Source organism: Mesoplodon densirostris, chromosome 17, assembly GCF_025265405.1.
Source record: "Mesoplodon densirostris isolate mMesDen1 chromosome 17, mMesDen1 primary haplotype, whole genome shotgun sequence".
In the NCBI taxonomy this organism is placed as follows: domain Eukaryota; kingdom Metazoa; phylum Chordata; class Mammalia; order Artiodactyla; family Ziphiidae; genus Mesoplodon; species Mesoplodon densirostris.
In genome coordinates, this window is record NC_082677.1 from 26,771,533 (window position 1) to 27,059,890 (window position 288,358).

The following is a 288,358-nucleotide window of genomic DNA, read 5'->3' on the forward strand; positions in this document are numbered from 1 at the left end:
ACACACCAGTGTTAATATATATTAGCAATGAATTAACTTATTCACTACTTCTACTATCTATTGATTTTTCTGAAGTAGTTCATAGCTTAACATACTTTATGATATTTTTGATGTACATGATTATAGTATAATAAATAATATATCTGATCCTTGTCCCAGGATCCTGGCATAGAGCTTCAAAAACCCATGGAATTTTCTGAGTGAAGAGTGTTTTTGTTGAGCTAATGATGTGATTCATTTTTGGCCCTTATATAGCTTTAAGATGGGGAAACTGGTTCCCAGAAAGGCCAGCCACATATTAAAGGTTGGAACTTTGAGTCAGCCCGGCCTCCAGGAAGGGGAGGGGGACTGGAGAATGAGTTCTATCATGTGGCCAGTGATTTAACCAGTCATGCTTACATAATGCAACCCCAATAAAAACTCAGGACAAGAGGCTTAATGGAGCTTCTTAATGGGTAACCCACTGATATCCAGGGAGGGTGAGGCACCTGACTCCTTTGGGAGAAGGCATGGAAGCTCGGCATGTGGGACTGTCCCAGACCTTTCCCTTTGTGTCTCTTTCATTTTTGGTTGTTCTTGACACATATTTTATAATAAAACTATATTTATAATCAAAGTGCTTTCTTGAATTCTTTGAGCTATTCTAGTGAATTATTGAAGCTGAAGGGATTGTGAGTAACCCTGGAGTTTTAACTGATCTGGCAGAAGTGTGAATTGCCCCTGAGACTTATAGCTGGCATCTGAAATGAGAGAAGTCTTGTGGAGAACTGAGCCTTTAAACCTACAGAGTCAGACAGTAAGGGTAGTTAGTGCCAAAATAGTATTGCAGTACTGTACTTGGAGTGAAAATGGAATATTTATGATGGAGAAAACAATCAGAATATTTATTTTACCTAAACATAAAAGTATGATTTCAAACCAAAAAAAAGAAATTACATAAAAGATTACTATAAAAAGTGTGCAAGATAGCATATTCAATTTTCAAGGAAATATAAATTATATATAGTGCAAAATGCCTTGATGAAAGTCTGTTGAATTAAGCCATCTAATTAGCTCTTTTAAAATTTGAGACCGTAATTCTATTTTTTAATTCATTGACTTTCAATAAATAGGTGTGCCAAAATTTTAAGGGACAATGTGGTGGAATATAAAACCTGATTATACTTCTGCTATAAAAGTCTAGGAATGCTACAAAAATAATTATAAAATACTACAAATGTTCCTTTAAATACACACAGAACTTTAAATAAAGTAATTTAAATGTCTAAGGAGTAAAAGCAGAGAAAACTAAAGCCCTGTAAATATCCTATTTGAAGAAAGAGGGTGAGAATGATGGGAGGATGTTGGCTTAGGCCAAAGTGTGCTGAGGCTAGAGCTGGGAAAAATGTGTGAAGGCCACATATTTGAGAGTTGGAATATTTGGGGCTGCCTGCTTAAAGCTGTATCCTGGAGAGGTTCCATGCTCAGTAAAAATTTGTATTAGGAAGAAAAATCTGCCATTCGTTCCCCTGATAGTCTCATAAATTTTGTTATCTGATCTTCCCTCTTATTAAATATATTAAAATGCATTAATGGACTAACAAGAATATAAAGCATACTCAGAGGCCAAAAACTAAGTAAATGCAAATCCTTTGGAGTAAACAGCAGGGGAGCTGGCTTAGGCCTTGAGGTTATTTGCCTCATGTGGTGAAAAATGCCATGGAATGCCCTAAAGGATTATTCTAGCAGAGTGCAGGTGATTATCAATAAACCTATGAGACTCCACTGTAGGAAAGATTTCTGTCTTGGTTCTGGATAGAGATGAAAAAATTCTTTGAAACTTCCTATCTAAAAACTGGATCTCGGGGCTTCCCTGGTGGCTCAGTGGTTAAGAATCCACATGCCAATGCAGGGGACACAGGTTTGATCCCTGGTCTGGGAAGATCCCACATGGCATGGAGCAACTAAGCCCGTGCACCACAGCTACTGAGCCTGTGCTCTAGAGCCCATGAGCCACAACTACTGAGCTCATGAGCCACAACTACTGAATCCTGCATGCCTAGAGCCTGTGCTCCACAACAAGAGAAGCCACCACAATGAGAAGCTCACACACTGCAACGAAGAGCAACCCCTACTCACCGCAACTAGAGAAAGCCCACACACAGCAATGAAGACCCAGTGCAGCCAAAAATAAATAAATAAAATAAATACATTTATTAAAAATATAATAAAAAATAAAAACTGGATCTCATGTGGCTTTGCAACTCAAAGTCACATTATGTGGCAGGTCTGATGAACTCAAGACAGATAGCTGGCAGATAAAAAATAATAATAATCCTCTCTGGGGGTATAAACATTGCATAGCAGATCTCAGATAATTTTCACAGATAAAGTTTTAAGAAATATGAAGTCTCAGAGTGAAAAATTTCAAAACATTTAAGCAAACAAGTCATCACTGATTGTATTCAGCAGAAATGAGAGATAATAGAATAGAATTAGCCCTGCTAAGAATTCACATATAGGAAGTATAGAGACTAAGGAATTTATGGGACATCATCAAGCAGACCAGTGTAAACTATATGAAACCACAGAAAGAGAAGAAAAAAATGAGAGAGGGATAGGACTTATTTGAAGATATAATGGCCCCAAAAGTCCCAAATCTAGGATAAGAAATGGACATCCAAATTTAAGAAGTTCAAAGGGCTTAAAATATTTGGAACCTAAAGTGGTTCACACCAATACATATTATAATCCAAATATCAAAAGTCAAGGACAATTTTGAAGGCAGAAGAGAAAAGTGACCCATCATGTACAAGTGATCTCTCATAAGATTATAAGCAGATTTCTCAGCAGAAACATTAAAGCCAAAGGTGATATATTCATTAAAGCCAAAAATGATATATTCAAAGTGTTGAAAGAAAAAAAAAAACTGACAACCAAGAATACTGTATCTGACAAAACTGTCTTTCAAAAATAAAGGAGAAATAAGGATCTTCCCAGATAAACTAAACTAGGAAAAGTTTATTACTACTAGTCTATCTAAAGAACTGCTAAAGAGAGTCCTTCAAATTGAAATAAAAGTCTGCTAGAAAGCAACATGAAAACATATGAAAATATAAAGATATGTGGTAATGGAAAATATATAAGTTTAGACAAATACATATGCAGAACGCTGTAATACTTTAATGGTTGTGCATAAATCACCTTTAATTCTGGCATAGAATTTAAAGGTAAAAGTATAAAATAACTAAAACAATAAAACTATGTTAGTAGATACAAATTATTTTTAAAAATGTAGTTTGTGACATCAATAACATAAGATGAGGGCAGAGAGATGTAAATGAGTAGAGTTTATGTCTGTGATTGAAGTTAAGTTGCTATCAGATTAAAACAATTTACAAAATAACAATGGTAAATCCTTTCCTAACAGTAATTACTTTGAGAATAGATTAAATTCCACAATCAAGAGACACAGAGTAACTGACTGGATGAAAAACAAGACCCAACTAAATGATATCTACAAGATACTCACTTTAGATATAGGGAAATTTATAGACTGAAAGTAAAAGAATTATAAAAGATATTCTATGTAAATGGTAACCAAAAGACAGCAGGGGTGGCCATACTTATATCAGACAAAATAGACTTTAAGTCAAAAACTGTTTTAAGAGAAAAAGAAGGAGATTACATAACAAATAAAGAATCACTTCTCTGAGAAATATAACAATTATAAATAAATAGACACCTAACAAGAAAGAATCCATATATCTGAAGAAAATATTGAGAGCATTAAAGGGAGACATAGACAATAATATAATTATAGTAGGAGATTTCAATACCCCACTTTCAATAAAGGATATATCAACAGACAGAGGATCAATAAGAAAACAGAGGACTTGAACAACTCTATAGACCAATTGAGCTTAACAGATATATAAATAATAGATATTCTTCTCTGGTGTGCATGGGACATTCTCCAGGATAGATCACATATTAGGCCACAAAACGTTTTCTTTTTTAATTTTTATTTATTTATTTTTTTAACTGAAATACAGTTGATTTACAATGCTGTGTTTGTTTCAGGTGTACAGCAAACTGATTATATTGATATATACATATTCTATTTCAAATTCTTTTCCCTTATTACAAAATATTGCACATAGTTTCCTCTGCTATACAGTAGGTCCTTGTTGGTTATCTATTTTATATATAATAGTATGTATCTGTTAATTACAAATTCCTAACTTATCCTTCTCCGCCTTTTCCCTTTGGTAGCCATACGTTTGTTTTCTATTTCTGTGGATCTATTTCTGTTTTGTAAATAAGTTTATTTATATCTTTGTTTTAGATTCCACATATAAGCAATATCATATGATATTTATCTTTCTTTGTCTGGTTTACTTTACCTAGTATGATAATCTCTAGGTCCATCCATGTTGCTGCAAATAACATTATTTCATTTTTTTATATGACTGAGAAATATTCCATTGCATATATATACCCCATCTTCTATATCCATTCATCTGTCGATGGATATTTATGTTGCTTCCATGTCTTGGCTATATAAATAGTGCTTCTATGTACACTGGGGTGCATGTATCTTTTTGTATTATAGTTTTCCCCAGATATATGCCCACGAATAGGATTGAAAGATCGTATGGTAACTCTATTTGTATTTTTTTAAGGAACCTCCATACTGTTCTCCATAGCGGCTATACCGATTTACATTCCCACAAACAGTGTAGGAGGGTTCCTTTTTCTACACACCCTCTCCAGTATTTATTATTTGTAGACATTTTGATGATGGCCATTCTGACCAGTGTGAAATTTAGAAGACTAAAATCACATCAAGTATCTTTTCCAATCACAATGGAATTAAACTAACAAAAGTTAGTTTGCCAGGTTGCCCTCACATCGGCCATCTCAGTTTACTCCCACCCACTGTCAACTCCGAGAGTGTGAGGCAGTGACAAGCCCCAGATTCCTATTCTTTGCTCAAAGAGGTGTGTCAGAAATAGGATCCTTATGGACACCAACTTCTGTGGCAGCCCAGAAACCCCATCATGCTCTCAGCAGTTTTCCACTTGAGCACTGGCACTGGTTTCGAGTCCCTCTAAGAGTGCTGGAAACACTTTAGCGTTCCATTTAAGCAGATGCTTCTTCAGGGTGTTTTACTTTGTGGTTTTCTTTGTTCCTGTTGTTACCCACCTCTCGTAGCTTCTAGCAATTAAGGTATTTATGACAATGATTTAGTCCAGGCCTGGGAAGGTTTTCTTTGTTCTTAGAATGAGGTTTACGGTGCTCAACTTTGCTCTGCTTAAACCATAATTGGCATGAAAGAATCAATGAAATAATCTCTGTGAGAGTTGAGGACCCTCCGACCTGTACACCCTGCTTTTGAGTTACTGATATGGTTTCACAGAACAGGTGGTCGAGTTTTTGTTGATATCATTCACTAAGGAGATCCTTGTACTTTCCAGGGAATATTTGAAAGCCATATGTGAATAATTTTTGGACTTTCAGTACATTTGACTTACATGTGTTGATGCTCCTTGCAGATATCAAAAACTGTTTAGAAATTTATACTAAGTATTCTTAGCTGCACTCAAGTCAAGTGTAAAAAATTAGAAATGTATTTATTTTGTGGGGCAGTATTGTCCCACAATATTGTCTTAAAACTATCTTGATAGTAAACACTAAGCAAAAACATGTGTAATTACTATTACACATGCAAGTCTGGATGCAATATTGTCTTAAAACTATCTTGATAGTAAACACTAAGGGAAAACATTTATAATTACTATTTGACAATTTTAACCTATGAAAACAGAAATTACATATACATTTAGTTCAAGTGAATGAGTGATTATTCAGGTTTTACTCTGACAAAATGATATCATAGTATCATGACAATTTCTCTTTTGTTTACATATTCCTGAAATATTTTTCTAACTTTACTTCTCCGAGAGTAGTGGCCAATTTTCAGGTGAGGAGACTCTCTGTGATACGAACTTGAGAGAGAATCAGATTGAGAGAAACCTTTTACAATTTTTTCTTACAGGGACTTTTGAAAGTTTTATTACCTGTCTCTATGCCTTGACAGATAAGAAAGACAGAGACTTGTCTATTTTTTTTTTCTATTTTGAACACTCAGAATCGAGAAGAGCTCAGAATGAGTAGGTAGGCATTAAATATTAGCATAAATGCACAAATGAATACTTCTATTTTTATAGCTGGTGTATCAGGAAGACAAATAGAAATTTATATTAATTGAACACTTACTGTATTCTAGGCACTTTAAAATTTTTAATATTTATTAGAATTTCTTATAACAAAAGTTATATGTGCTTATTATTAACATCTACAAACATTCTAGAAATATGTAACAGAAAATGAAAATCCACGTAACCCAGTTCCCAAGGTTACAACCATTTATGTGTTGTGGATGTTCCCCTAGATTTTTTCTATCATACATATTTACATACTATACATTTAAAGCCATCTTGAAAGCTAAAATCCAAGCCATTTATTTGGGCTTAGTATTTCTTTACTCTTTCATCACTGGAGTTCTTTTCTCTTTGCTTGATAGTGAAGTCCGACCCTTTCTTCTCAGAAATGATATGAAGGATTGAGGACATGCCTTATGAATAAGATCTAGAGAGTTGGTTCTCTCATCCTATCCTCACAATATCCCTATGAGTAGACATCATTAACCCCATTCTTAGTAAGAAACTCAGAGATATTAAGGAGCTTGTCAGAGGTTCACACAGCTAGTTGAACATTTAGTTTTGCTTCACTAAAGTATCTGTGCCCCATGGATCTTGACTGTCTTTTCTATACAATAGCCAAACTCAACATGAAAATACATCAGTTGCTCTAGACATCCAGAGTTAGTATTACATTGTTCAGTTACATGGAATGGTTAAGTAAAGCTTGTTTTCACACTTGTCATCAACTAAGAATGGTGTTTGAGTTTAAATTCAAATGTCAACACTTTAGTTTCATTTAAAATAATCAAACAAGGGGAAAACAAAATGGACCATTTTGATGGGATAAAGGCAACACCTGGCACCAGTAGAGTAGAGATGTGTGGAGTTGAAAATGTATGTCACACTAGCATAAGGTAAAATATTAAAAATTATCTTCAGAGGAGAAAAAACTTAAATTATATGCACTAAGAAAAGATACATTATAAAATCAGTAATAAACTGAATTAAAAGTTTAAAGGATGCAAAGAGATTTATCTAGAGACCCAGAGTTTTGCAATTTCCCCTCTAACAGGTTAAGGTTTTATTTCTGTCTTCTTAAAGGATCATGCAAATTCTCTATTAACAATCTGAGTGTAAAAAATGTGAAAACACTTATTTGTAAATAAAAATTACTTCATTTGCTCTCTTCGTTATAGCAATGCCACTTATGCCTAAGTATTTGTATGTTAACTTGAGAGCTAGTTTGATAAAAGAAAGTATGCCTGAGGCCATTACAGAAGAAAAATGGTGACATGTTCTAAACCTTTACAAACAGAAAGATATAAGAGGCTGTCTAATCATTTGTCTTACAGAGCATATGTTCACATACTGGTGTCTTAGAAACCTGAAGGCATCAACTGCATTTGTCACTAACTCCAACCCAATATTTGTTTTCAATCATTTCTAACCCAAGAGGCCTGGACGATACAAACCCAATTTAAAAGCTAACAAAACTGTCTTCCCCTCCATGTACTGCAACAAGTTATATACCTCATATAAAGGGGGAGGACTTTACTGTCTCTCTGTTCTGGCAGCTCTTATTTTATTCAGCTTTTCAATAATGGTCTAAAAACAGTTGTTCCAAAGATTTAGATGTGTCCACAACATCCAGGTGGTAGAATAAGTTTATGTTTCCCCCTGTCTAACTTGGACTGTAAACATTTTGATTTTCTTTGGTACAGAAAAGAAACCACAAGTGTTTTGCCAAGCATAAAATTAATACATCTGAATTGGTAGTGGGATCCAAGCAGTAGCCCTTTCTGGTATGTGGCATGGCAGGTGATCCTGGGCATGGGTTTTGCAGATTGAAAGGCCTCACAAAGGTCCAGACTTGGGCAGGTTATCCAGCCTCTCAGTATCTCATTTATTTATTTTTTCTATGAAATGAGGCTACAACTACTTATTCCATGGTGCTGTTGTGAGGATTAAATTGAGGAGCATCACACATGTGAATGAAAAAGTTGCCTGCCATAACAGTAAACAAAGGATGTTGTAGCCATCAAGCCATCACATTACAGCTGTCCAGTGGTGAGCCCTAAAGGAACTGGGGATAGAACCAGGATGCCCACCATCAAGCCATCACATATAAGCTGCCCAGTGGTGAGCCCTGAAGGAACTGGGGATAGAACCAGGATGTCCACCATCAAGCCATCAGCCAGTGCAGCCACCCCACAATAATGCACCATGAGGAGACTCAGGATGAGAAAACACAGGATACTGGCCCCAGATAGCTGAAGTGCATATCAAAGGATAGATTTAAGTGATCCCAGACTCTTGAATCTTCCCATAAATAGAAAAGCGCTCAATTCCTTAACTTGAGATATCTGGCTTTCTTTAATTAACAGTAAACTTTTGATGTGCTGCCTAGCTGGTCTTTGTTGCAAAAACTCCTATATATCCTGGCTCACCTTCTTCCTCTTTGGAACAGTTTCTCAGTGTTATCTGAGATGTTGTGTCTCAGGCTTAATCCTCAGTTTTGTCCAATGAGTAAAACATAACTCTCAACATTTAGGTTGTGCAATTTTTTCAGTCAACACACACAAAATAATTTCATCATACATGTAAACTCCTTTCCCCTTCATAGATGTCGATTTGATTAGCTTCCCCTTGACAAAAATACAATGTTGACCTTTTCCTTACCAAGTAGGATATGGAGTAGAATCTCCTGGAGTTCAGCCTACCAGGTTTTTATGCTTGCCAAAATGATGTATAGAGATGGTTTGGCTCTATGTTGAAGACAGAGCACTAAGAAATTGGGTCCATCGCTGTCATTTTCCTCTCAAATTCCTCTCACCTGTCACAACACAGTTGTCATGAAAAATGAAACCATAAATTCAATTTAGAGGGCAATTTGCAGCTAATCTTTGGAGTAATTCCAGTGTGAATAATGCAACAATTTGGATGTATGGTCAGTCAATTCAGCCCTGATTTATTAGTATTTACGAAAGCTTTCTTTCATTAATGATAATTACTGAGCAAGAGAAAATAATTTCTCCAAAACTATCTATCTTCATATCAGTGCTTTCAGTTTTGGAAAAAAGGCTACATTTTTTCTTAAAATTATGTCAACTACAAGCTTGTGTATTGCTATTTAAATGCACAAGAAGATGTGTTTAGATTTTGAGCAATAATTCTTTCCAGCTCTTGTGTGAACTGCTCAGTCCTAGGTTATATTAGCCTTTTTTTTTTTTTCTGATATGACTCAGGTATTTTGAATACCTCAAAAACAGGACCCTGGGATTTGCTATTGATTTCCCACACTCCTTACACCTTGAAGGATGTATTAAAATCTAGCTGCAAAAAAGAATGACATTTCTGTTCATATCTTAGAGTCAAGTTTATCTGAGATTTTTTTCCTAGTTATTAAAACTCTACATTCTGACATGTTCAATATACTCTGAGCCAGTGAACTTACAAGAGCATGTTTAAATAGAGGGTAACATCACATTAAAATCTGTAAAGAGTAGTTCTCAGAAAAGGTTTACATACATTTCCTTTTCTGTATTTTATTGCATGGGCTTTAACTGTTATGTGCTTAACTATGGAAACAGATATTTCAAAACAAAGCGAAACAAAACAGAAAGATAAAATGTCTTCTCTTAATTTTTTTTTTTGCTGCATTCCAAGAAAAAAAAAAACATTATTTTCTATTTATTCTCCCCTCTTCATTTAGTCTACCTAAAAGTCAGGGTCATGAATTGTCCAGATTTTTTATTATTCCATTAAACAAGGACAGTACTTGCAGTCCTAGGTGTATAAAATCCCCTTCAGTTTTTTCGTTCATTAAAATGAAGTAAATAAACAAAAGGTGAGTGATAACCCCAAGGTCACAGTGGTGACACATGTCATTGCAGGTGGTCTATAATGCCAGGATGGGAAGGCATATACTTGAAAGATGTCGTTGTGGTGCCGAACCAATTGCTTTGTGGATATGATGGTATTCCATTCTATGCAATGTAATCTAAATTGCAAACTGATCAACATTACCATGGAGTTGCCCAGAGGTTTTATATTTGTAAACTTTAATGTATAGTAGGTATTCAGTCAACACTGAACAGAATTGAAAGTGAATAGACACATCAACATGCTATTTATGGTTTGACTTTAAGTGACAAGGGTTGACAGTGCTAAGTCCCAGTGATTCCTGTAAAAAAAGTGAGTTAGTTCTAGGGTGCTTATGGCACTTGTTAAGCTCATGGGCAGAGGGTAGGTGTACTTCTCTCTTTGTGGGAACCATGCTCTTGAATGTACATTCAAAATTCTCCATCTAAAGAGATAGAAGACCCTTAAACTTGAACTCTCCACACATTTTGCTATGTTGCTTCAATCCTTTTTAGGTTGTTGCTTCCTGAATTCCTAAAATGAGGTCTGGGGTTGAGGTTAAAGGCCCTGGCAGGGAGGAGAGAAAGAAATGAAGAGTATGTGTTTGGAAGCAATTCAGCCTCTGCTCCAGCCATTTCTCACATGCCAGGAGTTCAAGGTCAATTCTCTTATCAGATGACATTGTGAGGCTGGAACGACCCTATCTTATTTTCCCTACTCCAAAGAACACTGCTTTTAAAAATGCCCCGTACACAATGGTATCTTTATTCTCTTCACTTTCATACTCTGAAAATGACATGCAAGTCTATCAGAAACCATTTTTTAAAGTGCTGGTTCAATTATATTTAACTGTTTGCATAATGTTTTAAGTTTTAACTTAAAACTTATAAGTTGTTTTTCTGTTTAGAAAGAAAATAGTTTTGTCGTCATTGTTGTTTGTTTTGTTTTCATTTTCTACTGCCCACAAAAAGACTGGTGACTGCAAACTTGGGGAATTTACACTTTCCATTATATCAAAAGAAAATACTTCTTCAGAAGCCTTTCAGTTATACAGAAATCAACTATCTACAGCACCCTGAAGCTGAAGATCCCCTATTAGGACAGGGAATGTTTGGAGGTAGAGATCTCCTGGCCCATCAGAGCACTGGTAAGGTTTCAGATTTGGTCCAGGCACCTCAGAGGGGCCTTCTCATGGTCCTGTAAGAAGCTGCTGTGCCTTTGTTTGGTTTGCCCTGTGTTATTTGCATTAACTTAAATCTGTGGGTATCTGAATAATTTTGTAAAGCATTATTTACCTTACCTGAAATAACTGTGGGTTTATTTTATTTGTTTATTTATTTTATTTTATTTTTAAAGTGGGCTTAACATGTCTGCTTGTTTGGTTAGCTAAGTTTAAATCCTTATAAAGTGAAAATAGTTGTTTGCTTGGTCTAACTATTTAAAGTAGTGCTTTTTTGTCTTCTTGCCTATTCTAGTGTCTGTGTTAATTCAAACAAGTTTAAAATTCTCATATTGCCTCTGAGGTTTAATTTTTCTGAGTCTTTTAGGTTACATAAATTATATTTGCATTTTCTTCAAGAAAAACCTGTCCCTCTGTGCTGTTCCCAAACATTATCCCCTTTTAGTCAGAGCTAATTTTGTGTTTCTGTAGCGCTTTTTACAATACCTTTATCATGATACTTATGTGTTTGTTTAATTTTCTGATTTCCTGTCTAAACTTTATTGAGTTTACACACAGGGCGTAATTCATTTCAGGACACTAGCAGTTTTTATAGCATGTGATACATAGTAGGCAATCAATATGTTTGTTCAGTTGAGTTTCAATTTTGCTTGTCTAACAGCTTCCGAGTGATGCCTATGCTGGTCCTTTCTACTCAAAGTGTTCAATCCGTGAATCAGAAATGGAAATATCACCTGGGAGCTGGTTACAAATGCAGCATGGAAAACTCCTCCCCAAGCCTCAGAATGTGCATTTTTCCAAGATCCCCAAGTGATTTCTTTTTTTATTGTATTGTACTGTATTGTATTATTTTTTATACATCTTTATTGGAGTATAATTGCTTCACAGTGCTGTGTTAGTTTCTGTTGTACAGCAAAGTGAATTAGCCATATGCATACACATATCCCCATATCCCCTCCCTTTTGAGCCTCCCTCCCACCCATCCTATCCCACCCCAAGTGATTTCTGTAAATTAAAGTTTTAGAAACACTGTAACTCAGTGGTTCTGCAAGTGCGGTCCCTAGACCAGCAACTTTAACGTCACACGGTGACTTTTTAAGAAGGCAAGTTCTTGGGCCTAATCCCGGATGTACTGAATCAGAGATTCTGGTGGGAGCACAGCAATCGCCACAAGATTTCCAGGTGATTCTAATGCATGCTAATGTTTGAGAGCTGCTGTTCAAAATGTCATCCTCTTTCCCAGCCTCTCTTGGGAAAGTAAAGAAAATCAATCAACACTATGATTAATGCAAAGTAGAGTCATGACATCAATTATGTGAGTGACTAAAGTATTTATTTACCTCACATGGCAATAACTATCTGGCCAATAAATTCATTGATACAAATTTGAGAATGGTAATGAAATTACATATGAGTAAATTTTAAGCATATGTAGCCATTATTTTGATTCAAAATTAATTTCATAAGAGTATTTGATTCATTTAGTCTAAGCTATTCATTTAACCAATAAGAGCATGGAGGCTGACAGTTTAAATGATTTGCCCCCTATGAGAGAGGTATAACATCTAAGCCAGTTTATCATTTTGCCTGTAGATGTCTTCAGTTAATTTTATTTTTCCTGACCATTTTATTTTTCCTGAGTGGAGCTATCACATCTACAAAAGCATCATAAATGGATAGAATTTGGGGACTTTGTATAACAACACTCTTATTTTACAGATGAGAATACTAAGGTGTGGGGAAGCATGATGAATACTTTCATGTTACTGTAGGGTTGGGACATTCTGGGCAAAATAACGTGCATGCTATAAATAAAGAAAATCATATAAAATTTTCCTAGATCATTCATTTATCATATTCCAAGGGCATAGAGCCACTCATCTATTGTGGAGCCATTGGCTCTCATTCAAAGGATAATAAAACAGATTGTCTCTGGAGCCAAATACTTGGCTTCCTCCTCCTCTTCCCAGTGAAAATTTCTTTATTTTATGAAGATAAGGTCTTTCTCTCTTCCTTTCTTCTCTGGGGTTGCTAGTTGAGAGGACAACTTGTAGCCTATATAAACTCCCAGATTCAAATAGTGGGGTTCCTCTCCTGTGGTGGTGTTGGGGGGAACCTGTAGTATGCAAAGGGTTAGCAGGTTCTCTTTCTGGTGCTCTGAACAGGGAAATGGGGCATAAGGAAGCAATGTGGTTATTGATGTAAGTAATAGTGGTCTGTCCCTGATTCAGAGAACTTGTGTTTACTTTCAGGGTAGTATAAACACAGTTGATCCTTGAACAACAGTAGGGTTAGGAGCATGTGCTGTCAAAAATCCACATAAAACTTTAGCGTCAGCCCTCCTTATCTGCTGTTCAGCATCTTTGCATTCAACCAACCATGGATTGTATGGTACAGTAGTAAGTATTTAGTGAGAAATCTATGGATAAGTGGCCTGAAAGTTTAAAGGTCAACTGAAAGCATATATGAAGACATATCTCAGAGATACGCAAGTTCAGCTCCAGACCACCCGACTGCAGTAAAACAAATCTCACAAAAATAGCAAGTCACAAATTTTTTGGTTTCCCAGTGCATATAAAATATATGTTTACAAAAAAAAAAAAAAGAAAGAAACGTAGTGTTTCGGGGCTTCCCTCGTGGCGCAGTAGTTGAGAGTCTGCCTGCCGATGAAGGGGACACAAGTTCCTGCCCCGGTCCAGGAAGATCCCACCTGCCGCAGAGCAGCTGGGCCCGTGAGCCATGGCCGCTGAGCCTGCATGTCCAGAGCCTGTGCTCCACAATGGGAGAGGCCACAACAGTGAGAGGCCCACATACCGCAAAAAAAAAATAATAATAAATAAATAAATTTATGTTTACACTATACTGTACTCTAGTAAGTGCACAATAGCATTATGCCTAAAAAATGTACATACCTTAATTAAAAACTACTTTATTGCTAAAAAAAAAAGCTAACCATTATCTGAGCCTTCAGTGAGTCATCATCTTTTTGCAATAGTAACGTCAGAGATCACTGATCACAGATCACCATAACAAATATAATAATAATGAAGAAGTTTGCAATATTGTAAGAATTACCAAAATGTGACAGAGAGATACAAAGTGAGCAAATGTGGTTGAAAAAACTGGCGTCAATAGACTAGCTCAGTGCAGGGTTGCCACAAACCTTCAATTTGTAAAAATCACAATATCTGTGAAGAGCAATAATGCAAGGCATAATAAAGTATGCCTATATTAAAAATGTATCAGAAGTCTCATAGAGGTGAAGAGACCCAGCTGAAACTCATTTTAGAAGTGGTGTAAATGGTAAAACTTTCTGTTTTGTTCTAGATTTATTCTGTTGTCATTTTGCTTGGACTTTATCTGTAGCCCAGCCTATTTTGTCCACTTGACAAAGGTGGTAAATAGTTAAGCAAATAGACTATTTGAATCATGCAGTTAGCAAGCCTGTTTAATTTAGAAAAATAGTTTTATCTTTTTTTTTGAACAATTAGTGGGTTTCAACTTATTCTGTTGAATGTAAAGTTCAGGCAGACCTAAGTTTTTCCTCTAGTGTCTGCCACCCTTTGACTCATAAGCCTCAGTTTGTTTATATGAAAAATGGGGATACTATTATTTACCTTATATGAGTGTTGTGAAAATTAAATGAGACAACAACTTAGTGTAGTAACTGGTACATTTTAAACTACCATAATTCTAATTTAATTCCTAATGTTGCAGATAATGTAACTGAGGTCCCAAAGTGGTTTCCCAGGGGGGATATAGATCATGAGAGGGAGAGGAAAGAATAGAACCTACTCTTGGGCTCATGGTTCATTGTTATATTTCCAGTTAGATTCTTTCTCAATATTACATGAGTTTAACTAACCAAGCCCTCCTTTGGGTTTGCAGGGGAGGAAACAGCTTTCCTTAACCTTCTTAGGATCGCTGGCTGGGTCTGAAAATTAAACTGATGAAGACAGATCAACAGGAGAAAAGCATACAAACTTATTTAGTATCAGTTTTATGTGACATGGGAGACTTCAAAAGGAAATGAAGACCTGAAGAAACAGTTAAACCTGAGTATTTTTATGACAGATTTAATAAAGAATGGAGCAATATGATGGGGCAAAGAGTATGGGGTAAGTGTAGCAGTCAGGGCCGCATCCCTCTGTGTTGGAGGTAAGTGTGAGTCTTTCCTCTGGGTATAGGCAGGGTACCTCTTACATGAGGATCTTTTGCCCTGCTTCAGGGGAGAAGGGGTGATACTCAGAATGACCTTCCCGTTTCTGTGTTTTTCCTAAAATCCTTCAGCTTAAAATATTTAATTTACCAAGGTGCCATATTTTGGGTTCTAATATGGTAGAGTAATGGAGAGAGATATTTAGAAGTACGGTCCAAGATTAAAATGTAAATGAGATATTCAAATGAGGAAGAGAAAAATGTTTCTTGGCATTTTAGTTAGGGCTAGAGAGGTACTTGAAAGAGAAGTGGAAGCAACAGTGGAAATAAAGGCATCTTTGATTGATAAACTAAGACTTCCTTTTGCCTGAATTGAGATTTGACTATTGACCTTGTAGGCTCCATTTTAATTATCTGAAAGAAAAGTCTGAATTGCATCATTAAATTGTCATTTAAGGGGGTACATCCATATTTTCTGAATCCTAAATATTGGAGGAAAATTAATTCCCCATATGGTTGATTTTCTTGGGTTTAGATATTAGAGTTAAGATATTTCTATCCCATTCTATCTTGATGCATGTGGCTGGCTACACAGGCCACAGAGAGGTGTCTGCCCACTGGAGGGCAGGTAAGCCTCCAGCACTAATGAGCTAGAAAAAGGATTTTAAAATCATGCTTATCAGCACCAGTGTCAGTGCGGTAGAATTAACTCCCCAAAATGGCTGTCACCAGCATCTCCATTCCCAGGGGAGGTCCGGTTGCCTTCTGCCTCTCCAGGAGGCTCTCCAAGATCAGCAAGTGGGTCTGACCCAGGCTGCTTTCAAACTACTGCCTCGATGCTGCTACTTTGGAGAATGTGAGATTTTGTATACTCTTTAAGAGTGGAGTCTCTGTGTCCTCATTCTTTCTTCATGTCTTTAGTTATGGAAAATCTTTTATGCTAGTCTTCAGGTCATTCTCATTGTTGGCTGCTCTGTAAGTAGTTGTGATTTTGGTGTGCCTGTGAAAGGAGGAGAGCTCAGGGTCTTCTTTCTCCACCATCTTGGCCTCATCTCAACAATTTTTTTTAATAGCTCATATTTTGAGGAATTTCCAAGGCATTCATTAGGGTTAGAAAAAAGCAAAATATTTGTATTTTTGCTTATATATCATCAGTTTATATTTATTAAATTACATAATTAAAACTTCCAAGAATAGGTCTGAAAACAAAGATAAATGAATTTTGGTAAATATAAAACTCAAGCAGAAAGGACAATCTGTGTACTGGTGCACTAGAGAGACGAGAGAAAGATAATTATGCTTAACTACTTATTTTATTCACTTATATTTTCTTGAGATTTAATGAAAAGTCATGGATTTTTCTCACATAAAATTTTTGATGCCAAAATCTAAATATGCTAAATTTTAAAAGTGTTTTCATGGTTGATATTTTAGATTGGCAGCCTTATAAACACATGGATTGCAAACTTCAGCAATCAACCTCATAAGCTCTTTTAAAAGATAATATTGTTGACCTTTGGCATTGAAAAAATTTTCTCTTAGTATTGGTTCTAAAACGTGTATGATTTTCATTATGTCCTAGGGTAATTTATGGAATAATCAAACTTAACCATCATTTAAACCATCACATTCACATATTAAAACATATTCCCTGATTTGAATACTCCTCAAACTACGTTAGTTTCAGGATTCTTTTTTAAGTTTCTTTAGTTTTAAATCATGTAACTAGAGAGATAATATCCATTTCATAAAAGCATTGAGATGATTAATCAATGATTTCTAAGTGTATCGCAGATAGAAATTGTAGACCTCAGTGATGAAAATTATAAATTATAATTGTTCTCACCCTTCACCTTTTGGAGACAAATTTGAACTACCAGATAGATGAAGTTTGAGGATTAATAGAAATAGAGAATACATTTTCATGAAGCATCTATGAGCTCATTTTAAAGTGCTTAAAGAAAAAAATATAGATTTATTCATTTATAAGAAAAATTTTATAGAGAGAGTATATTGTGATTTGCAGCCAAAAGAGTGAGATTCAAGGAGAAACTCTTATTGTAAGACTTTTATTATTTAGTTGTATAACCTCTAAAGTCTAGAGGAGGAAAGAGTATTTCAAGTAAGTTTGGCATTGTCTAGAAAATACTCTCACTCTATAAAATTTTTCTTATAAATGAATAAAGCTATAGTTTTTCTTTAAGTAAAAACAGAAGTTCAAAACTGGTCTACTGACCCACTGTAATAATAAGGAAGGCTAATAGGTCACCTAAAGGAAACTGGTGGAGGTAAAATCCTTAGAAGTCCAATCTGAACTGGATACAAAATAGATACCAGGAGGAGAGCATTCTAGAAGGAGGTTCTAATTCTTATTCAGAGGGCAAAATTGTTAGAGGAATGGGAGATTCAAAATCCGTTATCAGGATTACTGAATATCCAAGGCCTATAAACACTATTTACATCTCTTAAAACAGATTAGGGGAAGGATTTTGAAACTGCTTTCAGACAATGTGGGTTCCTTCTGTTATACTGTTGACACTTAAAACAGTCTCAGTAAATCCTGCAAGCGTTCTGCTAATAAACTGTGAGGTTGAGTGCTATGTAAAGCTACTATTTGTAGATGAAGGGGTATTATATATTCATGATATTTGCATATATGATGTTTTATGTGCATTTGTCTCCTCTTACTTCTAAGATTTTTGTATGCCTAGACCTAATTACCTCTCACCATGATAATCACCCTGTTCTGTGCAAAGTAAGCAGTAAATAAATAATTAGGGTGTTTTTTTCAGGTCCAGGAAATTGCTTTTTTTTTTTTTTTTTTTTTTTTTTTTTTTTGCGGTACGAGGGCCTCTCACTGTTGTGGCCTCTCCCGTTGTGGAGCACAGGCTCCGGAAGTGCAGGCTCATCGGCCATGGCTCATGGGCCTAGCCGCTCTGCCACATGTGGGATCTTCCCAAACCAGGGCACGAACCCGTGTCCCCTGCATCGGCAGGCGGACTCTCAACCACTGCACCACCAGGGAAGCCCAAATTTTTGGATTTTAAAAAATTATCATGGTAACCACATTCAGTTGCTTTGCTGTTGTTATAGGTAAACAAATCAGGAAGAAAAATTAGTAAAGATGATTAAATTTTGAGACTTTGGAAAAACTTTCAGTTATTCAATCAAGATATTCTCTTCCATCAAATACTCTTTACACAATTTCTCCAGTTTTAAAATTTGAATTTTGTGAAAGTGCGAGACCTAAATACTGAAAGGTTTGAGGAGTTGTTTTTCTTAGTATTGTTTTGTTGGTACTGCTGTTGATCACCAGCATGACAGTGAGACCACAGTTGAGAAGAAAGCTGTTGTACAGTTGAAGGAGGCACATTAGATGTAGAGGAGGTGAGCTGGGGGAAGGCATAGCCCAAGCGAACTAGAAGCTAAAGAGATGACTGATGTTGGTGCTGTAGTCACAAACATGAATGGAAGTAGCAGCGACAGGCAGCAGTGGCTTAAGAATTTGTACCTTACAGGCAGAGTCTGAAGCGTGTTGGCAGCACATGGCAGAAGTGCTGGGGGAAGAGGTCAAAGGGGTTGAAAGATTGGTGGTTTAGGGAGGCAAAGTGGCATAAAGAAAAGACAAGGAACGTTGTTTGGGGATGATATTGGCTCACACACATGTTGCTTCTACCCTAGGTTGTGTCATAAAGACTCCAGCATTATTTTCATCATTGGAAATGACTCTTGCCAACAAAGTGTGATTGGCATGCATAAGTTGAATAAACAGGTTTTAATGTATGACCTCTTCTATTGCTTCTGGTGACTTCCTTATATAAGAACAAGGCTATTACACAAGTCAAATTACTTACATTGTTTCTAGCCATCCTTTCTCCTTGCCTCCTCCTCATGTCCCACTACCCTTCCCAGTTACTCAAGTTGTTTGTCTCTTTGACAAGAAGGATTGAAACCCACTCTTCTATTTCATGTCTGAATATGAAAGCTATTGGGTGGAAAGCTGACTTCTGCTTGGAAGCTGAATTTTTTCTTCTTTGGCCACAGTCTGATGCATAGTCAGCTACACATTAGGAGATAAAAGTCTTTCCACCAATTCCAATTAAAGAATTGGAGAAAGGAAGCCTTAGTGAATGCAGATCATTCATTCAGTTACCTTTTGTGAGCACCTAGATAAGCTATGGCCAATGAATGTAAGACTTTGCAAGATTTCTCTAAATCTGATTTATTATTTTTGGATATCCTCTATTTCTTTCTAATAATTAGTAACAAATCCCTTTAAAATGAGAGAGGGCTTGCACAGAAAGAGCAGGTAATTGAGAAGACTCTGTGTGGAGTCGTGTTCTATAACTGTTCTGGAGTCACACTTCCTTCTCTCTTTGCTTGGAAAATGTTCTGACTCAGTGCCCTGGAAAAGTGGTCTATTGTTATCCCAGGAATACAGTGTTTTAATAAAAGTTAGAGAAAGATGCAAAATGTGCTATCCTGAGACACTTTGTAACTAATCTATCACTGTTGCACTTGAGGACATGGGGAGGGGGAAGGGTAAGCTGGGACGAAGTGAGAGAGTAGCGTTGACATATATACAATACCAAATGTAAAATAGATAGCTAATAGGAAGCAGCTGCATAACACAGGGACATCAGCTCGGTGCTTTGTGACCACCTAGAGTGGTGGGATAGGGAGGATGGGAGGGAGACACAAGAGGGACGGGGTATGGTGATATATGTATACGTATAGGTGATTCACTTTGTTATACAGCAGAAACTAACACAACGTTGTAAAACAATTATACTCCAATAAAGAGGTTAAAAAAAAGATGTACTTGGTAAAGTTATTAATGACTTCAATTTATTTTTTATTTCTCAAAAGAAACTTTGTCAAATAGGAAATGAGAGAAATAGATCTGGTTGCAAAGATTAATCATGCTTTCCTTTCCTATGTGAAGAGTACAAGAACTTCTGGAAAAACAATGTTAATCTATCAGGGACAACACAATGTTAATGTCTCTGCTATGTGGTCTATCAAAAACTGCATCAAGAAAATAACACATCAGTGCAATTTTTAAGGAGTTTTTCAGATCCAAAAGTCCAAAGAAATTCACATAACAATTACTTTTGTTATTTCATTTTTGTTGGCTTCCCTCCAAGTTATTTACCTCCAAGAATGCTTTTCTTTTCTGTCCTGTTTTCTTTCACTGACAGATAATTTTTATTTAGGGAATCCTGCTTTTTATCACTATTATGAGCCTTTTAACTTTAGAAGTTTATTGTTATGTTTTCCAAAGCCAGTTAGATATTCCTCTGGCATAATTTAATTACAGACTTTAAGATTTCACATTGCTTAATCCCCCTCTTCACCAATCGACTGTAAATTTGATTTGTTTTCACACTAAGCATAGTGCCTGGCACAAAGGCAATGGTTGTGAAATCTTTGGTAAATGGATGACAGTATTATTTGCCAGAATTCTGGACACATTCATGGGATATGAACAATTTTAAACTCTGCAATTAACGAATCCATGTGTAACAATATGATTTTTGCCCTTAAAGTACAATAAATATTTATTGATAATGTTGGCAATGACACAGTTACCGGAATAAAGAACGAAGACCCACAGACCTCCCTGCAAGAGAAGGATGGATCAGCTTCTGTTTCCTATTGCATTGTACAAACACATAACAAATATTGATATTGATATTGATATTGATATGACTAGGAAAACAATTTTTCTTGTTTAGACAAGTTAAAATAAGATTTCCTTCATGGTGGAGACATAGTCATTGTTTAGGTAGGATGCATAATGCCCTTGTTTTACTGACTTAGTTGAATAGAGTTTTTTTTTTTTTTAATTTGTTTGTTTGGTTTGGTCATGCTTACATTTTATTTCATTTGCATTTCCAAATGAGCTTCTCTTCAGGACTTCAAATTGATTCATTTGTGTATCCTCCCAGATCGTCCATTGTGCTTTTATTGTTCTGTGATATTTTTGTTGTTGTTTGCTTGGTCTTTTTTTTTTTTTTTTAATCTCAGCACTGGAAGAATGCTTTATCACCAAACCATGGTGGTTATTAATAGGCTGATGGGCTAACTGGGCATTTCATATATTTATTTTTATATGAAAGAAGGATAACTTTTGTTGTTATTGCTCTGCTTATGTAATTGATGTGCTTAAAGTAAGAATCTTTTTTTTTTTTATAGTTTTCAAGTTTTGAGAGTTTATCCATTAAACAGATTTGGAACAGGTAATGGGTATTGAACTGTGATTTGTGCATCCTTCATACCCTGTTGATTTTGAGATATGTCAAGATTTTATTTCCTCATTTTGTGAGCAAGATAAACATCTGATTTACACAAATAAGCAAAAAAAACTTTACACATAAAATTCTTTCTATTACACCAGTGAGCTGTTTACATACTAATATTGTAACTCTCCAAACAGTTCTTATATAAGGTTTTAGAGCAACTAGTCTACAAAAGCATGCTCAGAATTGCATGCTACAATGGTTGAAAAAAATGCAAGGCCCATGATGTCAAGGTCCGCACATGGCTTTTTTATTCCTAGTGCCAACAGGTAGTGTGGTGCATGGTACATATTCAAGAAATGTTTGGTGAAAAATATTGTGCAGCCTGGAATGAATGGTTCTGTAGGGAAATGTATTCTAGTTTGCAGTCTTGAAAATTATTTTCATTTGTATTTGTACATATATATGAGGCTTCTTTAAGAATGAGAAAATAATAATTTATTTTGAATAGCTATTATTCATTAGGCAGTGTGCTAAGTAACATGTATAATTTCCTTAATTTTTTAATTTTATGATATTGACTTTATCCCATTTACAGGATGAGGAGAATGAGAGAGGAAAGTATATCTGGAGTCCTTTAAAAGCAGAAGGGTTTTCTCCATTTGAGTTAATATAAGAGTGGTTCTGTTTGAAGTCAGGTAAGAGGTAAGATACATTTGTATACTTTCTGGAGCTGTGAAACCACTATTTCAATTAAACTACACCTAACTGTGCCATGTTGACTTAGAAAAATGACTTACAAACTTATATTTTTCAAATAAGCAGATTATAGAATGAAATAAAAATGCATATTTTAGCAATTAAGCAAAAGCACAATAATTTATAATAATATTTTTTCTCTTAATAGAAACTTTTAGGTTTATCACTTTAAAGCACCAACGCAAATAGAAATGTAAGATATGAAAGAGTGAAGGCCAAAATAACCACTCTATTATCTATTAATGTAATTTCAAGGCAACTGGCACCATGTTATCTGTTTTCCCTGATAGCAATATTACTATTTAATTTGTTATTATAAATTTAAGAGTAGACATTAATAGTTTGTGCCATTTGATTAAAATGTAAATCACCCCAAATCTTTGGGGATTGTCACCCATTCCTTGTTTACAGATGCATGACACTAGAACATTTTCCTTTTAATACAAGAACAGTGGCTTTTCTTAGAAATCACATCACTGACCCATAGAGCGTTTGTGCATACTTGTCAGAATGGGATAGGTTGAAAAGAGGCAGCAGGAAAAAAATACCTTCCTATCAATTATTTGTGTCAATAATTACCTGCTTGTCATGCAGAGGTGAGGATAATGAGGGTGGAAGAAGGAAGGAGGATGGGAAGGGGATAGCCTAGTGGTTTTTAAATCCAAGCAATTCTATTTTCTTGACCATGATAGAAGTATATTTTTACATAATTCACACATTACAGAAGAATGAAAAAAGTAATCAGGAAGCAAAAATGCATTGATTATTGGCTATTTTTGCAATAGAATAAACTTTTCTGAGAATCACAATATCACTCAATCTCCATCTATTCCCTAGCCTTGAGAGGCATATTTCTCCATGAGCAGGTCTTTGGTAGAAAAACTAAGTCCTGTGGCATCACCTCAAATGGCTTTACTGGGTGTGTTTATCAGGGATTCTTTTTCCAGCCAGCCTTAGACATAGCTCATCTTCATATTCATCAGTTGATAAATGAGTTTGGTAGCTTAGTGATAGAAACCTGGAGTCCATTAACAAGAAAACACAAAAATAAGTCTAAGACAATAAAAGAATATCCCACAGATTTGGGAAATTCTATATTTAATGGCTTGTATAAATGTACTTCTATGCTATGTTCTGTATATGAAGGAAGAAAAAAGAATCCTCCTCAGCAGAGAGCTTTATTTTTAGTGGAATTTAGATATATTATCCTTTTACTAACTGTGTAGGTGATGTTTTTTCTGCTATAAAGTGTAGTTTTTCCCATATTAAGAAAGAAACAAGAAGGAAGGAAGGATGGTAGAGAGGTCAAGGTAGGGAGGGAGATTGACATGGAGGTCAATCACTGGACCCCATTTCCCTCTGCAGCTACTTTCCTTGGTAATCTTTCGGTAAGAATTGGTTTCATTTTTCATTATTCATTCCTTTTCTAACACCCTTCATTTTGATTTCTACCACGTTGTGTTGTCATCTAATTGTCTGCCAGTAGGTACCACAATAAGCTTGTGGAATGGCATTTTGATTTTATAGGCTAAGTGGGATCAGGGAAGTTCAAGATCACCCCATTTGTCAATGGTAAGCTGAGATTAAAACAGGTTTTCAAGACTAAAATGTGTATTTCAAAATCTCCTTATTTCAGTGTCTTCCTTTGTATTCATTCATTGGTCTGATATTAAAGCCTTCCATGCTCTCTCCTAAACCTCTATTTTTATCTTTCTCTCTCAGGAATGCTTTACAAAGACACCTTGCATAGCCAATTTAGTTGGATAACAATTCTGAAATTATTGGGAAACACTTATTGGATGGGGTGCTCACTAAGCCCCAAGACTTCATATACAGTTGTCACTTGGTATTGCTGTGGGATATGCAGATACCAAAACCCTAGGATGCTCATGTCCCTTATATAAAATGGTGTAGTATTTGCATATAAGTGACACACATTCTCCCGTATATTTTAAATCATCTCTAAATTACTTATAATACCTAATACAATGTAAATGCTATTTACATAGTTGTAAATACAACACAAATGCTATGTAAATAGTTGTTGGTGCATAGCAAGTTCAAGTTTTGTTCTTGGAACTTTCTGGAATTTAAAAAGAATAATTGAATATTTTCTATCCACAGTTGGTTGAATCCTCAAATGTGGAACCAATGGATACAGAGGGCCAATGGTACATTTAATCTGGACAAAATTGAGACAGGTCAGGGCCAGGCTGAAACCTGTGGGTGTTTCAGGAAGGCTAATTTGTTCCCCGCTCAAACAATATTCTTCAAATATTTGTTTAGCATTTAGTTAGACAGGACAATGAGCCTTGGATAAGGAATAAGCACAGAAGTGATACCCCCTAAGGTGACCACAGCAACACAGCCCACTTTGAGAATAAAAGCTCTACAATTTCTCCTCTGCAAACAGTCAAGTTGTGTTAGTGGCCTTTGACAAGGATGGGGTAGGGAGTTGCTGAGTGCTCACAGTGTCCCTTCCCAGTCCAAATGGCTAATTTAAGTGTTCCTTCTCACCACACACTATAATCTTTCTTCAAGAAGTTTCTAGAAATGTAACTGCCTTTATCTCATATATAGGGGATGTTCTCAGACCCTTACTGATTGATGCTCTGAATGTCTGACCCAGATAACCTGACTTCATTATTTTTTTCCATTTATTTATTTATTTATTTATTTATTTATGGCTGCGTTGGGTCTTCGTTGCTTCAAGTGGGCTTTCTCTAGTTGTGGCGAGCAGGGGTTACTCTTCATTGCAGTGCGCAGGCCTTCTCATTGTGGTGGCTTCTCTTGTTGTGGAGCACGGGCTCTAGGTGCTCAGGCTTCAGTACTTGTGGCACACGAGCTCAGTAGTTGAGGCATGGGGGCCCTAGAGCACAGGCTCAGTAGTTGTGGCGCATGGCTTTAGTGGCTCCGCCAGCATGTGGGATCTTCCCAGACCAGGGCTTGAACCTGTGTCCCCACATTGGCTGGTGGATTCTTAACCACTGTGCCACTAGGGATGTCCTAGAAAACCTGACTTTATTTTTTGTTTGCTTGTTTGGTGTTTTTTTGTGTTTTTGAATTTTAGAAATTTATTTATTTATACAGCAGGTTCTTATTAGTTATCCATTTTATACATATTAGTGTATATATGTCAATCCCAATCTCCCAATTCAACACACCACCCTCCCCATCACTTTCCCCCCTTGGTGTCCATACGTTTGTTCTCTATACCAGATAACCTGACTTTAAATACTCACTGATAACAACATTATTATTTCCACTTAATGGGAACATATCAGCATTTAAACCCTGGTGGGAGTTCAAACTCCATGCTCTTTTTGAAGTAATATACCAACTTTTCTACCCTCTTTGCTGCCTCAGAGTCCTTACTTGTTCCATTTGACCTGCCTGGAATTCCTTTTTACTTGTTACTTGGCCCGCTCCATTGACTCTGGCTACTCTTGTCCACTTGATTATCTTCCCAACTTTTACTGCTGTGATATAATTCTAAGCTAGTTTTATTCATCTCTCTAAGACTACTCTTCTTCAGTCTTACAATTCCTTGTCCCATATTTTAAGTGTTTCTTCTTCATCCATCTATGTTAATGGCAGAAGTGACCTTAGAGATTCAATGGGAATTGATGGTACCCCTTCCACCACTTGTCTTCAATATGTTCTCACTGCCTCAGTTTCCCCTCCTTGCCATGGTCTCTAAGATTTTTACTTACATCACTAAGATTTCCTGAAAGATGAAATTCTGCATTTTCAGCTGCTAGTGGATATTTCCACTTCAACACCTACCAAGACATCATTGATTGTTTTAATCAAATTGGCCCCTGCCCTCTCCCCTTTTAAGCCAGATTGCTCTCCATCCATCTTACCACTCCCAGTATAAATGACCTTTTTTGTGACTCTTGCTTCCCAAGGCTTAATTTCCATCATGGCTGCTTTGTTTCTGTTATCTCTGCTTCCATAAAGCTCATCTCTCAACTCTTAATGCCAAAACACTTAGGAGAGGCTCTAACTGATCTCTCTGCCTCCATCCCCCTTTCCACCAGCACATGTTCTATATTCCTATAGGATTAGCCTTCTGAAAATCTAATTGGTATCAATATCTGTCACCTATCTGTTTACAAAACCCCAGTATCTTCCTCTTGTAGGAGATTAAAATCCATACTCCTTAGTACCTCCAAGCAGGCCCAAAGTTACTTCAACTTTGTTTTCATTTTGTTCTCTCAAGAGCATATTGCTTCACTTTATTCATCAATCCCCAGCAGACCTGCTCTTGGCATCTCCCACTGGCCTAGGATGCCTCTTTTCCTGTCTTTATCTACCAAGCCCTAGTCATTTTCAAGGCCAAGATTCAACAGTACTTCTTTCATGGATTCTTCTCAGACAACCCCACTGGGAAAGGATCTCACTGTTTCTGGACAACTGTAACTTCAACCAGATCTGTATGTAGCCAGTGAATTCAACCATCACTCAGTAATTTCTAGCTGCCTGTGGGTCAATACCTTTCACAGTGGCAGGTAGAATTGATCAGGGAAACATATCCATCTATCATGAAGACAGCCAAAATGACTCGATCATTCATGACCAGTCATGATGCCATCCCTTTGATAGTGAAGATAGCCCCTGTCACACTGGTCCCCTTTAAGCATCTGCATCTGGCTACAATCTTTAAGTAAGGGGGGAAAAAAGGCAAATTGTGACTACTATTCCACTTCATACTTTATGTTTTAAACTGTGTCACATACATTTTTGAGCATAGTTATAAGTCACTAAATTTTATTGGCATAAAGAGAGAACTTTACAGTTTTAAAAAGACAAATTTATTTTTGGTTGCTGAATCAAATATGATTTAAAGTTTCAGGATGTTTACATTTTATTAGTAACAAGTTGATAGCACATGGGTTTCTTTCTGTTTCTTACAAAGTCAGCAGCCCTACTTTGACTCTATATTTTGTTCTATTATCAGAGGAGTTTTTTGATACATGTATAAGCAAATATTTTCTTATAGTGCAGCAGAACTGGGATGCTCAAATGTTTTAACAAATCAGGTTTTCCAGTTAATTTGGGTTTATTCAAACCCAAGATACTGAATGTCTTTGATTACTCAGGAGTATTTCTAGATATGAGACATCCTAAGATTGTATTTCAGCATATTCATCTGCATTCATGAAGTTTTTGTAAGTATAAACTTCTTTCGAGTTTTACAGAACTGCTAATCTCAATTTAAAATTGGCAAATTTTCTTGTCACAAGTTCGCTTTATCAATTTCTCAAGTAAAAATACAATACAAAATAAGTGAGTAGCTAATATTTATTGAACACCTAGTACATGATAGATAGGGTTGCCATATTTCATGAATAAAAGTACAAGACACTCATTTGAATTTCAGATAACAATAAATTATTTTTTTAGTATATGTATGTCTCATAATATTTGTGGCATATATATGTACTAAAGAATTCTTATTGCTTATCTGAAATGTAATTGGAGGTTCCATATTTTATCTGGCAACCATAAATATATGGATTATATCTTTGTTTTCACCAGTTTATGAGTTAGTTGTCAGAATTAACCCCGTTTCACAGGCAGAAAGACTGAAGCTTAGAGAGTTTAAAGAAATTACCCAAAAGTCATAAGCTAGTAAGTGAAAGGAGTATTTGTTCTCATGTCTGCTTAATTTCAGAACTGAAGTTCTCCATCTTATTTCCTCACATTAAATTCCTGGAATTGGAATTTCTGGCTGAGAAGTTACAGATAATTTAAAGACTTTTGATTAGTATTAACTTGCCATCCAGAATGTGAACAAATTTACACTCCCAACAAGGTCTATTTACCTGAACCCTCACCAACATTGGTATGATTTTCAAAAATCCTTGCTACTTTAATTAATAAACCATAAAATAACATATTTATTTAATTTTAGTGAAGTTGTACCTTTTTTTTTTTTTTTTTTTTGCGGTATGTGGGCCTTTCACTGTTGTGACCTCTCCCATTATGGAGCACAGGCTCCGGACGTGCAGGCTCAGCGGCCATGGCTCACGGGCCCAGCCGCTCTGCGGCATGTGGGATCCTCCCGGACCGGGGCACGAACCCGCATCCCCTGCATCGGCAGGCGGACTCTCAACCACTGCGCCACCAGGGAAGCCCAAGTTGTACCCTTTTACATGACTATTTGTATTCTTTTGTGAGGTAAGTTTCTTTAAGGTTGAAAATTTGAAAGCCATCAGGAATGATGTTTCTGCAGCTTGATTCTTAAACTCGATTGTGCACGAGATCACCTGGAGGGCTTGTTAAGATACATATTTCTGGTCCCCACCTTCAGAACTTCTGATTCAGTAAGTTCTGGGTGAGATCAGATAATTTCCATTTCTAGCAAGCCCCAGGTATTGCCAATGCTGCTGTTCTAGGAGCCATACTTTGAGCATCACTGGTCTATAAGAAGGTTCAAGATCATAATATAAAAAAAATTGCCATTCACTGTTTAGCATAATTGTTACCGATCTCCAAGTTATAACTCATTGCCATGCAAGAGGATCACTTTAATAAAAGTCTGAGTACCAAGTTTGATAGAGGACACATTACTTTGATCGCTTTTAAATAATGCAATAAAGTATTTTTTCAACAAATTTGCCAATGATAAAAAATAAAAGCATCAGCTATTTAGGCTGCAAATGGAACTTTAATGCTTCTCTTTGTGCTACATATAAAAAGAAATTCTGAGTCTATTAAGAATATGACACAACTTTCCCTGAGTTGTTCAGAGAAGCTTTCATCAAAAAAGAAAAACTATTTGGTATGCACTTAATTGAACATAGCAGTCGGTTAAGTATTGGTAAATAAGTGGTTAGTGCTGTGGAGTCCTTGACCTTCAAGGAACTCCAGGCCGTGAAAATGTACCTTTTAAAGCTCTGTGGGCAGGAGCCATGTTTGTCTTGTTCATTACTGTATCCTCAGCACCTAGAACAGTACTGATGTGGTGTCAGTGGTCAATGCATGGACACTGGGTGGATATAGGAAAGAGTTCCAAGTTCCTTAACACTGTTGCTCAGGATGACTCCAGATTTTACTTATTTCCTAAGAGGTTTTGGGAAGGAAAAAAAAATGATAAAGAGGTAAGTTCCCAATCATAAGGGATGTAACCAGGCTTGGGAACACAGTTCTCGGGTGATTTCCTTTAACAGAGTGAAGGGAAGACTTGATATCTTTATAGAATAACATAAAGTAAGTGAAAAACATCATAATGCTTGACTTGAGGCTGGGAGACTAAGAAGAAATTACTTCTTAGTTAGGAAGATGAGTCTTAGAGAGAAGGGGCAGGAATAGGTTAAGAGATTTTGCTCCGCATTTTAAGTCATAATAGCAGAGATTTTGCTCATTGGTAGTTATAACATAAAGACCCATATAAATATGACTCTATGTTCATTTCTAAGGCACTGAGCCCTACATTGGAGGACAAACTACCGAGTGATCACTTCAGCAGAGAACCTGGTAAGTATTATCTGAACTGAGGAGAATTCCTCTACTTTCTTCTGCTCATCACCTTACGTGTATGTGTGACCCCTGGCTGATTACAATTTTAAAAAAAAGGCTTAAATCAGGACCCTACAGAGAGACACTAATATACCACTAATTGTTTGGTACATTATAGAAAAAGTGATAAGCTCTTTTAATCAGTCAGACAAGAATAAACAAATAACCCTTTAAAAAAAGTCATCATAACATCATTATTCTCTTCATCCTAGTTCGCTTGAGGTCTGTGTCTTAGCCTTAAAGGCTTCAGTTCTCCAGTGATTTCCCATTTCTGATATATTCCTCAGTATGGGTCATTGTTTCTGATTTACCTGTATACCTTGTAATTCCTCAGGAATGCAATGTTTTTTCTTGGAATTAAGACTTCGCATATGCTGTCAATCATGTATCTCCACATTTATGTACTCCTACTAATTCTTTATTTTTTAACTTGTAGTTTTCTTTATCTGGTCTTTCTTGAATTTCCTACCTCCTAGCCCTGTGTTAAATGTATTACCCTCCTCTGTGTTCTCCCAGTGACCTGTGCTCACTTTCATCATAACGTTAATTGTATGATATCATTGTTTTATACATGCTTGTTTCCTAGTTTACTTTTAGTCCTGGAAATTTCTTGAAATCAAGGACAGTTTCAGCCACCATTATTCATTGGATACTAGACACACAATAAGCTGTATAGATGTTCACTACATCAGAGTTGAATGGATACACAAATGAATGAAGCCAGCAGAGCTAAGAAGACAGGTGCATTTCAAGAAGTGGTTTGAAAGGAAAAATAGTCATGGGAAAAATTGGCACAGTAGACAAGACCAGAATATAAGCTTTGTTATAATTATCCTGATATATCTTTCAAAAATCAATTGTTTGAAATTTCAATTTAAAGGTAAACATTCTTAGTTGCAAAAATTAAAGCCTAGTCTATCTCATTTAAGGTGAAAGAGACTTTACAAAGGACATTAAGAGGTATTCACATTTTTCAAGAGGACAGAGTTAAGCTCTGGCTGGGTAGCCAGGAACTATCTAATACTCATATTATAGATCAGGTGCCTCTAGAGGAAACTTTACACCCATAGCTGCCAGGCACAGATGGCTTACACCAGAGCCTCTGAGCCTGAGAGTATCTGCTTAGACCTCTGTTGTTGCTGCCTCTGAGAACTGAACATCCTTCTGCTCTTTGCCACCTTCACATAATTCTTCCCTCATCACATCACTCTCTTCCTAAAATAAACCTCAGGATCATGTTTCTGACTAGCCCATCTACAGAACCTGAATACATGTGTCCCAGCTGCAAGAGAGGCTGGCAAAAGGCTCTTCTACCTGGGGAAAAAGGACTCATTGAATAGAAAGCTACAAAATTTAGAAGGGAATTTCAGAAGGTTCAAATAAAACAAATGTCCACTCTACCACCTTAAGAACATGCATGGGAGCTGGGATTGAATTAAGTAGCTTTTGAAATCCCTTTTCCTATGGGACTCTGTTATATCCATAAGATTCTCCTGTTGACCTTGATATGTCCTAAAATGCCTTTGAGTTTTGGGTAGAGAGCTTAGTTACCCAGACTATTACATATTTTTATGGCTCCTAACATTTCAGTGGCAATGTTCTTTTCTCTGCTGTTCTTTGGAAGACACACCAGTAAGTATTTAGCTCTCATTCTGTGATCTTTTGGAATGCCCTTACAATCCAAAGTTTTTTTGTTTGTTTGTTTGATTCAGTTTGAATAAGTGTTACTGATATTTTAAAAGTGAACAAGTTGACACTGAAATTACATCAAATGATGTGAAATAGCAGAAGTTCATATTTGGTCACCCCAAGCACTTGATGGCTATGCCTGAACCTGAGGTCTTAAGGGAATAAAAAGGCCCAAATTAAGGGCTGACATAGGAAAAGAAGCATTTGGTGGTAATTTTAGCCTTCAGAGCCTCTCAAGGAGTCATGAAGAGTCTAGAAGATGTCCACTTAAAAGGTGAAATTAGAAAATAACGAAGAAAATTCCACTAGATTTGATTTTTACTCAGCTTTCTTCGGGCAGTTTTGTGTGTCTCACTTAGGGTCAGTTGGGTCTCATGATAGGTGTAGAAGTCAGCAGAGCTGGGTTACTCTGTGGCACCAATAAACATTTGCTTTAAACACACACGCCATCCTCCAAATCCTTTCTCCCTATGCAGTCAATACTCTGATAAGGTTGTAAAACTGAATAGAAAGTATTTGGCCCAACTCTTCTGTTTTATTAGCTGAAGAGAATAAAGGCTAATGAATAGGGTGGAGAAAAAAAGGCATTCCCAAATCTCTCAGCAGGACAAGATCTTCTAATGCATTGTCTATAACACCTCATCTTCCCTTATAGATTTATATTCACCATCTCCACTTTATTGTTGCCTACTCATTGATCTCAGGAGGGCTCTCAAACAAGTCACAAGAATATCAAGTATTGTGTTTCCTTAGCACTCAGGCCACTTAACTTAGCAGCATTTAATCTGTGGACCATGTTCCTGTTTTGCCTCTCTTTTACCCCAAATTCTACGGCAAGGCAGGCTCTTGTTTGCCTTGCCTATATTTCCAGTTCTGTCCCTGACTCTGCTTCCTTGCTTTGTTTCTAAAAGTGGGTATTTCTAACCCTGGTTCTTTCCCCAGTATTCTGTACACAGTGACAATTGACAGTCAAACATTGAACCCTCTACAAGTCTTCAACAATCACATCTATTTAGATGATTTCCAAAATTTATGCCATACCATAGCTGATCATGGCTGTTCAAGATTCAGAAGATGTGTCTTAACTGAGTGGCTATTTCCCAACTTTAACCCTTATTAACTGCAGGACCTTGGGCAAGATATTCAACTTCCCTAGGCCTCAGTTCCTCACCTGTAATATGGGAATAAAAATAGTACACCTATCTTATTGAAATGTATATGGATTCAAATGGCTTAGTATTTGTTAATGCTTAGATAATTATCTGGCAGGGTAAAGTGCCATGTACATAGATGAAAGAAATAAAACATAGATGCGGAAACCATTAGCACATAGTTGGTAATGTGGTGGACATGGAAAGAGGATAAATGAGGAAACCCTCAAAAATACGCGCATTTGTAAGTTCAAGGAGTAGGAGAGGAGACCACATAGAGTGAAACACCCTATCCTGGACCGAACGTTAATGGATTTTCTCATGCTTTCCACCCTCATGACTGCTTAGCTCACTCTGCTTCCTCTTGCTAGGTTATCACCTTTCCTCTTGCCCACCTGTCTCTCATAATACAAATCTTCCTGGTTCTTCAGAGTTTACTCCAGATGACTCCTCACTAAAAGTACTTTGTATTGAGATCACCATCCCTCTTCTTGAGATGATCTCATTGTTATTTGAGTATCTTCCAATATTATCTGTAAAATTTCTTTGGGTATAAAATTTGTGTCATACACAAGTTTTCCTTCCTCGGGTCCCTTGATATCCTATCTTCCCTATAGCTGGTATTCACTTTTCTAAACATTGTCAGATAAATGAGCCACATAGTGAATCACTGTAGGTTATGAAGGATGGTGTGTGTGTGTGTTTAGTGAAGGAGAGGAAGAGAGAGGAAAATTGGAAGGAAAATTAGAGAGTAAGTCCACCAACTTTCTCCACACAGTTCTGTAGGATATATAACATAGTTGTAATAGTTTAGCACAAATATAAATATGTCAGCCAACACTTCCATGTTTTTCTGGCAACTATTTCTTATTTATCATAGAGAGATCTTGGAGTTAAAGCCTTTAGAGCTTTTCTGACACAATCCTCTGATGAGGACACTGAGTGTAGGGAAGTAGAGTACCTGTGTGACATTCCCCCATAGTTCACTGAGAGGTAGCAGGAGTCATAGAGACTTGGTGTCTCCCATTGTCTCTGCTGATTGGTAACTATGTAATTTGAAGCATCCAAGCCTGTTTGTTTTTACCTGTGAAATTAGCTGAATATCTGTCTAGCCTTGCATGTAACTTAATGGAGGTTCAACAAAGAGTGAACATTGCATGCTTTTTTGTTTTTGTTTTTAGCAGTGTGATTCAGCAGTGGTGATATTGCCTACATGAAGCTCATCTGAAGTGACACCGCTGATGCAACTATGGCTGTTTGTGTGGGGAATGGCAGGTCAGGGGCTATAATCTGGGTCTCTTGTTTCTTAATCTGGGGATGTTACTGGTGGCTTGGTATATTTTGTGAAATAAAGATAAGCTACCTGATATAATAAACCCAATATTTCAGTGGCTTTATGTAATATATAATAGAATTATATTTATCCCCGATGTCACAATCCAATGCAAGAAAAGGAAGAGGGGCTCTGGTCTATTCAGTTCTCTGTGGACCCAGGAACCTCCCAACTTGTCCTCTCAATCCGGCAAGATGACTAGAAAGGACAGCTGAGGATTTGCAGGAATGAGGTGTCCAAGTGGAGGACCTTACTCTATCCTGCATTCCTCTGGCCAGATTTAGCCCCATGACTGGATCTGTGTGGAAAGAAATGCAACACAACAGTGTGAATGGTAGGGAAAGGGGAGTTGGTGAATGAATAAGCTGTTTCTATCACAAATGCCATTTTTTTTCTAAGGTTCCAAAGTACAGTGTCTGTAAATGATTCCATTTAACCTTATTCTTGAGGAAATTGCAGGTCATGGGAATTGTATTTGCTTATATAAGACTTTATCTAATGCTCATATCATACAATTCTTTAAACAGAGTTCATAAAACTAGTTGTAACTCAATGATATCTTAAGAACTTTGGGGTACATGGCTTTTATTTTTCAATTTTTAATCATGGATACCACATAGCTTTCATGGGGTTCTATTAGGAGGATGACAATTCTACTGTGTCCAACTTTTTTTTTTGTTTTGTTTTAATGCAAACATGGAATTAAATTTAAAATGTGTATCATTTGCTCATGTTTCATTGAGTTAAATGGTTTTAGTTCCAACCAAATTGGTTTATTAATTAAAAAAATTAAATATTAAACATTAAGAAAACAATAAGTTTGCATGCCATAAATCATCTTGAACAAGTAGGTTGATTCTTGAAATCAGTATGCCTGACTATTAGATTAATATAAATGTTCTGTATGACTTGGAAAATACAGTGGGGAATATAGAAACTTTGACTAAATATCCTGAGCTTCACAGGAGTATCAGAAGCACTGTTAAAAAAAAAAAAGACATCCATATCCTGTGTCTGTGTCTGGAAAGGGATTCAAAGTATTTTGTGGTATCATTGGATATGTAGACAAGAAACTCACAATTCCTACCTTACTGTTTATGGAGTAAAAATTTTAAAAAATCAATGAGTAACTCAGGAAAACATAAATGTTGCTTTCCAGGAAATGAGTTGATTTATTTATTTTTCTTTTTAATAATTTTTAATATTTTTATACAATTTAAAGGTTATTTTCCATTTACAGTTATCACAAAATATTGGCTGTATACCCTGTGTCATACAATACGTCCTTGAGCCTATCTTACACCCTATAATTTATACCTCCCACTCTCACAGCCCTATATTGCCCCTTCCCTCTCCCCACTGGTAACCCCAAATTGTTCTCTGTATCTGTGAGTCTGCTTCTTTTTTGTTATATTCACTAGTTTGTTGTATTTTTAATTTTTATTTATTTATTTATTTATTTATTTATTTATTTATTTTGTGGTACATGGGCCTCTCACTGCTGTGGCCTCTCCCATTGCGGAGCACAGGCTCCGGACGTGCAGGCCCAGCAGCCATGGCTTACGGGCGTAACCGCTCTGCGGCATGTGGGATCTTCCCGGACTGGGGCACGAGCCCGTGTCCCCTGCATCGTCAGGCAGACTCTCAACCACTGCACCACCAGAGACGCCCTGTTGTATTTTTTAGATTCCATTTATAAGTGATATCATACAGTATTTGTCTTTCTCTAAATGGACAAAGTATTTGACTTTGTAAGAAGATGGAATAATTTAGGGCTCATTAAAGGATAATAATTTAAGGAAAAGGTAAGGAATATTATATAAAGACATTATAAGAAAGATATATACAATTACATAAAAATATCTTAAATAGTTTTACTAGTAGTCCTGTAAGAGTGGCTTTCATTAAAATCCACTGTTGTTATAATTTTTCTTTCTAAAATATCAAAGAAAATTAGAAAATAGGATATTTGTGTTTAAGTATTGTTATTAAGGTAATGCTAAGATACACCTAAATTTTTAAAAAGAAGTAAAAATGATGCTTATAAAATATGCTAAGATGAATTTAGCCTTATAGAAAGATATTTGCCTCAGAGAACGAAATGCCTTAGTGGGCTTGGTTATTTAAATAACAACATTCTATTTGGATTTTAAAGGATGTTAATTCCTTAATGAACAGAAGTTTTTGAATGTTATATGGCTTTCCTTTTTAGGCTGCTAGGAGCCAAAATATTTTGTTAATACTTTATTAAAACCACTATTCAGAAAGTTATAAAAAGAATGAGATAACTGTTTGTCTTTCTTTTAACAAACACAGCACACACATTACCCACCTCTGAGGTATTTCTTTTTTCTCACTGAAATCAGCTGCCAACCAAGGAGAGCCCATCAATCGACTTCACAGCCCTCACAATTGTATTCTTTTTGAATCAGTGAGGCAGAGCTGCATGACATGTGTCAGCAGCTATGGATGGACTTAGGCTAAGTAGCCCATTTATCTGTATTCTCCATCAGATAATTTGTGTTTTGGCTTTAAAAAAATTAAATCAAAGTAAAACAAACACACAAATCCAAATACATTGTAAAAATACAAATTGTTATAAAGAACCTGTGAAACAAAACAGCAGTCTATTAAGCCACCTTCCATAGCTGAAACAATAATTTCTTCATAACTGCAGCTCTGGTAATTGCTTCCATATATATGAATAAGCAACACTTAATCATATATTTATTCTCCTTTAAGGAAGGTAAAGATTTACCTTACCAATAGTAACCCCATGCACCTCTCCATCTCCTTTACAAATATAAATTTTTAGATTATTATAATTATTCTTTTGGTTTACTAATTCTACTTAAAATAATATGCATAAACTTGAATTTCTTGTCCAAGAAAATCTAGGTCATTTCTCTTGACTTCCAATGGTGTAGATGAGGATATTAGTACTCCCATCCTTTCTACAACTTTTCATCAATGATCAATACCTATCAGCCATAACTTTATCTGTATACTGTCAAATTAATACCTTTTAGATTCTATTCTGTTCTTTTTATATTACAAAATTCAAAACCTTTATTTATTATTTACCTGATGATTATGGAAACACTGCTCTCTATGATGCAAATTGTTATGCCATGATTAGATTTTCTCCTTTAACCCCTGTGAACTCTAAGGAGAGTATTTGAAACATGAAGTTCAAATGGATTCTCTTTTCTCATGTTTCATCATTTGATAAAAACTTGCCATATATTTAAGTTTGTTTAACACTGGGTAAAGTTCAATTCTCATTTTATTTTATTTTTTTTGGTTGTTAAGAAATTACAGATTTTTACACTGGGTAACTTTTGAATGGAATGCTTTATACCTTCTCTTGAGGATATTTTGCTCATAACTCACTGACTTCCTGTTCTAGTTTGGACCAATATCATTCTAGACCAGCTGTGTGGGCATCTTTTGTAGGTTCTTTCTTTCTTTTTTTTTTAACCATATTTTTTCTTATATCCTTTCTTTCTCCTCCCTCAAAAAAAGATAAGAGAAGTATATTCTTACATACTGAAATTTCTTCTTTTAAAATTTTCTTTTAAAATTTATTTATTTTATATTTTATTTTTGGCTGCGTGGGGTCTTTGTTGCTGCACGTGGGCTTTATTTAGTTCTGGTGATTGGGGGTTACTCTTCCCCCTTGTGGTGCATGGGTTTTTCATGGTGGTGGCTTCTTGTTGCAGTGGCTTCTCTTGTTGCGGAACATGGGCTCTAGGTGCGTGGGCTTCGGTAGTTGTGGCACACGGGTTTAGTTGCTCAATGGCATGTGGGATCTTCCTGGACCTGTATCTGCTACACTGGCAGGCAGATTCTTAACCACCAGGGAAGTCCTGAAATTTCTTTATTGTGATCTTACATTTGGTTGAGAGTTTGTATGGATAATAAAATTACAGTTTAAAATAATCTTCTCAGAACTTTCATAGCATATAGTGCTGCTTATTTTAAATTTGATGCCAATTTTACTCACATGCATATGCTTTGGTTTTATTAGAGGAGAAATATTTGAATCATTTGTCCTTTGTTTTCTGAAAATGTACAAGATAGAGTATAGAACTGTCTTTTTGGGTTTTTTGGGGGTTTTTTGTTGTCTTTTTTTACATTCTTTTGGTCCCTTTCAATGTGAAGATCTGTGTCTTTACTGCTGGGAAGTATTTTTCTAGTTTTTTAACTTTATAATTTTCTACCTTCTCTTTCCTCTGTTCTCTCTTGCTGGAATATCTATTAATTGAATATTGGGCCTGTTTGGCTGATTCTCAGCCTCTTATTTTTCTTCTGCTTCTTTCTCTTAACTTACAACAGGTTCTTCTTATTCCTCAATGGTTCCATTTTTTAATCTTATTTTATTTTCTTGAGGATTTACAATGAGATAATTTTTTTGTTTTCTTTTATTCCATGACATTATGTTTTTTTTTTTTTTTTTTAGGATTCAGGTGTTTGTCTCTCTTTTTTTTTTTTTTTGGTTGGTTGCTTTTTGTTGTTGTTTTAGTCTTGATTATTCACTTTCTGGTTGCTATTTTCTTCATGTGTCTGGTGATCAGAAATTTTCTATTGATATTTTATGATGATAGAATTGGATTAGTTATTCTGTGCCACTATACTGAGAGTCCTCTTTTGCTATGCATGTGAGTTTGCTTACATAATAAGCCTCCTCTGAACAAAGAGCCTAACCAGTGTTCCGTGAGGGGATGAGGTGATCAATTTTGAGGCTTTGCCTGGTGATAAGTGGGCAGTAGGCAGCCAACAGCTTGAAAATTTGGTACATTGTTTTCTCGAACTGAAAATTCATACAGGGGATTATCTCTTATTGTTTGCTTCCAATTTGGCCACTTCTAAACTTAGATTTACAATAGAAAGTGCTTGAAACATCCAGAAATCTGCACACTCTTTATTCCTGAGGAAGATTCCTATATTGTATGAATTCTTGTTTCCCTGATATGAGTTGGTTTGAGCAATGTAGAAGAAAACCTAAAAAATAAACAAAACAAAACAAACTTTTGCTGCTCTCTTTTAATAGTTTAATCAAACAACTTCTAATTAGGAGATGAAGGATCCAAATTCTCTCCATTCTCACTTCATGTGCTCAGGGTAGAGATCTATTTCTCCTTAGGTCCTGGAGTAAAGCATGTGACCCAGAGTTGAGGGAATTAATTCATCCCATTTACTTGGCCACATGATTCTTTCTAGAATAAGCAAGTATTTATCCATAAGGAAAATTTTTTAATTAATTTATATTATATACAAAAATATATTTCAGATGGATCAAACCACTAAATATGAAAAAAAGTATCTAAAAACTATTGATCTAAAGTAAAATCATTTCATGATCTTGAGGTAGTAAAATTTTTTAAAGTATATTCCAAAATCACAAACCATCAAAGAGAATATTGAAATACTTGATGACAGTAAAATATAACTCTTTTGTGTTTTTGACAAGCTATAAACTACAAGAAGAAATTGGCAAGACAATTTCTGTTATTAAACTACAGATTATAATAGATATTATCTAAATAACTCCTGTCAAGTAGAAAGAAAATGACAAGAAATCCTGAATAAAAACTCTAGAATATTTACCAAAGTAGATATGTATAAGAATGTTTATTTCAGCTGTATTGTAGTAGTAACAATTTGGAAATGACATGAATGTCCAACAGTCAAATTAGAATATTCTACAGACATCACATATACTAACAACATAATGAACTAGTTCTTCATGTATTTACGTGGATAAATCTCACAAATCTCACATATGTTGAGCACAAAAAACAAGTTGCAGAAGCATATATATTCTGAGACTTTTATAAAACATTTGAGGCATGTAATTAAATTATGTGTGTGTTTATTTATTTACAGATTAAGTGTACAAACAGTAAAAGCAAACAAGTTAGTGATTATTATCTGGAGGGTGGGAAGAGGCAGGTAAGGGGATAGGATATACATCAAGTATATGTATATAGAGTGATCGTCAACTATAATTGAAATGTTTTATTTCTTAAGCTAGGCTTTTATTTTAATGTGTAAATATGTTTTCATTAATTAAAAATGAAAAACAGAGAATCTGATCTGGATGACATCATTTGAACTTCTGCATCCAAAAGCCAGCCTTAACCATGAGGGCAATGATGCATTTTTGGTTTGTCAGTTGTAACCTAAAGAATGCCAACTTATACAGGCAGGTACTGCTATTATTGTCACTTACCAGTTGAAAATCAGAGATTTAAATTTGCGATTGGGAAATACAGAATATCTGAGACTGAATATTGAGATCTTGAAGGCACTTAATATCAGGCAGAGTAGCTTCTTTGAAGATGGGTCCCAAATGGAGATCTCTAAACTTTTCTTAAATGGAAATGCAAGAATGAGTCAAGTTTTGCAATTCTGAGAAAACTCATTAAAATCTTAGCTCATCGATTAGACAAAAAAGTGGAAATTAATACATTAACCTCTTTTCCTTGTGTGTTTGAAATTTGACACTTGCTTGTTTTGTGAATTGAAGGATTAACCCTTGTAGTCTAATGTTTTGTTAAAGTCCAAAAAGATTCCTCCTAAATAGGTTATATGTTATGTCCCACATGTGCAAAGCTCTGATATTTCTGATTTCTTCAACCTTGTATCACTACTTTGTCCAAGTAAAATCATTATAGTAATAATTTTTTAAAGTATTTGACAAGCATTCCATATCATACATAATTTCTCTTTATATTAATCTCATTTTATTTTAAATGGTCAATGGCAACTTTGACTAAGTGTTAAAACAGCACTGCATCATAACTACTAATTTTCCAAATGTTTATATGAATAGTTTATAATGTTCTCAAATCTACTCCAAATCTCTGAAGTATAATCTCAAGGGGGTATAGCCTGAAAATATGTATCTTAAAAAATCTCCCTAGATGGTTCTAGTCATTAGGCATATTTGAAAATAAAAAGAGGTTAAATGATTTGTATCACTACTCATATTTAGATATTTAGTGACAACTTGATATTTCATTTTTACTTGCATGTTGATTATCTGATGTATTTGCATTGCTTGATTGCAAGGTATGTCATTCCATACATTGATTTGCTTTACTGTGACACATCATGAGATTAATTTAGTTTTGTAAGCAATCATAAACTCCAAAATTATATATCTATCTTTACAAGCAATGTCTTTTTTCACAACCCATAACCAGTGATCAGCATTTGCTATTTTTATTCCCCTAGTAAAATACTTTTATTATTTAAAACAATGAAGCAAGGTTTAGATTAAGTGCAGCTGAACCAGATGGAGCTGAGATATTTAAACTTAAGAACATAAAAATATTACAGTTTGTCAGACCAAAGGTGCATCTTAATTTCTTGTATTTGACAGGGACATCAGGAAGGTTACATTGGATTAGTTGGTAGTTATACTTCATGACATGAACCTCTAAAGTTACAGGATAGATCTTGAACCCTATTCTTTGTTAGGTGCTAGTTATGGGCTAATTTTACTCACATATTTTTCAAATCCCTCTTAATTTGTGTTATTTCTTAGATCATCTGTTCTGTGTTCTTAGTGAATTCTGTATTTTTATTAGCTGCTCTATAAAATAATAGGACTTAATTTTTATCCTATGTTGTTTTCTTTAGCTTCAAAGTATATTCTTTCTGTAAACATCCTGGGTAATTGGGCAGGTTTGTGTCCACTTTTATCTCACTCTAATGATGTCATAGATACCGACACAACCTTTTCAGACAATTTCCGGATAGAAGAAATTTTTTTAGAAATGGAAGCTACTGTATCTCTTTGGCTATTTTAGTGTTCTAGTCTGTAGATTTTTCTAAATCATGTGCTTCCTTGTTAAAACACTTCTGCAACAGGTACATTAGGTCTTTTGTGTAAGGACTATACTTTTGGTTTTATTTTCTAAACCTCTCATGATTAATGCTATTAACATATTATAAATAGTTTATATTTTCAATCTATTTAATCAAGAAACTAACTGGCTATGGTTTTTGCGTTCTAGAAGCTCTCAATAGCAGACTATGGTAGAGAATCTAAAATTGTCTTTTTTGACTAGGAAAAGAACCATTCATTCATTCATTTGTTATTCAACACGTGTCTTTTTTGAGTGTCTACCCTGTGTCAGGCACACTTCTAGGTGCTGAAGATATAACAATGGTGGGAGGCAAATCTCTGTCCTCATGGATGTAGCTTACATTCCATGTGTGTAGGAGATGCAAAATAAAATAATTAGACAAGTAAATAATAGTGTGGTAGGTAATGAGATGCACTAAGGAGAAAAAAAGTAAAGTAGGTCATGGGGAGTCAGATAACATTGGGCCTTCTATGTAATACACAAAAAAAAATTTTGTCTTTTACTCTGAGTGAGAAGGGAGATCATTGGAGGATTTGAAAAAAACATAATCTAGCCTATTTTTAGTGATATCAACCAAGCAGTCACATTCAGATAAGACTCCAGGAAGGCAAGGTAAGTAGCAGGAAGGGTGATGTGAAACCTATTGCTTTAATCCAGGAGAGAGATGATGATGGTTTGGGCAAGTGTAGGGTCAGTGACACATGGTTAGAATGTGGGTGTATTTAGAAAGCCAAACCATGTAAACTTGTTGAGAAAAAGAGAAGTTTCAAAGGAATTATTATGTGTTTTGGCCAAAGCAAATAGAAAAAAATTATGTCAACTGAGATAGCGAAGACTAAGAATTTACTGGTTTGAGGGAAAATTTCAAGAGTTACTGTATTCAAACCATAGCCTAACTGCAATTTAGTGGGTAGTTTGGAACCCAGATGAGAATCCTATTCTATAGACTTTTGTTGGTTCCAGTTAGAATGTGGGTCTAAGCAGAGTCATCAAAAAGTGAACTAGAAGACTCACCAGAACATCAGGTCAGTTCCTGGAAATGACCTGGAGGTATTTAGGGAGACGTCTTTTCATATCCATTTATCTCCAACTGCTCTGATGTGAGAAGACTTTCTTTAGAGTCATTCCCTAGCGTCCCAGGAAAGTGAGCCTCAGTGAGTCCTTAATATGCTCTAAGACCCTTTTATGAATGGCTGCTGAACTGCCTTCTCTGGGGAGGCCTTGTTCTGGCTGCAGAGACAAGTTTCAAAAGAGGGTCTGCTCTCTGGTCACAGATTCTTATATCATGTAAGTGTTTCTCCTGAAAGTTCTGTTGCCGACCCTAGCCACAGCAACGAGAAATCTGAAAGCCATGTGGGCAGCCACAGCCTTAGTTCCTGACAATAACCAGTATGACAATACATTGGGTGGCATTCTGGCCTTTCCTGCATTAAGACAATAATAAAACTCCATACACAATATTTTACTTTCTCATAAGAACATATTCTATATTTCCTTTAGGACTTCCTCTATTAATATGCAAATATTAATCCTTAGGTGTTTGGCTTCACAAATATAAACTGGCTCTGGGTAAATGCAGGAAAGAAGAATTTTTTTAAGAATTTGGAGATCCCAGAGGGAAACTGTATGGTGAAGAGTGAGTTCACTAGGGAAAGGAAGCTGATTGCTCCATCAGTGCAAGAAGTGGCACAAAGTTGAGCCTCTCATGGGGTCACAGCTGAAATAAATGAACTCCAATGATTTTCAGTTTGTTGTCTGCCTCCTCAAGAGTCTAAATCTCAGAGAAAGAATACCCAATTCATTGGATCCTTTGGCTGGGCCAGACCTACGCCCAACCATTTGGTGCATGACTGACATTTGCCCACCAAAATGTACTTAATGTAATGGTGTGACCAGAAAAAGGAGGAATAAAAGCAAATATCACGTGTCTACAATGAGGGACATTTTGAATCAGAGAAGAAAAGAATGGTTATTTAACATATTATTGAGGGATCTTTGGAAAAAAAAATCATGTAATAAATCAGAACAGTTAGAATTCTACTTTCCACCAATAGGCATTCCAGAGGAAATAAAGAGTGAAGCATTCAAACTAAATTAAAAAAAAATCAGGGTAAGGAAATGCACCCAAATAAAGTAAAAATCAAGGAAAAATAAGAAAGAAAGAAAATTGGAAGAATTTATTGCTTTATATATGAGGAGCATTCCATTTGTCAGAGAAAGGACCAAAATAATCAGAAGTCATATTATAAAGTTGGGAAATTTATATTATACTTAACACATACAGAGTTAATATTTTTAATAACTTCTACAAATCAATATGAAAAAGTGAACAGCCCAATAGAAATATGAGCATAGAACTTTAACTGACATTTTACAGAGAAGAAATGTAAATGGCCGAAAAATATGTGAAAATACATTCAATCTCCCTAGCATTCAAAGAAATAAAACGAAAATAACAATGAGATGTCATGATAATGATTTTCTAAATTGTCAATGATATTAAAAATCATTATACCAAGTATTTGGGCGACTACAGTGAAAGGGAAGCTCCCTTGATAATGGTTAGAGGTTTTTTGAGCTGATTGTAAGTACACGCCTTTTTCAGTTGAGGTTTGATAGTAAAGATTTTATTGGCAGTTTGTTGTTTTTGCTGAAAGTAAAAGAAGCCAACTCTGGTAGGCTTAAGCAAAAGAAAGCATTGTTGTCAGGGGATTATGGTATCTCAAGGAATCTAAAATGGTGCCCAGTAGCCTGGACTTGATGATAGTATGAATCTTGTAGCTCTAGGAAACTGATCAATAGAGGTCTTGACAATGGGAAGAATCAAGGCAACTCTTGGAATTACCTCTCTCTAGAGCACTAGTAATGTCACACTGCCCAGCCATGGCAAGGTGCTTATTATGTCTATAGCTCAGCTGTTTTCAGACTATACTATAGGAGCCTATATTGAAGCCTTGTCATGTGTGATGAAGTATAGTTCTAGAGAGCTGAGCTGACTCACATGTCATTTTTACGTAAACTAAAATAGAGATAGGGAAAAGAAAGGAATCCAGTGAGAATGATCCATGGTTCTGCCACTGATATTAACTCACATCATAGAGCCAACCAATCTGTATTCATTTAGTTCTTACTATATGTTGAGAATTATGCTAGGTACTAGAAATTAATGCACCCCATCTTTCATTATGGATAGTTTACTCTTTAAGAAAATTACACCTTGAGATCTTGCTAGCTCCGTTCATTAGATGCCTTCATGCATGCTTTTCGGTGTCATGTTTTTGTGGTGGTTATGCATGATTTTGCTTGCAATTTATAAATAATATCTTGCTAAGCTTTATACTCCACAAATTCTATGTTTGTAATTTTTTTAATGAAAAATAGTGTTTGGAGTTTTATATTTGCTTGTATATGTTAGAAAAGTTTCAAGTGCCTTCAGTAAATTTTGAAATTCCTATTTATATAAAAATGTAAATTACAAATCATTCTCTAATAAAGGAAGCCACTTGGTAGAGTTTAGTCTATAGGCAACACATATTATTGGTCAAGTCTAAGTTACTTATTCAAATGTCTGTATGGGGTAAGCCTATTTTTAAAAAATATATTTTTTTAAATTTTTTTTATTAATGCAACTGCCCTATATCTCAATTTTTAATGAGACATACCAGAACAATATTAGAAAAGAAGAATGATGCAATAAATTATATATGAAAAATTATATATGGAAGTAAGCACAATAATTAAAATCATGGACTCTGACATTTAATGACTGGATGAGCAATAGTAAATTAGAAAATTTCTCTGGGTCTAATTATTATTATAATGGAAACATTAATAGTTTATACCTCACAGTTTTATGTGAGGATAAATGAGCTAATACGTGTGAAGTACTTAACAAAGTAGCTGGCAAATAACGTTAGTCAATGTTCATATTATTATCAATGTAAATATCAGATATATTGGAGCAGTGATACACACAAACAGATGATAAGTAGGAAGTATGCAGCATACGTTATTACCCTAGGTTAATCTATGATCAAGTCATGATTTAAAGAGCTGGATTAATATGGTAATTTAAAAAACTTGAAACATGATCTACAGATAGTTTGATTATTGAACCCAAATAAAGTGAACAGAACCTTAATTTTTAAAAATTTTAAGACTTTATTATATTTTTAAAGCAGTTTTACATTCACAGAAAAATTGAGAGGAAGTTACAGGGATTTCCCATACACCCCTTGTCCCCACATATGCCCCATAGCCTTCCCCATTATAAACACCCTCCCACCAGAGTGGTACATTTGTTACAGTTGATGGAACTACATTGACACATCATAATCACCCAAAATTCATAGTTTATCTTAGGGTTCACTCTTGCTGTTGTATTTTCTATGAGTGAGGACAAATATATAATGACATACATCCATAACACTGATTTTTAAGAAGTGTTAGTTGTCATTATAAATGGTTAAAATATTGTCTAGAATTGATTGTTGATCATATTATCGAAATGTACTTTCTGGACTTTGAACGTATTAGTTTCCAGCATGAATAACATTTGCAATGAAAGTTATAGAGCTTTAAGGATAAGCTATTGAAAAAGTAAAAATGTATTTATTCAGGCTTTATTTATTTAAGGGCAGCTGTTGACTGTGTTTTAGAGTGGTAACTTGAAGAAAAGCATAGCAAACAAACTTGGAAAGGGAAGAGGAAAATCTTCTGAACAGAACAATGATGTTATGAATTTAAAAGTAAAGAATATGAAGGACTAAAGATTGAATAGATTAATTTTCAAAGGACCAACTTGAGGGAAAAATATAAAACTATATGAGATGGTGTATTCTGATTTAAATGTATATGCTGAAGTTCTTTTGACAGGAAAGAAATATAATGGGAAAGTAAAAGCAAGAATGCCATTACATATCAACAAATTTGATACTCAAGGTATTCATTTGCATTCCCACTTAGATGTTGAATTTAAAAACTATCAGCAACAGCAAAACAAACAAACAGATGGGTGGTAGTGGAAATTAAATAAAAATATTAAATATCCTAAATTCACTGAATTCATATAGTTATAAGGTAGGCTTCAGCCCACTTATCAATTATATACTTACATTGGAGGTAAGGGATTGAAGCAGCTCACACACCTTTGTATCCCCCAAATCACTGAGAACAGTGACTTGCATATAGAAGATATTCATCAAATATTTGTTGAAAGAAGAATTCATGGAATGCAAAATTGGTGGAAGACATAGTCCTTGCATTTATAGAACTTCCACTTTTCAGGGACAGACTCAAATAACAAACATCCATTTACTGACTAATATTTATAAAATGGAAAACACATGAAATGTTAGGTGACAGTCATGTAATAAAATAGTATATGTTGTAATTTTGTAGAGTCAACAAAAAGAATTTTAAAAAATCCATGTGATTCTTAGTGTGTATAGAAGACTATACAGGAGGAAACAATGGTGGAGGAGACATTGATTTGGTCTTTGAAGAATGGAGAAATTTCAGAAAGGTGGAATGAGAAAACATAGAGAAAATGCTGTTTTAAAACTATCAGTTTTGGGGGGACCTTCAAGATGATGGAGTACTAAGACATGAAGTTCACCTTCCTCCCCACAATCACATCAAAAATACATCTACATATAGAACAACTCCTACAGAATACCTACTGAATGCTGGCAGAAGACATCAGGTTTCCCAAGGGTTGCCAGAGGGCGATCTACATTCAGAGGTGTGGCCAAAACCAAAGCTGAACCCCAGGAGCTGTGGGAACAAAGCAGAAAAGAGAACTTACTCTGTGCAGTCTCAGGAGCAGTGGATGAAATTCCCGCAATCAACCTGATGTACCCTGCATCTGTGGAATACCTGAATAGACAATGAATAATCCTAAAATTGAGGCAGTGGACTTTGGGAGCAATTGTAGACTTGGGGTTTGCTGTCTGCAACTGACTTGTTTAGGATTTTTATGTTTATATTAGTATAGTTTTTAGCACTTGTTATCATTGGTGGATTTGTATATTGGTTTGGTTGCTCTCCTTTTTTTATTAATATTAGTTTTAAAATCTTTTTTATTTTAATAATTTTTTCATTTTTCCATTATAATAATTTTATATTTTTATTTTTTATTTATTTCTTTTTTTTCTCTCCCTTTTCTTCTGAGCCATGTAGCTGACAGGGACTTGGTGTTCTGGCCTGGTGTCAGGCTTGAGCCTCTGAGGTGGGAGAGCTGAATTCAGTGCTCTCCAGCCCCACATAATATCAAATGGAAAGAACTCTCCCAGAGATCTCTGTCTCAGTGCTAAGACACAGCTCCACCCAATAGCCAGCAAGATCCAGTGCTAGATGCCCCATGCCAAACAACTGGCAAGACAGGAACACAACCACACCCATTAGCAGAGAGCTGCCTAAAATCATACCAACTTCAAAGACACCCCAAAACACACCACTGGATGTGGTTCTACCCACCAGAAAGACAAGATACAGTCCCATATAGAAGAACACAGGCACCAGTACACTCCACCAGGAAGCCTACACAATCCACTGAACCAAACTCATCAACTTGGGGTAGATATCAAATACAACGGGGAGTACGAACCCACAGCCTGCAAAAAGGAGACCCCAAACTCAGTAAGTTGAGCAAAAGGAGAAGACAGATAAAAATACAGCAGATGAAGGAGCAAGGTAAAACCCATCACACCAAACAAATGAAGAGGAAATATGCAGTCTACCTGAAATATAATTCATAGTAATAATAGTAAAGATGATCCAAAATCTTGGAAATAGAATGGAGAAAATACAAGAAACACTTAACAAGGACCTAGAACAACTAAAGAGCAAACAAACAATGATGAACAATACAATAAATGAAATTAAAAATTCTCTAGGAGGAATCAATAGCAGAATAACTGAGGCAGAGAATGGATAAGTGATCTGGAAGATAAAATAGGACAAATAACTCTCATGGAGCAGAGTTAAGAAAAAAGAATGAAAAGAATTGAGGACACTATAAGAAACCTCTGGGACAACGTTAATTGCACCAATATTCAAATAATAGGGGTCCCAGAAGAAGAAAATAATAAAGGGTCTGAGAAAATATTTGAAGAGATTATACTTGAAAACTTCCCAAACATGAGAAAGGAAATAGTCAAGTCCAGGAAGCGCAGAGAGTCCCATAAAGGATAAATCCAACGAAAAACACACCAAGACACATATTAATCAAACTATCAAAAATTAAATACAAAGGATCAATATTAAAAGCCACAAGAGAAAAGGAACAAATAAGATACAAGGGATTCCCCATAAGATTAACAGCTGATCTTTCAGCAGAAACTCTGCAAGCCAGAAGGGAGTGGCAGGACATAATTAAAGTGATGAAAGGAAAAAACCTACAACCAAGATTACTCTACCCAGAAAGGTTCTCATTCAGATTCGATGGAGAAATTAAAAACTTTACAGACAAGCAAAAGCTAAGAATTCAGCACCAACAAACCAACTTTACAACATATGCTAAAGGAACTTCTTAAGGCAGGAAACACAGGAGAAGGAAAAGACCTACAAAAACAAACCCAAAATAATTAAGAAAAAGGTAATAGGAACATACATATCAATAATTACACTAAATGTAAATGGATTAAATCTTTCAATCAAAGACATAGACTGGCTGAATGGATACAAAAACAAGAGCCATATATATGCAGTCTTCAAGAGACCCACTTAGGACCTAGGGACACATACAGACTGAAAGTGAAGGGATGGAAAAAATATTCCATGCAAATGGAAATCAAAAGAATGTAGGAGTAGCAATTCTCATATCAGACAAAATAGACTTTAAAATAAACAGTACTAGAAGATATAAAGAATGACAATACATAGTGATCAAGGGATCAATCCAAGAAGATGATATAACAATTGTAAATATTTATGCATCAACATAGGAGCACCTCAATACATAAGACAAATGCTAACAGTCATAAAGGGGGAAATTGACAGTAACACAATCATAGGAGGGGACTTTAACAACACACTTTCACCAATGGAGAGGTCATCCAAAATGAAAATAAATAAGGAAACAGAAGTTTTAACTGACACATTAAACAATATGGACTTAATTGATATTTACAGGACATTCCACCCAAAAACAACAGAATACACTTTCTTCTCAAGTCCTCATGGAACATTCTCCAGGAGAGATCATATCTTGGGTCACAAATCAAGACTTGGTAAATTTAAGGAAACTGCATTCGTCTCAAGGATCTTTTCTGCCCACAACACTATGACACTAGATATCAATTGCAGGAAAAAAAAATGTAAAAAATACAAACACATGGATGCTAAACAACACACTACTAACTAACCAAGAGATTACTGAAGAAATCAAAGAGGAAATCAAAAAAATACCTAGAAACAAATGACAATGAAAACACAATGCCCCAAAACCTATGGGATGCAGCAAAAGGAGTTCTAAGAAGGAAGTTTATAACAATACAATCCCACTTCAAGAAACAAGAAAAATCATAAATAAACAACCTAACCTTACACCTAAAACAATCAGAGAAAGAACAAAAAACTCCCAAAGTTAGCAGAAGGAAAGAAATCATAAAAATCAGATCAGAAATAAATGAAAAAAAATATGAAGGGCACAATAGCAAAGATCAATTAAACTAAAAGCTGGTTCTTTGAGGAGATAAACAAAATTGATAAAACATTAGCCAGACTCATCAAGAAAAAAAGGGAGAAGACTCAAATCAACAGAATTAGAGGTTAAAAAGGAGAAGTAATAAATGACACTGAGCAAATACAAAGGGTCATGAGAGATTACTACAAGCAACTATATGCCAATAAAATGGACAAACTGGAAGAAATCAACAAATTCGTAGAAAAGCACAACCTTCCGAGACTGAACCAAGAAGAAACAGAAAATATAAACAGACCAATAGCAAGCACTGAAATTGAAACTGTGATTAAAACTCTTCCAACAAACAAAAGCCCAGGAACAGATGGCTTCACAGGGGAATTCTGTCAAACATTTAGAGAATAGCTACCACCCAAACTTCTCAAACTCTTCCAAAAAATTGCAGAGGAAGGAGCACTCCCAAACTCATTCTATGAGGCCATCATTACCCTGATACAAAAATCAGACAAAGATGTCACAAAAAAAGAAAACTACAGTCCAATATCACTGATGAACATAGACACAAAAATCCTCAAAAAATACTAGTAAACAGAATCCAAACACACAATAAAAGGGTCACACACCATGAACAGTGGGGTTTACCCCAGGAATGCAAGGAGTCTTCAATATACACAAATAATCAATGCGATACACCATATTAACAAACTGAAGGATAAAAACCATATGAAAATCTCAATAAATGCAGAAAAATCTTTTGAGAAAATTCAACACCCATTTGTGACAGAAACCCTCCAGAAAGTAGATGTAGAGGGAACTTACCTTAACATAATAAAGGCCATATATAACATAACCACAGCCAACATTGCTCTCAGTGGTGAAAAACTGAAATAGTTTCCTATAATATCAGGAACAAGACGAGGTTGCCCTCTCTCACCACTATAATTCAACATGTTTGGAAGTATTAATAACAGCAATCAAAGAAGAAAAAGAAATAAAAGGAATCCAAACTGGAAAAGAAGAGGTAAAACCATCACTGTTTGCAGATGACATGATACTATACATAGAGAATCCTAAAGATGCTAACAAAAAACTACTAGACTGAATCAATGAATTTGCTAAAGTAACAGGATACAAAATTAATGCACAGAAATCTCTTGCCTTCCTATAAAGCAATGGTGAAAAATCTGAAAGAGAGATTAAGGAAACAATCACATTCACCATTGCAACAAAAAGAATAAAATACCTAGGAATAAAACTACCTAAGGAGACAAAAGACCTGTATGTAGAAAACTATAAGACACTGATGAAAGAAATTAAAGTTAATGCAAACCGATGGAGAGATATACCATGTTCTTGGACTGGAAGAATCAACATTGTGAAAATGACTATACTATCCAAAGCAGTCTACAGATTCAATGCAATCCCTATCAAACTACTAATGACATTTTTCAAGGAACTAGAACAAAAAAATTCACAATTTGTAAGGAAACACAAAAGACTCTGAATAGCCAAAGCAATCTTGAGAAAGAAAAATGGAGCTGGAGGAATCAGGCTCCCTGACTTCAGACTATACTACAAAGCTACAGTAATTGAGACAGTAGGGTACTGGCACAAAAACAGAAATATAGATCAATAGAACAAGATAGAAAGCACAGAGATAAACCCACGAACATATGGTCACCTTATTTTTGATAAAGGAGCCAATATATACAATGGAGAAAAGACAGCCTCTTCAATAAGTGGTGCTGGGAAAACTTGACAGCTACATGTGAAAAAATGAAATTAGAACACTCTCTTACACCATACACAAAAATAAACTCAAAATGGATTAGGGACCTAAATGTAAGGCCAGATACTATCAAACTCTTAGAGGAAAATATAGGCAGAACACTCTATGACATAAATCACAGCAAGATCCTTTTTGACCCACCTCTTAGAGAAATGGAAATAAACACAGAAATAAACAAATGAGACCTAATGAAACTTAAAAGCTTTTGCACAGCAAAGCAAACCATAAACAAGATGAAAAGACAACCCTCAGAATGGGAGAAACTATTTGCAAATGAAGCAACTGACAAAGGAGTAATCTCCAAAATATACAAGCAGATCATGCAGCTCAATATCAAAAAAACAAACAACAAAAAATGGGTAGAAGACCTTAATTGACATTTCTCCAAAGAGGATATACAGATTGCCAACAAACACATGAAAGGATGCTCAACATCACTAATCATTAGAGAAATGCAGATCAAAACTACAATGAGGTATCACCTCACACTGGTCAGAATGGCCATCATTAAAAATCTACAAACAATAAATGCTGGAGAGGGTGCAGAGAAAAGGGAACCCTCTTGCACTGTTGGTGGGAATGTAAATTGATACAGCCACTATGGAGAACAGTATGGAGGTTCCTTAAAAAACTAAAAATAGAACCACCGTATGACCCAGCAATCCCACTACTGGGCATGTACCCTGAGAAACCTATCATTCAAAAAGAGTAATGTACCACAATGTTCATTGCAGCACTATTTAAAATAGCCAAGACATGGAAGTAACCTAAGTGTCCATCGACAGATGAATGGATAAAGAAGATGAGGCACATACATACAATTGAATATTATCCATAAAAAGAAAAGAAATTGAGTTATTTGTAGTGAGGTGTATGGACCTAGAGTTTGTCATATAGAGTGAAGTAAGTCAGAAAGAGAAAAAAAATTACCAATGCTAACACATATATATGGAATCTAAAAAAAAATACATTGTTCTAATAAACCTAGGGACAGGACAGGAATAAAGATGCAGATGTATAGAATGGACTTGAGAACATAGGGAGGGGGAATGGTAAGCTGGGATGAAGTGAGAGAGTAGAATTGACATATATACCCTACCAAATATAAAATAAATAGCTAGTGGGAAGGAGTCACATAGCACAGGGAGATCAGTCGGTGCTTTGTACCACTTAGAGGAGTGGGATAAGGAGGGTGGGAGGGAGACACAAGAGAGAAGGGATACAGACATATATGTATACATATAGCTGATTCACTTTGTTATACAGCAGAAATTAGCACAACATTGTAAAGCAATTATACTCCAATAAAGATATTAAATTTAAAAATAAATAAATAAATAAAACTATCAACTTCAAGGTAAATTACAAGAAACATTATTAATTCTTATGGTATTGGTGTGAACACAAAGGCAACAAAGAAGCTGTAATGAATGGATATGGGGGTGTTTATTCTTAACTTATTTTATCAATTCCATCTGAAGCTGCTAATTAAAGGCATCATAATTTATTTCCACATGATGAAACTAAGAACTGTCACAGTGCTAGATCTATTAGAAGGAAATATGTCTTTTGGTTCAGTTAATTCAATTCCACAAGTATTTATTAAGCACTTATCTGAGCAAAGCACTATAGAATCATCCATGTACAAGCAATTAAAATTTAACTGGTTCAGAGAATATTTGCTACATCATTTCACTTTAAAAAGTTAACTGTTACCATATCCCTTCTTGGTTTTCTTATAGAAGTGCCTTAATTTAGAGGCTTGAGATTAGAATAAATGTGATATCACTCAAGCTGAGTATCTTAATTTTCATATTCAAACTGGGTTTAGAGAAGTAGCATTATTAAAATAATAGTGTGCCTCTTTTGAATGCTATTTATAATATACTTTCACATTTATTAATGTATTGGATCCTGGGGCAAACGATCAAAGTTGATTGGACATATATAATTTTTATTTTGCATATCAAGAAATTGAGGCTGAGATGTTTTAATGATTTTCCAAGAGCTTTCTACTGGTTGACTATTTGGAAACCACACTTTGGACACAAGATATTTAAGAGAAAAATCAAATGTTCTTTCTAACTGTACAATGATGCAACAGAAGTAATCATGCTGTCATGCAATCCAGTGAGGAATTTAGTTCACAAAGACTTTTCCACCCTCTCTGAAGAGATTGAAGAGTCATTTGTAAGAAAGGCTTGTTGAGGTGGTCATCTGAATGGCCTGCTAGTGTTGTGGCTCTAACTACACAAAGATATACATAGGCAAGTAAAATGGGGAAAATTATACAAAATTTTCAAGAAATGTGATCAGTGTAGACTAGTAGTTCTTGCCCAGGAACTTTTGTCTTTCTTCCCCCACCGAATAATCAGCAAAATCTGTAATATTTTTGATTGTCACAACTGGGAGGGTAGGTGAAACTGGTAGTGAAAGACCAGGGATGCTGTTAAATACCCTACAATGCATAGGACAGCACACCACCACCACCACCACCACACACACACACACACACACACACATGCACACAAAACAAAGAACTATTTGGTATGAACTATAAATAGTGCTGATGTTGAAATAAAACCTAGTATGGACAACCAAGAAAATTCAGGTAAAAATAAAATGACATTTAAAAAAATATGTGAGTCTTGATGTACTTTTAATGATTACATAATCTATACAACCATCTCAACATTCTTTTGAGTCGAAATCATCTAGATTTGGTAGTTGCCATGTTTACTTATTTCCCTCTGTAAATATTTTCTTTCTCTATAATGGCAGTTTGAAAGATAACTGAAAGAAAAACATCCCCTTATGTGATTCCTGCCCTAACATTATTATTATTATTATTATTTTAATCAGCAAATAATGCTACAGGCTGAAGTTTCTGAGTGTACAATTCACTTTTGTTTGGTTGAAAGGGGCTTTTAGTGAGATGATTCCAGGTCAGGAGATGGTGAGTCATAGGACTCATGAAACAAAACAAAACAAATGTAACATACAGCTGTCCTTGTCAATTCATTACTCCTTGTTTGGACTTCCTGTTGAAATAGCTCAGAGGTCAGTTTGGTTTGGTCAGGCTACTTCTGCTGTAGTGCATGGATACATCTATTAAAATTGGTTAATTTGAGAATCAGTTAACAATTGATGTTTGTTCCTCTCCATTTAATACTTATAAGTGTAAATTTTGAGGACAAAAGGAAAACGTGACTAAAAATGAAAGCAGAAACCATTTCATGGAGAATCCTGTAAAACATATCAAGGAGTGTGAACTTTATCCAGTAGATGATAGAAGACATGACTTGGGTATAATCAAGGGTGTGTCCCATGTGGTCAACTCTGCTTTTTAGATGAATCAATGTGATAGCTCTGTGGATGATGGATTTTACTCATCTAGATGGAAGAGAAGGAGAACAATTAGAGGATTCTGAGTCTATTATTGCACTGATAAATATTTGTTGAATGAAAGTATTCAATGATTAGATTGTGTACAGTAAAATATCCTGACCAATATATATAGTACACATACCACTTCAGCTAACTTTTACTTTTTTTTCATGTAGGCAATATATATTATGGAGTTATACATCTTGTGATAGTCTCTATGTTATGGCTGGATACAACTTATTATGGAAATCTAAAAACTGAGACTAAAAAAGTTCTCTTCCCCCTACATTTCCAGCACACAGGATAGGCAAGGAACAAGACAACTGCTGTAATCACTCCTATTCAATGACTAGAACAAAGGGAATCACACAGTAACCTACTGGGGATCTTCCTTGATAGGTTCCACTTCTGGTCCTGTGAGTAGCTCTCAAGTTCATTGTTCTCCAAGGCTTTGACTCTACTTTCTCTGTGTGCTCTCCTGCTCTATGGCATTTCATAACATCTGAGGGAGGCATTGAAGAAAGCCACTCCTTGCTTGCTGAACTACATTCTCAGCCTGCCCCTTGTCCCTAGAAATTTGGGGGACCTGTGATTGTTTAACTTCTTTAACAGTCACAGTCTTTTTGGTCTAGTTTTACAGCACTTTTGGCAATATGACTGTCTCAAAAACATGTTTTTAATAGATATGATTTCAGTCACTACCATGTGCCAGTATATCTATAGACTTACAGATATTTTGAGATTATTAGACTTCTGTAGATTGTGTCTTTAGCCTCTTTTCACTGAGCCATTTTATTGAAAAAAATTACTGGAGGGCATCTTAATCCAATCAGAGGTCTTAACAAAAGGTGTGACAGTGTTGCCTTAGGCTGGTCTTTCTCCCCATCTCTCTCTTAATCTGACAATCATTTCCAGGCTGAAGAGGCTGGGAGATGAGAATCAGTTACATCTTGAAACTTTTAAAGTCCAGGCATGTTTGGATTCTCTCTTCCACTTTTATCTCTTCTTGTAGAAAGGCCAATTCTTTCCTGAGCTCATCTCTCACTCATGATATTTATCAACCATGGCTTCTAACAAACAACTCATGCTAGTAATATTCTGCCTCAATATCTCCTTGCCCAAACCTACAGATTCATTAGGTATATTTTCTGCCTTCTAAGTTCCTTCAGGTGACCATTTTGCCAACTATTTGGCCATAAATATTTCCCCATTTGTCTAGACAGAATTAACAGTTTCCATGCTGCCTTCCACTCAGGCTCCAAAGCCATGTGACACATATTTCAGATTTTGGCTTCGCTAACACACATCTTCTAGGTATCAATGACTATGTTTATACACTATTGTTATAATGATGCTATGAACCCATTACTCCCCAAATCTCAGTGGTTTAAAAGAATATGTATTGATTCCTCATTCACAAATCTGTGGATTGGCTGCAGCAGCTCCACGCCAGGCTGACCCCATGGTCAGGTTCTGGATTGCACCACATGACCTCTCCATCAAAAGACTCCTTTGATGGAGCAGCTCTAATATAAGTACGCTGTTGTCATGCCAGAGCAAAGAGGTCAGGAGGGCTGTCAGACACTTTTACTGACTCTTAAAGATGTCACTGGAAATTGACACTCCTTTACTTTCACCCCTATTCCATTGGTCAGTGCACATCACGTGGACAAGTCCAACACCAATGGGATGGGGATATATCCTCCTCCCAGGGCAGATGAGCAAGGGACACACTACTATATATAAAATAGATAACCGACAAGGACATACAGTATAGCACAGGGAACTATACTCAATATTTTGTAATAATCTATAAGGGAAAAGAATTTGAAAAAGAATATTGTTTCTAACATGACATTGTAAATCAACTATATTTCAATAAAAATAATTTAGAAAAAAGAAGTTAGTATGTGTCAGGCATGGTGTGTATTTGGGGTCTATGTGGCTCCACGGGAATAAGTGCTTCCATGGCTTTACAAACATTTATGCTTAACAAAGCAATGACATTTGTAAAATCAACACTATGGTTCCCTTTCTTCTGAGAATTCATATAAACATATTCCCAAAATAATAAAAATGAGAATAATTTGCCTAATTTGTTTCATACACCCTAAAATATAATTCAGTGGGTGAGGATATATCTATTTTCTGTTAACTGTTTAAAAAATATGGCCCAGGGTTATGGTATGTTCTTTAGGGTCACTTAGATATTGTGAAACTCATAATTAAATTAAAAATTTGGTTTGCTAGCTTAATGCTTATTCCTAATTTAATGAGATTAATTACCTTTCAAAGAGGAGTTTTAAAAAAGACTGTTTTGATTTATACATGTCCATAAATGTAGCATGTTTGCTATGGAGCAAAGATCATAATTTGCAACAGATTTTGAGAATTAATACTTATATTAAAACTTCAAAAAAAATGTTCAGGTTAATTCTGGTACATCACCTATGAGAAAAATAGAGTGCTCAAGAATCAGTTTAACATGGGAGAAAGACGACTTTGTCATTAAAAATCAATCAAAAGTAAACTTTCAAAGTTCAAAAAAGAAAACTATGTATTAAAATGAAAAATGGCTTTTATCAGTCATTTTATTTTAAAATTTTAATAACTGCACTAAAATAAATATGATTTAATGAATGAGAGAATAACATGGATAGGTTGCCATGGAAAAAGTCTCTTTGATCCTATAATGATAAAATTTTTTTGACTAAAAGAAGAAATTTAAGAGCAAGATGAAAATGATGCAGGGTTGAGGAAGAAAATACAGGAAGAAACTTATTATCAATAGTAAGTTATTAGTTGCTGTTCCCTAAACATCAGAGGAGGTTGCAGGAATGCATAAGTAGAGCAAGAGACATATCCGAAAGCTGATTGTAGTGAAAAGGATATTTTTTCTCCAGTTCTTATAAGTGTTGGAATATTGGTCAAGTTTCAAGCTTAGGACTGCAATACACAAACAGGTGCCTGTGCCAACTCCTCAGTTTTGTTTAGTAGAACATCCACATGAAATAGGCTTGAACTTCCTCCTCTAGTTTACTATCTACATAAGTGTAGTGAGTTATTTCTTTTTTACTGTGCTTTTTACTTATTTTCTTGTACACGATCTCCTCCGTGTTCAGCTTGATGCATCCATCTGCCTCCAAAAGCATGAAGAATGTGATGGCATGAATGCAAAGAGAAAAGGAGAAAAGCTGTATGTAGCTCTGACACCCAAAATACCATTTTAAAGTCCTCAGTAAGGCAATATGCTTGGGAGTTGGTTTTACCTAGAGGGAACTGTATTTTCTAAATTTCTTCATTTCCTTCTATAACATTATCAAGAGCCTGGTTTTAATCATAGAATTTTCACCCTTTATTAAAGGAGGAGAAAATAACCATCCAGACCTGCTTGTCCCAGTTCAACTTGGTGTGGAGAGAGGATGAGGTGGAGTGAGGAAGGGGGGGGGGCTTGTTTAACCTCTGTGAAGGCTTCTGCCTTGTTGGAGTTAAGGGACTTTTATGATATTTGGTGAGGTAGAGGGAACAATGTAGACCAGAGGGGCTTTGATCTCATTTCCTTTGGGGACCCTAAGAGGAGAAGTCCCTGCACAGTCTGTGAGGTGGCTGCCTTGGGTAGAAGAGGCGGTTCATTCTGGGAAGGCAGTGGGTACAAGAGAGTAGGCTTTGCCCCAGAAAGTCCACCTCAGCTTCTGGGTTGATAAACACATCCAGATGGAAGGAACAGAAGGAAGCTTAGTGTGCTGGCTGATTAGCATGATGGAGGGCTGAGGAGTTAGATTAGCTGAATGGAAAGGACCTGAAGTCAAGAGCTGCCCTATGGCCCAACTGGTGAGGGACCACATGGGAGTTATTGTTAGAGGTCAGGAGTCCATGGCGTCAGGGGGAGGTAAGGACGAGCTATCTCCTGTCAGCACAGAGATGAAATAGCTTCCCTTGGGCACTGCCAGAGACAAAAGGTACATCATTATTTCACCAGGCAGAATGAATGCCTGCGGGGTGTCCAGTTAACCACACTGGTAAATGGCATCACAGCAGGTGACCAAAGTGCTAGTGAAGAGTATTAGGAAGGAGCTAACTGCTCTCCACATAAGCTTCTCCCAGTATATACTCAGATACCATCTTAGCAAAGACATGGGGAAGAAGAGGTAATCTCTAAGACAGCACTCATCCCCCAAGGAGGAACTGTCTGAAGTGTTAGCTTTGTTAGATTGGAAGTCTTCATTTTTTCCTATACTATCTAGTTGAATGTGCTTCTGTGAGGAAAGTTCACACCATAAATGTAGTAAATAAATTTAAAACAGCATTACCTTTTTCTTACACATTGGAGTATGTGGGAGTAATTCATGAACACACTACTTAAAAATATCCAGCTTAGGGCTTCCCTGGTGGCGCAGTGGTTGAGAGTCCACCTGCCGATGCAGGGGACAGGGGTTCATGCCCCAGCCTGGGAAGATCCCACATGCCGCAGAGCGGCTAGGCCCATGAGCCATGGTCGCTGAGCCTGCGCGTCCAGAGCCTGTGCTCCGCAACGGGAGAGGCCACAACAGTGAGAGGTCTGCGTAACGCAAAAAAAAAAAAAACATCCAGCTTAGTCGATGTGAAATTTAAGAAGTCAGTCTTATCAAATGTGAAAGATAATAAAACTATTTCAATGGCTTTTCTGGGAGGCCACTACACATGTGCCTGATTCTTTGTTCATACTTTGCCTCATTACTGGGCCCAGATAACAAATGAGAGTTGAAAGCTGATGCTGGGACCTGAGTTTGGTCTGCAGATGTGTTCTGTTTGGACTTCACAGTGTTATAAAACTTTGAACCAATATTTATAAATATAGAGGTTTCACATAAAAACTCAAATGTCTGTACATTTCTTCAGAAAGTGTACAGAAATGATAATGAATGGCTAGAGCTGAGTAGGACCTGTGCCTTGAAAGTAAGGAAAAATTCCTCCATTTTCTGCAGTCACTACTACACTTTCTTTGAATTAATTATGAATTAATTTTTTATTAATAATTTTTTTAACATCTAGCTCAGGACACTCATTTTCTTTATTTGCCCTGGCTTCTTCTACTTTCTTGAAATTATAAACCTTGACTTAAAGCATGTGGAGAAAACAAGGGCTCTTGGACCTGCAGGTATGCCTGATTTTTATTTCAGATTTTCATTCTTATTTTTTAGATATATTTCCTAAGGATGGAACATTTTATTTCATATATTTGCTCTAAGGTTTGTCTAATTAACTCAGCTTCATTTTCTAAGACATGGCCACTTGCACTTCTTTATACCTTATAGGACTAGCATTTGGAATTCCAAGTATCTTAGGTAATGATGGTGTCCTGTTGGGTTGTAATTCTATATTTAATAAATGCAGAGTTTCCAAAATAAAAAAAGATACAGTTTTGACCATATAATATGACAAAACAGTCTGAGAGGAGAATTGATTGTTTTACAAATCCAAGAAAATGTTGACTAATCTCTGAGTAACAGGGTTGCAGTCCCACTTTGGGAATATCTGAAACTAGATTAGGTGGTACTCTAAGAACTAAGTGTCAGCACCCTCCCTGCCCCAATAATCTCCTCACCTCCCCCTCTCCATCTCTCTCTCCCTATCTCCCTCCTTCTCTCTCTCCCTCTTTTCCTTTTTTAAATTTTTTTATTAGTTTCTGCTTTATAACAAAGTGAATCAGTCATACATATACATCTGTTCCCACATCCCTTCCCTCTTGCGTCTCCCTCCCTTCCACCCTCCCTATCCCACCCCTCCAGGCGGTCTCCCTTCTTTGCATTTTTCTGTGTAAGGGATTCATTCTCTTTTTTTTTTTTTTTTTTTTTTTTTTTTTGCTGTACGCGGGCCTCTCACTGCTGTGGCCTCTCCCGTTGCGGAGCACAGGCTCCGGACACACAGGCCCCGCGGCCATGGCTCGCGGGCCCAGCCGCTCCGCGGCACGTGGGATCCTCCGGGATCGGGGCACGAACCCGCGTCCCCTGCATTGGCAGGCGGACTCCCAACCACTGCGCCACCAGGGAGGCCCTCATTCTCTTTTTTCAGAATGATTCCTTCCATATAGTGGGAAACCAACTTCAGCACGAGTTCCTTCAGAGCTTTTGATGCTATGACTCCATACGATTTCCAAAGAAGGGGAATGACTGGATGAATTGAGATAAGCTGTGCACTTCCAGAGCTGATTGCAGCCCAATCATAAGGTGTTTGTAAAGATCCCAATTCCTTCCAAGTTACCAAGAGAATGGAAATGTGCTAGGCAGGAAATACCAGGCAGGTCCATGACAGGAACCAAAGCAGTAACCTGTCTTTTAACTAAACAGGTCAGTTAAACAGACCATTGTGTATATTGTGTATGTTTGTAGTTAGAGAAAGGTGTGCTAAAATTTCAGTTCTTCTGCTTATTAGATGACTTAAGTTCCCCACAGGTCCTTCACTTATAAAATGAAAAAAGAATACCTTACTTCATGGAATTTTTAGTCAGTGAGCTGATGGATTAAAATAGTAGCACAATGTTAGTGCCTGATACATGTCAATTCCTTTTCTTCTTATCAAAAATTGGTAACTTCTAAGATTTTGAAATTATGAAATGTTGGCATCTAAAAGTGGCCTTTATGATTACATTTTTCCCTGAATGTTCAATTTACTGACATTCAGATCATTTGAATGAGAGGATTTGGAATTAAATGGGAATACTCAAAGACCTATTGTTTGTGTGTGACAAAGTGGGAATTAGAATGCAAGGTTACTAGAGTACATTATTTATTCAAATGAATTTTGATGAGTGCCTACAAAGTGCCAGGTAGTATCCTAAGAATTTGAGATCTATCAGTGGAAAAAAATAGACAAAAACCTCTGCCTTGTGGAAATTATTCTAGTGGGAAGGGACAGAAATTAACCAGCAAACCAAAGGGTTAAAGAAATTATATAGTATGCCAGAAAGCAATAAGAGCCATGGAGAATATTTGCCTTAGCAAGGAAGGAAAACAGGGAGTGTGGTAGTTGGGACAGGGTAATTCTCAAATAGTGTGGTCAATGTAGAATTTAGAGAATATGAAATTTGAGCAGAGATTTAAAGGATGTGTAAGAGTTATAACTGAAGATATCTGGGGAATGGGTATTCCAATCTGAGGGAACATCCAGTGTAAATGCTTTAACAGGACAATGTCAGGTGTTTTGTAGAAACAGCAAAGGTGCCCATGTAGTGGTAGAGAAGTGGGTGGGGAAACATAGAAGATAAGGTGAGATATATAAACAGATATACGCTATTCTGAGTTTTTTATTGAATAACTTCCCTTCTGAATGTAGTAGGGAAACCACTGGGAATATTTTATTTGAGAAGTGATAAAATCTGAGTTACGTTCTTAACAAGAAAATTCTAGCAACTTGCTGAGAATAGATCACAAGGTAAAAGGGATGAAAATAGGGAGACTGTTAGGAGATCAGATGAGAGATAATGGTGGATTGGACCAGGTGTCTACAGTGAAGGTGGAAAGTACTTGTCTTATTCTCAATATTTTCTGAAAATGGAAACAACAAGATTTCCTGATGATTGAAGTGTGGGATGTAAGAAATGTATAGATGTCTCTGATAGAGTGTCAAAAGTTTTTGCCTTGAGTAATTAATGGGTAGAGTATGGAAAGATAATTTTTTGGGATGGAATTCAGAGGTTCTGTTTTGGATGTGTTAAGTTTAAGATGTCTACTTTCCAAGTGCAAATGAATGGGTAAATGAAGGAAAAAGGTGAATATAGAGGTATGGGGTTTGGAGAAGAGTCTTAACTAGGGACATAAATTTAGGATTAGTCTGCTAACAGATGGTATTTAAATTCATGAGACAGTGAGATCCCCAAAATATTTGAGTCTAGGTAGTAAAGAGGACAAAGAACATCCCTGGGATACACCAACATTAAGTGGTAGGGAAAAAAGGAGAAACTAGTAAAGAAAACTAGAGAATGGTCAGTGAGGTAGACATAAAAACAAGAGAGTATGGGGTTCTGAAACCCAAGTAAAGAGAGTATAACAAGGAGGAAGACATCATGACTGTACTGAGTATCACTGACCAGTCAAGTAATGGGGGAAATAGAAATTGATCACTAAATTTAGCAACATACAGGTAATGACTCACCTTGCTAAAAGTACTGTTGATGGAGTAGTACAGGCAAAAGCTTGATAGGGTGGGTTTAACCCAGAGGATGGGAATTGGGGGGAATCAGTTCAAACAACTTAATGGAGTTTTGCTGCATCAGTGAGTAAAAGAATATGACAGTAGAAGGTGTAAAGAGGAACATTTTTTATACGCTGAAGGTAATTCAGTAGAGAGAAAACTGATGTAGAAGAGATGAGAAAATCTTTGTTAGGCAAGAAGGAGTGGATCTTCTCATGGAGTGGGATTGTCTTTAGATGTTTAGAGAGAAATATGAATACCTGATCTACATATCCAGGATAAATGGGTACCTACTGAATGGTAAGAGTCTATAAAACTTCTTTGATTTCTTCTATTTATTTTCAGGGAAAGATAAAGTGACAGTAACAACCAAGAGTGAGGATAAGAAATCATTCTTAAGGAGAGCAAGAAAGAGCACACATAGACCAGGGAAGTTTGTGGTTATGGATTTAGAATGGTACCAGTTGTGAGTTTTCTCCAACTATGTTCAGTGCATGGAATGAGCTCCAGCGGAGGTAGAGGTTTACCCAGAGCACTCTAAGAAATTTCCTGTGGCTGCTGTAACAAATCACCATAGACTAGGTGGTTTAAAATAACACAAATTTATTTTCTCATAGTTCTAGAGGTCAGAGTCTGAAATCAAGGAGTCAGCACATCTGAACTCTCTCCAAAGACTCTAGGGGAGAATCTGTTTTTTTGGCCTCTTCCAATTTCTGGCTGATGTTGGCATTTCTTGACTTGTGGCTGCATCACACCAATCTCTGCTCCTCTGGTCACATTTTCTGCTTCTCTTCTCTCTGGCTTGTGGCCACATCACTCGAATTGCTATCTCTGTCTTTGTATCACCTTCTCTGTGTGTCTTCTGTGTGTCATTTCTAAGAACACTTGTCATTGGATTTAAGGCCCACCTGGATAATCCAGGATGATCTCCTCATCTCAAAATCTTTGACATAATTACATTTGCAAAGACCCTTTTTTCTAAGTAAGAAAACATTCATGGTTCTTAGAATGAGGACATGGACATATCATTTTGGGGACCACCATTCAGCCATAATGAGGAGCAAGGAACTTAGATTGGATATAATAACTCCCTTGATTGTGTATTTTAAACTTCCTGAAAAGGAAAAGAGGGCTTCATGGGGTATGACATGTGAAAAAGATGTTGGGATCAAAGGAGTTGGCATTTAGGTGAAGTTGAAGGACTGTCGGAATCATAGTACTAGAAAAAAAATGACACAGAATGACTGAAGTGGTAGAAAGACATATATGAAATTGTGACACATGTTTATTAAATAAAGGTAAATAAGAAAATACTATATAGCATAAATTAAAGAACACTCCCTAATATAAAGTAGTGATTTCTCTTCCTGTACTATTTCATTGCAGCCGTCACAGAAGCTCCGTTTTCCTTGATGTTACTGCAGCTATACATCTTAGCAACTGTGATCATAGGGAGCCAAGGGCTTTAGCCTTTAGGAGCTTGGAAGCATAAGTTAGATAGGATAGTTTAAAAATACAACTAGAGGCATTCCCACCTGTCTCTCAATAGTTTCTCAATAAACTTGTCCTTTAGGCAGTGATGGTTAAGCAGTTTGGGTGATGCCTCAAGAGAGTGTGTTTTCCCAGATCCTTTGGTTTTTTCCCTCTGCAGTCCCAACAGAAAGGTCCACTGCATTCTCTATGTGATCTTTAACAACTGCATGAAGAATTATTATTTAGAATCACAGCTCTTTTCTCTCTTCCTCTCTTCTCCTCCACTTCTCCCCCAACTTTGTTTTCCCCAAAAGGCTGAGGTCAGATGAAATTTATCAAGTGTTTGAGAAAGAGTTTCCATCTCTGGTTATTTGAATGTTATGTATGAAATGAGTTTGAAATTCATTTCCTCATTCTAATCCTCAATTTAATTGATCCAATTCTGCATCTATTCAGCAAACAAACATTGAGCACTCACTATGTGCACTAGGGATACTAATACCCCAAAGACACAGATTCTGCATTCAACTTACTGTCTAGTGCAGGGACCAGTAAACTACGACCCATGAGTCAAATCCAGCCCACAGCTGGTTTCTGTACAGGCTTCAAGCTAAAGAAGTTTTTCATATTTATGAGGGGTTATAAAAAAATAAGTAGCATATGTTGCAGAGACCATATACGACTCACAAAAGCATAAAATGTTGATTTTCTGGTCCTTTATCAAAGAAATTTCTCGATCCCTAGTCTGGTGAGAAAATATATGGCGATAATAACAGCAACCTCCCAAACTGTTGGAATCTGTTGCAGGTTATGTGCTATATTTTCCTGGCTAGCCTAAATCTCTTTTCTTCTAATAAGAGATTATCTTTTGGCAACAAACCTTACCCTGATCTCAGGTATCAACAAACCTAGGGTGAGCCTGACTCCATTACTCTTAGTTTAGTGTTGTGTACTTAGGACTAGTTAGTCTTGCTTTTGAGTGTCTCTAATCACAAAAAAAAAAAAAAAAAAAAAAAAATTATTCACACAGCTCAAGTAGGTCCAGTAAGATCCAAACCTGGGATTTTGCAGTAATTTTTGGGAAAGAAAAGCTATATTTCTTCTGGAGTTATTAGATGAATGATAATTAAAAACTTGAGCTTTTTCAGGACCACTACTTCTAAGAGGGCTTACATGAGAAACAGACTAACTCTGAGGAATAAAGAGACAAAAATGAAGAAGAGACCAAGTGCTGAAGATACTGTTTGAGCCCTGGATTCAATTGTACCCGGAGCTAATTCTTGTTTTGGGATTTGTGTTTTGTTTTGTTTTGTGAGGTAATAAAATTACTATTTTTATTTAAAGTAGTTTAAACTGTTTCTGTTACTGTAACATAAGGTATCCCACCAATAACAAATTCAATGAGAAAATGAATGTTAAATAATCTAGACATAATAAGTGTTTATGAAATCCTCTTCATTAAAATCAGTACTTAGTATGCTATAAGAAATATAACATATCTACATTTGGAAGGTATTTTAAGGTTTCATTCAATCTAGCTCCCTTGTTTTGCTGAACTGGAGACTGTAGGACCCCAGAAAATTTAAAAGGAATTTAAAAACTTCAGAATGGAAAAATCACAATGCTGTGTGCTACTTACTAACTGAGATGTATTTAATTTTGTATGGTAATGGCTATGAGCAGCATCTAATACATCTGTGGCAATCAGAGAAAGCTTCCTTAAAGAGGCAATGGCTTAGTTGGTTTTGAAGGAAGATATCTTTGCTTAGTCAAAAAAAATTAGGGTCAGTTGGTGAGTCCTAGAGGTTAATTATTCTCCACAGAGGGAATACACTCTGTAAAGGCATGAATGTGAAAGAAAACACATATCTTTCTGAGAAGTGCGATGTTAAATTCAGAGGAACATTAAGTAGTGAAGCATAAGTAGAAAGAATGAGGTTATAGAGGCAACCTAGGGTTAGGTCATGACAGTTCTCATATGCCAGTAGGACTATGAGAAGGAATGCAGGTTCTAAATTTAGGATCTGAGGAGAAAACAACAATGTGGCAGTTCAGCTGCTGTTCTATTATTCCAGGAGAACAATGTGAGAGTCCAAGGTTTGATTGATCTGGGGACAAGAAGATGAAGAAAGGATGGGAGTCCAGGTAGAGCTTTTGAGGAGGTGGGAGGTATTTAAGAGGTATGTAACAGACAAGCTCTGATGAATAATTCCATGTGGGAAGTGAAACAGATGGAAGAGTTGCTGAATGGGTGGAGTTTGGGGCTGCTAGATGGATGGATGCTGGTTATATTCTCTGATAACAGAGAATAAGGAAGAGAAACCTGCAAAAATTTTTACTCATTCAGTTTTGTTGTGAAGTGTAGGCGTGGGAGAAACATGACGAGTTCTGTTTTTGACATTTCGAGTTTGATGTGTTCACGGTCATTAAGTAGTGTTGATCATTAAATAGTGGGGGCTGGGGTACAGAAGCGAGAGTTGGAGATTCAGTTTTCAATAATCACCATGTGGATGGGAGTGGAAAACATGTGACGGAATGAGATGTTATAAGGAGAGATAGCTGCTTCTCTTGATTTATTCCAGGTCTTTCTCTTTATTAAAATTGAATATAATGAGCAAAACATTTATTTTAAATATAGAATATAGCAATGAATTTTAAACAAGTCATCAATATAGTTCATGTCTACATATTTCAGTACTCCTAGGAATTCTAGAATTTCTGTAAGGAATTCTAGATATTATAACATTTTTTTCATAGAAATTTTGAATCCTGTAAACTCTACAACAAAATTATTCTCCTCTTATTGAAGAATGAGGAAATAGCGTGGTATTATGCATAGAATCTCAGACTGGAAATCAGTTCAAATTGTCTACTCGTCCTACTTCTAACTGGCTGTGCTACTCTGAGAAATTTGCCTAATGTCAGTGGAATCCTTCTCCCCATCTATAAAATAAGGCGGTTAAAGCGAATGTTCTATAGGCATCCTTGCTGCTCAAACATTCTAAAAGTCTAAGTATCTATGGATCAATGAGTAATTTGCCTTTCTTTAATTTCATTCTCGTGACACTCTTGACATTAAGAGATGGAAGCAGATCTGATGAGCTCAGAGGTTGTGCTTTAAAAAGCAAACTAGAGATATGTAGAAATTAACAACAATTTTAGACCCAAAATTAATCAAGCTGCAATCTGTGGTTGTTTATCATTTCAATATTTACATTGAATTACCCTTCCTGATTCTCTCAGCTAGAGAAGCCAGGGTTAGCACAGCCAGAGTAACCAGAGCCCCCATTTACTCCATGATCCCTTGTTGCCAATGGCTCAACACAAAGAGTTTGGTTTTAGGACTATCCATTTAGTGAGTCTGCCTTGATATTTAGTGTTATGTAAGTTCATTGATGCCAACGTTATAAATTATTCAGAATATTGAAAGTGGCATGTATTTGTGTCTTTTGAAGGCAGGTTTTTCAATTTAGCCAAAACATTTCACATTTAACTCTAAAACTTTTTCTAATAACTAGATGATTGGGTATACAGAACCAAAGTAATTCAATTAGAAAATGTATTTTAATCATGGAAAACTGACAACATAATGGATAGAACTTGTTTAAGTGAATGAACACATTATCAAATAAAGAATGATTGACTTTTCAGAAGTCACAGAACCTGAAAAATATAAAACGTTATAGATAAAATGTGTCATTCACCTGTGATTTTGAAAGTAGGCAAGAAGATCCAGTTTGAATATTTTACTCAAATATGTTTAAAACTCTCCTTAGTAAAGTAAAATAACAAGTTTTTAATAAAAACATATGCATAAACTCTCAAAAGACAGACAAGCATGACTCATAGGTATCCTATATAGAGCACCTATTTGTTTCTAGGTCCTGATAGAACCACAGCCTAAATGAATAAAGGCCACATAACAGGTGCCATGAGTATTGATTTTAGTGAGGCATTTGATATAGTGTTTAATGGAATCTTATTCCCCAAATAATGAGCAATCACATATGTTGAATACTGGCTGAAGGAACATGAACAAAAGGTGGTATGAAATGTCTACCTGTTTGTAAACTACAATTTCAGAAGTTTTACTGTGAGGCCCTGGAAGGAAACAAAGGAGAATGGAGGAACAAATTTTGGAAAACCTTCCAGAAATAAAAGTGAACATTTGGCTCATTGGTATACAGAATGAATTAAAAATAATACAAAATTCTGATCTAATATTCTTTTTCTTTAACATTTATATTAATATCCTTTCACCTGTGTTGTAAGTCAGACTGTAATGAGAGCTTGCATAACAAACTTATGGTTACCAAAGGGGAAGGGGTTGGGGGAAGAATAAATTAGGAGTTTAGCATTAGCATATACACAGCATTGTATATAAAATAAACAACAAGGTCCTACTGTATAGCATAGGGAACAATATTTAATATCCTGTGATAAATGATAATAGAAACTAATCTGATTAACTGAATCACTTCACTGTACACCAGAAACTAACACAATATTATAAATCAACTATACTTTAACTTAAAAAAAAAAAGCTAAAAGAAAAATAAAAGGATTTTTCATTCACATTTTTGAGGCATTTAGGACATAGTTTGTGTCTATCTTTTTGCATATATCATAATCTTAAGACAATGTTTTATCATTGTCTTATCTCTGTATTTTTCCCCTTATTCATGGCAGGTACTTTTTAGTTATTCTTTAAATTTATCACAACTCTTTTCTTCCCTCATTTGTACCTTTTCTTTTTTTTTTTTTTTTTTTTTTTGCTGTATGCGGGCCTCTCACTGCTGTGGCCTCTCCCGTTGCGGAGCACAGGCTCCGGACACACAGGCTCCGCGGCCATGGCTCGCGGGCCCAGCCGCTCCGCGGCATGTGGGATCTTCCGGGATCGGGGCACGAACCCGTGTCCCCTGCATCGGCAGGCGGACTCTCAACCACTGCGCCACCAGGGAAGCCCTGTACCTTTTCTTGACTTGAACTTACAAGTAACCTCAAAAAAAATAAATAAAAAACAAACAAACAAAAAACCCAGAAAAAACTTACCAAATTGTCTTATAATCTTGAGCATGTTTTTTAGTGGAAAAATTGGTGGGGGGAGGCGTAAGGAATCTGTCTTAATTTATTACATGAACATGCTGCAGAAAACTTAATTTTAAAATATGGAAAGGTAATTTTTTCATTTAGAAAAATCCTTCAACCTAAATATGTATTACTAATATTCTCTCCTCTTTTTGGATACATTATAAGAAAAAAATGCTTGAAACAATTGTTAAGACCACATGTTCTGGTAATAACATTCATAAGACTGAAATATAATTGTTAATACAATGAAGGTCTTATCATTTATGTAGAATAAAGTCTATGTGGAGTATTTTAGGAATCAGGGTTGAATTATTCATGGTGTTAATGTATTGTATGTTTTCCTAAAATAATTTTTACACAGAAGACTCATAGCTGTTTTCAATCTATAATTTTTTTTAATTTCATTTAAATGTATCAGTGTTATTCTTTCCATTTAATAGAGAAAATGAGGGCATGGTCAGGATGAGTAAGTGCATCAAGTACTGAGAAAGATAGTAAAATAAGGTCTGAAATTAATGTGTGATAGTCTTTAATTTTCTGATATTGTCAGTAATGTAATCCTGCAGAATTAGTAGGTGTGTTTCTCCATCAATAGGCACTTTAATTGAAATGTAGTGTATTTTTAGATATTTGAATTCTACCTCTTTGCCATGGGAGCTCAGTATAAATTGCTATAAAGTTACTGTAATACTTGTTTTCAAACAACAAAATAAAATTCTCTCTCTTGTTTATTTTGATCCTTTGAAGGAGTATTTAACTGTTGGTTAATTTACACTGTTTTATTCCTGGCAAAATTCCAGATGATCCTCAAAGTCATAGGAACTATTATTACAGCATAAGACATAAAAGAAAATGCTGTTGTCTTAGAAACAGACTTTCCTTTAGTACCTTCCTATAGTGGCACACGGGCTGCCGGTTACATATAGCATTTGCATGGTGCTGGGAGATCACTTTGTAAGCTACGAGAACATTCTATTCTTTTAACTTCTATCATCATGCTTTGTATCTCAGAGGATAAATATTTTTTTAAAGCAGTGAGATAAAATGTGGAATTATTAATTTTCTTTTAGCTTTTATCAACTGTGTATCCCCACCCATGAGATCCTGCATTGGAAATTGTAGATTGCAAAGGGCACACTTGAGAAGACTTCTGAATAATACCATTGATACTAGGATCTCATGATATGTTATAAAAAAAAAGAGGTCAAGAGAACAAAGCAGGTCGCACGTCACAGGATGAAAAGGTCCTTTTCTGAGAAACCTCCATACTGTTTTCCACAGTGGCTGCACCAATTTACATTCCCTTCAAGAGTGTAGGAGGGTTCCCATTTCTCCACAGCTTGGCCAGCATTTGTTATTTGTGTTCTTTTTGATGATAGCCATTCTGACAGGTGTGTGGTGATATCTCATTGTGGTTAATAAATCAGACAGAGAAAGAAAAATACTCTATGTTGTCGCTTATATGTGGAATCTCAAAAATAAAACAAACAACTGTATCTAACAAAACAGAAGCAGACTCACTGATATAGAGAACAAATTAGTGGTTATCAGTGGGGAGAGGGAACGGGGGCGGGAAAGATAGGGGTAGGGGATCAGGAGGTACAAACTACTATGTATAAAATATATAAGTTACATGGATATATTGTACTGAACAGCATAAACATAGTCATTATTTTGTAAAAACGTTAAATGGAGTATAATGTATAAAAATACTGAATCACTATGATGTACCCCTGAAACTAATATAATATTGTGAATCAATTATACTCCAATAAAATAATTAAAACAGTAAAAATATTTTTGTGGAGAAAAGGTCTTTTTATGAGAGAATCTCAAAAGTGAAATGATTTCTTCAGCATAAGATACTTATTATCCCAGCACTTATTTATTGAGTGCCTCCTACTTGCTAGACGCTGTTCTGGGCACTGGTAATGGGGCATGAAGAAACCTGCTTCTGCCCTCATGAGACTTACCTTCATGGTAAGGTAAAGTTTCTTCCCTGGTGGGAAGAAACAGGCATGAAGTCAAAAAACAAGTAAAGGATGTGTCAAAGTAAAATAAATGGTGTGTCTTCTAGTGTTGTGATACAGGGATGAAAAAGCAGCAGGAAAGCAAGCCAGGAAAGAAAATATGGAGAGAGGGAAGGAGGGAGAGAGAGAGAGAATGTGTGTGTGTTGGAGGGGACAGGGGTGGGGTGCGGTGCCATTTTAAATAGAACAGTTGAGAGAGGCTCCCAGATACTAACATTTGAGGAGATAACTGAGGAAGATGAGAAACGAGTCTGTCTAGAGACCCTTTTTATCTATGTAGCAACATAACTCTGATCATTCTTAAAATATTCAGAAACACAACTCAGATTTCACTTCATTACAACTATTATGAATTTTTCCCCATAGAACCATTGTATTTATACTGCCACATACTGAGTAGAATCAAAATGCACAGCATTTCAGGGTTTAAACATAGAATTGATTAAATGCATTGAAATATAACATGTTACAGGGTCAAGGGCTTGCTGCCTGATACATAAGCACATAGTGAAATAGAGAGATGTTGAACTCCACTTTGTAATGCAGAAAGGTATGTACAGATGATGCACTGTGGTTCTTTTGTTTGTCTCATATTCCTTTCTCAGATATGATAGGAAAAATGTACTCCGTGTTGTATTGTGGTTGAATTTCTCGTATTCAGTAAATACACAGAAGGATATAACGAACCAAAAAAGAGTACAAGGCTATTCTTTTTGAGTCCTAGCCTTGTCTTTAATCATTTCCATGGGTATTGGTTTCACTGACCCTTACATTAATCATTCCTTGGCAAAAAGAGATGAGCAATACTATTGCCCCTGTTTTGTAAATAAGAAAGAGGATCATAGGAAGGCTAAAAGATCTGCCTCAAGCAATTCTAACTATAAAGCTCTGGTAAAGCCCTTTGAAGAAGCTATTTGTCTTAAATGACAGTTCTAAGTTTTAACCGCTAGGGTCCAGAGCAAACTAAATCTGAAACAGTATATTGAAATAAAAAGACCTCTCAATTCTATTTGCATTTGCAACACTATCTAGCCCTGTGTCTTTTAGAATCGTTACTTTGTAACTTGGGAAGCCATTAGATATTGTCATTTATCAGACATTTTTTTACTGAGAGTTTTTTTCTAGACCAGGCATGGTATGAAGTTTTGGTAAAGTTATGCGCTGAGTTCTGAAAGAGTTCATTTACTAGTAGAGAAATTCATAAACAAAAACAATGACATAACAGTGTGTTCAGCACTATGTAACAGGTGAGGACAGTATGAGATGGGAAGCGGAAGAGGGACACACAAAACAGAAGTCAGGATGGGAGAGCTGGCTTCTCAGAGATTTGACAACAAAGTAACCAGCTGAAGCAAACTAGAGTTGGGGTTGATTAATGAGGAAGGTATCACAGGCAGAGGGAGCCAGTGCAAAGGTCCAGGGGCAAGAAATAGCAAGATTTTAGATGCATAATTATTTCAGTACTGCTGGGAGGTAGAGGATAAAGGGGAGAAGAGTAGGAAAGCTCAATTTCCAACGATCATCAAGAAGTGCTTACTTGTTAATCCCAAACTCCTAATTTATCCTTTCCTCCTATGTTTCCCCTTGGGTATCCATAAGTTTGATCTCGAGATCTGAGTCTATTTCTGTTTAGGAGATAACTAATAAGGACCTACTGTATTGCACAAAGAACTCTACTCAATATTCTGTAATAACCTACATGGGAAAAGAATCTGAAAAAGAATGGATATATGTATATGTATAACAGACTGACTTTGCTGTACACCTGAAACTAACATACCATTGTAAATCAACCATACTTCAATGAAAATTTTTTTTTAAATCTAGCATAGGGCAAGCAGGAAAAGCAAGCAAAATAAAATGCTTATTGTTCACAGAAAATGGTTTTGCTTTGAACCTGAATAGAGAGGGACATTTTGACATGCATTGAAGCATAGAGAACGACCTACTGTATTTGAAATTTATAAGATCATACTAGACAGAACAAAGGATTCATTTGAATAGAGAAGTTATGAGGCTGTACCGACTCCAAAAGATAAGTTATGAGGGAGTGAACTAAAATAGCAAATGTGGAATAGATTAGGAAAGGTCGATTCAAGAGATATTTACAAAGTGAAATCTATAGGATTCAATAGGAAACTGTATGTGAAGGAGGAAAGAATGGATAATTAGAGTATTCAGGGTAATTTTCAGTAGTAATGCAGACAAGGTCAAGGTTTTAGAATTGAAAGTATAGAAGGAGAACATATTCTGGAGCCATCTGTAGTCTTTACAGTTGCTGGCCATTGGACAAAGGAATAAATGAGGGTTCATTTGGCCAAAGTACACTAACTTTTATTTACAGGTCAGGGGCTTTGGTATTAGTGGACCCAGGGGCCAAAGCCATCACAGACTCAAATTCCATTCATCCTCTACAGTCATCCTAAAGCCTGCTTTCCTTCAGAGATGTAAGATGGATACGGCCATTTCAAGAGAAACAGTTAAAAAGAGCCATGTCCAGAGGTACAAAGGAAGACTATTTCTGGGATTGTTGTTGTAGGAATTCAGAGTCATCCTCTGAATTCCTCAGGACATCTCCCACGATATTGGGAAGACCTAGGTCACATGCTCACCAACTAATATAATGAGGTGATGATGACTGGTTTTGCAAATTCGGGTTTAGTGTTAGGTAAAGGCTCAGTCTCTCTGAGTCAAGTGTGAGGAGTAGAAAAAGGGAACAAAATCAGAGCTCTGCCCATAAAAGGAGGGGAAATTAACGTTATGACACAGCACTTATCTAGTGTGGCTTAAGAATACCTACCTTGAATGTATATGAAAATAGGGGAAGTAAACATGATTTTCCTAAATAAAAAGATGGAGCAAGATTTCGTATGCATATTGTGGGGGAGACAGGAGGAGATGAAAAGAGAGGAAAAGAGAGTATAAGATGAAAAACTAAAAATTTTGGAGATTATTTAATGCAAATTAAACATACCTATGCTTTATTACTCTTCCTTCCCCACTGAACTCTCATATTTGTGGCATTACTATTTTCTAGGATTATTGCTTTAAAATTTATTTGATTGTCCTCCTTTGTCTTTTTCTTGCTCATTTCTCTAAAACAGAAGGAAAGCGGCATTCCTGGTTTTTATTCTAAACACCATGAAGAAATCTCTGAGTGTGAAGCAGACCCAAGGGAAAAATAACCCTCTTAGATATAGATGTTGTTGCCATTAAATTACTACCTTAAGTAGATGTACATCTAGAAGATACAGTTAATTTCACACGAAGATGGGAAGGACCACGAAGGTAATGAACTTTATTGAGAGTGCTTTAAATCTCATAATGCACATTTGAGAAGCTTTCTATGCAGGGAAGACCACTGAGTTGATAAAAGAAGCATTTAGTCAGCAAATGCCTTTGTGCTTCCCTGCTCACCGATATATTTGCTTTAGAAATGAGTGCTACTCACTTGGTAGATACAGACATCTCTTTCTAACAGACTTGTCTCAGAAATAAAGTGTGTGTGCATTGAGGGGAGGGCAATGCCATCAGTGTCATGAAGTAACTAAGGGATAGAGTAAGCGACTTTTCGTGGATGTGTGGATTGCATAATTTAAGACTAACCTGGGGCATCCATACATTATGCATAGGTTTTGTTTTCTTATTTTACATTTTTAGAGGGGAGAAAGATACTTGATTTTGCAGTTTCTACACCTTTAGCATTATCTAAATCTCTCTCACTGTTGAATGCTGAGTATCCATAAGGAGACATACCATCTGCTGTTTGGACTGTTCTCCTAAAATCCTTTCAGATTACTCATTCTTCCTCAAACCCTGTTGTCTTTTTAAAAGGAATCAACCCCTCAGTACTTATAGAACGATTCTATTACACATGACATTGACTTCTGTTAAAACAGTGACAGAGACCCACTCAGCAGCAATTTGGAAATGATTTAATAATTGGTTTATTTTGCAGTTGTGTTGTTTAAAGCCATGTGAAGATAGGATTCAAAAATGACTGTATTCAATCATGAGTTACATACATCCTGAATGTTCCCTCTTTTCCATTGTTTTAGGATGAGTGACATCTTCTGTGGCTGTACATACTCTGTACTAAGACATGAGCTATTTTTTTTCTCCAAGTTAATAATCTCCTTGTCACTAATAACAACACTACAATCCTTCCCTGCATTTTGGAACAGTATATAGCTAAACAAAAGATGGCAAAATAAAACAAACAAACAAACAAACAAACAAACAAAAAACCACTGAGACTCCAGAGAAGAAATTCAGTACAATGATTTCATTTGCTTGGGTCACTTTGTTTTATAAATCAACAATTGGGAACACTGTAATTAGTTACCAGCATAGGGTATTTTGTTTAGTCGTTTATTGCTGCAAGATCTGGCATCATTAAAACATTACTTTTAGGTCACTTTTAATTACTGCACTTGAGGACGTGGGGTATATGCTTTGTCTCCTTTGAAAGTGAAGCTAAAGTCTAACAAGTTGATTTTCCCTGGCCCTATAGACACATTTACATTTTCCGATGAGTGCAGCTTTGGCTGCACCACTAGGTGGCAGAAGCGTTTTACCGTTTCTCGCTCTGCGCTCCGAAGCCACTAAGTCCCCTCTCGGCTCATTCCTGCAGCAGCTGAGGCTGATATAAATGTATAAACAAGCAGAAGCTATATGTGACACTCACCACGTTTATTAAAGCATAAAGCAACGACGCCAAGCCATGTTCTTGGCTTCTGTTGGTCTGGTGAAGGCAAGGCTTTGCTGAAGGGCTGAAGTAAAGGAAGGAATCCTGAGAGAATGACTGTTTGCTGAGGTTTGGCTGTGTGTGTGTGTGTGTGTGTGTGATTTTGTACCACTGTCCAGGACTAGTGTGTCCAAGGGAGACAACTGGCAGCTCCCAGATCCACTGCTTCTGGAAGGACCACTGGTGCTTCCACGCAACTCTGCTATGGGTATTATTGCTTGACTCCTTTTGGAAGAGGAGCTAAACACATAAAAACTCAATCTGTTAGACTGAAAAGCAGTCATCTTCGAGGCTTCTTGATAGGGAGAGGTTAGTTATAGAGTTGAATAGGAGTAGAATCCGATCAGGGAACATTTTATTTGTCTATAAAAAGATTTGCTAAGTTGATGTTCAGGATATTACCCAGGATATATATGAATTCTTGCAACATATGGAATATTACCAGTTAGTTCAGGGAGATGCTTGGGTCACATAAAAAAGAAGGTACTTGTATTCATAGACTATGTATTTATGTATTTTGGAGAAAGAATAGGTTTCTTTTCTTTCTTTCCCCCTTTTTTTTTTTTGAATGAGACTATTGTATTCCAGACTAATAAAACGTTTCCGCTTAAGAAGACACAAGAGGTGGTAAAAGAAAGGGAAGAGTGCGTGTTCCCATAAGTAGGGGAGAAACACAGCAGCTGCCTTATTCTGGAAAGGCACTCTTCTGTAGGTTGGGTTCTAAGCTGATCCACCTACATCTGCCATCACAGCCGGCACCTGGTGCAGGGTGAATGACACACAATACTCCCCAGCTGTCACTGTCCAGCCGTGTCCACCAATTAGAACTAATAAACATTCCTCCCCACACCAAGGATGCGCCTCCAGCTCAGCGAGCAGCAGGGCAGGCGATGGCAGAGCATCATGACAGCAGTAGCAGCCAGAGCCCTGGGCAGCAGGTGTACTAGGCTGGGAGCTGGCATCACTACCTCACACATTTTGCAGGCAGAGTTGAGTTGTTTACAAATTGAGAGCCGAGGGGATTTGGTTGGAGAGAGAGCTGAGCTCACTGCATTCAGGGCTCGAGGCACCTGAGCAGGGTTCCGTGCTGGTGGGTTTGGTGCCATTCCCTGTAGAAAAAAAAAGCCCCTCCCTCCACCCCTCAACACACATCCTGAGCAGGTAGCAGAGGCCCAGTTCTCCATGCAGGCAAACACACCTGATGAGAAACCCAAGCATCTCCAGTGTTGAGGGCCAGGAAGTCTCTCTTCCTCACAAGTTTATCTCTTCCAGGTGACATGGAGATGGCAGATGCCTGAGCAGACGTTCTGGACAGAGCTTGCAAACTGGAAAAAGAAAAGATACAGAATCAGGAAGGGTCATTAACTGGGAAGAAAATAAACCTCCAAGAAGGTAAGAGACCTGAGGAAAGTTCTCAGCATTCAGTGAGGGTTGGGGAGCTTACACCCTCCTCCATGCTGGACTTACCTGGGAAGGAGTTGGAGAATCCTGAGGGGCAGCGGCGGGGAGTGTGTGTGTGTGTGTGTGTATATGCGTGGTGTGTGTGCACACATGTTGGAGTCGGGGGCGCAGAGCTCTGGAACACTAAGCATCCCTGGGATGGGATATGAAGGGAGCAGGACTGCACATGTATCCTTAATCACACTCAGGAGTGAGCCATCATGGGTGCGATTTTTCCGGTTTCAGTGCTATTTCTACCAAAGCCTGGAAGAATGTGTTCTTTTTCCCTCTTGTCAGCAGTGCAGCAACCTATGTCAGTCTTTGTTTTCACCTCTGCTGGTTTCAACTCTGCTGTCTGGCGGTCTCAGTGCTGTCAATTTAAAATCCTGCTTCTCTCTGTGAGTGCTGTGATGATACAGGACACCTGAAGGTGTCACTTTCCTGTGGTTAATTAACCTTGAGACCAGAGGCACACTGGCACAGCCCCTTAATTACATTTATGTGTGATCCTGCAGACATGGGGTGACGAGGGGCCACCAGCACTGCTGTCAACGCGCAGTCCCACCTGTCTGACCCATAATCTGGGGATTGTTATACAATACTGACTTCTGTCCTTGACATGGGCTGTCCTGCCTTCTGAGTTCAGATGGCAAAGCTTTGAGTGTATCAGTGAAACCTTTGGGCAGGTATATGCAACCACTGGTAGTGGAGAATTTCTTCTGCAATAAAAAAGAAAAGTCAAAGCAGTCTCCTCTGCCTCTGCCTCATGCCATGGTTGCATGACCAAAAGCTGGACCTGAGATTATGACTGTGGTTGTGAAAAGCTGTGGAGTGTATGTTTCTGCTATCACTGCTTTCCTAGTTTCTCAAATTGAGTCATTTCTCTAATTGATACCTTAGTTGCGCCCTTTTCCATGACTGGAGTGAACAGGAGCCGGAACATTCTCCACAGTGTCAGCTGCCAAAGTCATTGACTCCAGCACATGGGGTCTTGGGCCACACAGATGAGCTGGTTTGAGGCTGGGGCTTGGAGTGATGTGGAAGAAAAAGAGAGAGTAATAGACGGCTGTGCTGTCAAATCAGAAAAAGTGGAAAAGAGGAGGAAGGAAGCAGAGGATACAGACCTGGAACTTCAAAACATAACCAGGGGACATGATCCAGTCTAGTAACCAAGAGAGCTAGGGCCAAGCTGAGGTTTCAGATCACAAGGAGCCAGGAACGTGAGTTAAGAACCCATGCATTGTGGTTGGTTTGAACCTGGATGAGGAAACTCGAAAACTAAAGGGTGAAGTAGAAAGAAACAACATTAGAGACTGATACTATCACAGTGCATGGTCTCCTTTTGCCCACCCCTGTCACACTGAAAGCAGGCTCATCATTCATTTATTTAAAAACAAAGCAGGGCTTCCCTGGTGGCGCAGTGGTTGAGAGTCCGCCTGCCGATGCAGGGGACACGGGTTCGTGCCCCGGTTCGGGAGGATCCCTCATGCCGCGGAGCGGCTGGGCCCGTGAGCCATGGCCGCTGAGCCTGTGCGTCCGGAGCCTGTGCGTCCGGAGCCTGTGCTCCGCAACGGGAGAGGCCACAGCAGTGAGAGGCCTGCGTACCACAAATAAATACATAAATAAAGAATTAATTAAAAACAAAGCAAAACACTCATATTGCATGCTTGCTGCATGTGTAGGAAATAGGAAACAACAAAAAAGGAAATTCCATGTAGTACAAACCAATCTGATTTTTGGATTTCTCTCTATAGCATTGCTCCCAAATTGTTCTTCCTTTTCTGCTTAGATGCATCCAGTGACCAGCTCCTTTGCAGTTATTGGTGATGTCTGTATAGTATTTCTGGTTGTTTCCTTTGTGTATTCCAATGTGGCCTCTGCAGAGCTTCTACTTATGGAACTCTCTTCTGATTCTGGAACTCTGGAAAGTAAGCCCATCACTCCATCATGTAGAAGTATTTTAAATAATTGAAAAGAGGGCTCATGGTCCATCATTTAACTCATAAAGTACCTCAGAAATGCCAAGTACTTTTCTAAAGTCTGGAAATACATGGACAAGTTAAGATGGAGCCTTGGTTCTCATGCAATGTGTACTCTTGCTCTGGAGACAGGGATGTATTCACATCACTGAATACACTGCTGCCAATAAGCACAGGTGAGTCCATAGGAAGTGCTTGGAGGACATAGAGAAGGGTGAGACTAAGATGGTTCACACGTGACAGGGAATCACAGTCTTTTCCTTGGAGAAAAAGCAGGAGTGCAGCAGGAGTAAGAATGGAGAGTTTAAATATCTGGGGTTGGCAGGGAGAGAGAAGGAGAAACGCCCCTCTTCTTGAGCAGGAACAGAAAAACAGTTCCGGGATCTCTTCTTAAAGACACTAATGCTGTCAGCTGCACAGTTTTCCCAGGGGGGCTTCAGACTCTACACTTCTTTTGGCTTTTGAAATATATTTAAAGTATAGCAGTTACAGTTGGCTGTGTGACATAAAATGAGGTTTATTAAATCAGTTTAACATTAGCTCTGCTCTAAGAAAAAGTTTAGGAAGAAGGCAGAGAGAGACTTCTGGTATATTTGTTAGTATTTTTTTTTTTTTGACTCTGGTTTGATGGAGCCCAGGGGAGAGAGTAGATGAAATTTGTAAAGATTTTTCGTCTACATATCTTGAGGATAGGAGCGATATCTTAGATACCTTTATGTTTCCTGTTGCACCTGACAAATGACGCACAAAATAATCAACAAAAATATTTGTTGAATGGATGCCTGTTATTATTATAATGGCAAAGTTAATACTATCATGACTCTTTTATGAATTGAATTGGCTTTCCTTAAAACTGTAGTTTTATTTTATGAATTATTACTATAAGACACATATCCTGCTCTTTACATGTCTTTGTGATTTAACCTTCAAATCTACTCCTCTCTGTGTTGCAAATAGATCACGTAGATAGTAATGCTGGTTAATTTCAAGAGTATAGCATGTTAAACTCCACATGGTTTATCCCAAGGAAATTCATAAGGAGTCATAAATCACCATGTGACATAGCCTATTGTGGTCATTAGGGGGATACAATATTGTAAACCTTTTCTAATGATTTGCAAACCTCCCAAATGAATTGTCATATTGACACAACTAGGGCCGCAGCAGAGAGTATTTGTTCTCAACAGTTATGTGTCCCCTAGAACAGAGGTGAAATCTTACACTAAAATTACGCCTGAAAGCTCAAACCACACTAACTCTACTGTCAGCTCTTAGATTGTTTAATAGTTTTTGTTCGTTTGTTTGTTTTTTTGCAGTACGCGGGCCTCTCACCGTTGGCCTTTCCCGTTGCAGATCACAGGCTCCGGACACGCAGGCTCAGCGGCCATGGCTCACGGGCCCAGCCGCTCCGCGGCATGTGGGATCTTCCCGGACCGGGGCACGAACCTGTGTTCCTTGCATCGGCAGGCGGACTCTTAACCACTGTGCCACCAGGGAAGCCATGTTTATTAGTTTTAAAAGAGAAATAACATCCACACCCCCAGGGATTCTGAAGTAAGATTTTCCTTTATAATTAGATGATACAGTTTATACATTTTAAACAATCCTAATTTGGACTTTCAAAACACTTCTAATCTGATGATCCTCAGGTTCTTAAACATTAAAATTATATTAAGTCTGGACCCTCTGATGAGCATCAAATCACAGTAGCTCCATTTCAAAGACAGCAAAGCTGAGGAAATGTGTCTCTAAAAATGGTGCTTTGTATCTTCCAATTGTTTCCCGAAAATACACTTAGTACATTTTAATAAGTGAGTAATAAGTGAGTTTCTTTTAGTTCTCCATCCATTCACAATGGAAAGTTTTCAGTTTCTAGAAATTCAAGGAGGTCATAAAAACCAGTTTATCATTGAAAACTTAGCTCATAGTTGGGAGTAAAACATCTTCACTTATTTTTAATTATTAAAATTAAGTAATTCTGTACCACATACTGAATACCATAAGAAGAAGCAGGGGAGCCCTTCCCCTGGAAAATTGTAAAGTTATAGAAATGGGCCTGCATATCTGTTTTAAAGAGAAGAGGTGAGAGAATGATTATCGTACCAAGAATGGTTATACGTACCAATGGTTATCGTACCAAGAATGGTTATACATACCAAGTCCTGCAGCCTCAAGTAATCATAGTGGTCCACAAATACAGTTTCACTGTAGCTTATATACAGATGTTTCCTGGCATCCTTTAGAATTATTTTATCTCTTTAATAATGCAAGGTACTCCTGGGACCTAATTTCTGCCTTAGATAATTCATAATGCATGCTTTGTATTAAATGAACAATTTTAATGAGAAAACCATATCTATTTGACTGGGGAATAACTGTTGATTCAATTTGAATGTTATTTTGAATGAAGTAGCATTGGATTAACAAGATTTTACTATATTGCTTTCTCATTTATATCCTAGCCTTATTGTTTAGCCATAATTATTTACCTTACATCATAGCAAGTTGAGAAAATGACAAGAAATCAAGAGACTGAACTTTGGACTAAATGATGGAAAATGTATAGGGGGCAATCGTTGAAGAGACTAAACATCATACAAATACATACTTGTTTAATTGGGTATCTTTTCAGTTCTCTCTGACCTTGAGATCCTGTGGATGATAGCTATGTATCAGGTCTATTCCTCACTGTGAAAAAACAATGAAGTCCATAGCATTAACCAGCTCTTCTTTGAATCATCTATCAGTCAAAATTGTACACTTATTTGTGAGTATATTTGCATAATGAAATTAATACAGTAATACGATAGAACTGTATAGAATAGAAATACAATAGAGAATGCATAATTCAGAATTAAGAGTAACGATAGAAATAGAGTAACTGTAAAATCCATGAGAATAGAGATGTATGCTTTTGTACAACTAGCACCTAGGACAGTGCTTCTTACATAGCTGGTACCAATAAATATCTGTTAAATGAGTGAATAGTAAACTATCAAAGGGAGCATTAATAATACTATAAAACTCTGAGTACTATTGCTAAGTACTATTGAATGACAAGTAACCATGTGCAGACACTGGGCAAAGTGTTGTACATGCATTAATGTTTAATCCTTATCAAACATATCCAATAAGGTAGGTGCTCTTTTGTTCCCATTCTATGGGTAGAAGAGACTGAGAACTAAATTATTGAAGTAAATTGCTTAAGTTCACATAGGAAAGTTTGAATATGAACCATAACTTTAAATATTGTATTCTTAACCATCGGAAAACACTGTTTATCTTAAAGGCCTATAGGACTTGGTTTTTGCATGAAATCGCCCATACAAATACTGAACGATGCAAATCTACTCAGCACTCATGATTGAAGCTGGGCATGTTCTGGATGGTACAAATGTAGACATGATTCCTATTTAATACCAGACCACGACTAAAAGGCTCTTCTGCTTAGCTCTTGACTTCACAGTTTAAAGTATGAGGCGAACATGAAGACAACCAACTGAAGTGTCTGTGAGATGTTAAAAACCTACACAATTAGATTCAGGAAGCCATATTTCACTAAGATCTCACTGTTTGCATCTCTCAATACTTATATCATGAGGTATCACAAAAAAAACATGGTCTGCATCATGAAGCTGTTTACACAATATTAGGAATACAGAATGAAGGATGCAGAAAAGACTTCAGAACACTTACAAAGCACCTTGCAGATGAGTTTCAGTCTCCTATCTGGTTTATGCTGATTGGGGTTTGAAATTGTACATTTCTCAAAGTTGACAATTTAAATATGGAAAATAGAGGTTGAAAGTATGTGTATATTGAATTCTAAAAATATATGTTTTAATTACATAAAGATAAACCAAAATCTTAACTATTAGATATGAAAACAATTAGTTTGGACTTCCCTGGTGGCTCAGTGGTTAAGAATCCACCTGCCAGTGCAGGGACACGTGTTCAATCCCTGGTCCGAGAAGATCCCACATGCTCTGGAGCAACTAAGGCCGTGCATGGCAGCTACCAAGCCTGTACTCTAGAGCCCATAAACCACAACTACTGAGCCCGTGCACTGCAACTACTGAAGCCTGCACACCTAGAGCCCATGCTCTGCAACAAGAGAAGCCACTGCAATGAGAAGCCCCCACACCACAATGAAGAGTGGCCCCCGCTTGCCGTAACTAGAGAAAGCCTGCGTGCAACAACGAAGACCCAATGATGCCAAAAATAAATAAATAAATAAATTAGAAAAAAAACAATTAGTTTGATTATGTATGCATGTATATATACATACATACAAAGTGTTATTCCACTCTCTAAAATTCTTATTACTTCAAGTGAATCTCTGATTTTTTTTTTTACTGTAAATTAAATAGGAAAGTACAATATGGAAATAACTTAGGACATATAGACAGAATTCCTGAGTTCCTGTCCCAAGTCCCTTGCTGTCTTCTGAATCTCAATTAAAATATAATAGAGGGCTTTTTTTTAAATTTTATTTTTTATTTTATTTTTTTCTGCTTTATAACAAATTTAGTCAGTTATACATATACATATATTCCCATATCCCCTCCCTTTTGCGTCTCCCTCCCACACTCCCTATCCCACCCCTCCAGGCGGTCACAAAGCACTAAGCTGATCTCCCTGTGCTATGCGGCTGCTTCCCACTAGCTATCTACCTTACGTTTGGTAGTGTATATATGTCCATAGAGTTTCTGTGTAAATCAAATCATATAATACACAAACGTATACTTATATATATAGAGATACACATTTATATACTATAAATTACTATGCTCATCTTACTATGGTTATAATACTAAATAAAATAATGACTAATGTCATTTCCAGAGTTTTGATTTAAATGGCAATGTTACAGATTATCTGTTTCTATTTTCAGGTCACAGCAAAGGAAAAAAGCATCCCTCCTACTTCATTGCTGCCTTCAGAGGCTTGCAGGAAATTAAAAAAAAAGAAAAGCATTCTGAGTAGTATTTCTGACAGCAAATTTCTCAGAATCCAGAAATACTTATTTTCTCTGTAATAAGTTGCCACAGATACAAAGGAGCACTTATGATTGATGACTATCTCCGTTTGCATGAGTGATAATTCCTGAACACACAGTTCTTGATTAAAATACAAATGCATTTTCAACTGCATATTTCTTTATCTGTGTTTTATTCTTACTTGACAAAATATGAAAAGAATCAGGTAAAGTTGGGCTCTAGTATATTGCAAAAGAGAAACTGAAGCTGAGAGGATTTTCAGGTGGGGAGGGAAGATCTTTTGCCACCATCTGGCTCACAGCACTGGGTCTAGATGTGGTTGTATTGGCTGAACCATTGAAGGTGAAATTTTTTAGGTTGAAGTATCCTATTTCCCAAATTGTCTTTTTAAAAAAAAGCAGGCAATCTATATTAGAGTCAAAGCAACTTAAAAGATATTTTCTTTTGAGAATAAAATTAATGGTATGTGTGCCTTTAAGAACATTACCCAGAGGACAACCATCACATCCTACATTTTAATGCACTGTGGGTGCTGAACTTTATACAAACTTGGCACTTGATACATCTGAAAGACAGTGGTGTCTTTCTTGAGGAAATCAGATTTACTTTTAGCACATATACATGATAAAGTAGAGGTGAAATAAAACACAGAAATTAATGTGGAAGAGATTACCAAGACATTGAATATATCATTCCCATGTGAATGGTCAAGCTGATGATTCTTACAGGTAAGAATCTTAGACTTTTGTATCTAATAATCCTTTTAAGAACATGTAGGCTATTATGCTATCACTTGAAAGGGGAAAATTAAACCCAGACCTGATGAGTAAATTGACAAGATACCATTGCTAGGAAGTGTCAGAAGTGAGACTAGAGGAAGGATAGAGGGGACACTGTATGCCAGATATTGGGTTAAGCATGTCTGCCCCCACCATCTCATTCAACTGTTACAAGAGCCTTGTGAGTTTACTTACTGTTCCATAGGTGAAAAACTGAGGCTCGCAGAAGTGAAAGAGCCTAGACACCAAGCTAGTAAGTGGCAGACTTAGGAGGAATGAGTCTGTTTGACCCTGTGAATCATAATATTCCCAGGGCAACAGGCTGCCTCTCAGATTCACAGCACTTGGCTTAGTGGCTTTGCCCAAATATGGAACATGCGTTAAGGGCTACTCAAAACTAAGTAGGAGATCCAAGGTGATGAAAAAAAGAGATAAATGTGAAGTTGTCCCCATTGAGACAGTACTTCTGAAATTTCAGGTTAAGAGATAGCTTCTGTGAACCAAGAAAAGAAAGAAAGAGAACAGAGTTTGATATCATTTGGGTTCCTTTGAATTCTGGGGGAACAGCCCCCCTGTGGTGGCCAGCACCTCCATGTCTCCTGACCTTTTATGAGGTAATTTAGCTCATTGGTAGATAGGCTCAAGTCTTTGCAAGCTTGCTCACTCTCGTATGTGGAGCATATGCTACCTGCTTGAAAACACAATAGAGGAAAAAAATATATAAATTATCTTCTTATTCACTTTTCAATTCTGAAAGATAATTATTTATGTAACACATTCTGCCTTGCTTAGAAGACATTAATAATCATTCATTATTAAAAACATATTTATATGTTCAAATATGTTTGCATTTCACAAGTCTCATCAAGAAACCAGGCCCCGTGAACGCTGTCTGTTGGTCATGCTTGCAATTCTAGTTTACTTCCTTAATAAGCATTCCATAAATAAATGTAAATAAGAATTAAGAAAAGTACAATGAGTAAAACTTTATTCCACATGTCTACATAAAACAGTATGAGAAAATAATCTATTAACCTATTTTAAAACATATAGGTGATATATAATAAAACTTTATATTTTAACCTTTGGATTTATGATAAAAAAGTTTATGACATAGAATTTTCTTCTTATTGTTTCTTATTATATCTTTTCTTACAGGTCCCTTTCATTCATTCACCCATTCAAAAAAAATACTCATTGATTATTATTGCACGCTATGAATAGTCCCAAGCACTGGTCATAGCAAGAAAACAACACAATAGGTTCCTTGTGCTCATGGAGCTTATACATTAAGTGGTAGAGACAGACAATAACCAAGTAAAAGAGGCAAAATCATGTCAGATAATAAACTTAATGGCAAAAGCAAAAAAGAGTGGCAGATAATGACTTAGAGATGAATGACTTAGAAAAGAATTCTAGGATAGGTCTCTAGGAAAATACCTTTGAGAGGAGACTTACCTGAGCAGAGAAGCCAGCCATGCAAAGATGTAGGAATGGTGAGAACTACTTGGTAAGAACAAGTTTCAAATATTCAAAGAAGATGAAAAAGGCCAGTATTGTCAGGGAAAAGTACTAGATAGACAGTGAAGTTGGGACCAGACCTCAAAAAGCAGGAAAGCCATGATAAAGAGCATGGATTTTCACGTTAGTGCTGTGCAGAGGATGGATAGTAGTGAGGCAGTAATCAACAAAGAGACCAGACGAAGGCCATCCAGGCCAGCAGTGGTAGTGCTTTGGGTACTCCTGGCAGCAGTGTAGATGGCATGACCAAGATTCAGAAGTTATAACTGACAGGGCTTTAAGAATTTGATGGATCATATGACAGGAATCAAGATGGACTTAACTTTTTGGCTAGGATGACTTGGTGGAAGCTAATGCCATTTGTTAAGATGGTGAAGCCTTCTTTTATAATTAAATTTTTTTTGACAAGGACTAATAAGTCCAATTATTTTTTGGTATAACAGCTCTAGAGTATTATTAAAAGGTTTTCAGTGACTACAGTTGTCCTTGTTCATGATTTTGAAGATTTTGACATCGTTGCTAGTGATTCACTCTTTATGTAGAGCATTGTGTGGGAGGTTCTTGGAATGCATATCTATGAGAGATGATATTGGCAATGAATCATATGATATCACTAGCTTGGCACAATCAGATTATGAAGATATTCTACTTTTTGTTGCTTGGCTCCATAAATGGTAAAGAATTGATGAATAAACCAAAGAATAAATCAGAGATAAGAAATATGCTATTAGTCACTTAAGGTATTGCTGCCATACAATGGGAGCCTCCCTTTCTGTTTAGAATTGCTATCTATATCCTTCTGGATGTAGTGAAAGCCAAGGATATTATAGGATAAATTTATAAGAAAGCATAAGATGCATGTACCACATAATTTTATGAGATAGAAAACCATCTGTTTGTGGAAAAATGTTCAGTGCTTTGTAGCCATGATTCCAAGACTGAGGGCCCCCTCAGGCTGCTGTTCACAGCTATTTACAGTTCCTCAAGGCTACTTAATTGTAGTTTCCAGTGTCCTTGTTACTTGACTGTCCCACTCAAAATTCCTCAAGGACCCTATCTCTTCACCTTTTAAACTCTGCTCTGTGTTATGGATCATTTTGAAAATCAGTCCAGCATTTGAGATGAAATATTCAGGGTGAATAAGACAGAGGTCAGCAAATGAGTTGACCCCACCATAACACAATCTCAAGAAAAACAAGTCATCTAGCTGATAAAAGTAAGCTTGAACTGTGATCAGAATGGAGCTGTGAAAGTTTAGTTTTCTTTTTGTTTTCAACCCAGTTAGGTTTGTAAATCTTTCCTCTAGCTGTTGCTCTATCTCTTGCCCACCCAATATTTCAGTCTAGTACTCCAGCTCAAATTCTGCAAAGTATGTGAGTGAGACAGTGATACAGAAAATTTTAAAGACTGCACTTTGTGAATCAGTGTCTTATTTGACACACTATGTGCCCCCTGTTGTCTTCAAGGCCTATACAGAGCCAGCTTCAGCAAATCCTTGGAGTGCAGTCATTATGCCCAAAGCAAGGTTGTAGAACTCCAGTGGGCTGAGCTGATTATAGGGGAAAGACAAGGGAACAAGCACTGTGTACCATAGATGTGTGAATGAAAGCACAGCCATCACAAAGAAGGGCAGGAAAAAAAAATAATGTGAGTGAGATTATATTGATGCATCCCTGAGAAGAATATCAAGATATCAGGACTGTAAATAAGCATGTGATGCTTTAAACTGAAATGTTTGCTATAAAATAGATAAATAACAAGGACCTACTCTATAGCACAGGGAACTATATTCAGTGTCTTGTAATAACCTATAATGAAAAAGAATATACATATATAAGAATATCTATATAGATATATAAAGAATATCTATCTATCTATCTATGTATCTAAAACTGAATCACTTTGCTGTACACCTGAAACTAACACAACATTGTAAATCAACTATACTTCAATTAAAAAAAAACACAACCCTTTAAGTTGAATAAACTTGACTTCCTATAAAAAAAAAAAGAAACTGAAATGTTTGAGACACATTTCTCTTTCTGTTTTTCCTGTTTTGAGATTCGTTATTATGGCAAGAGTGGCAGCTTCGTTCCTGTTCTGATTCTGCTAGTAGCGACATGAGTCACCTTGGAAAAGTTACTTCAGTTCCTTGAGCTTCAATGTTTTCATCTCTGAACTTAAGATAATAAGAATATCCAGCAGCTAGGTTTAAGGTGAAGGTTAATATGATAAAGCATGTGAAAATACTTGTAAAGTGTAAAGTGCTCAAAGTAGTGGCAGCTGTTCGTATTAGTCATTAGAAGATATTGGCTCTACATACGGATATTATATTATTGAGGACATATATAGTAACTTTAAAAATATAGGATTAAAAGGTAATATTTCTTTGGCTCAAGAGCATGAATCATCTCACTTAACCTGCACCACAACCCATTGGATAGATACTATTATTGTCTACCTTTGAAGAGGACAAAAGTCAAGGCTCAGAGAGGTTAAGTAACTTGATCATGGGCACACAACTAGTTTATGGCTGAGCTAGCACTTGGTTTCAGGTATATCCAATTTCAGTGAAAAGATTTTAGCTCTGCATGCTATTTAGAATTGTAGCTCCAAGTATAATATAAAGTAACAATCAGAATGTAAAACTATAAAATCCTTCCAACATTTAAAAAATAAACTATGATAACTTAATTAAAACATGGATTTCAATGCTCCTGAGACAGATTATACTGCTAACACTGTACTTTAATACAGAATTAGTCAATATGGCTACTTACTCTACACAAATCATTTGACTATGTAGCAACTGTTGAGTGTATGTACTAATTCACCTCAAGGTTGTCAATTTTTAATTTGAAACAGAAGTAGCCATGTTTGTGGGGAACAACACCATTCAAATTTTATTTGGAAGAAGACTTTAAGTTAAGGTGAAGTATGCATGCTTTTGAGTAGCTGGGAAAATTACTAACAAAAATCATCAGAATGCCATAATGTTCAACATAGTTGAACTATCTCCAAAGAGTAGACAAGGAAAGTTCTCTGAGTACTAAGCAACTAAATGGCATTTGCAAGATATGGGGAGTTGTCTTATATCTAAAAACAGTGAGTGTCATTCTCACTTGCCCACCTCTATTCCTGAGAGAGCATCGCTTTTAGGGTTAGTTTCAGCATCAGTTTCAGTATCCAAAATTGATAAATTACCTGGATGGCGTTTGAAATATACAACAGACTTTACTCTGTGCTTGTAGAGATGGAAGGAGATAGTATAGCACATATGCAAACAATCTGATGTTGAATTTTAGACATTAACCTTTTCATTATTTTTATGTTTGGGGACATTTTGTTATTTTGCTTTGGATTATGCCCCTCCACTCCTTCCCCTTCCCCAAAGTTCTCAGTTTCCTCACTCTCAGAAGCAAAACCCCTCATTTCTTCCATGTCTTATATGGAACAGTTTCAGCTGGGTTCAGCCCTGTTTAGCATGGCCAAAACATGAAGGTCTGCCTTCCCTTTAAAGGCCCAACCAAGCCCTAGGATGTGGAAGTATGCACTGGTGTCTACTCAGAGGCAATTTCATTACACTGGTTACATGATCTTCTGTTTTTTTTTTTTTTTTTTTTTGTCAACAGTATATCGTATTTTATGCCAAGAAATGACTACCAATTTAATTACAGAATGCTATATCATTTTATTATTAAAATATTCTAATAATTATATGTGGTATGCTACCATACTTATAACATTCCTCCCCCTAACAAAATAACTTTCTTTGTAGCTTTAGAATATGAGGAATAATAGATGGGAAAATAATATTGTCAATAGAGATATAATTTATTCATTCAGTTCAGTTTTCCAGGTATATTAAAAAGAAAGGGCACCAGGAAAAGTTTGCGTCTTTCCTCATCAAATGTTTTATTACTCTTTACAAAAATTATGCTTGAAAGAGAATTTCATAAAACAGAGACATTTATTACAGAAGGTGATAATATTTTTCCTCTTTTTCTTCTTTTATTATTATTTCTATTAGAAATTATTGGGGACAGAGAATGGAAGGATGGTATATAAGTGCATGTAGTTCATGTAAGTATGTTAATAAACATCTGCTTTTTATTGAGCATCTACTCTGACAAAGTTTTAAAACATGCTTTCTAATCCTCACAGGTTGATTAATTGTGAGGTATTAGTTATCTATTGCTACATTAAAAATCACCACACAATTTAGTGGTTTAAAACAATAAGAATATTTTATTACCTCTCATGGTCTCTGTGGGTTAAGAATTCAAGAACAGCTTGGCTGGGAGGTTCTGGCCTGTCTCATGAGGACACTGTCTGAAGACATTCTCCATTCTCATACCTGGTGCCTTGCTAGGGAAGATTCAATAGCTCCTCTAGATGGCCTCTCCACATGGTTTCCCTCTCATGGTGGACTCAAGAGAGCTAGACTTTGTACACGATGGCCCAGGGAACCACAAGTTCATGTCCTGAAGGAGAGAGCCAGGTGACAGCTGTATCACCTGACCTCTGACCTCGGAGTCACATGGTATTACCTGAACCACTCTATCTGAAGGGCAGTTGGAAAGTTCTGTTCAAGTTTAAGATAAGGATAAAGAGATTGCCTCTTTATTGGCTACGACAAAATTCTAGAAGAGCATGTGGGACCAGAAATATTGCTGTATCGATTTTGGAAAATATAATCTGCCACAGGTAGGCATTCTCACCTCTTATTTAAAGATAAGAAAACCTAGGTTCAGTGAGCTTGGGAGACCCAAAGTCACCTGGTAATAATTGGTCAAAATATCTTGCACTTACAGTGCTATATGTTATTAACACTATCACTAGTACTTTGGCCTGTACTCCATGGATCACTGAAATCCTCTTTCTCACAAGAATCATCCTAAACAGCATACAAGTTTTCCCCACCTCTCACCTTACAGAAGAACACGTTTGGAGTATCCAGGTGACTTCCCTTCTACCTTTCTGGCCTTTATCTGAGTCACAGGTCTTGCCTTATTTTACCACCTTCCTGCTGGTTTGGCTAATGGAGAGGAGAGAGAAAAAATGTCTTTCTTAAAATTTTTAACTTCTTGTGTGTACGCTCAAATTTACATTGACAGTGTGTACAACAGGCTTATGTTGAGGGATTATCTGGTGAGTGCATCATGGCCTAATGAAGTTTGCTAATGCTCCTTGGTGAAGTTGAAATAAAAAGAGGATATAAGAAGAAGAATGAGAGTCAATAAGGAACAAAAAGAAATTAATTTTTAAGGGATGACACATTCTACCTTACATGATTATATTTTATTCTAATCTGAAGTAAATGACAAAGCTGATATATTTTCTGAAGATAGATCTTTTAACAGTAAATATTCTTGTGAACTCTGCCAAGCTAGTTGTGTTTTATTTTAAAAGCTTCTGTACCTTCTTAAGGTAAACAAAGTACTTCAGAGATTGTGTGTACATTTCAGAACACTGTTCTTAAAAATAGAAGCAAAATGAAGATCAAGAATTGATTCAAACGAATTGATATTGAATTCAAATAACATTCAAATGTTATTTTAGTTTTTGACGATATACAGATCTTCACAGTCTAAAAACAAAAATAATATTTGTTAATGACTTCTACCTAAAAGTGAATTTTGTAGTATTGTTTTCATCCCAAAGTTCAGTTGACTGCTCCTATGTAGGTAATGAGTAAGAGGAATAAATTCTATCCCGTCCTTTCCAGAAATTCCATCAGAATGGAAGATGCTTATAAACTATAGGAATGATTTATTAATTTATAATTATTGATTTTTTTAATTTTATGACCAGAGTAATGAAAACTTCTGAAAACCACAGTTTATTTGTTGAGTTTTCAAAGTGTGCAGAGTTTAATAAGTGCCATTGTTTGGAAAGGAGAATAGTATTAAAGAAATAGCCAACATATTACCCTTTCTTGAGAAGTTCACCACTGAACTGAGCCACCAGATAAAACACTAATTTCCTATTACTAGACCTCAGGGTTTCACATACCTGCCCACACACCTGTTCTCTGCCTCATGCTATAAGAACGCACTTGTGTAACCTCTGACCTAAAGTCAATCCCTTCACCTCTGCTCTGAAAACTGGAGATATGATACAGAACACAGTAGAAGAATACATATTGGAATATGTGTATCCAAGTGGTTCTATGAATTCACACTTCAAAAAATGCATCATCTCTCACACAGATAATACACACTGATATTATGTATTATTACCTTCAATGCATATTACTGTATTCAACATACTACTGTATTCAAGACAATACTGCACCTAATGCAGTGTACCAGCTTATGTGGAGCCTGGATCTCTGCCTTTATTTGTTAGTTCTGGTTGACACTGTCACCGGAGTCTGAGAAGTGCCTTCCCATATCAGGTGAGATGCATAAACAATGGTATTTAGAACATATAATAGTATATACTGTGTGTGCAATTCGTCTAAGCATCTTCCTGGTATGATGCCATATAAACTTGCCAACAACCCTATGAAATAGGTACTATTATCCCCATTCTATCAATGAAGAAATGGTGGCACATAAAGTTTCAATAATTTTCAAAAAATGGGAAGCTATTGGTAAAGCCAGTTTTTGAAAACGTGTACTTCAGAACTCATGCTCTCAGTTAACACATAAACTATATGCAAAGTCAAGATGACGAGAAAAAACAATGATTATTGATTATTGTCAATATGTCAGTGAGGTGCAAGCACTAAAGAATCTGTTTCACCAGTTGCCCAAGTATATCTTTTTTCTTTATATAATCAATTGCTCCTAGCTCAAGACTTACTAGGTTTTATGGCTATTTCACAAATTGTTTTATAAAGTAAAATTAAATTATGCTAAACTGTGATGTGATGATGTAGCTTTGCATAATCTTATTGACCATAGTTTTGCATTTTTGATCTCTTTAGTGTGTGCTGATACACTAGGCACACACTGAACCATCTTAATAACAAAATTAACTTTGCCCAACATCACCAGGCATTAACAAAGCTCATTTAAACAAAATAAGCTTATTACAGGGTGAGTATAGATGTTGTTTTTGTGCTGCCAGGTCATTGAGAAGAGAGGAAAATATGATTATAATGCTTTAAGCACTTTGACAACTGTCCAGTAGAATTCAATAATACTGTGGTTTATTATGTGCAAAAGGGTTCATAAGCTTATAAGCTAACATTATTAAACAATGGTAGCACAGATTTCTTTGTATGAATAGAAAACATGGAGGTGGATATAGAGGTTTATAATCGTTTAAACTTAATTATAACAGCAACAAAAAACTTCAAACTTTGAGGTGCTTCCACACTACGGAGCAAAAAATCAGAGCAAAAAAATCAATATTTGAAGCTATTCTTGGGAGAATTTGGTTTATTATGAGTCCTATAAAGTATTTTATTATTCTAACATATCTGTGAATTAATCTTTGTGTAAATACTCCATTTAGTTGTACTGGAAATACATTATCAGAAGGACAGAAATGATTCAGCCCCATATCAGATACTTATTTAATAATTTTTAGAGAAAATGATAATTTCCCCAGTAACTTTTTCTTTCTATTTTTTCCTTATGTCACGAGGAAAGATTATCTTCTGGGACTGAGTATTGAAGTAAGGGGTAGAATAAATGTGTCAAAGATTTGATATTTGGTAATGGATATTTATTGAGTTTGAATTATCAATAGTGACATGGTTAGGTTAGGCTTTAAATGGGTACTTTGGGTACAAAGGGGAGGTTGTGTGTAAAAGAAAGGAAGATTAGAGTCCAGAAGAGCAATTAAGTACCTTACTTAATAACCTAGAAGAGAAGAGTGATGACATTAACTAACTACGAATTGCAGAAAGAATAGATGACTTTTAGGAGAAAGTGCAGACAAAAAAAGAAGAGGAAGTATAAAGCCAAATGGTAATAAGGATTATGCAGATATGAAGGGAAAACTTCTGCGTGTCCCACATCCAATTGTTCAGAAAACACCAGCTCAAATTACTGATGAGAAAACACTCCTTCTCCTGTCCTGGTAGACAGGTTTGGTTTGGCTCCAGGGCTCAGATTATGACTTACATCTAATATATCATGAGTTAAACTCAGATGGACCTCTGCCTGGGTTGGTCCAGAAATATTCAATTCCAAGAATTTTCTTTCTCTTACTCTTAGTCTATAAGCTGAAAGCTGGTAATATAAAAGGTGGGGCTGCTGGAGGCTATGATGTAACAATGTCTGACAGAATGTAATGTGCAAAGAACTAGATTGAGTACTGGTGACAGTTTTTTAGCTCCTGGATCTAAAGTTTTCTGAAGCCATAATGCTCCGAATATTCCTTTTCTTGTTCTGTTTTCTGAAGGTAGTTTGAATTGGGCTTTTGTCATTCGCAATAGCAGGAATCCTGAATATTCCATGAGGTCTGTGGACTTTATTTCCAAAGCTGCTTAAGTAAAGCATTATGGAGAATTTAATAAAATGTAGGACACCAATCTATAATTTAAGATTTTGACAAGTCTTAGGGTTTTCACTTTTGAAATATTGCAGTACACATTATTTCTTTTGAATTTTGCTTAAAGGTTTATAAAATCTCAATTGAAGTTTCTCCCAAGAATTGCCTATACCCTTGGTGTTTGAGGCCTTGCTTAATACATTATATAAGTTTCAATTATAAAATTTTTGGTCAAGGGACTGTAGTCTATGATTTTTACAGTTCTGCATTCATACAAAGCATCCTAAATTTAATGATGATGAGAATAACTGGAATTATCACTTAATGTTTTTATTAATTAGGTAAATAGAATGTATATTCAAAAACTGAACTGAGAAATACTAACTGGTAATGTTATTTTGTTGTCTTTGTGGATAAAGAGGTGCCCTAGCCATCAGAATTATTTAAATGTGGTGCAACCAAGTAAAATCTGTATATTGTATTTGACTAAAAGCCAGGAGACTGCTTGAAATGACTTTCTGTAATCTCCGTGTTTGCCTTATATTTTAATATATAAAAAAAATCAATAGGGGCTATGGTTATAATTTGTATTGAAGAGAAAGTTGTTAATATGTTTTAACATTAAAGATTCTCCTCACTTATGACTATTGCTTAGTTATTTTATCCAATAGTTTGCTGGAATAAAAAGATTGTTTTTTTTAAAAAAGCAGTTTTTTATGAAAACTAAAGCCACATTAGATCTTAATTTAAGTTCAAGTGTTCAAAGACACATTGCTTATAATTATAATGAAGAAGCAAATCAAAGAAAAATTTATGATGTTCATTAAACATAAATTATTTCTACAGAATCCAAAATCCTCAAAATGATATAATCAATATTCCCTTTTCAAAAATACTTTCTTTTATCAAAGAGCAAAAGGCAACATAAGCCAATCAGAATTCAAGTATAAAGAGAAAAAATATTTTTCAGTGTTTGTTTTCATCTTTATACTGATAGTTTCCACTCCAGCTATTCAGATAATTTATATATATATATATATATATATATATATATATATATATATATATATATATCAATAAACTACAGAGAATCTGTCCACTCATATTTTTCTCTGAGTTGTTGGTCTTATTCCTGTTGATGTCAAGGCGATTTTTACATATTAAGAAAACAAGATGTTTGCTTTGTCTTTTGACTTTGATTATGATGCACATTCCAATGCAAAGTGTTTTTATTTTTATGTAGTATTTAACTTTATGACTTTTGCATCTTTGATGGATTCTTTTTTTTGTTAATTTCATGACATATTTTATTTCATTTTCTGTGTGAATTCCTTTGTTTGATGGATCTTTGATCCATCTGGATTTGTGTGTGTGTGTGTGTGTGTGTGTGTGTGTGTAAGATGTGAGGTTTCAATTCAAGTTTATTTTATGTTAAATTGTGACTCAGCTTTTCTAGTGCTGTTATTAAATAATTTCTCTTTCCCCCACTTATTTGAGAGACCATCTCTTTCATCCCACAAGAGCATGCACATACACATGTGGATATATGCTTCAAGAAGAGAGGAATTTTTTTTTTTTGCGGTACGCGGGCCTCTCACTGCTGTGGCCTTTCCCGTTGCGGAGCACAGGCTCCAGATGCGCAGGTCCAATAGCCATGGCTCACGGGCCCAGCCGCTCCACGGCATGTGGGATCCTCCTGGACCAGGGCATGAACCCATGTCCCCTGCATCGGCAGGCGGACTCTCAACCACTGCACCACTAGGGAAGCCCGAGAGGAATTTTTTTTAATGCTTTATTACTATCATCCAGGACAGAGCAGTGTCTGACTTATAGAAGATGTTGAATAACTATTAGTTGAATGAACATGTGCTGCTTGTATAGGATGCCATATAACCTGATATATTCAATTCCCTAAACTTCCTCATATGCCCCAGAATATTTCCAAATACAGGTTCACATGAAAGGTATTAAAGGCAACTAATGAAGTGGGTTAACTTTATGGACTTCCAAATGATTGTTCTTAAGCTTACCTTGGATTTTCTCTGTTTCACTTCCTCTGCTGAAATATTCTTCTCATGTTTTCCATATCTTTAATAACTTGGAAATTTAAGGGCAATCCTTTTTTCTGAAGGGTTTTCAATCTTTTGAATCCAATATACGTGGACAAATGATATTTATATCCATTGTGAGTCCTCTCCCTTGGAGGGGACAGGACCTTGGGCAGCTCCCAGGGCAGTAATTGTCACTAAACCCTTTTCATTCTCATTGAAAGCAGCATCTTGAAAGTGACTCTCTTATGCCTACACCTTGAGACCTCTCCATTTTGTTATTAAAAATAAAATAATTTACAAGCTTTGATGCATCATCCTTAGAATCAAATTGCACAAACCACACCTGACTACAGGATAAGAGACAAGTGTTGTGAACACAACCATAACAAGAGATTAACCACTCTTAATAGTGAGCTTAGCATCCTCACAACTCCTAGTAGAGCTGTGGAAGCCAAGGGGAGTAACGGTGAATTTGGTTAAGTATTATCGACATCTTATTTAATTCCCACCACAACTCCCACAGGCCAAGATAGATTAAATTCCCCAAGGTAGTTCATTATGAAAATGATAGAGGCAAGCACTGTAAGAGCTATATCTGATTGGAGAGACCAGGCTCTTCCCTACTGGGCTATCCTATAAGCCTTTTCATGTATTGCCAATATTTCTGGAGGTTTCACCCCTTTTTGACTCATAATGTTGTTCTCTCATGGAGATAACAAGAAAAGCTCTGAGAAAGAGAGAGCCTGAGCCCCAGACATATTTCTGCAGTTGGTACCATGCATAATTAAAGTGGTTTACAAAGAATAAATAATTTAAGTATTTTGTGACATAGACCATAAATGTAGAAAATGTTCAGTCTTCTGGACTGTGAGTTTTATTTGTATTTCTTTGAAGAGTGCACAGGGTTTAGGCCAATGCAGAAAACTCATTTTAATTCTCTAACATGTCCTGTCCTTCCAGCAGAAATGGTTCAAAATGCAGGATGCTTTCTTGGGCTGAGTGTGGAGGTACTCCTTGGAGCCACCTCACATGAGAATTGTGAAATTACAGGTTCAGCTGTCTGTGAGAAGAGAATACACAAAGGATTAAGAAGCAATGGTAAAGCAAGGATGGTAGACCAAATGTGCCCACATAACAATGTTTCTAAAACTATATGTATATCTGTATTAATTTTTCTGAGAATATACAGATGTTTTTCAAGGAACTTATAATGCAATTATGCACACCTTTAAAAAAGATTATTATTGACACTGAAAGAAATTCAGTGTTTAATTTCCATAAGATATAACAGGATCTTTATGATGTAAACTGTATATTTCCAATCAGATAAATTTTAAAAAATCCAAGTCTTAAAATGAATAGAATGCAGTTATGTAGCATCCATCCTTCCTTAAATAGCTGTAATGTATATTTATCATTTTTTTCTATACAATTGCCTTTCTGTGTTTCAATAGGAAGAGCTTTTTAAAAAAGTCTACTATAAATGACCCTTTATGAGCACATTACTGAAACACCTCTTTTCAAATCTTTTGTGGTAGGCACATTATCTTTGACTAGATCTATTCAACATTGATGAGAATACCTTTTCCATCTACTTCATTCTGTTTCTATGAAAACATTTCATTACTGAGCAGCACATTCACATTCATCAGTAATTACTTGTACACTGTACAATTTGTATCCTGTGAAGGCTTATGGGAGAATAATTGCTACAGTATGTCAAGAGAAGGATAGAGGCAAGGTTAGCTTAGAAAATTCATACATTCTCCCACTCACAAAATGACCCTGATATTCTTATTGGCTTTAAAATATCTAATTATATCACTGCCTTTCTATACAGATCAAGTGAAAATTATTCATTTATTTAATCCAGGTTCACATAATTATCACATTTTCATACCTGCTCTCACTTCATTCTGCTCACCTCTTGCTTGCAGTTGCCGTGATATCCCTGGTAACTTGAAGAAAACAGTCAGGCCAGCCATTCAGAAGCTCCGAAGGAACTTCACTCTCCTGCTATTTTAGTTTCACTAAATTATGTTCTTATTATGTTGGAGGAATATTATTCAAGCTAAGGAATAGTATCATAATAAACTTTCTTTTTTCTTTGGTGTGAGATGCTTAATCACCTGAAAAAGCTATTTTCTCTTTTATATATACCCTTCCCTATGAGCATAATCCTTTAATTGATAATTGAATTCATAATTTGGGACTTAAATATGGCTTTGTGTTTGACTGCACCAAATGTTATGGAGTATCTATTTCTTCATCTCAAAGAATTATGTATAAATTTCTGTTATTTTTAAAAATAATTTTGACAGTATATTATATTAACTAGTTAATGTTCTTTATGGATAATCAGTAATTTATTCCTATATGTTGCTGAATTTATTTTACATAATTTAATTAGTAATCCATTTTCATATTTGTATAAAAATACACCTTGCATTATACTATAGACTGTCTACAGAGTCAAATGAAATGACCTCTTTCCTGATGAACTTTTGGAAATTTTTGGAAATGAGAAAAACACATCAGCAAGTGAATTACCCAAACATCACCTCAACAGCCAGTGAAGGGTAAATTGGAGGAATTAGGGAGAGTGCTTCCATGAGTATGGCTTCAACCTCCATTTATCCCAACTGTCCAAATTGGCATAGTCCTCCCAAAGACAAAATTTGAGTTTTCAGAGCAGCAACACCAATTCACATCATTGCTCCTTGTTGGACCAAGTGGAGAGGAAGAGAAAAAAAGGAAATCTCTGTGCTTAGAATTTTTGACAGCTTAATCTCTCTCAGAAGAGAAACATGGACTAATAGTTATCACCTCCAACCAACTGACCTTTCACTCAACCTCCACTGGAGGATCAAGATACAGGGTTGGAAGCCAGGAGTGGTTAAGGAGCATCATACATCAAGGAAACAAAATAAGTTTAGTGAAGCATTTCCCTCTAACAAAGACTTGTTTTGTAAAAATTTTACTGAAACAATGTTGCATTATATAGTAAGGGTAGAATATAAAATATTTCTCTCATGTGTGAATGTTTTCAATGGATTATCTTTGGGGAAAGCTAATAAATTCTCTACAAATTTGACTTTCTGTGAAGTCAAGATTGTTTCTACCCATAGTGGAACCACTGATCCTTGCCTTTTTTTTTTTTTTTGAACTCCATTGTTATCAACATGGCAGCACAAAAATGACCTGCAATTTATGTAAATATGTACGTCCAAGCTTTATCAGGCACAACTCAAGGCTTTATAAGTCACAACTTAAAACATATATATATTTTTTCTTCAGGAATATTTTCAAACGTATGAATCGATCATCGATAGGCTTGAAAATGGAAACTCATGTATTTCAAACTTTTATATATATATTACACTTAGGTCGTTTCAGAAAGAAATGGATGAATCTGCCACAACACTCCCTCTTAATCGGGGTTTGAAGGCTAAGTGTCTGAAATTTCACTAACAATTAAGAAATGAACCTGTCTCTTGGGAAAACAAGGAGCAGAGTCTCACCTGAACATCCTGAAGATTCCTGGAGCTTCAAGTGATCTTGATAATCTTGATGGAACCTGGAGTGACAGAGGTCTCAGAGGGTCTCTCTCCTTCTCCCTCCCCCTCCCACTGCCTCTGTCTCAACCCGTCTCAATCACTCTGTCTCTGTCTCTGTGTCTTTTTCTATCTCTATCTCATATATCAGACATCACATCATCTGTGTCTTGGAGATCCTTTTTCTGTCAAATCTGACTTCAAAAAGGTGCCCAGAATCTCAGCTTCAAGATGGCAGAGGAGTAAGACATGGAGGTCACCTTCCTCCCCACAAATACATCAAAAGTACAACTACATGGGGAACAGCTCCTACAGAATATTTACTGAATGCTGGAAGAAGACTTCAGACTTCCCAAAAGGCAAGAAACTCCCCATGTACCTGGGTAGGGCAAAAGAAAAAAGAAAAAACAGAGACAAAAGAATAGGTACGGAATCTGCCCCTCTGGGAGGGAGCTGTGAAGGAAGAAAAGCTTCCACACACTAGGAAGCCCCTTCACTGGCAGAGACGGTGGGTGGGTAGTGGGAGGAAGCTTCAGAGCCATGGAGGAGAGGACAGCAACAGGGGTGGAGAGGGCAGCAACAGGGGTTCAGAGGGCAAACAGAGAGATTCCTGCACAGAGGATAATTGCCGACCAGCTCTCACCAGCCTGAGAGGCTTATATGCTCACTCGCTGGGGCAGGTGGGAGCTGGGAGCTGAGGCTTGGGCTTCAGAGGTCAGATGCCAGAGAGAGAGCTATGGTTGGCTGCACGAACACAGCCTGAAGGGGGCTAGTGTGCCACAGCTAGCTGGAAGGGAGTCCAGGGAAATGTCTGAAACCAGATAAGAGGCAAGAGACCATTGTTTCGGGGTGCATGAAGAGAGGGGAATCAGAGCACTGTGTCAACGAGCTCCAGAGATGGGAGCGAGCCATGGCTATCAATGTAGACACCAGAGATATGCGTAAAATGCTAAGGCTGCTACTGCAGCCACCAAGAAGCTTGTGTGCAAGCACAAGTCACTATCCACAAATCCCCTCCCGGGAGCCTGTGCAGCCTGCCACTGCCAGGGTCCCATGATTCAGGGACAACTTCCCCAGGAGAATATACGGCGAGCCTCAGGCTATTGCAACGTCACTCCAGCCTCTGCCACCACAGGCTCACCCTGCATTCTGGACCCCTCCCTCACTCTCAGCCTGAGTGAGCTAGAGCCCCCTACTCAGCTGCTACTTTAACCCCATACTCTCTGGGCAGGGAAGAGATGCCCTCAGGAGACCTACACACAGAGGCAAGGCCAAATCCAAAGCTGAACCCCAGGATCTGTGTGAACAAAGAAGAGAAAGGAAAATCTCTCCATACAGCTTCAGGAACAGTGGATTAAATCTCCACAATCAATTTGATGAGCCCTGCATCTGTGGAATACCTGAATAGAAAACAAATCATCCAAAAATTGAGGTGGTGGATTTTGGGAACAACTGTAGACTTGGGGTTTGCTGTATGTGACTGACTGGTTTCTGGTTTTATGTTTATCTTAGTCTAGTATTTAGAGTTCATTGTCTTTGGTAGATTTGTTTATTGATTTGGTTGCTCTCTTCTTTTTTTTTTAATATATATATATATATCTTTTTTCTCCTTTTGTGAATGTGTATGTGCATGCTTCTTTGTGTGATTTTGTCTGTATAGGTTTTCTTTTACCATTCGTCCTAGGTTCTGCCTGTATGTTTTATGTTTGTTTGTTTGTTTGTTTGTTTTGTAGAGATTTTAGCACTTGTTATCATTGGTGGATTTGTTTTTCATCTTGGTTGCTCTCTTCTTTCTTTTTTTGTTACCTTTTTATTTTTAATAATATATTTTTATTTTAATAACTTTATTTTATTATATTTTTCTTTCTTTTTTATTCCCCATTTTCTTCTGAGCTCTGTGGCTGACAGCATCTTGATGTTCTGGCCAGGTGGCATGCCAGAGTCACTGAGGTGGGAGAGCAAAGTTCAGGACATTGGTCCACCAGAGACCTCCTGGGCCCACATAATATCAAACAGCAAAAGCTCTGTCAGAGATCTCCATCACAATGCGAATACCCAGTTCAACTCAAAGACCAGCAAGCTACAGTGCTGGAAACCTCATGCCAAACAACTACCAAGACAGGAACACAATGCCACCCATTAGCAGAGAGGCTGCCTAAAATTATAATAAGTTCACAGGCATCCCAAAACACACCACCGGAAGCGGTCCTGCCCAACAGAAAGAAAAGATGCAGCCTCATCCACCAGAACACAGGCACCAGCCCCCTCCATCAGGAAGCCTACACAACTCACTGAATGAACCTTACCCACAGGGGGCAGACACCAAAAACAACGGGAACTCTGAACCTGCAGCCTGCGAAAAGGAGACCCCAAACACAGTAAGTTAAGCAAAATGAGAAGACAGAAATACACAGTAGATGAGGGAGCAAGGTAAAAACCCAGCAGACTAAACAAATAAAGAGGAAATAGGCAGTCTATCTGAAAAAGAATTCAAAGTGATGATAGTAAAGATGATCCCAAATCTTGGAAATAGAATGGAGAAAATACAAGAAATGTTTAATAAGGGCCTAGAAGAAGTAAAGAGCAAGCAAACAATTATGAACAACACAATAAATGAAATTAAAAATTTTTCTAGAAGGAATCAATAACAAAATAACTAAGGCAGAGAATGGAAAAGTGACCTGGAAGATAAAATAGTGGAAATAACTATCACAGAGCAGAATAAAGAAAAAACAATGAAAATAATTTAGGACAGTCTCAGAGACTTCTGGGACAACATTAAATGCACCTATATTGGAATTATAGGGATCCCAGAAGAAGAAGAAGAGAAAAAGAAAGGGACTGAGAAAATATTTGAAGAGATTATAGTTGAAAACTTCCCTAATATGGGAAAGGAAATAGTCACTCAGGTCCAAGAAGCACAGAGAGTCCCATACAGGATAAATCCAAGGAAAACATGCCAAGACATATTAATCAAACTATCAAAAGTTAAATACAAAGGGAAAATATTAAAAGCAGCAAGGGAAAAGCAACAAATAACATACAAGGGAATCCCTATAAGGTTAACAGCTGATCTTTCAGCAGAAACTCTGTAAGCCAGAAGGGAGTGGCAGGACATATTTAAAGTGATGAAAGGGAAAAACCTACAACCAAGATTACTCTACGCAGCAAGGATCTCATCAGATTCAATGGAGAAATTACAACCTTTACAGACATGCAAAATCTAAGAGAATTCAGCACCACTAAACCAGCTTTACAACAAATGCTAAAGGAACTTTCTAGGCAGGAAACACAAGAGAAGGAAAACACCTACAATAACAAACCAAAAACAATTAAGAAAATGGTAATAATAACACACATATCAATAACTACCTTAAATGTAAAGTAAGGTAGATAATTAATGATCCAACCAAAAGACAGACTGGCTGAGTGGATACAAAAACAAGACCCGTATATATGCTGTCTAAAAGAGACCCAGTTCAGACCTAGGGACACATAGACATACAGAGTGAAAGTGATGGGATGTAAAAAGATATTCCATGAAAATGGAAGTCAAAAGAAGGCTGGAATAGCACTTCTCATATGGGACAAGCAGACTTTAAAACAGACTATTACGAGAAACAAAGAAAGACACTACATGATGATCAAGAGATCAAATCAAGAAAAAGTTATAACAATTCTAAATATTTATGCACCCAACATAGGACCACCTCAATACATAAGGCAAATACTAACTGCCATTAAAGGGGAAATTGACAGTAACACAATCATAGTAGGGTACTTTAACACCACACTTTCACCAATGGACAGATCATCCAAAATGAAAATAAATAAGGAAACGCAAGCTTTAAATAATACATTAAACAATATGGACTTAATTGATATTTACAGGACATTCCATTCAAAAACAACAGAATACACTTTTGTCTCAAGTGCTCATGGAACATTCTCCAGGATAGATCATAACTTGTGTCACAAATCAAGCCTTGCTAAATTTAAGAAAATTGAAATTGCAACAAGTACGTTTTCTCACCACAACACTATGAGACTAGATATCAATTACAGGAAAAAATGTGTAAAAAATACAAACACATGGAGGCTAAACAATGCACTATTAAATAACTAAGAGGTCACTGAAGAAATCAAAGAGGACATCAAAAAATACCTAGAAAAAAATGACAACACAAACATGGCAACCCGAAACCTATGGGATGCAGCAAAAGCAGTTCTAAGAGGGAAGTTTATAGCAATACAATCCTACCACAAGAAGCAAGAAACATCTCAAATAACCAACCTAACCTTACAACTTAAGCAATTAGACAAAGAAGAACAAAAAAAAAGCCCAAAGTTAGCAGATGGAAAGAATTCATAAAAATTAGATCAGAAATAAATGAAAAAGAAATGAAGGAAACAGTAGCTCAGATCAATAAAACTAAAAGCTGATTCTTTGAGAAGATACACAACATTGATAAACTATTAGCCAGGCTCATCAAGAAAAAAGGAGAGAAGATTCAGACTGATAGAATTAGAAATGCAGGGCTTCCCTGGTGGCGCAGTGGTTGAGAATCCGCCTGCCGATGCAGGGGACACGGGTTCGTGCCCCGATCCCGGAAGATCCCACATGCCGCGGAGCGGCTGGGCCCGCGAGCCATGGCCGCGGAGCCTGTGTGTCCGGAGCCTGTGCTCCGCAACGGGAGAGGCCACAGCAGTGAGAGGCCCGCGTACAGCAAAAAAAAAAAAAAAAAAAAAAAAAAAAAAAAAAAAAAAAAAAAAAAAAAAGAATTAGAAATGCAAAAGGAGAATTAACAGCTGACACGGCAGAAATACAAAGGATCATGAGAGATTGCTACAACCAACTATATGCCAATAAAATGAACAACCTGGAAGAAATGGACAAATTCTGAGAAAAGCACAACCTCCAAAGAGTGAACCAGGAAGAAAGAGAAAATATAAACAGACCAAGAGCAAGCACTGAAATTGAAACTGTGGTTAAAAATCTTCCAACAAACAAAAGCCCAGGACCAGATGGATTCACAGGTGAATTGTATCAGACATTTAGAGAAGAGCTAACACCTATCCTTCTCAAACTCTTCCAAACTATAACAGAGGGAGGAACACTCCCAAACCCATTCTATGAGGCCACCATCACCCTGATACAAAAACCAGAAAAACATGTCACAAAAAACAACTATAGGCTAATATCACTGATGAACATAGATGCATAGTTTTTTTTATGATAAAAACTCTCCCAAATGTAGGTATAGAGGAAACTTAGCTCAACATAATAAAGGCCATATATAACAAACCAACAGCCAACATCTTTTGCCATGGTGGAAAACCTGGAAAATTTTCCACTAAGATCAGGAACAAACAAGGTTGCCCACTCTCACCACTCTTATTCAACTTAGTTTTGGAAGTTTTAGTCACAGCAATCAGAGAAGAAAAAGAAATAAAAGGAATCAAGATCAGAAAAGAAGATTTAAAACTGTCAGTGTTTGCAGATGACATGATAGTATACATAGAGAATCCTAAAGATGCTACCAGAAAACTACTAGAGCTAATCAATTAATTTGGCAAAGTAGCAGGATACAAAATTAATGCACAGAAATCTCTTACATGCCTATACACTAATGATGAAAAATCTGATAGAGAAATTAAGAAAACACTCCCATTTACCATTGCAACACAAAGAATAAAATACCTAGGAATAAACCTACCTAAGGAGACAAAAGACCCGTATGCAGAAAACTATAAGACACTGATGAAAGAAATTAAAGATGATATAAACAGATTGAGAAATATACCATGTTCTTGGATTGGAAGAACCAACATTGTGAAAATGACTATACTACCTAAAGCAGTCTTCACATTCAATGCAATCCTTATCAAACTACCAATGGCATTTTTCACAGAACTAAAACAAAAAAAATCACAATTTTGTATGGAAACACAAAAGACCCCGAATAGCCAAAGCAATCTTGAGAAAAAAAAAAAAAAAACCAAGGCTGATGGAATCAGGCTCCCTGACTTCAGACTACACTAAAAAACTATAGTAATCAAGGCAGTATGGTGTTGGCACAATAACAGAATTATAGATCAATGGAACAGGATAGAAACCCCAGAGATAAACCCACACACATATGGTCACCTTATCTTCAATAAAGGAGGCAAAATATACAGTGGAGAAAAGACAGCATCTTCAATAACTGGTGGTGGGAAAACTGGACAGCTACATGTAAAAGAATGAAATTAGAACACTTCCTAACACCATGCACAGAAATAAACTCAAAATGCATTAAAGACCTAAATATAAGACCAGCCACTATCAAACTCTTAGAAGAAAACATAGGGAGAACACTCTATGACATAAATCACAGTAAGATCCTTTTTGACCCACCTCCTACAGAAATGGAAATAAACCCAAAAATAAACAAATGAGACCTAATGAAACTTAAAAGCTTTTGCACAACAAAGGAAACCATAAACAAAATGAAAAGACAACCTTCAAAAAGGGATAAAATATTTGCAGATGAAGCAACTGACAAAGCATCAATCACCAAAATATACAAGCAGATCATGCAGCTCAATATCAAAAAAACAAAAAACCCAATCCAAAAATGGGCAGAAGACCTAAATAGACATTTCTCCAAAGAAGATATACAGATTGCCAACAAACACATGAAAGGATGCTCAACATCACTAAGCATTAGAGAAATGCAAATCAAAACTACAATGTGATATCACCTCATACTGGTCAGAATGGTCATAATCAAAAAATCTACAAACAGTAAGCACTGGAAAGGGTGTGGAGAAAAGGGAACCCTCTTGCACTGCTGTTGGGAATGTAAATTGATACAGCCACCATGGAAAACAGTATGGAGGTTCCTTAAAAAACAAAAAATAGAACTACCATACAACCCAGCACTCTCACTACTGGGCATGCACCCTGAGAATACAATAATTCAAAAAGAGTCATGTACCACAATGTTCTCTGCAGCACTATTTACAATAGCCAGGACATGGAAGCAACCTAAATGTCCATCAACAGATGAATGGATAAAGAAGATATGGCACATATATACAATGGAATATTATTTGTCATAAAAAGAAACAAAGTTGAGTTATTTGTAGTGAGGTGGATGGACCTAGAGTCTGTCATACAGAGTGAAGTAAGTCAGAAAGAGAAAACAAATACTATATGGTAACACATATACATGGAATCTAAAAAAAAAAGGTTGTGGAGAACTTAGGGCTAGGACAGGAATCAAGACGTAGACATAGAGAATGGACTTGAGGACACAGGGAAGGGGCAGGGTAAGCTGGGACGAAGTGAGAGAGTGCCATGGACATATATACACTATGAAATGTAAAATAGATAGCTAGTGGGAAGCAGCTGCATAGCACAGGTAGGTTAGCTTGGTGCTTTGTGTCAACCTAGAGGGGTGGGATAGGGAGGGTTGGGAGGGAAACGCAAGAGGGAGGAGATATGAGATATATGTTTATTTATAGCTGATTCACTTTGTTATACAGCAGAAACTAACACACCATTGTAAAGCCATTATACTCCAATAAAGATGTAAAAAAGAGGGGGGCAACATTTCTTCTTCCTTTTTTTTTAATGAGTTAATTTATTGATTGATTTTTAGCTGCTTTGGGTCTTCGTTGCTGCATGTGGGCTTTCTCTAGTTGTGGTGAGTGGGGGCTACTCTTCATCATGTTGCGTTGGCTTCTCATTGTGGTGGTTTCTCTTGTTGCAGAGCACAGGATCTACACACACAGGCTTCAGTGACTGTGGCATGCGGGCTCAGTAGCTGTGGCCCATGGGCTTAGTTGCTCTGCGGCATGTGGGATCTTCCTGGACCAGGGATTGATCCTCTGTCCCGTTATTGCCAGGCAGATTCTTAACTACTGTGCCACCAGGGAAGTCCCTACTTCTTCCTTTTTATCCTTAAAGAAAAACATGTTGGCTGGTTTGCCTTTATGAACTTGATCTTTAATTTCCACAAAGAAAAAATAAGAAATGCTAAGAATAAATATAGCTAACTTAAGAATATTTCAGAAAAATTCCAATTCAGTGTTCTTGTCTACATCTGTAGATTTATTTTCTTAGTTTATTTATTTTAGTCCTAAGTTTATATTTAATCAAGCCAGCTTCTTCCTTTGGTGCTTCCTCAAGTAACATTAAGTTCTTCTTTAATGAAGTTCTTGTTTATTAAATGGAAGCGTAAAGATGCCATTGAGGTGGAGCAAAGTAGTGACTAATAGGCTTCCAAATACACCCAGTCCCAGGTATAATTTACGTTTTATGGAAAACCTAGGTAGAGAGCGATTTCCTCATGGTTGGCAACCACAATTGCCTGAGAAGAATTGGACCAAGATGACTATCAAATGTCTGTATTTAAAATGGCACTGGTTTGCCTAGAATGCTAGGCTCTGTAGTATATGTGCAAACATAAAAGTCATAGTTCCTCCTCTTAAAAATCTTGAAACCAATGTGAACAGACATGACAGTGTTGGATGCAGTATTTTGCAGACACACAGTAGTGTGATGTAGACTATATGTGTAAAGAGCATTAAGAGGAGGATGTGCACATGTTATAGACATGCATATTTGTGTACAAAAAAATCTTAAAATGGCTTATGAAAAAGGTACTTGTTTTAAGTCAACATCAAAGAAGATGTTTAGTCATACTGCCACAAGATTCAAAGTAGAAAGTCAGAAAATGAAGCTCTATCTTCCCTGTTCTCTAGAGCCACATGGCCATGATCTTTGCTTATCTATTATCTCCTTTACCCCTATCCCGCCTCTTTGCAGTTACATCTTCACTGCTTCTCTAGAATTTCAGCTTGTATATGGCATTGGCTGACCGTGGCACTAACTTTACTTTGACTACAAGAACTTTCAGTTAAGGATATACCATTATCAATATACCAAGTTTTTCAGTATCCTAATTCTAAATTTCTGGGAGAGAGAATCTCCCTGAGATTTTTTGAGTTTGACCACAGGTCCACACAAATCAGCTTTAGTCAGTTTCCTTGAGGTCACTTGATACCTAGATGGTTTGTTCTAGCAGCTTTGGTTGATAGACTTTCCACAACAGGAATGGGCTGGAAGGTCAATCACCACGTGTACCACACAGTGTGACACGTGTCTGACATCTTTTTTCTACTGACTCACCCCTCTCCAGAATGATTCAGCTGACTTGCATGGCCAGGCAATTTCCTTCCCTCCCTTCTTCACCATTTCCTACTGAGTATAGTGGGAATACTCATGAATAACTAACATTCATATGGCATTAAAAATATTTAATTTAGTTCCCCATCCAACTTATAGAATTTGAGACTTTCAAATCCCTTAAAAAGGATTACTGAATTTGATTTGTACAAATCAACCAACCCAGAATCAATGACCAACACACTAAAGTACAGATGGAGGGAACGAAGAGGCCAGAGTTGATTTTCCTGCCTTACTCTTCTTGTGGACTCTGGCATGACTCTAGAAAAACAGTATTTAGTATCTGGTGACTTTTTAAAATACAGGAGGCTCCAATAATCCTCTTTATTTCTTCTTTTCCCTTCACTTCAATCATGCATGCTTATCTGTCTTTTATAGAAACCAAAATAAATGAATTTAAGTCTGATATTTTTTGACTATTACAAACTTATAAAGTAGGTTTGGGGACAGTTAGTGACCTATGGTCATCTTTTACCTTCAGAACCTTTGAGTTCTTAGCAGGATATAAGAACCTGGGTGCAGATTGTTTTAACCTTTCCAAGCACTGTGAAACTCTCATTTTGAAGGGAAACAAAATGCTCACTGAATTTGACCTGGTAGATTGACAAAGATGTACTCTTCATCTTCCATCTGGAGAAGGAAACCATCAGGTGGTTATAATTTTTTAAAAAAGAAATAAAACCAATCCTCATCTTGAGAAGACTGAAGACGCAGAAGCTAAAGAAAATCAGCTAGATCTCACCCCCAGGGAAACAATGATATTGCATGGTTAATTTAGCTCTGGCTTCCAGAAAAATCTCCTATTAAGGTCATTTTATTATTTCTCTATACATGCATACGTGAAAATGCACTCACAATTACCAGAGAATACGTATTTTGGAATACACAGTGAGTTTCCTTTTTCCCAGAACCTATAAAAATGTCTTCACTGTAAGAATGATTTTAACTATTTTTAGCACAATCTATAAATGTGGCTTTGGGTCCAGTGTTTATGGCAGATGGAATGGTTCTATTTGGACTATCTAAGAAGACATCAGCGTTCTGTAGGTATTGACATAAGCTTCCATCTGGCCTTATGCCTGAACAGGAAGGATGATTTTGCGTAAAATTTGAAAACATGTATTAACGTGTATTTGCACAGGGATTCCCTATTGATAGAACAGTTTATTCATTACAAACCCTTGCTACATTTTTATACACATATAATGTATATATATACACATACACACATATATAATACTTTAGAGTGGGTCTTAAATGTTTTTTAATGTCTTTTCATTTACTGTGGAAGCTGTATCTATTACTTTCTTCTTGATGTCTCACTTCTTTAGGTGAATTTAATATTTAACCTTAAATAATATTCTGATTTTAAAGACGTTATTAATAAAGTACTTTAATACATTATCTTTTCTTTTCTCAGTATCACAGCAGTTTCCTTCATAGTTGTATCACATTGCTTTAACAACAGATTTGTTTTCATTATGTTATTTTTGTGTTTCATTTATTGCATTTATTTATTGTATTTATTGAGCATATTTCTGACTCAGTTAAAGCTAATCCTCCCCTATAACTGTTATCAAGCCGGCCAGAATTTAGCATCATTTTTCTATGTAATAAATATCATTCTTCAAGGATGTGATTAGATAAGGCTACTTTCAATGTATTTCTAAAACTAGTTATCATCAGAAGAAAATATTGTGTACAACTAAATAACTGTTCATTTGGCAATATTGACTCAAATTAGTTTCTTAGACTACAATTCATTAGACAGTCCAGAGATATGGGGTAAATTTTAAACCTTCATTTAATTGCCCAGTTTCCGTTTTTGTGAAAGCCAACATGTCCACAGAGGCAGTGAATGGTTACATATAAGAAAATGCAAGATTAAATTGTCTCAGTGCTGGCTGAAAGGTGGAAGTCATTTCCTCACTCACAGCCAGCTTTGTAATAAAGAGTGCCATGGTCTGCACTGGATAATTTTTCTTCTATCAGCTAGATTTTGTTCACCCATATCCCTCTCCCCACAAACTGAAATACTTTGTATCATGTAATACATTCAGGCATCTTGACTGGTGTTAAGAGAGATTCTGCATCTCTGGGAGAGGGGCTGGGGGTCCTCGGGAACAGGCTTTCATTTTTGCCCCAGTGGAAGCATGAGAAGGACTGTGATTGTCCTCCCAGTTCAGTTCAACCTGCTGCTGCTTCTCACTAGAAGGATGAGAGTTAAATTTCCCCTTTTCAGTTCTAACATTTGATAGCAACAGATTAAAACAAAGATTCTTTTTTTTTTTTTTGGATCCCCTTTTCTTTCCCTCCTGCAGTGTGAAAAGAGATTGTGTTTGTCAAAATAAACAGCACGGGGACTGTAAACATTCCCTGTATTCCAAGCATTTTCTGAAGCTGAATTTAAGATGTACTGTGGTGAAGTTGTGTGCTGAGTACCACCCTCTCAAACTGTGTTTGAGAGACATTAATGAGTTGCATGTAGGCCTGGAAATATTCTAAATATTCAGAAAACATTATAGTATATCTGAAATAAAAGTAAACTTTCATCCAAACAGCTCTTTAAGTTAATTTTGACTTAAATTATGTCATTAAAGTTGAATTTTAATTTTGCCCTGCAAACCACGCCTCACAGTTATCTTTTGAAAATGTGAGCTTATGTTGAGGGCACGATATACGATGATTTTTAAATTATTTTTATTTGCAATCATAACTATGATCATTTCAAATATTCTCCCAAATGAAAAGGGAATGGAATGGGAAAGAGTAAAGAGAAATTGTATTTCAGGGAGAGAGGTTAAATAAAAGAGGTTATCAATTTGATGACCACATTTTCATTTCAGGTCACTTACCAGGCTACTGGGCTTTGTGGTAATTCATTCATTCTTGTTTCATTAAACTGTAATTACTTCTGATATCTCTAGCTCTATCCCTCTGGCTGGCTCCTCTATTAATTAAGCCTTAGGATCCTTTAGGAGTTGAAATTCTCCACTGGACAGTGTTAAGTTGAAGTCAAGAGGTGATAAAAGAAAATTAAGAGTAAAGTCAAAAGTTATTACTTAAAATAGTTTAAGATGTAAAAATGAGAAAGGACATTTTATTTTTCCTTAATTATTCATTTTCTCATCATTTTCACTCTTCCTATTCTCTTTTGTCTGTGAAAATACCTATAGTCTAGCCTCTAACAAGAATTGTGTGTGTGTGTGTGTGTGTGTGTGTGTGTGTATGTTGTGATATGTAGTTTCTTCCAAGAATCAGATGAATTTCCTTACTGCATTAACTTGGAACTTATCTGATATCTAATTACTAATACCTTTCTGGAGATGGAATTTCAACAGTCGAATAACTACTATGGTAGATGGAAGATTTAAATCAGATTCCAAGCTTTATGGATTACATGAATGAATGCAGATCTACTTGGAATCATGCAATGATGAGTTCTCATGATTGTCCATTTCATTTATTTTATGGTATTTGTTTTAGGGCTTAGAGGATTGGAACTAATCTTAAAGGATCATTTAATCTTCTCTCATGATTTGGGTTTATTTAGATTTACAGAATTTCATACCTTGAAAGTGTCTTGGTAATTATCTCATTCAACTCATATTTTAGAAGACAAGAAATAAAGACATGGAGCTTAAATGGCTTGCTCCAATTATCAGCAATCTGTAAGGTCATGATTAAATAATAATAATAACAACAAAAAGGTGATGTCTAAGATTTTTAACTCTTAGATAAATGATCTTTCCAACCTGCCTCTTGTAAAAAAGAAGTGACAAATATTCAAAATAAATGTCAAAAATTTTGGAGCAAACTATAAATGCAAAGGAATTCCCTTCAAAGAAGCGTTCCTGACTCATAATGTAATCTGAAAATTCTTGAATATGCACAGATGTTCAGGGAACAAAGATGAGTTGCAGTTGGAGAATTAAGTGAGTAGTAAACGAGTGTCCTGCTCCTAAAGATTTCTTTACCTCTTACCTTTGATAAGATCATCTTTTTTCAACTGGCTGGTACATCCTTCTAGTCTACAGATTAAGACTGTAAGAACTTTTCAGGCTTAAATAGAACAATTCTTTTGGAGTCTTTTCTTAAATTCTTTATTTATTTCATCAACTTGAGTACCATATGCATAAGTCCCCAATCCATGATAACTCTCAAAGCCTACTCAATCTTGTCTTCCTACTTCCTCAGCCTCAGCTGAAGATATTTTCAGATGTTCTCCTATCTCAATTCTCCACACTCCAGCTATACTTGCCTTATTTTAGTCTTTCCAATGTTTAATTTTTTCTTTCCTGTAGGAATCTTTACACATGCTGTTTCTTTTGCATCCAACACTTTTTCCAGTTGTCCAGGCACCCTTTACTCATCCTTCAGGACTTAGCTAGCATAGACTTTCCTTTGGAAGCACTTAGTCTGAAGACTAGGTAAACTCTTCATGTACACAGTTTCCATAACTCCTGGTATGTTTGTTTTTGCCACACTCACTAGGATAGTGATGGTGACAGTACACAGGAGCAGGTGAAGTAAAGATCTGTTAGGAGTAGTCTATAATGCCTTGCAATCAACTGGTCATATCTACCTAGTGAGTAAAAATCAGTCAAGGATAATTCTGGGTTTTAGGCTTTGGTGATTGGGTGGGTTTGGATGTAACTCAGTTTCAAAGAGAGATAATATAGAAAAAGTAAATTACTTGGAAAGAAAATGAGTTCAGATTTTGTGATGTTGAGTTCAAGAAAGAAATGCTATTACTATACTTGAATGTATGAGACTGACCTTAGAAAATATATTTATAAAGGAGATACAGATTAGGGAATGACCAGCATAGAAATAATAACAGAAGTCAAGATTGAAGATAAGAAGTTTCCAGGGTTAGAAGGATGTTTAAAGAATATGAATATGGGGGATCCAGATTGGAACCCTGGGAGAAATACCACCACTTAAAAATAGAGGCTGGGCAGGATCACTCTCTTCTCTAATCTTCTCCACCTTGCTCTGTGCTTGAGATGCTGAGCTGACCTCTTTGGACCACATATAATGGTGTCCTTGCCCTCTAACATTAGGTACTATTAGAGGAGAGGAACTGAAGAGGAGGCACTTGCAAAAAAAAAAATGTTAGAAAGAAGAGTGAGTTCAGAGTTTTTATTTTCCCACATCCATCTTACTGAGTTCTCAAAGCACTGACATATCCCATGACTGAAGGTCACATTTCCTATATAGCTCAACAAAAGCTCTCTGTCCCCAACTCCTGGTAATCTCTTCCTCTGTTTGCACTACATGTCTAAGAGTAGTGACACTCACAGATATTAAACCTAGGGAACTACACTCTCCTACCCATCTTGCTTGCTCACACTTTTGTAAATAGTCCTTATATTAAAATCTTCTCAAATCATCCAATTTATGTTCACCATCTGTTTCCTGCCATGACCCTGCCCAACACATAAGCAGAGATTCAGAAAGAAGAGATGTGTCACAAAAGGCAATTGTGAAAGAGTTTCCAAAAGACAAGAATGGTCAACAGTGGCAAATATGGCAGAAAGGTCAGATTGGACCTGACAATTAGGAGGTTCTCAATGACCCCAGGAAGTGAGTTTTAGTTACTTGTTACAGTAGGATTATTAATTAATTAATTACACTATGAATTAAGAATAGAAAATCATTGAAGCAGGACAGACAAAAAGTACAAAGTTTTGGGAACCTTGACTGTGAAGACATGGAGAGAAAGAGATATAGAGGGTCAGGAATGATATATTGGATGGAACTTGAACATTTTTATGTACTGGACAAAATGAGCTGATTGAGAGAAGAGGTTAAATACAGTAGATGGGCAGGGAAATTTGTGAGGAGCTCACAGCAGTGGGCCAGGTGAGAAAAGGTAGATACTTGAACAAAGCTGGAGGCAGGAGAAATGAAGTGAACTGGATCAAGTTATGTTTTGGAAATAGAATTATACAACAAGATAAAGGTGATGTGACAATTTCTGCAAAATTATTCAAAATTACTGTAGAATCAACTCCCTTATATATGTTAATTTGGATGGGCAGTAACTTATTTTATCTTGGACACCTCTTAATTTCAGGACTTTCAAAAAAGTTAGAATTATGTTTAATTTTCTTTATTTTTATGTGCTTATCTACAGGTTAAGAGCTGTCAGAAGTCCTTTACACTTGAGCTTACACATTTAATTTTTTGGACTTTTCTGCAGATCTATTCTGGCCTTCTTTAATAAAGAAAGTACACATTAATATACTATATATAAATCTCATAAATCAAACTGTATGTATATATAATGTAATAGCTTTTCAGTTAACCTCCTACATAGCTACATTAAATAAATTCCTGTGTATTTTTTACTTTCATTCCTTTTGGCAACAAAGCTTCAACAATTCTCATTTTACTAATCTCAGAGAACAGTATTGTTAGCAAGAGTGGATGCAAAGATTTAGTTGGAAATCAATAGCACCATGCTAAAAACAAAACCTCTATTTAAATAGACTATCAAGATGACAAAATAAGTTCAGGCTGTTGTTTTTCTCCTCTCAGATTAACCCTAGGGAAGCTAGCTGTAAAGGAATCATGGATTCCGCAAAACACCACAAAAATAACAAAATATCTTGAGAAATCCTGGGACAACTGAAGGTTTCTATTTATTATGGAAAACACATGAAATACACAGTTGTGTCATTTGGAGAAAAAGAAACTCTTTAGATTTCTGGGTTCTTCCTGTTCTTTTTTCTGTGTGTATATTTTCACGTAGCTCTGATCATGTACCTCATGATCATGTGTAATGAATAAAACCTCTTTTGCAAACTTGATTATTTTAGTTCACTGGGAAGAGAGTAAACCTAAAATAATCGACAACCGGTACACTGATGTTGGCTTAATGAGCATCGAGTTATTGGATATCTTAACTAAACTAAATTATTATCCAAAATTGCTCACATTATCCGTGAACAAATAATGCCATCAATGGTCCTGGAGAGCCTCTTCTGAGCCCCCAGCGGTGGGTACTCCTCACCTGGCCCACTCTTCCAAAGACCACCGGATGCCAGAGTGCAGGCGTTTGATTATTTAAATAGCTGAGAATTCAGAAAACATGTACGGGATAAAGGAGAGTTAAATGTTCCACTATCATAAAACCCATAGCATGTATAAAATGCAAGCCACTATATTCTCATTTAGTACAAATCCAATGAATTAATTACTATATAAATAAATGACATACAAAACAAATTAAATTACAAATAAAATGATAGCTAAAGGGATACATTCTGAAGTATTAACAGCCTAACTCCTACCTCTAAGATGTCTGCGTCCCCTTAAAAAATTCAAGAATAGGTTTTAGGTTGCACTTTTTAGCCTGTTTAAAAATATTTGTAAACTATGCTAGTCAAACTAAAGGCAATTAAGCAGAGAGCGTTATTATGATTATAGTAATAATAATAACACTTAGAATTACTGAAACTGTTATTGCCTAATAGGCTGAGTTAGTTCAAGCACTGAGTTTCCTCATAATACTAAATGAAAATTGTGATATTACATTCAAATTGCCATTTTTTTCTATTTGTAATATGAGTGAGGACTGCAAAGTTTATTTAAGTTGCTTCATTACTCAGAATATTTCACATAATTGCCAGTAACTATAGCAATTTCTTCTCTATAATATGGGTGAAATGAAAGAATTTTAATTCTTTTCTCAATTATTAATCAATTTCAGTCTTCATTTCCTAATAGGGAATGCTTGATAAAGCACTGCTCCCCTTCCATGATCTCTTCCCCTTTCACATCACTGATGAATGGGAATCAAACTGCAGACCACTTACTGATTAGCTGAAAATTTCTAATCATGTCATTTTGGAGTGAGAGTAATTTGTGCAATAGGATAATAATTTCTTCGTAGTAGAATGAATATTGAACAATGATTAGTAGGGAATTAAAGGAAAACTAGACCTAAAAGCAAAAGAAGGGAAATTTTTTTTTTTTTTAATTTTATCAGCTGCTTGAAAACTTTGCATTACATCTGTGCTTTCTTTTTGGGAATGATATTCAGCAGAACCCTCTAGAAATATATATATAAAGAATAAGAAGGTTTTTAAGCTTTAATGACCTAGGGGAGACATGGCAGGGGGATAGAACAGGGAAATTAGAATCTTTTTGACTTTATTTTGCCTTCATTGTTTTGCCTCCCAGTAAGGGCAGGGACAATCTTTATATTATTCCTGCCATGTTCTCCGATGTGTTCCTAAGTGTTTAGCAGATAGTGGGCACTGAGCAATTATTTATGAGTAAATGAATGAGTCAATTAATTGCTACATTGAATTAAAATTTATTGTATTTTTTCTCTCAGTTCAAAGGACAATTAAGTTTTTCGTGTATCCAATCATAAGATTAATAAGTATGTTAAACTAAGTTATCAAATTTCAAAGTACTTTAATTTGCTTCCTCCAGAAGAATGAAATTTGACTGTTTTAAGGTGGAAGGGAAGATACAGTGAATCTTTATTTGGTAGATATTAAAGGGAAAATTGGTCATAATGTTCTCTCATAGAAATACTTTAAAGTTTTACAAAACGTGATATTTCTCTGTAGAATTTAGTAGAAGTGATTATGAGAGTGAGTTGAATCTGATTCGAAGAGATTGGTGGAGTTAAAGATACTGAAATAAGAGAGCATTCCTTTAAAAATAGTCCCAAAGGGCTTCCCTGGTGGTGCAGTGGTTGAGAGTCTGCCTGCCGATGCAGGGGACACGGGTTCGTGCCCTGGTCCGGGAAGATCCCACATGCCGCAGAGCGGCTGGGCCCGTGAGCCATGGCCGCTGAGCCTGCGTGTCCAAAGACTGTGCTCTGCAACGGGAGAGGCTACAACAGTGAGAGGCCCGCTTATCGCAAAAAAAAAAAAAAAAAAAAAAAAAAAGTCCCAAAGACATTTGTTAGAACTCTGTAAATATTTTTATAAAGAGAAGAAACTTTTGAGATAAACCTGCTTTAGCCATTATTGAATGGCCTATTTTATACAATGGCAATTTTGTCATGTACCAATAAAATCAATCTCTCATAGTTTTTACTCATTTTAATAGAAAAAAAATGTAAGTGACAATTTCAAACTGATATGAGATCAATTTCAGGATGGGAAAGCCAAGCTATTTCCTGGTATGAGTACTGATCTTCTCCAATAATTTGGATAACTTTAAACTATGCAGTGATGCTCTGATCATCAGGTCTAGGAAGTTTCCATATATTTCAGAGATTTTTTTTTTTATCCAAAAGGGTTAAAATAAATATACCTCCCCACTTATTTATCTAAAATCTTCTTCTGAATAATTTAAATAGATTTGTCTATTTGACTGGATTTGTTAGTATTTAATCACAAAAACAGCGTTTTTCCTGTTATAAGAATATAGTAAAAGAAAGGTGACTCTGAGAGCCACAGAGCAGTCCAGCAATTTCTCAGGAAGTGATGAAACATCTTACTCTTTCACAAGTGTATCCTTGTACCCTCTAAAGCATATAAGGCATCTAAGGAGTAATTTAAGTACTGGTAAAATCCAGCTAAACGACAATAATTTTTCCCCTAAAGTCTTTACAACAGCATTCATTCTTTAACTTCAGAGGAAACTGAGGCAATAACATTTATATTTTTTTCCAAACTAGGTATCAAGCTACAACATTTATGTATTATATGGTGCAGTGAATGCTGTTTGGTAAGAAGCAAACCCCTCTCCTTTTGAATTGATAACTCGTTTAGTTTTTCAAGGTGACCACATATTACCATATTTTTATTATCCAAATCAAGATATTCTGAAAATAAAAGAGAGTGATTTTCATAATTATGCAAGGACAACGAGTTTAAATCAAGGTCTTTCCACAATTAGAGATGTAACCCCACTCTGTTTTGTTGGGCTGAGGAACATCCATGTAATTTAATAATTATCCCATGAAAGTAAATGTCCAGGAGCAAGATAAAAATATTTTTTTTCTTGCAATATCTATCTCTGGATTCCTTTTCTCCATATTTACAATTAGAGCTCAGCCTTCCCAGGGCATCTGTATACCAGGAGGGAAAGTGGGTTACTGAACAAAAGGGCAAATGGAGGACAATAGTCCGTTTTGGTTTATTCTAAGAAACACATTAAGCTCCATCACTCTGAAATGAAAATGAGCTTCTCTTAGGTCTAAAATAAACAAAAGTTTAGAAAATTCCAACTTTATGATGAAAATACATCCTCCTTATAATACTGTAGGCCTTCACCTCCTTTGAAATTGTTGAAGAATCCCCCAACAGAGCAGATTACATCTAACTTCTTGCAGAGCAAAAAAGCAATCATTTGTCACAAGTCTTTTTTCCTTTTTTTTCCCCTCATATTTTGTATTCCACTGTTTTGTTTTAATCCCCCTTTGTTTTATTTGGCTGCTGAAACCAGAGTGTCTTGCCTTTGGCAATAAAAGCTTATGAGCAGACATTCTCTGTGCCTTGGAAAGCAAAGGCTTCACCCTAGTCTGCACTGCTAACTGTGCCCCTTTCCGAAGTCCTGAGCCTGTTCTTAAATTGGAACCCCAGGAACTTGGCCAGGATTGCACGCTGCCAGGTGGGCTCCATTGGGCCGACCCTTATCGACTGGCATTAGTTCCCCTGTTTTCTGTCAGTTAGAGATCCTGTCGCAAGCTTTGATTCCTCATTACCTCAATTGCAAATTCCATGAGCACGTCGGCCCGCTGCCAGTGCGCCCAGGATTTGAAACTGACAATAGCGGATCAACGTCTCAGGGGCGCAGCCCTGAATTTCAATAATACAATTAAATTCCTTGAATACGAGATTTACCCAGATTGTCGATACTGCATTTTCTGCACGTTCAGTCTGTGAAGCTACCCACACACAGAACCTGAGCACAGTGTTCCTGTCAGTGCATAACGAAGGGAAAGGACTTGATCGGGAACCTGAGGGAAAGATAATCAAATGTTGAACCTGCTGAGCCTGTTAGATGAAACTGTGAACAAGGCTTGCTCAAATCACCAGGGGGATGCTGTGTCGGGAAGAAGATGGGGTTCAATTCTGAAATACATTAGCAGGGTTAGGCCGGATGAGGAGGTCTCAATGCTTGTGGCTGAAGCTGTGTAGCAATCCTTTCGAAGGATTTTGTCTTTTCCCTCAGGAATCACTTCTGCACACAGATTCATTTGAATCCGTTAAGCTCGATTCTGAGAAACATGTTGACAAAGTGTCATAAAAGAATATCACGGGTTTTAATTCCAGTTTTCACCAATCCAAGACAAAATAACAAAGTAACAAAGCCAGAACAACACTCCCGTGTGTGTGTGTGTGTGTGTGTGTGTGTGTGTGTGATTTTAAAGGGTAGACTAGGGAGAAAGAGAGGAGTAAAAAGCAATAGTCACCCTGAACAGGGGCCATCTCTTCTGCATGCAATAGGAAGGCTGAAGTAACAACGTGTTCCTTTCAGTAGACTTGACTTTCAATTTATTTACATCCTTAAGACCATGAGAACTTTATAAACCCGCATCCTTCCTTTACTACACAAAACTCAATATTCTTGTTTTTATTTTGCCAGCTATCCCCCCTGAAGCTCCTTCTCTCTCTACCTGTGACCCTCACTGAAGGATATTAATGAATACAGGCAACTTCCTGCATCTGGTGTGAAGAGACAAACCCTCTGGGACTGATAAAGCATTTCCAGTCCTGGAGTCTTTATCAATTTTTATTCAAGATAGTGCACCATTGAAACTAGGGCACATGTTAAAGTTCCTTTACCTCTGAATTGCCTACTGCAGGAAACCTTTGCCATTCAAATCTGATATCCAAAGTCTCTTCAAATGTACATTTAGCAGTAAACTGTAAAATTATCTGTCTATCATGGAAACCTGCTAACATTTTATGTAGGCTAGAAGGCTGTGTGTGACCAGTTCCTACTGAGGGCAATGATCCATTTTAATATTATTATGTATGTTCATTCTTAATATTTAAAATCTTTAAATTCTCAAGTTAGATAAATGGTATAGAAATACACTTTAATATTATGCTATAGTCTCTTAAAATGGGCCTGATTTATTTTTAGCCCATATATAAAATCCTTACTCGGGAGAAACTATGTTCTAAACAACATTCATTTTACTTTTCATTTGTCCATATTCAGGTATTACACTTGTGTATGTATCTGTGTGTATATTTGTATGTGCGTGTGTGTGTGTGTGTGTGTGTGTGTGTGTTTGTGTTGAAAAATGCATGGAGCTTAGGATGAGAAAACTTGCCTCAACATTCAGTAATGACACTTATCTCCTACCTGATACTGAGAAATGCACTTTAACCTCTTATTGCCTCAGTAGCCGTATCTACAGAATGGAACAATAATAATATCTGTCCTCCCCTACTCAGGTTGTTTGAATTAAATAGGATAATTCCCATGAAAACACTTTGTAAAATTTAAAGCACTACACAAATGTCAGTGTTAATATTAACTGCATTTTATTTTCATAACATCAAGAGTCAGACTTTGCATCTCTTTCAAACACTGGTTTTTCCATTATATTTTCTTGACTGAGGAAATGTACTCTCTGTACCCTCTTTGTACCTGATGACTTTATTGAATCTGATTGAACACATTTCCCTGACACAGAGACCTTCCTCTTCTGTGGCTTCTGGGTACTCATGAATCCTGGCCAAATCAAATTTCAACCACTTTCTTGAAGATTGTCTTTAATCTAGAATTTTTAATCTCACATAATCAACTAAGGATATTTCCAAAGGTGTTGCACAGGTTTTTGAGTTTAAGATATCAAAAACTGACATTATTATCTCCCCCACCCCTAGCATACTCTCTGCTACATTCTGCCTCCTATGATACCAGTGTTTCCTCATTGGTTAAAGCAGAAGAAATCCAGGCATATCCTGACTTGTCCCCATCTTCACAATCTCATAGCTCCTTAACGGTATAGTTGTGTCTGATTCTACCTCCTAAACATCTTCTATAATCAGCCCATTTCTTCATTCCTCGAACAGCATTTTATGCCAAACCATCAAATTCCTTTGCCTGGAGAATTACAATAACTGCCTATTTGGATTCTGACTCTGTGCGTAAACTTCCACTCCAACTAAGGTAATCTTCCTAAACAGAAATCTTATTTTTGTCCATTGTCAAGTTTAAATTCTTTCAATGATTTTGCTTTGCCCTGTCATGAAATCCAAGGTAAATATGTGTTGGAATGTGGCTTCATACTTCTATTCTGGTTTTCTTATCCTTAATATCTTAAAAATTCAGGTATTCATTTTAACTGGGATTTTAGATGCCTTCCCACTGCCCTTTGTAAAGAGGCAATGGATGAATGGATGAATGTCTCAATGTGTGAGTGAATATTTGCAATTAAAGCTATTTGAATTTAGACAAGTAGAAAGCTAAACAATTATTCAGGCTTGGAGAACAAAGTTTAGCAATATAAAATATCGTAACTCTCTACTGTCCTCCCTTACCTTTGTTCATCTATGTCAGGATTGCTCAACGTTAGCACTACTGACATTTTGGACCACATCATTCTTTGCTGTTGGTAGCTGTTCTGAGCACTGTAGGGCATTTAGTAGCATTTCTGGCCTCTACCCTTTAACACACCCCTACCCTCAAGTAATGGTAACTTATAATGACTCTAGATATTTCCAAAACCTCTTTGAGGAGCAAGGTGACCCCCAGTTGAGAACCACAGACTTATTTAACTTCCAAAAACTTTTTTAAAGAGAGGTTAATGGGAGGAGCAATTATATTGTTATGCTTGATTGCCTGATCATCAGTGATTATTCACACTGATGCCAAGCTATCAATCTAGTCATTTAAGAGATTAAAATGACTCCCCCAAAGCAGAGTGGGTACAGCACTATGCAAGCTTAGCCATGTTCTGTCCTTTGGATCAGTATGAAGTTTGGATTTCAGAACTGTTTAGGATTAAAGACTTGAAACACGTTTAATTTAGATTCAGAACCTAGTTTTAATATTTTAAGCAAAGGACCTGAGAATGGTACCTTCGTATATGAACAAGAAGGTAGGTACTTTATATTCTACAAATTATACAAAAAGACAGAAAAATTACTGTTTTAATTAAAATGGGCAAGATGTTTGCAGACTCCAGAGAGTCTGCTATCAATTAAACACTGTCCACCCCTCTACAAGGTATATAAATCATAATGGAGGATCCTGAATACGTATTAAAAACAAACAAAAAGTACTCTATTGAAGCAACTGACTTTTTAAAAAATTGAGCCAATTAGAAGTCAAATAGTTTTGAAGCCTCTGTAATTATAAAATATTTATGAATCTTTAAGGGGAAACACACAATGCCAGAAATGATATCAGTGTTGCTCTTTTAACTGACCTACTAAGAGGTCGCATTCTAGGATCTTTTTCTTATCATGGAAAACGTTTACTTTTTAATATTTATAATCTGTGACTGCTCATCATATCAAGAAGAATTATATTGCAGATAATCATGATCGGGGCTGCTTTTGTCTGTGGCTAAAGCTGAAGCCATCCAATTAATATATGGTGTTCAGAGAAAATAGCTCATTTTAAACCAGGTTCTTAGGCAAAGGAAAGGACAGCCTTTTATTAACTTTGTCCCTTGTCTCTAGACATATTTATTACATTCTTCTGGAACAGAAATAATAGAAGCTCAGGCATAAAGCCATGTATGCCAAAGGAAAAAAAAAAAAAAAACTCTCAGCTTCCATGAATATAAATGGTTCTGTCATTTGATGGGAAACACTGTGGTTTGAAAATCTGAAAATGACTCAAAGCATTTAGAAATATCTCCTATAAAATATAGACACTTGATGATTAAAAAGAGGATTACGTGGAAATGATGATAATATCTTGTTTTTGTCCTTGCGCATAGTTGCATATTTGAGTTTGGTTTATGTCTCTACTGCTATTTGGCATGGCCAGTCATTTTTAAATTTTTTTCTTTGTCTATGAAATGGAACAAATCTTATTTGTCACTATGAATTTAAGTGAAATTTTAATATGTTTACCTGCCACACATTCACAGTTATCTCTAGTCTAATTTTACTTTAGATTTTTAGTGTGTGTTTATTAGAAAATGTAGGTCTTTATCCACTCTTTTTTTTCTGAAATTATTGTATCAACTACTGTCATCGATTTTGTGTTTTTCCCACATGTGCCAAAATTTTTCAAATATGTCTCAATATGGGACTCTGGGAGAAAGTTATAAAGTGCAATTTTGTTTCGTGTCAAAAACATTAACTTAGAGATATAGTGTTGTTAACACATCTCAGGCAAAATACTGCCCAGAGAGTTGGGAATTTGGGTGCAGAATCCTGAGCTAAAATTTGTGGAACTAAAGGCAACCATCCAAGAGGCAGAATGTTGGGAATAATTTTAAATCAATGCCAGGCAGAGTGGCAGACTATGCCTTAAATCTGAATACATTCTGTAGCTTAAGTAATCCTAGTAATTGCCCTATGTGGTCAGTCATACAGATGTACTAGACCTGACCCACTGGTCAGAAGGATGTCATGTTTTCAGAATGAACTAATCACCACGGTGGGTGGAAGAGGCTATGTCTGACAGGAAGCTGAAGATGGGGTCTCTCTTTCTTGCCCAAAAATGTGACTTGAAAGTAACCAATCCTGGGTGATAAAGCAAAATACAAAACAAAATAGACACTAAAGTGATAGACGAGACACAGGAAATATTTTCATCTTTTTCTATTCACTAACATAAATTTGGAAAGGAAATATAAGAGACATTTCAATCTATTGCCACCTTCTTCTTCTTCTTTTTTTTAACTTCAGTGTTTTTCTTTCTTTTTAAAAAATTTTCAATTTTATATTGGAGTATAGTTGATTTACAATGTTATGTTAGTTTCAGGGGTACAGCAAAGTGATATAGTTATACATATGCCTATATCTATTCTTGTTCAGATTCTTCTCCCATATAGGTTATTACAGAGCATTAAGAAGTATTCCCTGTGCTATACAGTAGGTCCTTGCTGATTATTTATTTTATATATAGTAGTGTGTATATATAAATCCTAACTTCCTAATTTACCCCTCCCTCTCAAATTTCCTGTTTTGTACCATAAGTTTGTTTTCTAAGTCTGCGAGTCTGTTTCTGTTTTGTATATAAGTTCATTTGTATCATTTTTTTAGATTCCACATATAAGTGATATCATATGATATTTGTCTTTCTCTGTCTGACTTCCTTCACTTAGTATGACTGCCTTCTTATCTATACATTTTCTTAAAAAAATATTTGACATAGTCCTGGGAAAGAAATACTTACAGCAATAAATGTATCCAAATCTGTTGTTTTAGATATTTCTTAGTTTGAAAGTTTTCAGGAAATCTAGAAAATGGTAACAGGAATTAACTGTGGGAAGTGAAGAAAGGACACTTACATTTAGACTTTTCACACTTCCATAGTCTTTGAATTTTTATAATTATCCTCATAATTTCATAATAAAATATAAGGGAATAAAATATAAAACAAAACAAAGAGAAAAGCATCTATAAGATACTCCTGGTTCATTGACTTTTGTTGGAACAATGAAGGAAACTTGAAACTACTATTGGTAATTCATTTCTGTTTACCTTAAATACATAGAGCATAGTAACATTTCCAGACACTTGGATAAGGACAAATTCCCAGATGTGGGGAAAAAAAAATGTTCACTCATTCTATTTGCTTTTTGGTTCCATCAGTGTGATTTTTTTTTAAGTCATGTTGAAAGGCATCTGGAACTTTATGTGATAAAGTTGCTGTGCACCATGAGGTTTTTTCTAATGTCATCATAATCTGGTATTTATTTCAGGGTGTAGGGATGGGTCATGTGTTCAGAATCATATAGAAGTTACAATCAGATTCTCTCATGATGAGAATCAAACTGAGGTCCATCACTTAATTTTATTTTTAACATCTTTATTGCAGTATAATTGCTTTACAATGGTGTGTTAGTTTCTGCTGTATAACAAAGTGAATCAGCTATATATATATACATACATCCCCATATCTCCACCCTCTTGCATTTCCTTTCCACCCTCCCTATCCCACCCCTCTAGGTGGACACAAAACAACAAGCTGAACTCCCTGTGCTATGCGGCTGCTTCCCACTAGCTAGCTATTTTACATTTGGTAGTGTATATATGTCCATGTCACTCTCTTACTTCATCCCAGCTTACCCTACCCCCTCCTCGTGTCCTCAAGTCCATACTCTACATCTGTGTCTTTACTTATGTCCTGGCCCTAGGTTATTCAGAAACATTTTACTTTTTTTTAGATTCCATATATATGTGTTAGCATATGGTATATCTTTTTCTCTTTCTGATTTACTTCACTCTGTATGACAGTCTCTAGGTCCAACAACCTCACTACAAATAATTCAGTTTCATTTCTTTTTATGACTGAGTAATATTCCATTGTATATATGTGCCACATCTTCTTTATCCATTCATCTGACAATGGACATTTAGGTTACTCCCATGTTCTGGCTATTGTAAATAGAGCTGCAATGAACATTGTAGTACATGACACTTTCTGAATTATGTTTCTCTCAGGTAATATGCCCAGTAGTGGGATTGCTGGGTCATATGGTAGTTCTACTTGTAGTTTTTTGAGGAACCTCTATATTGTTTTCCATAGTGGCTGTATCAATTTACATTCCCACCAACAGTGTAAGAGGGTTCCCTTTTCTCCACACCCTCTCCTGCATTTATTGTTTGTAGATTTTTTGATGATGGCCATTCTGACTGGTGTGAGGTGGTATCTCATTGTAGTTTTGATTTGCATTTCTCTAATAATTAGTGATGTTGAGCATTCTTTCATGTGTTTGTTGGCAATCCATATGTCTTTGTTGGAGAAATGTCTATTTAGGTGTTCTGGCCATTTTTGGATTGGGTTGTTTGTTTTTTTGATATTGAGTTGCATGAGCTGCTTGTATATTTTGGAGATCAATCCTTTTTCAGTTGCTTCATTTGCAAATACTTTCTCCCATTCTGAGAGTTGGCTTTTTGTCTTGTTTATGGTGTCCTTTGCTGTGCAAAAGCTTTTAAGTTTCATCAGGTCCCATTTGTTTATTTTTGTTTTTATTTCCATTTCTCTAGGAGGTGGGTCAAAAAAGATCTTGCTGTGGTTTATGTCATGGTGTGTTCTGCCTATGTTTTCCTCTAAGAGATTTGTACTCTCTGGCCTACATTTAGGTCTAATCCATTCTGAGTTTATTTTTGTGTATGGTGTTAAGGACTGTTCTAACATCATTCGTTTACATGTATCTGCCCTGTTTTCCCAGCACCACTTATTGAAGAGGCTGTCTTTTCTCCATTGTTTATTCTTGCCTCCTTTATCAAAGATAAGGTGATCATATGTGCGTGGGTTTATCTCTGCACTTTCTATCCTGTTCCATTGATCAATATTTCTGTTTTTGTGCCAATACCATACTGTCTCGATTACTGTAGCTTTGTAGTATAGTCTGAAGACAGGGAGCCTGATTCCTCCAGCTCCGTTTTTCTTTCTCAAGATTGCTTTGGCTATCCAGGTTCTTTTGTGTTTCCATACAAATTATGAAATTTTTTGTTCTATTTCTGTGAAAAATGCCATTGGTAGTTTGATTGGGATTGCACTGAACGTGTAGATTGTTTTGGGTACTAGAGTCATTATCACAATGTTGATTCTTCCAATCCAAGAACATGGTATGTCTCTCAATCTGTTTGTATCATCTATAATTTCTTTCATCAGTGTCTTATAGTTTCCTTCATAAAGTTCTTTTGTCTCCTTAGGTAGGTTTATTCCTAGGTATCTTATTCTTTGAGTTGAAATGGTAAACGGGAGTGTTTCTTAAATTCTCTATCAGATTTTTCATCACTAGTATATAGGAATGCAAGAGGTTTCTGTCCATTAATTCTGTATCCTGCTAGTTTACCAAATTCATTTATTAGCTCTAGTAGTTTTCTGGTAGCATCTTTAGGATTCTCTATGTATAGCATCATGTCATCTGTAAACAGTGACAATTTTACTTCTTTTCTGATCTAGATTCCTTTTATTTCATTTTCTTCTCTGATTGCTGTGACTAAAACTTCCAAAACTATGTTGAATAATAGTGGTGAGAGTGGCAACCTTGTCTTGCTCCTGATCTTAGTGGAAATGTTTCCAGTTTTTCACCATTGAGAACGATGTTTTCTGTGGGTTTGTCATATATGGTGTTTATATGTTGAGGAAAGTTCCCTCTATGCCTACTTTCTGGAGGGTATTTTATCATAAATGGTGTTGAATTTTGTCAAAAGCTTTTTCTGCATCTATGGAGATGAGCATATGTTTTTTTTTCTCTTTCAATTTGTTTATATGGTGTATCGCATTGATTGATTTGGGTATACTGAAGAATACTTGCATTTCTGGGATAAACCCCACTTGATCTTGGTGTGTGATGCTTTTAATGTGCTGTTGGATTCTGTTTGCTAGTATTTTGTTGAGGATTTTTCCATCTCTGTTCATCAGTGATATTGGCCTGTAATTTTCTTTTTTTGTGGCATCCTCATCTGGTTTTGGTGTCAGGGTGATAGTGGCCTTGAAGAATGAGTTTTGGAGAGTTCCTCCCTCTGCTATATTTTGGAAGAGCTTGAGAAGCATAGGGGTTAGCTCATCTCTAAAACAGTGTTTGATAGAAATCCCCTGTGAAACCATCTGGTCCTGGGCTTTTGTTTGTTGGAAGATTTTTATTCAGAGTTTCAATTTCATTGCTTGTGATTGGTCTGTTTATATTTTCTATTTTTTTCCTGGTTCAGTATTGGAAGGTTGTGGTCTTCTTAGAATTTGTCCATTTCTTCCAGATTGTCCATTTTATTGGCATAGATTTGCTTGTAGTAATCTCTCACAATCCTTGTATTTCTGAAGTGTCAGTTGTTACTTCTCCTTTTTCATTTCTAATTCTATTGATTTGAGTCTTCTCCCTTTTTTTCTTGCTGTGTCTGCCTAAAGGTTTATCAATTTTGTTTATCTTCTCAAAGAACCAACTTTTAGTTCTATTGTTCTTTGCTCTTGTTTCCTTCCTTTCTTTTTCATTTATCTCTGATCTGATCTTTATGTTTTCTTTCCTTCTGCTAACTTGGTGGTGTTCTTGTTCTTTTCTCTCTAATTGCTTTCAGTGTAAGTTTAGGTTGTTTATTTGTGTTGTTTCTTGTTTCTTGAGGTAGAATTTTGTATTGCTATAAACTTCCCTCTTAGTACTGCTTTTGCTGCATCCCATAAGTTGTGGGGCATTACGATTTCATTGTCATTTGTTTCTAGATATTTTTTGATTTCCTCTTTGATTTCTTCAGTGATGTCTTGGATATTTAGTAGTGTATTGGTTAGCCTCCATGTGTTTGTATTTTTTACTTTTTTTTCCTGTAATTAATATCTAGTCTCATAGCATTGTGATCAGAAAAGATACTTGATATGATTTCAATTTTCTTAAATTTACCAAGGCTTGATTTCTGACCCAAGTTACGATCTATCTTGGAGAATGTTTCATGAGCACATGAGAAGAAAGTGTATTCTGCTGTTTTTGGTTGGACTGTCCTATAAATATCAATTAAGTCCATCTTTTTTAATGTATCATGTAAAGCTTGTGTTTCCTTATTGACTTTCATTTTGGATGATCTGTCCATTGGTGAAAGTGGGGTGTTAAAGTCCCCTCCTATGAGTGTGTTACTGTCGATTTCCCCTTTTATGGGTGTTAACATTTGCCTTATGTATTGAGGTGCTGCTATGTTGGCTGCATAAATATTTACAATTGTTATGTCTTCTTCTTGGATTGATCACTCAATCATTATGAATAGTCCTTCTTTGTCTCTTGTAATAGTCTCATTTTAAAGTCGATTTTTTTCTGATATGAGAATTGGTACTCCATCTTTCTTTTGATTTCCTTTTGCTGTAATATCTTATTCCATCCCCTCACTCTCTGTCTGTATGTGTCCCTAGGTCTGAAGTGGGTCTCTTGTAGACAGCGTATGTACAGGTCTTGTTTTTGTATCCATTCAACCAGTCTATGTCTTTTGGTTTGAGCATTTAATCCATTTACATTTAATGTAGTTATCAATATGTATGTTCCTATTACCATTTTATTAATTGTTTTGGGTTTGTTATTGTAGGTCTTTTCCTTCCCTTATGTTTTCTGCCTAGAGAAGTTCCTTTCACATTTGTTGTAGAGCTGGTTTGGTTGTGCTGAATTCTCTTAGCATTTGCTTGTCTGTAAAGGTTTTTTAATTTCTTCATTGAATATGAATGAGATCCTTGCTGGTTAGAGTCATCTTGGTTGTATGTATTTCCCTTTCATTGCTTTAAATATGTCATGTCACTGCCTTCTGGCTTGCAGTGTTTCTGCTGAAAGATCAGCTGTTAACCTTATGGGGATTCCCTGGATGTTATTTGTTGTTTTTCCGTTGCTGCTTTTAATATGTTTTCTTTGTATTTAATTTTTGATAGTTTGATGAAGATGTGTCTTGGCGTGTTTCTACTTGGATTTATCCTATATGGGACTCTCTGTGCTTCCTGGACTTGATTAACTATTTCCTTTCCCATATTAGGGAAGTTTTCAACTATAATCTCCTCAAATATTTTCTCAGTCCCTTTCTTTTTCTCTTCTTCTTCTAGAACCCCTATAGTTAGAATGGTGGTGCATTTAATGCTGTCCCAGAGGTCTCTCTGATTTTCCTCAATTCTTTTTATTCTTTTTTCTTTATTCTACTCTGTGGTAGTTATTGCCAATATTTTATCTTCCAGGTCGCTTACTTCTTCTGCCTCAGTTATTCTACTATTGATTCCTTCTGGAGAATTTTTAATTTCATTTATTGTGTTGTTCATCTTTTTTTTTTTTTTTTTTTTTGCTCTTTAGTTCTTCTAGGTCCCTGTTATATGTTTCTTGTACTTTCTCCATTCCACTTCCAAGATTTTGGATCATGTTTGTTACCATTACTCTGAATTCTATTTTAGGTAAACTGCCTATGTCCTCTTCATTTCTTTGGTCTGGTGTGTTTTTACCTTGCTCCTTTATCTGCTGTGTATTTCTCTCTCTTCTCATTTTGCTAAACTTACTGTGTTTTGGGTTACCGTTTCACAGGCTGCAGCTTCATAGTTCCCGCTGTTTTTGAGGTCTGCCCCCAGTGGGCAAGATTCTTTCAGTGGGTTGAGTAAGCTTCCTGGTGGAAGGGACTGATGCCTGTGTCTGGTGGATGAGGTTGGATCTTGTCTTTCTGGTGGGCAAGACCACGTCAGGTGTTGTGTTTTGGGGTGTCTGTGAACTTATTTTGATTTTAGGCAGCTGCTCTGCTAATGGGTGGGTTTGTGTTCCTGTCTTGTTAGTTGTTTGACATAGGGGTCCAGCACTGTAGTTTGCTGGTCATTGAGTGGAGCTGGGTCTTAGCATTGAGATGGAGATCTCTGGAAGAGCTTTCCCCATTTGATATTATGTAGGGCCAGGAGGTCTCTGGTGGAGCAATATACTGAACTCAGCTCTCCCACCTCAGAGGCTCAGGCCTGACACCAGCCATAACACCAAAACCCTTTTAGCCACATGGCTGGTATAAAAGCTTCAAAGTTTCCAAATTCAAGTCTTATTTTGAAGCACTGGAATCCAAACTCACTTGCAAACCATTCAGAATGATTTTTTCAATACAACAGCAGCAAACTAGAAGCAGTTTTTGTTTCTCTGAGGACACACCCTGTCCTCAAATTCTGTCACTAAAGATTCCATCACTTAATATTCTTAAGTTACAAAGGGCAAGTTACCCTTTCTATACCTCTAAAAAAATAGATTTGATTCCTCACTCACAGAATTGTGGAGATTTATTGTGTTAGTCAAATTTTTGTGTGGTTAGTGTTTTTCCTGACACATAGTAAACATTCAATAAGTTTGGCTGGTGACTTTTTCAAGCTGAAAGGAAATTTGAAGAGGAACATGAAATGAAACATTGGAAGTCTCCAGAAAAACTAGAAAATGTTAGCAGTTTATTCCATTTATAGCCACACATTCTTCTCTTAATTCCACACTGCTATTCAGGATGTAAATCATTATTTTGTAGTTAAAATAAACCACTCTCTTTTGGGGAACATTGCCTCTTTATCCTGCTCCCTTCAACTCCTACTTTTTTGCCATAATGTGATCAAATATTCTTTACTATTTATTTTCAAACAATAATATGGGAATGGCTGCTGACTTCCTTAAAAAAGTACCAAGCTATTTCCTAAGATCAGAATGATTTATTCATACTCTACTTTTACCAAGTAAATATTTGTCAGATAAACACTTAGAACATAGCTGAATTTGTTGCAACTCCAGTTTAAGCAAGTATTTCAGGATAGCTTGGATCCTAAATCAAAATGAATCAGTAAATAACGTTGAAGTTTTATGGAACATTTTTTGTTTGTATGTAATGTGGAGAAATTGGAGAGAGTTTTACTTCTTTGTTTTTGCTTGTTTGTGTACAGAGAAATTTATTCATGAAGTATTAAAGATGAGTACATTATACATTGATGTATTTTTTTCAATTATAATAGTCATTTATATTATAAAAATAAGACATTGGGAACATTTTAAATATAAACATTAAACAGTATTTTCCTGGTTATTTCTAAGTTAATCTGTATTAATAGTATTTGAATAGTTCTTCAAGAGTATCTTGCAAGTACATATTTGTAAATGTGCCATGTGATTATGAATATTAAGATTTTCAAAATTAGAGCAAAAAGATGAATAATTAAATTAGACAAGTCTTAAAGCCACTCATAGTTTCACAAATATAAATAACAGAATCACATAGGCTGAACAAAATGTAAAACTGAGCCTGTTAAAGAATCTGCAAGTGAAACAACTGCTGTATTACTTTTCCCTATTTCATATGTTACAATGATCAAATTAAAGGTAAGACATGTAATTAGAAAAGTATCACACAAAATACCAGAGCATTTAAATAACATAAATGACTACTAAGTAATGACAAATGTTGGAAAAAAGTTCTGCTGCTGCTGCATACAGCTAACAATGTAAATAACTAAATTATGTGAAAAATGTTTTTGGGAGTATATTCATTTTTAGACAAACAGGGTAAAAATGATAATAGAAATCAAATATACTTGAGTAGTACTATGACAGCCAGAAGACAAAGCCTCTTAATGACTATTTGATTTTAGTTAGCACAGTCTGAAAAGTCTGATTATAAAAACAAAACAAGGGGGCTTCCCTGTTGGTGCAGTGGTTGAGAGTCCGCCTGCCGATGCAGGGGACACGGGTTCGTGCCCAGGTCCAGGAGGATCCCGCATGCCATGGAGTGGCTGGGCCCATGAGCTACGGCCACGGAGCTTGCACGTCTGGAGCCTATGTTCCACAATGGGGGAGACCACAACAGTGAGAGGCCCACGTACCGCAAAAAAAAAAAAAAAAAAAAAAAAAAAAGAACAAGAATAAAATGTTTAAAACCTTCCAAGGAATACTGGAAGAATTTTTTTACTTGTGAGTAACATAACAAGATCCTTTGTATCCTGATGATCAATCTTCTGGTAGCAGAGAAACTCTGAATGACCTAAAAATAGAACTAGGGACATAAAACTCAGAATAGTTTTTTTTGTTTTGGTTTTTTTTTTGTTTTTTTTTTTTGCGGTACATGGGCCTTTCACTGTTGTGGCCTCTCCCGTGATGGAGCACAGGCTCCGGACGCGCAGGCCCAGCAGTCATGGCTCACGGGCCCAGCAGCTCTGTGGCATACGGGATCCTCCTGGACTGGGGCATGAACCCATGTCCCCTGCATCAGCAGGCGGACTGTCAACCACTGCACCACCAAGGAAGCCCAAATATAAGGTTTTTAGACAGAAGATTATCATCTAGTTTGTTACCATATGTGAGCCAGCAGTGGTTTTATTTTTTTCTTCTTACATCTCATGGAAAAATTTCCAATCTCTCTACTATATGTATATGTGAAAGGTAGATCTTAATTTTCTCCACCAATAATGTTAAAATCCAGAAAGAGTGTTACAGTTCTGGCCAAGTTGGAGTGAAGTTTCCAGATTTATCTTTCCTTCTAAAGCAATTAAAAAATGGACAAAATATATGAAACAATGGTTTCAACACACTGGACTTCAGGCAATGAAAACTGAGAGATGAGAAAAAAAAATGACTTACCCAGTTTACTGATTTGAGAGCATTTTTAGATGTGGCATACAAAGAGGTAATCCAGGTGGAGCCTGGGAGATTCCCAAAGTTAAGAAGAGAGAGTTCAGGAGAAACTGAGAATGAGCAATCTAGAATTTACAGAACAGAGTACTGGAGAGAATACAGCTACATATACACTCTAGAGATCTGCAGAGAGTTGCATCTGAGTATTCAACAGAGTAACGATTAGCACATGCTAGTGAGGAATTTACATGAGACTGGGGGAAAACACACTGGAAAGAATAAGAGGAAACAGTGCCCTATGCTCACACAGGACTAGGAGAAGTCTCTGTTCCCACCAACCAGATTGGAAACCCCATTATTTATGGGGAATTGGCTAGATTACTCAGCTCTGGTCTTGTGTAACCAAGCTTAAAGGAATTTCCAGAAGAATCAACTGTTTCCAAGTAACCCCTGAAAAAGCTCACAAATATTTACAGAAATACAAATATATTCTCCACAGCAAAAATGTAAAAGTCACAATCTATGGCAATCAAAAATTTCCAGCAGGCAAGGGAGGTAGAAAATATGACTCACAGTAAGGAGATAGATCAGTCATTTAAAGCTGACACAGAACTAATACAGATATTAGAATTTGCAAACAAGGGCATTAAAACAGTCGTTATAACTGAAGTCCATATGTTCAAAAGTTTGACAGAGACATGGAAGATTAAAAAACGTAGACCCTAATTATAGAGGTAGAAGTATGATGGATGAAATATAGGGCAAAGTAGATACCACAGAAAAAAAGTGATTAGCGAAATTGAAGACATAGCAAAAGAAACTATCCAAAGTAAAATATACAGAGAAAATAGAATGAAAATAAAAAACAAAAACAAAAGCCCTAAGCATATCCATGAGCTGTGGGTCAGCACAAAACAATCCAATATCCATGATATTGGAGGATAGGAAAGAGAGGAGTATGTGTGTGTGTGTGTGTGTGTGTGTGTGTGTGTGTGTTTGTATATATAATGTATATATTAGCCTATATCTATGATATATATATAGTATAAAAATGTATATCTGTTTATAAATGTATATATGTATAAAATATAAAATCATATTAAACATATATATTACATATATATGTTTTACGTATTAAATTTGTATTTGAAGACATGCATGCTATGTACAGAGGAACACATATAAGAATGACAGATTGTTTGTTGAAAAATTACAAGGGAGAAGAAAGTGGAGCAATGCTTTAAAGTCCTGAAAAAATCTGTCAAGCTAAATTTTTGTACCCAGAAAAAAATATATTTCAAAAACAAAGACAAAATGAAGACATTTGCAGACAGAGGAAAACTGAAACAATGCATATCTCTGAGAAATGTTAAAGGAAGCCATTTGAATAGAAAGAAAGTGATACTAGATTTTAATCTAGATATACAGAAATTAAAGAGTTATGACAATGGTATCTAATTTAGGTAAATATATAACATTACATCTTTAAATATCTTCAAAATGCAAATGTAAGTATGAACAAAATAACAATGTATTATGTAGTTTAAAACATACACAGTAGGAGCCCAGAGATCTACACTGAGGAAATGGAAGTATTCTAAAGTAAAGTAGTAAAATTCGTATTACATGTGGAGTGGTATAATATAATTTGAAGATAAGTTATGCTGAGTTAAAAATGTAAACTATAAATACTAAAGCTACAACTAAAATGACAAAGCAAACAATTATAAATAATAACTCAATAAAGGAGATAAAATAAAATTTAAATCATACTTAATTTAAGTGAAAGTAGAGAGAAAGAAAAGGTAACAGATAAAAGTCAGAAATGATTAGTTGGATAAAAACCTGTCTATAAAAACACAATCTCAGTATAGACACAAATAGGGTAAAAATAGATTAAAAAGATATACCATTTGAACACTGATCAAAAGAAAGCTGGAGGAACTATATTAATATCAAATAAAATAGATTTGATAGGAAAAAGTATTTCTAGGGTTAAAGATTGAAATAAAAACAGGCAAACAATAGAGAAATATCAACGAAACTAAAAGCTGGTTCTTTGTGAAGGTCGTTAAAGATGACAAACTCTAGTAAAAAATTAGGAAAAGATATTTGTTTTTCCCTTTCTGACTTACTTCACTCTGTATGACAGGCTCTAGGTCCATACACCTCACTACAAATAACTCAAATTCTTTTCTTTTTATGGCTAATATTCCATTGTATATATGTACCACACCTTTGTATCCCTTCATCTGTTGATGGACACTTAGGTTGCTTCCATGTCCTGACTATTGTAAATAGAGCTGCAATGAACATTGTGGTACATGACTCTTTTTGGATTATGTTTTTCTCAGGGTATATGCCCAGTAGTGGGATTGCTGGGTCATATGGTAGTTCTATTTTTAGTTTTTTAAGGAAGCTCCATACTGTTCTCCATTGTGGCTGTATCAATTTACATTCTCACCAACAGTGTAAGAGGGTTCCCTTTTCTCCACAAGTTCTCCAACATTTATTGTTTGTAGATTTTTTGATGATGGCCATTCTGACTGGTGTAAGATTATATCTCATTGTTCAAATACCATATGCTAATACATATATATGGAATCTAAAAAAACAACAACAAAAAATGGTCATGAAGAACCTAGGGGCAAGATGGGAATAAAGACACAGACCTGCTGGAGAATGGACTTGAGGATACGGGGAGGGGGAAGAGTAAGCCGGCAAAAAGTGAGAGAGTGGCATGGACATATATACACTACCAAACGTAAAATAGATAGCTAGTGGGAAGAAGCCACATAGCACAGGGAGATCAGCTCGGTGCTAGAGGGGTGGGATAGGGAGGGTGGGAGGAAGGGAGATGCAAGAGGGGAGAGATATGGGGATATATGTATATGTATAACTGATTCACTTTGTTATAAAGCAGAAACTAACACAACATTGTTATGCAATTATACTCCAATAAAGATGTTAAAAAAATATATTAGGAAAAGAGAGAAGAGAACGAACGAGAGGTGACAGAAATTGCCAATGGTATACAATGAGAAAGATGATGGTATTACAGATTCTACAAATATTAAAGGGAAAATAAAAAAATCTTGAACCAGTTTATGCCCAAAATTTGTCAGCTTAGATGAAATGGATGCAACTAGCAAAGCTCAGAGTTGTTTCACATACTTGCCAGCACTTACTATAGCCAAGCTTTTTAATTTAAAGCATTGTAGTAGGTTGATTTGCAATGATGTAGAACAATTGGAACTCTCCTATATTGCTGGTGAGCAGGTAAACTGATACAATTACTTTGGAAAAGAGTTTGGCAGCTTCTTAAAATTCAATGTAACCTTCCGTATGACCCAGCTATTCTGCTCCTAGGTATTTACCCAAGAGAAATGAAACCTATGACTATACAAAGTCATAAAAATCTTTGTATAGAAAACCTATACAAAGATTTGAAAATATGTTAATAGAAGCTTTATTGGCAATAGACAAAACTGGAAACAATCCAAATGTCCCTAGCAGGTGAATGGATAAACAAGTTCTGGTGTATCCCAACAATGCAGAATTACATAGCAAAAAACAAAACAAAACAAAAACAACCTGTCTATACAAAACAACAACATAAATATACCTCAAAACAGTTTTGCAGAATGTTGCCTGACAAAAAAGAGTTTATGCTGTATGATTCCATTTAGATAAATTTCTAGAACCAGCACACAAATCTATAGTGGCAGATCAGTTTTTGCCTGGGTAATGGCACGAGGAAGCAATTACATAGAGACACCAAGAAACTTTTGTGGGTAGTAGATAAGTTCATATCTTATTTGGAGTGATGGTTTCACAGGATTTACGTGTGTTAAATTATCATATTTTAAACTTTAAATATGTACTTTTTATTGTTGTCTATAGAAATTTTTAAAAAGTTAAGGACAGCTGTACTTTATGGAGCTATCAGGTGTTTGCAGTTTTACAACTTCCGAATTTATAAAATAGGATATAGAAATATTATTTTCTTTTTATAAATTTATTGAAGTGTAGTTGACTTACAATATTATGTTAGTTTCAGGTGTTCAACATAAGAACTCAATATTTTTATAGATTACACATTATACAAAGTTATTATAAAATATTGACTGCACTCCCTGTGCAGTACATTACATCCCTGTGACTTATTTATTTTATAACTGGTAGTTTGTACCTCTTAAAACCCTTCATCTATTTTGCCCCTCTCCCCAAACCTCTCCTCTGTGGTAACCACTAGTTTGTTCTCTGTATCTCTGAGTCTGCTTCTGTTTTGTTCTGCTTGTTTATTTTGTCTTTTTAGATCCTACACATAAGTAAAAACATGCCATATTTGTCTTTCTCTAAGTATAATAGCTCCAGGATCCATCCATGTTGTCACAAATGGTAAGATTTCATATTACTAAGCCATCAGAAAGAAATCTTAGGTTCTTGCTTGGATTTGGTACAGATCAGTCTCTCCCAAATCTGTAGTGTTTCACAAACATAAATGGTCTTTTTAAAAGTGAAATGTTATCATTTATATGTTTAAGAAAAAAATTATTTTAATTCATTAACAAAATATAGTATTTTATGTATTGCTTTCAATTTTTTTATCATGATCCTTAAATGGCATTTGCTTAGTCTTTATTTCTTCTCTGACTGTTAACACCATTTAACTGACCTATTTGTAACTAATTCATGACTGTGAGTAACAGTTTGCCTGCATACAAATATTCCATTACATCAATATTTTAATTAGATGCTTCATAAAGCACTTTGCATTAGAGTATAATTTTCATTTTAAATCACAAGTGACTGGAACTATAGTTTATGAAGAGATATATACCCAATTAATTTGTGTGGTTCGTTTTATCCTTTGTTATGCATGGTTTTTAAAAATTAATTAATTAATTTGTTTATTTTTATTTTTGGCTGCATTGGGTCTTTGTTGCTGTGCACAGGCTTTCTCTAGCTGTAGTGAGTGTGGGCTACTCTTCATTGTGTTGAACGGGCTTCTCATTGTGGTGGCTTCTCTTGTTGTGGAGCATGGACTCTAGGTACACAGACTTCAGTAGTTGTGGTGCATGGGCTTTGTTGCTCCATGGCATGTGGGATCTTCCTGGACCAGGGCTTGAACCCATGTCCTCTGCATTGGCAGGCGGATTCTTAACCACCGCACCACCAGGGAAGTCCCTGTTATGCATGTTTAATGATAAACTTCTCAACTTTTCTTTTCTGCCTAACACAAACTATTGTCTGGTAGAGTGTATACATTGTATTTTTGGTTTCTATGGTTAAATGGTCTTTTATACAAATTTTATATCATATTTTCATTGATTTTATGTAATTATATCCACAATATGTATGTGTGTTTTTATTATCTTTTCATGGTAGCCATGGATTCATAGAGATAACTAATTTCAATTTTTCCTCATGATATAACTTTAACATACACTATAGAGCAAAGGAAATTACAGTGACAATGCATTATCTCCAGAGAGTTTTTCAGTTAGCATTCTAGATCGCTCTGTGGTAATTCTTAAAATAGATTAAAACTCTGGAATCATGGCTGTCAGGATACCAATATTTGTATTTATGCATCCCAGTGCATGGCAAATCTATTATACTTTTACAGTCGTCTGATAGAGATCAGAAGATAAAACTACTGTATAAAAGCTGAGCTGGTAACTATGTTTTGGAGATGAGGGAGATTGAGGTATCTTTCATGATTTGACTAATAAGGCAAGCAAATTCAGTGGTATTTAATTTTTTGTGAGATGTTGAGTCTTCTCTCAAAAAAGAAACAAATGTAAAGTTTTATAATAATTACCAAACTAAAATATACTTTATGTTGGATAGGAAATAATGCTGATGTATTTTTATAGAATATTCTGCATTCCTTTTGACCTTTCTTGAGAGAGAACAATTATTGTCAAAAATTCATTTATTATCTGAGTCAAACTATATAAAAGCGACAACTTGAGCACTTATAATACAAGCATGAAAATAATGACAAAAAGTAAGGATTACCCATTTAATATAAAAGTTTATTTTCTTCACAAAATAATACCTCATTGAATAGTTAAGGTGTGTGTGAGCTGCAGACACCAGCTCATGTTCTTAGTGGTTTTATGATCACAGCTACCAGAGCAAGAAACCACACTTACATACTTATTCACACAAAGGCACAGATACACAAAGATGCCACGAGTCACAGAGCTCACATGTTTCATACTCACCTTTGCCACTATTTGTAGCAGCTTCCATTTCCCTATTTTGAAGAAGAACATAAGAAAATGTCATCTGAAATTATAGACCATCTCTTAGAGAGAAAACATTTAATGTATAGATCCAGAAAACATGAGGCATGATGGTGAGAGGGAAACATCTCTTCTTGTCTCAATCTCTCAGATCTTTTCTATGTGATCAGAGAACACTGACTCATTCCTGAAATTATTAATGTGGTCATTGCAGTTAAAGTAGAACTTCTGGTCAAAAGACTGAGACCAGAATTCAGTTTTTAGTTAGAAAGTCTTGGCAATTTGCATTTGTTACATCTTCTAGACTGTGAGGACTTCTTGCTGGTTTGAAGGTCTTGCAAGGAACCCCAGGAATACAGAAACAGACAGTACATACTTTCACTGAAGAGTTGAGAACATAGTATATTCTGCTTATTTTAGTAGCTATGTTGAAAATTTTGTTCAGTTACAGAACTGGGTTATTTGCACATAAATATACCTCATGTATAAATAATAACTCATATATTTTTTTCTGTGTTATCGTAAGGGGACATCCCTAAAAATAGAGTAGCATTCCTTTCTGTTTTGATATTTCTGCATCCTGGTAAAATTAATATACTGGCCTCCACTGCTTTGGAGAGTCTAAACTCTAACTTGAGATCAGAAAGTCCATATTCTTGGGAGATGTTTACCTTAAGTCCTTATAGAATTGCTATTGGAAATGTGTTTGGTAATGTCATATTTTCAGCTTTTACCAGAGAGCACTAGAGAAAATATATTGTTGCTACATTTGTTGCAGAAATATTATTGAGGCCATTGTTTATGACATCACACAACGCTCTGATAGAAAATTTCACATGAGAAATTTTCTGTTGAGTCAGTTGCTAAAATGAACTTGCTACTGAACCAAACTTGGGTCCGCTTGCCTGCGGAAAATAAAACAAATCTACTGACACTGGGTTGTGATGAAGGAAAGTGCAATGTTTACTGCAGGACACCAAGCAAGGAGTCCAGGGCAGCTTGTGCACAAAACACCCGAGCTCCCCAATGGGTTTCAGCAAAGCATTTTTAGAGGCCAGGTGACTGACTGAGGGGCATCTCAGTGTATGTGATCAGCTTGTGCACAATTCTGATTGGTTGATGGTGAGGTAACAAGCGAGTGTCACAGGGGTTAACATTATCCATCCTTAGGTGCCAGCAAGTCTAGGGACTCAGTGCCCATGGTCATCAAGTAGTTAATTTCTTCCATTTGGTACAGGTTTTAGCATATTTTAAACAACTCAGGAAATGTGCATCAGATACTAGTATCTAGGTACTAGAGAGAGGATTTAAAGCAGAGGATATGGGAAAGGGTTCTGTCCCAGGAAGGCCCCAGAAGGCCCTGATGGGTTACAAACTTTGTTTCTTCTTACAGTCTCAAATGTATTTAATGTTTTTTGAAAATACGATTTTTCCTATGTATAAATTATACATTAATTGTATCTTAATAATGTGTAATAAATTAGTGTATAATGTATACATAGGAAAATGCCAAATCTTAAATGTACAGAAGATGGATTTTGATATATGTTTACTCCTGAATCAAAACTCCTATATCCCCCTATCTTTTCCATACCCTCTACCAAGGGTGACTACTATTCTGAGAACTATATCAGTAATTTTCATTCTACCTACTCATGAACTTGATGTAAACAGAACCATACAGTATGCATTCTTGTGTGTTTGGCTTCTTTAACTCAACATAATGGTTTGAAGTTTATACAAGTTGTTGCATTCTGTACTTTGTTTCCTTTTTTTTAATATTGAGGTATAATTTATACACATACCATTAAATTTGTCCATTTTTAATTGTAAAATTCAGCAAATTTAGTAAATTTACAGAATTGTGCACATCACCATACTCTACTTTTAGAACATTCTCATCCCCCTGATAAAATCCCTCATGCCCATTTATAGCTATTCACTATTCCTACACCCAGACCTAGGCTACCACTACTTTACTTTCTGTTTCTGTAGATTTGCCTGTTCTAGGCATTTCATATAAATGTAACCATGCTACATGTGGTTTCCATGCCTGGCTTTACTCCCTTAGCATAATGCTTTATATGGTTCTTTCATGAGTGATATATATCATGGTTTTACTATTTTTTATCATTTCTATTTCATTGCATGGATGTACCACTTACTTTTTTTTTTTTTTTTTTGTGGTACGCGGGCCTCTCACTGTTGTGCCCTTTCTCATTGTGGAGCACAGGCTCCAGATGTGCAGGCTCAGTGGCCACGGCTCACGGGCCTAGCTGCTCCGTGGCATGTGGGATCTTCCCAGACCGGGGCAGGAACCAGTGTCCCCTGCATCAGCAGGCAGACTCTCAACCACTGCGCCACCAGGGAAGCCTCCACTTACTTTTGAAATCTATTTACCAGCTGATTGACATTTGGGTTATTTCTATTTTTTGGCTGTTGTAAATAATACTAGTATAAAAATTCATTCGAATGTTTGGGGATGGACATAGGGTTTCATTTCCCTAGTTAGATGTCTATATAAGATGGAACTTGTAGGTCATAAGATATATTTATGTTTAAAATTTTAATAAACTGCCAAAATAATTTCCAAAGTGGCTATGCAATCTTATATTCTCACCAATAATATCTCAAGATTATTGTTTTCCACATTATTTTGCTTCCATTTTGAAGAAATTTTAATGGATTTAGAATTCAGTATTGAGGTTTTTTTCCTTTCAACACTGAAAAGATGTTTCATTATTTTATACCTTTCATTTTTCTGATGGCATATCAACTGTTTTCTTACTGTTTTCCCTGCATTCAATGTGTATTATTTTTCTTTGATGTTTATAAGATTTTCAATTTATTTTTAGTAATAGTTTTACTCTAATGTGTCTAGTTGTAATTGTTTAAAAAATTTTTAACCTGTTTGGGATTTGCTGAATGTCTTGACGCTATGGATTGATTTTATTTATTAAATTTGAAAATTTCTAAGTCCTTAACTTCTTCAAGCATTTCTTCTGAGTAGTTTTCTCTTCTCTGTCCTTCTGGGACTACAACTTTACATGTGCTAGATCATATGATAATGTCACTCTGACACTGTCTCCTGTATATATTATACATTAGTTTTTTTTCTCTTTGTTCTTCAATTAGAATAACTTCTATTCATCTGTCTTTGAGTAAACTGATTATTTTGTTTCATCCTGCATACTGTTCAGTCATCCAATATGTCCAGCATTTCAGATATCTTATTTATCAAAGTTAGAATTTCAGCTGTGTATTCTTTTAGTTTACATTTCTTTTCTGAAATACTCCATATTTTACCCTATTTCTCTCTTTTCCTCTACTTTATTTCACATATTTATAATAGTTATCACAGTAAATCAGAGGTTTATGGAAATTATGAAACCCAAGGAAAAATAGCACCTTTTTTTAGCCAATGTCACTGTGAACAAAATCATTTTAATCTAAGAATCAAAAAATTTGATGAATCCATTGATACATTTTGGGGTAGAAGCAACAGAAAACCTAACTTGGGCTCTATAAGCAGCAAATAGAATGTGTTGATTCTTTTATCAAAAAAGTTCAAAAGTATTCAAGTACCAGGGGAGGCTTGTCCAAATTGTGCAGACACTAAATCCTGCTTTCTCTTTTTCCACTTCTTTGCTCTTCTTCTATGGTGGTGGTACAGTTCTTGGCAGACTGTTCCCTCGTGTTTGACAGATGGCTGCCAGAACATTTGGAGCTTTCTCATTTGCATCTAGAAATTTAATTAGTTTTCTATTGCTGTGTAACAAATTACCACAGACTTAATGGATTGAATAATGCAAATGTACAATCTCACAATTTCTGTAGGTCAGTTGTCCAGCCTTGTGTGGCTGGGTTCTCTGTTCTGAGCTTTATAAGGGTAAAATTGAGATGTTAGCTGAATGAGCTCTCACTTGGAAACCCTAGGGGAAAATTGTCATCCAAACTTCTTCTTGTTGTTGGAAGAATTCAGTTCAATGTAGTCATAAGTCTTGAGGCTGCCATTTCCTTGCTAGATGTCAGCTAGTCTCATTCTCTTAGTCTACCCACATTCTTTACCATATCACCCTTCCTTCTTCAGGCCAGCAACAATGATGCAAATTTTTCTCATCTTTTCTGATTTCCTTTCCTGCTCCCAGCCTGAGAAAACTTTTTGCTTTTTAAAGGTTTATTGATTAAGTTAAGTCCACCTAGATAATCTCCCTAAAATTCATCTGATTAGTCACCTTAATTACATTGCTTCATATTGCAGTGTAATTAACATAATCATGGTGATAACACTAGAGGATAAAGACTGTGGGGTCTATCTTATAATCCTGCCTAGTACATAGAGTTTACTACTCTTGTAACTCATTGTGTTTGATACTGATTGCCAGAGAAATGTTGCCAGTCACTGTTGCCAGAGAAATGGGATGTACTGATTGGCTTTGACCAGTTATAAGTCATTGGCTTTAGTCAGTTGCAGTACAGTGAGAGTCTCTTAAGTTGAGGAAGGAGGGAATAGACTCGAGAAGGCAATCAATAAATACTCACTGTATTTGAGTTCTTCCTGGTATTGCCACTTAAAACCATGTGAGTTTTGACAGAAAATTCTCTAATTGTTTCCAGATCTGTGAAATAGTAATAATAATCCAAATGTAGCAGGCACAGTTGGTGCTCCAATAAACTCCCATCATATGTCTTTCATCATCCTTATGTGTACATTCGCCAAGTTACACATGCTTTGCTTCTAAAAGCTATACTTATTACTCTCATCATAAAACTGAACTTGGGCTACTACTTTTCTCCAAAGGTCAGAGAACTGCACATCCCCAATGTTCTTAGTGTCAAGAGATAATCTTTCCTCACTTCCTATATCCTTACTGATAATGGGCTAAAATTCAGATACTTTAAAATAAAAATCATTTCAGTTTGCAAATATTCTTTTCAAACATAATTCCCAAACAGACAGGATTCCCAAACAGTTTGCAATTCATTTATCTTGGAGGATGTACCAGGAAAATAGATTGTTTTCTATTAGAAATCCCATGTAGACTTTATTGAACCAGAGATGACACACACATTTTTTTTTCTTTAAGATTATAGTCGAGGGCTTCCCTGGTGGCACAGTGGTTGAGAGTCCGCCTGCCAATGCAGGGGACACGGGTTCGTGCCCCGGTCCGGGAAGATCCCACATGCCGTGGAGCAGCTGGGCCCGTGAGCTATGGCCACTGAGCCTGTGCATCCGGAGACTGTGCTCCGCAACGGGAGAGGCCACAACAGTGAGAGGCCCGCGTACTGGAAAAAAAAAAAAAAAGATTATAGTCGTTTATTGATAGTACTAACTTGAAATTTTCATAGTCAAGTAATATTTATGACTCTTTGTTCTAGAATCTTTGCCATCAATTACCCAATTATCAATTTTCTGGTGTACAGCAAGGACTAATTTCTAAGGAAAAAATTGAAAAACTTCACCAAGTGTACTTCTCTAAAATGGGTGGCACTCAAGAATAAATCTTCATTAGATTTCTTATTTCATATTTACTCTTCTCAGTTGGTTGGCAAAGCCTATGAATGTGCTTTGATCAGAAGAACAGAAGTTCTCTTCTCTAGATTCTTGCCAAATAATATAATCTTGAAATTCCCACTGTCAGATTGTTATTAAATGCCCATTATGAGAGTTAACATTTATGGAGAATTTCCTGAAGGCCATGCAACATATGCTTTTCTGGCTATCCTGAATGTTACCTTTGGATCAGGTCCAACCATCAAAGGTCTATTATACGGTGTTGGACAGTATTATTTTGACCCCTCTTAAGTTTACTTTTACTGAATTATGCTTTAGTGCTAAGTCATTGACCTACATGAAAGGATTTTATTTGAAAGAGCTATGGAAAATGTATTATTATTGAAAGCGTAAGGAAGCATAGGAATCATTGAACTCTTTATCACACAGAGTCCTTTTTATGAGAAACCAAAGGAAGAAATTTCCCTCAGGTTTACCAATCATGAACAGCTCTGCTTTTACTGAAAAACTGATTTGATTTCATATTATGGCCCCTGTGAATCTGATATCAGATCATGCTTTGGTCACTAGGAACTATATTTGTGGAACCTCAGTCCCCATGCTTTTATAATACAGTATGGAATGCTTTCTCAGTGTGCTTTTTCAACCCAAGATGTGATTATTTTCCCCTGTGATGACTCCTTAAACTATATATGTTATCTATTGTATTAAAACATTTTTGTAAGATGCTTCAAATCCTTTGTGAAGTGAGAAATGGGATTTCAAGAATAAGCCAAATACTTCTGTTTTATTCATTTTCTCTTGGTTTTCTATTTCTTTTTAAAATTTGATAATTATCTCTTTTGCATATATTTCCTACTTAAAATCTGTCATTCATCTATTCATTAATCAGAATATTTTATAGGGCTCTTATGTCCAAGCTTAGTGCAGAGAAAAATAGATGAAAGATATGATTCCTGCCTTAAAAAAACCTTAAATTTTAGTGGTAGAAAAAATAAACCAAAGATGATAATGTGAGAGGCTGTGGGAACAGAAAGGAGGGTTACCTAACTCAGACCCGAGTTTTGTTAGACAAAATGTCACAAAATATGTTTGAGTTGGATTTTGAAGGATTTCTTTTAGCCAGACCCAAAGGTGGTAGGGGATGGTGTGTGGGGAAGAGTTCCTGTCACAGGAAGTTCACAATGGAAATTCACCAAGGCAAGAGAGAATAAATGTGGTGATTTCAGAATGACTTGAGATCAAGCTCTAACAGAGCACTGTCAGTAAGTGTGGCTAGATCACGAGCTGCTCCTGATGTCAAACTAATGATTCATAATTTTTTCTGAAGCAACAGGGAGCCATGACACGTTCCCATGGAACATACTGAAGTCAAACAAACAAAGAAATTCCTTGTATCTCCCCCAACAGCTGGCATTGCATCTTTTAAACGTTAGGTATTCAATGGATATTGTTTAATAAATTGGGTACCCCAAGAAATATAACTGCATATTTCATTCATAATCTTCTCAACATTGTTTTCTTCATAGGCTTTTCCATTCATGAACTTTGTTAAACAAGGAAGTCTGTTCTGTTTCCCCATTTTGTCATTTTCCCCTTTCTGCTCATTTCTACAGGTATCTTATGGTGAAGGTGAGCACTAGAGTCAGGAAGCCAGAATTTGAATCCTGATTCTGCCACTGATGGGTGCACAGCCTGGAACAAGGGACATAAGCTCTCAGGATCTTCTTCACAAGGCAGTTAGGGGATTTAATGAGTAAATGTGCACTGAAGTATGTAAACAGTGCTTGGCTTTTAGTGAACTTATAGGTTAAGTCTACTTCCTATCACTCTTTTTTCACATGCTTTCTGTCCTGCATTCATGTGTTTGCTTTGGAAAAGTGAAGTGCCATCTCCTTTACATAAAGTCTATAGTAGAGAAACTGTTTCATCCCACAAGCTTCTGAAGAATATATGTAATTATTGACATTTTTAGCACACATGGGCTTTAATTCACTGACTTGAAGACAACTCTTATCTCAATATCTCTACTTTTTACTCTAATTCTGAAAATTTTACATTATTGTTCTTCATTCTCATTCTGAGAATCTGAATCCTAGCATTATTTCTTCTAGGGTGCATTGTAAGTATCCTCGCAAAGTAAGTTCAGGTGAAAGCAGTAGCTAACCCTAAATAAGAAAATAACTCATGAAACTAATTTTTTTTTTTTTTTTTTTTTTTTTTTTTTGCGGTACGCGGATCTTTCACTGTTGTGGCCTCTCCCGTTGCAGAGCACAGGCTCTGGATGTGCAGACTCAGCGGCCATGGCTCATGGGCCCAGCCACTCCACAGCATGTGGGATCTTCCTGGACCAGGGCATGAACCCGTGTCCCCTGTATCAGCAGGTAGAGTCTCAACCATTGCACCACCAGGGAAGCCCTGAAACTAATCATTTTTCTTTGAATTACACATCCATTCTCTTCCTGTCATAGGGTATATATATATATATATATATCCTATAGGATATATAGATTATATATATATATATATAAAATGCAAAATTATAGTAAATATTTATACTAAATATGGATATAATATATAATATATATTATAATATAAATTATATATATAATATATATAAATACATATCTCTTTTAATCTCTATTTTCTCTAGTTTGAAAAACCTAGGGAGTACCAAGATTGGACAGTATTTTAAAATTTTATTGTAAATTAATTTATACCCTGCTGTTTCCCAGAAAGAATTTCAGGTCATTTACAATTAAAAAAAAACCATAGTTACAATAAAACTAAAACCCATTAAATTCAATATAAAACAACAAGAGTCCAGTAATAAAAGAGAAAGAGGATTACAAGAATCTATAGGAAAACACTCTTTAAACATTTTCTTGGAACAAAGAATCCAGAGGGTTCAGGGAAATGTAGTCTCCTCTGGAAAGCCTACTTTTATCATCACTAACGGCTTGTTTTAAATCACCCTTGCCTGGGAAGTTTGGGAAAAACACTTTTTCAAGATTGTGCTAAATTATTATTACCTCATTGCCTCAGTTCTATCCTACTCCAACTATCAGAGGCTAGTCTTTGTTTTCTCCCCAAGTGGCCCAGATTTCATTTCTCCCCTAAGGGGTCTCCACCATGGTTATTTCATGAGACATTGGCCTGTCATTCAATACTCACTCTCGTTTTCACGGATACAAAGTGGTGTTTCATCTCAAGAACAGCATCTACTTTCCTTGACAAAATATGTTTGGTACAACTGTCCCTCTAGCAGCATATGTATATTTGTAGAAGGGAAGTAGAATATGCAGGCAAAACTGAGATAGGAAATGTATTTGCCAGCAATTAGCTTTCATTATGTAATCTTTCTTTTCTTTTTTTTTCATTTAGCTTTTCCTTTTTTTTATTACTTTCTGCTTTATAACAAAGTGAATCAGTCATACATATACATCTGTTCCCACATCCCTTCCCTCATGCATCTCCCTCCCTCCCACCCTCCCCATCCCACCCCTCCAGGCAGTCACAAAGCACCGAGCTGATCTCCCTGTGCTCTGCTGCTGCTTCCCACTATCTATCTACCTTACGTTTGGTAGTGTGTATATGTCCATGCCTCTCTTTCGCTTTGTCACAGCTTACCCTTCCCCCTCCCCATATCCTCAAGTCCTTTCTCAAGTAGGTCTGTGTCTTTATTCCCGTTTTACCCCTAGGTTCTTCATGGCATTTTTTAAAAAATTCCATATATATGTGTTAGCATACGGTATTTGTCTTTCTCTTTCTGACTTACTTCACTCTGTATGACAGACTCTAAGTCTATCCACCTCATTACAAATAGCTCAGTTTCGTTTCCTTTTATGGCTGAGTAATATTCCATTGTATATATGTGCCACATCTTCTTTATCCATTCATCAGATGATGGACACTTAGGTTGTTTCCAGCTCTGGGCTATTGTGAATAGGGCTGCAATGAACATTTTGGTACATGTCTCTTTTTGAATTATGGTTTTCTCAGGGTATATGCCTAGTAGTGGGATTGCTGGGTCATATGGTAGTTCTATTTTTAGTTTTTTAAGGAACCTCCATACTGTTCTCCATAGAGACTGTACCAATTCACATTCCCAAAAGCAGTGCAAGAGTGTTCGCTTTTCTCCACACCCTCTCCAGCATTTATTGTTTCTAGATTTCTTGATGATGGCCATTCTGACTTGTGTGAGATGATATCTCATTGTAGTTTTGATTTGCATTTCTCTAATGATTAGTGATGTTGAGCATTCTTTCATGTGTTTGTTGGCAGTCTGTATATCTTCTTTGGAGAAATGCCTATTTAAGTCTTCTGCCCATTTTTGGATTGGGTTGTTTGTTTTTTTGCTATTGAGCTGCATGAGCTGTTTATAAATTTTGGAGATTAATCCTTTGTCAGTTGCTTCATTTGCAAATATTTTCTCCCATTCTGAGGGTTGTCTTTTGGTCTTCTTTATGGTTTCCTTTGCTGTGCAAAAGCTTTGAAGTTTCATTAGGTCCCATTTGTTTATCTTTGTTTTTATTTCCATTTCTCTAGGAGGTGGGTCCAAAAGGATCTTGCTGTGATTTATGTCATAGAGTGTTCTACCTATGTTTTCCTCTAAGAGTTTGATAGTTTCTGGCATTACATTTAAGTCTTTAATCCATTTTGAGCTTATTTTTGTGTATGGTGTTAGGGAATGATCTAATCTCAAACTTTTACATGTCCCTGTCCAGTTTTCCCAGCACCACTTATTGAAGAGGCTGTCCTTTCTCCACTGTACATTCCTGCCTCCTTTATCAAAGATAAGTTGGCCATAAGAGCGTGGGTTTATCTCTGGGCTTTCTATCCTGATCCACTGATCTATCTTTCTGTTTTTATGCCAATACCACACTGTCTTAATTACTATAGCTTTGTAGTATAGTCTGAAGTCAAGGAACCTGATTCCTCCAGCTCCGTTTTTCGTTCTCAAGATTGCTTTGGCTATTTGGGGTCTTTTGTTTTTCCAAACAAATTTTGAAATTTTTTGTTCTAGTTCTGTGAAAAATGCCAGTGGTAGTTTGATAGGGATTGCATTGAATCTGTACATTGCTTTGGGTAGTAGAGTCATTTTCACAATATTGATTCTTCCAATCCAGGAGTATGTTATATCTCTCCATCTATTTGTATCATCTTTAATTTCTTTCATCAGTGTCTTATAATTTTCTGCATACAGGTCTTTTGTCTCCTTAGGTAGGTTTATTCCTAGATATTTTATTCTTTTTGTTGCAATGGTAAATGGGAGTGTTTTCTTGATTTCACTTTCAGATTTTTCATCATTAGTGTACAGGAATGCCAGAGATTTCTGTACATTAATTTTGTATCCTGCTACTTTACCAAATTCATTGATTAGCTCTAGTAGTTTTTTGGTAGCATCTTTAGGATTCTCTATGTATAGTATTATGTCATCTGCAAACAGTGACAGCTTTACTTCTTCTTTTCCAATTTGGATTCCTTTTATTTCCTTTTCTTCTCTGATTGCTGTGGCTAAAACTTCCAAAACTATGTTGAATAACAGAGGTGAGATTGGGCAGCCTTGTCTTGCTCCTGATCTTCGTGGAAATGGTTTCAGTTTTTCACCATTGCAGACAATGTTGGCTGTGGGTTTGTCATATATGGCCTTTATTATGTTGAGGAAAGATCCCTCTATGCCTACTTTCTGCAGGGTTTTTATCATAAATGGTTGTTGAATTTTGTCGAAAGCTTTCTCTGCATCTATTGAGATGATCATATGGTTTTTCTCCTTCAACTTGTTAATATGGTGTATTACATTGATTGATTTGTGTATATTGAAGAATCCTTGCATTCCTGGAATAAACCCCACTTGATCATGGTGTATGATCCTTTTAATGTGCTGTTGGATTCTGTTTGCTAGTATTTTGTTGAGGATTTTTGCATCTATGTTCATCAGTGATATTGGCCTGTAGTTTTCTTTCTTTGTGACATCCTTGCCTGGTTTTGGTATCAAGGTGATGGTGGCCTTGTAGAATGACTTTGGGAGTGTTCCTTCCTCTGATATTGTTTGGAAAAGTTTGAGAAGGATGGATGTTAGCTCTTCTCTAAATGCTTGATAGAATTCGCCTGTGAAGCCATCTGGTCCTGGGCTTTTGTTTGATGGAAGATTTTTAATCACAGTTTCAATTTCAGTGCTTGTGATTCATCTATTCATATTTTCTATTTCTTCCTGAGTCAGTCTTGGCAGGTTGTGCATTTCTAATAATTTGTCCATTTCTTCCAGGTTGTACATTTTATTGGCATAGAGTTGCTTTTAGTAATCTCTCATGATCTTTTGTATTTCTGCAGTGTCACTTGTTACTTCTCCTTTTTCATTTCTAATTCTATTGATTTGAGTCTTCTCCCTTCTTTTCTTGACGAGTCTGGCTAATGGTTTGTCTATTTTTTTTAATCTTCCCAAAGAACCAGCTTTTAGTTTTATTGATCTTTGCTATCGTTTCCTTCATTTCTTTTTCATTTATTTCTGATCTGATCTTTATGATTTCTTTCCTTCTGCTAGCTTTGGGGGATTTTTGTTCTTCTTTCTCTAATTGCTTTAGGGGCAGAGTCAGGTTGTTTACTCGAAATGTTTCCTGTTTCTTAACGTGGGATTGTATTGCTATAAACTTCCCCCTTAGAACTGCTTTTGCTGCATCCCATTGGTTTTGGGTCGTCGTGTGCCCATTGTCATTTGTTTCTAGGTATTTTTTAATTTCCTCTTTGATTTCTTCAGTGATAACTCCGTTATTGAGTAGTGTATTGTTTTGCCTCCATGTGTTTGTATTTTTTACAGATCTTTTCCTGTAATTGATGTCTAGTCTCATAGCATTGTGGTCAGAAAAGATACTTGATACAATTTCAATTTTCTTAAATTTACCAAGGCTTGATTTGTGACCCAAGATATGATCTATCCTGGAGAATGTTCCATGAGCACTTGAGAAAAATGTGTATTCTGTTGTTTTTGGACGGAATGTCCTATAAATATCAATTAAGTCCATCTTGTTTAATGTATCATTTAAAGCTTGTGTTTCCTTATTTATTTTCATTTTGGATGATCTGTCCATTGGTGAAAGTGGGGTGTTAAAGTCCCCTACTATGATTGTGTTCCTGTCGATTTCCCCTTTTATGGCTGTTAGTATTTGCCTTATGTATTGAGGTGCTCCTATGTTGGGTGCATAAATATTTACAATTGTTATATCTTCTTGGATCGATCCCTTTATCGTTATGTAGTGTCCTTCTTTGTCTCTTCTAATAGTCTTTATTTTAAAGTCTATTTTGTCTGATATAAGAATTGCTACTCCAGCTTTCTTTTGATTTCCATTTGCATGGAATCTTTTTCCATCCCCTTACTTTCAATCTGTATGTGTCTCTAGGTCTGAAGTGGGTCTCTTGTAGACAGCATATATATGGGTCTTGTTTTTGTATCCATTCAGCCACTCTGTGTCTTTTGGTGGGAGCATTTAGTCCATTTACATTTAAGGTAATTATTGATATGTATGTTCCTATTCCCATTTCCTTAATTGCTTTGTGTTCGTTATTGTAGGTATATTCCTTCTGTTGTGTTTCTTGCCTAGAGAAGTTCCTTTAGCATTTGTTATAAAACTGGTTTGGTGGTGCTGGACTCTCTCAGCTTTTGCTTGTCTGTAAACGTTTTAATTTCTCCATCAAATCTGAATGAGATCCTTGCTGTGTAGATTCATCGTCGTTGCAGGTTTCTCTCCTTCATCACTTTAATTATGTCCTGCCACTCCCTTCTGGCTTGTAGAGTTTCTGCTGAGAGATCAGCGGTTAACCTGATGGGGATTCCTTTGTGTGTTATTTGTTGTTTTTCCCTTGCTGCTTTTAATATGATTTCTTTGTGTTTAATTTTTGACAGTTTGATTAATATGTGTCTTCTTGTATTTCTCCTTGGATTTATTCTGTATGGCACTCTCTGTGCCTCCTGGTCTTGATTAACTATTTCCTTTCCCATATTGGGGAAGTTTTCAACTATAATCTCTTCAAATATTTTCTCAGTCCCTTTCTTTTTCTCTTCTTCTTCTGGAACCCCTATAATTAGAATGTTGGTGCGTTTAATGTTGTCCCAGAGGTCTCTGAGACTGTCCTCTGTTCTTTTCATTCTTTTTTCTTTATTTTGCTCTGCAGCAGTTATTTCCACTATTTTATCTTCCACCTCACTTATCCGTTCTTCTGCCTCAGTTATTCTGCTATTGATCCCATCTAGAGTATTTTTCATTTCATTTATTGTGTTTTTAATCAATGCTTGATTCATCTTTAGTTCTTCTAGGTCCTTGTTAACTGTTTCTTGCATTTTGTCTATTCTATTTCCAAGATTTTGGATCTTGGAAATAGAATCTTGTATCAGCTTTACTATCATTATTTTGAATTCTTTTTCAGGTAGACTGCCTATTTCCTCTTCATTTGTTAGGTCTGCTAGGTTTTTATGTTGCTCCCTCACCTGCTGTGTTGTTTTCTGTCTTCTCATTTTGCTTATGTTACTGTGTTTGGGGTCTCCTTTTTGCAGGCTGCAGATTCGTAGTTCCCGTTGTTTTTGGTATCTGTCCCCAGTGGCTAAGGTTGTTTCAGTAGTTTGTGTAGGCTTCCTGGTGGGGCGGACTAATGGCTGTGTTCTGGTGGTTGAGGATAGATCTTGTCTTTCTGGTGGACAGGTCCACGTCAGGTGGTGTGTTTTGGGGTGCCTATGGCCTTATTATGTTTTTAGGTAGCCTCTCTGCTAATGGGTGGTGTTGTGTTCCTGCCTTGCTAATTGCTTGGCATAGGGTGACCAGCACTGTAGCTTGCTGGTCGTTGACTGAAGCTGGGTGCTGGTGTTGAGATGGAGATCTCTGGGAGATTTTCGCTGCTTGATATTATGTGGAGCTAGGAGGTCTCTTGTGGACCCGTGTCCTGAAGTTGGCTTTCCCACTTCAGAGGCACAGCACTGACTCCTGGCTGCAGCACCAAGAGACTTTCATCTACCCAGCTTAGAATAACAGTGAGAAAAAGTAGAAAGAAAGAATTAGTAGAAGAAAGAAAGAGAGAGGGAAAGAAAGGAAGAAGGGAAGAAAGGAAGGAAGAACGGAAGAAAGGAGGGAGGGAGGGAGGAAGGATGGAAAGAAAGAAGGAAATAAAGGAGGGAGGGAGGAATGAAAGCAAAAGGAAGAGTGAATGGAAGCAGGGAGGGAGGGAGGGACGAAGGAAAGAAAGAAAGAAAGACAGGAGGGAGGGAGGGAGGAAGGAAAGAAAAAGAAAGTGGAAAGAAGAAGGGTGGGAGGGAGGGAGGGAGGAAAGAAAAAGAAAGAAGGAAAGGAGGAGCGGAGGGAGGGAGGGAGGAAGGGAAGGTAGGAAAAAAAGAAAGAGCAGGTAAAGTAAAATAGAATAAAGTATGAAATATAGTAGCGTTATTAAAATTAAAAAGTAATTATTGAAAAAAAAAACGGACCGATAGAACCCTGGGACATATGGTGGAAGCAAAGCTATACAGAGAGAATCTTACACAGAATATTACACATACAAATTCACAAAAAGAGAGCAGGGGGGAAAAATCAAAAATCTTGCTGTCCAAGTCCACCTCCTCAATTTGGGATAATTCGTTGTAAAAAGAGGAAAAGGGCGAGAACTCTGAAATCTTGCTCTCTAAGTCCACCTCCTTAATTTGGGATAATTCGTTGTAAAAAGAGGAAAAGGGGGGAAAGTCTTAAATCTTGTCCTCAAAGTCCACTTCGTCAATTTGGGATGATTCGCTGTCCATTCATGCACTCCACAGACGCAGGGCACATCAAATGGACCGTGGAGCTTTAATCCGCTGCCTCCGAGGCTCCACAGAGAGATTTCCCTGTCTCTGCTCTCACAGCTCCCGGGTCTCAGCCTTGGACCTGGCCCCACCTCTGCGTGTAGGTCGCCGGAGGGCGTCCGTTCTTCACTCAGACAGGACGGGTTTAAAGGAGCCGCTGATTCGGGGGCTCTGGCTCACTCAGGCAGAGGGGAGGGAGGGGTACGCAGTGTGGGGAGGGCCTGCGGTGGCAGAGGCCGGCGTGACGTTGCAGCAGCTCGTGGCGCTCCATGCGCTTTCCCGGGAAAGCCATCCCCGGGTCTCGGGACCCCGGCAGTGGCGGGGTGCACAGGCCCCCCGGAAGGCGGGGTGGACTGTGACCCGCGCTCGCACACAGGCCCCGCGGCGGCGGCGACGGCGGCGGCGGCGGCGGCGGCAGCGGCGGCAGCAGCCCCAGAGTCGCACGCCCGTCTCCGAGGTCCGCGCCTGACCCGCGGCTCGCGCCTGTCTCCAGCGCTTCCCCAAGCAGCCCTCTTAATGCCCTCTCCTCGCGCACCAAGAAACAAAAGGGAAAAAAGTCTCTTGCCTCTTCGGCAGCTCCAGACCCTTTCCCCGGACTCCCTCCGGGCTAGCCGTGGTGCACTAACCCCTTCAGGCTCTCTTCCTGCCACCAGCCCCAGTCCTCTCCCTGCGCTCTGACTGAAAGCCGATACCCGAGCCTCAGCTCCCAGCCCCGCCCGCCCCGGCGGCCGAGCACACAAGCCTCTCGGGCTGGTGTGTGCCTGTGGGCACCGGTTCTCTGTGCCAGAATCTCTCCGCTTTGCCCTCCGCACCCCTGTTGCTGTGCTCTCCTCCACTACTCCGAAGCTTTCCCTCTCCGCCACCTGCAGTCTCCGCCCGCGAAGGGGCTTGTAGCATGTAGAAACCTTCCCTCCTTCACGGCTCCCTCCCACTGGTGCAGGTCCCGTCCCTATCCTATTGTCTCTGTTTATTCTTTTTTTCTTTTGCCCTACCCAGGTATGTGGGGAGTTTCTTGCCTTTTGGGGGGTCTGAGGTCTTCTGTCAGCGTTCAGTAGGTGTTCTGTAGGAGTTGTTCCACGTGTAGATGAATTTCTGATGTATCTGTGGGGAGGAAGGTGATCTCCGCATCTTACTCTTCCACCATCTTCCTCCGGGCCTGTAATCTTTCTCTTAGTACTTATCCGATATGTTCATACAAGGCTTATCAATTTCCTGTTCAGCCTCTGATCCTGGACTTTCAAGATTTTGTTTCTTTGTTTGTTTCTTCTGGGTCTCAAGTTAGGGCTGGAAGTTTGAACAGAAGGACAAAGGGGAAACATACATAACTCATTTTATGTATATATTTGTTTTGTACCCGGGCGCTCAGAAGTGCCATAGCAGTTATCTAGTCTAACAGAATAATAGATATGCAGAAACTTTGCATGGATTCCTATGCCGATCCCAGTGCCAAGACTGGACTTTTATTTTCTTTTGTGCAATATATCACTCATAATGATTTTGTCCCACTTAGTACTTTTCACACTGTTCTTTGCCCCCTGATATTTCAACACAAACAAATGATCTTCTGAAAATACTTCTCTCAGTTTGAAGGACAATTAATGAAAAACATTCCAGAAAGGTTATAATTCCTATTTTCTGGCCAGAGCCCTTTGATTCACCCAAAGGGAAGCTAAGTATTATTTTGACATTCATTATTGGCTGAACACTGACTATGTGTTTCTGAAGATCAGATTGGCAAATTGCTTCCACAGCCGGATCCACACAGCATGGCATGTGCTTCTGAAAGGGACTCATCTGGTCTAAGTCCTCCTGTCCTAATAGCATGCAGAGTTCAGCTGGAATTTAAGGCTTGAGTAGCATTTCTTTCCAAAGGCCATTAACAGTCCACAACACCCCAAAGTTATTATGAGCTGTAATATTCCATCCATCCTGGACTATTGACTAATCATATGTCTAATTGCATGGTAACACAATAGATGACCATAGTTTTTATTTCTGTTGCTAATTCAGAGATTTTTTTTTGTAAGGTGAAGAACATCAAATCACCAGGTCATAATAAAGTAAGATAAAAATGTTTCAAGAGAAAGATAAAGAAGAAAAACATTCAAATTAAAACATTCACTGTCCTCAGTTTCTTTTCAGATGCTAACCCTTGTTTTCCCTCCTTGTCCTTTTCCATTTTTTCTTAACTTTTGTGACATTTTTCCTACATGTTTACCCTAACAGCTCTTCTGTTTGCAGACCCCTAGCAACTTCTGCTCTCCCCAATGTTGCCTTTGGAATATTTAGGATAAATCCTTCTAGCTGTCAGCAATTTTCCATTCCTCATCTTATCACATGTTCATTTTGCAAAGCCCTTTTACCCCATGGCAAATAAGCCAAGAGAGCACTTAGAACAGGTGTGAAAATGTAAGCTTTTTTCCTGTTCTGTCGCCTGCTTCTATCATTTCCCTTCTTTTTTCTTAAGCCGATGTACAGCTCCATCGTGCTGTTTTTATAGCTGCTGTTCAAACTTTAATGAGGACAATCAATGCTTGCTCTGCCTTTTTAAAAAGTAGATTAGAACTCAGAAATTACAATGTCCAACAACTCCAATTTAGTAAACACAATTATATTAAAACTGTGAATTAAAAACTGTATCTTACAAATTTAATACCTTAATTTACAGACAACCAAGGACTGGATGTCTCTGTTTGACCGTTATGAATTAGAAATTGCTGCTCAACCATGGTGACTGTGCTTTGTTTGGCAAATAGCATTCAAAACCATTTATTCATTTTCTGGGCTGAGGAGACCAGTTTTAGTTTACCTCCTTAGGGATGATCAGTATCAGGGCAGCTCGCTTTACATCTGTCATTATAAACTTACTGAAGCCAGATCACCCATGTTTGAAGCATCAGGTACAACCATAGAGACCTATGGGCACGAGTGCTTTTTTCCCTCACTGCATCTTTCCAACAAAAATCATATAATAAAAATAAGTTTAGTACACTGACATTTGAGAATCCTCAAATACCCACCTTAACTACTGAATTAATTATAGTTGCTATTTGCGTCTATAGTTTTATTCCATAGCTTGACAACAAAACAAACTCAAGTATGGAGATTAAAATTAATTAGAAATCATAGCAGCAGATATACCTTTTTTGTGGGCTTTAATATAGCCAAATTGTCCAGGGATGGCCTCAGTGAGCCCTTAAGGATTGATTCAGTTGAGGGTGTTGCAGGAGAATGGAGGAGCAAGAATTGTCATGTCCCAGGTCTCAGGTGAATTCTGGGGGCCAGTGGCCAAGTGAGGGTCCTTGGGGGAATGGGCAGGGATTTCCAGGAAATGGGCCTTTTTGGCCTTTTATTGTTGCCCTGGGGACTGTCATGGTGTTGGTTTGTGTGTCATTTAGCATATGCTAATGTATTACAATGAGTGTATAATGAGGCTCAAGGTCGACTGGAAGTCAAATCTTCCGCCATCTTGGGCCTAGTCAGTTCTAACCAGTTTTTGTCATATCCTCAATGTCTATGTCATTCTTTTAATGGTTGTGCCCTGCCCCCTTCCTTCCTGTCTCATTGGTGGAGGTGGCTTCTGCACCTTCAGTATATGAACACTTTCTTATAATGAGTCCTCACTTAGATATGGCAAAGCCCTTTTTTCCTTTCTGTAAATTGAGGATGGAAGGACCTGAGTCAATGAACATACATTGTCTCCAATGGAAGTGGTGGCAGGAGAGAGCCAAGGTCGTTTCACCCACTGTGAGGATTAAATACAAAACCAGGACCAAAACACCACCACTCAGGAAAATGCCCTTGCATCCCGCACAATGCTGGCACAGTGTGGAAGATTTTCCTGAAGCACAAGTGAGCAGATGTTATACATATCAAGTACAAATGCCACAAGCTAATCCCTCAATGAAGGCTTGGGAGTTATACACAGGTCTTCTCTATGTGTGCATTCTTCTTGCCATTCTAACTCCTGCTGGCTCTTGTGTGCCTCCCCAGTTTTCACAATTTTTCACTCTGTTTAAACAGGGACTCCTCCTTCTCTGGCCACCCTCATTGTGATGGTAAGAAGAGAAGGCAGCCAAGACTTGGGAGAATAGGAAGAGACTATGGGGCATCCCATAAACAGCTCCACCTCATGAAGCAAACTCACAGTCCTCTCTCTCCCATTAGGAAGAGGGTTCTCAGAGTTTACTGGCTTCACTTCTCTACACACAGAACCTAATTTCTACCTTTGATTTTATTTCCATTTAAAAGGCCTTTCCTCCTTTTCCGGTCCCTTTGACTCTTTCACATATTATAATGTCCAGTCCCATTAAATATGGCCTGCTCACAACGAAATTCAAGAAGCCCTAATCACATTGCCCCTCACATCTCCTTCCTACACCATCGTCTTTCTCCCTTCCCTTATGGGAACATCAGTCTCACAAGGTTCTGTTGGGCACCCGCATTGCCTTACCTGCCTCAAGTTGTAGGGGCAAAGCCTCTCAGTGGGTCTCATCTTTTACTTCCTTCCATTCCCCAGTTCCCAAGCCAGTGATAAAACTCTGGTTTCATTCCACTTTCATTACCAGCTTAATATCTCAAAAGTAAGAATAGAAAATACAGTTCAACTTTCCTGCCCATAGTTTTGTATTGGTAACTGCTGCCCTAAATTACAGGGATGATCAGGTTAAAAAGAAAACTTAGATAGCACCCCCCAATCAGAAGATACTCATCTCACGCCCACTCTTTGAATCTTGACCAACTTTTTCCACCTCCTGTAACTTCTCTCTTCTTAAGCCAGATTCTGCACTGCCATTGTCTATATATGTATATTTCATCTGTGTCTCGGCATTCCTGTCTTTTTGCATTCCTCCCCAAATTTTAAGAGCCCTATTATAGCACTGGTTTAAATCTTGCTTCCTTTGTGAGGTATCACATAAGAAACTTTTCCTCTGCCTCCTTGTTCTATGGTCTGTTCAGAATGTCCTTATCGCTTTCTCTGCTTTCTCCTCCTTTTTAACCATTACCATTGATCTATGTGTTACCATGTTACAGAGTCTTGGAATTTTCTCTACTCCAATCTACCTCCAACCTTTCCTTGACTGGTTTCAGAAAACTGAAACTCAGAGAAGTTGTGATATGCATTTTTGATAGCTATTGACAGGACAGGACTAGAACTCAGCTGTCATGCTAAACTGTGAAAGCAGGTCAATTTACAACTATCAACCGCAAATGATTGCTTCATTAAATTATCAATTCCTCAAATAATTTGGACACTTTCAGCTTTATTTTCTGTGAAGATTTGTCAGTATAGCCTCTTGAATATCAATTTCTCATGTATTCATATTTTAGAAGTAAGCTTTTCTATCATTTTATATGAAAATAGATCTGTTTTTCTTTATGGGTATGATTCATCTCTACTTTTTGTACTTGTATACTAATTTCTGGCTCACCACATTCTTTTGTCCCTCCCTTTTTTCTGACTCCAGATTTTTTGCCTGTCTTCTAGTCCCTGGTCTCTATGTTTTGTCCCTTGGTCTGTCCCTGTTCCTCCATTGTCTCTGATCTTTCATCACCCAATAGCCTGACCGGCCTCAACTCTGGTCTCTGATGGTAAAATGGATGTATCTATTATCTTAGATCCATGTTATAAGTTTTTGCCAGATAGTGTTGCATTTATCTTTCAGTTAATTGGCTATTGCTTTTCCAATAAATTGACCTGAAACAGTGAGTTGAAAACTTTCTGAAGACTAGTGTAACTTCTTGTTCATCTTTGAAAGTCTCAAAACACCTAAAAGAAAAATGTGTTAATAGTGTGTCCAGTAAATGCTTGCTGGAAAAGGAAAGAACTACTAAGCTAAACTCCATAATCATGAGTCTCTGACTTAAGGGAAGACTAAAACAAACTATTGCTTCTTAATAAAAATAATTTAGAATGTTTCCTTTCTAGCATAATACAAAAAATATAGAAATGTGATATGAATCTATTTTTATTTATTTATTGATGGATCTTTACCAAACCAAACCTTAAATTTGCAAATTTATCTTGAACAATTTGAGGATCAGGAAGTTAAGTGCTTTAATGTTTTGAAAAACTCATGTTCCCTTTCTCACTTGAAAAAAAGGAAGAAATTATTACAATTTAATAAATAATTACTGTTCTAAGAGCAGAATTTACTTGACCACAGTGCATCCACGACTTGCTGTTGATGGTTAACCATGCTTCTAAATCTATGTGCTACTAAATTCAAATGTGCAGTGGGAGAATAGGTAACACCATAAAACTTCAAAGCTTCAACACTTGCTGCCTCTTTGGAGCAAACAACAACATCCATGGAAGTTCCTGCTTCTCTGGACAAAACCTTACTCACATTTTCTATTTATCTCCAATATTGCTACCAGACAAAATTTTGAAACTATCTAAATTTAAATGTATAGAAAGTCAGTAACCAAATTAATTAGTGGAGTTAGTATATGTGTCGAATAAATGCCTAAAATAAGTGCTCAGAGAAAACTTCTTCTTTCATTTGAAGGGAAATACATTTTTATGTCCAGGGTTAATTAACCTCATGTCCAAAGTTAATGTTCAAATGAGCAGTAGAGAAGGGACACTGATTGTTATAAACTCTATCAATTTTATTTCCTGTCCAACTCTGGCTTTGGTCTTTCATGGACATAGGAAAATAAATTTGATTTATATTTGAATCCTGGATTTGCAGCTTGCTGTCTAAGGTAGTGTTTCTCACACTCACGGTGAACAGTGGAGAGGTTATAAAAACTGCAGACTGAATGCTTAATCTGAAGCTAATGGGGATAGAACTATGGCACTTGTATTTTTAATACCTCTGCAAATGATTATACTACACTAAGAAGTTTGAGAACTATTGACGTGTGTGATTTGGGGCAAGTTTCCAAACGCTTTTGAACCTTAGTTTTTTTGTGTGATATTGCAGAAAATAATACAGATCAAGTTGTTGGGAAGGTCGCATAGAATAGAATATGTAAGTGGCTAGTAAATGCTGACATGTGCTCTCTTTGGCTACCCTGTAACTTGAACCTGACCTTCTAAGGTACTGCGTACAACTAAGCTGCACCAATGGTCATGCTCCACCGCCTCATGCTTTCTTCTTATTATATTTTTGGGAAACTGTTGTCTATTCTCATTTTGACTTTGTCATATTCCTATGATAAATGGAATAAACTATGCCATATTAAAAGAAAATAGCTTCTTTTAATGGATGAAATCTTGCTGTATCTCTAAAGCTGTTGAATTGAAAGACCTTTTCATTAATGGAAATGTTCCTAGGAAAACATCAGCAAAAATCCCAACTAATAGCAAAACCAGGAAAGAAAATTTTAATCAAGGGATAGGAATTATGCAAGCCTTTAGAAACAGTTTCTTAATTGATTTCTGCTCCAGTGTTGTTAGTTTGTAGATCTCATTTCTGTTAAAGGCTCCTCAGTAAGAAAGTCTTGGTAAATGCATTTTGATCTGTACCTAAAGTGGGTCAAGGTTTCCAAACCATTTCTCCTTAACAATGGCATTACTTATTTCTCTTTACCATAGTATAACTTAAATAACCATAAAATAAATGAAGTAACAAAGGAATCATGGTCATTACATCATTTCTTAATAAGACATGGAAAGACATTATGTTCATTGCATATGAAGGAAGAAGTTCTAATTTTTGTTTCTAAATAGCTTTGTCAAGAAAATATTAAAAAAAGATTATATGCTCTAATGTAATAACTAACTTTGAAATTATGAGAAAGTTATGAATACTTAATAACTGCACTTGACAAGCTATTCAAAGTAGACCTCAGTTGTGTAAAACTCTCCATTTGTGCTCAAAGATCTTGAATGTCTAGTTTAAGTAGTGATCTTATAAAATAGATTTGCAGAGTTAAATTTGGGATGTCTTCCTGTGTCAATGATGGAGAAATCATTACTGATGTATGACTTAAACACCTGGAGACCAAACCTCCATATATCCCTAAATTATTATGTATTTTTTAATTGAGATATAGTTAATTTACAATGTTGTGTTAGTTTCAAGTGCACAGGAAAGTGATTCAGTTATACATATATATGTTCTTTTTCAGATTATTTTTCATTATAGGTTATTATAAGATATTGAGTATAGTTCCCTGTGCTACACAGTAGGTCCTTTTTGTCTACCAATTTTATATATAGTACTGTGTATATGTTAATCCCAAACTCCTAATTTATCTCCCCTCCCACCTAAAATATTATGTTTTTGATTCGGAAGTAAGGTGTTGGGAAAATGTTTGTTTACTGAATAGGTATAAATATTGAAAGTTGGAGAACTACTGCTTTGGACATAACATGTTTGAGGGGAACTTGCCTATCTAGGCATCAAGCAATCTGGTAATTTTTTTCTTGGATGTCTCTGTGTCCAGAGCTGTATCTGAACTGAGTTAGTAATGGTTGCGCTGTGTTGCGTTTTTGAATGCAAAAGCAGATTCTGTTTTGCTTAATAGGGAGAAATGAAGTGCACACGCCTCCAAATGTGGCTTAGGTAGCACACTTGCCAGGAAAGTTAGGAAGAACATTGTTCTTGTATTGTTCTAGGTTACAGTTACCTTTGAAGGATTCAGTATTACTCATCACTCAGCTTCAATCCCAGCACTATGGTAATGAGGAGAGAACCTCAATGCTTCTGCGAGGGCAAATAGCTGGGGTTGATGACTATCTATCCTGTGAGTAGCTGGCAATAGAAATTGGTTGTTCCCAATCTACCTGAACACACCCTCACAATTCACAATTTAACCTTTGACAGAGCAGCTTGTGCAAGCTCGTTTTCAAGGGTTGTGGGATTTCTCTACAGGTCAGATTCTAAGCACACAACATTTTTTCCTATACTTTTAGAATGTCTTTAATAATTTTTTAATTCAAAACTAAACATTTAGGGCTTCCCTGGTGGCACAGTGGTTGAGAGTCCGCCTGCCAATGCAGGGGACACAGGTTCGTGCTCCAGTACAGGAAGATCCCACATGCCGCGGAGCGGCTAGGACTGTGAGCCATGGACACTGAGCCTGCGTGTTCGGAGACTGTGCTCCGCAATGGGAGAGGCCAGAACAGTGAGAAGCCCACGTACCGAAAAAATAAATAAATAAAAATAGAAATCTAAACATTTAATCCAGGCAGCTACCTAATCTAGCCAGAAATTAATATTATATTGCTAATAAAAAGGAAGAAAATAAAATCAATATGTGTATTTCCCTGCAAAAGAGAAGTGCATATAGTAATTGTGGCCATGATACATGGACGTGACCAATTTATTAAACAAAACAAAACAAAACAAAACAAAATAATGGTTATAAAAACCATCCCCTAGGAGCCCTCTCAAATTTTCCCTGACTTCCCTGACTTTTGCATTCCCACCTCTTGCTCCTCCTCAGGTGTTCCCCTGACCTCCCAACCCTGTATGTCTCCACACAGTTTCTCTGCCTGAGGCCAATGGGACTCATATCTTTGGCCCTTTGAAACACTAACAAAGTTAAATAAAATATCACCCTATGGGGTTTAGGATCTATCTTTCCAAGCAGTTGCAGAAGAGCCAAATATTGCAAGCAGAAATTTCAGGAGTGTTAAATCCCCTGGCAGCTAACTTTGACTGATGGGAAACATGAGATAGGAGTGGGCAGAATTGATCAATTTGTTCTCCTTTCTACCTCTAATAGGCTAATCCTAGGTAGGGTTTCCTCATTCGTCCTTTCAAGAGATATTCTATGTGCCTGAGCAAAATCAGCTGTGAAGCAACTTTCTGGGTCTCTTAGCAGTTCATTTTGAAGCAGTGGCTAGCATTGTAACGTATCACCTTATATTACTTCTCATAATATTCTCATTTGTTTGATTCTTTTCCTCATTCTTATTGAAGCTTTAGATCTTCCAAATAAAGTATTGTCTCTTAATCCTTCCCTAAGTCTCTATTCCCTAAGTCCCTAAGGCTTAGACACAGATCATACCTAAGTCAGTTGAATGCAACTGAAGTTGAAGAGAAGCAATCTCCTTTTTAGGACCTAAACAATTACTTTTCATTATAGAATCTATTTATTCAAAAGATATTTATAGAGCACCTACAATATATGGGCATGGCTGTAGATTTGGGGGGAACCTCTGAGTTTATGGAGGGTACATTCAATGTGGGAAGATTGGCAATAAATGAAATAAGGACATTTTATCATAGATGGTCATAAGTGGTATGGTGAAAATAAATTAATCAAGGAGGTGGAAAGAAAGTGAATCAGTGGATGGTATACAATTTAAAACAAGGCAGTTGAGGAAGACCACATTGAGAATATCCCATTTATGGAAAGATGTGATAAAGGTGAAGGAGGAATACAAGCATGTTTGAGGAAGAGCATCTTAGGAAATGGGAATAGGAAATGTAAAAAGTACTAACATTGAATGGTGTTTTGTGTGTTCAAGAAATGGCAAGAAGGCAAATGTGGCTGGAACGATATGAAAGATGGGAATATAGTAGTAAAAGAGGTCACTGAGGTGATGTGAGTGGCTAAATCCTCCTAAGTTTTGTGGTTATATATAACATACCATGTTAGCACACTTTTGAAAGTGAAAGGAGGTAAACTTAATTATACCTGGGTACTTTCCTAGCAAACTGGAATGAATGTTTACCCTATATGCAGGCTAATGTAACAATTTTAGACGTTTGCTAAATAGATAGAAAGGTACCTGATGATTCTGAGCAAAAGAGTGCCATGATCTGACTTATCATTTGATAATATGACACTTACCTTCAGGATTGAGAACAAGGTAAAATTGAAAAAATGATCAATTAGGAGTCTGTGTCAATCATATACATGTCTGGAGGCTTGGAATGAAGACATACATTTGACAGTTGTATTAATCCATGTAGACTAGGCTATATGCTATGATAATAAAGAAACACCAAATGCTCAGTGGTTTAGAGCAGAGAGGTCAGCAAACAATAGTCCATAGGACAAATCCAGCTCATCACCCATTTCAGTAAATGAGGCGTTTGTTGGAACTCAGCCACACTTTCCTTCTTTTATATCATGTCTATAGCTGCTCTCTCACTAAAATGGTAGAACTGGGTAGTTGCAACAGAGATGGCATGGTCCACAAGCCTGAGATATTTATCATCTGTCATTTCACTGATGAAGTTTATTGACCCTATATTTAAAGCAAAAATGCTTTACTTCTTGCTCATATAAGGTCTGCTATGTGTCCAAACACTTTCCCAGAGCAGGTCGGTTCTAAGCACTTGACTCAGACATCTAAGTTGATTTCATCTCAGAATTCCACTATTTGGATGTGAGGGCTTCATCATCACCATGTATCACCATCACCATGTGGCAGGGTCTCACATTATCTCTTAAACACTGCCTAGAAGAGATAGACATCACCCACTGGTGATGGCCAATCCAATGGGCCCCCTACTGGGTAATGTGAGAGACAACATGGATATTTGGTCAGCAGTAAATATTCTAGTCTATCAGTTACCAGCATATAAATGACATTTAAAGCCATGAGACTGGATTAATTCACTAAGGGAAAGAATTTTGAAAGAGGAAAGAACATGTTCAAGTATGGTCTTGGGCTATTCCTCCACAACCTGAAGAATTCAGAAAGATTAGGATCAGTATCCATGGAGGATCCCCATGGGTACCAAAATCTGAGAATGCTCTAGTCCTTTTTTTAATTTAGTTTTTATTTTAGATTAGAGTGGTTGATTTACAATGTTGTGTTAGTTTTAGGTGTACAACAAAGTGACTTAGTTATACATATACATATATCCATTCTTTTACAGATTATTTTCCCATATAGGTTAATACAGATTTTTTTTTTTTTTTTGGCTGTATCGGACCTTTATTGCTGCATGGGCTTTCTCTAGTTGTGGACAGTGGGGGCTACTCTTTTTTGTGGTGCACAGCCTTCTCATTGCAGTGGCTTCTCTTGTTGCAGAGCATGGGCTCTAGGTGTGTGGGCTTCAGTAGTTGCTGCATGCGGGCTCAGTAGTTGCGGCATGTGGGCTCAATAGTTGTGGCACACAGGCTTAGTTGCTCCGCGGCATGTGGGATCTTCCCGGACTACGGATCGAACCCGTGTCCCCGGCATTGGCAGGTGGATTCTTAACCATTGAGCCACCAGGGAAGTCCTGATACAGAATACTGAGTAGAGTTCCCTGTGCTATACAGTAGGTCCTTGCTGATTACCTATTTTATATATAGTAGTGTGTAAATGTTAATCCCAAACTCCTAATTTATCCCATTCTCCCAACCTTTCCCCTTTGGTAACCATAAGCTTGTTTTCAAAGTCTGTTGACTCTGTTTCTGTGTTTTGTCTAGTCCCTTTTATAAAATGGCGTAGATTTGCATATGTCCTCTGCACATCCTCTTGTATATTTTAAATCATCTCTAGATTACTTATAATACCTAGTACTAAGTAAATGCTATGTAAATCATTGTAAATACAATGCAAATGCCATGTAAATAGTTTTAAATACAATGTAAATGATGTGTAAATAGTTGCCAGAGTGCAGCAAATTCAACTTTTGCTTTTTGAAACTTTCTGGAGTTTTTTCCCAAATATTTTCATTATGAGGTTAGTTGAATCTGTGGATGTAAGACTTTCAGATATGGAGGGCTGGCTGTATATGCCAAGTGCTACTACTGATGTGTATGCTGCATGCTGAGGATGGAAGAGGAAGACAGAGACTGTACACTGGATCTAGGAAGATCATCGATAACCTTAATAGCCATTTTGGTTAATTGTGATTTGAAAGCCTGATTGGAGTGAATTTAAAAGAGAGTGAGAAGCAAGGCATGAGAGGCAGAAAAAATAGGCCAACATTTCAAGGAATTTTGCTATAAAGAAAATGAGGAAAATGGGGTAGCAGATAGAAGGGTAATAGAGTCAAGAAAGTGTTTTTTTTCCCTCTTTTAAATAAGATGGAAAATTTCATATTCATATTTTACTGGAAGTATTTCAGTGGAGAGAAAAATTTTGATGCAAGTGTGAGAGACTACAGAAGAGAAGACATTGGTGGAGCAAGTGGAGAAATCTAATGGACAAGTGGAAAGGGCTGCCTTCAATGGGAACCTGAATAGTCTGAAAGGAAATTAATTAACATTATTAATGTCTAATCTCTTTGCTACCAAAAAATCCTCACTTCTCAGCTCAACATTCAGAGATCAATAATCTCATTTTTTTGTTTTGAGCAAAGTTAATTCCAACATGTTCCCTTGTTCTGAAACATTTTGGTGAAAAGCACTTCCAATTAGGTCAACAGCTTTCTGACTTTTAAACACAAATGTTTTAATCCTGGTAACACTTTATAATTAGTAAAACACTGACTGGATTTCTTTTAATTACTATAATCCTAATACTATCCCTGTGGTGCTTGGATGGCCAGACGTTCAGCTTATATTTTACAATAATTGTGTAACTGAACCTCTAAAGAAGCTTTAAGTTATTTTCCCATGGAAATTAGCTCTTTTCATGGTGAGTTATCAAATTTCAAGTGGAAACTACATATTCCCTCTTAGAATGCTATTTAATTTTTCCAATAACAATGGTCAGCTCTTGTATTTTTTCAAACCATAACTTTTCTTTTTACTTTAAATATGAAAAAGCACCTTTTCATAATAAAGAAAAAAGGTAAAATTTAAAGCCAATGATAGTACAGGCTTGTGATTGTACTTAAGTCTACCGTATGGTTTTGTGTGTGGATGTGTGTCTTTTAATCACGAATAAAACAAAGGGTAGAATTTAACAATCCCTTTCAGTTAGCATGTTAATTTCTCATTTTAACAAGACCTTTTTTGGAGATACAATAGTTGACATGAATCCCATAAGTTTCATTACCTTTTTTCTTGCCCTTTTTTTTTTTGAAAAACAGCTTGCACATCTCCAGCATTGCATAAAATACCCATTTGTAATTATGCTTAACCTTTCCAAAGCCTCTGAGTATAGTCTGCTCATTAATCTTTAACCTGACAAGCCTTGGGGGTTGTGAAATTTGTACCTCTATGTATTAGAGACACAGAGACCATAGACCAGGGGCACAAAGGGGGTAATTAAGAGGAGGTAAAAAAAAAGAAATAGAACAAAACTAGAGGGATATGATTACATTACTGTAGGTGTCAGAGAACAGCAGGGACAATAGAATGCAAATCATTATAGACAGAGTTCAGGAAATAAATGAAGCTATACATTTTTAGAACAAAACCGATTGAATCATACCCTGTCCTACTCAAGTGAAAAATAACTTGTGCTAAATTGATCTAAAATAATGATTTTTAAATATAATCATACAAAATATGGATCGGCTATGCCTTTACAGAACATTCCACATATGCATTTCCCAATGTTGTACTAAAGTATAACAAAGGATATATTTTAAGTAAAACTAACATCATTGCCTGAAAAGTTACTCTTTGATGATGAAAGAAGTATTATATTTTTATCTATACAGATGTTCATTATTTTTGTATTGGGTGTTGATGAAGACAACAAAAGGTGTAGATTTCTTCATATCAGAATTCTCTATGTATCACATTTTGCCCAGGCATTTTTATGTCAACTGTTGAAGATTTGTTGAAACAAATGATGCACATAAGTTGATGCAATTATTGATACATATTAAAAAACTACATCTAATAATAATACTATGCCTAATAATAAGACAAGATTTAAAAAAAAAATTGCAGTGATTCTATTTGTTTTGTTTTAAACCAATATTATTCTTCAGAAAAGGGAGAGTCACTTTGTGACTGAATCTTTGTGAATACATATAATGAGGAAGAAAAAGGGGAAATATCTTTATGCCTTTATGTTAAACATGAAATAGTATAAACCAGTTTAGTGATCACCTCCTACTTGGATTTAGTGGTATCTAGAATAACAGCTAAGTTACTATAGTAAAGAGAATGTAAAATATAATGAGTAAAATACACTAGATATTGATTTATCTCTAATATCACAGCCTAATATTACAGAGGATAAGCGAGCAGGGACGGCAGTGCAGCTCTGTCAACTTCCACAACCTGCTCCAGTATTTATATTTCTCACCCAGTGGTAAGGAAGGATACAGAGAGTCCTGGGCAGACTTCTTTAAAGAGATGATCTGGAAGCCCCATCCATTGCTTCTGCTCCTATCCCATTGGCCAAATCCAGGTAGGTGGTTAAATCAAACTATAACAGGAACTAAGAAATATTGTATGTAGGTGTCCAAATACAACTAGAGGAATCCCTTTACTGAAAGGAAGAAGAGGAGACTGAATACTTGGAGCCAATTAAGTCTCAACCTTAGTTCTATAAAAAATGTTATGTATTAATCATTTAAATTTGGTAAAATTAGAGAAGTAAAAAAATGTATACAAATGATTACACACATAAAAATAGACATGTTTAAGTATACAAACGTATTTCCAATGTTCTTTATAATATATTTATATACTTTTATCTATATAATCTGTATGTATATGTATGCATTCAGTTTTAGACTGACTTTTTATGCTTTACTTTTTCATTGTCACCAACTATTTCTTGGAGCCTTTTACTGCCCATTTCGTGCCCTTTTTTAAAAAATGATTTCTTCATTAAGTAGAATATAGTTTTGGGACTCACTTTGATTCATTCATCAATTTGATAAGTATTCAGTGAATACCTATTATATAACAGACATTATTTTGAGGATTTTGGATGTAGTAATGAATAAAATGGTAATGATCCCTGCCCTCTAATCTCATATTCTTGCCACGAAAGATAGAGGTGAGTACTAAATTGAACAAATAGGCAGTCTATAGGTTAGAAAAACTTGTAGCACCAGGGTTTAAATCATGCCATTGTCATGCCAGAGGAAAAGAAAGACCACAAAATTCTGGCCAGGCAGTTAACTTCTTTGGCCAGGAAGGGCAACACCTTGCTTCCATTCACAGATTACTGGCAAAAATTCATCATGTGGTTCCATCCCAACATGAGGATCAACCGGAAAGTACAGTCCTGCTAATTGTTTTGTATAGGGGAGAACAGGAACTATTTGGTACATGGTGCTAATGATTGCCACAGCAGGCATATTGGATTCTGGAGTTCAAGGGTTATTAGCTGTGGGGAATTGGAAGACCTAGGTCTCATTGAGATGGTGACATTTTGGAGAAATTAAAGGAAATAATGGACTTATTCATGCAGACGTTTGGAAGAAGAGTCCTCAAGGCAGAGGCAGTAGCCTTTGCAAAGTCCTAGGGCCAGGCTGCACCTGTCTTATTTGAGGACATTTAGGAGGCCAATGTGGCTGGAGCAAATTGACTGAGAAGATTGGTGGAGATGAGAACAATGATATATTGGGCACTATAATGCCATTATGATGACTGCCTTTACTACAATTAAAATGGAGTGTTATCGTGGGATTTTGAAGATGACTTATATTTAAAGAAATGTGTTTTCTGTTATATTGAAAATGAAATTACAGTTGACCCTTGAACAGAAGGAGATTGAACTGTGGAGGCCCATCTGTAGAAGGGTGTTTTTTCATTAGTTAATATTCCAGTACTACATGATCTGGGTTGAATCCACAGAGGCAGAACCTCAGATAAGGAGGACCCACTATAAGTTATATACAAATTTTGGACAGTGCAGAGGGCTGGCCCCCTAATCTCAGCATTGGTCAAGGGTCAGCTGTACAGGAGGGCAGAGGTAAAAGCAGAGAACCAGTTTGGGGACTATTTCAGTCACTGATGTGTTGAAGAGTCTGTTTTCTTTCTAACCTATTTTCCATTTCTTCAGGATACTCAGCTAGACTATATTTCTAAGTGCCCCTTGCAGTTAATGTGGCTATTGCTTGGGAGTAAAATTAATATTTACCCATATTAAGTCTGGTCCATAAAAAATGTTTGTGTGAGTCACCACTTTCTTCCAGCTGAGTGGAAAGGAGGCCACGAGTAGAACTACTTGTAACAAGAAGTCTGTATATCTTAGTGATGTCATGGACCTGGGTTTCCCTCCCCCAAACTTGCCCCACCACCTAATATAAATCGTGTAAGATATACATTTCTATTGAATTTAGCAACTGAGATTTGGGGTTCCTTTGTTATGGTAATTAGCATTATCCTAATACAGAAATGGGTACATTGAAGTGGAGTTCTGCTTAATATATGTCATTGGTTTAGCAATTAGGGGACAGGTGGCCTGGCAAAGAAGCTTATGGTTCATGATACGTAGTTTTCAAATATTTGGTAAAACTCTCCTATGAGAAATGTGGAAAGTAAACCACATACCTTCAAGTATATAGCTCTAGAAAGCAAGTGGATAAAGCCAAAGTTTTAGGATATGTTGGCTATTATTGGTCGCCTTATGCCAATGTGTTTTAAGAGATAAGCTTAGGCAAGAACTGGGTAGTTTCAGGCAGAGATTATGGGGAACAGGAGTTCAGATATCAAGGGCCTGAGAGGTTTGGCAAAGCTGTTTTTTCTGGACTTAAAAGAGTGAGAGATAAGATTAAAAATGGTGTTGAGAGATAAACACCTACTAAGATTTCTCAATTGAACAAAGATTCAACATTGCAGCAAAGATTAGATTAATATTCTTTTATAATTCTTTTCATTTCTGTGGCATTGGTTGTGAGGTTTCCTCTTTTATTTCTGAGTGTATTTATTTGTCTTCTCTCTCTTTCTCTATTTTTGGTTACTTTACCCTAAAGTTTTGTCAATTGTGTTGACCTTTTCAAAAACCCACCTCAGTTTCATGGATTTTTCTCTACTGTTTTCTTATATTTTATTTCACTTATCTTTCCTTTAATCTTTATTATTTCTTCCTATTGATAGATTTGAGTATAGTTTTTTCTTGTTATTCTAATTCGTTGAGGTGAAGAGTTAGGTTGTTGATTTGAGAATTTTTTTCCTTTTTTAATGTACACATTTGCTGCTATAAACTATCATCTTAACCCTGCACATGCTGAATCTCGTAAATTTTGGTATGTCATGTTTTCATTTTCATTTATTCCAAGGTATTGCCTAATTTCCCTTTTGATGTCTTCTTTGACTCATTGGTTATTTAACAGTATGCTTATATGTTATATATAAGCATATATATATGCTTTCTTTGTTATACTGTATAAACAGTATGTTTATACACATTTGTGGATTTTTCCATTTTCTTTGTGCTGTTGATACAGTGTCACTCCATTCTGATTGGAAGAGATTCTTTGCATGATTTCAATCTTTTTGAATTTGTTAAGACTTGTTTTAAGGACTAACATATGTCTTATCCTGAAAAATGTTTAAGTGCATGTGTTATTATTTTTTTAATATTGATGAATGGTTTTATAATTTTTCTTTTATTCCAGAGAGGCATTAATAGTAATTAAAATGACAACTATATATATTTTTTCTTACAAATTTTTTTGAATTTTTGAATTTTATTTTATTTATTGTTTTATACAGCAGGTTCTTATTAGTCATCCATTTTATACACATCAGTGTATACATGTCGACCCCAATCTCCCAATTCATCACACTACCACCCTCACACCCCGCCCCTTTTCCCCCTTGGTGTCCATACATTTGTTGTCTACATCTGTGTCTCAACTTCTGCTTTGCAAACCAGTTCATCTGTACCATTTTTCTAGGTTCCACATACATGCATTAATATACGATATTTGTTTTTCTCTTTCCGACTTACTTCACTCTGTATGACAGTCTCTAGATCCATCCTCGTCTCTACAAATGGTCCAATTTCGTTCCTTTTTATGGCTGAGTAATATTCCATTGTATATACATACCACGTCTTCTTTATCCATTCATCTGTTGATGGGCATTTAGGTTGCTTCCATGACATGCCTATTGTAAATAGTGCTGCAATGAATATTGGGGTGCATGTGTCTTTTTGAATTATGGTTTTCTCTGGGTATATGCCCACTAGTGGGATTGCTGGATCATATGGTAATTTTATTTTTAGTTTTTTAAGGAACCTCCATACCATTCTCCATAGTGGCTGTATCAATGTACATTCCCACCAACAATGCAAGAGGGTTCCCTTTTCTCCACACCCTCTCCAGCATTTGTTGCTTGTAGATTTTCTGATGATGCCCATTCTAACTGGTGTGAGGTGATACCTCATTGAACTTTTGATTTACATTTCTCTAATAATTAGTGATGTTGAGCAGCTTTTCATGTGCTTCTTGGCCATCTGTATGTCCTGTTTGGAGAAATGTCTATTTAGGTCTTCTGCCCATTTTCGGATTGGGTTGCTTGTTTTTTTAATATTGAGTTGTATGAGCTGTTTATATATTTTGGAGATTAATCTTTTGTCTGTTGATTCGTTGGCAAATATTTTCTCCCATTTTGATGGTTGTCTTTTCATCTTGTTTACGGTTTCCTTTGCTGTACAAAAGCTTTTAAGTTTCATTAGGTCCCATTTGTTTATTTTTGTTTTTATTTCCATTACTCTGGAGGTGGATCAAAAGAAGATCTTGCTGTGATTTATGTCAAAGAGTGTTCTTCCTATGTTTTCCTCTAAGGGCTTTCTAGTGTTCGGTCTTACATTTAGGTCTGTAATACATTTTTAGTTTATTTTTGTGTATGGTGTTAGGGAGTGTTCGAATTTCATTCTTTTCCATGTAGCTCTCCAGTTTTCCCAGCACCACTTATTGAAAAGACTGTCTTTTCTCCATTGTATATCCTCGCCTCCTTTGTCATATGCTAGTTGACCATAGGCCTGTGGGTTTATCTCTTGGCTTTCTACCTTTTTCCATTGATCTATATTTCTGTTTTTGTGCCAGTACCATATTGTCTTGAAGATTGTAGCTTTGTAGTATAGTCTGAAGTCAGGGAGTTGGATAACTCCAACTTCACCATTGAGAATGATGTTTGCTGTGGGTTTGTCATATATGACCTTTATTATGTTGAGGTTGTTTCCCTCTGTGCCCACTTTCTAGGAGAGTTTTTATAATTAAAAGGTGTTGAACTTTGTCAAAAGCTTTTTCTGAATCTATTGAGATAATCCTATGGTTTTTATTCTTCAATTTGTTAATATGATATATCAGATTGATTGATTTGCATATATTGAAGAATCCTTGCATTCCTGGGATAAATCCCACTTCATCATGGTGTATGCTCCTTTTAATGTGTTGTTGGATTCTGTTTGCTAGTATTTTGTTGAGGATTTTTGCATCTATATTCATCAGTGATATTGGTCTGTCATTTTCTTTCTTTGTAGTATCTTTGTCTGCTTTTGGTATCAGGGTGATGGTGGCCTCATAGAATGGTTTGGGAGTGTTCCTTCCTCTGAAATTTTTTGGAAGAGTTTGAGAAGAATGGGTGTTAGCTCTCCTCTAAATGTTTGATAGAATTCACTTGTGAAGCCATTTGGTCCTGGACTTCTGTTTGTTGAAAGATTTAAAATCACAGTTTCAATTTCATTACTTGTGATTTGTCTGTTCATATTTTCTATTTCTTTTGAGTTCAGTCTTGGAAAGTTATACTTCTCTAAGAATTTTTCCATTTCTTCCAGGTTGTCCATTTTATTGGCATAGAGCTGCTTGTAGTAATATCTTAGGATACTTTGTATTTCTGCGGGGTCTGTTGTAACTTCTCCTTTTTCATTTCTAATTTTATTGATTTGAGTCCACTCTCTCTTTTTCTTGATGAGTCTGGATAATAGTTTATCAATTTTGTTTCTCTTCTCAAAGAACCAGCTTTTAGTTTATTGATCTTTGCTATTGTTTTCTTTGTTTCTATTTCATTTATTTCTGCTCTGATCTTTATGATTTATTTCCTTCTACTAACTTTGGGCGTTGTTTGTTCTTCTTTCTCTAGTTCCCTTAGGTGTAACATTAGATTGTTTATTTGAAATATTTCTTGCTTCTTGATATAGGCTTGTATTGCTATAAACTTCCTTCTTAGAACTGCTTTTGCTGCATCTCATAGGTTTTGGATCATCGCATTTTCATTGTAATTTGTCTCTAGGTATATTTTGATTACCTGTTTGATTTCCTCAGTGCTCTCTTGGTTATTTAGTAATGTATTGTTTAGTCTCCATGTGTTTGTATTTTTTACAGATTTTTTCCTGTAATTGATATCTAGTCTCATAGCGTTGTGTCAGAAAATATAATTGATACAATTTCAATTTTCTTAAATTTACCAAGGCTTGATTTGTGACCCAAGATATGATCTATCCTGGAAAATGTTCCATGAGCATTTGAGAAGAAACTGTAATCTGCACTTTTTGGATGGAATTTCCTGTAAATATCAACTAAATCTATGTGGTCTATTGTGTCATTTAAAGCTTGTATTTCCTTCTTAATTTTCTGTTTGGATTATCTGTCCATTGGTGTAAGTGAGGTGTTAAAGTCCCCCAGTATTACTGTGTTACTCTTAATTTCCTCTTTTATATCTGCTAGCAGTTGCCTTATGTACTGAGGAGCTCCTATGTTGGGTGCACATATATTCATAATTGCTTCATCTTCTTCTTGGATTGATCCCTTGATCGTTATGTAGTGTCCTTGATTGTCTCTTGTAACATTCTAAATTTTATTTATTTATTTATTTTTTTTTTTTTGCGGTATGCGGGCCTCTCACTGTCGTGGCCTCCCCCGTTGCGGAGCACAGGCTCCGGATGCGCAGGCTCCGGACGCGCAGGCTCAGCGGCCATGGCTCACGGGCCCAGCCGCTCCGCGGCATATGGGATCCTCCCAGACCGGGGCACGAACCCGTATCCCCTGCATCGGCAGGCGGACTCTCAACCACTTGCGCCACCAGGGAGGCCCACATTCTATATTTTAAAGTTTATTTTATCTGTTATGAGTATTAATTTCTTTTGATTTCCAGCTTTCTTTTGATTTCCATGTGCATGGAATATCTTTTTCCATCCCTTCACTTTCAGTCTGTATGTGTCCCTAGGTCGGAAGTGGGTCTCTTGTATATAGAGTATGTATGGGTCTTGTTTTTGAATCCATTCAACAAGCCTGTGTGTTTTGGTTGGAGCATTTAATACATTCACGTTTAAGGTAAATATCAATATGTATTTTCGGGGGACCCTGGGAAGATGGCGGAAGAGTAAGATGCGGAGATCACCTTCCTCCCCACAGATACATCAGAAATTCATCTACACGTGGAACAACTCCTACAGAACACCTACTGAACGCTGACAGAAGACCTCAGACCCCCCAAAAGGCAAGAAACTCCCCACATACCTGGGTAGGACAAAAGAAAAAAGAATAAACAGAGACAATAGGATAGGGACGGGACCTGCACCAGTGGGAGGGAGCCGTGAAGGAGGGAAGGTTTCTACACACTACAAGCCCCTTCGCGGGCGGAGACTGCAGGTGGCGGAGGGGGAAAGCTTCGGAGTAGTGGAGGAGAGCACAGCAACAGGGGTGCGGAGGGCAAAGCGGAGAGATTCTGGCACAGAAGATCGGTGCCCTCAGGCACACACAGGCCCGAGAGGCTTGTGTGCTCGGCCGCCGGGGTGGGTGGGGCTGGGAGCTGAGGCTCAGGTATCAGCTTTCAGTTGGAGCACAGGGAGAGGACTGGGGCTGGTGGCAGGAAGAGAGCCTGAAGGGGTTAGTGCACCACGGCTAGCCCGGAGGGATTCCAGGGAAAGGGTCTGGAGCTGCTGAAGGGGCTAGAGGCTTTTTCTTCCCTTTTGTTTCCTGGTGCACGAGGAGAGGGCATTAAGAGGGCTGCTTTGAGAAGCCCAGGAGACAGGCGCGAGCCATGGCTAAAGGCGGGGACCCCGGAGATGGGCGTGGGACGCTGGGGCTGCTGCTGCTGCTGCCGCCGTGGGGCCTGTGTGCGAGCGCGGGTCACTGTCCGCCCCGCCTTCCAGGGGGCCTGTACACCCCACTAATGCCGGGGTCCCGGAACCCGGGAACGGCTTTCCCGGGAAAGTGCACAGAGCGCCTCGGGCTGCTGAACTTCACGCCGGCCTCTGCCACTGCAGGCCCGCCCCACTCTGCATGCCTCTCCCTCCCCTCTGCCTGAGTGAGCCAGAGCCCCTGCATCAGCGGCTCCTTTAAACCCGTCCTGTCTGAGCGAAGAATGGACGCCCTCCTGCGACCTACGCGCAGAGGTGGGGCCAGGTACAAGGCTGAGACCTGGGAGCTGTGAGAGAGAGAAGAGACAGGGAAATCTCTATGTGCAGCCTCAGAGGCAGTGGATTAAAGCTCCACGGTCCACTTGATGTGCCCTGCGTCTGTGGAGTGCATGAATAGACAGCGAATCATCCCAAATTGAGGAAGTGGACTTTGAGGACAAGATTTAAGACTTTCCCCCCTTTTCCTCTTTTTACAACGAATTATCCCAAATTAAGGAGGTGGACTTAGAGAGCAAGATTTCAGACTTCTTGCCCTTTTCCTCTTTTTACAACGAATTATCCCAAATTGAGGAGGTGGACTTGGACAGCAAGATTTTTGATTTTTCCCCCCTGCCCTCTTTTTGTGAATGTGTATGTGTAATCTTCTGTGTAAGATTCTCTCTGTATAGCTTTGCTTCCACCATATGTCCCAGGGTTCTATCGGTCCGTTTTTTTTTTCAATAATTACTTTTTAATTTTAATAACGCTACTATATTTCATACTTTATTCTATTTTACTTTACCTGCTCTTTCTTTTTTTCCTACCTTCCCTTCCTCCCTCCCTCCCTCCGCTCCTCCTTTCCTTCTTTCTTTTTCTTTCCTCCCTCCCTCCCTCCCACCCTTCTTCTTTCCACTTTCTTTTTCTTTCCTTCCTCCCTCCCTCCCTCCTGTCTTTCTTTCTTTCTTTCCTTCGTCCCTCCCTCCCTCCCTGCTTCCATTCACTCTTCCTTTTGCTTTCATTCCTCCCTCCCTCCCTCCTTTCTTTCCATCCTTCCTCCCTCCCTCCCTCCTTTCTTCCATTCTTCCTTCCTTTCTTCCCTTCTTCCTTTCTTTCCCTCTCTCTTTCTTTCTTCTACTAATTCTTTCTTTCTAATTTTTCTCACTGTTATTCTGAGCCGGGTAGATTAAAGGCTCTTGGTGCTGCAGCCAGGAGTCAGTGCTGTGCCTCTGAAGTGGGAGAGCCAACTTCAGGACACGGGTCCACAAGAGACCTCCCAGCTCCACATAATATCAAGCAGCGAAAATCTCCCAGAGATCTCCATCTCAACACCAGCACCCAGCTTCAGTCAACGACCAGCAAGCTACAGTGCTGGTCACCCTATGCCAAACAACTAGCAAGGCAGGAACACAACACCACCCATTAGCAGAGAGGCTACCTAAAAACATAATAAGGCCATAGGCACCCCAAAACACACCACCTGACGTGGACCTGTCCACCAGAAAGACAAGATCTATCCTCAACCACCAGAACACAGCCATTAGTCCCCCCCACCAGGAAGCCTACACAACCTACTGAAACAACCTTTGCCACTGGGGACAGATACCAAAAACAACGGGAACTACGAATCTGCAGCCTGCAAAAAGGAGACCCCAAACACAGTAACATAAGCAAAATGAGAAGACAGAAAAACACACAGCAGGTGAGGGAGCAACATAAAAACCTACCAGACCTAACAAATGAAGAGTTAATAGGCAGTCTACCTAAAAAAGAATTCAAAATAATGATAGTAAAGCTGATCCAAGATTCTATTTCCAATATCCAAAATCTTGGAAATAGAATAGACAAAACTCAAGAAACAGTTAACAAGGACCTAGAAGAACTAAAGATGAATCAAGCATCAATTAAAAACAGAATAAATTAAATGAAAAATACTCTAGATGGGATCAATAGCAGAATAACTGAGGCAGAAGAACGGATAGGTGAGGTGGAAGATAAAATAGTGGAAATAACTGCTGCAGAGCAAAATAAAGAAAAAAGAATGAAAAGAACAGAGGACAGTCTCAGAGACCTCTGGGACAACATTAAACGCACCAACATTCGAATTATAGGGGTTCCAGAAGAAGAAGAGAAAAAGAAAGGGACTGAGAAAATATTTGAAGAGATTATAGTTGAAAACTTCCCCAATATGGGAAAGGAAATAGTTAATCAAGACCAGGAGGCACAGAGAGTGCCATACAGAATAAATCCAAGGAGAAATACAAGAAGACACATATTAATCAAACTGTCAAAAATTAAAAACAAAGAAATCATATTAAAAGCAGCAAGGGAAAAACAACAAATAACACACAAGGGAATCCCCATCAGGTTAACAGCTGATCTCTCAGCAGAAACTCTACAAGCCAGAAGGGAGTGGCAGGACATAATTAAAGTGATGAAGGAGAGAAAACTGCAACGACGATGACTCTACACAGCAAGGATCTCTTTCAGATTTGATGGAGAAATTAAAACGTTTACAGACAAGCAAAAGCTGAGAGAGTCCAGCACCACCAAACCAGTTTTATAACAAATGCTAAAGGAATTTCTCTAGGCAAGAAACACAACAGAAGGAATATACCTACAATAACGAACACAAAGCAATTAAGGAAATGGGAATAGGAACATACATATCAATAATTACCTTAAATGTAAATAGACTAAATGGTCCCACCAAAAGACACAGATTGGCTGAATGGATACAAAAACAAGACCCATATATATCTTGTCGACAAGAGACCCACTTCAGACCTAGAGACACATAGAGACTGAAAGTAAGGGGATGGAAAAAGATATTCCATGCAAATGGAAATCAAAAGAAAGCTGGAGTAGCAATTCTTATATCAGACAAAATAGACTTTAAAATAAAGACTATTAGAAGAGACAAAGAAGGACACTACATAATGATCAAGGGATCGATCCACGAAGAAGATATAACAATTGTAAATATTTATGCACCCAACATAGGAGCACCTCAATACATAAGGCAAATACTAACAGCCATAAAAGGGGAAATCGACAGTAACACACTCATAGTAGGGGACTTTAACACCCCACTTTCACCAATGGACAGATCATCCAAAATGAAAATAAATAAGTAAACACAAGCTTTAAATGATACATTAAACAAGATGGACTTAATTGATATTTATAGGACATTCCGTCCAAAAACAACAGAATACACATTTTTCTCAAGTGCTCATGAAACATTCTCCAGGATAGATTATATCTTGGGTCACAAATCAAGCCTTGGTAAATTTAAGAAAATTGAAATTGTATCAAGTATCTTTTCTGACCACAGTGCTATGAGAGTAGACATCAATTACAGGAAAAGATCTGTAAAAAATACAAACACATGGAGGCAAAACAATACACTACTCAATAACGAAGTGATCACTGAAGAAATCAAAGAGGAAATTTAAAAATACCTAGAAACAAGTAACAATGGAGACACGACGACCCAAAAACTATGGGACACAGCAAAAGCAGTTCTAAGGGGGAAGTTTATAGCAATACAATCCCACCTTAATAAACAGGAAAAATCTCGAGCAAACAACCGGACACTGCACCTAAAGCAATTAGCGAAAGAAGAACAAAAAAACCCCAAAGTTAGCAGAAGGAAAGAAATCATAAAGATCAGATCAGAAATAACTGAAAAATAAATGACAGAAATGATAGCAAAGATCAATAAAACTAAAAGCTGGTTCTTTGGGAAGATTAAAAAAATAGACAAACCATTAGCCAGACTCATCAAGAAAAAAAGGGAGAAGACTTAAATCAATAGGATTAGAAATGAAAAAAGGAGAAGTAACAACTGATACTGAAGAAATAAAAAAGATCATGAGAGATTACTATAAGCAACTCTATGCCAATAAAATGGACAACCTGGAAGAAATGGACAAATTCTTAGAAATGCACAACCTGCCAAGACTGAATCAGGAAGAAATAGAAAATATGAATAGACTAATCACAAGCACTGAAATTGAAACTGTGATTAAACATCTTCCATCAAACAAAAGCCCAGGACCAGATGGCTTCACAGGCGAATTCTATCAAACATTTAGAGAAGAGCTAACACCCATCCTTCTCAAACTCTTCCAAACAATTTCAGAGGAAGGAAAATTCCCAAACTCATTCTATGAGGCCACCATCACCTTGATACCAAAACCAGGCAAGGATGTCACAAAGAAAGAAAACTACAGGCCAATATCACTGATGAACATAGATGCAAAAATCCTCAACAAAATACTAGCAAACAGAATCCAACAGCACATTAAAAGGATCATACACCATGATCAAGTGGGGTTTATTCCAGGAATGCAAGGATTCTTCAATATATGCAAATCAATCAATGTGATACACCATATTAACAAGTTGAAGGAGAAAAACCATACGATCATCTCAATAGATGCAGAGAAAGGTTTTGACAAAATTCAACACCCATTTATGATAAAAACCCTGCAGAAAGTAGGCATAGAGGGAACTTTCCTCAACATAATAAAGGCCATATATGACAAACCCACAGCCAACATTGTCCTCAATGGTGAAAAACTGAAACCATTTCCACTAAGATCAGGAACAAGACAAGGCTGCCCACTCTCACCACTCTTATTCAACTTAGTTTTGGAAGTTTTAGCCACAGCAATCAGAGAAGAAAAGGAAATAAAAGGAATCCAAATTGGAAAAGAAGAAGTAAAGTTGTCACTGTTTGCAGATGACATGATACTATACATAGAGAATCCTAAAGATGCTACCAGAAAACTACTAGAGCTAATCAATGAATTTGGTTAAGTAGCAGGATACAAAATTAATGTACAGAAATCTCTGGCATTCCTGTACACTAATGATGAAAAATCTGAAAATGAAATCAAGAAAAAACTCCCATTTACCATTGCAACAAAAAGAATAAAATATCTAGGAATAAACCTACTTAAGGAGACAAAAGACCTGTATGCAGAAAATTATAAGACACTGATGAAAGAAATTAAAGATGATACAAATAGATGGAGAGATATACCATGGTCCTGGATTAGAAGAATCAATATTGTGAAAATGACTCTACTACCCAAAGCAATCTACAGATTCAATGCAATCCCTATCAAACTACCACTGGCATTTTTCACAGAACTAGAACAAAAAAATTCAAAATTTGTTTGGAGAAACAAAAGACCCTGAATAGCCAAAGCAATCTTTAGAACGAAAAATGGAGCTGGAGGAATCAGGCTCCCTGACTTCAGACTATACTACAAAGCTACAGTAATCAAGACAGTGTGGTACTGGCATAAAATCAGAAAGATAGATCAATGGAACAGGATAGAAAGCCCAGAGATAAACCCACGCACATATGGTCAACTTATCTTTGATAAAGGAGGCAGGAATGTACAGTGGAGAAAGGACAGCCTCTTCAATAAGTGGTGCTGGGAAAACTAGACAGGGATATGTAAAAGTATGAGATTAGATCATTCCCTAACACCATACACTAAAGTAAGCTCAAAATGGATTAAAGACCTAAATGTAAGGCGAGAAACTATCAGATACTTAGAGAAAAACATAGGCAGAACACTCTATGACATAAATCACAGCAAGGTCCTTTTAGACCCACATCCTAGAGAAATGGAAATAAAAACAAAGATAAACAAATGGGACCTAATGAAACTTCAAAGCTTTTGCACAGCAAAGGAAACCATAAACAAGACCAAAAGACAACCCTCAGAATGGGAGAAAATATTTGCAAATGAAGCAATGGACAAAGGATTAATCTTCAAAATTTATAAACAGCTCATGCAGCTCAATAGCAAAAAAACAAACAACCCAATCAAAAAATGGGCAGAAGACTTAAATAAGCATTTCTCCAAAGAAGATATACAGACTGCCAACAAACACATGAAAGAATGCTCAACATCATTAATCATTAGAGAAATGCAAATCAAAACTACAATGAGATATCATCTCACACCAGTCAGAATGGCCATCATCAAGAAATCTAGAAACACTAAATGCTGGAGAGGGTGTGGAGAAAAGGGAACCCTCTTGCACTGCTGGTGGGAATGTGAATTGGTACAGCCACTATGGAGAACAGTATGGAGGTTCCTTAAAAAACTAAAAATAGAACTACCATATGACCCAGCAATCCCACTACTAGGCATATACCCTGAGAAAACCATAATTCAAAAAGAGACATGTACCAAAATGTTCATTGCAGCTCTATTCACAATAGCCCGGAGCTGGAAACAACCTAAGTGTCCATCATCGGATGAATGGATAAAGAAGATGTGGCACATATATGCAATGGAATATTACTCAGCCATAAAAAGAAACGAAAGTGAGCTATTTGTAATGAGGTGGATAGACCTAGAGTCTGTCATACAGAGTGAAGTAAGTCAGAAAGAGAAAGACAAATACCGTATGCTAACACATATATACGGAATTTAAAAAAAAATGTCATGAAGAACCTAGGGGTAAAACGGGAATAAAGACACAGACCTACTTGAGAATGGACTTGAGGATATGGGGAGGGGGAAGGGTAAGCTGTGACAAAGCGAAAGAGAGGCATGGACATATACACACTACCAAACGTAAGGTAGATAGAGCACAGGGAGATCAGCTCGGTGCTTTGTGATCGCCTGGAGTGGTGGGATGGGGAGGGTGGGAGGGAGGGAGATGCATGAGGGAAGGGATGTGGGAACAGATGTATATGTATGACTGATTCACTTTGTTATAAAGCAGAAACTAATAAAAAATAATAATAAAAAATAAAATAAAATAAAAAATTAAAATAAATATGTATTTTCCTGTTAACATTTTCTTAATTGTTATAGCTTTGTTTTTGTAGGTCCTTTTCTTCTCTTGTGTTTCCCACTTAAAGAAGTTCCTTTAGCATTTGTTGTAGAGCTGGTTTGGTGGTGCTGAATTCTCTTAGCTTTTGCTTGTCTGTAAAGCTTTTGATTTCTCCATTGAATCTGAATTAGATCCTTGCTGGATAGCTGAATTAGATCCTTGCTGGGTAGAGTAATCTTTGTTGTAAGTTCTTCTCTTTAATCACTTTAAGTATGTCATGCCACTCCTTTCTGCCCTGTAGAGTTTCTGCTAAGAAATCAGCTGTTAACCTTATGGAACTTCCCTTGTGTGTTATTTGCTGTTTTTCCCTTGCTGCTTTCAACAACTTTTCTTTGTCTTTAATTTTTACCAATTTGATTACTATGTGTCTCAGCATGTTTCTCCTTGGGTTTATCCTGTATGGGACTCCCTGCACTTCCTGGACTTGGGTGGCTATTTCTTTTCCCAGGTTAGGGAAGTTTTCAACTATAATCTCATCAAATATTTTCTCAGGTCCTTTCTCTCTCTCTTCTTCTTCTTCTTCTGAGACCCCTATAATGCGACTGTTGTTGCATTTTATGTTGTCCCAGAGATCTCTTAGGCTGTATTCACTTCTTTTCATTCTTTTTTCTTTATTCTGTTCCACAGCCGTGAATTCCACCATTCTATCTTCCAGGTCACTTATCCATTCTTTTGCCTCAGTTATTCTGCTATTGATTCCTTCTAGTGTATTTTTTATTTCAGTTTTTGTATTGTTCAACTCTGTTTGTTTGTTTGTTCTTTAATTCTTCTTGATCTTTGTTAAACATTTCTTGCATCTTCTCAATCTTTGCCTCCAGTCTTTTTCCAAGGTCCTGGATCATCTTCTCTATCATTATTCTGAATTATTTTTCTGGAAGGTTACCTACCTCCACTTCATTTAGTTGTTTTTCTGGGGGTTTATCTGTTCCTTCATATGGTACATAGACCTCTGCCTTTTCATTTTGTCTATCTTTCTGTGAATATGTTTTTTGTTCCACAGGCTGCAGGATTGTAGTTCTTCTTGCTTCTGCTGTCTGCCCTCTGGTGGATGAGGCTATCTAAGAGGCTTGTGCAGGTTTCCTGATGGGAGGGACTGGTGGTGGGTAGAGCTGGCTGTTTTTCTGGTGGGCAGTGTTCAGTAAAACATTAATCCGCTTGTCTGCTGATGGCTGGGCCTGGGTTCCCTCCCTGTTGGTTGTTTGGCCTCAGATGACCCAACACTGGAGCCTTCTGGGGCTCTTTGGTGGGGCTAATGGCGGCCTCTGGGAGAGCTCACGCCAAGGTGTACTTCCCAGAACTTTTGCTGCCAGTGTCCTTGTCCTTATGGTGAGACAGAGCCACCCTCCACCTCTGCAGGTGACACTCCAACACTAGCAGGTAGTTCTGGTTCAGTCTCTATGGGGTTACTTCTCCTTCCCCTGTGTCCCGATGTGCACACTACTTTGTGTGTGCCCTCCACGAGTGGAGTCTCTGTTTCCCTCAGTCTTGTCAAAGTCCTGCAATCAAATCATGTTAGCCTTCAAAGTCTGATTCTCTAGGAATTCCTCCTCCCATTGCCAGACCCCCAGGTTGGGAAGCCTGACGTTTGGCTTAGAACCCTCACTCCAGTGTGTGGACTTCTGTGGTATAAGTGTTCTCCAGTTTGTGAATCACTCACCCAGCAGTTATGGGTTTTGATTTTATTTTGATTGTTCCCCTCTACCATCTCCTTGTGGCTTCTCCTTTTTCTTTGGATATGGGGTATCTTTTTTGGTGAGTTCCAGTGTCTTCCTGTCGATGATTCTTCAGCAGTTAGCTGTGATTCCATTGTTCTCGCAAGAGGGAGTGAGAGCACGTCCTTCTACTCCTCCATCTTGAACCAATCTGACAACTTAGGGCAGAAGTTCTATGCCTGAGAGGGACAGCAGGAAGGAAACAACATCCTCTGCTGCTGCAGCATGGTTCAATTCCACGTGTTTGGTTATTAATAGAAATCCTGATTACCATGCCCAGAGACCAGCTGTTATGCAAAATACACTTGTAAGCTTTCATTTTTTTACCATGGCTTCTTAGGGCCCTCTTAGATGATGTTGTACAAAAGTTGCAGGCATCCTATATCCTAGCTCTTAAAGATAAAATTCCAATGTCAGTTAAGCTGGACATATGAAAGCACTAACACTATTCTTGCTTATTATAATAACCTGCCTCAGATGGACATTGGGCACAACAATTTTTAGCTCACTTTGCATTATATTTAGCCTAGCATTTTGTGCAGTTAGGCATATGAAGAATGGCTAGGATGATAGTAATGGTGATGGTGATGGAGATGATCTCTCGTGATTATATATTGTCACTGACCTTGAAACTCTCTTTAAATGTTCTTTGTGAATAACCATTAACTCTATATGACTCAGAGAAATTTGTCCCTTTCACTCTTTTGGATATATCATTTCTGCTAAGTCACATATTTTCATTGTTCTTTGTTTATGTTTTTTAAATCATCTTTTATTCCATTGCTTTGTTTCATCAGACAATTCATCAGTATGTCCTCCTTTATTTATGAAATTGTTGAATTTTTATCCCACTGAGTCCTTAGTATCAAATTCTATATTCAGACCTTGTATTTTTTTCTCATAGAATTTTCATAGTCAGTGTGGATCATTTAACAGAAAGTTCCCAGATGCTCTCCTCTAAAATCTTAAAACTTCTAAAAATTTATTTTTAAGTAAAATATATCAGCAAACACAACTGAAGATAAAACAGAAACATTAGTTGGACATTAGTCAGAGGAGATTTTGGTATGTGAAAGGATGCTAGTTGACTAAACCTATCTCCTTTTATTTTCGACTGTGACAGTGCAACTGAAAATTATACTTTTTCTTCATAGTATTTAGTTGGCCAAAAAGTTCATTTGTTTTTTTTCCATAACATCTTACTTATCATAAAAGTAATTAGATAATTATATTTTGATTTGTTTACAAACTTTATTCTGGAGTAGATTATATGATCTATGAGGACAGAGACCTGTCTTCTTCATTTTTGATCTCTGGCACTTAGTCACAGTGACTGACACATACTAGGTTCTCCATAAATATATATTGAATAAATGAATAAATCATTAAATGAATCAATATAGGGCACGAATTCCATGATTCACATTTAGAATATAATTCTAACTTCTTAGTACATTCCAGTGGTTCTCATTGAAGGTGTTTTTGCTCCGCATGAGACATTGCTATGTACAGAGTTTTTTTTAAATTAACCTTTATTGGAGTATAGTTGATTTACAATACTGTGTTAGTTTCTGCTGTACAGCAAAGTGAATCAGTTATACATATACATATGTCCACTCTTTTTTAGATTTTATTCCCATATAGGTCATCACAGAGTATTGAGTAGAGTTCCCTGTGCTATACAGTAGGTTCTTATTAGTTACTATTTTATATATAGTAGGGTTTATATGTCAATCCCAATCTCCTAATTTATCCCTCCCTGCCCTTATCCCCTTGGTAGCCATAATTGTCACAACTGGGGGCATGTGCTACTTGGGTCTAGTGGTCAGGAATGTTGCTAAAGATCGTACAATACCCAGGTCAGCCGCCCACAACAGAGACTTCTTACCTGTTAAAAGTGCCAAGGTTGAGAACCTGTAATGGCCTAATTGGTTAGGCTACTGTATCCCTCCAACCATATCTCTGGACTTTTTCCTTTACATTTACTATACTCAGGCTATCCTGAACTTCTGCTAGATGCTCTCCTACATCAAAATTTGGGCCTTTCCATATTGTGTTCTTCTGCTTGGAAAATTTATTTCTCTTCATCATTTGTATGACTAATTACTCGATTTTTAGGATACAGCTTAACTCTTCACCAGTCATGATCTATTTTCTGTCTTAAAGCCTGTGTTTCTTTCCTATGCAACAGTACTAAAATCTGTAATTGAAAATATGCATATATGTATCTGTGTCACTTTCTATGATACTCAATATTCATGAGGATAGGGACCCTGTTTAGCAATAGTAGCACATAGCAAGTGCTCAAAAATTTGTTAAGTAACTAAAAAAAGAGCAGTGTTCCAAGAGGGGCTTGGCGGGGGGATAGGGAAGATTTGGGAGTTTAGGGTTAGCAGATGCAAGCTATTATATATAGGATGGATAAACAACAAGGTCCTAATGTATAGCACAGGGAATTAAATTCAATATCCTGTGATAAAGCATAATGGAAATATATATATATTGCTATACAGCAGAAATTAACACAACATTGTAAATCAACCACACTTCAATATTTTTTTTGTTTTAAGTTAGACTAAGATCCAAAAAAAGAACAGTGTTGTTGGAATATAGTAAGTTGTTTGTAGGAGACTTACACAAGGTGACTATAGTTAGGCTAGGCCCTATAGGTCATAGAACATCATTATCATTTGGAATTTATCCTAAGTGCAGTAGGAAGCCATTAAATTGTTTTCAAAAGGAGGTAACCAATATATTTTTTTTGTTTTTTTAAGATCACTGGCTGCTCTGGAGAGACTGAATTTGAATAAGAGAACACAGGAGCAGGGTAACCAATAAGAAGATACTAGAGTGGTTTATATGCTACTGGTGGCTTGGATTCTTAGTACTAAAGGCAGAATAAAAAGTGACAGAAGTGAATAAATATTATATATGTTTAAATGTAAAAACAAAGACATACCTATATATTAAATGTGGAAAATGAAATAAATTGAATCATTGAGGATAATTTCTTAATTTTTAACTTGGGCAACTGGTGGAATTTGATTTAAAAAAAAGGAAAATGTTTTAAGAGATAATAAATAGTATCATTTGAGCTACATCATGTTGATGACGCTTTTAAAACAATGAAGTTTATTGGATGTCCATTGTTCAGAAGAGTAATATCATGTTGTTATATGAATTTGGAGTTTATCAGCATAGAGAAGCTGTTACACACTTAGGCCTACATTAAATATTTTTACAGAGTGAGTGAACCTACAGAAATACTATATACCAGGATCAAAACTTGTAACATACTAACATGTAGAAGTGAAGTGAAATAAGAGATGCAAGCATAAGAGACTAAAAATTGTATTCAATGAGGAGAACAGGAATTCATGGAAATCCACAAAAGGAAGTGTTTCCTGCAAAAGAAAGTAGCTGCCTGGGGCTTCCCTGGTGGCGCAGTGGTTGTGAGTTCACCTGCCGATGTGGGGGATGCGTGTTCGTGCCCCGGTCTGGGAGGATCCCACGTGCCGCGGAGTGGCTGGGCCTGTGGGCCGTGGCCACTGGGCCTGCACGTCCGGGGGAGGCCACAGCGGTGAGAGGCCCGCATATTGCAAAAAAATAAAAAAAGAAAGAAAGAAAGAAAGAAAGAAAGAAAGAAAGTAGCTGCCTGGAGTGAACACATAAAGGTTGAGACAGGTGAGCATAAAGCAGAGTCTTTTGGGTTTGGTAACTCTGGTGAAATTCAGTATTTATGGAATTGTGCTGAAGGAGTGAAAGCCAGATCGAAGTGGTTTAGTATTTGAATGATAAGTAGTTGAGTTGCAATAGACTTTCTGGAGAGCCCTTTTGACAATTTTTATTTTGAATGGGATTAACAATGTGGGACAGTAGCTCTAGGAGGCATGTGAGGTCTGGGGAGGGTTTTATGGATGATTCAAGAGTATGTTGGAATGCTGATGGTATTATGTGATCAAGAGATCAAGGGAAAGAAATTAAGGTGCAAAAAAGAGAAAGGGAATATAACAGAATATTCTGGTTATAAATCACTTATCTCTAAGCTTCAAACCCATTCTTCTTTGTTCTGCTCTGTCATGCTTGACCGTTCATGCTGCAAAAATATTTCTCATTTACCTGCTGGTTTTCTGTTAGAGTCTACTAAGTGGAGATACTAGAAGGAGCCAGGAGGTAGGACAAATGGAAGAAGGGACTTCCTTTGGGTTTGTTTGTTGCTCCTGTCAATGTCCTCCCAGCTACACTTGGTTACAGATTCTAGCTTCTGGCTACACCCTCACAACCAGCCTCAGTGAAGCCCTCAGAGCTGGGGGTTCACATGGAGCCCAGAGCTGGGAGAATCCTTTCCTCAGAGAGCCAGTTTCCAGCTCCATAGAACTTTCTTTCTAGGTTCTGATACACCCAACCTTTTTCCTTTATTCTTTAGCTCTAGAGAATTTAGTGATTCAATATACAGAGAGCAAACATATGGTTTATATTAAAATCACATTAGGTTTGGAAAGTATTGGTTTCTACTTCTTTTTCAACATGACAGAGTATAACCTCTGCATACTTATATTATCAAACTCTTCAATGCTGCTCTTTTCACAATCTGATTTGTTACTTTGAAATTCATCTGGAATTCCAGCAACAAATCTTTTCTTTATTCCCCACTCCAGGTGCTTTTGTGTTTCAACGTGACATTTTCCTATCCAAATAGATGAACTGTTTATAAAGGAAAAATTACCTGTGTCTGATATTTCTGGTTAAGTTTATAAACATTCAATTGCCACATACCTTTTGTATCTTTAAAATCCATCCTTCTCATTAATTTCTTTTTTTTTAATGTATTTATTTAATTTATTTATTTTTGGCTGTGTTGGGTCTTCCTTGCTGTGTGTGGGCTTCCTCTAGTGGTGGCGAGTGGGGGCTACTCTTCTCTGTGGAGCACGGGATCTAGGCATATGGACTTCAGTAGTTGCGGCTCACGGGCTTAGTTGCTCCCTGGCATGTGGGATATTCCCAGACCAGGGATCGAACCCGTGTCCCTTGTATTGGCAGGCAGATTCTTAACCACTGTGCCACCAGAGAAGTCCCTTCGTGTTCATTTCTGAGTAGAAAGGGAAATCATTATGGTGGCCTTTCATCTTATTAGCAGATGTGTACTTGGCTTCTCTAGGAAATGTATTTATAACCTTCTAAAAGCCACAGCACTACAATTTTTGAAGTGAGACTATCCATAAAAACATTTCCTTAAACAGAATTTGCAAAAGTGTCATAAATATTTATACTTATCAGTAAGCATTCTGAGTATATATGTGTAAACAACTTTAAACACACACACGCCCATACATATACAGATCACTGATCAGCTAGCTTATACAATTTAAATCCAATATCTAGCTATTTCAACAAATTGCCCAGAAAAGAGTGGCTATAAATCATTCATTTTTATTTTTGTTGTTGTTATCCTAAGACTTAATAGAAATGGCAAGATTTCAAGCCCTACACTCTCTCCCTCCTTTCACTTGTCCCTTTGTTAATTAATGGGTAAAGTTACCAAGTCTACAGGGCTTGTAGCTAATCAGGGAGTTTCATTTATTGGTTTAGGTAAAAGCTTTCAGAATGTTAATGCATCACCCGAAGTGAGCCTGGGAGCATACATTTGACAAGAAATACTTCCAAAGAGAATAGTCTGGAAAGAACATTTAACTCAAGCTTGGAATTTACCTCTCCTGGGAGCTCATAGTCTCTCTTGTCTCTCCCTATTAAATTATTCATTCATTTTTTTATACTTAAAATGAGTAAAATGAATAATTTTAAGTAGTTTCAATCTTTGAACATTTTATTTACATTTGGATGCTTAGATAGACACATACTTTTCCTCTCCTTTAATCCTTCCCCTCTTTCCCCCAAACCAAGCATCAGTCTTTTGATACACTCTGTTCTCACTTTTGATACTTTCATTTGGCCAACTATTATATTCTGGTCAGGAGCTTCCAGTGCCCTTTTCACTGTAAGACCTTTACCATGGCAGATGTCTCCCTAACCTGAATATTTGCTCATCATCTCTCCAAATGTTCCAACAATTCTGGGCAAACTATAATACTTTTTCTCTACAGTGATACTAACATTTCTCTTTTGGCCTTTTTGTTAAAGATTATTGTAGTGCCCCCCTAGAGAGGCACCAAAGATACAGCGGATTATAAATTCAGTCTGTGGCAAACTTTATTTCAAGTTTGTTTTGTCACCTCTTCTTTCCTCAAAGAGGGAATAATGTTTAATATTAACCCAGAAATGTTACCACTCACTCAGTTTTTTCAAAATCTACAAGTTTTTGAGTTTTCCGATTTTATATAAGTTATGCCACAGGCCGAAAAGTACCAGGGAAAAGCATCGCGGGGCCTGGTACGTGGAGCTCATTGGCCACTGACACCTCTGTTTTTGCAACTCTTTTTGTCAAAGCCTGAGTTTTGCAGTTGATACCATGTCCTACCTGTTGGCAGTCGCCCCCACCTAGGTGCCTTCCCACTGAGTTTACTGTTCGGACTTGCTGGAAAAACCCGATGGAATTTAAGCCCTTGCAGATAGCCGAAAAAACATAGAGTGGGATAAACCCACTGATTCCTTTGGCTTCTGAGCTTTTAAAACAGGTCTGATTTGGAGAGCTCCCTAAGTGGAAAGTTTTAAGAAAGTCTCTGCTTCACAGTTGTTAATTATTTTGCAATCCAAGTACATCACTGTACTTTCATCCTAAAGACACACAGGCAACCTGTTGCTTGCAGATTTCTGAAACAGTCAGTGTCAGTGTTTTAGTTTCAAGCATGCACTTCATATTTTGGAATAAAGACAGAGTGATTTGGTACCTGCACAGATACAAGCTGTGTATCCCTTGGGGAGCATGCCCCAGAGAGCAACAATTTAAATAAAGTAACAAGTATGGCATTTTGAAATTGATGGAAGTATTTCTAGAATTGTTTCCTGGGGAGATGGAAAGTGGTCTAAAAGAGAAAGTCGAGTTTTGATTCATGGTAACTTACTGTGGTTTCTAAAGGCCATCTGGTTGCAGGAGATATAACACTTGTTTAAGAGCATTTTTTCCTCCATTTGTTCACTGGTAGAGAGACGATCATAACACACATAACACATGTTACTTGGCTGCAGAAATCCAAATTGGAAGAATATTTACTGTTATTAATGCCTGTGAGGCCCACTGAGGAGATTATAGACAAATACTGTTGTGAATACAATTATGTCATCTACTGCCCTAGCCATAGGTGACCAGGTCTTGGTGGGCACCTAACCCAAGATCTTCCAATCCAGATGCTCACCACTTTGTCTGCTAAATATAAGACCAAGTAAACTGTGCTTTGCATTTGTGCAAATTAAAATTCCATATCTGCTTTAGGCAGCCTTCAGAGCAACATGGCATCTTTGACACTCTCTGAAATATTGATAGCTGCTGAATAGTTCTGTTTCCTTGTTTTTTCCATATCACAGTTCAATTTCAAGCCCTAGATTTGCTAATTTGTTGATTTTTCTAAGAGCCCTTCCTCCACTAAGCATCTCGATAGGCTGGGGCTTGTTGCTAATCAAAGCTCTGACTGCCTGTTTTTTTCTCATTTATACTAGGTCTGAGCTGTCCTATACAGTAACCATTATTCACATGTGGCTCTTTAAGTTAATTTAACTTAAATAATACTAAAAATGTAGGTTGTATGACATAGAAACAGTCAAAATTGTCAAAACATAGAAACAAAGAGTAGAATGGTGGTTGTCAGGGGCTGGGGGAAGGGAGACATAGAGACTGCTCTTTAATGGATACAAAGTTTCACTTACATAAGATGATTAAATTCTGGAGTTCTGCTGTACACTTTTGTGCTTATAGTTAGCAATATTGTACAATTAAAAATCTGTAAAGAGGGTAGATCTCATGTTCTTACAATAATAATAATAATAATTCAATTCCTCAGCCACAGGTAGTTATGGCTACCATATTTGAATAGTACATATACAGAGCATTTCCACCATTGTAGAAACTTCTATCAGACAATGTTACCTACCTGGGTTCTTGGACTCTTTAATCAATAAGAATTGATAGGAGGCCAGATGAAGAATTCAGGAAAGGCTTTACGGGGACTCATGTTGCAGCACAAGGGAGCAAAAGCAAGTAATAAGTTCCCTTGCTAGTTCCTTAAATGGCGTGCAAATAGAGGCAGATGTGTGTGTTGGACTTAGGTGGTCTACCCACCCCCTTAGTGGTGCTGTGTGCAGGCATCATATGCAGTATCCTGCTTTTGCCCCTCACACCTCAGAAGTAGCAGCTGGCTTTTGTCCTGTTTGCATCTTGTTCATAATTTGCCCCAACTATGTATGCACACAGTTATTTTTAATCCCTTGAAGTTTTTTGTATTCTTTTTCCCAGGAGACATTTGTCGAGATGTAAGCACTGCAACAAAAGGTCCCAGGTCCCAGGTTCCTGCCTTTCTCAACAGCACTAGCTAATCTTCATTCATTGGTCTGGAAGTTTTTTTACATCCTTAGACTGAACACATTCTTTGCATCAGATAAGGCATGTGGGAGGGAAATAATACACCACATAATTTAAACAAGTTTATCAATAAAGGGCATACATTCGCTTATGAAATTGGAAGGCTGCAGCGTTGGTCTGAGTCAACTGCAAAACTGATTGTCAAAGACTTGTTTTTCTGTTTGCCTTCCACTTCTGATTTGTGTCAGCTTTCGTCTCAGGCTGCCTTCTCAACATGTTTACAAGGGGTTTGCTCGTGATTCCCAGGACTACATAGTTTTACAAATCTAATAGACTTAACTATTATCAGAAGATAAAAGAAGTGTTTTTATCTCTAGATGTAAACACAAACCTTTCCTGAAATATATCAGCCTAAATTTCATCATTTTCTAACCTCCAAACAAATATGTGGCCTAAGAATAGGATTACATGGCATAGTCCAGGCATCAAAGCAAGGACTGTGAGACAACATGAATGATGATCAGGAAAGTTGAAGAGAGGGAGTGGTTGATGGGAAGGTGCCCCAGAATGTCTATTAATGTTCTGTATTAGTGTTTCTCAACAGAATGTGATGTTACTCTGCAGGGAACACATAGCAATGTGTGAAGACATCCTTAATTGTCACAACTGGACTCATTCTAAAAGGATCCTTCCATGCACAGGACAGTCAACGAAGATTTATCTGGGCCAGTGTCAACAGTGCTGTGGTTAAGAAATCCTTTTCTATGAGATTCTCTTTTATGGAATGCAATTTAAATTTTAATAGTAACTTTAATGATTTGCATACTGAAAAATATAGAGCTAGACCTGGCTTCAGGCATGATCTGATCCAGAGATTTGCAGTCTTACATATTTCACCTGCACTTTCTTGCAGTTCTCTTTACTCTTCCATCATCTAGGTTCTCAAATTATCTTCCTCATTACAGCACCAGTGTTGTCTATATTCCGACACTGTTACATCCATGCAATCAGCCATCTAGTGAAAAGAAAATAATTTTTCCAGTAGCTTTCACAAAATAGAGAGGAAGCTTCTTTCTCAGAACCTACCTGCATTAGATTCTTTCTTCCAATTAGCCAGAATTTTATCACATGTCCATTCCTGAACCAGTCTATGACTAAGAATTTGGTCACTTTTTACTTAACTGTTACATAACAAGAATAGGAGGTGGATCATTTTAGAAGGAAAAACCTGGACACTGGCTAGGAGCTGGGGAGACTGATTCCATATTATGTAGACAACTAACAAATATTGATGGCTATGTTGGTGGATTGCATCACTATTAACTCTAGCCAACACCCAGCAGACTAGAATCGTTATGTGACTCCAACAGAACTTAGAAGTATAACTGCAGAAATGGGATGGGGGATCAAGTAAATTCATGAAAAACTTGCAACGTATGCTTGATCAGATAAGTGCTTTCTCACTAGCTCCTTGTAATAGGATCCTTTTGAATCATCTACTTCCACATGTTTACATAATATTCCACATCAGCAAGAAGGGGTAATATTGATAGGACATTTTTACATCCTCATGTGAAATTTTCAATTTCATTTGCATCCCCACCTTTCACTAGTTGTATATCTTGGAGAAGTCACTGACTCTGAGTAGCACAGTTTCCCCTTTTGAAGAAGGGAGCTAACAATGGTACCTACTTCCTGGAGTTGCTCTGAGAATTAAATTTTTTAAGTGAATAACAATTTTAAGCAGTAATTGTATTTTTGTAAATGCACAGTTAACATTAGCTATGATTGTTTTTCTCAATGGTATTGTTTTTCTCAATGGCATTGAGATATCTAAAGCCATAAATATCATTCTTACTGGGAAGTACTTCCATGATGCTTCTTTCTAAATTATAACTGTTGAATTCTGTAATGTCTTATTTTACCCTATTTCTTGATATTGTACTACTTTCTCAAAATTGTCTTCTTCATTTCTGTTATGTAATAAAGGCTCTTTTCTGGAATCTTTGGTTTGTTTTTTAGATAGATAGATAGATATGATTAGTTAGCATGTTTTCCATTATTTCCCAAAGTCATAATCTTCAATCGAAAAGAGAGGAAAACATTAATCATTCTTTCAGCAACACTTACAGATAGAAATGCATAACAGATAAGTGCTGTTGTTATTTTTAATCTTCCTTCTTTTACACATGAATAAGCAGAAAAAGAGTACTGAATGTGACTTGAGATGTAAGAGACAATTTGCAGTTTAACATCTCGAGGACCAAAAAAATTTACTTCTGCATTGGAATGTAGTCTCCGCACTCCTTAAAGAGAGAGAAAGAAACTAACATTTCTTGGGTACCTACCTAGTATATTTCAGGTAGGTACTAAGTAATTAATCAATGAGATATTCCTTTGTTTGGAGATAATAAAATTGAATCTCTGGAAAGTTTAGTAACTTGATTGAGAAAGTGGAGAATCAGGGATCTGAACAAGGATCTGATTGACTTTAAGTTCTGTTTTTATCTACTTCATCCTGGCTGCCTCAGAGACATATCCACATGCACTACAATTTTATTCTCAAAAAGAAATCCTTGGGTTTTGTTCCTATGTTCATCTTCCTTTTTTTTTTTTTTTTTTTTTTTTTTACATGGAATGCAGGATGCTTCTTCCTTAGTTAGTAGGTATATACTTTCCCTCGGAAGATCTATTTATCTCTTAGAAGGCATGGATGATGTTGAATTTCTTCTGCCTTTGTTTGCTTTCTGTGTATGTTCTCTTATTTGCCAACCCTCTTGATACCAGTTCTGAATCCTCTATGCCTCTCAAAATATCTTATCATAGTTCATTAAAATATACTTTCCCTTCTGCCTAGAAATCCTTTAACCTCTAACTCATTAATTTGGCAAATATATATGTGGAATTATGTGATGGTTGCTGTACTGGTAACTAAAGAATTCCTCAGGCTCTTAAGGAGGGATTGCCTGCTAGGTTACAGTTAGACATTTTGCTTTTGTTTGATTGATTAAATTTTTTTTCTTTTCATGATTTCAAGATATTTTCTTCCTTGATTTCCAATATAAACCATAGTATATTTTTTATGTTCCTGATACTTTATAATATTCTACATATAACAGTGGATTTTCTCAAAAAAACTGAGCCATTTATTCTGCCATAAGAAAGTTTATTACCATTGGTTCTCTACTCTTAACAAACAAATTTATAACATTATAGTATGTGAACATAGTATTTTACATGATTTTCAAAGATATATAATAGAGAAGCTTTGTGTGATTTCAAGACACTTTCATTTGCCTGGGGAAATATCATTACTAACTTTACCTGAATATGACTTTTAAAATGAAAATAAAATAAAATATAGAATGTCAATGACAAGGATGGTGCTGAAGGGGGAAAAATAGTGGGCAACCGTTAAGTAGATGAAGTTTACATATTTAGTAGTAAACAAAAATAGGTTTATAGTTGGTCAGCAGAAGAAACATTTTGCAGTCTCTAAAAAACTTATTTTGGTTATTATATTGATTGCATAACTAACCACTCTACAACTTAGAGCCTTGGGACATCAACCATTTTATTATATCTCCAGATTTTGCGGGTCAAGAATTCTGTTAGGAGTCAGCTGACGGATGTTTCTACTCCACATGGCACCACCCAGGGTAACTTGGTTGTATTTATCTGGTGTATGGACTGGCTGGGAGGGTCCAAGTTGGCTTCTCTCACACATCTGACACCTTTGCAGGGAGAGGTTGAAGTCTGGGCTCAGATGGGGCAGTCAGTGTCTGGTCTCACAAATGGTCTTTTCTAGAACTGTGGTCTCAGGGTAACTTCTCACTTGGAAGCTCAAAACTCCCAAAGAGTGTGTTTCAAAAGACTTGGATGAAGCTGTAAGATTTCTTTTGACTCAGCTCCATATGTTCCGGAACATGACTTCTGCAGTGTTTTATTAGTCAAGAAAGTCACAAATTTCAGCTCAGATTCAGGAGGAGAGGGATTAGACATTACCTCTCAATTGGAAAAGTATCATAGTATTTTCAACCAGATTTAATATATCACATTCATCTTTTGCTGAATGCCATGTACCCTAAATTATATAATGGGTTAATTTTCAGCCACAGTTTCCAGCCTTGAAGGTATAGTAGTTGCTGAGACAGAAACAACACATAATAAAGCTAAGGATAAAAAGATAAATATATAAAAATCACCTACATGCTTATAGTTAACATCACTAAAAATTGCCTGCATTTTAGCCCCAATCCAATTTCTAATATTCACATAGATTAAATCAACTAGAACTATGTTACCCCGAAACAGATAGTATGGGTATACTGGAGTTTGCACCACAGAAGAGAAAGTTGCTTATAGCTTATATTTTCCCATACTTTGATTTTCTCAGCTCTGCTAGTGATCTAACTTGAATATCCTATGTTTCTGTGCCAAGTTATAAATCAGTGGACAGAAGAGTCATTTTTAAAAAATATGGCTCCTTTTTAGAGAAAAGCAAAGGGGTATATAAAGAAGAGTTCTTACCAGTTGATAAATTTTGACCTCAAGGCAAATTTCCTCAGGATGCCCAAACTGAATTCTTTTTATTCCCGTCTCTTAAATGAAGTTACCGAAGGGAGGACATATCAGGTTTTTCCTCCAGTTTCCATGGTTCCTGTTCATAAATTTTTCACGTTTCTACTATTGGCTAAAATGACACCTACTGTAAAAATTAAACCCAGCTGACAGGAACTGAGATGAGTCCTCCTTGCTCTTTTCTAGTAGAGCATTTGTTGGATCTTTCCATAGGGATAAAAAGCATCTGAAAATGAAATAAGATGGCCCAACCTGTCTTGATAATAACTATGGAATGGTTATGATCACATTTAAATTCACATAAACATGAATATATTAAGTTAGCAGACAAGAATTTTACAGCTGGAGAAAAATGAAATAAAGCTGGAATACATTTAATTATCTGAATTCCTGTTGATATCTATCATTACAAGGTACCAACAGCAGTACAATTTTGTCCTAAACCTCTAAACACTCAACCAAAGAGCGAGACTACATATATTCCTACAACTCCCAGTGGAGGTATTGAGATTACACATGCTTTCACTAATTTAAAGAGGGACTTTCACACTGGGATACATTAAAAAGAGAACATTTATATAAAAAGCAATTTGCTTTGCCTGTAATTGAATTCCCCTTGCTGTTATTGCTAATTATTGACAATATTTGTGATTGACTAAGAAGCTCTTGCATTCAGTGTCAAAATTATTTTTCTGCTGGGTCTTAGAAGACAGTGGCTGTCTCTTCGATATCACAGACTGTTACCATGGAAATAATTGTGATTTGAGAAATGTATTAGCAACATACAAAAAACTGCTTTGTACAGAGAATTCCCTTTCTTCACTGCTGTGGGCATTGTACAGTCTTGTATAGTAAGTAGATGATAATGACTTCTCACATTTATATAATGTACCTTTGTTTTACAAAGTACTACACAATAGAGTGTGGTATAAGCAACTATCAAGAAAGGAGTAGAAAAGCAAATTGAAGGCAATGAAATGGAATTATTCTATATCTTAGGAGAAATTTACAATTAAATTAGATATACATTTTGCTTTTAAACTTCTTAACATTGAGAAGTTATCTGTAAATAGTAGTAATCTCAGTAAGAAAAAAAATCCAATGTTTTGTTTTAAAGCACACATCTTATTTCTAAACCTATTATCAGTTTTTGCCATTTATTATTTTTTGATGTGAATAGATAGACTATCAGTCCATTTTTCTGGTTGAACAAAGATCTTCTCTGCCCAGACCATTAGAATAGTCTTCCCTATTTTCCGTATGCTTCAGTCTAATTTAGTATCCATTCCTGAGAGACACCTGAGAGAATTTACCCTATAGAGAACTTGGCCTAAAATGGTCTTATTAGAAGACTAATGCATATGGAACTTATTTGGAAAAAGAGGGGATGGAGAAAATGAATGGATTGCCTTAAAACAAGTGAGAGAGGCAGAGATTATGTAGCCACAAGAACTTTTGGATTCTGACTTTCTGATTTCTTGTTTCAACTCCTAGAAGGTAGGGCTTTTCTGCCCTTTGGTCCACTCCTTCCTTTTCAGTTGAGTTCTATGAGTGAATTTTTGTAAACTGGCAAGTACAGAAGCTCAAACTGAAATAGATATCAGTAATGGGATAGCAAGCAGCCTATAGACAAAGAAAATGCCAAAATTGATACAAAATAATGTGGGGGCTGATGAGAATTCCTCTACCTGGCATCTGAGTCTGAGAATCTGTGGTGTGCATAAGTAAGAGAGCTCATTATAGTCTGTATCTCATATAACTCATCCTGCATACCTAATGGGGGACTCTACTTCCATGTTGCCAGGTTGGGAGTAAACGCAGACAAGGACAAATTCATACATAAACTGCTCAGGGATGCCCTTTTATACTCATGTTCAGTTTCTGTGCCTAATGCAAACTTGCTGACATACCAGGTGCCTTTAATTAGTTTTTTTTTTTTTTGGTTTTTTGTTTTTGTTTTTGACCAAACTAGATATTCTGATAGAATGTCAGTGTTTGGAAGAAAAGGAAGATTTAAAGAATTACATGGCACTCTCTAATGTACTTCCCATCCCAATTAATAATCATTATCATCATCATCGGATGAATGGAAAAAGAAGATGTGGCACATATATACAATAGAATATTACTCAGCCATAAAAAGAAATGAAATTGAGTTATTTGTAGTGAGGTGGATGGACCTAGAGTCTGTCATACAGAGTGAAGTAAGTCAGAAAGAGAAAGACAAATACCGTATGCTAACACATATATATGGAATTTAAGAAAAAAAATGTCATGAAGAAACTAGGGGTAAAACAGGAATAAAGACACAGACCTACTAGAAAATGGACTTGAGGATATGGGGAGGGGGAAGGGTAAGCTGTGACAAAGCGAGAGGGTGGCATGGACGTATATACACTACCAAACGTAAAATAGATAGCTAGTGGGAAGCAGCCACATGGCACAGGGAGATCAGCTAGGTGCTTTGTGACCACCTAGAGGGGTGGGATAGGGAGGGTGGGAGGGAGACGCAAGAGGGAAGAGATATGGGAACATATGTATATGTATAACTGATACACTTTGTTATAAAGCAGAAACTGTAACACACCATTGTAAAGCAATTATACTCCAATAAAGATGTAAATAAATAAATTATAATAGTCATTAAGTGAAGAAATAACATGATCTCTTCTCACATGAGGTAGGACGAAGATTGCTATTTAGTTCAGGTTCATCTTCCTAAGTAAAGTTTGAGAGAGAAGATACTTTACTTCAGGTCTGTAATATTACATAATTGATGAGATCAATTACTCTGTAACCCTCGGCAGTAGCATCCTGCATTTGTTCAAGCCCTCAAAGAGTCTTAGGCTGAGATAGTTTTACAAGTAAGTTTAAACAAATTTTCCCAAAAAATAGTTAATCTTTATTTTATATAAATTGTTCTCAATAATAGGAAAACAGTTAAAGCAATACAACAAATTTTATTAGTCTAGTATAAACTTTATTTGTAACTATACAAAAACAATATCAGAAAATAAAATATAGGTATACATCACTTAGTTGAAAAAATATAGTATTAGCTAATTAAATTCACTTAGCTAATTAAATAATATATTCTTATCAAATAGGGATTATCATGCATGCAAGATTGGTTTAATATTAGAAAAGCTACCATTGTAATTCACTACACTAAAGGCATAGGGAGAAATATCACATGATTATCTCAATTACAAAATATACTTTAAAATTTAGAAATAAAGGGGAAGTTATTTAATTTATTAAGGGCTACATACACAAAAACTACAGAAAAAAATAATTCACTGAGAGACTTAAACAGTAAATTTTAAATTGTAAATAAGATTATAATATCTGCCATCATTACTTCTGGGTAAAATGGGACTGGAAGTATGGTAAATACTACAATGCCAGAAAATTACAAATTATAATGCTTGGAGGAGATGAATCTGTTGTTCTTCAGTTGACGTAATCATCTACCTAGAAAATTCAAGACACAACAAACTATTGGAACTAATATTATATTCAGTAGGCTTATTGAATACAAAAATTAATAGCTCTCACCCAGAAAATATAATGGTACTAATAGTACCAAAATAAAATAAAGTACCATTCACGATAACAAACACAACAAAAACATTTTCTAAGAATTAAACAAGAATGCACAAAACTGATCATAGACAAAATTAAATCTATTGCTGATCTTCAAAGAAAAAATGAAGAGATGCACAATGAACATAGATGGAAGTATTCCAACTGGAATTTTAGAGGTACCCAACAAAATCATTTTGAAGTTTGGGGCTTAATAAAGACACATAATGAGCTGTGGCATGTTTTCAAAAGAACAGAGAGTAGGACTTCTCATACCAGATTAAGACACAGTAAAAAGTAATTGTACAACTGACACTGTAGAAATACAAAAGATCATGAGAGATTACTATAAGCAACTCTATGCCAATAAAATGGACAACCTGGAAGAAATGGACAAATTCTTAGAAATGCACAACCTGCCAAGACTGAATCAGGAAGAAATAGAAAATATGAATAGACCAATCACAAGCACTGAAATTGAAACTATGATAAAAAATCTTCCAACAAACAAAAGCCCAGGACCAGATGGCTTCACAGGCGAATTCTATCAAACATTTAGAGAAGAGCTAACACCCATCTTTCTCAAACTCTTCCAAACAATATCAGAGGAAGGAACACTCCCTAATTCATTCTACGAGGCCACCATCACCTTGATACCAAAACCAGGCAAGGATGTCACAAAGAAAGAAAACTACAGGCCAATATCACTGATGAACATAGATGCAAAAATCCTCAACAAAATACTAGCAAACAGAATCCAACAGCACATTAAAAGGATCATACACTATGATCAAGTGGGGTTTATTCCAGGAATGCAAGGATTCTTCAATATATGCAAATCAATCAATGTGATATACCATATTAACAAGTTGAAGGAGAAAAACCATATGATCATCTCAATAGATGCAGAGAAAGCTTTCGACAAAATTCAACACCCATTTATGATAAAAACCCTGCAGAAAGTAGGCATAGAGGGAACTTTCCTCAACATAATAAAGGCCATATATGACAAACCCACAGCCAACATTGTCCTCAATGGTGAAAAACTGAAACCATTTCCACGAAGATCAGGAACAAGACAAGGCTGCCCACTCTCACCACTCTTATTCAACTTAGTTTTGGAAGTTTTAGCCACAGCAATCAGAGAAGAAAAGGAAATAAAAGGAATCCAAATTGGAAAAGAAGAAGTAAAGTTGTCACTGTTTGCAGATGACATGATACTATACATAGAGAATCCTAAAGATGCTACCAGAAAACTACTAGAGCTAATCAATGAATTTGGTTAAGTAGCAGGATACAAAATTAATGTACAGAAATCTCTGGCATTCCTGTACACTAATGATGAAAAATCTGAAAGTGAAATCAAGAAAACACTCCCATTTACCATTGCAATAAAATAAAAAGAATAAAATATCTAGGAATAAACCTACCTAAGGAGACAAAAGACCTGTATGCAGAAAATTATAAGACACTGATGAAAGAAATTAAAGATGATACAAATAGATGGAGAGATATACCATGCTCCTGGATTGGAAGAATCAATATTGTGAAAATGACTCTACTACCCAAAGCAATCTACAGATTCAATGCAATCCCTATCAAACTACCACTGGCATTTTTCACAGAACTAGAACCAAAAATTTCAAAATTTGTTTGGAAAAACAAAAGGCCCCGAATAGCCAAAGCAATCTTGAGAACGAAAAACGGAGCTGGAGGAATCAGGCTCCCTGACTTCAGACTATACTACAAAGCTACAGTAATTAAGACAGTGTGGTACTGGCATAAAAACAGAAAGATAGATCAGTGGATCAGGATAGAAAGCCCAGAGATAAACCCACGTACATATGGTCAACTTATCTTTGATAAAGGAGGCAGGAATGTACAGTGGAGAAAGGATAGCCTCTTCAATAAGTGGTGCTGGGAAAACTGGCCAGGGACATGTAAAAGTTTGAGATTAGATCATTCCCTAACACCATACACAAAAATAAGCTCAAAATGGATTAAAGACTTAAATGTAAGGCCAGAAACTATCAAACTCTTAGAGGAAAACATAGGTAGAACACTCTATGACATAAATCACAGCAAGATCCTTTTGGACCCACCTCCTAGAGAAATGGAAATAAAAACAAAGATAAACAAATGGGACCTAATGAAACTTCAAAGCTTTTGCACAGCAAAGGAAACCATAAACAAGACCAAAAGACAACCCTCAGAATGGGAGAAAATATTTGCAAATGAAGCAACTGACAAAGGATTAATCTCCAAAATTTATAAACAGCTCATGCAGCTCAATAGGAAAAAAAACAAACAACCCAATCCAAAAATGGGCAGAAGACTTAAATAGGCATTTCTCCAAAGAAGATATACAGACTGCCAACAAACACATGAAAGAATGCTCAACATCATTAATCATTAGAGAAATGCAAATCAAAACTACAATGAGATATCATCTCACACCAGTCAGAATGGCCATCATCAAGAAATCTAGAAACAATAAATGCTGGAGAGGGTGTGGAGAAAAGGGAACACTCTTGCACTGCTGGTGGGAATGTGAATTGGTACAGCCACTATGGAGAACAGTATGGAGGTTCCTTAAAAAACTACAAATAGAACTACCATATGACCCAGCAATCCCACTACTAGGCATATACCCTGAGAAAACCATAATTCAAAAAGAGACATGTACCAAAATGTTCATTGCAGCTCTATTCACAATAGCCCGGAGCTGGAAACAACCTAAGTGTCCATCATCGGATGAATGGATAAAGAAGATGTGGCACATATATGCAATGGAATATTACTCAGCCATAAAAAGAAACGAAAGTGAGCTATTTGTAATGAGGTGGATAGACCTAGAGTCTGTCATACAGAGTGAAGTAAGTCAGAAAGAGAAAGACAAATACCGTATGCTAGCACATATATATGGAATTTAAAAAAAAAATTGTCATGAAGAACCTAGGGGTAAAACCTAGGGGTAAAGACACAGACCTACTTGAGAATGGACTTGAGGATATGGGGAGGGGGAAGGGTAAGCTGTGACAAAGCATAAGAGAGCCATGGACATATATACACTACCAAACGTAAGGTAGATACATAGTGGGAAGCAGCCGCACAGCACAGGGAGATCAGCTCGGTGCTTTGTGACCGCCTGGAGGGGTGGGATGGGGAGGGTGGGAGGGAGGGAGATGCATGAGGGAAGGGATGTGGGAACAGATGTATATGTATGACTGATTCACTTTGTTATAAAGCAGAAACTAATAATAAATAAATTAATTAATTAATTAATTAAAAAAAAAGTAATTGTAATAAATATTAGTATTGTGTTTTTATAGTAACAGATGAACCAACAGATATTACAGAATATAGAGCTCAAAAATAGGGCTGCATACATACAAAAAGTGGAAATATGGTGACATAAAAGTATAGCCAACTAATAGTAGTATTCAGTCTATTATTTAATAGACAATGTCTGGAAAACTGTAATATTACATGGAGAATAAAAAAAGTTAACCCCTATTTTACCATATACAAAGTGGACATCAAAAGGGTTAAAGTAAAACAATAAAGCTAATTGAAGAAGGTAGCAAAGGTTCCCTTTGTGAGCTAGGGGTGAAAGACTCTTCTTTAACAAGACTCAGAAAGCACAAGCCAAGTTTAAAAATGATGTATTTTACTACATCTGAATTTAAAAATATTTGCTTCATTAAATTTACAGATGAATGATATGCTGTAATAAAATATTTGTTGTGTCTGAAACAGGTTGATATCTAGACTATATAGAGAACTCTGGCAAGTCAAAAATACAAGGAGAATACCAGTAAAGCATGGAAAAGGATATGAATAAAGCTATGAATCTGCAGAAGGTGGGGTTCAAAGGCTCATGACTCTATAAAGATGTGTTCACACTTACTAATGATGAAAGAAATGCAAATGAAACAATCTCTTATATCCTTCAGAGTCACAAAAATTAGAAAGAAGTGTCTTAACATTTATTTTCAAGGGTGTAGAAAGAAACTCAATAGCTCTCTTTGTGACTGAAAATATTATCTACATGCTCTTAGGTGATATAACCATATTCACTGGAATGAAGAATGTCTATTCCTTATGATCTAGGAGTCCTCCTTGTTGTGTGCTATATATGCCTATGTATATATGCACAAAATAATACTTTATAAGTTTTATAATTTTTATATATTTATAATTATCCCATGTGTCTAAAAGATAGGTATGAGTATTTTCATCTTTGTATTGTTTCTGACGTCTAGGAGTTAAGAATCAGAGATATCTACAACTAAGGTATACACTCATAAAATGTAGAATAATATGTAGTAGCTAAAAGCAAAGTTTTAACTTACAAAAATTTGAATAGATCTTAGAAATATAGTTAAAATGAAAACACTATAAGAGAATGACAAATATAACAAAGAAATTAATCAGAGAATATAAGAGAATACCATGTCATACAGAGATGCATACATGTTTAAAGTAATAGCTCAAATACATTAGGTTCGTTCTAATCAAGGAAGAGAAAATGGGTTGAAACTGGAAAATAACATAAAACAAACAAAAAGACATGGCACCAACAGGTGCAAGCATGTGCTGTGAGAGTATGGTTACCTGTATGTACAAGGTTATAAAATTAAAGAAAATAAGCAAAATAACAATCATTGCACATGTTGATAATTATGAGTTCACAAAAGATTTTTGTCATTTAAAGGTTAAACTTCCTAAAAATTATCATGTTTCATGTTATTCTGAGCATTTGCAAAAGTGATCTTAACTAATTCCCAGAATTCTTTCAGGCAAAAGAAAAGATTTTTTAATTATTTCACTCTATGTGCCTTATCTGTGTTATCTCTTCTCATGATAATCTGTGTGTTTCAAATAATATTAAGAGAGATATTTAGTAGGCATGGACCCAGGTTAGATTGAGTTGGTGTTTTGACTCATTATTATTTCTATTATGTGGTAAGTGTTGCCTATGGTTTAAGAACAGGCAATTTTAAAGAGAGGCATAATCAGAGATTTCTGTGGTGAAAAAGTTATCAGGTTAGTTTCCAGAGAGGAGAAAACAACATCTGTGTTTTATAAGGGTTATAGGAAGCAATTGGCTTTAATAGTATAAGCTACACATTAAGAGGAAAGAGACAATTAAGTGTTGGGTATTATATTTATGCAAAGCAATTTCTAAGGTGGTTCTTAAACTATTTTGTGTCAGCTACTGCATATTTCAGATTTGCCTTTATTCAATTTCCTTCACTTTTAGTGGCTGAATATAACATTAATGAAAAAGAGAGAAAATGAGACTGAAACTTACAAACCTATAAATAAAACCTTAATATTTATTCTCTTTGAAGCTGCACTCATCAGAAGAGATGCACCACAACTCATTATGGAAACCCTAACCAGGAGTCTCCACACTTTCTGGAATGGGCAATGTTCGTGTATTTATCTTTCCTTTACTTTTTTCCTTATTATTAAAATAGGCTATGGCCTAAATATATTTCAGAACATTTAGAATATGAAAAACAGTAAAACTACCCATATCACCCAGATAAAACTCTGGAGATGTAGAAACTTGTGTGAAGCTAAGAGCAAAATGACATTTTGTAATCTGCTTTTCTGACATTTTTAAACACTCTCTTACATCTCAGTAGTATGCTAAAAATAATATCCTTTAAGATGGAAATGTCTTAAGTGATTTAACAAGGTCCTATAGATTTATTAATATTGTATGGAGGATTTTGCTATTGTCAATTACATGGTGATAAACATTCAAGGACATGATTTGTTTTGCAAATTAGCCCTTATTTGCCACTTTATTTTATGTATGAATTTTGGTAAGAGCATATTGTGGAATTTTGATGTTTTTCCCCATTCGGAAAGTCTGTTTTTATAATAGATTTTAGAATTGATATAGGGTTACTAGGGCAATGGATATGCTTGTCCTCTAAGCTGGCTCTACGCTTTCTCTCATTTCCTATTATTTTCCTTCTTTTAACCTATTGATTTGGAAGGTAAATATCTACTTTTTCTATTAGTGCTTGCCTTCAAATGTTTAGAAAAACACATCATTTTTTTTCTAAATATAAACAACAGCATATATTTATTCTTCTGTTAAAGATTTTAAATGTTTAATTTCTTCCCACCTTCCCTCCTCAATTTTTAGTTTTTACTGATCTAATTTACATTTAGACACAGACTGTTCTTATGAAATTTTATTACTGTTATATATTACATATCCTAAGTCGTTTTCCTTTTTAATTTGCATTAGTTTATAACTATAATAGCAATACTTTTAAAAACACAACTCTATTATTTACAGGGTTTCCCTGTTGCCCATCATCTTATATCTGTACTTTCCTATTGTTATCATCTTTGTTTTAGTTAATTGTTCAGTCTTTAAGTGCATTTTAAACATGCAAATGGGTGCTGTTTTTTTTCTTTTTTTTCCTTTTTACTACCTCTTTATATCTATAGCTATTTTTTTAGAAATTTTAAATTGAAGTATATTTGATTTACAACGTTGTGTTACTTTTAGGTGTATAGCAAAGTGATTCTGTTACATACACACACACACACACACACACACACACACACACACACATATATATTCTTTTTCAGGTTCTTTTCCATTATAGGTTTTTACAAGATATTGAATATAGTTCCTTGTGCTATACAATAGGTCCTTGTTGTTTATCTATTTTATGTGTAGTAGTATGTATGTGTTAATCCCAAACTCCTAATTTATCCCTTCCCCCTCTATGGCTGTCTTGATAGCTATCTTGATCTAGTTTTCACAAAGAAAGACAGCTAGAGAATTCTTGATAAAAATTTTATTCTTCTCCTTTCCTGAAATTATTGTGGGCTTTTCTATAGTATCTTCAAACACCTCGAAACATTTAAAGTAGACATATCATTTTTAAAATGTTTGATGTATCTATAAATTTATTTTCTTGGATTTTTGTATTTTTTAAAATTATCATTGAAATTCTAAATGTTCATCTTGATAAATATTTGTCTCTTTATTAATTTCCCCTGATACCTAGAAAACCCATTCACTTTGTCTATAGATTCGGTTATTTCTTCAACTCTGTAAATTTGTGTGTGTGTGTGTGTGTGTGTCTGTGTCTGTGTTTAAAGTTTCTTTAATTATATTTTCCTTTGTTTTTGGCTTTTAAACTCTCTTGACTTCCAATTATTAGTATTTTTACAATCCTGGGTCTATCATATCTGGCCGTCTTCTTCTTCATAATTTCATGTTTCTTCTCAGAGTTCTGGATGAATTCCTTGAGTATGTTATTCAGTTCATTATTTCAATTATGCAGTGTTCCATATGTTTCTCATTGTGTGTAACATAGTCTGACTCACAACCCTGACTTTCAACTTTAAATATTCTTTCCTGATTTCAGATCAGTATTTCACTGTCACTGTGCAAAATTTTTGGAAACCCAGAACTGGTATCTTCTGGAACAGCATGCAGTGCATCTGTTTCAGAGAGTGATGTTTCCTTTGATCCTTCTGATTCTTCAGAGGGACCCCTCTGCTTTGTATCTTTTCACAGGTCTGATGAGTTACATGGCTTGCTCATTTCAGAGTGTTGCACTCACCTATGCTGGAAAGGCTTCAAGACTCTGAGGTTTTCTTCTACTTGTAACCCCTGTTCAAAATGAATTTTGACAATACAGACTTTTTGTTACCCATCTTATTTGAAGAACGCCCTCCCGAACTAGCATTCTGTCACTGTAAGAAGCAGCGTTGACATGTGACTTTCTGTTGATTTTATGCAAACTGCATAACAGGAGTCTTAACATCATTCTGGACCACTTGTGGTCCTGGTCTGTTCTCTTCCTTTCAAGTTAAGAAGTGGCTGTGAGGCTTTATCAGGAGTCCTTCTGCTCACTTTCTAAGTTGTATAATGAAACACGTTGGCTCTTTTATCCTTATTTCAATTCAATCTGTACCTAATCTGGCAGAAGTAGCTTAAGGTGTATGAAATGTGAATGAGAGCTATCCTTCAAACTTTTCAGCACTGATGCACGTTCTATCCTGTTTTTGTATTTTATTGGTCTTTGAGATGCATGTATAGTGGGTAAGAAAACATTGCTTGCCTGTGGTCACATGACCCTATTTATGCTTCAGTCTGCCATTGATTTGTAATCTGACAAATAAGAGCAAAACTTTTATTGGATATCAAGCAGATTGGATGAAAAATAAAATTAAGAAATTGCAAAATTTCTAGCCTGCTAACGTACACGGATGTATTGATACTTAGTCAATCCAGCTTTCTTTCTTGGGTGCTGAAGAACTGGTATATTTCATTAGGAGGAAATTGTCCTGGTTGGCCTTATTTAGTGACTGCCAAAAGTTTTAGTCAATTTAGAAAGAATCTCTCTTCTGTATTGACACCAAGATAAAGCCTTTGAAAATCAAGTCAAACTAAGATCTGAGGAATATCCCCAGAACTGTGCATTTCAACTTTCTCCTTTCCCCTGAGATGTGTTTGGTGGGCCTCTGCATCACAGCCCTTTAAAGACTAGCCCTTATACCATCAGTGACTAACGATCAGTCCTTGCACTGGGAGCTGAAGAAAGTACCCCAGATTCAGGCTTGCTTTTCCTAATTAAAAGTGGTTAATAACTCTTTTATTGAAACTAGATTAAATTCTTATTTGGGAAACTTAATTTAAAGTATGACCTGTCAGCTCCGTGGCACTTCTATCCCATCTCATCTCCAGCAAACTGAAGGAGAGTGAATCGTGTTTTAATATTCTCCAAAAGGACAGAGTGAGCAGGAGAATTATAAAGTCTAGAATAAAGCAAAGTGGTCACTTTCATTGGATTTGCAGAGAAATCATAAATGAAGCCAAACAATGTGGTTTTCTGAATTTGTTTAGATATGTTATTCTAAAAATGCTGCTATGATATCTCCAGACAGATCATTTTTATAATCCTAAAACTGCTGAATGGGCACCTCCTCTTGCACCCATCTGGTTAGAATCCTTCTCTCCGGCCTCATTAAAGGGTATCTCAATGCACATGATCTCTGGCCCTGACTTCAATTCCTATCGTTCCAGAATAACTTTCAACTCTGCTTGTAAGGGGCTCATTCTGACTGGAGCAGTGTATGGCTAGGTTCATAACACTCTCTGAGATTTTGAGTCCCCTTTGTGAGAGCAGAATTTAGGGGATAGTTCTGGGAGGGAAGGCAGGCAGTGTTGCTAGGAGTCAATAGCCCTTCTGGCCAGGAGGTGGGGAGACAGCCTGGGGATACCTGTGACCTTGAATCTTTGAGAACAACTGTAATAAATAATGCTCTTAACTTTGTCTACACAAAACTCCTGTGAAGAAGGTTAAGAGATCATACCTCTTATAGAATTAAAAACAATAGTGTGAAGAGATGAAAAAGTCATTGCTTGGCCCAAGTCATTGCTTGGCATCATGGATCAATGAGAAATGAGAACAGTCCCCAAATTGTTCCTTTTTATTCTTTTCTTTTTCTTCTTAATGCTCTTTTCTATCAACTAGATGCAAATAATGGCTATTTTAAAATAGAAAGTTATACCTTTTCAGATCCTTCACAGAATTTTTAATGAACTGGTCTTACATTCTTATGAAAATCTATTCTTAAAATGTGAGTACAAATTTTCCATTAAATATGCATAGAAGATGACACTATAATTCTACCTTTACATATTTTCCCTTTATACAATTGTTCTGTATTTCTAGTATCATGTCTCTAACTTCAAATACACTTTCCTGGAATTCCCAATTCTTTTTATTTGGAAGTTTAAGTACCCTGTGTATGTGTTTTACCATTAGAAGGCTACTACTATTGTTTTTTGATTGATAAGCTACTTTTCTTTCCTTATTTTAGCTTTAATTTTCTTTCTGTAATTGTCCTGAATGTGTTCTTAATTTAGTTTGTTTATTTCAGTTGCCTTGTTTTCATGTAAGTTATCTATCTATGGAGATGATTAGCTAGACAATTATGTTATTCAATCTACTTGATCATTTCTTGCTTTTTTTTTTTTTTTTTGTGGTATGCGGGCCTCTCACTGTTGTGGCCTCCCCGTTGCAGAGCACAGGCTCTGGGTGTGCAGGCTCAGTGGCCATGGCTCACGGGCCCAACCACTCTGTGGCATGTGGGATCTTCCTGGACCGGGGCACGAACCCATGTCCCCTGCATTGGCAAGTGGACTCTCAACAACCGCGCCACCAGGGAAGCCCTCATTTCTTGTTTTTATATTGAATAAAAATTTTATGTCTTGTCTATGTTTAATGATTTTTTAAAAATCAACTTTTTTTCAGGCTCATATGTCATATATCCCCTAACTAGCATTTATTAAATGTCCACACTGGTACCTGGAAGTTGTCATTTTCTAATGATGAAACTGTTTCTTGACTCATGTGTTTCTTTGTCATCATGTTGCTCTCATTAAAATGAAGCAGGTTAGGATGATAAAGAATAAGGTAAATCCTGACTATGACATGTAAAGATATTTCTAACATTTACATACTATGTATTCTCTGGTACAGGTCTGTTTGACCTAAACATGCCCATTAGGGGTTTGTTTAAACATTTTCTCAAGTGTCTGAGATATTTGTTGCTCATGATAATGTTTATTCATTCTTTGATAACCATTATTCATTTGTATATTATTCTAGAATTCTTCTTTATTTCCTAATTCATAACCATGAAGTAATAATTTCTGACTTCATAACTTCTCATAATTATGATAATGCTAATTTATGCCATTTTCATTTCCCTCCTAGATGCCCAACTTTCTTCGGAGGCATTTTGCTCATTGAATGCTTGAAAATGTGTGTTGTCCCTTCAGTGTGTGTGTATATTCCCTTGGTTTAGGGTTCCACTCAAGATTTTGTTGATTGTCAGACCAGTAACACTTTGGAGGAAGACATTTTGAGAAAGCAATTTGAGTTCTTTGTCCTCACTACTGTAAAAAGTCTTACAATTTCTCCAATTTCTCTCTCATTTTTTTTTGTAATACTATTTTGTTCAATGTCCTTTAAAAAAATTTCGTATGAAATCATGAATGCATAGTGTAAATTCAGTGTTTTCACTAAAGTCTCAGTCATAAAACTGCTGGTTTTGTAAGGAGTAATGCATGTTTTCAAAAGTTACCAAGTGATATTACTTGGTTACACCATGTTTTACTTCACACTTAGAGGTGCCCTATTTATTAGAATGAAGGATGATATTTTCCCCACGTAATAATTTATTTATGGGATTATGCATAAAATTAGCAAAGTAGAAGAATATTTAGAATTTGCATATAAATATTTAATTGATAGTTGAAATAAATCCCTCTCTCATTATTATTAACATTTCTCATTATAACATCCCCACTAATAAAGCATTTTCTATTAAACAGCCATTTTTGAGATCTTGCATATGGAATATGAATGTCCACTTTCATTAGGAAACTTAGTTACTAAGGCCACAGTGAAATATCAATAATTATAAGAAAACCCAGATTTTTAATAAATTAATTTTAAAAACTCTTGCTCTGTGCTTCTTCCACATAATGTGTTTTTATTCAGCTAGTCGTCTCACATACAGTTATGGCAGTGTTGCTAGAATATTTTCCAAGAATCGGTACTTATTATGTATTAAAAAGAATTATTTTCTTCTGGTAGGCTAGTCAGATCCCAAGACTCATCTGACCCAAAATAAGGAGGCTGAGTAACCCATTGCCATAAATAATGCTTTGCCCACTTTTAGCTGATGAATTATGAAATGAAACAACATTCACACAAAACATGAGGAAAAACTGACAACTGATAAATCTTTCAGCTTTACTACACTGTATTTCTTTCTTGAGATGAGTCTACTCAACCTCTCACATACTCCATCAATAGAACCTGTACCTTGACCTGCTTTTTCAGTGGACAATGATGGATTTGCACTGCTCCATCAAAACTGTTTCAACCAGGTCCCATTGTAACTGACAGCAAATATTTCACAGCTACTGATTTGGGTTAGGGGTGAAGTCTGTGGGCTTGGATCACAGTCAAAGTAAGTGGTCCACTCAAGACGCTAAAGCGTGGCCTCATTATCACTCTAATCAACTGAGTTGCCAAGTCATTGAAGCACTGATGTCTCCAGAAATCCTGTTATGGTTCTTTGATTTACTTTTTATGATGTTTGAGATTTTTGATTAACCCTAGCAGACTCCTTTCTTGCTGTGACCTCATTTTTTCCCCTCAGGGCTGTCTTTTTCTTTATGTTGCACCTGTGAAGCAGACGAACTTTTTCAATTTTTTACAGACGGATTCAAATGGCTTCTGTAGAACTGTGCTCAATAAAAATGCAAATCTGGTGCTAGTCTCAGGGACATAGTCTATCTCTGAGTTAGGATCTTGATTGATGTGACTTGGGTTTGGATTTATGTGACTGCCAGAGGTGAATATTTTTGGCTAAGTAAATAAGCTCTACATCAGGACAACGGGATAGGACTGTGGCTTTTTCTGGAAATCACTTTGTGGGAACAAAGTGAGCTGGATGTCTGTGAGGCACACAAGGAAAATATGTAAGTTCATTAGCATTTGCAAATTCCAAGTAGAGAGATAAGTCACAGTTCAATAGAGCCTTTTAATCAGAATCCTATTACCTGCAAGGAATGATTATGTATGCACTTGCATTTTCAAAGGACAAAAACAAGCAAATAAAAAAGTAAAACCACTAGTGGGCTAGCCAGGGCATTTTCTTCTAATGGTTACAGAAGAAGCACAAGGCAACACCTGCCATTCCAACACAATTCACGTCCTTGCTTGAGGCTCCTTTGCTACCACCTGCTGGCCAAAACCAACTACATGACAAAAACCAAAGTCAAAGGTTGTCATTATAATCTTTGCTTTCATATTACTATTCTGCTATTTTAGACCTTTATGTTCCAGTAGTTTTCTCTAATACAATATTATGGAACAAATCCAGAATGGCTATGATTTAGGATAATTTCAAGAAGAATCAATTGATACTGTAAGTTTGTGTCTGTTTTTGGTTTTGGTGATTTTTGTTGTTTTCTTACATTTTATCTAAAAATGTGTAAGAATTGTTCTCGACCTTAGGGATGTATAAAATTTCCTATCCTCAGTAGCTCATATTTTAGTGGAGAGATACAAAATTAAGCAAATACTGTAGATTCATGTTTTAAGTGCTTTGACAGAAAGCTGTACAGAAAGTGAGAGGAAGAAGTCCCTGCTTACTTCACAGAAGAGACAAGGATTACTCTGAGTCTAAAAAAAGATGAGAAAGAAATTTCTGCAGGACAAAGCTAGATGTAGCCATACATCTCTTAACAAGGAAGAAATAGCATAGACAAATACATAGCAGGATGAGAGAATATGAGAACATTGGGTTCAGAGAGTAGAAAGTAGTAGAATACTCAAGACACTTATATACAAATTTTAATGGTACATCAGGAAACTGGGGATCAGCAGAGATGAGAAAGCTCTTGGCATGCCATGCCATGGAGTGTTTATTTTATTCCAAAGAGTAAAAATCATTAAAGCAAGAAGCACATAATCAGATTTACATTATAGAAAGATTATTTTGGAATGAGTGTGGAGATTAAAGCCACACCGGAAAGAGAAATCTCATCTAGAAGGATGGTTCAATAATCCAAGTAAGACAAGACAGAGACAGGAAGACATGGGTATAATATATTTATGAAAGGAAATACTGTGTCTATCACTGCTGAGTTCCATATAATAAATGCAGTGCCTGACCCATGGTAATTGCCCCATAGGATTTTGTTGAATGTATCTTGTATATTTTGAGGTAGCAATATAATTTTATTTTTCCCCATATAATGGGGAATGTGTGAATATAATTTGTTCCAGTATCATCTATGGAATTGTCCCAAGTGATCTGCAAAGTCACCCGTATCATGTATATTTTCCTTCATGTATAGGTTAGTCTAACCTTAATTCTGTTTCACTGGCCTCATACTAATCTCCATGCTTCTCTTTTTTGTTTTGTTTTGTGTTTTTTTTTTTTGAAAAAAAATATATTTCCCATTTTCCTGTCTCTCTCTGATGATCTCTGGATCATTTCTAAAGATCTAGATTTTTTTTAACCTTTTCTAGTCTCAGGGTTCTGTTGTTGTTGCTGTAGTTGTTGTTTTGGTCTCCATCTTCAATATTTTACAGAAACAGCCTACCCCAATTAGCTAATTCTTTCATTACCCATATCTAATCTGCTGTTTATCCTGTCCATTGAATATTTTAATGCTAATATTTTTATATTTAGAGTTCTGTTTTATTCTCTTTCAATTCTGTGTACTCATTTCTGGACTTCTGTTAGTGTTTGATCACTTTAAGAATTCATATTTTAATTTTCATGCTTTTAGATATAATCATTTTATGTTCTTTTCTGAAAATGGCAATATCTGAATTTCTTGAGAACCTTAATCAGCTTTCGTCTCTTGATGTTCACTCATGGTGATTTGTATCCTTGTGTATTTGTTGATTCTTTTGTTTGAGCTCATAGTTGGTACATCGTTCCCATTGGAAATCTGAGGACCTAGATGCTGCTTTTGTTGTAAGTGACGAACACACTGCACATGAGACCACCTTTAGTTCTCTTCCAAAATTAAAATTTGCTGCTATACCGAAGTTGAACACTGAATCGTGGTAGTGATTATAATAAGCATTTGTCGTCAGAACAATCCAAGGTCTAGCTTCAACTCATATTTTTTGTTTCCATTTTTAATTCTTCCCTGAAACTGCTTTCAATACAAATGACTTCCTGACTGTCACTATATTTGTGTTTCTTTGACTTAACCTTTGAGCAGAATGTGTTAGCTCTGTATCCCCTCCCTCTACCTTCTTTCTCAAAATATTCTCTCCCTGTGGCTTCTATGACATTGCCTTTTTTCCCCTCATGCTTTTCTAGCCACTTCTCAGGGTCTTTTGGACTATTTTCCTCCTGATTCCTGACCTTTAAATATTGTTGTATGGAGATTCTCCCCCTCTATATTTCTCCTTCTTATACATAATATCGAAGCAAAACTCATCCAAAACTATGAAATTGATGCCAGTGATTTTTATCTTTATTTGTGGTTTAGTTCTCTTTATTGAGGTTTTTATCATTTATCTATTGTTACATTACAAATTACCCCCAAACTTGGCAGCATAAAACAAGAAGAATTTTTATTCTCACACAGTATCTGAGGATCAGGAATTTGGGAGCAGCTTAACTGGATGTTATGGTTCCAAGTGTTGCAAAATATTACAAGAAATCTGTTGATGGGGATTTCAGTTATCTGAGGACTTGATGGGGGCTGAGGATTTGACTCCACAATGGTTCACATGGCTGCTATCAGAGGCTTCATGTCCTTGTCATGTGGACCTGTCCTCAGTGTTGCCTGACCTTCCTTAAAACACGGCTGCTGATTTCTTCTGGTGTGAGTTACCCAGGACAGAGCAAGGAGGAGGCCATGATACATTTTATGATCCAGGTTCTGAAGCGACATATAATCATTTCTGCCATATTCTGTTGGTCACACAAACCAATGCTGATAAAATGTGGGAGGAGATTGCAAAAGGGTATGAATATCAGGAGGCAGAAATCACTGGGGTCAATCCTGGGGACTGGCTACCTCAAGTTCCAAAATTTCATGCATATGCTTAAATTATCTAATAGGAACCCTAAACACAGTAAGTATAAACAACCCCATTATATTCTCACTCAAACTCTTTACACTGTATCAAAACTACCATCATTACTCCTCATCTGATAGACCCAATACGAATGAATGACAACACCATCCACCCAACTACTTAAGCCAGAAACCTGGAATTACCTTTAATATGTTCTTCCCTTCACTCTATTGATGTATCATCTAAATATTTTAAAAATCCACTTAAATCATTTATACCATTTTATTTCCCTGGTTCAGTTCACCATCATCTCTCACCTCTAACACTGATCTCTCTCTCTCTCTTTTTCTAATTCTTGCTTTTTCTCTCTCTCTCATTCTCTCTCATTCTATCCCCATCTTATAATCCAACAGAGTGTTTATTATAAAGAAGAAATTGAACCTTGCCATTTCACTGCCTAAAGCTAGGATCAAATTAATAAATCTGTCACAAATGAAAAATACATTATTCTGGATAATGAAAGGGGAATAAAATTGGCAAAGGTTGACAAAGCCTCCTACACTGTTGGTGGGAAATGAAAAGTTGAGTTAGTTTTGCTTCAGTTGGATTCTGAATATAACCTCCTGATAACCTTTTATAGTTGCACCATCATTCTCCAACAGTGAATAATGGCATTTCAACTGGTATAAATCAGCTACTTAAGAATGGTGCATAAAGAAAAACACAACAAATATCCATGGAGAGAGTGCCCTTCCTTTTGCAGTATAAATCATTCAAGAGGGCAATAGTTGCCAGAAAAATGACATGATTTGCTTTTCAATCAAGAATAGATCAAAATGCTCTTCAACTGAGAATAGATGAAAGTGCAATAAAAATAAGATTACTACATATTTATTACATTTTCATAAGGGACATCATTATTAGACCAAAAGAGTGTCCATGTCCCTATTCTTTTCTACCTGCTGTTTCTACCTGTATTTCCTTCAGTATTACAGATATTCAAAAAGGAGAAAAATAGAAATATTCATAGCAAAAGATCTTGTGCATATGGTATAGGTCAGAGCACTATGTTATTTGTACAAGCTTCCTCAATATTTAACATTAATGACATTGCCAGTATGATATAATGAGCCAGGAGAATAGAGTAATTATGTAGCCTTGGTACTAGACATAAACAACTAGACATAAACAACTCTCTTATATGAGTCAAAGAATTAACCAACATTAGGTCTGGAGAGACCCTAAGGTTCCCTAGTCTTACTGCCTCATTTCATAGGTGAGGAAATTGAAACTCAAGGAAAAATTTACATTGTTTTAGACAGGAAATAATTGCAAACAAGTAGGCTAACTTCAGAAGTGTACTTAATATAAAAGAACCAATGGCCTAAGAGAAATCTATTATAGTATTATATAATATAGAGAAATTAAAATTTGTAGTCATATTTTATAAAGGTGTCCCAAAATAATAATATTTATAAACAACACTCAAATCAAAATAGTAGTAGGTATAGGAAGCCCTAGGGTGTGTGTAGAAAGGGCCAATACTTAGTAAAATGATTTACAATTATGATTACTGAAAATATTTCTGATGGGGTAACAAATCAATAAAAAGTAAATATGAGTTTATTTCAGCAAACTATAAAATAAATGCAATAATTTATCTTAGGAAATAAGGACCACATACACTGGTGATCAACTAAGCTGAAAAGTTGAAAATGGATAACATTACCTAGATAAGAAAACACAGCTAAATGGTAAGACATTACAATATAAGAATCAATCAGGAAACTGTAAATTTACCAGAGAAAATAATTCTGTGATGTGGAATTTATGATAATATTTCAAGTTATTTCCCAAATAATAATCCTAGATACTCTATTTGGGAAAATATAGAAAATGAGATGAAAGACAATACACACTTTTTAAAATATTACTAAATAAAAGCTACATTATATGATTTTTACATACAGTATTTGTTATCATGCTCTGTGCATGGTTCTTAAATATTAAATATCATAAAACATACTCTCATTCAGCTAAGACTTCAGTCATTCATGAGAAATGCTCCCTAAGCCTTATTTCCAGCCTCCACTTCCAAAACCGAACTCATCTACATCATCTTTAAGCCAACTCCTCCTCTAAACCTGTGTAATGTTATTGAAGATTTAGCCTTTTATTCATGCTTAGTCAATTGGAGCCAACTTTTCTTTTCCTTTAACTATATCATGTGAGTTTTGGAGATCCTATCCCTCATCTTTTTTCTCATATGTACCTTTTCTTTTGATTTTTACACTATTTCAGGTCCTAATTACATACCTCTTATCATCTCAATTCTTCCTTATACTTCCTACTCTCAGGTTCATAGACCCAGAAAGTCAGAAAGTTCTAGTGGCTATATAGTTTTGTGCAAAACAAAAAAGGTCAACACATTTGTATCCAATAGTTACTGGGTGCCATAGCTAGAAATATAATGATGAGCCGTAAGAATTGCTTTATCTTTATTCCAGTGCATCACCTAAATGTAACCCAATCACCCTCTTTTCACTGCCTCTTTTAGTGCATTTTGCACTTCTGCTGACATTGTCATTTGCTTCATACTCTAATTCTCTTCTTACATGTCAAATTCATTTCTTGAGAAATTAAATAATCTGGTCAATATTTTTTGCTACCTGCTCAGTTCTTTGCACCTGTCTCCCTCTTAGGCCATGGCCCATCAAACAGAAGAGCTGCCCTTTGGCATATGGCCACTGGTTTAATCCCCTGTGAGAAAAGGAGGGAATTGCAAGGTTCACAGAATGGTCCTCTGTGCTTCGTAAATGGTCCCAGGCTACTCCCTTATCAGTCTTAGTTTTCTTCAGTGCTTAGTAGGGAAAATGTTTTCATAACAGGAAAGTGGTAGTTCCATTTACAAAATGTAGGGAAGAAGCAAACGGCAACATGTTGATTTTGAAGTGCTTTAGGTAGGGATATTTGAGTTGAATAACCTATAAAGTAGTTGGAAACATGGGTCTGGATTTTAGGAGAGGGGTCCGGATATTCAAGCTGGAGAAACACATTTGAAAGTCATCATGGTGTTAATGACTTTTGGCATTGTTTGTAAAGGAGATTAACCATATTAATTAGTCCATATGAATGTCTTAAATATTAGGTCAAGAATGTAAAAGGATGTAACCCTGGGAACATCAGAAAAATAACAGCCCAGTAAGGAGGCTGGAAAGAATCAGTCAGAGAATTATGAGGAAAGCAAAACTTATTTTTGCTATATGCATTCACAGTATGATCGAGTCTTCTGTAAGAGTTTTCAGACTATGTTTTTCTATCTTCTTTTTCTCTTTATATTTCCTATATATATATATATATATTCCAATACTTTAGTCAACTAGATTTCCAACTCTTACCCAATTATTTCTCATGCTTCCTGCAATGTGTACTATCCTTGTGCCCATAATTCTCTTCTCTCTGGCTCTACCTATTGAAATTTTGTCTTGCAATACACGTCCCTGATTTGCTATCTGAACCTATTTGTTGAGCTTACTTTACTTTCTTTTCCCTATGATTTATATACTTTTCTTATTCGTTTTACAGTTTTTTAGTTTTTTTGAGAACACAGACAGTGTTTTTTGGTTGTATCTCTTCTGTTGCTGGTACCTAGTAGGTGTTCAAAAGGACTTTTATTGGGATGACAAAAATCACATTCATTCTGCCTAAATCACTGTTCACTCTGCCACCTTTCCTCTTTAATCCTACTCCCCTATCTCTTAGTGGGAGAGCATCTTTGAAATATGAACATGTATGCGTTTCCCAGAAAAAACTAGAGAAAGAAAAAAGGCGAGTCTTCTTAGGTTGTTGTTTGGTCGTAATCTGAGAAGTGATTACTATGTTTTCTTATATAAAGTTGCAGAAACGTTTGGTAATAAAAATCAATACTTTCCATGCTCCTTCTCAGTCTACTGTTACATGTTATCAAAGCAGGTTGAACATCAGGGTTTTTTTTTTTTTTTTTTTTACTTTTCTTTTTTCAGGCACAGAGTGCATGCTAAAATTAATGAAAAAAAATGAAAACTTTTTGGACTGGCCCACATTTCTAGTAATTGTATGATCAAGAGTTGAAATTATGGTAACTTAAAATGGTCTTTATCAGACTTTCAAAGGTTTTATTTAGAGAAGTATCTATGATAGAGGCTTCAATACATCCTTAGGATCTTATTGCTTTCTCTTTCTCTTCTTTTTGTTTTCTAGAGATAACAGTCCCTATTCCTAACAACAATAACTTGCAGGACAGGATGGTAATTAATTTTGATTTGTATGTAAATATGTGTGTGTGTGTATGAAACAGAAAGTACAGAATAGCAAACCATATAAAAGTCCCTACACAACAGGCTCTCAGCCGTTAACCATTTTACTAATACCTGCCAGTGCTGCATCATCTAAATTTGTTTTGTTTGCAATAGCATATATCTAATCTTTAACACATTCTTCCACTTGTCTCTTTCTATTGTTTGCATTCTAATCAATTAAGGTTTTCTACAGAACTGTCTCCTAATTTTCCTCTATCCATCTTCACTCTATAAAGAATGATCTATATAACTAGGTGAAAACCCATGTTTATATACGAATAGCCTTGTTTTATCCTTGTACTTGAAACATGTCCTTCATTTTTCTTTAAGTTTCCTTATCTCGGACTGAATTTCCCTCACATCCAGTACTTAGTGGTGCTTCCTATCATTCCAAGCAAGCCAAAACACAAATTTCAGAGTATTCACAATCATAAATAAAATATCTTTAGTGCTCATCAGGCCATTTTGTGATACTATTTCATCCATATATCCTTAATGACTCCAGGTGATAGCCAATGTTATTGTGAGACACCAAGCACCTAAATAACCCTTTCAGTGTCATAAACGATTTCTGTGAATGTGATGCCCAAATAACTGCAAGCCACCTGGATACCTCAGCTCCATGGCTCAGATCCCCTATCACTCCTTTATTACATATATTTTCCCATGTATGTTGGTATAATCTCTATATGCCAGCAGCTTGGAAATTTGAGTTGTCAGTCTCCCCATGGGTTGGTTAGAGTTGTTACTGGCAGTCGTGTTTGAGTGTCTTAAAGTTCCCTGCGACAGATCTTGACGTATTTTAATTATAGCCTGCATGTATTAAGAAGGGCTTCTCATTTTTATGAGAAGCAATATATTGTCTGTATAAAACTGACCTTGTGCTAGAAAAGAAAGAATGAAAAAAAGCTTAGAGAACACAAGGCAATTTTTAGGGGCATAAACCTATTTTTCATGGAAGAGACTCATTAGTGAAATGTCCTCTAAATATTCCTGTTACTCAGTTAAGGATGACATTTATTTTTTTCAGTCCCAGCTTCGATTTGCATCCTTAAGTAATAAAAATGTTTGAAGGGCCATATGGTTATCTTTCTGCCTCGTCAGAAGGAACATCACAGACAGAGGTGACCCTGGGGCAGACAGAGAACTGGGGCTTCCTTTTCACTTTTCCTGTAATCAAATCCCCTGGATAATATTTCTGATGCCAATAAGATAACCTTTCTGCCTTCCTAAGACCTTCTAGAGCATTAAAGGCTGTTCCCAAGGGAATTTGGATAAAAGGGGAAGAAAATCTTCTCTTTGTTTTCTTTTCTTTTGCTATTTTTGAGATTATCTCACTCATGTTTTGTTTCAAATTTTTCGTTTTCCCTTCTGTCCTCTCTTTGATACAGCACTACAGTCACATGGGAATCTGTTCAATGGACTAAATGACTTTAAAATTCTGGATGGTAAATTGTGCCATTTGATAACTTCAACTCTTAAGAAAAAAAAAACTCTTTAAAATAAGGAGAAAATAGTTCTAATCTCATCCTCATACAGAGTTGATGCTGCCGGTTTGTTTAAAGAATTGAATGCCTAGAAAAGAGCACATTTCATAAATGCCCAGTTGTCAAAGAACTCCAGGAAGAGACATTAGTTTTTGGAGAGTAGGGGAAAATTGCAGAATTTTCCTTTCTTCCTTCACAAGCATTCCTGTTTTAGCAGTGATGTCATGGGGTATTCCAAGTGCTAGATTAATATAAACACTCTTTGAAGGTTTTAAAGAAAGTTTTCCAAACTAGTGCAGAATTTTAGAAATAACATGAATGCAGTTGCATATTAGATGACTGATTTGATAAAATACTGGTGTTCCTAAAATGATGCAAAGCAACTACATAACGAAATTCAGTATCTCTTTTGTTCCCTACTCGCATCATTGAAAATATTTGTAATTTTTGAATGTTAAGATTATCAGAGGGGGGAAAGATGATTTATTTTCCTTATGCTCCAAATAAAGACTTTCATTTTCTGAAATCAGAAATTTAGAAAGATCATCACCAAGGATCACTGAACGCCGTAGTCACCAAGTATGAGATTTTTTTATTTATTATTATTACTATTCAAAGTGGTAACTTTTTTTGAGGAGTAATTTTATACTTGCTGTTTGTACAAAAATATTTCAGAAATATATTAATAAATAAGTAAAATGTATCTGCATTCCTAGGACCTAGAAATAACCGTTTTATCATTTGTTTGCATATTCTTATAAATGCCATATATAGATAGATAATAGATGAGATGAATAGATAGATGATAGATAGAAAGAAAGAAAATATATACATTTGCACACATACAGATTATTTTCAACAAAATTGTGCTCGTAGTAGGTATACTCTTTTTAGCTGATGTTTTTTAATATTATGTCATTCTGAATCACTCTTTGCAGATCTCCTCATCAGTAAATATAGTTCCTATGCTGCCTGGCCTCCAGCTTCTTCCTCTGGGGCTCCATGCCTGGTCGAGCATCTGTGAAAGTCTCTTCCCTGACCAGCTGCTGCGAGACTAACCAGACCTCAACACAAACAAGCACTAGCTTTAGAGCAGTGCTTCCCTAATCATCAGACACACAATTCTGCCCCTTAGGGCAACATCCCAAGTTCAAGGGACTCACAGGCTTGCCTGTGGTGGCTATGGTCATCTTGGATGGGGACAGAGATGGGAAGAAGCGTCCAGCGCTTTCCTCACCCAGAGCTCTGAGTCTAGCCTCTGCAGGCAGTCGTTGTGTCAGGAAAGCACCAAAAATCGTGCTTCAGGAATGGTTCTACCTGCAAGAGTAGGGCTGCGTGGCCATGAATGGAGCGATTACTGGTTCCCTGTGAACAGTTAAAATCTGAAGAGCTTCTGAATCACCTGGAATCCTTCCAGTTAAAGAGTTTGGGCGGGGGGGAGTACCAGAGGTTTCAGCAATTATGTTATCAACATGGCATAACCTAATAGGAATTTGTGCCAGAGAGTTGGATGTGGTTATCATTACTTTGAACATATTCATTGATTTTTCTTCCTCCATTTAGCCGAGACTGGGAGAAAGAACTGACATACCATCAGGAGCTGTTAGGAAGAATCATGACCATGTTGGCAGATGATTGAGGTCATTCATCCACTCATTCATCTACTCACTCAAGCAAATATGTAGTGAACCATGTACCAGGCTCTTTACTAGACACAAGGAATCAAAGGTGCATTTTATTGCCTGCTGAATCCCCTTGAAACTTGGAACAGCAGGTGTACTTTTTAATATATTGAAGTCAGTTGCTAGTGACACCAAGAGTGTTAAATATAGAAGAAAGTTTAGGATATATCTAGAAATAGCATTGCTGTGGTCTGCAAAACCTACTGACATGAAATCCTCATTTAAGTACATGCATATTGGGAATCTGGGGCATACACAAATAAAACATTCACCTGATACATTTCAAAAACTGCCTTCTGAACTATTTAATTAACAACCTATGAAAAATATACTCTTGAGACCTAAGAGGATAATAGATGTCACCTTTGTTCTATAAAAATGCTTTGTTACCTGTAAAAGTTAATTTTAAAATGAACAGTCAGCATTTGCAACAAGCTGTCTCTCTGAAAGTTCCACCTATCCTGGTTTGACACAAATAATGAAGAAGGGCAACATTTACCCTCATTGCTACAGCGGACAATTTTATTTATCATTGGCTCTTAAGGTGTAGTGTTGTCTCCAGAGAGTAAAGATTGACAGGGCAGATGGCCTTTATCGTTCCTAAAGGTCTCTTTAGTAAATGACACACTAATTCTTTATTACTTTCATCTATCTATCCTTCTCATGCAATTAAAATTTGGTGACACATTTTTATGGTCACTAAACGGGCATAAATTAGCATTAATTAGGGGTATTGTAAGGTAATTCCCTAATCGAGAAATTACATGCAGATGGGAGGAGCACAAGGGTTACTAATAAAGTGCTCAAAATCACCTCTAACAGTTTCACAGCAAAGAGGTTATGCTCCTCTTTCCATAGACTAGGCTTTGCAGGAAAAAAAAATGAATAAAAAGATGAATTTTTATATTGATGTTATGTTTTCAGACACTCATAGTCTGTCTCCTCACATTCTCCGCCTCCAGCAAACATACTATCCAAGCCTGAGACACATAGATCTTTGGTAAGGAACACAGGCTCTTTGGATTAATTAATTCATTAGTTAATCAATAGGAGACATGCATCCTAGGCTTGCATTCTGGGTGCCAATATCTAAAGATGTTTATGAAGAGCATAATGGCTTCAATAAGCCATTAGGTGAAAACCACAATGAAGCATTAAAAATGCTTTGCAATTAGATCAGAGGCTAGCTGTCATCCTTAGGAAATTCCCTCCTCCCAATATCCATGGTATCCATTTAAACTGCCGTTATCAGATGGACAAGAATTATTTCTACCTTTTAGCATTCTTGTGGTTTTATGAAACGGAAATGGCTGACCTCCCAAATACTCATTCAATGCACCACTATTAGCAAAAGGAAATTAATATTAAATCCAAGATTTATGTTCCCACACACACACAGAGGGGTGGGATGAAAAAGCTTTTTAGAGAGAGAAAATGAGAAAGTAGGGGGCAAAGACTAGTAGGGTATGTTATCCCGATGTATCCCAGAACTCACCCACTTACCATGTGACTCAGTTTCTAAATCGATAAAATGGAAGTATCACTGAACTATGTCATGGAAGACTGTAATATCATTTTTTTAACAAAGTGCTACTTTCACATGTTCAACAAATATTTATTGAGCACCTATAGGGTGCCAAATGCTGTTCTTGACACCCTAGTTAGAGTAGATGGAACAAAGAAGAGGATGTCGTTCTAATAAACTCACCTTGACATTTGTTCCCAGTACACCTGGAAAATCCCAGCCTTTTTCTGACCCATCTTCTACTCTTGTCTGCATGCCTGCTCTTGCCCTTTTAGCAGAAAGATTAATGGTCAGCTGCATTTATATACTGTTTTCTCAGACCCTTCCCTTTTGAAGCTATGCAAATTGTATATGTATAGGGTACTCTGGAAGTTCAGAAAAGGGAGTGGTGATGAAGAGGAATCAGCGTGGTGCCTAAATCTCCTTTACAAAAATTTACTCTGGTCTCATCTCTTCTGCATGGTCATTCTTTTTACCTCAGCAAGTAGGCAAGAGATTAAATACTTTTTCTTGGCTGCTATCTTCTTGACTTTGAATAATAAGCAAATCTATCATTTGAAGCAGTGAATTGGGGATATTATACATGTGTCCATTCCTCAGACACCCCTAATCTTGTGTCATAAAACGTTTTGCATTAGTGAGTAGTCTTATGTAAATTCCAAATGCTGATTTCAAGGTTTGTCCCTCAAACAGAAGTTTTTATACATAAAAGGAGTCTCTGTGCCTTAAAATCTTTCATTCTGTCCATTTTTCAAATCAGCTGGCTTAGTGGAGCTCTTGTAACTCTTTGATAAGATTTTCATCACTTGTAACCTTTATACCTTTTAGAATTTCATGCATGATGTTGAGTCCTTTCCCTGTCAACAAGAAATAGCAGAACTGGTTTCTGCTGCCGAATACTTCATATTAAAATTCACAATATTTAATGTTTCTTAGGGAAGAAATTGGTGCAGCATCTGTATGGCACATCTGCTGGGTATGGCTGTCAGTTATTATAATAGGGTTTCTAACAAATGACAGGTCAAAGCCTTGACTTTCAAAGCCCTTATGCAGAGTGTCAATCATTTACTCCCTGCTTGTTCAAATGATCGTTCTTCCAAGAGCACCTTTAAGGTGTGTGAGCCCTGACTTTTCACCAAAATTCTTTCTGTCCTCATTTTATCTTGTAGAAAATCTCCACTGTAATCGGAATGTGAAAGGACAAAAATGACCAATTTTGAGTAATAATGAAGCATTTTTAACGATAGCATTCTGTGTTCTTGGTTATAAATTCTAAGCGTGGCTGCTTGTCATCTGCTCTGTCCGTTACTGCCACCCCCCACGTATACTTCCCTTTAAATAGTCTGTAAACTTCAGATAATTGTTTACATTGAGAGTCCCTATCAAATTGAGAGAGTTTCACCTTTAAAGTTAAAAATGTAAGCACATAGATAAAGAATGGAAATAAATAGAAGTTATGTGTGTCTTACTTAGCAACCTTAAAAAAAATATTTGGTTCACTAAGATTCTGAAACAAATCAGACAATCAATAGCCATAATTATTTACAGTCAATATTACATATCATGTTAGTTATGGTTACTGGAGTCTGAATACAAATCTGGACCTTGAGAAAGCAGGTGTTAATTTTTGAAAACTATTTCTATGAATGAATCAGGTGCTTATGTAAATAAGGACCCATACTATATATTTTTAAAAAAAACATACTTTTACTCTTACTCTCTTTCCATTAATTGCCTAGCATTGAGCAAATATTTTACATTTCAAGTAATGAATAATTTTATATATTAATTTTGTGCATCCATTAAAAAGTAAATAAATTTGAAATCAGGAATATAATGTCTTCCTTTCTTCTTTCCTCCACAAACATTGATTCAGTGCCTACTATGTGCTCAGTACTAGAAATGCATAGACTCTTGCCTTGCACCTTAGCAGAGATAGAGATTTAAAACAGAAATGATGTGATGTTAAACACTGAACACTGTTGATAATAGCTTTTCTTGTATCTTGCTTTCCTGGAGGTGGTTTGGACAATTCAGACATAAAAATTAAATGTTCTATTCAGTAACACATTCCTTGCAAATGTACCACTTCAAATTATTGTCCCCAAGAGATGCACATCTTGGATCCAGGAACTCTTTATTAAATATATAATCTATTTCATTTAGTTGGCTCACTAGGCAGTAAACTCTCTGGCCTCATTGTCTTTTATATTTCCTGGCTCTCAGTAAACACTGGATAATAAGCAAGAAGAACAAGCTGAAACAACGTATTGATGAGGTTCACGCCATGCTACACCAAAATATGGCACCTTGGCATTCTGAATATCTTAAGCTAAAGGAGTTTCAGAAAAAGGCAGAAGTAGTAAGGTCACTCTGACCTCCTCACCACTGCCCTCACTTTAGTCCTTCTTCCCGAAAAGCAGGTGATGTATCCCCTGTGAAAGTCTCCCATGGCATCCTGCTTGTACCAGGAAAATAGAAGCCATCCTTATCACCAGAGACAGGGAATTTAGGGCCCAGGAGCTGTATAAACAAACATAGTTAAACTAACCCTTATCCTCCCAGTTACTTTTGCACCACTTACTACCTCTATCCCAAACTCCTTTTTCTTGTCAATTCTTTACATATTTATTATTTATTTGTCTAAAAGGCATACAAGCTTCCTGTTCTGGTTACTTCTTCAGGTATTCATTCTCTTGTGAAGGCTACAAGGTACTTGTAAATACTCAATAAATGTGTAGGCTTGTCTCCTGTGAATCTGTCTCTGTCAGGTTAGATTTCAGACCCAGCCAGGAACCCTAAGAGGGTCAAGGAAAACTTTTTCCCCTCCTATGCTGTTCTATAATTGCTAAATTTAACCTTTACAAATTTGATTTCTACTTCTGAATTTTCTGAATCTAAGATTCAAATCAGGAGTCCCAGACTCCCACAAAGAAACTTCTTTTCTTGCAAAAGTATTCACAGAAAACCTAAAGAGAAGCCTTCGGCCAAACTTTGTGGACTCTAGAGATTTAAAGACAACCTGGAGAACACTTTTTTGCCTTCTTATATAAACCAACCTATAAACCTCATGAGGTTTGGCTTTCACTAATGTTTACTCTTTTTCCTTGGTGCCAGGCAGCAAGTACTGCCTCAGGAAGAACTAAGTATGCTTTCAGCATGTATTAAGAAATAACTATCTATTTACAGATGTTTCTGAGAGAGTGGGTAAGCAGAGAAGGGAATAGAAAGAATTGAGTATCTCTTGCCAGAATCTGACAGCTTGAACTTTGTGAAAGATTAAAGGTAAAATTGTACACACACACACACACACACACACACACACACACATATATATATATAGTCACAGATACCTTGGTTTATGGTGTGAAAAAAAAATCCTTTTCATCCTCAAAAATCTGCCCTAGAAATGAATAAAAATTCCCTTAATTTAACTGAGAGAAGTTAATTACACAAATCAACAAGAGATTGACCCTGCCGTGAATTTTTAATAATATACTAATTGCCTGATAAGGAAATCAAATTAGGCTTTAGTGGTAAATTTTTGGCTGAGTGTGGTGGGAGTTATAAAATCAACTCTGTTTTACAATACTGTTCCTGGAGCTGATATTTAGTTTGTCAGATGAAAATACTGGTCTATCTTTTGGCATGTGTTCTCTTGATTAAGTATTGACTTTTAAAATTACAAGAAGTCCTTCTCAGCTCTTTTCTAATGATCTCTAAAATGAATCCCAGTAGTCTCATCTGTTGGTTTACAAAACTGTAGAACAGTGACAATTGGTTAACCATGAAAGCCAAGTGTGGATGGCTTTTTCCCTTAAGCATAAGTAAGTAGAAAAAAAAGAAGAAGTTCTTATACAGTCCAATTGGCACAGAGGAAAAGGGGTCATTTGCCTGGTGGGTTTTTGTTATGGAAGAGCTACTTGGAACTTTGCATAAGTTTTGCAGGGTACAAAGCCCTTCTCAGTCATATTTCTGTAAAATATATTTTCTCCTTATTCTTCTCTTACTTCAAGAATCTTAGAAAACATATCAAAATAATTTCAGATAGAACACCTTGACTTCTTTAATGACAAAAGATTTTTTTCCTCTTCCTGTAAAATCAAGACAAGAAGTGGAAGGAAAATCTTAAAACTAGATTTATAACAGGCAAAATTTCCAGGAGACTTAATATGAAAATACATTGAAGAGGAAATTTTTATTTTGCTAAATTACTCTCACTTCATCATGACTATTTTCTTAAAAATGGATATTACATCTTTGAAAAACAGCTAAGCAGTGGAAGTAGCTGATATTGCAAAGTAATTGGTTACTATTCCACAAAGAGTTATGGAGGTCTACTTAGTGGAAAGGCAGAATATTCAGCAGTAAGGATAAGAGTGAACTTAAAGAGGGGAAAGGAATCAAATATGTTTGTTGACGTCATGGAGATTACAGATTGACAGAAAGCCAAATACTTGTACATAATCATTTAAACAATGAAAAACAGGCAAAGTACTAGGAGTGGAAATATAGGTACTGTGGAGCTATATTGTGGGGGCTTACCTAAACCTGGGGACTTAACTTTTCTGAGCAAATTATATAAAGTATCAGACCTGAAGGATCTGTCATTTTTGCTAGATAGAGAATAAGAGGAAACACTCCAGCTTGAGGGAACAGAATATGTTAAACTCTGATGTTGAAGCCAGCAGGACATGCTGATGAAACAGATAAGTCCTATGTGTCTGGAATGTGTAGTACAAAAATGAAGAGCAAGATAAGAGGTTAAGAGAGACCAGAGAAGCGAGATCACACATGATCTGGTAGTGACAAAGTTTACATTTAAGCATGGTTTGGTATCAATTAAAAAAAATAGTATTTTCCAGTTCAGAAAATATTCTTAAGCATTCATATTGGAAAATAATTTTTGAATAATGCAATTTTTACATAAATTATTCTTACTCTCCAGACCTTATATGTTCTTCAAAATATTTATTCAAGTCAGAAAGGTTAGAGTCTCCTTAAGCTTCAAAGCCCATCATTTGCATATTCCTTTCTTGACTTACAATATTATGAGAAGACATTTTCTTTTTACAAAGGATACCTTATTCAGTTCGTCCAACTAATGCCTTGGGAGATTTGTAAAACCTAGTACTCTGGAAACCATGGAGTTGGGGAACAGAGGGTACTCCCTTTGAGGTTCAGTTACCTTATTTGTAAGAAATGCAAAATATCTTCCTTTCAGAGTCACTATGAGTCTTGCTAGTAGGTTAGATAATGACCAATACTTACTATATGGAAAATACTGTTCCAAATGTTGCTCATGTAAAATTAAGTTATTTTGTCCCTATTATGACACTATGAGCTAGGAGATATTAATCTCATATTACTGATAAGTAAAATGAAACAGAGGCTTCATAAATTGTTCCAGATTAAATGGCTAGTGAATAGTAGAACTGGGACGTGAACCACCTCACTTTACTGTCTCTGGCACATAGTAGAATAATAATGATATACTGTTTCTCATCAAAGGTATCTAATATCTATAAATTTAATTTGTTTATTTTATTAATGCTGATCAGTTTTAAATAAACAACCTATTTATTGGCTGATCAAATATTTTGACACATCATTTGTCCCTTGTGGCAAGTTAGCAAAGAACATTAACTACCAAATCCTTGGGTGGTTCAGTGAGGTGAGAGCCTTAGGCTGTTGTTTTTAATGTTCCAAGGGGATCGGACGAGTCTGACAATAAAAGTTTGAGAATCAGGTCCCAAACTTCCCAGAGGAAGCAAAACTGTGAATGTTGGAAATCAGGTATGAAAACATGAAAAATGTCTCAGAGTTCTATTAACAGAGGCTGCAAACAATAATTTTTATTAAACAGAGAAGACAAAGGAATGAAAACCCTGCAATCTTGGGGTTACCCTGAGGATCAGGTGAGTTAATTAATTAACATTTGGAAAGTGTTTAGAACAGTTCCAGCAATAGAGCCAGCGCTCAATAATATTACCTATTATTATTACCTTTTTTGGAATTGAATTTCATCCATCTCTTTTTGTAAACAGGACCTTTCATTACTGTGGGAACTAAAGAAAATTGTTTTCTTTTGCCTACTCCAATAACCTATGCTCTTGAAAAATCAAGCAACTGTAAATGAAATTGTGTTGTAAGAAAATGAGGGTCTAAGATGCCTAGTCAAAGACTTGCCATAGAAAATGGACAATTATTGCAGGAGAGAGGCATTCCCTGACCTGGTAGAAGATTTGCAATCTAAAAAAATATCATCCTCAGAATATCTACAAACAATAAATGCTGGAGAGGGTATGGAGAAAAGGGAACCCTCTTACATTGTTGGTGGAAATGTATATTGATACAGCCACTATGGAGAACAGTACGGAGGTTCCTTAAAAAACTAAAAATAGAAATGCCATATGACCGAGCAATCCCACTACTGGGCATATACCCTGAAAAAACAATAATTCAAAAAGAGTCATGTACCACAATGTTCATTGTAACACTATTTACAATAGCCAGAGCATGGAAACAACCTAAGTGTCCAACAACAGATGAATGGATAAAGAAGATGTGGCACATATATACAATGGGATATTACTCAGTCATAAAAGGAAACAAAATTGAGTTATTTGTAGTGAGGTCGATGGACCTAGAGTCTGTCATACAGAGTGAAGTAAATCAGAAACAGAAAACCAAATACCATATGCTAACACATATATATATGGAATCTAAAAAAAAAAAAAATGGTTCTGATGAACCTAGTTGCAAGACAGGAATAAAGATGCAGACATAGAGAATGGACTTGAGGACATGGGGCGGGGGAAGGTTAAGCTGGGAAGAAGTGAGAGAGTAGCATTGACATATATACACTACCAAATGTAAAATTGATAGCTAGTGGGAAGCAGAGGCATAGCACAGGGAGATCAACTCGGTGCTTTGTGACCACCTAGAGGGGTGGGATAAGAAGGGTGGGAGGGAGATGCAAGAGGGAGGGTATATGGTGATATATGTATACATATAGCTGATTCACTTTGTTAAAAAGCAGAAACTAACACAACATTGTAAAGCAATTATACTCCAATAAAGATGTTAAAAAATCCAACTATAAAAAAATAATAAATAAATAAATAAATAAAATCAACCTTGAGATTTCCATTTTAAAAGGATTTTTAAAAGGCTTAAATCAAGAAAGACAAGGAAAAAGGGGAGATGACAGCAACAAAACTTAGAAAACTAGAAACAAACTCAGTGTGGGTAAGTAGAAACGTGGGCTAGGAGGCACGGGAGACTGAGAAGAAAGCTGGTCCCCTCAACAGAATGCCAGAAAGCAAAAGAATCAGGAGTACCAATTCTTTTAAAAAGGGAGGGTACAAGGGGTTAAAAACAGGGTTATTTGAAAATCAATCTCTGAAGTACTTGATTTTTTAAAATATGTTTAGACATGATTTATACCTATGTCCGAGAATTTGGGGAAGAATATCGAATTATAATTACATCCAATGATGAGAAAATACCTTCAGGCCAAACAAAAAAAAATGTAAAAGAAAGGCAGTAGTGAATACTAATACTGATATTATAAACACAGATAAACTATATTGAAGGGTAAGGTATAGAAATTTTATGTGTGATGAGGCAGGAGAGAAAGAGGGTTAAGTCCTCAATTTCCATAGTAGGAAATTGATAATATCAATAGATTATCAATAGATAATATCTAAAATGGAAAATAAAAGTCCAATAAACATGTTATTTAGAAACATAGAAGTAGGTACCAGAAGAAACAGTTAAAGGAGAAGAAAGTAATTACCTCTGGGCAATGCAGATCAGCTTGGGGACAGGAGGAGAGGAAACAGCCACATTTTATTTTAAGCTTTGGAGAACTATGTGACTGATCTAAAACCCTATGTGTGTATGTTTTTCATAGATACAAAAATTACATTAAAAGGAAGAAATGATACCCGTGTAGAGTAGAAGCGAAAATTCTCACCACAAAGTAAAGTTGAAAGAGGTGTTACCATGTACCCAAATTAAGGTAAATTAAATAAAGCTAGTTAATGGTGGGGTGTATTGGGGAACACAGGCATTTGTCAGGGGTAAGGTAGAAGAAAAAGTGAGAAGAGGGATTAAGCTCAGGCATTTAACACACATCTGCTTCCTTAATGCTTTGTGCTTAAAGTAGTTTTAACATACGCTCAGCTTTTGACAACCAGCTTGCTGATATTGGGGAATGCAATAAAGTAGTCTAGTTCAATGAGTCTGGACATATATCACGTTAAATCCCTTGGCATGTTGAGTTGGTCACAACCTGTGCAGTTGCTGTTTCCTGTAAAAGTATGGCAGTGATATATGGAGATATATTTTCAACCTTGCCCAAGAGTAAAATTTTTATTGTTTTAGAAGACAGATAGCTTATCATATAATCAGAGTGTTGGAAGGGACATTAGGGGGTTATCTGCTTCCATCCTTTGTTTGATTCTTAAATTTTCTGCATAATGTCCATATTTAGTGAAGAATGCTTCCACATATCTTAAAGAATTTCTTCCCAATGACTGTATCTTAGTTCAAGACTATTCAGGGTTGAAAAGAGTGTGAACTGAGTGATCAGTTACTAGAAGGCTGTGTTATGGTCCTGGTACGGTCCTTTTAGAGTAGATTGATTATTAGATGATCAGTGTGAATGGAAAGATGAACTATGAGTATGAAAACACACCTGCACATCTTTGACTATAGTGGAACACTTCTACTCTACAACTGCAGATATTTTGATATTATTAAGTTGTCTTCCTTGACTGTATATAATGTGGGCCCAAGGAGTCTCCATGGATGTCTTCAGACAGATCCAGGCTCGCATTTCAGCAAATGGGAAGAAATAAGGATCTTGGCCAAGTTGTTAGTGGCCTCTCAAATAGTTGTCCAAACCTATTCAAATAGATGTAGAGGAGTCCATTCTTTAACTGCTACAAAATAAGCAGATAATAAACAGGTCGAATGACATACAGTCATGTTGGAAATGGCCTAGAACTATCTGAAAATGCTTCTACCATGGCTTGTCCTGATCTGAGAGTTAAAGGAAGACTCCCTGGAGAAAGACCACCTGAGGGATTGGCCATGTTCCCTCACAGAGATCACGATAGTACTGGTAGAGGTGGATCTTCAAGCACACAGAGGTTGTGTATATATATATATATATATATACCACATCTTCTTTATCCATTCATCTGTCGACGGACATTTAGGTTGCTTGCTTCCATGTCCTGGCTATTGTAAATCGTGCTACAATGAACATTGGGGTGCATGTATTTTTTGAATTATGATTTTTCTGGATAAATGCCCAGGAGTGGGATTGAAGGATTGTATGGTAGCTAACTATATTTTTAGTTTAAGAAACCTCCATACTGTTCCCAATAGTGGCTGTACTGATGGATAAAGAAGATTTCATACACACACACACACACACAATGGAATATTACTCAAACATAAAAAGGAAAGAAATAATGACATTTGCATCAACAGAGATAGCCCTAGATATTATCATAAGTGACATAAACCAGACAAAGACAAATATCACATGATATCACTTATATGTGGAATCTAAAACAATTACTAAAATGATCTTATATACAAAACAGAAATAGACCCACAAACATAGAAAACAATTTATGGTTACCAAAGGGGAAACGGGGGAGTAAATTAGGAGGTTGGGATTAACATATACACACCACTATATATAAAATAGATAACCAACAAAGACCTACTGTAAAGCACAGGGAACTATACTCAATATTTTGTAATAACCTATAAGTGAAAATAATCTGAAAAAGAATGTACATATAAAGCTGAATCATGTTGCTGTACATCCAAAACTCAAACAACATTGTAAATCAACTATACTATACTTCAAAAAATAAAAATAAAAAAAAAACATACAGTAGTTGTTTTTAATGAATACATTCTTCTAGTTACTACTCAGGTCATACAATCCTCATCTCTCATGAAGACATCTATAGTCTCTTATCCAGCCTCTTTGACCATATTTTCCCTTGTTTTTCCTTCTTTTCAATTAAACATCCATAGATCTTTCTAAAGTGTAAACTGATAGCTGGCATGAGAAAGGACCTTTTGCTTAAAACTATTCCATTGTTAAATAGATTCCAAATTAGGTAGAATGACATCCACCTGACATTCACCATATCTGACTTTTGCCAGATTTTTATAAGGCTGTGTTTTTAAACTTTGCTTTAATCATATTAAAATCCTTTATCTTGTAAACTTGAATTTCTTCTTCAGTTTGGAGAACTTTATTTCCTTGTTTTCTATTGGATAGTTGATTAATTCTTCCTTTCCATTTCCTTTTATTTTCCCTTTAGGAACACACACATTTTATAGTTTGGAAAATCATTTTAAGTTCATCAGAACTGTCACTTTTTTCCTCAAGGTTCTCATTTCTTTTTTCTTTCAGCTATGTTATGGATGAGCTTTTCAATTGTGTACCACCCATCCCTGAAGTAGTGCTTTTGAATCTGTGGTCTCTCAGCTGACACAAATGTAGATTATTTCAGTGTTGGTTTTATTCCCTTCTTCTCTCTTTTAATACTGTTCTCTCTTTTATTTTGCCTTTGTGATAGGGAATTCACTCAATATGTCTCCGTGTTCTAATTCTAGAGGCCATACCTTATTGTATATGTCTGATGACAATAAATAGACATCCTAAAATATCCTACTGTTTTATACAGAACACTATCTCTCCCCAAAAGATATATATCTATATCTATATCTATATCTATATCTATATCTATGTATATCTATGTATATATATATATATATATATATATATATATATATATATATATATATATATATTCCTCTACTAAGGTTAATTGTCATTTCTTTTACAGGATAGTTTGTAAAGATCAGGGTACTTTCTAATTACTCAAAATTAAGTCATGTGTTTTGGTCGATATTTGCAAATATACGTAGTTTTAGTCCCATTTGTAGTTTCCTCCCCCAACTATGCACCTAGATCCTGACAGATTACCTTTCCCAGAATAGATACACTTGGTTCATAGACAAAAGTCCTTGAACTTCTCAGTTATTTTGCTCTGTTCTCCTGGGCAGAGGCTCTTTGGATGTCAACATTCTTTATTTTTGTGACAGTAGCACAAGCCAGAATCTAATTCTTCTTTGTCCATAGTAAAGAACATGAAAGACTACAGCTCTCAGCATTCACTATTTAGAGTATTCTTAGTGTTTCTAAGTCTTTCCTAAATGACTTTTTTCTACATAACGCTATTTTCAAACCAGGGCTAAATAACCTTCTACTAATACAGTCTTAACTCCCATTATGGAATTTTTATTTTGATAGTTTTCATATATCATCTATCTGGACTTAGTTTTGCTAGAATATGCTTTTATAAGTAGAGAAAATACAGTGTTTTTCTCACATATCATAAATATGTAATACTCTGATCTTCTCAGTTGTGTTCATGGCACCACGTGTTGACAGCAGTGTCATTGTTACATCTTGTGTGCTCCACTGATTTTGGAAATCAAGGATGGAATTCTTGTACACTGCTGGTGGGATGTAAAATGGTACAACCACTATGGAAAACAATATGGAGGTTCCTCAAAAAATCAAGTACAAATCAACTGTATGATCCAGCAATTCTACTTCTGGGAATATATCCAAAGGAATTGAAATTGGGATCTTGAAGAAATGACTGCATTCTCAAGTTCATTGCAGCACTATAATAGATATCCTATAATAGATAAGATATGGAAACAACCTAAATGTCCATCAATGGCTAAATGGATCAAGAAATATGGTATAGACATGCAGTGGAATATTACTGCTTAAAAAATGAAAGCAATCCTGCCACATGTGACCACATGAATAAGCTTGAAAGGCAGGATGCTAAGTGAAATAAGCTGATCACAGAAAGACAAATACTGCATGATTCCAGTAATATGAGGTATCTAAAATAATCAAACTCATAGAAGTAGAGAGGAGAATGATATTTGCCAGGGGGAAATGGGAATTTGTTCAGTGGTCTAAATTGTCAGTTGTGTAAGATGAATAAGAGATCAGCTGTACAACACCATACCTATAATTAACAATACTGTATTGTGCACTTACAATTTGTTTAATAGGATAAACCTCGTACTAAGTGTTCTTACCACATAAAAAGGGGGCACATGAGTAAACTTTTGGAGGTGATGGTTATGTTTGATACTTTAATTGAGGTAATATGTTCATAGTTGTATGCATATGGCCAAACTTACCAAATTATATACATTAAATGTGTACTCATATATCAATTACACCTCAGTAAAGCTGTTGAAAAATAGAAATGACATTAGAATATAAAATATAATAGAGAAATATGAAATGCATAAAATAACACAAACACCATTATTTTTGAAGTATAATTTTAAACCCTGAAGTGTTTTGCTAGAGACATAGGATAGTCTGCATCAGTTCATAAAAGAGTTTAATCAGGTTAGACATGTGATTCTCATGCTTAAATATATAGAGAGGAAATAATTAGGATGTCTGAGATTTCTTTCAAAATAGTTAGAAGTATGGGGAATATCTTGGGATACAGCTGAGGGATCTGAGCTTGAGAGAGGCTGTGATGGTAGCCTGGGAAATGTTTGGTCCTATTTATAGTTCAAGCTGGGTGAGGGTTCATTATATCATCAGGTGTACTTTTCTATATGATTAAAATATTCCACCTTAAAAATCTTAAAATACAAATTGAAAAGTACAACCCTCAAATTACTGAGAAAATAAAATTGTATTTTTAAATAGAAGCAAACAAATTAAGTTTCTCTTTCAGTTAAGGATGGTTCTATTGCTTTAAAACCCACCAGACATCACAGATATTATTTTACCTTTTTTCAAATACTTGATGATTTCCAGGTTCAAAGCTCCCAAGATTGTTGAATCCCAAGACACAAACCTGCTGAAGTTTTGTAATATCAGAGTAAATATAGAAAGATTTACTGGAAAGGCAAGGGTGGAGTGGGTGGGATTTTATAGGGATAATTGTGGTGATGTGCTGTGATCACACTGGCTGGCTTAGAAGATAATCAGCTAATGTGTCTTGAAAATTTATTCTGTGTAGGTATGGTTAGAACACTTCACATTTATTGGTCCATTTTATCTTCCCAAGATTCCAATGAGGCATGTACTGTTATCATTGCTATTTTATATATGAGGACACAGAGACACAGCATGGTTCAAAGGCTGGCAAATTCTGGAGTAAAGCAAGAAATCTGGATTCAGTATTTTGTTCTTAAGTATGATTTGGTCCTACATCTCCTGGATCACAGCACTGGGGAACTGTAGTCTTGATCTGTTGTTCAGTGCACCTTCTGATATAGCGTCTTGATCTCTGAGTTAGAGGTGATCATGTTGGTATATCTAGGATGTTACATCCACTCCCGTTTATTTTTGTGTCTTAGTAGACAATGTGTGTGTTTTACAAAAATTTTTCTCTAAACATATTTTTTCAAAACTATAGTTTATAAAAATTAGTTAAAAATCTCTCTAGACGTTGTTGTATAGACTCATATCTGCTTGTCAATTGTGGTATGTGTCTGCTTTCTTTATGATACATACAAAGTTGTAGTTTATGGATATTCCTAGACTAACACTTTCACCTAACATGTGTGTGCGTGCACACACACACGGAGACCTCTTTGACTCATTCCCATTTCTTCTTTTCCATCTCTCTCCATAGAAAGTCTGGCCTTGCAGGATAGAGCTCTGAGTTCTGTGCTTAAGAATTCATGGGCAAGGGGAAGGGGAGGACAGTAAGAGATACGTCCGGCGAAGGTTTTCATAGGAAAATAATTATCCATGGGCCTCAGATTTTTGCAAGTGTTGTGAGTGAGGTGCTGACTGTTTTTCTGTTGTTGTTGTTGTTTTGTTTTTTTTTTGTGTGTGTGTGTTTGTTCTAGATTGTTTGAAATAACATTTAGATAGTGGATAACCTTGGTAGACAGAGATAGTGTTCCCTCTGGAGCGAAAGAAGGGGTGTTTAATGTCAGTAAGGTAAAGATAATATCTTTCTCCAGAGCAAAGGACAGGTGTGCAGTATAAAATAGTTTAGTTCCTTAAGGTTAGTATTGCTAACCTATCATACAATCCACTGATTTTTTATCTAGTATTCTTTGCATCGCTTCTTTGAAATTGGGACTCAGGAAACTGGCAGGATAACATGGACATTCTGGCTATTACTATTGTTGTGGGTAATAAAATTTTCTTTATCTCTGACCCTGAAATCTGATATCTTCTGGAGCACCCATGAAACTGTAGAGGCTAACTTTTTAGCTTGAAAATAGGGGAAAATCTCATGTGCTTTACAGTTGTTAACAGTTGAATAAAGTTCTTTCAGTTGAGGAGATGAATTTCTGAAAGTATATGACATAGTTGTGGTCTGAAAAGGCAAAAAGAAAGAGACATGAGAAATATTGAAGCCTGTATTTACTTGGTAGTCTTCAAGAAATACATATAAAGGGTTTTAGTTATTTTGAGGCTATGTTTGGAGACATGAAATATATGTGTATGTCTATATGTATGTGTTTTCTTTCAACTACATCATTCTAGGTAGGGGTTGTTTTATAGCTTTATAAGCATTACATGGATATCTTCATTGGTATTTTACTGAGAGCCTGGAAGAAATTAAGGCCTTGTTAGTTGGCTACCTTATTAAACTAAAAATTTCCTGGTTGTATTTAACATTCAATCATTGTTTAAAGGCTCAGATTTTTTCTTCTTCTACTTTATCGTTATCAGCACTGTACTTCCTCAAAAAAAAAATAATAATAAGTACTAAGTCTTTCTCTCTCCAAAACTTACACACACCTACATGCATAGAAATCACCTCTTTCCCAAATCCATCAAAAGAAAAATAGTCACTTAAAAATTATTTATTGAAAGACCATTGATATACAAATTAAATCAGTTATTTGGAGATATGCAACAGGTTATTGCCTCTTAGGGGTTTACAATTTCAAAGAGTTGTGATAGATTATTAACATTAAAAGACTATATAAACATATATTAAAATAGAGAGTTGAGAAACAGGACCACAGGATTATGCATCCAAACTAAGAAAGCGTAAGATACACCAGGCTAGAGAATGCCATTGCCTACAAATTTATCAAGAACCACGCCTGACACATTTAATGACTGATTTTTGTGTTTTCATAATTTAAGAGGATGAAAAAGATAATTTTTTACAAAAAATGAACAAAATCAGATTTTTCAAAACCATTTTTGTGCACAGTTGAGTGAATTTTTAAGGACTTTTTACCTAAAATATGTTTCCTTTGCCTGGAACAACTTCTTCCACCTTGTCAACTGCTTTCTAACTCTTCTCTCCCTTTCAGGATCCTGGAATCAATGTCACTTCCCCCAGGATAGCTTAGCTTTCTTTGAGGGCTTCCAGAGTCCACTGTGCCTGCTCCCATCATAGCATTTATCACAAGATATGACAATTGTTCCTTTTTTTTGCTTATTTTTTCCTATATGACTGCAGGAAATGTGACTGTAGAAAAGGCAGAGATGGTGTCTTGTACACTAGTTATGCAATATGTGTTTTTAAATTAATTACTCTGTAATTATTTAAAAAAAAACTAAATTCTATGTGCTACTATGGATTGAATCCTTCCTTGAACAGTAAAAGGGCATTAGTGGAAAAACAGGTAATGCCCGAATAAAATCCATAGTTTAGTTAATAGTAATGTGCTAAAGTTATTTTCTTAATTTTGACAAACACAACAATTATATAAGATGTTAACATTAGGAAAACCTGCCTGAGAAGTATATGGGAATTCTGTACTAAAATTATTCCAAAATAAAAAAGTTTATTTAAAAATTACCAATGGGAAATTATTTATTATTATTAATATTATTACTACATTGTCAGATGACATCTACAAGTTTCCATTATCTGAGCGGTCCTGGGCCTCACTTTCTTTAGGTAATAATGAAATATCTCACTGACTTCCTACCACATTTATTTTACTAAATACAACTCTTCTTGCACTAAATCTAGATGGCTGTGTTTAGAAATATTCAGGGGTGATGCCCAAGTGATCAGACACAATCTTGCTTTATGTTGTTCCATTCTGGTAGCTTCATAAGCTGTTGCCCTCAAACTTTTGGAAGGAGTCTCCTTGCCTCTACCACAGCCACTGATGCAGCTTCTGTGAGAAGGTCAATTAGACTCTGAACAGAATTAAGAGAATGTTCCTCTCACTCCCTCACTCTGTTCTTTGTCACCCTACCATCAAAATGGTCCTATCAGCTTTGTTCTTTGCCCTTTCTTCTCCATAGGGTGTCAGATATAGTCCTGTAGTCTAACTAGTAAACTGAGCCCATTCTGCTCACCTGATTCAATTTGGGATACTCTTGACCTAGCTTCATTCAAAATATAATAGGCTTTTCCCCTTTGACATGTCTGGAAATGGGTATGGGATCTGCTTTATACACTCAGCTGGGCCACTCTTCTATGGGTTAACTTATGGATCCAAGGTTAATAAGGAAGTCATAGGGGATGCTAAACTTAGGCTTGGCTCTGACCTCACCTTCAGACTTGACTCAGGTTACTTGCTCACCCTGACTGAGAAAACTAATGACCAGTGGCAACCATGTAATACAGTGTCTATCTGCTTGTCTGTATTGTCAGAGGTGAAAAGAACTCCTGGTCCATTTTAGGAACTCTATTCAGAAAGAAATTCTGTCTAGAAGATGTTGTTTACAGTCAGTCTACACATTTTAAAGAACTCCTGAAAACCAGTGTCTTCTATCCCTGAAAATAAAGATCAATAGATGTAATTTTGGATGTATAGTTGGAAAGCTTGAAATAGCTCTGAGGTGAGCATGGGTCATTTTCTACTTTCATGCATTTAACTGCTCTTTTCATGAGCCTGTCAGAGTTTCTGGAAAGCTGAGAGCCTTTTCAAGTTCCTTGCCTTATGGACTCATATGTGTTCGCAGAAGAGGATTGTGCCTGGTAGAATTTTGGTTAATTTCCAGAGTGTTGGTAAATTTAATATCTCAGTGGATGCATCCAATGGACATAAGAAATAATTTTTCTTCTTAAACAAACCTCTTTATACATGTCTCAACATTTTGAAACTTAATATGTCCCCTGGATTCATCTTACGATTCTCATTCTTGGGTAATAATTACATTGATTTCTCTTATCAAAAGAATTTCCATTGGGAATAATGCCAAGGAATTTAATGAATATAATTTTTTCTTAAAGCCTTTTCAAATTGCCCTCCTTTCCCTAATATTTCACCTCATGTTCCAAGAAATTAAAAGGTTGTTTATTCCATTTTCATATCATATTTTTAAGTGTAAAATGTCTCATGGCAAATATAAATGAGATACAAGGCCTGAAAACTTTAGGGTAAGCACAGGGAGAAGGATTCCTTGGCTTACCAAGGAAGGAATGAGAACATTTAAATTAGACCATGAATAAGAAATGAAAAAACTATGTTATATCTTCTGTGAAATGACTATAGTTTGTCAGTGCCTAGCATATTTTGTACTCAATAAATATTAAGTAATAGCATTTTACTAAAATGATAATTTAATGAATCAATACTTTTGTGGAACAGAAAAAAAAAAAGAAAGTTGCCTCCAGCTATTCTGTGCAATCTTGAATAAAAGGTCTAGGTTCATTTATAGAGTTAAGTATTTAAGACTACAAAGGGAAGTAAGGAAAAAATAAATAGATTTTCCTCCAAATTAAATGTAAAAATGTAATAGAAACTAAATTAAATTAGACCTCTATGTGTGCTAAGAAAAATCTATTTATTATTCTTTCAAAATTATTCTCTCACCCTGAAATTTTACCAACACCCACAGCTTTGTTGTTAATTTAATTTCACATCATTCAGCATCCTTATTCATTAAAAACTCCCCTAAAATTTTGAGTTGTTTAACTAGCCAAAGGCACTCTAGTTGTATTTCCCAAATCTGACTGCATATCAGAATGATCTTTGTTTTGTTTTTAATACAGATTTCCAGGGCTTTCACCAAATTTCTAAACTAGAATATCTGAAATTGGGACACAGGAATCTGTATTTTTTTCCCCACAAAGTACACAGGGATTTCAGATTTACCACAGTCAGCTGAAAACCATTATTCTTTGTTATTGAAAAAAAAAAAGTCTTTAATGAATGGAGTCTCATAGTTGCTAACAATTTAAAGTTCAACAAGAAAAAAACCTAACTCAATATATCTCTAATGTAATTCAGCTTTTCATTTCAAAGAGGCTAGACATCTTTCTACTCATCCATCCATCCTTAGAACCTGCAATAAGTCTTTGTTTTCATCTTCACATGCAGGCAGCCCCTTGTTCCTATTGATTCTATTGTCCTAATGTCTCCCAAATTGATCCTTTCCTCTACTACTGCCCTTACTCAGGTAATCATTATGGTCCTGCTTTAAATCCTTAGTTGATTTCCTAATGCAGATGGAAAATCTATACTCCTTAGCTGGTAAAAGAATCCCTTAGTAGTTTGGGTCCAGTGCTTCTCATTCTCTATATCTTCTAGCGTTCATGCCACCCAATGTGCTACACTGAGCATCTTCTTTTCTTGTTTTTTTTTTTTTGTTTGTTTGTGTTTTTTTTGGTCTGCTTGTCCAGCCTCTACATGGAGATATTCCTGCAGAAGAGACATTCTTGAGGATTGTGGGGAAAGGTGTAATTTTGGAATTAAGGTAGATTATCAAGTAAGAGGAGGATTTTTATCCCAGGTAAATGAGATAGAGTAAAGCAACTCTATGTAAAGGGTCTGCACCCTTCATCACTTCCATATCACCACTCATCCTGTGTTGATTGTGGTCCAGGACAACACTATTTTCTATTATGAATTCTACCTAATAACACTGAGTATGTAATCTCAGGGGGTGATTCCAACAGTAAAACAGGTTAAATCTGGCAAGTTCATTTCCAGAAATCTGCCAGGTGCATCTATGACCTTGTGATTGGATACTGAAACTTCTAGATGAAAATTTAGGTTATATTTCTGAGAAGTGCAGTAGTCTCCTCAGACATAGCATAGAACTCTTAGTTTATGTCCTAATTCTGACCCCTGATATCTCTTGATATTACTGAGTAAGTATACTTCTATTTCTTCCTTGTGTCAGCAAATTTCCACATAGCATAATTTAAAATAATATATGGAACAAATACTCACCATAAAATAACTTCTGCACAGAAATCCATAGAGCAAGTGAACTTATAAAAAGAAAAAAGAGGGCTTCCCTGGTGGCGCAGTGGTTGACAGTCCACCTGCCGATGCAGAGGACACGGGTTTGTGCCCCGGTTGAGGAAGATCTCACATGCCGCAGAGTGGCTGGGCCCGTGAGCCGTGGCCACTGAGCCTGCGTATCCGGAGCCTGTGCTCTGCAACGGGAGAGGCCACAGCAGTGAGAGGCCACGTACCATGAAAGAAAAATATGTTGTCATCTTAAAACCATTCATTTTAGATGAGAGATCCAGAAATATAGCCAATCTGTGACTGGTAATGTGTTTTCTTATTATTTTTCAAATATTTTCTTCTGCTTAGGGCAATTATTTTTCTCTCAGCCCTTCCGTCTGAGTCTAGCCAATGGGGCTGCTCCTTCTCTCTTCTGGCAATTTTGTTTCTGATTACCAAATCTGATGCTCTGAGATACTAGCACTAATATCTCTCATTTAATTATGATACTTCTCTCTTTTAGGCCTTAGGAGGCCTTGTCCTTTCTCTGGCCACATGCCTTTATTAAAACAATGTCAAACAAAAGAATAAATACTTAACTACCTCTCATCTATGTCTCTAGTTTAATTTTTCTGTCTTTCATTGTATCCTCCATCCACCTCGGTTGACCAATCCTCTCTGTTTGCCCAGCAGTGTGGGGTTTCCCAGGGCAGTCCCTAGCAAACTAGGAATATTGGTGACCCTACTTCCAACCTTCTTTCCCTCTCAGTGAGATTGCTGATACTTGGTCAATGCTTGAACAGTGATGTTGATTTTCCTCATCTAGCTTACTCCTTCCTTCCCACTCTTCTTTCAAAACTCAGCCAGGCAGAACTTTCAGTATTTGTTTCTGAGCTCCCCAATCACTCGATGTAAAAGTGTCCTTTCCTTGAACTCTCAAGGTATGAATTGTAAACATTTACCTTCTACTTCTCAACGGTGAGGTCCATATTGTATCCCCCAAATTTAATGCAGGAATTCCATAAATATAGTTTGTATGAAGAAAGGAGAGCATTTGCATCCTTGGAGGAAAGTAGTAAAATTGGCCTCCACACCTTCCAGCATTCATTTGATATTAGCTACCATGTAATGAATATGCAATGTGTCCCAGCCACTTTTCAACATGACCTTGTTCATTATCCCTACATCTTATAAAGGTATCATTATCCCAGAGGCAAGTAGAGCTGCTTATCCAAGGTCAGAGTGTTCATAAACATTAGTACACAGAGAAAAGACTTGCCTTTTACTACAAACCTTTGTGGATCAATAAGTTTAGGAATCAAAATTGTCCAGCTTTCAGAAAGCCTATACAGCATATATGCTTTATACTATGGGACACCTTAGTATAATCTTGATACACATTGTAGTTAAACACTAATAGATGAATAGTCACAGTGAATAGCATACATAAAAGCTATAAGTATCCATTTAGATTAGGCTTTGTCACCAAATGTATTTTGGAAAAAGGATTTTTTTCTTTTTCAGATTTTTGGGAAGATTTTAGTTAAAAAAGCATGAATCTGTGGTATATCTAGAATTTGCAGTCATGACTATCTGGTGTCAGAACCCAAGACCTCTATGGTATAGTTCCTGTCAGATTACTCTGCCTACTGTGATGTTCAATAGAGCTTTCACTTCCCAGCAGCTTGGCTCTCAGTGTGTTTCCTGAAATGGACCTACTTTCTTTGACATTATAATATATTGCAAATGGATTGTAGTAAAAAATATTTTTAAATGGTCAATACAGCTTTCCTATAAATACTAAATGAAATGAAATGTAGTATTCCTGATATTGCCTAGATGTACCCAAGAGTTTTGGGAATTTTAATATCTTCATCAATAATTATTTAAATTGACAACAGCTATATATTCAGTACTGTGCCAAGTGATAGAACTTGTATTCTATCTCTCATGGTTTCTTTGTTTTGTTTTGTGATTTCATATTATTTCTACATATTGCATCTCTTAACATGAATTTCATCTCAAGAACTTTTTGAGGGTTTCATTGCATCCTTTGGGAAAACTTGGAGCTTGCTGGAGTCACAGTGAGTAAGCTTCATAAACGCAAGAGTTGGTCATACCACAGTTTAGTACATGTGGATGGTTTGTCCTTTGAAAGCCCTAAATTCATATTTTGTTTAAATTGTTCTCACATTCTGCTTTCCTTCAACAGCTGCAGAAATTGTCATTTTATCAATCATATTCATTGAGATTTCCTACCCTTAAAATAGTCTCCAGTTGATCTCAAATTGCTTTACTTTCAATCCTGACTTTTTGGACCATTTCAGGGAAAAGTTAATTCATTTTGATTAAGTAGTCATTAAAATAAAATGAGAAAACAATCCTTGAGAGAACTAAGCTGGATCACCTTTTGAAGGCTGGTTATGTCCCTTGTTTATTCATCTTTGACCTTACAGCTCAGTCCTTAGTGAGCCTCCTCTTTTGTTTTTGGTAGAAATTATATTCTGGAGAGAGGATGTAGGAATTGGAATTTAAATATTGTTTACCAATTCTAATATTGTGTAATAGATGTTTATGTGACCTTTAGTTTGTTTATTTACATATTAAACATGTTGGCTAAAAGTAAGATATATTAGATTTTAGCTACGTGATATTTTCCATCTCTTTCAGCTACAACAACATAAAAATGGCCCTTGACTTTGTTATTTATTCTGGTTATATTTTTCTCTGTTTTTATAATTCTATATATAAGAGATATAAACTCACTTTTCACATTTAGATGAAATATAAAAAACTCAGTCAGCCATCCAATTGGTTTAAATTGTCCAGCTGTTTGGCCTCTTGCAAACAAGCAGCCTGATTAAATTTCTCTTTTTTCACTTCGGTGTTTGTCATTGTTTTGACAAAGTGTAGTAGAAAGAACGTTGTTTGTAAGGTCAGGAGATTTAATAATCCGCTGTTACCTCATTTGTAAACTGCAAACGGCATGACTATAGGTCCATGAAATGGCATCTGGAGGATGCCAGAGGATTACGGAAAGTGGATTTGGTTAATGGAAATAAGAGCCAGTCATATTCCAGGTATGTTCTTAAAGAGGTCCTTTAACTCTGCCTCAACTGTTGCATCTATAAAATAGAGGTAATAATGTCTAATTTAAAGATTCTTGGGACGGTTTACACTGAAAATATATGTAAAAGTACTCAATATGAGATTGTAATAAATTCCAGTAGAGACTTGTTGAACACGGACCTGAGTCTCAGTTTCATCAGCTATAAAATGGGGATAATAATTACTCTCTGGAGCTGCCATCTGCCTCTGCTTAGCACATGTCTGTTTGCTTTCTTTCCTTTTTCCATCACAGAGTTTATATGAAGACGAAATAGTAAAAATATTTAATAAAGTTATAAAAATCTATCTAAATGGAACATGTTAAGATGTAGCTTATGTATTTTACTGTTTAAAGTCTTATTTTCCTATTTCTTTTCTTTGCTCACACTCTCTCTTTGTTTTACGAATTTGAAACAGTTTTATGAGTAGGCAGTAGGCTGTTAGGTTGTATCATTTGAAGTATGCTAAATATGACTTTTTAAGCAAACACATTTTCCATGACATTTACCCAGGTCTCAAATAGCAAATTTAGGGACTCTTTATTTAGTTATTATACAGCTTCCAATTATTATTAAGATCTAAATCATATTAGAGTGGTAATGGTTTAGAATTTTATGGGTGAATACCTGAAAGTGTATTAGTTTAGAGTCACTTGAGCATATTGATCTAGGTACTATTTAGGAGGCAAAGGAAAGGGCACTTATTGGACAAGTGGGAGGTCTCTAAGGATAAACTTAACTATCTTGAACTATGGAAGAATAAATAATTTTCTTAGAGTATCCTTTCATTGGGTCTTCACTTGAAAACTTGCTTGGTCATCATTTAGTAGCTTTTTAGGGGAAATTTATTTTTTAATCAATTTCCAGATGGTGGTTTTGCCAGGAAAGAATTATAGTCAGGATTTTCTATCTGTGCTAAAATGTATCCAAATTTACATTTTAAAAAATCAGCCCAGGGCCTCCCTGGTGGCGCAGTGGTTAAGAGTCCGCCTGCCGATGCAGGGGATACGGGTTTGTGCCCCGGTCTGGGAGGATCCCATATGCCGTGGAGCGGCTGGGCCCGTAAGCCATGGCCACTGGGCCTGCACATCCGGAGCCTGTGCTCCGCAACGGGAGAGGCCACAACAGTGAGAGGCCCGCATACCGCAAAAAGAAAAAAAAAAAAAAAATCAGCCCAATGTACGTTTTTCTACCCCACTCTATTTAGATGAATGACATTTGTTGAACCTAGAAGTGTCATCCACTTAATAACAAATGAGTTTATCTGGGGATGATATAGCTCTAACTCTGTCCTAATGCATGGGTCCTAGATGGAGGCTGTGAGATTTTTATTTGTTATATGATTAATTAAATAAATTAAATGCAACTTTAATGATTATTCTGTGATTTGTGATCCTAATGTTTTTCAAAATTGCCTAAGAATTTTTGGATTGTTAGCCTGGAATCTGTGTCAAGCGACATGTATTATATTGCATTGTGCACCAGTTTAGGAAATATATGACTCAATTTCTGATATTTGTACTAACACTTTCCTTTGTTTTCCCCTTACACAATCATTTTATCTCCTTAAGTCTCAGTTTGCACTACAATTTAACTAAATTACTTTACAGGAATTTGCTATGCAAAGATATTTTGAAAAAACATAAATCACTACACAAAACATATTATTAAATTTATTAGTGTTTATATGTTTATAATAAGTTTGTAAATGTTTTATCTTGCGTTAGCTTTCTATTTGAAATGCTTGGTTTAGCAACATGGATGGACATCGAGATTATCATACTAAGTGAAGTAAGCCAGACACAGAAAGACAAACATCATATGATATCGTTTATATATAGAATCTAAAAAAAATGACACAGATGAACTTATTTACAAAACAGAAACAGACCCACAGACATAGAAAACAAACTTATGGTTATCAAAGTGGAAGGGGGGGAAGAATAAATTAGGAGTTTGGAGTTAAAATATACACACTATTATATATAAAATAGATAACCAACAAGGACCTACCATTTAGCACAGGGAACTATACTCAATATCTTGTAATAACCTATAATGGCAGAGAATGTAAAAAAAGAATATATATATATATAAAACTGAATCACTTTGCTGACCACCTGAAACTAACACAACATTGTAAATCAATTATATTTCAATAAAAATTGAAAAAAATAATAAAAGTAAAAAGACTTTTAAAAAGCTTGGTTTATTGAAACTGCTCGTTTACCCACCAGCTTGTTCCCCCCTCTCTCCACCTCCAAAATCATTGGTTGAAGTGCCTCTTAACATAATTCTCAGAGACTCCTATGTAACTCACCCTCATTCTGATCCTAATGCAGAGGATCTGTGAAGGTTCTTATTTCAATCTGTGTTAGCTTGGGAATAAAGGATGGGAAGTTTGTTCAGGCCTAGTTTTTCTGTGTACAGTACCTAGTAATTATATCAAGCATTGCATAACCCTGAGATGGATGAGAGCACCGGCTGGGGACTGACACCTTCCACCGTTATCCAGGAAAGACTGTGACCAGGATTGTCCCATCATTATAGATGAGATTATAGGCCTGAAGAGTAACATTTGAGCTGCTGGAAAGTCTAAGGTGATTCTCATGGACTCAGATATCATGTCATCACCTGCACCTGTGTACCCTCTGCTGTGGCTCCTAGGATCCTGCAGCCCATCCCTTCCCCTGCCTCACATAAGGTTACTGATCTGATCACAATCTTTCTTCTGCATTGAACAGATAACCAAGTCTTGTTGAATTTGCCCAAATGGTGTCTGTGTCAGGTTTTTTCAACAATCCGAGGCTAATACTGTCATTTGTCAATTTGATGGTTGAGATTTTATTCCGTTAAAACAATGAACTAAACACTAAGATACAAATATTTTTATTTTGAATGAAAATACATTATACTTTTCTTCTGAATTTTTATTCAGGGCCCCTTGCAATGTACAACTAACTCACCTGGAAGAAAGATTGGGACTTTTGTAGACTATAGATCCCACTAAAAGAAGCCCTTTATTTATATATTTTTTAAATTAACTAAAATTTAGCTTTTTCAATAATTTTATTTTTGCATAAAAAGTAAATTCCTATCTGTCTCCTTGAAAATTTTGCCAAACACATATTATTTCCTGTAAACACAGGTTGTCTTTCCATGTTAAACTGATAATACAACCAGGATAATGGGCTTGTCCTGATACCACCATTCTCTAATTACTTAATTAATTATTGATCACTCAGCATCTTAGCACATTTGTCATATTTGTGAAATCCCTTATACTATATTTATACTATCAGGAGGCAGAATCCATCTTCTTTTATGAAATTCAAAAATGTCAGATACTCACTTTCCCAGGGTCCCTTGCAACTAAAATAGGAAACGGTGATCTGCTTTCCATCCATTAGATGCTTCCACTCCAGATTTTGAATGGGTCACCTGTGCCACAAAGAAGCAAGCAATGAAGAATTGAGTGAGGTGCCAACAACGATACGTAATATCCAGTCAGTAGCAACACTATTTCTAGTGGTAGCTCCTGTGACTAGTGCTGACAGAATTGGCAGGAAAAACCATGGCCTCTGCCCACTGGCTCTGGTAGAGTTTTCTTCCTAGGACCACTTTTGTTTGGAGTTAGTGAACTGTTCTTAATTGAGTATTTGCCAAGACTTTTTATAGCTTGAATAAACTACACAGCGCTAAAAAAAAATAGTTTTAAATTACCTAAACTTGAATTTTTCCTTGAAAATTTTTTCAATCTTAAAGATGTATGATTTCTTACAATGTCCTCCTAAAATCTACTGTCTCTAAAGGTTTTCATATGTCTTATTGATTTTGGTTAAAATCTTTCTCAATTGTCCTTACTACCTTAAGGTCTCATTATCACCCTCAGCTTGGCTGCTACTTCATTTGAGGGAGGAAATATTTGTAAATATTTCTATATTTTAACTGTTCTTTTCTTTATGGTGGTAGAACATGTGAGCTATCAAAATCCCATTTATAGCTTTTGTGCACACAGCTACATTTCTGAGACTTCTTTGCAGTTATGTGTAAGAATTTACTAAATTCTACCTAATTAAATATATGTAAGTATTCAAAGATATGTGAATGGAAATGCTGAAAAACTCTCAAGTGGACTCCCTGTTTGTCTTTTCTGTTGACCTTCCAAGGTGACCTTGGAAGCCTTGTATTAAAGGTGGTAGAATGGCTTTCAGCCTAGTGACCTAAGTAACCACTGACCAAGAAGGGCTCAAAAGTTCTCTTCAACTTGGCTAAACTTTAGACAGGTTTCTTCCAGATTCTAGGCTCCCTTTTCTTAGAGCAATTGCTTTAGAGAACTTATAATTGTAAATTATTTCTCTGTTCCTTTGATATGTAAGTCTCTTTAAAAACTTCTTGCCACTTTCACAGCCCAGGAATGTCTTTCTCAAGGACCTAGGGGCCATCTTTCTGAACTTCAGTCATAGAGGAAGATAAAGCTACTGTCTTCCAGTTTCTGTGGGAGGATGGGTGGCTAACTTGACAAGATGCCTTCCGCTAAGTTGTAAAACTAGCTCCTGTGATGGACATAAGAAAAAGTTTACTTTTCCTTTGGGTAATGACAACTAGCAAACGCAGATGGCCTGTGATCTCTCCTTCACCCAATTCCTAAAGCATGTTTTGTTTCAACTGAGTTGAGTTCAGAATGCATTCTTGTCTCTTTCCCCTACTGCAAGAAAGATGTCTGATTGCCTTCAATCAACACCAACTAAGTGAGAAGGAAATAAACTTCTAATACATTAAGACACTGAAATTTTGGAGTCTACTGACAGTTAGAAGCTAACAAAACCTAACTATGTAATGATATTAATAACTTGAAATAAGATAAAGTTGTAATAAAAAATGTAAAAATATTAGCATGCATTGCATTAGCTTAGTGGTCAATTTTATGCAGTGAGAAGTAAAAAAACATATATAGCAGGGTGGAAATCTGGTGACCCATATTATGCTGTGGCAAAATATTTGCTAAAATTATCCTGTGACAATTTGGAAGATGGTCAATATTCTTCAAGACTGTAGCTCTATGAAAGGAGGTTGGAAAAATCCCCAGGAGATTGTTGTTCATTGACAGCTTAACTTTTGGCACGGTATTGCAATCATGAGTTGATTGTCACACGTAGATTCAAGAGAAAGTGACATTCTTGAGACTAAGAGCCTCAAATCATTGGAAAAGCCATTCACTAATAGACCTCAAATGTCAAGAAATAAAAGTGAAAAAATGCTAGACAAAGGCCTCTGAAGAACTCTCACATTATAAAAAGAGAGACCCAGCCCTGTAACAAGCATAAGAATAGGTAATAAGAGAATTCCTTTCATACCCACACAGACAACTTCAAGGTAGCCCTGATTGAATGAACAGAAAGAATGAGAGAGAAAAAACAAGGACCATGGAGCAGAATCAATCTGAATTTAATCAAGGAATCTTTCCCATTTCCAGGGAAGGGGTTCATCACAGAACCTATGCAGTAGCAATTGCTAAGTTTTTGCTGATTGTCTTTTTATTTCCTTTTTAAAATTTCAATTAATTAATTAATTATTTTATAAGATGTTTCAGGTTTACAGCATTATAATTCAACTTCTATATGCACTACAGAGTGATTACCATCACAAGACTAGTTACCATCAATCACCATACATTTGACTGCCTTCCACCATTTCATCCATGTCCCCCCCCCAATCCTCTAGCCCTCTGGAAACCACTAATCTGGTCTCTGTATATACAAGTTTGTTTTTGTTTTATTTTGTTTGTTGTTTTTTTAGATCTCACATCCATGTATGTGTGAAATCATATGGTATTTATCTTTCTCTAACTGACTTATTTCACTTAGAATAATACCCCCAAGTTTCATCAGTGTTGTAGCAAATGGAAAAATTTCATTCACTTTTATGGCTGAGGAGTATTCTGTTGGAAACATGTAACACTTCTTTATCTATTCATTTACTGTTAGACATTTAAGTTGTTTCCATATTTTAAGTAATGCTGAAATGAACATAGAGGTGTGTATATTTTTTTCTAATTAGTGTTTTTGAGTTCTTCATAGATATCCAGAAGTGGAATAACTGACTCATATGGGAGTTCTCTTCTTAACTTTTCAGGGAATCTCTATACTGTTTTCCATAATGACTACAACAAATTTTTGGTTCCACCAACATTGTACATAGATTACCTTTCCTCCACATCCTCTCCAACATTTGTTATTCCTTGTCTTTTGATAATATCCATTCTAACAGATGTGTGGTGATATCTCACAGAGATTTTGATTTGTATTTCTTTGATAATTAGTAACATTGAATATCTTTTCATGTGCCTGTTGGCCATCTGTATGTCTTTTTTGGAAAAATGTTCAGATCTTCTGTCCACTTTTTAATAAGGTTGTTTTGGCTTTTTGTCATTGAGTTATATCTGTGTTTTGTTTCTGTTTTTGGTGTTTTTGTATAATTTAGATACAAATCCTTTGTTGTATATGTTGTTTGCAAATATTTTCTCTCATTTAGTATGCTACCTTTCCGTTTTGATGATTGTTTTCTTCACTGTACAGAAACTTTTCAGTTTGATGTAGTTACATTTGTTTACTTTTGCTCTTGTATCCTTGTCTTTGGAGTCAGATCTGCAAAAGCATTGCTAAAACCTATCAGTATCAATGAGGTCACCACAGATGTTTTCTTCTAGGAATTTTATGGCTTCACATCTTACATTCAAGTATTTAATCCATTTTGAGTTAATTTTTATGTATCATGTTAGATAGTGGTCAAGTCTCATTCCTTTACATGTGGCTGTCCAGTTTTCCAAAGACCATTTTTTTTTGAAGAGGTTGTCCTTTCTCCATTGTATGCTCTTTGCTCCTTTGTCACAGATTAATTGTCCATATATCTGTGTGTTTATTTGTGGACTCTCAATTCCATTCCATTGATCTGTGTGTCTGATTTTTTGTGCTAATACCAAACTCTTTTGATCACTATAACTTTGTAGTATATTTGAAATCAGAGACTGAAATGCCTTCAGCTTTGTTCTTTTTTCTCAAGATTGTTTTGGCTATTCAGGGTCATTTGTGGCTCCACACAAATTTTAGCAATATTCGTCCTAGTTCTGTGAAATATGCCATTGGCATTTTGATAAGTATTTCATTGAATGTGTAGATTACTTTGGGTAGTATGGGCATTTTAATTCTTCCAATCCATAAGCATTTTGGGGTATCTTCTCTAATTTCTTTCATCAACATCTTATGGTTTTCTGTGTACATGTTTTTCATCTCTTTGGTTAAATATATTTCTAGGTATTTCACACTTTTTATGCAATTGTAAGTTGGATTGTTTTCTTAATTTCTCTTTCTGATACTTTGTTATTAGTGCATAGAAATGTCACAGATTTCTGTATATTGATTTTGTGACTTGTAACTTTACTGAATTCATTTATTAATTCTAAGAGTATTTTGGTGGAGTCTTTATAGTTTTCTCTATATGGTATCATATCATCTGCAAATAGTGACAGTTTTACTTCTTCCTTTCCAGCTTGGATGACTTTTATTTCTTTTTCTTGCCTAACAGCTGTGGTTAAATTTCCAAAACTATGTTGAATAAAAATGGTGAGAATGGGCATCCCTGTCTTGTTCCTGATCATAGAAGAAAAGTTTTCAGTTTTTCAACATTGAGTATGATGTTACCTGTGGGTTTGTCATATACGGCCTTTATTATATTGAGGGATGTTCCTCTATACCCAGTTTTTTGAGAATTTGTATCATAAATGGATGTTAACTTTTGTTGAGTGATTTTTCTGCATCTGTTAAGATAACAATATGATCTTTATCCTTCATTTTGTGAATATGATGTATCATGTTGATTGATTTCCAAATGTTGAACCATCCTTGCATCCCTGGAGTAAATCTCACTTGGTGGTGGTGTATGACCCTCTTAATGTATTATTGCATTCAGTTTGCTCATATTTTGTTGAGAAATTTTACACCTATGTTCATCAAGGATATTGACCTGTAATTATCTTTTTTATTATGTTATCCTTATCTGGTTTTGTATCAGGGTAACACTGGCTATCAAATGTAATTGGAATACTTCCCTCCTCTTCAGTTGTTTGGAAGAGTTGAGAATAATATGTATTAAATATTCTTTGAATGTTTTGTAGAATTGGCCAGTAAAGCTATCTGGCCCTGATCTTTTTGTTGTTGGTATTGGGAGCTTTTTGATTACTGTTTCAATCTTCTTATTAATAATGTCTCCATTCAGATTTTCTGTTTCTTCATGATTCAGTCTTGAAAGAGTGTATGTTTCTAGGAATTTACCTATTTATTCTAGTCTGTACATTTTGTTGGCATATGATTGTTTGCAGTAGTCTCTTATGAACTTTTGTATTTCTGTGGTAACAGTTGTAACTTCTCTTCTTCCTTTTCTAATTTACTTATTTGAGCCCTTTCTCTTTTTTTCTTGTTTAGCTTAACTAATTGCTTGTTGATTTTATCTTTTTTGGAAAAAAAGCTCATAGTTTCATTGATCTTTTCTATTGTTTAAAATTCTTTATTTCAGATCTGATTTTAGTTCTTTCCTTCTGCTAATTTTGGGCATTGTTTACTCCTCTTTTTCTAGTTTCTATAGGTGTAAAATTAGGTTGTTCGTTTGGTATTTTTCTTGTGTCTTGAGGTAGGCCTTTATTCTTATGAACATTTCTCTCAGAACTACTTTTGCTGCACCCCATAGATCTTGGTATGTTGTATTTCCTTTCTCATATTTATTTATTTATTTATTTATTTATTTATTTATTTTTATTTCTCTTTTGATTTATTTGATGACCCATTTTTTACTTAGTAGCATATTTTTAAACCTCCATGTTTTTATGTTTCTTCACATTTTTTCTTGTGATTGATTTCTGGTTTCATACCATTGTAGTTGGAGAAGATGCTTGATATGATTTCAATCTTCTAGAATTTGAGACTGTTTTGTGACCTAACATGCAGTGTATCCTGGAGAATGTTCCATGTGCACTTGAGGAGAATTTGTGTTCTACTGCTTTGGGGTAGAATGTTCTAGAATATAATATATCTATTAAGTCTATCTGATCTAATGAGTCATTTAAATGCACTGTTTTCTTATTGATTTTCTGTTTGGATGATCTATCCATTGATGTCACTGTGGAGTTAAAGTTCCCTATATTATTGTATTGCTTTCAATTTCTTCCTTTAATTTTATTAATATTTGTTTTAAACATCTTGGTGTCACTATGTGGGTACATATACATTTATAAATTGTATATCTTTTTCCTGGATTGATCCCTTTATCATTAGGTTATGCCCTTCCTTATCTTTTATTATAGTCTTTTTTAAGTCTATTTTGTCTGATACAAGTATAACTACTTCAGTTTTATTTCTGTTTCCATTTACGTAGAATATCTTTTTCCATCCCATTACCTTCAGTCTGTGTGTGTTCTTCCTTACTTCTGAAGTTAGCCTAAAGTAGGCAGCATTTAGAAGGATAGCTGGATTTTTATTGTTTTTAATTCATTCAGCCACCCTATGTCTTTTGATTGGAGAACTTAGTTAATTTACATCTAAAGTAATTATTAATAAGTATGTACTTACTGCCATTTTGTTTATTGTTTTTTTGGCTGTTTTGGGTGTCTCTCTGTTCCTTTCATCTTCTCTTTCTCTTTCCTTGAATTTTAGTGGTTTTATCTAGTGTTATGTTTAGATTCCTTTCTCATTTTCTTTCATGTATTTACTCTAAGTTTTCCCCTTGTGGTTGCCAGGGATGTATACATCCCGTGTACATTGCAGTCTGTTTTAAGTTGGTAGCAACTTAAATTTGAACACATTTCAAAGCTTTTCCTTTTTACTCCTTCTCCCATGTTTTATACATTTGATAACGCATTTTACATTATTTTATGTATGCCTTAGCTAATTATCATAATTTTAATTTTACTACTTTTGTCTTTAACCTTCATAATTGTTATAAAATTGATTGATACCTTACCTTTATTATATACTTACTTTTTCCAGTGAGGTTTATCCTTTTGTAAATATTATTTTTATTAATTAGTGACATTTGTTTTCTGAAGAAATCCCTTTAACATTTTTCATAGGGTTGGTTTTGTGGAAGTGAACTTTCTTAGATTTGCAGGTCTGAGGAACTCTTCATCTCTCCCTCAGTTGTGAATGATAACCTAGCTGGGTAGAGTATTCTTGGTTGAAAGTTTTCCTTTCAGCTCTTTGAATATGTCATGCAACTCTCTGTTTGCCTGTAAAGTTTCTGCTGAATAATCTGCTGATAGGTTGATTGGGTTTCCCCTGTACATAACAAGTTGTTTTTCTCTTGCTGCTTTTAGGATTCTTTCTTGTTTTTTACCATTTTAATTATACTGTATTTTGGAATGTGTCTCTTTGGGCTTATCTTATTTGAAACTCTCTGGTCTTTCTGGACCTGGATGTCTGTTTCCTTCACCAGATTAGGGAAATTTTAAGCCACTATTTCCTCAAATAACTTTTCTGGCCCTTTCTCTCTGGAAAATTAGAACTATTTCAGATGATTTTACTGATTGTAGACTCAGCAGTCTATAAGAAAATATAAATGTTCAAAAATAAACAAACACATTAAAAGGAAGAACTCTAACCTACTAATTCTCTTGTGTCTATTATACATTTAGTAAACTTCAACTTGCAACAATGCAGTTTTTAAAATAAACGAAAGGGATTGGAAAGCTAAAGGAATTTACTCAAGATTTTTCTTTTCTTTACTATAGAGTAACTTAACAGAATAAGAAAATGTAAGCATACACACACACACACACACACACATATGACTTTCAAAGGTATAAAAAAGTACTAACAGTTTCCTAAAACTCTTAGAACATTATTCAATTATTTTAATTATTGGTATCAAGTTTTTAAATTACTAAGAAACCAGAAAATATCAGTGTACTAGGAACTCATAAAGATTTATAAAATTAAATGGAATCCAAATCTTACTAACCCTTAACTCATATAACATTGACAGATTCATTTGATATCTCACCATGACACAGAAGACAGGGGATATAAGGAATGATACTTAGAAAAACAGTATTGTATTTACTCATTTTTTCTAATGAATGCATTTAATGCATAAAATAAGAGAAAATAAAAATAAAGAGTGACTTGATTAATAATGTAGTCTTTAGAGTTAGTTGTTTAGTAGTTAGTTTTATGTCCCCACTCTGAAATTTTACTGCTTGGGCAAGTCATTTGAATTTGCAAACCTTTACATCCTCACCAACAAAATGGTAATAATAATGGTACCTTACATAGCTTGTATTTTATTGTTTCCTTACATCATTTAAGTTCCTTTCTCATGTGTACTAGTTATACAGTGTGGACTGGATTGACCCTCTCCTGGTCCTAAGGGTGGGACTGATTGATCTAAGACTATGTAAGTTACCACTACTCCCTTGCCATGGTGACTGTTTCATGCAATCTAAGCCAATAAGAATATGGCATCTCTTGGCCACAGTTGTGTGTGTGTGTGTGTGTGTGTGTGTGTGTGTGTGTATTTTGGGAAGGTAAAAACAGTATGAAACCTAGTATTGTACAATGGTGTGCAGAGAACCATTGCCTCTTTTCCCCTGTGGCCAAGGAGGTTTGCACTCTAACATCTGCTTGAAGCCATCTTCCAAAGTTAGTGCAAAGTTTAAATCCACACAAAAGCAGAGTCTAGAGAACCTTATAAAAACAAGGCCAGAGTTCTTATTGACCAATCAACCTCTGAACTTTTCTGTCTCATGGCGGCAGCCTCAGCAGCCAGTATTCAAGAGAGGCAAACAGTGGCTTTGAAATGTATATTGAATTTTAATGTGCCTCAATTTTTTTTTTTAGTTTGGATATCATTACTTTATTATTAAAGAAACACGGAAATTATTTACATGATGAAAGAGTTCAGAACTTCAGTGGCAGCTTCATGTGATGCTATTGGGGGAACGGGCAGCTTCACATGATGCCATTTCAATAATGACTTAGTTTAGTCGATGTATTTTCCAAGAACGTCACCATCTCTAAATAAGAAATAATTTCTTATTTAGCAGCTCACCTGAATAGTATTTTTCTAATTTACACATCAAACACCACTGAATCATAAATCAAACTAAATCTAATTTTAGTTCATCTACTTTTGGCAGTTATGCATATCTCAGGAAACCTCCTGACTAAACATGGAAAGCTTGAAAATAGCCAGTTATGAACTTACTTCTGAAATCACGCCAAAACAACTCAAATTGGGTAAGCAAAGCATAGAATGAAATTAAATGCATTCCATATAATGGTGAAATACAAGATGAAGAGCAGAGGAATGGTGGGAAAACGAAAACTTGTCTTTAATGAAATGGAGACTTGGAAGTTAAAATATAGGGATTTCTAAAAAGATAAATCCAGAGGGTGAAATTTCAGTAAGGTATAATTACAACCTTTGCTGAACTACACATGAGGAGAACGTTTAAGTGGACATGGCCTTGTGGCTCACAGATACCTATCACACATAAAGTATATCTATATCACACATATTGTTTCCCTGGCATCACTTAAATATCCACAGTAGAAAAATACATATACTCTATTGGCTGTGCTTTTGTTACCTTTTCATCTTTGATGAATTGACCTAAGTCTGTTGACCACCCCAGGCTACTGTCTAAAGATAGCATTGCTTAGAGATAATAAATCACACTATTAGGAACATTTCAGGTAGAGGAAACCAAGCAAAATACATGGAAATAGAAATATTACTTTGCATATTAAGTTGAAACATCAATAATCTAAATAAATACAGTTCGATTCAATCATAAAAAGTAGAGTTAGTACGAATGAATGATATTACAGATGGTAAAAATGGTATAAGAAACTTCTTGAAATAAATGGGAAAAAGTGGAATTTCTTTCAACTTCAATTTTATTTTATTTTTGTTGTTGTTCAGAATAATACTAAAAATATCATGGGTTGTGGGTTCAGACAGTTCCAAAATCACTTCTAAATCTGCTACTTTCTGCTTCTGTGATAAAACCTCTCCTAGCTTAGTGTATTCAAGGTACAATAGAGATCTCTCTTTTAGGCTGGCTGTGAGGTTTAAGCAAGAAAATGTAAGTGAAATGGTTTGAAAATAAAAAGTCGCTTAGTGTCTGTATAAAATCTTCATTCATTGAAAAAGAAAAGTTATTATAGTTATGTTGACTAGAAAAGGGCTGGCTCCAACAATGAACAATCTAAACAAAGCAATAGTTCAACACAGCAGTTTATCTCTTAATCATATAATGTCTAGGGTGGGTGTCCAGGATCCATGCTTACAGCAGCTTTCCTGCATTCAACCCTTGGTTTATAAGGAAATTCAGTTATCCACAACAAAAAAAGTATGAAGGAGCTCCTTCCTTGGAAGGATATTTTGTGGGTTAGGCTTCTCTCATTCCACTGTAAACTGAAATACCTTCCACCTTTACTTGCAAGGGACCTGGGAGACTAACAGTGTGCCCAAAGAAACAAGGGACATTATGTTGTTGGATAGCTAGTGGTCTTTACTTCAGGCAGTCCCTAATGTCACTAAATATCTATAGGTACCCTTCCTTCTATAAAGAACACATCTAGTCCCTTCCCAAAGAAGACAAGTCAAAGTCCCTTCCAGAAGCTACATTCATATGAAATTCTAGAGTCTCTGGGTGATTCACAATCTTTTCCATCGGGTCTGGCTATGATTCCTTATGCCTCAAGAATCTGTAAAACAAAATACATGTTCTTTGCTTTCCCCTGAATCTAAAATCCATATTACAGACGATGAAACAAGGATAAGATAAGAGTAGTAAATATTCTCATTCTGCAAATGGAAAATCAGAAAAAAAAAAAAACTTGGAGGGATCAAGATGGCAGTGTAGGAAGTTCTTAAACTCATCTCTCCCGTGGACACAACAAATCTACAACTACATATGGAATAATTCCCTCTGAAAGGGACCTGAAAACCGGATGAACAGTCTCCAAAGCAAAGCGTGAAAGGACAGCATCAAGATAAATAGAAGAAACAGTGATATGGTCATGCCAAGGGGAAAAAACAAAAACAAAAACACCTCAGCTGTGGCAATCCACAATCAGGAAGGATCCCAAAGGTGAAATTATTTTCCCCAAAGAGTGAATGAATTTAACTCCATGTCAGGCACCTCAACCCTTAGATCCTGCACAGGAGGATCCCTGTGCACTCAAAACATATTTCCACCAGGAAATATGCACTATCACCTTCAGAGTAAGATGAGAATAATTAAAGTGTGAGTAAGAGCATTTTTTTTTTTTTTTTTTTTTTGCTGTACGCGGGCATCTCACTGCTGTGGCCTCTCCCGTTGCGGAGCACAGGCTCCGGACACACAGGCTCCGCGGCCATGGCTCGCGGGCCCAGCCGCTCCGCGGCACGTGGGATCTTCCGGGATCGGGGCACGAACCCGTGTCCCCTGCATCGGCAGGCGGACTCTCAACCACTGCGCCACCAGGGAAGCCCAAGTAAGAGCATTTTTATAACTGATGGGACGTGATAACTTTTAAATTTGATGACCTCTTTAGCTATGACATGATGGATCTAGCTTTAATGTTAACTTGTTTTAAATACTCTGTTAAAAGGATCCTTTTACACACAGATGAGAGAAGAGGGACTGTTATTATACACACTTAAAAAAATGTTTCATTTTGGTTTTGGATGTGTTTGGTAGGCATTTTCAACAGTGTAAATATTGTTTCTAATCATAGATTTGCTCATTAATTTTAGTATATTTTGATGACATTCCTGAATCTTTTATTACTGTGGTCTTTGGTAAATGTTGATTCTCTATTTCCATCATTTCATGTAATTTTATTAATTAGAATTTCACTGTTGGAAGAGCTTTCTCTTCTCCATTAACTGAGTTATGTATTCATATCATAAATATTTAGTTTTTTCTGAAATACAATTCACATATCATAAATTTATACTTTCAAAATGTACGATTCAGTGGTTTTTAGTATATTCAGGAGGTCATCAATCACTGCTATCTAATTCCTTAAAATGTGATCACGTCAAAAAGAAGCTCCCTGTCTATTAGCAAAGATTTCCTATTCTCTCCTACCTCATGCTCCTGGAAACCATTTATTTTCTGTCTCTATGGATTTACTTATTCTAAACTTCATCACTGTACTCCAACTCTCTCTATGCCAACACACACACAAGTGTGCAAATATACATGCACACCGTTTTTCTTTAGAAATATTTTTTTCCATTCCTTTTCTGCTAATTATATTGTTCCCATCTGGATGATCTTCAAAAATTTTTTTTCTTAAAACCATCTTTCTCCTTGAAGCTTTTTCTCTGACCATCTGGAAGATGGTTTTAGTTTCCAATAGTAAATATTCTTACCTTATGAATATCAGCTAGTATATGGTAATGGATGAGAAGGTCTTTGATAGCAATAAGGTATATCTGTATCTATTTACATCTCTATATGGTTCTTACATAAAATTGTCTCCATGGTGCTTTGATTTGTCGGATAGGTAATATAAAAAATAGATTGGGGCTTCCCTGGTGGCGCAGTGGTTGAGGGTCCGCCTGCCGATGTAGGGGACGCGGGTTCGTGCCCCGGTCTGGGAGGATCCCACGTGCCGCAGAGCGGCTGAGCCCGTGGGCCATGGCCGTTGAGCCTGCGCGTCTGGAGCCTGTGCTCCGAAACGGGAGAGGGCACAACAGTGAGAAGCCCACGTACTGCTAAAAAAAAAAAAAAAAAAAAAAAAAAAAATAGATTGGTGTGGGATATTCACAAAAGGAAAACAATATAACAAATTCTGCATTTCAATTATAGGAGTGACTTTTTTTCCCCATTCGTAAATTTTTGGGTCCTTTTAAAATGTAGCTATTATTATTTGCAAATGAGATAGTTGCAGCCACTTACATTTGAAATACAGTTATCTTACTAAAATATGTGCTAAAATAATGTAAATTATATTTCCAAAATTTGAAAGTTTAGTTCCATGAATAAGAGTATTAGTTTTTAAAAAGAAAGAGTAGAGATAGCTATATTAACAACTTAAAAAATGTTGCTATATATTTTGAAAACTGGACTAATGCAGAAATTCCCACTTGTAAGCTCTTATATCTCATAAACTCTTATATCTCATAAGCTTTTTAATTATTGGTTACCTTAAAAATAATTTATAATTTCTTACTAGTGACAAAATTTTATCTTTTCCAATTAAAGCATTTTCAGCTATAAAAAAATTCACATCTAGTGTTTTGAAATATTGAGCCATATGTTTGAAAATATTTTATTCTTAGAATATTTACCCAATTATAAAAAGCATCCAGATAGAATGAACAAATACAGAAAACCTTGTTCATGAAAAAATGACATATATTCACACATACAAAATGTATGACTATGGACAAGCTTCACAGATTTTATTATGTGTGATTCAATCAGGAAAGCCAAAATCAGCTGATTGGGAGCATGTTTGGCAGGTAAATTTCTCCCTTGACCAACACACTGTTACAAGGAAATATATGGTTTTAAGCAAACAATTGTAATTTAGAAGATGTAGACAGCCATGCCCGTAAAGTGGCAGAGTTTAGTCCTCATTCAGAGAGCCCAGAACAACCCTCTGCCACTGAAAAGAAAGAGAAAGGGTGAGTGGTCAGGCAGCGGGCCTTGGAAGCACAGACATGAAACTTGCAATGAGCAGTGGAAATGGCTGGTTCAGTGAGACACTCTGGTTGCTAAGCTGACCATCTCTGTTATATGTGGTTTTAATTTCTAACCTGAACAAATGGAAAACTAGAACAAATGCAAATACCTCTTGGAAGCTGAGTGTCTTCTGTAATCACATGACTTTGAATTTCATATTCAAGCAAGAGTTTTGTTTTGCATTTAGTCAATGAGTAGTAGTAGACTTTTGTTCTTCATTTTTACTCCTTGTTTCACTCTCTCTGCAAGAAGCTTTACATTCTTTCTGGTTTGAAAGATTTTTTTACTCCACAGAGGTGTTTCTTGTCTTGAATAAAACATAGCACCATCCATCTGTGCATAGTTGCCCCAGGCAGCTTCAGGGAAATAGCTATGAAATACTTTTCTAAATGTAGTAAATACAAAGGAATACTTTATTTTACAATTTATTAAAGGGAATTGAAGTGATACGTCTTTGCTTTTATGTTTGTTTGTAAGTCTAAAATAAGTCTTAAGAGTTATTATGAATAATAAAAAAGGTCAATATTATTTTGAGCCAGTTGTAATTGGTTACCTTTCTTCAACCTCTAGGTAAAGCCATCAGAACACTTTGCTGCACATAAAAGTTAAAGAATATGATGCTAGATGGGTGCACTTTTTCTTTGACTTCCACCTGCTGCGCCAGAAACATGAGTTTGTAAGGTGCTTGAGAAAACGGGTTTGTTCCTTGTTAAAAAAAATGAAATTACTTAGATTAAGTTTAGACCCTTGAAACAACGTTGAAGAAAGAGAAGAATCAAATAACCTCCAAGATTTCAGCAGCACATATTATGCTTTTCCAGTGATGGATCCAAAACAATGAAATATCAATGCTAGATTTTGTTTACAATCTGTAATACAAATATTTGCCACACTGCTCTTATTTAATAATTGTATTTATTTCTGAAAAAGTGGCTATAGGTACATGCTAATTATTTGAACAATTGTCTTTGAGGCCACTCTTACGAACCCTAGAACTGTGAAGAAAATGTACAGCATTTTATTTGAAGCAAACACATATACATTGTGTAGATTTTCAGATGTTATGTTTTTATATAGTAAGTAACAGGGAGAAAGAATAGACTACTAACAATTCTGAAATTGTGGTCTGAATTTGGTGGTTTAAAAAGGATGATGGTTTTAGCCTTCCTCATATCATCCTAGAAGAAGTTTCTTTTGGCTTCGGCTTGTACAACAAGGACAAGGTACTAGAGTCAATTTCCAAAGAGGCCAATATTGGAGAGGTGTTGATAATGATAGCACTTTCAAATCTTTTCAGTTTCTGTGCCATTTTTATAAACATGAGAAACCACATGCAACTGACAAGTTATAGTTCTCTATGTACCTCCTGACTGTGTTTTATCTCACTGAGAGATGATTGTTTTATATGCATATGAAAGTTTATTCTTATTTTAGGAAAGGATTTTTACCCATACTAGGATAGGCAAGGAAAATGCAGCCACAAAAGAAAAGAAATGAAGCATATTCTACATCTGAACATAAACGCTGATGTAAAAATGATGTATTCACATTTCCGATGACAGATTCAAACATTAATAGGTTGGAACAAGTGTTAGCTGATCGTGTAGTACTTCTCTTTGGTGTCTTGATGAAGGTTGACATTTTTGACATGAAGGGTTAATTAGTTGCCACTCAGAATGAGGTCACAAATGGCTAATTGCACCTTCAGCTAGGTAATTACTGTCATGTATCAAATTCTCATTCCATGTAATTATACAGGAATCAGGTGCTCTGACTGCTCACTTAGGGATATGTTTGCCTTCCAAGTCCTCTCTGTGGGAATTCCAAAGTTTTACATAGAAGGTGAATTCACTTGCAATTTGACCTAATGACTAATTTCATATGTAGATGATTCCATGCCACCTTTGAAAATCGTGGTCCTAAGGATGTCACCCAGTCATGCTTTAATGTTTCTGGCTTCTCTGATTCTGTAATTTTGCTGCTGTCAGTTCTGATATTCCTGCTCGCAAGTTAGATATTCATTAAATTCATCTGGGCTATTCCAAACCTTCATCTTCTTTCCCCAAAATAACTGCCGAAGCTTAGCTTATCATCAACATTTACGCAAAATGGCTGGATGCCTCTTAAATAAAGAATCAGAGGGAGGGCACAGGTATGTGAAATGAAGATTTCTCCTGCCGTGCTTCTGTATGCCGTGGGTCTGGTCACTGCCTTGGTCTTGCATCATTGCTCAGATAAAAATGAAGTAGCTCAGGCATTTTATGAGAAGGAGGTCGTAATACATCTAAATGTATGTCTCTCTTCATATTACTGGAATACACTTCTGGGGTAGACTGGAGAACACATTTTCCTGGTTCTCAAAGGACAGGGTATAGGTGATTAACCTATCTGTTTCTATCCGCTCTAATCTGATGCAGCAGTCAACATTAATAGTTAGAAACATTAGGTTCTTCACTAATAGGCATTCCTCCCTCATTAACCAGGCAGTTTAAATATTCCACAGGGCAACTGAAAGTTGAAATTTATAGGTGGGCCAATCACCACCCTTTCTCTGGCTTGAAGAGGGAAAAAAAAGTCTTGATTTGATTTAGTTAAAGAGAATGTGTGTGTGTGCAGGGGTGGTTGTATATGAAATTTCAGTGTGTCGTATAAAGGTTTCATTAGCACTTCGTAATTTAAGTAATTGAATTTGTGACATTGTGGGTGTATACATTCACACCTTCTACATGGGAAAGTTAAGCTCGCTTACACTTGCTACATGCACATGATCTTTAAGAATGAAATATTTCCTCTGGGTCTAATAATGCATTTCTATAATAACCCTTATGCTTGCAGAACTCCCATGGAAGGTATTGACAGTCTCATAAATGTGTTTCAAGACTACGTCCATTGGGGACATAAAATAGAATTATTTCATTTCCTCTCTCTATAATGGACACACAAACAATGACTAATGACTAATGACTGTATGGTGCTTTAGAATTTATAAAGAAAACTCAAACTTAATCCTCACTATAAACCTGTGAGGAAGAACTTTTAACATATGTCATATTTTACAGATGGGATACAGTACATAGGTGCCACGTTTCTTACTTCCAAATTCATACTTTTTTTCACTATGAGAAACTAATCATATTTAGTTATAATAGGTAGAGGATGTCTTGAAATTCCTGATCTAATAAAACTGTTGGTTTCTATTGCATTTATTATCCTAAAAGTAATATAATCATATTTTCTGTTGTTTTTAATTTTGTATCAGTGAAAATCATCCTGGGTATTAAGTAGTCAACTATAAATGGAGATAATTTTCAGATTATGTACTTTTTCTAACCAAACACATAAGAAATGTATGTGTACTCTCCAAGTAATAAACTTTTGGACTTAAGCTGACATACACATAAGGAAAGTTATCACTGAACTGAGGGTCTTGAGGGCAAAACCCCTGTAACTGACATCCAACTCTAATGAAATCCCTTATCAACTTCTCATCACAGCCAACAGCACCAATGGATATTCCTACTGGGAATATGGGAATGTGGGAATGGAAACTTGGAAGTTATTTTTAAGGATTTTTGAAGCTCACACTTTAGTAGGAGAAACTGACATTAAACAACAAGTTATTCTGTTAATTATTTAACTATAATTGCAATAAGCATTTCAGAGGAGAGATAAGTGGTAATAAAAGAGCACACAGCAGAGATGGGGATTGGCCTAGGAAAAGTTCACTAAGGAAAAGCCATTTCATCTGAAACCTGAAGGATGACTAGCAGAAGGTGAGGGTAAACATTCCATAGTAAGGAACAGAAGATACGAAAAACTTGCAGTAGGATGAAACATAGAAAAGACTTTAAAAGGCTAATATCATAAGAGTATAAGAGAATCTGGGTAAGCGAGGACACAGATGAAGCCTGTATATTAGCAGGAACCAGATCCTATATATTTTAAAAATGACTTACCAATTTCTATGAATAAAGCTTGACCTATTTGATGAGGATTATATTGAATCTATACCTCATTGTCAGAAGTATTGCCATCTTAACAATAAAGTTTTCCCACTGATGAGAATGGGATGTTGCCCTATTTGTTTAAATACCCTATTTTCTCTTGATAATATTTTGTATTCTTCAGTGTATAGGTCTTTTCTTGTTTTTTAAAATTTCATTTTCAGATTGTTATACCTGTTTTTAAAACATTTTTAAGTTTATTGAGGTATAATTGGCAAATAAAATTGTAACATAAAGTGTACAATGGGAAGATTTGATACTTGCATACCTTTTACAAGGATTCTCCTCATCAAGTTAATTAACATATCCTATGCATTTGAGGTTTTGTTTTGTTTTTGTTTGTTTTTTAGATTCCACATATAAATGAGAGTGTACAGTATTTATCTTTCTCTGTCTGATATTTCACTTAGAGTAATGCCTTCAAGGTCCATCCATGTTTTCACAAATGCAGAATTTCCTCATGTTTCATGACTGAATGAAATTACATTGTATTTACATGCCACAACTTCTTTATTCATTCATTCAACAGCAGACACTTAGACCGTTTCCATGTCTTGGCTATTGTAAATAATGCTGCTGTGAACATGGAAGTGTGGGTACCTTTTCAGGTTAATGTTTTCATTTCCTTTGAAATATATTCCCATAAGTATAATTATTGAGTCATATGGTAGCTCAATTTTTAATTTTTTTGAGGATGCTGCATTCTGTTTTCCATAGAAGCTGTACAAATTTACAATCCCACCAAAAGTTCACAAATCCCACCTTTTCTCTATATGCTCCATAGCATTTGTTATCTCTTGTCTTTTTCATGATGGCCATTCTAACAGGTGTGAGGTAATATCTCATTGTGGTTTTAATTTGCATTTCTCTAATGACAAGTGAGTGATGTAGAGCATTTTATCATGTTCTTGTTGGCCTCTCATATTTGTTCTTTTTTTTAACATCTTTATTGGAGTATAATTCTTTTACAATGGTGTGCTAATTTCTGCTGTATAACAAAGTGAATTAACTATATGTATACATATATCTCCATATCCCATCCCTCTTGTGTCTCCTCTCCACCCTCCTTATCCCACTCCTCTAGGTGGTCACAAAACACTAAGTGATTTCCCTGTGCTATGTGGCTGCTTCCCACTAGCTATCTATTTTACATTTGGTAGTATATATAAGTCCATGTCAATCTCCCACATCGTCCCAGCTTACTCTTCCCCCACCCCATGTCCTCAAGTCCATTCTCTACGTCTGTGTCTTTATTCCTGTCCTGCCCCTAAGTTCTTCAGAGCCATTTATTTTTTTATTTAGATTCCATATATATGTGTTAACATACGGTATTTGTTTTTCTCTTTCTGATTTATTTCACTCTGTATGACAGACTCTAGGTCCATCGACCTCACTACAAATAACTCAATATTGTTTCTTTTTATGGCTGAGTAATATTCCATTGTATATATGTGTCACATATTCTTTATCCATTCAACTGTTGATGGATACTAAGGTTGCTTCCATGTTCTGGCTATTGTAAATAGAGCAGCAATGAACTTTGTGGTACATGACTCTTTTTGAATTATGGTTTTCTCAGGGTATATGCCCAGTACTGGGATTGCTGGGTCATGTGGTAGTTCTATTTTTTAGTTTTTTTAAGGAAGATCCATACTGTTCTCCATAGTGGCTGTATCAATTTACATTCCCACCAACAGTGCAAGAGGTTTCCCTTTTCTCCACACCATCTCCATCATTTATTGTTTGTAGAGTTCTTGATGATGGCCATTCTGACTGGTGTGAGGTGATACCTCATTTTAGTTTTGATTTGAATTTCTCTAATAATTAGTGATGTTGAGCATTCTGTCATGTGTTTGTTGGAAATCTGTATGTCTTCTTTGGAGAAATGTCTACTTAGGTCTTTTGACAATTTTTTTATTAGCTTGTTTGTTTTTTGATATTGAGCTTCATGAGCTGCTTGTAAATTTTGGAGATTAATCCTTTGTTAATTGCTTCACTTGCAAATAAATATTTCTCCAATTCTGAGGTTTGTCTTTTCATCTTGTTTTTGGTTTTCTTTGTTGTGCAAAAGATTTGAAGTTTCATTACGTCCCATTTGTTTATTTTTGTTTTTATTTACATTTCTCTAGGAGGTGGGTCAAAAATGATCTTGCTGTGATTTATGTCATAGAGTGTTCTGCCTATGTTTTCCTCTAAGAGTTTTATAGTGTCTGGCCTTACATTTAGGTCTTTAATCCATTTTGAGTTTATTTTTGTGTATGGTGTTAGGGAGTGTTCTAAATTTATTCTTTTCCATGTAGCTCTCAAGTTTTACCAGCACCATGTATTGAAGAAGCTGTTTTTCCCCATTGTATATTCTTGTCTCCTTTATCAAAAATAAGGTGATCATACATGCGTGGGTTTATCTCTGGGCTTTCTATCCTGTTCCATTGATCTATATTTCTGTTTTTGTGATAGTACCATACTGTCTTGAATACTGTAGCTTTGTAATATAGTCTGAAGTCAGGAAGAGTCTTTCTTCCAGCTCCATTTTTTTTTCTCATGGTTGTTTTGGTTATTTGGGGTCTTTTGTGTTTCCATACAAATTGTGAAATTTTTGTTCTAGTTCTGTGAAAAATGCAATTGGTAGTTTGATAGGGATTGCATTGAATCTGTAGATTGCTTTGGGTAATGTAGTCATTTTCAAAATGTTGATTCTTCCAATCCAAGAACATGGTATATCTCTCCAACTGTTTGTATCATATTTAATTTCTTTCATCAGTGCCTTATAGTATTCTGCATATGGGTCTTTTGTATCCTTAGATAGATTTATTCCTAGATATTTTAATTCTTTTTGTTTCAATCATAACTGAGAGTGTTTCCTTAATTTCTCTTTCAGATTTTTCATCATTAGTGTATAGGAATGCAAGATACTTCTGTGCATTAATTTTGTATCCTGCTACTTTACCAAATTCATTGATTAGCTCTTGTAGTTTTTTGGTAGAGTCTTTACGATTCTCTATGTATGGTATCATGTCATCTGAAAACAGTGACAACTTTACTTCTTTTCCAGTTTGGATTCCTTTAATTTCTTTTTCTTCTCTGATTGTTGTGGCTAAAACTTCCAAAAGTATGTTGAATAATAGTGGTGAGAGTGGGCAACCTTGTCTTTTTCCTGATCTTAGTGGAAACAGTTTTGGGGCATTGTGTTTTCATTGTCTTTGGTTCTAGGTATTTTTTTATTTCCTCTTTGATTTCTTCAGTGATCTCTTGGTTATTAAGTAGCATATTGTTTAGCCTCCATGTGTTTGTATTTTTTACAGTTATTTTTCCTATAATTGATATTTAGTCTCATAGCATTGTGGTCAGAAAAGATATTTGATATGATTTCAATTTTCTTAAACTTATCAAGGCTTGATTTGTGACCCAAGATATAATCTATCCTGGAGAATGTTTCATGAGCACTTGAGAGGAAAGTGTATTCTGTTGTTTTTGGATGGAATGTCCTATAAATATCAATCAAGTCCATCTTGTTTAATGTATCATGTAAAGCTTGTGTTTCCTTATTTATTTTCATTTTGGATGATCTGTTCATTGGTGAAAGTATGGTGTTAATGCCCCCTACTACGATTGTGTTACTGTCGATTTCCCCTTTTATGGCTGTTAGCATTTGTCTTATGTACTGAACTGCTCCTTTGTTGGGTGCATAAATATTTACAATTGTTATATCTTCTTCTTGGATTGATCCCTTGATCATTATGTAGTGTCCTTCTTTGTCTGTTGTAATAGTCTTTATTTTAAAGTCTATTTTATTATATATGAGAATTGCTACTTCAGCTTTCTTTTGATTTCCATTTGCATGGAATATGTTTTTCCATTCCCTCATTTATCAGTTTGTAGTGTCCCTAGGTCTGAATGGGGTCTCTTGTAGACAGCATATATATGGGTCTTATTTCTGTATCCATTCAGCCAGTCTGTGTCTTTTGGTTGGAGCATTTAATCCATTTACATTTAAGGTGATTATCGATATGTATGGTCCTATTACCAATTTCTTAACTGTTTGGGGTTTGTTATTGTAGGTCTTTTCCTTCTCTGTCTTTCCTGCCTGGAGAAGTTCCTTTAGCATTTGTTGTAAAGCTGGCTTGGTGGTGCTGAATTCTCTTATCTTTTGCTTGTCTGTAAAGGTTTTAATTACTTCATTGAACCTGAATGAGATCCTTGCTGTGTAGAGTAATCTTGGTTGTAGATTTTTCCCTTTCATCACTTTAAATATGTCCTGCCACTCCCTTCTGTCTTTCAGAGTTTCTGCTGAAAGTTCAGCTGTTAACCTTATAGGGATTCCCTTGTATGTTCTTTGTTGTTTTTCCCTTGCTGGTTTTAATATTTTTCTTTGTATTTAATTTTTGACAGTTTTATTAATATGTGTCTTGGCATGCTTCTTCTTGGATTTATCCTGTATGGGACTCTCTGTTCTTCCTGGAATTGACTAACTCTTTTCTTTCCCATATTAAGGAAGTTTTCAACAATAATCTCTTCAAATATTTTCTCAGTCTCTTTCTTTTTCTCTTCTTCTTCTGGGACCCCAATAATTCTACTGTTGGTGTGTTTAATGTCCCAGAGTTCCCTGAGACTGTCCTCAATTCTTTTCATTCTTTTTTCTTTATTCTGCTTTGTAATAGTTATTTCCAGTATTTTATCTTCCAGGTCACTTATCCGTCCTTCTGCCTAGGTTATTCTGCTCTTGATTCCTTCTAGAGAATTTTTAATTTCATTTATTGTGTTATTCATCATTGTTTGTTTGCTCTTTAGCTCTTCTAGGTCCTTGTTAAACGTTTCTTGTATTTTCTCCATTCTATTTCCAAGATTTTGGATAATCTTTACTATCACTATTCTGAATTCTTTTTCATATAGACTGCGTATTTCTTCTTCATTTGTTTGGTCTGGTGGGTTTTTACTTTGCTCCTTCATGTGCTGTGTGTTTTTCTGTCTTCTCATTTTTCTTATCTTACTGTGTTTGTGGTCTCATTTTCACAGTCTGCAGGTTCATAGAACAAACGTTACAAGCAAAGCTATACAGACAAAATCACACAAAGAAGTATACACATACACACTCACAAAAAGAGAAAAAGGAAAAAAAAAATATATATATATATAACATTGCTCCCAAAGTCCACTGCCTCAATTTTGGGATGATTTGCTGTCTATTCAGGTACTCCAGGGATGCTGGGTACGTCAAGTTGATTGTGGGGATTTAATATGCTGCTCCTGAGGCTGCTGGGAGAAATTTCCCTTTCTCTTCTCTGTTCGCACAGCTCCTGGGGTTCAGCTTTGGATTTGGCCCTGCCTCTGCCTGTAGGTCACCTGAGGGCATCTGTTCTTCACTCAGACAGGACAAGGTTAAAGTCGCAGCTGATTAGGGTCCCCTGGCTCACTCAGGCCAGGACGAGGGAGGGCTATGGATGCAGGGTGAGCCTGCGGTGGCAGAGGCTAGAATGATGTTGCAATAACCTAAGGTGCACTGTGTGTTTTCCTCAGGAAGTTGTCCCTGGATCACGGGACCCTGGCTGTGGTGGGCTGCACAGGCTCCCAGGAGAGGAGGTGTGGATAGTGACCTGTGCTCGCACACAGGCTTCTTGGTGGCTGCAGCAGCAGCCTTAGTGTCTCATGCCCGTCTCTGGTGCCCACACTGAGCCACAGCTCGTGCCCATCTCTGGAGCTCGTTTAGGTGGTGCTCTGAATCCCCTCTCTTCATGCAACCCAAAACAATGACTCTTGCCTCATAGGCAGCTCCAGACTTTTCCCGGACTCCCTCCTGGCTAGCTGTGGTGCACTAGCTCCCTTCAGGCTGTGTGAACACAGCCAACCCCAGTCCTCTACCTGGGATCCGACCTCCGAAGCCCGAGCCTCAGCTCCCAGCTCCCACCTGCCCCAGCGGGTGAGCAGACAAGTCTCTCAGGCTGGTGAGTGCTGTTTGACACTAATCCTCTGTGCCGGAATCTCTCTGCTTTGCCCTCTGTACCCCTGTTACTGCGCTCTCCTCTGTGGCTCTGAAGCTCCCCCCCCAACATTCCCCCCACCCCGTATCCACCAGTTAAGGCCCTTCCTAGTGTGTGGAAACTTTTCCTCCTTCACAGCTCCCTCCCAGTGGTGCAGGTCCCATCCTTATCCATTTGTCTCTGTTGTTTTTCTTTTTTTTTTTTTTACCCTACTCGGGTACATGGGGAGTTTCTTGTCTTTTGGGAAGTCTGAGGTCTTCTGCCAGTGTTCAGTAGGTATTCTGTAGGAGCTGTTCCATATGTAGATGTATTTCTGGTGTATCTGTGGGGAGGAAGGTGATCTCCATGTCTTACTCTCCCGCCATCTTGAAGGTCTCCTCTCTCATATTTCTTTGGGGTAATGTTTATTCTGGTAACTTCCCCATTTTTAATTGGGTTATTTGGTTTGTTGTCATTGAGTTGTATGAATTTTTTAATATATTTTGTATATTAACCCCTTATCAGATATATATGACTAATTTTTAAGAATTTTTATCATGAATGGATGCTGAATTTTATCAAATGTTTTTCTATGTCTATTGAGATGATCATACAATTTTTTCTTTCAATTCCATTAAATATATGTGTGATATATCCATCTTTGAGAATGGGATCTTAAAGTCCCCAAGTATTATTGTATTCTGGTTTATCTCTCCTTTAAACTCTGTTAGTTTTGCTTTATATATTCAAATGCCACAATATTGGGTGAATAAATATTTACAATAGTTTTATTTTTTTATCTTCTTCATGTATTGACCCCTTTATCATTATATAATAACTTTCATTTCTGTTTTTACTTTTAGTTTAAAACTCTTGTCTATAGTGTAGTATATATCTACCCAAGCTTTTTTTATTACAATTTACTTGATATGTCTTTTTCCATCCCCGCATTCTCAGTCTGTATGTGTATTTATGCCTAAAGAGAGTATCTTAGAGACAGATATGATTGGATTTTTTTAATCCATTCAGCCATTCTATGTCTTTTAATTGGAGAATTTAAATTATTTACATTTAAAGTAAGTATTAAGTAAAAACTTTCTATTCCCATTTTGTTCATTGTTTTATGGTTGTTTTGTAGATCCATTGTTCCACATTTCTTATCCTGCTTTTTTTGTTGTTCTGATGTAATTGGGTATCAGTATGCTTTGATTTCTTTATCATGTTCTTTTGTATAATTACTACATAATTTTCCCTTGTGGTTACCATGAGCCTTACATAAATATCTTAAACCTATAATACCTTATTTTAAACTGATAGCAACTTAAATTTAATAGAAATTTGTAAACATTACACTTTATTTGTCCTCCCCCTCAAAATTTAGATTATTGCTGTTATAGTTTACATGTTTTTAATATTGTGTTATTAAAAACAGTTTGTTGTAGTTATGTTTATTAAGTTAGTTTAAAAAAAGAAAAAAACTTTCAAATAGAGATGTAAAGTGAATTATGCACCACTCTCACCATATTTCAGAATCTAACTATGACTATGTATTTACCACTGCTAGTGAGATTTACACTACTTTTTTATGTTTTTGTGACATTAATTACTGTTCTTTTACTTCCTCTCAAAGAACTCCCTTTAGCATTCGTGTAAGGTGGGTCTGATGGTAATGAACTCCCTCTGCTTTCATTTGTCTGAAAAAGTCTTTATTCCTCTTGCATTTCTAAAGCACAGCTTTGCCAGGTATAGAATTCTTGGTTGATATTTTTCTTTCCTCAGTATTTTGAGAATGTCATCCCATTCTCTCCTGGCCTGAAAAGTTTCTGTTGAGAAATCTGTCAAAAATCTTATGAAGATTCCCTTATACGTAACTCCTCTCTTTTCTCTTGCTGCTCTTAAAAATCTTTCTTTGTCTTTGACTTTTCACAATTTAATTATAGTGTCTTGATTCAGCTCTATTCAGGTCCAGTCTATTTGGAGTCCTTTACATCTCCTGGGTCTGGATGTCCATTTTTTCTACACAGATTCAGGAAGTTTTCAGCCATTGTTGCTTTAAATATACTTTCTTTCCCTTTCTATCTCTCGTCTCCTTCTGAAATTCCCATAATGAGAATTTGTTCCTTTACATTGTGTCTCATAATTCCTGTGGACTTTCTTCCCTCATTTTCATTGTTTTTTTCTTTATTCCTCTGACTGGGTAATTTCCATTGTCTTTTCCTTCAGGTCTCTAATTCTTTATTTTGCATGATTGACTACTTTTGAAACTCTGTATTGAATACTTCAGTTCAGTTGTTGTATTTTTCAACTCAAGGTTTCTGTTTTTTTTTTTTTTTTTCTTTTTAGTGGTTGCTATTTCCATGATGGACTTCTTAGTTTGCTCATGTATTGTTTTCTTAATTTCATTTAATTGTCTGTGTGTCTTTTGTGCCCCCTTAGTTCACTAAACCTCCTTAAGTGGAATATTTTTAATTCTTTGACACTCCATAAATCTCCATTTCCCTAGGGTCAGTTATTGAAGCTTTAGTAGTTTTCTTTGGTTGTGTCATATTTTATAGTCCTTGATTCCTTATTTTGATATTTGTGCATGTGAGTAATCAAGATCCTCTTCCAAAGATTAGAGGTTTGCCTTTCAGAGACAGTTCTTCACCAATCAACTCTGTTTTGGGTTACTGGGTGTTTTACTGGTAATGTCATTGGGCAGTTAATGCTTGCTATTATGGTCTGTTTTGAGGGGATACAACTGTTCAAACTCTGAGGATGGGGGATGGGGGTGTGCCCCTGACTGAGAACAGTTGGATAAGACTTCTGTCTTGATTCTCAACCCAAGAGAGTCTGTAGAAAGGATTTCATGGTTGCCTGGAATCTCTGGTCAAGCTTACTGGATGGTTGGGAATGGTTACTGTATTCAGTAGTAGATGGGCTATGAATTAGCTTCCCTACTCTAGCAGGACAGCCAAATAGGGCCCAGGGCTTGTACAACTGTGTATTTTTTGGGAACCTGAATCAGGCCAGAGTGTACACTGAGTTCCCTGATTGGGTGAAGCCACTGTTTTTGCTCTGCCTTTGGGAAAGCCATATGATATGCTCTCTGTTCTAGTGCCACTACACATAATGCTGTTGAGTTGGTTATGCAGCTTTCTATGTTCTCTGGTTATGTTCCCTGGTTGGACAAGCTGAAGGTTGTATTCAGTGATGAACAGGACTGTGAATTAGATTCCCTGTCTGGGCACAACAGTGAAGGTCTAAATCTAGTAAAGTTCTTTGTTGTCTTAACTCAAACTGACTTACCCCCAAAATTTCCTGACTGAACTTGGCCACTGACTTTATTCTGCAAACTATTGCCTCTGACTGCCTGCCTCTTGGCTTGTGTGTCACTGGGTCACATTGCTTCCAGGAATTGTTGCCAGTCCTCCTTGTCAGATGGTGCCAGAAATCTCTCCACAGGGGGTGGGGCAGTAATTCAACTCCTTGACTGGGAGTGGGCAAACCAGGCTCTAGGGTGAGTACAACTCTTTGTTTGAGGATCTGAATCAGGCTGATGTGCACGTTGCTGAGTTCCTTGATCAGATCGTACCCCCAGCTTGGTTCTGCAGATGAGCAATGCTTCTGGCATGGCATCCTATTTGGGCACTGCAGGTCTGAGCTTTGTCTGCCATAGTCCATGTGGTGGTTGTTGCAAGACCCTCTGAGCATCTTCATCACAGTCAGATTCCCAGTGGTTGAGCCCTGCAGATTCTCCTGCAATGTTTGTGGTATAAGATCAGAGTACGGGCTCCTGCAAAGTAACCACAATGAACGGATGGGGGATGCCTGTATCCCCTGGGCTCTCTTTTCCTACTGGAGGAACTGGAGGCTCAGGGAGATCATTCCATGTGGTTCCACACTGACCTGGGGAAGGGCAATATTGTCAATATTAAGCTGATCCTCTTACCCTTCTAATAAGTCTGTCTTGGTCTCTCTGCCCAGGGAGTCCTTCAGTTTCACTCTTAGGTTCAAGGATTCTCTCAGTGATGTCTTACTCTTAAATTTTTGTTAGTTTGTTTTGTTTTGTTTTGTTTTTTTCTTTTGATCGGGAGTGAAGTCAGGAACAATCTATGTCACCATGTTGGTGATGCCACTCCTGTTTGTTATAATATTGTGGACATTGTGAGCACAAGCATTGTTGGCTTTCAGAGCTAGGTGTTTGGGAAGACTGTCCATCTGGGGGGGGTCTTAAAAGCTGGGGTGCTGGAACTGAGGTCCAGTCCCTCTGCTCTTCAAGGAAAAGCTGGATTGGGGGTTTTCTCCTGATTGAACAGCACTGTGTGGGGATTGGAGTTTATGGTGATAGTATGTTTCAGTCTTTCCTACATGTTTCAAAGTGGGTATTTTTCTCATTCCTCTGATGTTTAGGAATCATTAAGGTAGTTTCTGTCTCTCTCTCTTTCTATCTTTCAGAGGAAATTCCTCCATGTGTAGCTATATATTTTGAGAATCCATGGGAGGGGGGAGCTCAGGATCTTTCTCTCTCTCATTTTGGTTGGCTCCAAAATGTCAGGGGCCTGCAGGAGATATATAATACCATACGAACTTTGTATTTCAAGAATAAATCTTACTTAGTGATGGTGTATAATCCTTTCTAGATGATATTGTATTTAATTTAGTAATATTTTATTAAGGATCTATGTTCATGAGGGATATTTGTTTGTAGATTTCTTTTTTAGTGATATCTTTGGCTTTGCTGTCAGAGTGTTTTGTTTTTTTATTGCTACCATAACAAATTACTGCAAATTTAGTGGCTTAATGAAATACACATTTACTATCTGATTTTCATGTGTTAGGAGGCCAAATAGCTAAATCCTTTATTCAGATCTCACAAGCTGAAATCAAGGTGTTTGTTGGTACTAAGGTTCCATCCAAGTCTTGGGTCCTTTGCAAGCTCTAAGATTTTTGGCAGAATTCACTTCCTTGCTGTTGTAGTACTGAGCTCCCTATTTCCTTGTTGGCTGTTAACTGATGGTCAATCTCAACATCTAGGGGGCTGCCCTTTTCCATCGGCAGTTTACAACATAGCTGTTTGATTTCTTCTTCAAGGTCAACAGGAGACTTCTCTCTGAATTCTGCTACCAGTTGGAGAAAACTCTGCTTTTAAAGAGTTCATGTGAATAGATCCTGCCCACATGGATTTTTTTTTTTTTTTTTTTTTTTTTTTTTTTTTTTTTTTGCTGTACCAGGGCCTCTCACTGTTGTGGCCTCTCCCATTGTGGAGCACAGGCTCCAGACACGCAGGCTCAGTGGCCATGACTCACAGGACCAGCCGCTCCATGGCATGTGGGATCTTCCCAGACCAGGGCACAAACCCATGTCCCCTGCATCGGCAGGCAGACTCTCAATGACTGAGCCACCAGGGAAGCCCCACACATGGATTTTATGACTATTTTAAGGTCAACTGACTTGGGACATAAATTACATTTTCACAATTACTTCATAGTAGTACCTGAGTTATAATTTGAATAACCAGAGTAGAGTATTTAGGGGGAAGGACCGTCTTTAGAATCTTGCCCTCAACACAGCATGTCTTAGTATATTTGGACTACTGTAACATAATACCATAAACTAGGTGGCTTATAAACAACAAACATGTATTTCTCACATTTCTGGATGCTGGGAAGACCCATGGTCTAGGTACCAGTATATTTGGTATCTGGTGAGGACCCACTTCCTGGTTCATAGACAGCTGTCTTCTCAGTGTACCCTCACATGGCAGAAGGAGTAGAAAAGTTCTCTGGGGTCTCCTTTATTAAGGTACTAATTCCATTCATGAGGGCTTCACTCTCATGACCTAATTACCTTCCAAATGTCCCACCTCCAAATACTATCACATTGGGGATTACGTTTCATCATATAGATATTAGGGGAACACAAATATTCAGTCTATATCACATGGTAATATTGGTCTCATAGAATGAGTTAAGAAGTGCTCTTCTTCCTATATTTTTCTGAAAAAGTTCTGTAAGATTGGTATTACATATTCTTGAAATATTAGATAGAATTCACCCATGATGTCATATGGCCTCGACTTTTCTTTCCAGCAAGTTTTACAATCACCAATGCTATATTTTACTCATAAATCTCTTAAGATTTTCTATTTCTTCTTGAGTTAGTTTTGGAACTTTGTGTCTTTGTAGGAAATTTTTTATTTCATCTAAGTTTTCTAATTTGATGGCATAATACTGTCCATAATATTTCCTTAAATATCTCAATTTTTTTAAGGTTGATAGTGATGTCCTCTCTTTCATTACTGGTTTCAGAAATTTTGTCTATTTTTTAGTTTTTTACATTGGTCAAGCAAATTTTTAAATCAATTTATAGATTTTCTCAAAAAATCATTTGATTAAATTGATTTTTTCCTTTATTTTTTGTATTTTCAATTTCCTTGATTTCCATGATTTTAACATTTATCCCCTTTTGCTCACTTGAGATTAATTTGGCCTTATCTTTCCAGTTTCTTAAGACAAAAGTTTAGTTATTGATTTGAGAATTTTCTTCTTTTCTATATTGGTGTTTAATACCTAAATTTCCAATTTAAACCATATTTTACTCAATAGCTTCATTCCATTATATATGTTGTATGTTCATTTAATTTTTAAAATAATTTTAGAGGCTAACCATTGGAATAATCCATATGTAATAACATAATGTAATGTAAATAATGTGTATTCTATAGTCAGTGGGTGGAATATTCTATATATGCTAATTATATCAAGTTGGTTGATATTGTTGATAAGATCTATATAATTGCTGATTTATTGGTTTGTTGTTCTTTCAATTATGTATAGGGTGGTATTGAAATCTCCAAATGTAATTGGTCATTCCTTATTTCATTTTTCAGTTCTGTCATTTTTTGCTTCATGTATCTTGATACATTTTTGTTAGGTGTGTATATATTTATAATAGTTATATTTTCCATTTTTTTCTCTATGCTTTTCAGTTGGATAATTTCCACTGATAAATCTTTGTTTACTGATTAGGGAGAAGTCCCTATTCAATTTTCTGTTAAGCTCATCTACTATATTTTCCATTTTTGTTATTTTAGTTTTCAACTCTAGAAATTCCACTTGCTTTCTTTTTTTTCTTGTTTCTGTTTCTTTATTGAAATTCCATATTTGTGGAATTTTCAGTGAACCCTCTGATAATGTAGGGAAAGCAAAAACAAAAGAAATACAAAACCTCTCTTTAGAGGACCATATTTGTTCCCTAACAATAGAGTCACGTTACTTTGTAGACCTTGTTAGGCTAAGCTGGGGACATATTTATCTGGACATGGAAAAGTTCTCACTTCCATGTACACACTTCCCTTCCAAAAATATTACTTATAATAATAATTGCAAAATTATTACCATATTTTGGGATTTACTGTTTGTCTGCAACCCTGATACTGTTGTCAGTAAACAGAGAGCCTCAAAAATTTTAGAAAATAAAGCCATAGATTGTTTTTCTCTGGAATACAAATCTTTAAAGATTTTTCTATACTGCAAAATCAATGAGTGATGTAAGCTGAAAGAGAAGGCACTTTGACTTGTTGACACCCTAAATTTTAACTCTGGTCTATGTTTTCATTTCCATATTTAGGAGGCCATTCCACAGGTGTTTATTCTTAATTAACTTAATTAAAATTGAAATTCATATTTAAAAACTGGCTCACAATAAGATTTTACACCCTAAAATATCCATTTCATGGCAGCAGTGACATAAACTTTTATGCAAATAAACAAACAGGAGAACAAAATATGCCCTTATGCTTCCCACTCTGACATTTGTTCAGATAATTCAAATTTTGCTCTTTGAGCATATTGAGCAATTATTTTCTTAAGTAGCAAACTGTATTACAAAGCTCCTGGGCCCACAAAATTGGTATTTTGAATTAGAAAACCAATGTTTTAACATAGCTGCCACTGATACAGCTTATGTATTCTTTATTGCACTATCATCTTTGGAATTAAAAGAGAAGGCATAACAATACAATGAAAGGGGAAAATGTCATTCATTTTCATGAAACTTTTGACATAATATTCAGCAAAACCCATGTATAGTCACCCCTTACTTCTGAATATCATTTAGAGGTGACTTGCACAACCTAACAACACTGTCATAAAGGGAAAGAGAAGGGTGTGTAACCAAAATAACCTTTGTAGTTAAAACAAAATAAGAGCTTCTCCAACCTAAAACTACTTCTTCTATTTTAGACTATTCATAATAAAAATCTTCACCAAAATTTCCAGCTCAGAGAAGAGTACAAAGAATAAATTAATTAAGAAGAGTTGGAGTTTCTATAATTAACAATATTCAGTGTCTAATAATACCAGTGTCTATAATTACATAATGTTTTATGGTTTTAATGAAGCTTTCATGGACTTTATTTGCTTCTCACAACCATTTTGTAAAAGACAGTATGGGATTTTTTACTGATGTGAAAACTTGCCTAAACCTCTTATTTCAATAAACCACACAGAGTTATATACATATTAACTGAAACTTGAACCCAGTTCTTTTTTGTTTTTAATCAAGTGTGTATTTACTTAACAGGGTCAACAAAGCAACAAGTTATGCTGTGTAGTCCATGTAGCCCAATGTAAAGAGAAGAGAATGAAAAAACTTA